Source organism: Vulpes lagopus, chromosome 23 (assembly GCF_018345385.1).
Source record: "Vulpes lagopus strain Blue_001 chromosome 23, ASM1834538v1, whole genome shotgun sequence".
NCBI classification, from domain to species: Eukaryota; Metazoa; Chordata; class Mammalia; order Carnivora; family Canidae; genus Vulpes; species Vulpes lagopus.
This window is the reverse complement of record NC_054846.1, coordinates 57,007,795-57,233,954: the sequence shown is the minus strand read 5'-3', so window position 1 is coordinate 57,233,954 and position 226,160 is coordinate 57,007,795. Positions and strand designations below refer to the sequence as shown.

At 39.2% G+C, this 226,160-nt stretch overlaps 3 protein-coding genes and 1 long non-coding RNA gene across 9 annotated transcripts; 3 read left to right on the top strand and 1 right to left on the bottom strand.

The window, feature by feature from the left end:
• Positions 1 to 238: 238 nt before the first annotated feature.
• On the bottom strand, positions 239 to 135,516 carry ZMYM4 (zinc finger MYM-type containing 4). Of its 5 annotated transcripts, XM_041738044.1 has the most exons (31): positions 134,330 to 135,516; positions 109,053 to 109,114; positions 80,060 to 80,105; positions 58,036 to 58,560; positions 56,299 to 56,360; positions 55,771 to 55,941; positions 48,430 to 48,514; positions 47,933 to 48,188; positions 42,521 to 42,695; positions 42,199 to 42,411; positions 39,694 to 39,844; positions 39,082 to 39,197; positions 37,879 to 38,154; positions 37,559 to 37,709; positions 36,395 to 36,567; positions 35,450 to 35,600; positions 34,682 to 34,822; positions 34,318 to 34,355; positions 33,298 to 33,442; positions 30,517 to 30,638; positions 29,445 to 29,616; positions 27,239 to 27,292; positions 26,456 to 26,635; positions 25,973 to 26,067; positions 19,615 to 19,786; positions 19,341 to 19,436; positions 16,976 to 17,127; positions 8,406 to 8,517; positions 6,621 to 6,869; positions 3,602 to 3,731; positions 239 to 2,721 (listed from the first exon to the last, which is right to left on the bottom strand). In XM_041738044.1, exons 4-31 carry the CDS (start codon positions 58,547 to 58,549, stop codon positions 2,514 to 2,516), a joined length of 4,560 nt encoding a protein of 1,519 aa, XP_041593978.1. In that variant the 5' UTR covers positions 58,550 to 58,560; positions 80,060 to 80,105; positions 109,053 to 109,114; positions 134,330 to 135,516; the 3' UTR covers positions 239 to 2,513. The 5 variants fall into 5 exon arrangements, with proteins under 5 accessions (XP_041593978.1, XP_041593975.1, XP_041593977.1 ...); XM_041738041.1 differs by lacking the exon at positions 109,053 to 109,114 and having other exon boundaries at positions 134,321 to 135,516; XM_041738043.1 differs by lacking the exon at positions 109,053 to 109,114.
• On the top strand, positions 90,599 to 91,449 carry LOC121481076 (THO complex subunit 7 homolog). Its single transcript, XM_041738047.1, has one exon. The coding sequence runs from the start codon at positions 90,871 to 90,873 to the stop codon at positions 91,327 to 91,329; it is 459 nt and encodes a 152-aa protein (XP_041593981.1). The 5' UTR covers positions 90,599 to 90,870; the 3' UTR covers positions 91,330 to 91,449.
• Positions 135,517 to 186,084: 50,568 nt separating the features above from the next.
• Positions 186,085 to 202,449, top strand: SFPQ (splicing factor proline and glutamine rich). 2 transcript variants are annotated; one of them, XM_041738214.1, is made up of 12 exons: positions 186,085 to 186,996; positions 187,547 to 187,735; positions 188,479 to 188,780; positions 188,876 to 188,971; positions 189,812 to 190,008; positions 190,109 to 190,193; positions 190,542 to 190,659; positions 191,015 to 191,063; positions 191,145 to 191,266; positions 200,049 to 200,092; positions 201,532 to 201,618; positions 202,361 to 202,449. In XM_041738214.1, exons 1-10 carry the CDS (start codon positions 186,184 to 186,186, stop codon positions 200,070 to 200,072), a joined length of 1,995 nt encoding a protein of 664 aa, XP_041594148.1. In that variant the 5' UTR covers positions 186,085 to 186,183; the 3' UTR covers positions 200,073 to 200,092; positions 201,532 to 201,618; positions 202,361 to 202,449. The 2 variants fall into 2 exon arrangements, with proteins under 2 accessions (XP_041594148.1, XP_041594147.1); XM_041738213.1 differs by having other exon boundaries at positions 193,701 to 200,092.
• A 2,111-nt stretch (positions 202,450 to 204,560) lies between these two features.
• LOC121481287 lies at positions 204,561 to 205,747 on the top strand. Its single transcript, XR_005985251.1, has 2 exons — positions 204,561 to 204,916; positions 205,659 to 205,747. It is a non-coding gene; the product is annotated as an uncharacterized LOC121481287 (long non-coding RNA).
• Positions 205,748 to 226,160: the final 20,413 nt, after the last annotated feature.

Below are 226,160 nucleotides of genomic sequence, written 5' to 3'. Positions count from 1 at the left end.
ATATAGTTAGCTTTAAAAAAATGGGAACAAGTCTTTTGATGGAAAAAAGAAAAAAAAGTGAAAACTTTGCAGTGAAACAATACGTTTACTGGACTAAGTAAAAACCAAATAATTTATTTCCTGAAAACTGCTCTCTCTTTGAAATATACCATCTGGTGGCTCATACCCATAGGTTAAACAGAAAAAAAATATCTAAACTTCGTTGAAGACAAAGAAAAGGAATAACTCACCCATCAAATACAAATATACTATTTTATTCTAAGGGAATATTTCTGTGGTTTCTGCAAGGGGAAAACCCAAAAGTGGTTAAAAAACAAAAAAGAACGGATAATTTAGATGTTTCTCGTTTGTTTGATGTTTTTTTCTCCCCTGGAAATAAAAATGCAATTTTACATAATTTTAATAAAATTTTAAAAAGCAAATAGTCTGACACACATATCAACAGCTACGCTTATGAAGAATGACCAATAATTAAGATTTTCTTTTACGAATTAATTTAGGGTCTGGACAACTCTGTGGACTAACATGCAATTGAAGTCCTGATAAAGTTATTGACCTGGGTATTGACTGTTCTCAATTAAAAGATACAGATTTCTTTTTTTCTCTCTGGTGTTTTCTAACAAGGTATCTACTATACCAACAATATTTGTTCTTGATACAACTACAGAAGGGGAAATGTTAGTGTTTATACAAACCATAAAATTTGTATAGTGGGGGCTATTACAACTGATGTTTCTGGATAGTTTATTGGCAGACTTATCAGACAATCCAGTTGTTTTTCCTCCATATCAAACAAGATCTGGATGCAAGAAGTTTTCCAGTCAGAAATGACAAACACAGATGGAATTAATCATACAGAACTGGGGCAGATTTACTTCTTTCACACAGTTCCTGGTAACCAAAATGAAATTTGTTACAGGCAGAGGGACAGAACCATCAAGTACACAACGTCAAAAGGCCTACTTTTTAAAATTTTATTGTACTTAAATGACTTTCATTTATTTAAAAAAAAACAACAAAAACACCTGCCACCCCCATCTAAAAAATGGGACATATTGGAAAGTCTTTCAGGGTTAAAATTTCTAAGAGGCTTTTTGGATTTCTCTCATTTCTATCATAGGGTCAAATTTACCTTAGCTAAAGAAGTTCTGTGATTGGCCAACATCATAAAAGCTTTGAGTCAAAGTTTTCTGGGGGAAGAAACTGAGAATGAAGATAAGGGAGATGGACTGATATGCCAAACACACCTATGACTTGCAATCCTCAAAGAACTACTAAAACAGCTAGAGATTGGAATAATGCTATAAGACCTGTTGTGGATATGCAAGACAGTCAATGTCTTTATATCCTAACCCCAGAATCCGTATTTTCAAGTTTCTTAGGGCAACAAGGTCATCTTCCAAATTGCTAGGACCTTTTCTACCATAATTCTGATAGCTAAGTAATACTGTGTCTTTGTGGAATTACCCACAGGTTTTGCCAGAGTAAGGAGAGAGACTTTTCTTTTTGAAATGACAAGGGCCTCCAGAAACTGGTGCAAAAGACAAAATAAGGATTTGGGAAACAGGAAGAAAAAACAATGGGAGAAAAGCTGCCATTTGGGGATGAAATGAAAACAAAAGGAGAACCCCCATTTCTGTGTACCACAGCTCATGCTATGAGACAGCAGCAATAAAGGCTGACACCCAGAGAAGTGGGCATTTTAGTGGGTTTTCTACAAACATTTCAAGACACTTGGGGTCTAACAGGCTCCACAGATTTTCTGTGTGCATAATCAGCTCGTGGAGTTTCAGCCCCTTTACACCTCAATTTACCCACATCTAGACCCACAGCAGAGAAGGCTAGACCCAGAAAGTGAGAGGGACACATTACTGTGTGAACAGCAGTGAAGGCCTTTTTCCCTGATGTGAGGGGCCCATGGCAAAAGCACCAGAGGCTTCTATCCTTCACAGAATTGCCTTGGCAGTGAAAATCAAATTAAGACCACTTCACTCTCTACCTTTTAAGAAAAAGTTGAGTAATTTTATTGGGTCTTCAAGTCTGGGTCCCACAGTCCTCATCTGATGTCACTCTTAGCTCTGCACTGATTTCTCCTCTGACGTGCACATAGGGCTTGCCCAAGTAGCCTACTGCAGCCGAGGCTTTATTCCAAAGCTACCTCTCTAAGGTCTAAGGTTTCTATGGTAGAGTTTTATACAACAGTTTTCCTTAAAAATATTCCACAATTTGTTATTCCCAAACAAAATAAGATTATGCACCACTCAGAGAAATTGGTTAGTCATTCTGAAGATGTCTAAGAACTATATCACTGCCAAAGAACAACATTTCTCAGTTCGTATTCTTTCCTTCAGTTTTCATTTGTACATCCACACTGTGGTTCACGAGTCATCTGTTTTCCATTATCTTATAATCAAGTCAAGAGGACTTGGACTTGTACATCGTTTTCCAAAGCTGGATGCATTCACAGTTTGGTGCATACCCATGTGTATGAAAATAGGAACCCCACTTCCACTTTAATCTGATAATTCAACATCAGAGTCTTCTGATTTGGCTTTGGCAAGTTCTTCGTGTACCTCCCTCACCATGAGAATACGTGTTAACATGGTGTCCAGGGTCCCAGGGTCTATCGGGAATGTGGAGTACCACATGGGGCTATTCGGAACACAGGAGCGCTCAGGTTGCAGGTAAAACACATCATTCCTCTGCTTCACACTTTCAGAACTATCCATAGGGGAAAAAAAAAAGAAAGAAAGAAACTAAGGAAATTGGGGATCAGAAAGTATAGGAAATATATAACTACTCTTTAATATAGTGGCTCTCACCTTGTTCCCCGCTGTAACTAATGTCATAGATAAGCAATGCACCCAGGGAGATAAATAAGTTTATAGGCTTTTCGCCCCAGGTGCAACCTGTAACTGCACATTTTTTCCTCCTACACTCACCAGACATGAGTATAATGTTAATAGAAGACAAAGTATAAATCATTCACAAACCTTAGTATTAGGAGCAATAATTCACCTTACATTTGTAACACTATGGCTAAGAAGAACCACATACCCTCAGTACCCAATATCCCCAAGAGCACTCAATACATATTACCACAGGGCAAAACAGTGGCTGTATTTCTTTGAAAAAAAAAAAAGTGCTTTAGTGTGGCTCTTATAATTCTAAAGTCTTAAAGTTTCTGTAAGAGAAAGACCACTCAAAAAATATGTATTCCTTAAAAATAGTTTTTCTATTTATAGGTTTAGCTGTACAGCCTCTCCTCTAAAAACAGTAAAATCCCAACTCTTTAGTTATCACATAAAGGTTGAATAACAGTTGTAAAGATCAAACAGCTCTGGTTCTTGCTTTTTAAAAGATTTTCAGGAAAAAAAAAAAAGAGAGATTTTCAGGAGAAAAACAAAAACAAAAACAAAACTATCCAGATAAAGTGGTTTGCTTCTGGGTCCAAATTCCACACAGATACGAGAATAGGGACAAAAGGAAATTAAAGGTACACCCTTGTTGAAAGTCATATTTCTGATATTCAAGCATCGAAAATCCAAAACATGTTAACTACTGAAGTGTACTGAATCTAGTCCAGAGGAAGACTGCTTACCATTTTGACAAGTAAAACTCATAAAGTCGAACTGGGCATCGTAGTGGGTTGTCAGTATTCTCGGCCATCTCCACACCCATTGGAACCTCATCATCTTCATTTCGTTTCCTCTTGCCAACAGTGAGTTTATCTTGAGACGGGAAATAATAAAAGATTACAAAAATCTTTCCTTCCAGTCTTAAGACATCCACTGAACTTCGTTTCCAGTCAGACTGTCACTCCGTTCTCCTCCGGTTCACTCACTCATCCCACAAGCATGGACTGAGCACCTACAGAGGTGCTAGACAGTACGTTAAGTACTGCTTAATAGCACCGAACAGATCGAAGTCCCCATTCTGTAAAATTTATGTTGCCCTGTTCATTGAAGTGGGTGCAGCACAGCAATAGCATGGTACTGGGGAGGGAGCTAGGCCTTAATTTTGAACCCGACTCTGTTATGAAATTTCACTAGGTGTATCTTTTTCTTAAGATTATTTATTTATTTATTTATTCATGAGAGGCAGACAGAGAGAGAGAGAGAGAGAGAGAGAGAGAGAGAGCGCAGAGACACACAGGCAGAGGGAGAAGCAGGCTCCATGCAGGGAGCCCGATGTAGGACTCGATCCCAGGTCTCCAGGATCACGCCCTGGGCTGAAGGCGGAGCTAAACCGCTGAGCCACCAGAACTGCCCCTCACCAGGTATAGCTTAAGTCACAGCAAGATAAAGTAGGAAACAGAGGGTTCTAAATGCTCTTCTACACAAGAGATCAAGATAGCTGTCACTTCTTTATCTGAAAATACTTTTACTGTGAAGCATCAGTGTCCACCCAGCACATGTTTTAAGTTTCTTTTATCTTGTCACAGTATTATGAGAATTGGAATCTTTGTTGGGGGAAAAAAGTGCTCAGTAAACTTGACTATCTGATAAAAAAAAAAAAAAAAGAGCAAATAGTTTTTCACCAACAGAATTTTACAGAGGCCAAGGGTTACCAAAAGAAACCAGGGTGAAGATAGAGAAAGTAAGACTGTTTTTTCTTTCCCACTTTCTCCATTCAGGCTTCAAGAGAAGAGCAGTGGGTAGTGGATCTGCTGCAAACCTGAGGAAAAAGGTTTTATTCTTCTTTTCTTACAGTGGCTCTTAATAGCTGGTAAAGAACTTTCCCCAGCTTCCTGCATTAGTTATTACTTAAAATTCACCCCAGTTTTCTATTGAGGATACCTAAATATAAAAACTTATTCATTCAGAAAAGAAGCTGAACTTACTTACTACCAGTCTTGTAATGCATCTCATCAGAAACCAGGAAATGTTACCTGATTGCCTCTCTCTGCCCCCAATTAATGTTAATTAAGAACACAGGGCAGCCCGGGTGGCCCAGCAGTTTAGCGCTGCCTTCCGCCCAAGGCCTGATCCTGGAGACCCGGGATCGAGTCCTGCATCAGGCTCCCTGCATGGAGCCTGCTTCTCCCTCCCTCCCTCCCTCCCTCCCTCCCTCCCTCCCTCCCTCTCTCTCTCTCATGAATAAATAAAATCTTAAAAAAAAAATTAAGTGCACAAAGGGGCCTATATACAAACAAAATAAAGGAGACAGAACATAGTTGTGGGGTGAAAAAGCATAACGGTGTTACATTTTCTAAAGAAAAGGAGCAATGGAGAAAAAAGTTAACACAACCAAGAACATAACAATTATTCTTTATAGACTTTAGTTTCAGTAATTTTTAAATTCTCACATTCAAAATATTTATTATCCCAAAGAAGTAACAACTTGATTTTGGGAACTTTAGAACTTACAATTTTGATTAAAATTAATATGTTTAATTTCTAGTTCCATAATATGTTAACTTTTTAAAATGTGAAAATAAACTATTATATAATAAGCTGTTTTAGGAACATAAACTTAGAAAATTGTGATTGCTGACATTATTCCACCATGTACAAAAGCAATACAGGTCTTCCTCAACATACAATGGGGTTACAACGTGATACACCCATCCAAAACTGCAAATGCATTTAATACATGTAACCTAATGAACATCGTAGCTTCAATGTGCTCAGAACACTTATGTAGCCCACAGTTGGGCAAAATCCTCTAACACAAAGCCTATTTTATAATAAAGTATTGATTATCTGATGTCACTGATTAAATACTGCACTGGAAAGTGCAAAAGTTGAATGGGTGCAGAATGGCTTAAGCGTACAGGTTGTCTACCCTCGTGATCACGGGGCTGACTGGGAGCTGCAGACGTGCTGCCCAGCATCACATTGCATTCCACTAGCCGAAGATACAAAAAGTTCTCACTCAAAGTACAGTCTCTACTGAATGCATGTGTATCACTTTTTCACAACTGTAAAGCTGAAAAACTGTTAAGTCAAACCCCATCTGTATACTCTAGGCCAACTTTTAAGTTTCTTCAGAAATTGATAGTTAATGTTAGCTAAAAAGAGGTGCTCTGATTTAAAAAAAAGGTTTAGAAATAGATTTAAAAACTAGACAGGTTCCTTTTAACTAGCGATTGGCTGATCTTCTGCCTCTAAATCAGTGACTTTGATTCTTATATTTAAATTCCCTGGGGATCCCTGGGTGGCGCAGCGGTTTGGCGCCTGCCTTTGGCCCAGGGCGCGATCCTGGAGATCCGGGATCGAATCCCACGTCGGGCTCCCGGTGCATGGAGCCTGCTTCTCCCTCTGCCTGTGTCTCTGCTTCTCTCTCTCTCTCTCTGTGACTATCATAAATAAATTTAAAAAATTAAAAAAAAAAATTCCCTGGAAAGTTTTACAATGCACATTTATTTGGGATCTAATCCTGACCAATTAAATCAGAATTTCTAATTTAAAAGCCAATAAAAGTACAGAGAAGCAACTGATTGCTCTCATTTTGTGGCAAGCCTTTAATTAACCTAGCCCTGACAATAAAAAAGCATCTATATATCAATCTAAAGCTACACTCTTCCCTGTCTCCAATTTAGTTACCTTTCTGTGGTAAATCTCTATTTGTACACTAACCAGACTTGGAACAGAAATCACACAAACTCCACCACACACCTGGTTCTGACTCCTGCTTCTGTAAAGGGGGGAAGAACCTCAGATATGTCATCTTGGTGCTATACTTCAGGGTCCTGGTCCGTCTCATCACGTGAGCAAAGGAAAGCTTCAAGTGCTCAGTAACATTCTTGAGTTGAAAATATTTGGTATTGAAGAAAAGGAGGGTGTTCAGGAGGACGATTGGTGAGTAAGCGCCCAGCTGTTTGCACTCCCACAAATGCTCTTCTTCAATGCGAGAGAACATGTAACCTGGACCGAAGAAGGGAGAAGGAAGTAACACTACTAAGCTCCTGCTAAATAGGACCAATTAATTTCTTAAATTCTCAGACAGGAAAATATGAAAAAAATGACCCACTGTCCCCATCTTTTCCCCTCGTCTTATATGGAAAGCCAGAAAAGGCACCGCAAAGAAAGAGCAGATGATTCCACTGAATCAGACACTGTGAGCAATCCACTGAAGCAGTTTTAATCTATTGTTATTTTAGACCAGGGTTTGGGAAACTTTTTCTGTAAAGAGCCAGATGGTAAACATTTCAAGTACTGTGGGCCATGGAGGCTGGACAACACTGTTGTTACTGAAGATAAGGAGCCACAGACAGGCCAAAAAAAAAAAAAAAAAAAAAAGGAGCCACAGACAATATGGAAACAAACAGGAGTGGCTGTGTACCAATAAAGTTTACTTATACACACCAATTTAAATTTAATTTTAATTTTCCACAAAATACTACTTTTCTTTAAACTTTTTCCCAACCATTTGTAACTCATGGACTATACAGAAACAGGCAGCAGGCCAGATACAAGCAGTTTGTAGACTCCTGTCTGAGGTCATTACGCTTTCCGTTGTTAGGTGGTTCAGTTTCACTTTAGAATTTATTTAGATTTTATTTAGATTTAGATTTATTTAGATCATCAGAAGGCAGCTAGCTCCCTCCCTTCCATCCCCCCTTATTTTAAATTTCTATTAAGAGTTGATTATTTCATGATGACTTATGTGGGATTCTTTTGAAAAGCAGGTGTCCTGCACACGAATTAAGATGAGTATACCTTTAGGTGCACACTCCTCCTGAGATTCCCTAAATGCAGGTCTTTCCTTATGTTCTCTCACCAATCCTCTTTTTTGCTGCTTATGCATTCTATTTTTGGGAGACTAACCACAAACGTGAATTTATTACTTCCAACTCTATCTTCCTTCTCTCCTCTTTGGAGGCTATATGCATCAAGCCACCACACTGCTCAGAATGCTTCAAAGGTGCTCTATAGCCCAAAAGAAAAGGGCACAAATTCCTGAACATGACACTAACCCTCTCTGTCCACAGCCAAGGAGTCTAAAACCATGACTGACTGAATCAGGGAGTTACCTAACAACGTACAAAGATAATTCAATGATGAAGACTTAACTCTTGTAACAACCAGGACAGGGTATTGATAATTAACTACTGAAGAAGGTCCACTGCTAATGTACAGCCTAGAAGTAAAGGATATATGTGTCAGCTGCTGGGACAGTGTGCAACTTCACCAACGCTACCAGACCAAAAACGGCTTCTAAAAAGTAAATACAACTTCCAGTTGTTTTTTATTTTCATTAGTATCTATACATACACTGTTTGGAAGTTTTAATTTTACCAAAATAAATAATAAACCAAAGACTTCCTCCTCCAAAGTTCAAATACCCTATAAATCAAGATAGAAATATAAATGAACAATTTATTTTAAAAAATCATAAAAATTAATCAATCTAGGAAGGCATATCATGGAAAGAATAAAAATAAAAGATAAGCATCCTACCATTAGGAAGTATTGTAGGTTCCCATATTTTCAAGAGTTTGGTAAGTTCAATCATAAATCTGGAATAGGGCTCAGTAAAAATGTTATCTATTCTACCATTTTCAAACAGGTACTGCAAGAGAAAAAATGGAAATATATATGTTGATACAAAGAAAACACATGTATTTTTTTTTAAGATTTTTTTTTTTTAAGGAATAAAGTTTATCCTTAATTTTTGCCCTTAACATTGTGAAGGATATATTTTTTTTTTTTGAAGGATATATTTTAAAGATACATTTTAAAATATCAGGAGTCAAGCTAGAAGGTCCTTCTTGTATATTTCAAGCACTGAGCTTGCAAGTAAAATTTTCTATTTCCTTCTTAAAATATGGATGGTACAAAATAATTATAATAAATAAGTACTTTTTACTCAGTTCATGAAACTGATATACTAAAAATTGGTTCTAATTTGTATTTTTCCACTCATTTTTTGAATTCACAGGATCTATCTGCAAATGTGCACTCAGATGCTTTTAGTTTTTAGCCTAGTTACTAGATAACTTCCTGAAATAATAAGGTTAGCTAGTGTCAGGTGACCTGAGGATACCAAGTTTTAAACCACAGCTCTCAACTCTCTGCCCCACAACATAGCCTTCAAAAAGTTCAAGTCTATTTATAGGATGTAAAACTATGCTAATTATAACCATCAAGAATCATATCACAGAATGGGAAACAAGAAACAGGTTGGATAGAGTAATGCTAAAAAACATCTTGAGGTTACAGAACAGGTCCAATGAAATCACTCAAGGAAATACAATGAGCATTTACAGAACAAAGGTATAATTACATGTTGAAATTCTTGCTGCTTTTAAGATTGGTATTATTTATTTATCCACGGCTATTTTGGTTTTTGCTTTTCTATACAATGTATGACTTGGAGAAAAATTTTATTTCCAGTTAAATTTGTTCTGGCTAATAAAAATTATCTATCATTTCAACATGCATTTTTATAGTCCTCTTCAAAGACAATTTATGACACTGCCAGATTATAGTTTTACTTGAGAAATACTCACTTTTTTCTTTTAGTAAAGTTATTTTCACAACTTTAAACTGTATTATGAAAAAAGTTAAAACACAGAAAAAGTGGGAAGAATGACACACTTCAACTCACTACACATTAGAAATACAGAATTGAGTTTTATACATCTACTCAAACAAATGAGTTTATATAAAATACATGTTTTAAAAATCACTTTCCCCCTTAGACCAGGAACAAGCCAAAATTGCCTATTCTTGCCATTTCCAATTAACATTGTACTTGGGAGTCCTAGCCTGAGCAACCAGACAGGTAAAAACAAATAAAAGGCTTCATTCAAATAGGAAAGGTCCTAAAACAGTAAAACTATCTTTATTTATAAATGACATGAGCCTAAATACAGAAAATTCGAAAGAATACACACACAAAAGAAATTGTTTTTAGAGTTAATAAATGAATTCAGCAAAGCTAGAGGATATAAGCAACACAAAATCACTTGCAATGAACAATCCAAAAAGGAAATTAAGAAAACAATTCAATTTACAATTGTATCAGAAAGAATATTTAATAATAAACTGAACCAAAGAAGTACATGACTTACGCATATAAAACTAAAAAAAAAAAAAAAAACCCACTAAGAAATTAAAGAATATTAAAGAAAAACATCTTATATTCCTGGATCTGGAGAGAATACTGTTAAAATGCCAATACTGCCCCCCAAAAATCTACACTCAGTATGATCCTATCAAAATCCCAATGGCTTTTTTTTTGGAAGGGGGGCAGAAAGGAAAAAGCCAATTCTAAAATTCATATGAAATTGTAAGGAACGTTGAATTGCCAAGTGAATCTTGAAGAATCATACTTCCCTATTTCAAATTTAGTACAAAGCCAACAGTAATCAAAATAGTGTGTACTGCCATATGAATAACTATATAGACCAATATAGAAATGAGACTCGAAAATAAACACATATTTAGTCAAATGATTTTTAACATGTCAAGACCATTCAATGGAGAAAGAACAGTTTCTTCAACACATGGTAGTGGGAAAACTGGGTATCTACATATCAAGTTATCCCTAACTCACAAGTATCCCTACATGAGACATAAAAATGAATTCAAATGGATCAATGACTTAAGAGCTAAAAACATAAAACTCTTAAAGACGACAGAGGACTAAATCTTCATGCACTTGAATTTGACAGTGGATTCTTAGATACAACACCAAAGCAAAAGCAACAGAAAAACTTACACACTTCATTAAACTTCAAAATTTTGTCCACCAAAATACACTAAGAGACTTAAAAGGAAACAGAGACTAAGAAAAAATACTTGCATATCACTTATCTGATAAAGAGTTTAATATCCAGAATATATAAAGAAATCCTACAATTCAACAACAACAACAAAAAGACAATCGACCCAACTTAGAAATGGAGCAAAGGACTTTATCCAAAGAGGATATACAAGTGGACAAGTACATGAAAAAATGCTCAATGACATTAGTTATTAGGGAAATGCAAATCAAAACTACAATGAGATAGCATCTCATATCCATCAGATGACTATTTAAAAAGAAAAAAAGAGGACACCTGGGTGGCTCAGGTCATGATCTCAGGGTCCTGGAATCAAGTTCCACATCAGGCTCTCTGCTCAGTGGAGAGGCTGCTTCTCACTCTCCTTCTGCCTGTGCAGAGGCACCCCCTCCTGCTTGTGCTCTCTCTTTCAAGTAAATAAATAAAATATTTTTTAAAAAATAGAAAGAAATTCAAAAGAATATATTAACAAATGTTGGCAAGGATATGGAGATTATAGAACCCTCATAACGTTGTTGCTGGGAATGTTAACATGGTACAGCCACTGTTGAAAATAGTTTGGTGGTTTCTCAACAAGCTAATCATAGAGTTACCATATGACCCTGTGATTAAGACCCCATTTGCAGGAATAAGACCCAAACGAATTGAAAATAGGTATTCAAATAATATCCTGTACATGAATGTTTGCAGTATCATTCACTTTTCATGACAGCTAAAAGGTAGAAACAACTCAAATGTCCATGAACAGATGAATGGTTAAACAAAATGTGGTATATCCAAGAATTATTCAGATACCAAAAGGAATGAAGTACTGATTCATGCTACAGCATAGGTTAGCCCTATGTTGAAAGAGGCCAGACACAAAAGGCCACATAAAATTATGTGATTCTACTTCTGTGAAATATCCAGAATAGGCAAATCCACAGATATAGAAAGCAGATATATGGTTGCCAGGGACTAAATGGAGGAGGTAATAAGGAGTGGCTACTTAATGGGTATGAGATTTCCACTTAGGGTATTAAAGTTTTAGAACAACATAGTGAGGGCAGCCTGGTGGCACAGCGGTTTAGCGCCGCCTACAGCCCGGGGTGTGATCCTGGAGACCCAGGATCGAGTCCCGTATCAGGCTTCCTGCAGGGAGCCTGCTTCTCCCTCTGCCTGTGTCTCTGCCTCTCTCTTTGCTCTCTCTGAATGAATAAATAAATAAATCTTAAAAAAAAAAAAAAAAAAGAACATAGTGATAATGACTGTACAACATCCTGAATGTACTTAATGTCACTGAATTGTACACTTTAAAATGGTAAGTTTTATAATATGTGTGTTTTACCATAATATAAATATTGTACTACACTACTTTAAAAATGTGGGATGCCTGGGTGGCTGGGATGCCTGGGTGGCTCAGCGGTTGAGCATCTGCCTTTAGCTCAGGATCTGATCGTGGAGTCCCAGGATTGAGTCCCACATCCAGCTACCCGACAGGAAGCCTGCTTCTCCCTCTGCCTGTGTGTCTGCCTCTCTCTCTGTGTCTCTCATGAATAAATAAATAATATCTTAAATAAATAAATTATAAATATATGTGTCTCTTAGAGTTTTCCATATAAGAACAATTAGAGTTTCCATATAAGAACAATTCAACAGTTTTTAACTGCTACAGAGTATTCAATAGTACAAACATATTATAGATGACTGAACCATTACTATTTTGATGAATGCATACACGGTTTCCTTTTTTTTTTTTTAAGATTTTATGATTTTATTCATGAGAGACACACAGAGAGAGAGGCAGAGACACAGGCAGAGGGAGAAGCAGGCTCCCTGCAAGGAAACTAATGCAGGACTCGATCCCGGGACTCCAGGATCACACCCTGAGTTGAAGGCAAATGCTCAACCACTGGTTTCCAATTTTTTTGCTCTTAAAAACAATGTTACAATGAAAATACCAGTACATGTCTGTCTTTGTACATGTGGGTGCATTTCTTTGGGGAAAAATACTGAGCAGTGGATTTGCTAGACTGAGGAATCTACGTGAATTTAAAGTTTTTCGGGTTTTCTTGTTATTGTTGTTTTTTAAGATATTTAAGTAATCTCTACAATTCAACATGGGGCTTGAACTCACAACCCTGAGACCAAGAATCACACACGCTATTGACTGAACCAGCCAGGCACCCCTATGTGCATTTAAAGTCTTAATAATCACATCAACCTGCCCTGTGAAAATGCCTTCACACAAGAAAAATGTTTATGTATCTTCAATAATACTTGGTATTATCAAAGTTCTTAATCTTTCAATTTTCAGTCAAATGGGTCAAATTGTTCCTTGGTTATACATGGGTACCTTTCATATTAGAGACGCAGTCCACCACAGTAATCACAGGAATATCGACGGAAAAGCCGTCTGGATGCACAACCTGGCCCTGCCCATTACTACCTTGGGGACGTCAGGCAAGATTTTAACTCACTGTGCCTCAGCAGAAAATGGTGATGATGCTAGTTCTTATACATTACCAAGGCAAACTAACAAATAAACGAATATATGAAATAAGCTTATATTAATACGTAGCACACACGGTAAATGACTGTTAGGCATTCCTGGTACATTCTGCCTCTTAACTTAATCTGTTGATTTTCTCTGTTACTTGCCTATTTGCTTCTTTTGCCAATTATCCCCTTCTTGGCTAACGTTAACAGTGGTGGTCCAGGTGTTGATATTACAGTTGAGTTTAGTTTATCTCTTTACATTTTTATGTACTTTCAAAATCATTTCAATAAGCATAATTATTTTTATAATCAGAAAAAAAAAGAAAAGAAGCAGCACATCTGAGATGTCAACATAAGTAACCTTTTAAAATTATTTACAGTTTAGGAAAAGTTACTTCTGTTGAGATTGATAAAAAGTCCATAATACTTTCTACAACAATCATCTGACAATTTATTAACTTAGAGCCTCTTTTTAATACTATTATTATATAGTCATTTATTAATATAAAATTGATAAATATACTAGAATAAACTTTCTTTTTTTTTTAATTTTTTTTTTAAGATTTTATTTATTTATTCATGAGAAAGAGAGAGAGAGAGAGAGAGAGAGAGAGGCACAGAGACATAGGCAGAGGGAGAAGCAGGCTCCATGCACCGGGAGCCCGACGTGGGATTCGATCCCGGGTCTCCAGGATCGCGCCCTGGGCCAAAGGCAGGCGCCAAACCGCTGCGCCACCCAGGGATCCCTAGAATAAACTTTCATGACTTGTCTCACAAATTAGAATATATCTTATAGGTAGCAGAGTATCTGGTGTGTAAAACAGTTAAGTGTTTTTGACTGAAACACAGCAATGACCACGTTTTGACGATATTCAAAATAGAAGAGCAATCAGGGGAAGCAGGCTCCTGATGGATATATTCTGATATCCATCAAAATAATAATCTTACTTCTTGACATATATTCTGATAAAATTAGAAAATGTTCTTTAGATCCGTAATATCATAAACTCTAAAGTGTGTTTAGAATCTTCACAATATCTGCCTAACCAAAATGCATGTATGGCACATAGTAGATGCTCAATAAATATTGGTTGAAAGAACCAATAAGAGTTCTCTCATGTTTTGATCTTAAAAAATATCTTTTACTATCTAGAAATTCAATCAAAATATAATGGGAACAGTAATTATATAAGGAAAGTGTTCTTTTGACTCTGGGAAAAATGAATGCTGTTTGCATAACTAGATACCCATCCCAAATGTTATTCATCAGAAATATACTTCTGTCATGTACAAAAAAGAATTTCAGATGTATTAAAGATAATCTAAAACACCCCAAATATTTTAGAGAGTAATTTATGAGAATTTAAATACTTAAATAGGAAGACCATCCTAAGCAACACAGAAAATACCAGGAATTTTAAAGGGAAATAAATGCATACTATTAAACTATGTAAAAAGGAAAACTTTTTGAATGGCAAATACAATATAAACAAAAACATTCTGAAAAAATTTACTTCAAGCACTTACATCAGAGTTTATATCCCTAACGTAAAAGAGATACTACAAAGGAAAAATCCGAATAACCAACAGCATAAAAAGATATTCTACTTTTAAAAACTTGGAAAATACAAATTGGAGCCACTAAATTTTTTTTAAGCCATCAGAATAATAAAACTTAAAAAGAGAATTCAAGAAACGGGCACTCACAACCCAGCTGGTAAAGGTGTAAATTACTATAACCATTCTGGAAAGTAAAATGAAGGTATCTTAAAATTAGAAAAATCTATACATGGGGGTGGGTGCCTGGGTGGCTAAGTCAGTTAAGCGTCTGCCTTTGGCACAGATCATGATTCCAGGGTCCTGGGATCCAGCCTAGAGTTGAGCTCCCTGCTCAGAGAGGAGCCTGCTTCTCTCTGTTTGCCCCTTCCCCTACTTGTGCTGACTGGCACACATGCACCCCCGCCTCTCTCTCTGAAAAATAAATAAAATCTTAAAAAAAAAAAAAAAGGGAGAAAGACAAATCTATACATACTTTAACCTAAATGTAAAAGCATCAAAAGAAAGGGTGAATAATTGGTATATTCATATTCTGTAATATTATACATCATTTTTTTTATAAAGGAAAGAATTTGATTTATATTCACCTGAAGGATACACAGACCGAGAAAAGTAAGCAACAAAAAAATGTATATGGCATCAGCCCCATATTGCTAAAAACTAAGCAAAACAAGACTAACATCTATACACATGCATAAATGTTTGGCACGAAGGGCAGATGCTTTAACACTGGTTATCTCAGAGACTGGGAATGAAGGAGAAAAAATGGTCTTTATATGCCTTCAACCTACTGTTTTGACAGTTACACTGAGCACATACTACTTCTATAATTAAAAAACAAAACTTTAGGAATAAATGCCTTAATAAAAGAATATACCACCACCACCACCACCATACAAATGGAATAAAATCTGGCAAATAGAGAAAAGAGAAATCAACAACATCTAGAGCACTACCACCCAAGACGATAGCCACTATCAATGTATTTTGGTGCATTTCATTTTATTACATAGGACTGGTTTTTTAAATCACTTTGTGTTAACATATAGCGATCCACAAAGACTTCATACTCTTCATTTAATGCTTTAATATTAGTAATTTTATACATTACTAGAAGTTACTTTGTAAACAATTTTTATTAGCTACATAATGTATATTTTATAAATATACTATAACTTAAACATAACACTCTGGTGGGCACTTAAGTTATTTCCAGTTTTGTGCAAATGATGTCTGAACTTCAGAATATTTGCTCTGCCAGACTCCCAGAAAGGGAATTACTGGAGAAAGAGTATGAACATTCAAAATTTCATATTCCTGAGCACATGCTCAAAACCGCTTTCTAGAAAAGTGTGTACTAATTACCACCAACCAAGAAGGCAAATCCCCATCATAGAACTCACATCAACAATATTTTTTTTTTGCTAATGTGACAAATAATGGCATGTTGCTTTTTGTTTGTTTTTAAGATTTTATTTCTTTATTTGAGAGAGAGAGACAAAGAGAGCAGAGGAGCAGGCGGAGGGGTGGAAGGAGAGAGAGAAGCAGACTCCCTGATGAACACGGAACCTGACACTGGCCTCAATCCTAGGACCCCGGAATCATGACCTGAGCTGAAGGCAGACGCTTAACTGACTGAGCCACTCAGGCGCCCCTTGTCTATTATTTAATGTGCATTTAAAACTTTTAAATGAGGGGCGCCTGAGTGGCTCAGCGGTTGAGTGTCTGCCTTTGGCTCAGGTCTTGATGCTGGGGTCGTGGGATCGAGTCCCACGTTGGGCTCCCTGCATGGAGTCTGCTTCTCCCTTTGCCTGGGTCTCTGCCTCTCTCTGTGTGTCTCTCATGAATAAATAAATAAATAATTTTTTTTAAATGATAAAATTTTTAAATGAGACTACATGGTTTACGTAAGTACATACAGATATAATCAGCTATGTTGCTTTTTTGTGAATTTGCTATTTTTGCCCCTTTTGTCCATAGTAACATGCACCATCCTCAATTTCTCTTATTCTACTAACAGTCTCAATCTGGCTCACAAAAGGCTATGTGATCAAGACTTTTAAATTACGGGCAGTGGTTCATTAAGAACAGAGTATAAAGCGTATCGAACAACCATATACACTATGATTTTTCAGCTTGAGTCATAAGATCTATCAGTACTATTAAAAATGCAATACATTTTAGAACAATTACTGAATTTGATACCTGCTGAATTCCAAGGCACAAGTATAAGATACTGTCTGGATCATATTTTTCACCATTTGGTCTCCGCACCTCTTGGATAAACTGGCATAAACCCAAACTCAACTCAGCAAAAGTGCAGGACAGAATATCTTCCTTCAGCTTGATAGAACGGACTATGGAAAGGCAGAAAACATCTGAAATATTAACTCATAAGAAACATAGTAACATTACTTTAATTCACTAAAACACACAGGCTACTACAGTGGGCCCAGGCTGGTGAGGACATGGATTACAGCTAAATCCCGATTTCAAGGCTTTTTCAGTTAAAGAAATAAAAGTAATGCAGCACACCATGTGTAACAGGTGCTGTGACAGGGGGTTAATTTAGGAAGGGTTCCAGGAAAGCACATAAGGACCATCTACAGACAGGGAAGGGTCAGGTGCGATTCTGGAGGATGTGATACTAACGTCAGACCATGAAAGGTGCAGAAGAATTAAACAGATGAATAAAGAATTGCAACCTCAGGGGATCCCTGGGTGGCACAGCGGTTTGGCGCCTGCCTTTGGCCCAGGGCGCGATCCTGGAGACCCGGGATCGAATCCCACATCGGGCTCCCGGTGCATGGAGCCTGCTTCTCCCTCTGCCTGTGTCTCTGCCTCTCTCTCTCTCTCTTTGACTATCATAAATAAATAAAAAAATTAAAAAAAAAAAAAAAAAAGAATTGCAACCTCAGGATATAAAAATATTTCCCAAAGCATATTCTACAGAATACTAGTAACGTGAGAGTTGGAGAAAACTGGGGTTTGTAAAATCTGCCTCTAAAAAACTCACGATGATATATAAAAGGTTTATTAAAGGTTGAGAACGTCTGTATAAAAATGCTGTTTAACTTTCTCTAACTCAGATTTATTTGAATAAATAATATTTCAACTAACACAGAACATCTTCATGCCCTTAGAAACACTGAAACACACAAAAATGAAAAGGTTCAGGGGACTAACGTGTAAAAGAGAAAATCAAGAAGGGCAGATGGGGGCAGATCCTGGTAAACCTCACCGAGCATATTAGGGCTTTGAAGACAACCTAAGAGCTGAATTAATTTTACCAAGAGAGTGACCCAATTTGATTTGTAGAGATCCTACAATTTGATACACACAGAAACCTCTCCAATAGAGAATCTATTTCAATTCAGGTTAGAATAGAAAACACTCTTTCTAGTCACCGCTCCTCTGCATTTAGACAGGGTTGCATGTTTTCAAAGTTAAACTTGAGGATTTGGTTTTGCAAAAGGTAAGCAGTGGTTCAAAAGGGCAAGGACCATGTTTGACCTTTTCACCAAAGCACCTAGCCACCATGTATGGTACATACCTGGTACACAGATTCAGTATTTTTTGGATAAATGAGTCATAGAAATGAGTAGGCATCCCTGTGGCTATTACATTTAGGCCTGTTAGTCTAATATAATATTACCTCTCCGTTCTCACTACCCCCTTCCTTTTTAAAAACAGAGTGCTATGGCTCAAAGTGGGCAGTAAAGAGCCTAATAAACCTCCATTATAGAAGTATATTTATATTACTTGGCAGAGATTACATTTGATCTGCAGGAACTCAATAAGTCAGTCACAGACCACAGCAGCCACTAACTATTTCAATAAAGAGAGGAACATGTACCCAAAAGCCAACAGGGAAGACTGAGGTGTAGCCCAGAGTGCAGGCAGTTGGTTGTTAGAAAGAAGGTATAGCTGAAAATAGGAAAAAAATCTAGTGACAAGGACATACTCATCCATTCCTGCTCTATCTCATTCCACAAAGATTACAGTAAGTACCTTACATAAAACATAGATAATAAAAAAGGAAACTATAAACTGAAAACAAAAGTTTAGAACAGGAACCTCAAAACCGGGGGGGGGGGGGGGGGGAGTTGATTGATGTAGGCTCTAAAATTATACACTGCTGCTCTATGTGGATTGTTTATTGGTACCAAATTTCCTGGTACCCCATCTCACAGAACTTGTTATTAGGAAGAATTTCTACAGAAGAGGCAAGGCTTTTCCAGGTATTTTTCTCAACACCACCACCAAAAGCAGCGGTGTCACACTGGGTTCCATGTGGGTTATTCTACAGATACAGGGCTCAAGAATACAAAGAATACAGAATGGAGCCACCTGCATAATGTTAGAGAAAGGAACACAATTCTTTATATTTGCATAATAAATTCATGCCCATACACTCTTACCTTTTTAACAAGCTCTTTGTAATTGGAAGTAGGATATTAATTTCCAAATTTTAAATAATTTTAAGTATTCCCATTTACAAATTTAAAATTGGCAATAATATTAAAAGTGATTCAGAGAATTCAGACTACAAAGGGAGAAATGGTTTTACCTCTACAGCCTGGCTCTGAGGATTCTTGAGAGAGTGCATGGTCTTGAGCATTTCCTAAAGGGTCAGAACATGGGCTAGATGCCGCATGTTCAATACCTGACAAGGAGAGAAAACGAAATGTTTAAATAAAAATGAGGGAAAATTTAAGTAAAGCCAAAACCAAAAGTCTTACAGGATTTTTGATCTAATATGCATCCCTTTTGTGTAGACTGATGACTTCAACTTATACCTCCAACCCCCTCAATCAAAACATAAATTCATGCTGTGTATTTACCGCCACATTTCAGATCCCCCTGCTCTTCCTTCGCATTTTTCCACTGAACCCAGTTCTTCCAGGCATTTACCCCGTACATGTATTTTAGTGTCATCCCAGACACTGAGCACCCCTGAAAGGCTCCTTGAATAAGACTTCTGGGCTCCATAGCCACTATCGACTTCTTCCGTCCCTGTAAGAATTCCAAAAATTTACAGAATATAAAATTTAGTTCTGAATCTTTAAGAAACATAGTTCTCAAAGAAGGGAATAAATATACAGAATGCATAATTTATTACTAGATCCTAAAGATTCAGAGTTCTTAAAGCCAGAAAGAACTTTAGGGGTAGGTCAATCCAATTCGTGTGAGAAAAGAAAAAATGAGTTGAAATGCAGAACTATAATAATGACTAACATCTGAGTTCTCACTACGTTCCAGATACTGGACCCACCCAATGAAGTCTGAATAACCATTATTACCACTCAGATCTATTTCATGGAACACATGAGTAGATCATTCTGGGATATAAAACAAGGCTCCATAAATTCTCTAACTACAATCAAATTAAACTAGAAACCAATAATGAAATGATGTTAAGAAAATCCTCAAAAATTGGAAATTAACACATTTTAAAAGACTCATGGTCAAAGAAGAAACCACAGATGCAATTAGAAAATATTTTGAATTTCAGCGAAAATGAAAACATCAATTTTTTCCCACAGTGCTACAGCTTACAATGACATTTATAGTATTAAAATGCTCCTACGAAAAATAAGTGAAAGTCTAAAATCAAGAATCTAAGCTTTACCTTAAGAAACTAGAAAAAAAGGGGGGATCCCTGGGTGGCTCAGCAGTTTAGCACCTGCCTTCGGCCCAAGGCGTGATCCTGAAGTCCTGGGATCGAGTCCCACATCGGGCTCCCTGCATGGAGCCTGCTTCTCCCTCTGCCTGTGTCTCTTCCTCTCTTTCTCTCTGTGTCTCTCATAAATAAATAAATACATAAATAAATACAATCTTTAGAGAAAAAAAAAAAGAAACTAGAAAAAAGACCACATTAAAACCCAAAGTAAGAGGGGTGCCTGGGTGGCTCAGTTAGGCATCTGACTCTTGATGTCAGCTCAGGTCATGATCTCAGGGTCATGAGGTCCACATCAGCGTGGAGCTTGCTTGGGATTTAGTTTCCCTTTCCCTATACCTGTCCTCTCTCTCTCCCTCCTCCCAAGGTAAGTAGAACAAAACCCAAAGTAAGGAAAATTAAAGAAATAATAAAAATGAGAGCAAAATCAATGAAAAAAGGGTAGAGAAAAATTAATTTAAAAATTGGTTCTTTTCCAAGATATAAAAAAATAATACATTTCTACCTAGAATGATCAGGAAAAAAAGAAAGAAAATATAAATTACCAATACCTGATCCTAGATACATTAAAAGGATAGTTAAGAGAATGCTGTGATGCCAATAAACTTGACAAGGCAGATGAAATGAATCAATTTTCTGAAAGACACAAACTAACAAAGCTTGCTGTAGAAGAGATAACCTGAACAGCCACAGACACTTAAGTCAGAGTTTAAAACTTTCCTACAAACATCTATAGACCTTGGAACAATTAAAGTAATTATATCCACCATATTTTAGAAATAGAAAAGGAGCAAACACTAACCCATTGTACAATATTACCATTACCCTGAGAACAAGACCAGTCCTTACAAGAAAACTACAGATCAATCTCTCTTCAACAGAGACATGTAAAAACTTTTAACAGTATATTAGCAAACTGAATCCAGCAACAGATTAAAAAATACTTCAGAAGAAAGTAGGGTTCATGCTATGAATGCAAAATTAGTTTACCAATTTAAAAATTAATGTATGTCATCATTTTAATAGACTCAGAAAGGAAAAACCACATGAGCACCTCAACAGATGCCAGACAGCCACAAATTCAACATAAATCATGACACAGATTCTCAGCATATTAAAAACAGAAGAGAACTTCCTGCCTGATAGGGGCTACCTACAAGAAACCTACAAGTAACATCATAATTAATACTGCAAGGCTAAACACCTGTCCTAAGACTGAGAGGAGGTATGAAGATCTGCTTTCACCACTAATATTATTCAACACTGTACTGAAGCTAGTACAATACATCAAAAAAAAAAAAATCCTAGCTAGTGCAATACATGAAAGGAAAGGGAAAGGGAAAGGGAAAGGGAAAGGGAAAAGGAAAGGGAAAGGGAAAGGGAAAGGGAAAGGGAAAAGGAAGTGCATTAAGATTGGAAAGGAGGGACGCCTGGATGGCTCAATGGTTGAGCATCTGCCTACGGCTCAGGACGTGATCCTGGAGTCCCGGGATCAAGTCCCACACTGGGCTCCTGCATGGAGTCTGCTTCTCTTTCCTCTGCCTGTGTCTCTCATGAATTAAATAAATAAATAAATCTTTAAAAAAGAATAAAGATTGGAAAGGAAACAGTAAAATAATCTTCACAAATAATAGGATTGTCTAAGTAGAAAACCCTAGACATTATTTGAGCAAAATCACAGTACATAAAATAAATATAGAAAAAGAAACCTCAGGGTACCTGGGTGGCTCATATAGGTTAAGTATCTGACTCTTAATTTTGGGTCAGGTCATGATCTCAGGTTCATGAGATCAAGCCCCGCAGCAGGTGACGCTCTTAGTAGGAAATCTGCTTGAGATTCTCTCCCTCTCCCTCTGTTCCTCCCCAGCTTGCGCTCTCATTCTCTAATATAAATAAAATCTTACTTTAAAAAAAGAAAAAGCAGTATCATGTTAATTATAATTTAAATTAAAACTTGAAACAAAAAAAAACATATAAAACATAAGATAAAAATATCTACTTTCACATGACAATGAGGAACACTAGAAAATGAAATTTAAAATACTACTTAAAACAGGATCAAGATAAATTTTAAATACTTATTAAATAAATTTAACAGAATATGAGGCTTATACAATAAAACACTGCTGAGAGAAATTAAAGATGATCTAAATAAAGGAGAAAAATACCATCTTCATAGATTGGGACAGCTCAAAACTATGAAGATATTAATTCTCTGCAAACTCATCTATGGATTCATAACAGCCCCAATCAAAGTTCCAGCAGGCTTTTTTTTTTTTTTTTTTTGGTAAAAATTGATAAGCTGGTTCTAAAATTTATATGGATAGGCAAATGGCAATCTTGTGAAAGAACATCCAAGATGGAAGACTTACACTCCTGATTTCAAGACTCACTTAAAGCTACAATAATCAAGACATCTGGTACCGTATTAAAACACATATAAATTAAGAGAGGAGAATAGAATTTCAACACATATTTTAATAAAAGTACAACGTGGGGGCACCTGGGTGGCTTAGTCACTTAAATGTCCACCTCTTGATTTCAGCTCAGGTCATGATCTCAGGGTCCTGGAATCCAGCCCCATGTTGGGGCTCTGCACTCAGCACAGGGTATGCTTGGGATTCTCTCCCTCTCCCTCTGCCCCTCCCCCCTGTGCTCATTTATCTCTCTCCAATAAATGTTTTTTAAAAAAGTACAATGTAATTCAAAGAGGGAAAGGAGGGATCCCTGGGTGGCGCAGTGATTTAGCGCCTGCCCTTGGCCCAGGGCGTGATCCTGGAGACCCGGGATCGAATCCCACGTCGGGCTCCTGGTACATGAAGCCTGCTTCTCCCTCTATGTCTCTGCCTCTCTCTCTCTATCATAAATATAGTTATTTTTTTTTTAATTTTTATTTATTTATGATAGTCACAGAGAGAGAGAGAGAGGCAGAGACACAGGCGGAGGGAGAAGCAGGCTCCATGCACCGGGAGCCTGATGTGGGATTCGATCCCGGGTCTCCAGGATCGCGCCCTGGGCCAAAGGCAGGCGCCAAACCGCTGCGCCACCCAGGGATCCCTCTCTATCATAAATAAATAAAATAAATAAAAAATAAAAAAAACAAAGAGGGAAAGGATAGTCTTTTCCAAGATGGTAGTAAACAATAGGACATCACATACAAAAACAAGAAACCTTGACACTTTCCTCAACTCATGATCTTGGAATGAATCACAAACATATAAAAGCTGAAATATAAAACTAGAAGAAAACATAAAAGAATATCTTACTTCCAGCAGGTTAAAGCAAAGACTTTTACATGGGATACTAAAAAGCGTGAAACATAAAATAAAAAAATTGATAAAGGGATCCCTGGGTGGCGCAGCGGTTTGGCGCCTGCCTTTGGCCCAGGGCGCGATCCTGGAGACCCGGGATCGAATCCCACATTGGGCTCCCGGTGCATGGAGCCTGCTTCTCCTTCTGCCTGTGTCTCTGCCTCTCTCTCTCTCTCTCTGTGACTATCATAAATAAATAAAAATTAAAAAAAAAAAACCATTTAAAAAAAATTGATAAAAATGACTTTCACAAAATCAGAAAGTTCTGTCTTCACCATTAAGAAAATTTTACAAAGTCTCAGAATAGGAGTAAAAGTCGTGTTTAAGAGTTATGTCCATAATAAAGAACACTTACAACTCAGTAGGACGACTGAGTTACAAAAATATTAGAAAAATATGCAGTAGCTTGGAATAGACGATTTATCAAAGAAGATAGAAGAATGATAAATATGCACATGAGAAAATGTCCAACATCATCAGTCATTAGGAAAATATAAACTAGAGCCACAGTGAGATGCCACTACACATTTGCTACAGTGGTTAAAATTAAAAATTGACAATATCAAAAAAAATAAATAAATAAAAAAAAATAAAAATTGACAATATCAAGTATTAGCAAAGTCATGAAGCAGATTGGTATTCATACACTGCTAATGGGAATTTAAAATGGTACATCTACTACTTAGAAAAACAGTTTGATAAGCACTTTCTTTTTTTTTTTACGCCCCACACCATCTTGATAAGCTTTCTTACAAAGTTAAAAACACATACTATAAGACCTAGCAATCCCACTTCTGTGTATTTTTCCTCAAATGAAACTAGATGTTCATAAAGAAATTGATATCTAGAGTGTTTATAGCAGCTGTATTTGAAATAGCCCAAACCTGTAAATAATCCAAATTTCCACCAACTGTTAAATTGTGGTTTGTTCATACAATGAGAAGCTACTCAGGAATAAACAGGAATGAATGGCCTACTGATATATGAAACATAGATGAATCTCAAAAACATTATGCTAAGTAAAAGAAGCCAAAGAGGGAAGACTACAAATTACATAATTCCATTTATATGAAAATTTAGAAAAGGAAAAGTAATACTATGTTGTATCAATCTGCAAAGTATATTGGTGGTTGGTTATCAGGCGCTACAGAGTACTTACTACAAAAGGTCGTGAAGGAGCTTCTGGGACAGAAGTGTTACGGTTGTGGTGGTAGTTATATACTAAATATAGTTGTTGGAGTCCATCAAATTTTACACTTAAAATTTATGAATTTTTTATGCAATTATAATTCAATAGAGTTAATTTTTAAATAAGGCTATTATTCTTTTGGTTTTAGTATGAGAAAGCCCTGTCAATATGGAAATAGTCCCAAAGTTAAATTTAGAAACTTAAAAAAATACTTTACAATGAAGATTATAAAAATCTTTTAAAAGTACAACAGAACAACAACAACAAAAAAAGTACAACAGAAAACACCCTTGATTATAAAAACAAAATAAAAAGATCAGGCTAAAAGAAATATAAAGTAAAAGGTAATGGTCCTTTTTCTTAACAGCAGCAGTCTGTCATATATTATTATTCTGAGTTCATCAAGTATAATACAAATACATTTAAAAATTTTTATAAAATAAAAATGTTGTGATTTTGTGGCACATACACAGGTATTGTGTCATATGCTATTCTCAAGTGGCAGGAATGCTGCCCCTTCTTGCATCTGTATGGTGGAAGCCTGGGCCATGACTCCGTACATTCTCCTAGCTCATCAGTTCCCAGTAAGTCCTGAGAGACCTACTATAGCACAGTGAGTAACAAAACAGAATAACAAACTACACCGGTAAACTGTACATTTTCCTGGTTACCCTTCCATCAGCTGGAAAAGGCATACTGATGATCCAGATGATGACCATCACAATGAACATCTGAGCAGCTGCATAATAACCATCACATGCTAAGCATCTGCCATGTGCTATGCTAGGAGGCTTAGCTCAGTACCTCTATTAAAGGAACATCAAGGTTTACATATCCCTTTAAAATATTCAAAAGGTATGGTTCTTAATTATAAGAAACAAAAAATAAAGGCAAAAAAGTATAAGGCTGTGTAAAACAAGTATGTAATTCTGTGACCCTGCCTGTTACAGAGCTTTGTAAAAAGCAAGAACCAATAAACACCGTAGGAAAGAAAACACTAGAAAAATTAAGCTACAGCTTACTCTTCGTCTGGGCTGAGGGAAGCCATCTCTGTGCCGTCGCCTTGTTCGGGAACGTGCCTGGATTCCCTGTCCTTTACTCAGTGGGTCAAAGGATTCTATAAATAATCAGCAGAAAAAAAAAAAAAATCAGCAGAAAGCATAATTTGAGGTAAATAATTCAGAGATTTATAAGACAGACAGACTTGGGGAGGAAATATCAGGTAATCGTCACTATATTAATTACTTTGTTCATGATAAAATAAGTACTCTGTTCTTAAGAGAAACAAAGGATATAGCACTTAAATAAAAACTTTATTAATAATCAAGGAAACCTACATGGTTATTGTGGGAAAGGTTAAAAAAAAATTGACCACTTATTATTTAACCTTCAAAGGTGGGGACCATTTGTGTCCTAGATTAGCACACAGTATATCTGCTTCATAATGTCAATTCAGAGTTCTACCAGTCTTCTAAAATCAGGAGTATTTTATATGTTGCACAAACCGGATGGAAAATCTGCTTCCAGGTCCTGCTCAGTTTCCCCTTTTGAGACCTGCTTCAAGTCTGAATCAGCCTCTTGCACAGCATTTGACTTTAAGGCATAATGATTCAACTCTTCCTCCCAGCTATGCGGAGTAGATACTGCCTCTGATTCAAGGTCACCACTGTATGTACTTCCTTGGTCTGAAATAGAAAACAAATAAATGCTCAACATAAGACAGACTTTATACAGGCTGAGAAAGCTTCCTGAACCCCAGAATAACAAAACCAAGACATGGCTGCTGATTTACCTAGGTACACTGAAGAATGAAGTAACTTCACCAGCTTCACAAAATTGGCTTCATATTCTTGGTACACATTGTAAAGCATTATTTCAATTAATCCTTAAAACAAGTACCTGAGGTACCTTTTTTATTTTCATTACACATTAGCATACAATCACAGACATCTGATGCCCCTTACAAATACCTAAAATTGCAAATATTAAGTCAAGGATACTAATACTTTATGGGTTTGTATTACTAACCAAGGACAGTATTTTTTTTTTTTTAAGATTTTATTTATTTATCAGAAGGAGAAAGAGAAGACAAGTGGGAAGAGGGACAAAGAAGAAGAAGCAGACTCTATGCTGAGCAGGGAGCCCAGCACTGAGCTTGATCTCAGCAAGGAATCATCCTAACTCTGGGATCATCACCTGAGCTGAAGGCAGATGCTTAACCAACTGAGCCACCAAGGCACTCCAAGGATAGTACTTCTAAGATCTGAAATGTATGTAGAATTACAAACCTTTTTCAAAAATCTTGGTGTCAAGAAAGAGTTCCTGTTCAGAAGTTTGGGATCCTAAAGAAAAAAAAGTTGTAATTTAACAACTTAACATGTATACACAAAGAAAACTGCATCTCAAACAAAATGACTACATTATATAAATGAATCATACTAGGGAATACTAAGAAAATGGCTTTCATATGCAGAAAGAATGATTCATTAATAAAATTAGACATTAGTGATAAATAAAGTTAAATTATGACTGTTAACAGTGGTTACACCTCCAGGTAGCAGCATAAGACAAGTCATGTCAAGGGAGACCTTTACTTAAGATTGGACACTCATGTGTCTGAATCTTTTTTTACTATGAAAACATACATACACACACACGGTTTATTTACAAATTGACAAATATGCTTTGAATTGCTTTTTCCTCCCAGAATATGCCTTACCACTGCACTGAAAAGACAAAAGACTTAGAATATATATAAATATAAATTATATAAGCAATCAGCACACGGAACAAAACAGAGCACAGTTCTATTAATTAACTACTTACAAAATAAAAAGCTTAAGGACTCAAAGTAAAAAGAAAAAAAAAAAGAAAAATGCTTTTCAAAACCCAGGAAAGTTGCTTCTTTTCTCTGAAATCAAACATAAATTACACAATTCCCTTCAGATAGAATTCATTTCTCTCTCCTTTATGTTTCTAAACAACTTGATTTTACTTACACTATGGTGATTACAACTACCTGTCCTGAAGTTTAGTTTTGAAAATTTTTTCAGTCTGATTCAATTTTTAGATTAAGGTAAAGTTACAATATTTGAACAGAGGAAGCACCTGAAAAATGTTAACGATTAATGTGAATGGAGAAGCAACTTAAAATGAGACTTAACAGGAATTGCTTGAGCTTCTAAATATCAGAAATTAGAAGATCAAGCATAAGGGGCAATATTCTAAGACATTAAATTCCACATACAAATGACTCAGAATTATGAGGTTATATACTAGAGAGCAAAATGAGACCAGAAACAGTGGGATATTAACAAATAAGCTCTTTATGCATCTCTCAGAACATCCATAATTTTTTTAGAATATACATAATTTTAAAACTTAATGTCGACACAAGAGAAAAGATGACATTTTTTTCAAATGCTACAGTGCTCTGAAAATCATCTAGAATTCATTATGCAAAATCTAAACCTGGTGCCTAGCTTTGTAAAAACCATCACTGAAAAAATGAAAACATTTGTAAGAAAAAAATAATTTCCTGGCTGAATCAGTTACACAGGAAAAGGCCTTTGTGTATTTCAACTATTCAAACATCATTTTCTCTCTCTTTTTATACCCAAAAATCAAAGCGGTACTAAGGCTAGAAACCTTTCTCGATATGTACTGCAACTTCTGGTTACCGTCATTTGCTTTGGAGTCAGACAGACCTGAATTCAACTTCCTGTTTTATCACTTCCTGATTCCAGGGTAAGTATGATATCCTATTTTCCAAATGAAGAGTTTAAAGTATACACTACCCATGCCACAGGGTTGTTATAAAGGTTAAATGAGGTAATACACACAGTGCATTTAGAACATATCTAGGGTATGGTGAGCATATAACTACTGTTCTTACCGATTTTCTACCTTCACAGCATGGGATTTATATTTTGAACCAAATAGTTTTCCATCCTAAAGTTCTATTTAACTTCTATCAACATGCTGATTATTTTACAACAGGAATTCTTTTTTTTTTTTTTTTAAAGATTTTATTTATTCATGATAGTCACAGAGAGAGAGAGAGAGAGAGGCAGAGACACAGGCAGAGGGAGAAGCAGGCTCCATGCAGGGAGCCCGACGTGGGATTCGATCCCGGGTCTCCAGGATTGCGCCCTGGGCCAAAGGCAGGCGCCAAACCGCTGCGCCACCAGGGATCCCTACAACAGGAATTCTTAAATAGGGATCTTGCTTTGAATATAGGAACAAAGCCAGAAGATAATAATGAAAAAAGATTTATAGATTATTTTTCTGGAATAATTAAGAACTAAGAAAAGTTTTATAAAAAGAACAGAACTTTCAGAGGTATCAGTAAGTTTAACAAATCCCATACACTTGATATTTAAACACAAATAAAACTTTTAGAAACACCTTGATTACCCAATACTTAATATTACTTGAGTTACCCAAATTTTGTTAAGTGTATTTTTAATTTCTTTATTTTAAAAATATACCAACCTCCCTGGGATAAAGTCTTCTCCTTCTCTTCATCTTCTGCAATCATTTCTGCCATCTCAAGGAGATCAGCTTCAAATGGATGTGAAGGCAGCTTCTCCTTAATGTCTTCAATACTCTCAGTGATTTTATCTTCATTATCCATTGAGGAGGGAATAATCATAGGGACAGGCATCTGAAAGACCAAGGACAGTTTCTGGGGAACATGTCTGTCATCAAAACTATTATTTATGAGGTGATTTAAGTACTAAAATGATGAACAAATTCAGGTATTTCTATTCCTAATGACTAAAATACTCTTGCTAGTTTGTTTTTTTAAGACAACAGCCATATGAATCACAATTCAATTAAGTGCTTTTCTGGATAATCAACAAAATGTGTCTCTGAATCATCTAAAAAATAATTATCTAGGGCGCCTGGGTGGCTCAAATGGTTACGCGTTTGCCTTCAGCTCAGGTCACAATCCTGGAGTCCTGGGATTGAGCCCCACATCGGGTTCCCTGCACAGCAGGAAGTCTGCTTCTCCCTCTCCCTCTGCCTCTTCCCCTGCTTGTGCTCTGTCTCTGTCTCTCTCTCTCAAATGAATAAATTTTAAAAACAAAATCTTAAAAAAAGAAAGGAATACTTATCTAACACACTTTTGTTTCTGATGCTTAATATTTTCAGTTTCACAAAACTATTTTCCTTAAGAATTCACCAAAGAAAAATATGGTTCCAATAAAACAGTGAATACATCTCTAAGAATAATGCAAATCATAGTATTTACTCTCACCCTTATGAGAATCTAGAATTTTGACATATACACACACAGTTTCTGATATTTCTTCTATTTGAGTGGTCTTTTTGTGTATGAAACATTATAAAAAGGCTACATCACAGCATTCTCTGAGAAGGCAGAGTATAACAAGAAACAATCCTTCATACAGTCTGTATTAAAAAGTACAGTAACATGATAATAGCCAACCATAGTCAGGAATATTTTACCAAAAAGTGAAGAGTTTTTTAACAGCACAACAACATTTTAGTTGAGGAAAACATGCACTATATCAGCCTTAATCTCCAAATGATTACTCACTGGAACTGGAATCCCAAATGGGACTGGTGCATACTGAGTGTAAAGATGAAGAGGTATGGGCACAAACACCGGTACAGGAACTGGCACCATAATGATCTGGGGTTGACTCGGAGTGTCTTCTACTGGGGGAAAAAAGAAAAGAAAAAAAAGAAATCATGAACCAAAAGGATTAGAAACATTTTAATAACAAAAAAATTTTAAAGCAATAGAGATTTATGGTTCAAAAGAATTATAATTCAAAAATAATTTTTTTTAAAGCACAGAGACTTGGGGTGCCTGGGTGGCTCAGTCAGTTAAACACCGGCCTTTGAGGTACCCCCGGTGGCACAGCGGTTTAGCGCCGCCTGCAGCCCAGGGTCTGATCCCGGAGACCCAGGATAGAGTCCCGCGTCAGGCTCCCTGCATGGAGCCCGCTTTTCTGTCTGCCTGTGTCTCTGCCCCTCAGTCTTTCTCTGTATATATAAATTTAAAAAAACAAACAAACAACAACAAAAAAAAAAAACACAGGCCTTCAGCTCAGGTCATGATCTCAGGGTCCTGGGATCAAACCCTGTGTCAGATCCCTTATCAGTGGAGTCTGCTTTTCTCTCTCTCTCTCTCTCTCTCTCTCAGCCTCTCCCCCTAGATTGTGCTCGCTCGCGCTCTCGCGCGCACTCTCTCTCTCTCTCTCTCTCTCTCCCCCTCTCTCTGGAATAAATAGATAAATAAAGTATTTTTTCTGAAACGTTTAACTTAGAGGCCCTCTTATATCTCTAACATGGAACAAAAAGTGTATCAATTTTAAGTAGGCGACAACTGCAGAATGTAGAGCTAAGATGATGACGACCTGGATGAGGCCTAGGACACCTACAAAAAAAGGATAAATATAGACAAGCAGATGTTCTAAGGTATTAAAAGATGAAACAGAACTCAGAAACCTAAGTATGAGTAGGAAAAAACTGAGAAGGATGGAGAATTCATTCAATTATTTAATAGGTATCCTACAGAGTCCCTTCTATGTGCCAGAAAAATACCCTAGAAGACTTTAACATAGTCCAGTGGACATCTGAAAAAAAATTACCTACAGGTAGTAATTTTTTTAATAACAAAAAATTACTTTCTACCTGGGCAAAGTGGGTGAAGGGGAAGAGAAACAGACTCCAGTCATGGAATGAGTAAGGCACAGAATTAAAGAGCAGAGCATGAGTAATACAGTCAATGATACTGTAATAGTCATGTGATGGGAAAGAAGCTGTACTTGTGGTGAACACAGCATAAGACATAAACTTGGCAAATCACTAAGCTGTACACCTGAAATTAATGTAACACTGTGTGTTAACTCTATTCAAAATCAAACCCTAACAAATCACCTGATTACAGATGTCTGACAATCAAGCTACATAATACTAGGTAAGTCATTATTAATACAATACAAATATAGGCCAAACTCCTCTATAGCACTGCTAGTAAGAAATGCATAAACTCAGGCCTCACTAAATTACAATGTACTTACTACAATTCCCAAGTATTTCATATGCATAATAATGTTTGACAAGCACTGACCTCCAGGATAACCTTCCAGATCTAGGAATCTAGGATTACTGTCTGGTTTACACATTCGGAGACTTTCAGGGTACCTGGGTGGCTCTGTCGGTCAAGTGTCCAAATCCCAGGTCATGATCTCAGAGTCGTGAGACAGCACCATGTCTGGGTCCACAGATTCTTTCTCCTCCCTTCTGCCCTGCCCTTGGGAGGCTGTGACATTTATTCTACCACCTGCTCCATACCCTGCCTCAGCCAGCGTGACTGGGTAGCTTCAGCCAGGAAGAACAGACTCTTCTTTCTTCAGCTCCCAAGCAAGGGTTACCATATCTCACCAGGGGGCTGGCCACCATCATTTCTTACCCCTCCAACTCCAAGTTTAAAAGAAAAGTTGCCTGATCATATAGCTGACAGGCTAGGGTTTCGTCACCTGACTGCCACATATATGGTAGAGGTTCTACTGCAGGAATGGCAGGCCAAGAATACTGGGGTCCCAATCACCCTCAGCCCTGATCACTAGTAGGGCAGATTCCACGCAAGCAGAGAGGGAAGCTGAGAAAAATCAAGGGATAGCACCATGCCCAGCATTCAGAAAAGTAGCTCAGAGATTTTGTCTAAGAGGCCATTCATAAGAAAGCCCTCTCCAGGGATCCCTGGGTGGCGCAGTGGTTTGGCGCCTGCCTTTGGCCCAGGGCGCGATCCTGGAGACCCGGGATCGAATCCCACGTCGGGCTCCCGGTTCATGGAGCCTGCTTCTCCCTCTGCCTGTGTCTCTGCCTCTCTCTCTCTCTCTCTCTCTCTCTCTCTCACTGTGTGCCTATCATAAATAAATAAAATAAGAAAAAAAAAAAAAAAAGAAAGCCCTCTCTGCAAAAAATGTGACTTCACCTGAAACAGAGGGTGCAAAGGTTCAAAGTTAAGGATGTTCCACAAAACAACAGTTCCTCTTAATTAAGGCCCTGTCTTTATAATTCCAAAGTCTATGCTTATTCCATAAAACTAGTCATTAATAATAAAAAAAATGAGGTACTCACAGTATGGTATTATAAATTAAAACCTTCTCGTTGCCATAATTTCTTAATTCTCAGAGGGTAAAAAAACCTAACTCAAAGGTTGTGAGAACAAAACTAAGCAATGCATATAAGCATTTAAACACATAACTCAGGAAACAGTAGGTACTTAATTAATGTTAAGTAGTTCTCACATTCCTTTCCCTATTTTAAAAAAAAATCTAAAAAGAAGAAAGTGTAAGGAACATACCTGTCTGGCATTCTTTGTTTTGTGTATGTGGTTTGCAAGAGGTGGCTTTAGTCTGTGTGATGGGTTTGCACAATAAAGCTTTATTCTTCAAAAGTCTTGGGGGCTGGGAAGGTGGCAGTTTCAGGGCATCTGTTTGTGTACTTGCCTAGTAAAAAAAGAAAAAAAAAACAGGTTTTCAAAAGCTTAGCATTAATTACAATAAATAGTATAATTTCAAAAGAAAGAGTATATTGAAATTACATAGAAGACAGAGAACATACTAAATATGTAAGAAATACAATATTCCTGAAATGGCAATAGTAATATTCTGATAACTATATATTTACTCTGAATGTATCTAATTACCAGTTCTATTTACTAAGAAAAATACTATTTCTACTATAAGACATTGGGGGCCAGTAACAATAGGCTATGTTTAAAATGAGAACTGTTATTTCCTGAGTTGGGTCTTATAAGATTTTGTTTCAAGGTAACTAGAAAAAACAGAATCACTTATGACCACTTAAGTAACTTGACAAAGGATGTTGTGAAAGTTATCCCAGAGACCAGAAAACACTTTAGAAATTCCACTGTTCTAGTCATTAGTTTTGCTCATATTTATTTTTTAAGAGACAAAAAAGTATTGAGTGAAAAAACAGGAATGCTTTTATAAAGATAACAAATATCCTTAAATAAAAGATAAAGTACATTTTATAAATATCTCATTTATAATCTGACTACATTACAAAATGCCCCAAATATCTTTTATGTCTGAATTCTGTAAAACTTAATTCTCTACAACTAAAAATCAACCTAACAAAAACAGCCTTCAGTAACTACACAGGAATAGCAAGCAGCCAAAGAAATCAAAGTACATAAAAGACCTAATTAACCAGAATATCTTGTTCCCAAATATTAAATGAGCTTATGAAATTTATATAATAAGGAATAAAGCAGGAAAAATTAGCATTGACATGTTCATACTATATAAAATTGGAAAACAAATACAGTGGCAATACCAATTAAAAGAATAAAACTTACATCCCCAATGATTTTCGCTGTTACTGTTGGAACTGCACCTGATATAAATTAAAATAAATATTTAGGATCTTACACAATTATTTAAATAGCATTTAAAGCTGATGGTGGAATGACAGGCACAAAAATCTCATAATAAAAACACATTATCTTAATTCACAAGAAGATAGCAAGTAAAGTATTACATGAGAAAAAGAGATTTGGAAGTGATGGAAACATTGTTTAATGCCCAGCAACTCACAGGGAGCCACCACTCCAAATACAAGGGTGTCAAACATACAAAATGATCACCAATGGAAAAAAAAAAATACAACCTGACTGTATTCAACTTCAAAAGCCAAGATAAATGTTTTCAAATCAGACATACCTTGTAAGACACTGTTAGAATTCACTGTGGGCTGAGCAGCAGGAGCACTAGCTAATGATACTACATTAGCTATAACTGGAGTTGAATCCTTTCTTAGAGATGGGGGCCCTGCTGAAGCAGCTGGCACCATGGAAATACTTGCTAATTAAATAAGTAAAAATAAAAAAAACTTATGTAATTTATATGCACATACATAGATATCACCATTTCAAGGAGGTTAAACAATGTCTTTAGTAAGGTTAAATTCTGTTAGAGCAAAAAATCACTTTAGGATTAACTGGGGTTTTCTCAATTTTTTAACTTATTGAAACTTAAAAGTATTCCATGTACTTTCTCCTGCATAACTACACATGTGGTACATTTAAAAGGCCATGTGATTTAGATTCTATGTCCTTTGTTACTCTCAAATCCTTTTTAAGGAAGTCAGGGCATATATACCCAGTTACAAAACATTAACTACCATTCTTTCCCATCATTCTTACAGAGTTGATTTAATTCAATGTGCTCAGAGAAAACATAATGAACTCATTTTTACAAAGCCTTAATTCAACATGTTAAATAAAAAAGGGATTTAAATGTTAAGACATTAACATTTAACATTAACATGTTCAATGTTCAATGTTCATGTTCAATTAACATTTGAACAGAATGAAATTTGTATTTCACGAAATTATTAACAATTATTAACAATTGTTAACAATTGTTTACAATCTGTAGAACAGTAATTGGTCCCTGTCACTGATCAAAGACTATAAAGTTTAATTTTACCTGCATTGTTTTGTGAAGGTGGTTCACACATACTCTGCTGATTACAGAACATCAAGATACAAAGCAGGTTACAGAAATGTTTCATTTCTCCTCGCCATTTCAAGGACTCGCTGAGTTTACCCTGTCGCTTACAACCATCACATTTGGCCATCTGATTATGAAATAAGAAGACGGTAAAGGAGTAAAAAACAAATTGCTGTGGCCTGACAGGGTGAAAGCAGTACATATATTGCCAAATGAGGAAATTAATTTAAAATCTAGAACACGGGGATCCCTGGGTGGCGCAGTGGTTTGGCGCTTGCCTTTGGCCCAGGGCGTGATCCTGGAGACCCGGGATCGAATCCCACATCAGGCTCCCGGTGCATGGAGCCTGCTTCTCCCTCTGCCTATGTCTCTGCCTCTCTCTCTCTCTCTCTGTGACTATCATAAATAAATAAAAAATTTAAAAAAAAAAATAAATAAATAAATAAAATAAAATCTAGAACACAAAAATGAAGCTTAGCTCCTCTAACATGGTAAATACTTATTATTCTGTTATTTATACTAAATACTAAAAGTCACATTATAGAGATGCCAATAAAGAGTAGTTAAAAAACATAGTGAAATGAAAGTAAGACCTATATTCTTCAAAAATTTCAGAAGACCAATTCATTTTAGTTAAATAATAAATTAATACGATGCTAATTTTAAATACTTTAGTCTTAAGACTGATACGTCTTCTATAAGGAAATTAAAAACAAAAAGAATGTAACTTCAGTGACATTAAAATTTTCTTAAATCTTTTATTAATACTGCAAGAGTCATACATTTATTTTTTAACATAATACATTTAATACTTATAAGTTTTAAATCATTAAACTGCCCTTCATACTACACCAAAGAATAAAAGAAGGAAATAATGTATGCCCTAACTTGAAAAATCACAGGAATGTGTATTATATTTACCTGATAGAATAGAACTGTATATTTGGACATGCATTCTTCACAACAGAACTCTTCTACTTTCCCCCCCAAATTACTCTGTACCAATTTGGGAGATGTCTGTAAACAATAACTGCACATTTTACAGTGATTTCCCCAGCGTTTTGCCAAGTCATGTTTATAAAGCAATTTGCAACCTAAAAACAGGAAAAGACAAAATTAAAATGAGAAAAAAATATTAAGTATCTACATCTTTAAATACCTTGTGACAATGTTTTCACACTTGGATCCTTAACCAATACATAGATCAAGAGATTAATTTAAAGGATCTAGACAACCATTTTGCTTTTTTAAAAATAAAGAAAGAAAAAATTACAGTGCATCACATATAATAAAAGCCAGGTTTGTTTCGTAAAACTTTTGTTTTACTTGGGTAGGTGATAATCTACTTGGGTCACAAGGTAAAATGTATTTTCTTTTGTGCTGTAATCAAAAGATTTGAAAGCCACTAGTCTAGGAAGCCAACTGTGTACAATTCTAGAATAAAACAAAACATTTTCAACATAAAAAACAATCATTTAAGTAAAGAAGATAATCTACCTCACACTGATTTACCTACTCAGAAACATGTCTGTTTAAAACAATGCAAGTATAATCTTATGTTGCTAACAAAAGTTAGTTCTCTTCAGAAATAAGTGCAATAAATAAATAGGGAAGCCTGGATGGCTCAGTCGGTTAAGCGTCCGACTCTTGGTTTCAACTCAGGTCATGATCTCAGAGTCCTAGGATCAAGCTTTGTGTCCAGTTCCATGCTCAGCAGGGAGTCTGCTTGAGATTCTCTCTCTCTCTTTCTTCCTCTCCCTCTGTCTTTCCTCCCCCAATAAATAAATATATCTTTTTTAAAAAGTGCAATAATGACAAGATCCCTACCAATCTAAGAATGTGAAATGTTTATCACATCACCACTATCTTCTGTAATACAATTCAACCATCTTTTCCTTAATTTTGACATCTATATGATACGAAGGACTAGGTCAGGAAAAAAGTGTACCAAGTGTAAACAAAACAAAAGGCTCTGTGGTTATACACAAGGGTTAAATGAGATAAACTTACACAGTAACAGCTTAAATCATCAGTTACTTTTAAAAGGACCAACATGCTCAGTAGGTAAGATGATCTTGCCTTTACCTTCACTACAGAATGACTTGTCAGCACCTGAGAATCGCACAGTCTCCTTTACAATTTTCTCAATTTTACAATATTCACACATTGCCATTACATTATTTATTTTCTTATATTCATCAGAACAATTCTTGCCACAGAACTGAAACATTTTACCCTGTGAAGAAATAATCAAGTACTAATTAAACATTTGGTTTATCTTTTGGAAATCCTTATTCCCTCTTACTTTCAAAACAAGTAGTGAAATTTCGAGAGATGAAAAGCCAGAAATGATTTTATCGATAGGTAATTTTGTACTCAAACCCTTTATCAAGATCCTACTTTACCTTATAGTCAAGAAGTTCCGGTTTTGTGGCAAAAAGGCGGTTACAGTGCTGACACTTGAGTTTTACAACATTTCGTGGGAACCCAACATGCTGGGATTGGGCAGCAAGTCGCTGGAGACCAGCTGCAGCAGAGCTACTGATGGAGGTGGGAGAAACAGCAGAAGTATTACCCCCTCCTGAGGACACGGTTGAACCTGTTGGGATGCTTACAATTACTTGGCCCTGAGACAAGGGCACTACTGAAGAATTCATTCCTGTTGGTTTGTTGAACAAATTCTGAAAAATGAAACAAGATGATCAATGTGAATCATTTGTTCAAATAAATATGCACTGAGTGCCCATGTGTGATGAGCATAGTTCTAGGTATTAAGACACACCTGTGAACAGGCAAAATGCCCTACCTTAGAGTAGCTTATCACTGAAGGGGTAGAGAGTCACTTATATCCAAAAACTACAATAATTTAACTAATAATTTTCTTTTGTATTTAATTTTTAAACTTTTTTTTTCTTAAGTAATGTCTATGTGCAAAGTAGGGCTCAAACTCATGACCCAAGATCAAGCATGGTATGCCCTACTGACTGAGCCAGTTAGAGAACCAAACTAGTAATAACTCCCTTAAAAATAATATCCTCCAGGGATCCCTGGATGACTCAGCAGCTTAGCGCCCCCTTCAGCCCAGGGTGTGATCCTCGATCGGGGATTGAGTCCCACATCGGGCTCCCTGCATGGAGCCTGCTTTTCCCTCTGCCTGTGTCTCTGCCTCGCTCTCTCTCTCTCTCTGTGTCTCTCATGAATAAATAAATAAAATATTTCAGAAAGAAAAGAAAGAAGAAAAGAAAAGAAAAGAAAAGAAAAGAAAAGAAAAGAAAAGAAAAGAAAAGAAAAGAAAAGAAAAGAAAAGAGAAAAGAAAGAAAAGAAAAGAAAAGAAAAGAAAAGAAAAGAAAAGAAAAGAAAAGAAAAGAAAAGAAAAGAAAGAAAAGAATCCTCCCAATAGATAATCTGGATAATAACAACGCCATTTAATGTTAAAAGAAGGCAGGTAAATAACAAGCATCCAAATACAGCAGGATTCAAAGAATCCAAGTTTACCAGGACTGAGACAGAAGTGTAGGCAATCGGGGCAAGAGCAAACACATACCAAGTTCACAGACTACATAGTAGTCGCCTCAGACTGGAGAAGAGGAAGATTTCTGAAGCATACCTGGAACGCAACAACACAGCTATAGCTGCAGAAGTTGCGTATACTTCCATCCGACATGGCGAGATGATACTGCGGGATTGCTGAGGTTTTGCAACTGTTACACTGCACTTGTACACCTTAGCAAATTAAAATAAAAACTAATGAATAATATATACAAATATACACATATGTTTGAGAAAATAAATATTATCCAATATATGAAAATTCAAGGGCCAGGTCAAGTTGCAGGAACTGAAACTAAATCATGTCACATACAGACAAAAACTAACTTAACAGAAAAAATACCTCTTTTAATCTAAAGTTGGTACAATCTACCCTGAAACTACGTAATAAATGAAATCTTGAAATTAATCAGGTGTGGATTAAAAAAAAAACATTAAGAAGCCATATGAAATTCTTTTCGTAAAGGGGAATGCACAAATAGGCAAGCAAATAAATAAACATAAATTAAGCAATCAAAGCAAGAGGTGATATTTTACAACACAGATCTGAAATATTTTAAATTTGCCTTAAAAATCAATTATATTTGGACAAAAATCCACTATATAAAAAAGCAATAACCATAATTTTTGTCAACTATTATACTTATATAGTTTATGAAACCAGTATTACCTGCAGAAGTAACCATTTTAACTCTGTAAGCAGATAAGCAATTAACAGAACAGAAAAGCTCTGTCTTTCCCAAGCTATTGGTATTTTCAATCATTTCTGCTGAGGATCTCAATGATTTGCAAAGCGCACATGGTGTAATTTTGGCTGATTTCTATTAAGAGAATAAAATAACATTCATTTTTACCAAATTATAAGTAAAAGCATAATTCTTTGAAATGTTTATACTTAACACTGTTGAAATATTTTAAATTAGTGGCTTTCAAACTTTTACGATTACAATCCTCAGTAAGAAATATATTTTAAAGTGACCCAGTACGTACTTCTGAAGTTCTGTTTGTGTATGATACATACATATATGTACATAAAACTAAAAAAAAAGTTTCACAAAACAATATAAATCATGTTAACATGTGATGCATTTTTATATTTTCCATTCTACTGTATTTCATTCAAAACTAATGCTGACCACAACTTGGCAATTAATTTGGGGATCTATTAATTGACTGTAATATAGTTTCAAAAATGATATTTCTAAAAATTACACAACAGGGAATTCATGCTCTTACACTATGCTAAAAATTAGAACTCCCCTACAGAAGGTGCTATATAAGGCAATAAAACGTGAATTCAAGAGAATAAACTTAATAGAAAATTCACTACCAATTTTCTACCACTAATAACAACAAAGCACACAAAGCAATAAGCAAGTAAGCAATAAAGTGGGAGCAACTTTGGAGATCACAAGTGTCTAAATATAAGCAATCAATGAGTCAGTTATCTTCAGTTCCCACTAAATTAGGGACCCAGCAGCAAATAATGCTAAATACTAATAACATTTCACACATTCAGAATAACTTATGAAGTATATCCAGTACCAATGATCTCTGTGAAGTTTTGCTGATAGTCTCATCTTGTCCTAGCAAGTAGAACCGATCATGTTTCCTCTGTGCCCTGCTATACACCATAATACTTCCATCACAGCATCTCCACTCAGTTATTAATCTATCTCCTCCAGGAGACACATAGCCCCTCAAAGCAGGAATCACATCTAATGTTTGTTCAATGAGTTATACATAAGGAAGGAAAGAAAGCAGCAGATATGACCAACTTCAATACACCAGGTTGTATACGAGGTACTTTCTCATTCTTACTTCACATAAGCCTAACAGCATCCCAATAACAGTAATAATACAATACCCATTCACAGATAAGAAAATGGACCCAGGGAGTTTAACTGCTTTCCCCATGGTAAAATTCTATTTGAATAGAGTCAAGGAATAAAATCAAGATCTGCTTTACTTCTAAATTCATGTTCTTTCTCTACACCACAGTACAGGCTAATATGTGAGATATTTAATAGATATTGGCTAAATGAAAAATAATAAATAAATTTAAAATTAAGATGATTCAACCTATTTCTCCTTCTCTTGTGAAGTATGAACCATCTTTCAATGGACTGATTCCAAGTAACTTTTAGTACTTGATACAGTATCAGGAAAATAGTCCTTTGGACAAGGATAAGCTCATGAGGATACTGGGTTTCCCCCCCCACCCCCCCCACCTCCCCCCCGTGAAAGCAAAACCAGGTGTTTCTAGAGGAAGGAATAAATGTGCTTCATAATAACAAGAAATAAATGGCAACACCGTGTAACTGAAATTTCCAAATTCACTGCAAAGTATTAAGAATGCTTTAAAAGAAACTTCTCAATCGACATTACACTCACTCATCATGGTAGACTGTATAGAAATTTACTATTTCAAGGAAAAGAATGATCTGCTAATGCACTGAAACAGGAAGGCCCTGTAAAATTCAAAATATAAAAGGTTCTTACCACTCCTTTGGATTTATGAATTTTAAAATCTAAATTTACTAACAAAATACAAATACAGTAAAAATGAAACTGCATAAAAGGCATTTGTCATATAGCATTCATCCAATTCATCTTCTATAAACCTCATCAATTCACAAAATAATATATAATTTACATTTATTTTTTCTTATTTCAGGAAGAAAAGGAAAAACCTTTTAAAAACAATTAATGGTAAGATTTTCATTTTCTGAATTGCAATTTCATTTATATGGAACTGATTGAAAGAATATATATGTAACTTGGACCTTACCTTGTCAAATAAAAAAGTATAACCAAAATATATTACAAAGACAGCTATTCACCAAAAAGATGAGAATTGGTTATCTCTGGGAGATGCATTATTTTTCTTCTTTGTGCATTTTCAAAATATTGTTCAAAAACATGAATCATATTTGAAATACAAATGCCATGCCCTAAAAGCATGTATTTCAAATATATGAAGAAAAAAACATGCCACTTTAAAAAGATTTTTCATACACATTCATTTGACAAGTACTATTTATCTGTAAAAATATTAAGTTAATAATATGATCTTAGTATTTTTTGTTACAAGATTTTCATAAATCAGTTCTACCAAAACATGTAGATCCTCCTAAAAGGAACAAAAGCTTTGGGGTTAAATACAATCATGTACCTGCTTATATGCTGTGACACACGCAGAGCTACAGAACTTCTTAGACTGGCCCTCTATCTGAAGCATGTGGCACTGCCCAGAGCCACTGTAACAGTATCCCCCACAGTTCTCACAACAGTTCATGGTGAGGTTGTTGGCAGAGCGAAACTTGGAGAAGCAGGCATCACTGCAAAGTTTATGTACCACATTCTGGTAATTAACTTCATGTCGAATCTAGGAATTAAAAACCAACATACCAACAAGCAAAGACCATGAAAAGCTGTTCTTTCAACACAAATATTAGACTCTCTCTGCACCCACCCCATAAAGTAAGATGACTTACAACAGCATTCTTCTGACACATGCTGCATTTGGTTGAAATGCTGTTCGTATTTATGGTGACAACAGGTTTCCTTTTCAGTTCATATGTTGATAGACATGACTGACTGCAAAAATCTTTGCTAGTGGTGCTATTTTCAAACTGGGCACTGATCACATCCTTTGGATTTAAAATATCTCTAAAAATGATAACAAGATAAAATAAGCCACAGTATCATTTGAATTTTCCTTTCTGTGAGTTAAAACAAAACAGAGACAATTATATATATGTATGGAAAGGGCACTGATATTTAAATGAGAACACTTGGGTTTTCTTGGGTAAACTGATAAATTGCTCTAATCCTTAAGTTCTATTCTATAAACAGAACACATGGCTTACTTTATAGAACTGCTGGGAGAATTAGTATACTATGTTTTAAGACTAAAAGGATATACACCCAACAGCTATCATTCATTATATCTAGTAGATGGGATCGTAAGAGATGTTTATTTTCTTCTTTCGGCTCTTTTATATTTTCAAAATATTCTTTGAAAAGATTATTACGCTCAAAAAAATTTTTAAGGGATCCCTGGGTGGCACAGCGGTTTGGCGCCTGCCTTTGGCCCCGGGGCGCGATACTGGAGACCCAGGATCAAATCCCACGTTGGGCTCCCGGTGCATGGAGCCTGCTTCTCCCTCTGCCTGTGTCTCTGCCTCTCTGTCTCTCTCTGTGTGACTATCATAAATTTAAAAAAAAAAATTTTTAAGTACCATCTTTTAAAAGTAAAAATACAGGGATCCCTGGGTGGCGCAGTGGTTTGGCGCTTGCCTTTGGCCCAGGGCGTGATCCTGGAGACCCGGGATTGAATCCCACGTCAGGCTCCCGGTGCATGGAGCCTGCTTCTCCCTCTGCCTATGTCTCTGCCTTTTTCTCTGTCTCTCTGTGACTATCATAAATAAATAAAAATTTAAAAAAAAAAATTAAATAAATAAATAAAATAAAAGTAAAAATACAGGGGCACCTGGGTGGCTTGGTGGAGCATGCACCTATTAATCTTGGGGTTCTGAAAGAGAGCCCCATGTTGGGTGTACAGATTACTTAAAAGTAAAATCTTAAATAGATGTAAAAATACATTTAAATCTACAGTGTATATTCCAGCATGGTTATATAAAATTGAGTACTTCTATTTTTAAATAATTTAACTTGTTAAGTATTAGCAGCAAAAGCAATTAAGATTAAAACACTTTTTTTTTTTAATTTTTATTTATTTATGATAGTCATACAGAGAGAAAGAGAGAGGCAGAGACACAGGCGGAGGGAGAAGCAGGCTCCATGCGCCGGGAGCCTGATGTGGGATTCGATCCCGGGTCTCCAGGATCGCGCCCTGGGCCAAAGGCAGGCGCCAAACCGCTGCGCCACCCAGGGATCCCCAGATTAAAACACTTTTAAAGCCCCCTACCACACCACACCTTATCCTATCCCAAACCAGTGTTCACACAATTCATTAATTAGTTTAAATGCAAACCATTTTAAAAGCCAATGGAAAGGGTGTCTGGGTGGCTCAGTTGACTAAGCAATCAACTCTTGATTTCAACTCAGGTCATCATCTCAGGGTCTTGAGACTGAACTGGAGTTGCACTCTGGGGCTGAACCTGGAGCCTGCTTGAGATTCTCCCTCTCCCTCTCCCTCTGCCCCTCCCTGGCTCATGCTCATGCTCACTCTTAAAAAAAAAAAAAAAGAAGAAGAAGAAAGAAAAAGAAAAAAGAAAAAAGAAAAAAAAGCCAATGGTGAAAAAAAATACCCTGATAAAATTTTCTAAATGGTGTCTCTCTCCCCTGAGTATACACCAACATAGTAGTATATGAACCATTATAACTCAATCTTGCATCTTAAACAGATTATACTAATAAAGCACTTTTTAGAAAAGATTACAAATATCTCTGCTTCAATAAAATAGTAAACATAATAGGAATCATCACAAGGAACACCTCATACGTTGTAATATATAATTCCATACCTCATCTTCTATATTTAGTAGCTCCAGGCTCTTCTACTTCCAGATTTTTTTTTTGCCTTCAGTTATTTGTTAATTAGGTTTTAATATATTTCATTTATAGAGGTATTTATTGAGCACTTATATTGAGCCAGGCACTAGCTACACGCTGTGTCACAATATGGTACAAGTGTGCACTCAAGGAGCTCACAGTATATTGAGACAAAAAGAGAAATGATGTATAAAATACCATAAGAAAAGCATTCTTAAAATATAAAAGTGAAATAATTATGAAAAAGCGTAACGTATAACAGAAACAGAAATGATGAAACAATTATTTCAGACAATACATGACATGAAAGGCCATCCAAAAGGTGATGTTTTAGCTATATTTTAAATAGGAGTTTTCTAGAAAGTTAAGGAGATAAAGGTTGGGGAGCAGCATGGAAGGATAAAAGTAGGTATATTTCTCACTCCCCTCAGTATGCTTAGCATCCAACTACATTATAGCTTATTGATTACATCCAATTTCAAATATGAAAAATTGAGAAATGATACAGATAATCTTGAAATAGTTACTTTGAGTACCATTATATATCAAGTAATCTGATCTTTTTAATAGTATTAAAAAAAAACTATCCTCCAAATTACCTCTTTAACGTAGGATTTGAAAACTTTTTTTAAAAAAACAAAGTGTTAGGTCCTTATTACTAAGGAATCCTGAAAATTAAATGATGATTAGCCAAAATACAGAGTTAAGGTTAAATTCAAGATGCTAAGGGCTATGGTTAATAATAAAAGATTAAGAAAAATATAACTGTTACTTCAAATAGCTAATGAGTTTCTTTTAACCAAAGTGCTGTTTCTATATTTCTACTGGTCTATAAAAATAGCATTAGCTCTATCAGGAAGGAAATCTTTTCTCTTTCCACCCATTCAAATTAAACTGAAATTCTTCTTGGGGTTCTTCAAGGTATTAATTTACAAATTAAACCTGCTTGACTGGGATCCCTGGGTGGCGCAGCGGTTTGGCGCCTGCCTTTGGCCCAGGGCACAATCCTGGAGACCCAGGATCGAATCCCACGTCGGGCTCCCTGCATGGAGCCTGCTTCTCCCTCTGCCTGTGTCTCTGCCTCTCTCTCTCTCTCTGTGTGACTATCATGAATAAATAAAATCTTAAAAAAAAAAAAAAAGTAAACCTGCTTGACTATATGGACTACATGGGGGCAGAAGAGTGGGGGGGGGGCAAAATTAACGAGGTATAGGACACTGAGGAAATCTTTTAACTTCTTTGAATCCAATTTCCTTATATTTAAGGTACAATTGAACAATTTCATAGTCAGATAAACTAGACTATCTCAAAATGCTGTAATGACTGTGTAATAACAAAAACAGGGGCTCCTGGGTGCTCAGTCAGTTAAGCATCTGATTCTTGATCTCAGCTCAGGTCTCTCTATCTCAGCATCACTGAGTTCAAGCCCTACGAGAGAGGGGAAGGGGAGAAGACAAGGGAAGGAAAGGTAAAGTGATAAGTGATAAAAAGGAGATGAAAGAGTAGTTCAGGAAGTAAAACACAATGTAAGGAAAATCAAGACTGTTCAGGGGTTGAGGGCTCAGCAACAACAGAAAAGATATCCTAAAAAATGAGAAGGGGAGAAAAGTCAGAAAGCAAAGGGGAAGAAAAGGCAGAGGTGGCAGGCATGTAAGGAGTACCTGACAGAGAATACTAAGAGGCAAATGGAAAAGAACAGGGCATGAAGGAAATGACAGAGTAGAACATATATAAGTGAATGAACAAAGAGATAGAAGAACAGTTAAGAGTCAGGAATGACAGGTTGAAAACACAGAAGATTTATGAGTAAAACCAAACACAGCAAAAGACAAATATAATCTTTTTTTTTTTTTTTGACAAATATAATCTTAAAGGATAACTGAACTACATGAGATCAAGATGGATAAGATATGACATGTAGGTAAAAATGACCTGCTCCAGCTAACACTAGGCAAACTAAAGGGATATAATAAATTTAGATGAAAAGAATAGTATGTATGCAGAAGAATTTAAAAACACAGGCAGAAAAAAGGCATACATTTTAAAACTTCTGTGAGTTTCCTATGGTCATTTTAAGATCCACTGATGTATCTCTGAAAGTATCTATGAGTATTACTATGAAAGAAGAAATAAAAGTGCAATTTTAGAAAGTGCCCATCACCAAAGTAGAATTAAATAAAGAAGCACAAGAGGAAGTTTATATGAAATTATCTCATGGCAAAACAGAAAGAAAACCTGTAAAAAATTACAATTTTCAAGTTGATTTAATCTTAGCATCTGATAATGAATATACTACAATACAGAAATGAAGTACACACTTTTAAAAGTATGTTTATAAGTCTATTTTCATTAAATCAAACATGAAACATAAAGAGAGGCCATATAACTAATTTCCAGAAAGACCTATAACCACATTCAAATTTCTTTCAAGTCTCTAAAATGCCTTTTTCCAATTAAACCAGAAGAGGGAGCATCTTCTTCCCTTTCCAGACAGAGAAAGGGAAGGGTCCACGTGAGGAACTATAAACACAAATACCTAAACTAATAAATCGTGGCTTGAATAGCTTCATAATAGAGGCCATAGTGTTTCAGAATAAGAGTATTATTCATCTTTCTCTGACTTATGTAAGCAGTTTCTAACAGTTTACCAAATCAGCCAAAATGGATTCATATTCTTCACAAGTATCAGGATGACTTTATCAAGATCTAAGGATATATTCTTTTGATATTAAACACTGAAATGGAACCTCTGAAGTAGTTCAGAGATACTAAGAAGATAAAAAACCTACACACTTGAGTCCTTTTAAAGATAAGAAAAGTATTAACTGAATTCCAATTAGATAATAAGATACATAATTTCAAATATTTGTGGATTTGAGTTATCTATTACCTATAAAATACTATGGTATTACATGACTAAATGGTATTATTTTTGTTTTATAAAGCATCTCAACTAACAAGAATGGAAAGGCTTGTTTCAAAAGCATCTCTTAATATATAAAAGGCACATTATTTGCAGTTAAAATAATCTCTAGTATTCAGAAAAACAGAGGGGGGCCTGGGTGGCTCAGTCAGTTGAGTGTCCAACTCCTGATTTCAGCTCAGGTCATGATCTCAGGGTTGGGAGATTAAGCATCTCAACATCAGGCTCCAGGCTCAGCGGGGAGTCTGCTTGAGATTCTCTCTTTCCTCTCTCTCTTCCCCTCCCACCTGCTTGCTCTCTCCCTCAAATAAATTAAAAAAAAAAAAAAAAGGAGAAACGAGAGCAGCAACATGCTGTGGGAATTCTCAGAAAACACAGAAATGTGGAAAACTAAACAATATGCAGATAAGAACAAAGTACTTCAAAAGGAAACAAACAAAGAGGATAATTTAGAATTCTGCTATACTTTGAGCAGCTTGAACAAGTTTTCTTGGTGGGAGGAGGCGGTGGGCGGGCAGGTGGAACTGTATATCCAGTGAGGCACAGCGTGGAGCAGAAAAGCTGAGTAGACCCTTTCCTCTGATAAGCAGTTTGCCCCTTCTGAAGGATTTTTTTACAACCAGAACAGGAAACTCGAACAGCTGTGGCTGGAACTGAAGGAAGCATTTTATTCATGCCAGATGACGCCAGTGAAGGCTGAAAGCCAGTAGTCAACTGTGGAGCTTTAAAAAAAAAAAAATTAAAAGAAAAAATGTTTCACTTTTGTCATGAATTTTAAGTATATATACTTTATTTCTCTTCTAGAACTAGTGTTGAAACCCAAAACTAATTATGTAATATATAATTAAAGCCATTCTAAATGGGCAGAGAACTGCCTAGTTTACTAACACAAGTAGATACTTCCTCTTGTCACACCGGTCAGAATAAATAAACACGATGTATTTACTCAGTTCTGTTTCTTACCAAGAGGACTGCCACTGACTGAAAAGACAGCACTAATTTTCAATTCCCCTTCTTGAGTTTTTTGCTGTTGGCCATGACTATACTCCTTTAAAAAAGAAAATAAATAAGTATTTAGGGAAAAGAATAAATACAATGTATCTAAAGAAATCCAGACATTCAACATAATTTCCTTTGGCTACACAGGGGAGGAAGAAAATGTTCATACTATTACCATTTATAAGAAATAATAGCAAACTGTAATTACAATAAGGGTATAATAAGTTTGCATATGCTGAGAAAGCAAAAGGCAAAAAATGAAAGTACCCAATTAACCCGTAACACTAGATATTTCAATTTTTTTGAAAATTCTTACTATTACAGTATTTTAAGTTGCTGTTTATTATAAAAGTAATACACACTATACAAAATTTAGATAGATAGAAATAAGGAAAAATTCTACACTTATTTCCATCACACCAAAACAATCACTGTAATTCTTTTGGTATATGTCTTTCCAGTCTTTTCCTCTCTTGTATTCAGAGGCTTTATTTCTCTACATAGCTGTAATTAAACTGAATTTATCATTCTAATAAAATTATTTCTTGATCACTTGAGTCAATTGAATATTTGCCTATTACTACATCGGTGTTTCTTAAGCTGGAATCCAAGAATCCCTAAGGTCTACAGATGTATTCTAGGGAGTCTGAGAATTCTAAGAGAATATTTTTTTAAATTGTGTCTTTATTGCAATGACTTTTGAATGTAAACATATTTTTCATCATGAATAACCGCATATAACTACAAGTTTTCAGTGCTGTTATTTGCTTTTACAATTATATTATTGCACTGTGAAACCTCTTATGTGGCAGATTTAACTTTTTTTTTTTTTACTAACTTATTTCAATTCATTCTTTATCACACTTAAACTTGCAAAAACCCAGCAGACCTCTAATTCTTGGAATTCTCAGGCAATTCCCCCTTTTATTGTGGTAAGAGGTATCTGGTACATTACTCAAGTTTGAGAAATACTGATCTATTACTTAGTAGACATATCAAATTACACAGGGATGAGACTTCCCTCAGTCACAAAATCAAGGTACCAAAACTCTCAGTAATCAAGATAAATAATATTTTAGTGCAATATTTTTTAAATGTACAATCCATGATGAACAAAATAAGAAAACTGTAAATAAATAAAGATAGAATCGTTATTACTGATTTTTCCTTTGGCTTCAGTCTCCAATTTAATGGTCCTGCACGACACTGAGGTTATATAATCATAACCCAATGTCAGTCCATTTTTTCCCAACATTCAGTATAATCAGAAATGCCAAGATAAACATCTCTGTGAATATTCATACTCTCATACTTAGCATTATCTTCTACGTAAAGAATCCTTGACATAAAATTACTAGGTGAAAAGCTACACAGTCAATGTTCCCGATACACAATGACAGGTTTTTTTTTTTTTAACTTCTAATTAGATTTATTCTAGTAATTTGTGTAAAAAACCATTTAAAAGTATTTCCTTACTGCTGTTTCAATCCGCAATTTTTTGTAATATCCACTTACAAAAAAGCATTATAATATACCAATATTAACCCAGTGTAGCATGTTATCAATTTTCTCAATATGCACTTTTATAATTTTTCATGTACTAAAATATCCATTTTTATGCCAAAAATCTAGTTTTTACCGTGGTGACTCCTTTGATTTCTTATAAAGTTGTACTTCCACAATAAAATACTAAGAAAATGGTTTGTTTCTAATAAAGTCGTTTACTCCAGAGGTCAACAAACTTTATCTGCAAAGGGCCAGATACTAAATATTTTCGACTTTGGAGGCCATACTACCACAGTTACTTAACTCTGCCCCCGTAGAGCAAAAGCACTCATAGATAATATGTAAATGAATGAATGTGGCAATGATCCAATAAAACTTTATTTACAAGAACAGTGTGCAGAAAAACAAAAACAAAACAGAAACACAGAATGCAGGCTGGATTTGGCATGCTGCTGATAATCTGCCAACCCTTAATTTAATCCACCTGGAATTTATTTACTTTGAGGTTTAAAGGGCATCTTTTTCCTTTCTCTGAATAACTGAATTCCTTCCATTCACTGTTAACATATCAAATTGCTTTAAAAATGTCTCTTCTTGGGATCCCTGGGTGGCGCAGCGGTTTGGCGCCTGCCTTTGGCCCAGGGCGCGATCCTGGAGACCCTGGGATCGAATCCCACGTCGGGCTCCCGGTGCATGGAGCCTGCTTCTCCCTCTGCCTGTGCCTCTGCCTCTCTCTCTATCTCTCTGTGACTATCATAAATAAATAAAAATTAAAATAAAAAAAAAAAAGATTTGTTAAAAAAAAAAAATGTCTCTTCTGAAAAAAAAAAAAAGTCTCTTCTGTAGCAATCTATTCTGTATTATTATCAGCCTATTTTTTTAAGTAAACTACCCCAAACATGGGGTTCAAACTCATGACCCGAAGATCAAGAGTTGCACACTATGTGGGATCCCTGGGTGGCGCAGCGGTTTGGCGCCTGCCTTTGGCCCAGGGCGCGATCCTGGAGACCCGGGATCGAATCCCACGTCGGGCTCCCGGTGCATGGAGCCTGCTTCTCCCTCTGCCTGTGTCTCTGCCTCTCTCTCTCTCTGTGTGTGACTATCATAAATAAATAAAAATTTAAAAAAAAAAATTAAAAAAAAAAAAAAAGAGTTGCACACTATGCCAACTGAGCCAGCCAGACACCCCATTATCAGCCTAATTTTAGGATATCACACTATCCTATAAATCTAATTGTGAGAAGTTTAACCATTTAATAGTCTACCACTATCAACCTTTTAGAACATGTATAATGTTTGTGTGTGCGCATGCCTATTTATTCTTCAGAACATCAGAACCTACTGGTATTTTCATCAGAATTGTATGGAAACTCTATCTTAATTTAGGAATCACTAATACCTTACATTTTTTTAAAAGTCCATTCTATCGAACTGTCTTTTTATCTGACATAAGTACTTTTTAAAGTTGCTTTATATTTCAAAGGGAATACTTTATATTTTCATATTATCTGAGAAACAATGATTTACAGAAATATTGTGGTCTTTTATATAACTAAAAGTCAACTACTTCACTACACTTTCGTAAGTTCTATTAATTCTCTAATAAAGATCCTTACCAGCAAATGATGATTAATTTTGTCTCCCCTTTTCCATTATTTCTTCTAATTTCTTTAAAATGTACTAGGTCGAAAATCCAACAAGAGTTAAATAATAATGCTGACATCAGTAATTTGTGTTCTTCTAGTAATTATTAACAGGTTTCCATCATTTTATTCTTTTTTTTTTTCATCATTTTATTCTTAAATTCAATGACTTTTATTAATCTGAAGTAGATATTTCCTTACCATGATCAAGAGATTATCTATTATAAGAAATGCACAGTGAATTACACGAGATGTCTTTCTGCATCTATCCATATAGTCTTGACTAGTTGATGAAGTTATGTATTAAAGATTTCCTAATATTGACTTATTCTGACACTCCTGTTATACAGTATATGAAAGCAAATTTCAAGTAAAAAAATTGTTTTTAATCTTGGAAAACTCCCCCCAAAATCAATACTCATTGGCATACTTTAGTGGTCTCCAGTCAGCTCCTTTTCTGAATGTTTATGATAATTATTTCAAACTTCTGATAGATTCCTTATGCCTCAAGTACATATTACTTCTGTAACATAGTAAAATAAGTATATATCTTAAGTACTCTACTTACACATTCCACAATGCCTTCAAGGCAGAATGTTTGTTAGTATTCCTCTAATATTAAAAGACTAACTCTACAAATACTCACTTATAAACAATGACTAATAACTTGAGAAGATCTGATGACTCAACGACTTTCAGAAGCAGAAGAGCAGGTGTCAAAACAACACAAAAAAATCCTTTACCAATAGCTTTACCTTCCCTTTGTTTACCATAAAGGAACACCTGTATCAGTATCCCAAGACAGTATTTTAGAAATGAAGAACCCAGTACCTATAGCCAAGTTCAGCTGACATACCTAAAGGAAGCCCCAACATTTCATTATTGCATTCCACTTTTTAAAACTGTATAACTCACTACTGTGACAATTGATTTGCTTTCCCCTCCTAATCCATTTATTTTAACAAGAGATTAATATTAGCACTTTTCTTAGGAGCAAAAAGAAAAAAATCATGACTTTAATGTAGTATTGACTGAATTTCCAACTTTTAGAACCTACAGAAAAGGGGAAAAAGGAAAAATGAGGTCTCTGGCTCTTTAAAGTTTCTATTTTAAAATCTTTTCTAGGCATTTTTAAAAATTAAACTTTTATTTATATAAACACTGTTAGACTGATAATAAGAAGACCTTGATTATGGCCTCATAGTGGCTCCTTTCTGGCCACATGGCCTTGTGTAACTAACTTAACCTTTATGAACCTCACTTCCCTCTTCTACAAATGGAGTTAATATCCCCTACTTTGGCCTTCTTAAGAAAGATGAAACAGCATAGTACACATAAAAATCATCCGTACTTGTAAAAATATTACAGAAACTACAGTAACATGCAATGTGGATCTGAATGAAGAAATCAAACTGGAAGGCCAAATGGTATTATGCCAATAACAGACGCAGGAGGATGATAACTGGTGAACCCAGAAAATCTTAACTGAAGAAATAATCAAGAACTAGTGAGTAAGTAGAGTCTTTAAATATATATGCACACATTTCATCACCTTAGGTGATTTGGAAAGTAAAAAAATTAACACCAAAATCAATTGTGTAAAAAGGAGAATTAGGAAGTGAGCTGAAAACAAAACTACAAGTTATGCAAAGAGAAAATCCAAAGGATGTTTGACAAGGGGCCATGAGCTAAAGCTATCATCTTATTAAATCATGAGAAAAGTAACTACTAGTGAAAGCCTGACCACAACCATTCAACTTTTTAGTATTTTATGAGAGTTAGGTTAACAGTGCTGTTTTAGAGATTATTAAAATACATTAGAATTCCCTTTTCCAGTCTCTAGGAAATAAGTAAGAGTGATAAAGCATTGAACAGCAAAGAATACAGATTTCCAATGGTCATGGGAGAGAAATATCTCAAAGAACAGGACAATGAAGAAAGGAGAGAAATAGGGGAAGGAAAAGGGGAGGGAAAGGAAAAGGAAGGAAAGGGGGAAAAGAAAAGGAAGACCAGGCATCTACACTTTAACACAAGGTCCCCAGAGGGATTTCTAGAATTATAAAAGGTCTGATCTTATAGAATTTATGTGGTAATAATAGAAAGGATTTCTCAGAAAAAAAACTAGGTTTATTCATTCACATGCTGGGATTGCCTTATTGTGGTGGTAAAGAATGCTCCTGGACCTTATGCCCAGGATCTATACACATTCCTGCTTGGTTCTCAAGAGTCCAATCAATCAGGTGCTGAGCCTTTGAAGAAGTTCTTCCCTACAATCATGATGAAACCGTATATTTAGCATTTTCTAACACATTATCACATTCTGAATAGTGTATAAAAATGTAGGTGTTTCTAACAATTCCATCCTATTGGTTTCCCCCAACCCCTGGAAGCACGGTTTAAAGAAAAAAAAAAAAAAGTAACACAAATAATCCTTCCTGATGCCCTCTTCCCTGAAGGTATTTATTTGGTCTCTGCTATAACTGCCTTTTCATCCTAAAGAAAGTGCCTCTGCGTCACATTCAGAGAGAAAGTGATACCTTTGGATCCCTGCCAGTATAATGATTTCTTATGAATTTCCCATGTCCCTACTGGGGCATAATGGAGACAGGAAACCTTCCCTGTATACAGGTATGTTCATAGTCTTCTGAAGCATACAGTGCCACATGAACTTTTCCTAAATTATCAGAAAAATTTCTTTATCCCTAATTCAGATAGCTAGTATCTCCATTTTGCCTGCTTCTGTTAATATGCTTTCATTCTACCTTGTATTTAGCTATTTTCATATTCCTACTCTGCCATCTTCTGTGTCTCCACCACGCTCATAAACACCCAGTTCCTACAGCTTTATCATCACTAACCTATATAGCTACCTTCCAGTGAGCACCAAGAAATTCCTACTTAACTGAGCATCAATCTGATTCATAAAAAATATCTATTCTTCCATCTCTGGACTATAAAACAATGGTTCTCAACAGCAGACAATTTTGCCCTCCACTCCTAGGAGACATATGGCAACGTCTAGAGACACTGGGGGGTGGAGGTGGGGGGTATCACGTAGGCAGAGGCCAAGGATGCTGCTAAACATACTAAAATGCCCAGGACAGTCCCTTACAACAAAAAATAATCTGGTACCAAATGTCAATAGTGCCAAGATTAAAAAACCCTGTTCACAGACATCTGAATGAAAAATACTCTTCCACAGAAGTCTCACATTCTCAAATGTGAGACTCAAATCCCAAAACAACAGATATATAAGGAAACAGATATATAACCTTTCTCCAGATCAAATGTCATTTCAGAGAAATAACTAATTCATGCTATCTTCTCAGCCTCTGAATTTATGCCATCTGGATAAAATATAGACCACTCTCCACTCTCAAATAATTGTCGACTTTGTGACTCACCCCACAGTCTCCTTCGTGCACTACAAAAATGATTACAGCATCTAAAAGAACTTTCTTCTTCCATTCCAGCTACTGCAATGTCATTAACTACATGGATATCTTCACTAATTTCAAAACTTGAGTCACAAGATCTTTAACTTTTACCTTCAGAGCAATCTTGAAATACCAGAACTCGATTCTCCTGATTAATTACAGATCTCATATTTGGAATTCCATTTCATTCATCAAAGCCGCCTCGCCTTCTACCCACTGATCAAATTAACTGCTTCTTCAATCAGTTAACTCTTTCAAAGATAGCCTGTCCATTAATTCCTCCCGCCAAAACCCTTAAATCCATTTAGAGTATGTACTTCATCAGCAATAACTGCAAAGGACTTATTACTATCTTAAATAAATTCAACCACAATATAAATAACCATAAACCTTCAACAACATCTGCTGTGTCAATCTCAAATCCATGAAGACTCACTTTCCCTACTCCGGTTCTGAAACTGTAAAAATCACAGAAGAGTGGTATTCAAGAACAAAGTAGATTAAAAGCCTAAATTACTACTCAAGAAAAGTTTCATGTAACTCTTAATTCCTTAGCATTAATCTCACAAGATAAATCAAATTACCTTAACCTTCAGTAAGAGTCTCCTCTCACACCGTCAACAAACTACTTCACTTCTTAATCAAGAACTTCCTCTCTCAAATAAATAATTCATGTGTGGAACAAAAAAGAAGGGGGAAAGTAAAGGTGAAATGTTTACTTGAGCATTGTCAGGTTCATCTTTAATTTTGTCTAGTAGTCCCTGCTGTGGTGCCATTGCTTTGTCATACTCATCATCCAAAGGTTCTTCTTTAATTCTAATATTTGATGCAAAGGAATTTCCCAGTTCCGAACCAATGGATTCTTTATTGGCAAATGGATAGCTGGAATCCTAAAACACAATATAAAGGATTAATAAATATTCAGATTTAAAAATTATTCCTCTTTAGGTTCAACACCCAAAGATAAGCTCATTGGAAATGAAGAACTCTATGGATATTCATTAGAGTCCCTATGTCTAAAAGTAATTGTGATCTATATCTAAATATCAAATACAAATAAAGAAACTAAGAGCTGAGGCTTCTTAGAACATCTTCAAAGATGTCCTTACCAAATAATAAGCAAATTAAAAAAAAAAAAAAAATCAGTGCTCTACCTAACACATATAGTTACAGTTTAGAAAATGACATAAAGAAAACTTTGACACTTGCCACAGTTACAGCAATCTACATACACACTGAAAACTTACCCTAAAGTTTGTTTCTGGGGTTTGTGGTAAATGGGTATGTAATGTTTCTTCAACTTGATTAGCTATTGAAAGAAAAAAAAAACAAAACAAACACATGTATATGAATAACAAATCTTACAAAGAATGACCTAAAAAGCTATCATTTGATAATCACCTCTCTTGTCCAATAAAGATGCTTATTAGAGTGAAATGGGTCCCAAAAAATACCCAAAATAGTTTCACTCAAATAAAAGACTGGCCCCACCTTATTTTTAGCCTCACCTTTTACTTTCCTTGCTCAAATCTAAATAAAGTGGTTACTTTAGTCACTATGCCCTGAAAACTACTTGTGTTTGTTCTTCCCCATTTCTGTTTATACCAAGGCCCCTCTATCTTAATCCCTATACATTTCCTAGATTCTGCTCAGTTCAAAATTCACCTCTCCTCTATAAGCCTTCCCTGGCCACTGAGTTAAAAATCAGCTTTTTTCTAAGAATACGTAAAACACTCTGTTTCAATTCTATGACAGAAATCTTCTTGTATGGCCTTATGACAAACTCTTCTACCATTTTCTGTAATTGTAAATTAAATCTTATGCTATTCAACTGTCACTGACACTTCTACTACTTCATTTACCCCTTCTACTACTAGATATTATGTTCCCTGGGGATAAATACCCCTGTAATTTGTCCCCTGTAGGGATATCAAAAATATATATTGAATAACATATATTGAAAAATATAGTATACCCTGTACAGCCTGGTACATAATAAATATGTAAATTAATTGTTCTTAATAATACTGATTTGTTCTTTCTACCTTACTCTCCCAGCATTGTCAGAAGAAATATAAAGACTACTTTATTATACCTTGCTTTCCTTCACATCTATTCAACATTTATTGAAATATTACTATTTTCACTGCACCAGATTAGGCCCCAAGAACACAAAGATGAATAAGATACACTCTGGTCCTCAATAAGCACCTATGCTGATAAGTAAGGCAAAACAAATACAGAAGTATTTTACTATAAGTGCTATAAATAATGAAGTATAAACAAAATGCTATGGAAATATAGATAAACAATTCATTCTTTATGTAGAGAGGTTAGGGATGACTACAGAGTAGAAGAAGTTTATGAGTTAGGCACTGTTGGACAAGAAGTACTTTTACAGATATAAATACAAAGAAAGAAAAGGACATATGGACAAATGGAATAGCAGGGGGGAAAAGAAGGCAAAGAAATAAGAAAATATGTGACATATTCAAGAATGGAACTGGAGCTAAAGTATAAGGTACACTGGGCAAAGAGGCTCAAGAGGGGCCTCAAGAAATTTCTAAAACATAAAATACAAATGTTATCAAATAGAAAAACCCTCCCTAATTTGGACTAATTGGTGGGACAGCAGTTTGAATTAGTGCTTACAGCACAAAGAAGTTAAATCCAACTTCAGGTTCCAATGTTCAACCAAAGAAAATGAACGGGTGACTTGAGTATCTTGCCTTCTCATCAAAATATTGCAACCAGGGGAGGGAGAAATGAGGTTTAGAGCTATTTTTCAATCATTTTTACCATTACCAAAAGTTACTGGGAGAAATTCAGTCACTCTGCAAAGAACAAGGATAAAAGAAAAATGACAAGCTTACAATGAATTTAACTGTTCATATTTCGCTTAGCATCACAAGTAATAAAAGCTATGTAATTATCAATACGTTGTTATTTATTGTGTTTTATGGCTCTATTCCAACAATTATTACCTGCTTTATCAAAAAAACTGCTTTTCAACCTTGAATCCAACTCTTTATGGGGTTTATCCAACCGTTTTTCACGTTCATGATAAGTTAGGTCTCTATTTTTCTCCTTTCCAGAAAATGTCTCTTTGCTGTTTTCTCTTACTAGACTAAAATCTTTCCGTATTGATTTAAAGACAGAAACCTGATCAAACGGTTTAGGAAAGTCTTTTTTTAATTTATTTTGAATCTGTATTTCATTTTCATTGTCTGATTCATGCTGTGTGACTCTTCTCTCTACTTCCAAGCTATCATCAGTATGAATTGAAGAAACAATATTGTCCTTTGAACTAAAATCCTGTTCATCCTCATTGTCACTACCAACGACTGGAATTCCTGCAAGATCCCCAGAGTTCAAAAAATAATCATCTTCATCCAGCAATGAATTTTCAGATCCTGTTTGATTCGGCATTCCATAAGACATGCTGTCAAGGGTAGGAGTTAAGTTGTGGTCTATATCTTCAGACATTTCTGTATCCATGATACCACCACCTTAAAAAGTAAAATACTGTTTAGACAAACGATAGTGCTAAAGATGACCACATTTATAAGGTCTGTCTGGTATTTAACCAAATATATAATTTTTCTTTTCAAACAAAATATAGATAATACCACAGTATTCAATTAGGACTTTGATATAGGTGTGACAGATATAACTATCCTAATGTGACAGATAAGGAAACAGGGACCTAAAATTTGATAAGCTATTTTAGGCTAGAAAGGAGGCAATGCGATACAGAAAAAAAAAGTATCAATTTCAGAAGCAGACATATCTGTGCTGGAATCATAGCAGAATCACTGAAAATCTATGTGATCCTGAGAAGTAAACTCTCGGGTTTCTTCACGTATAAAACAGGGTAATACTCACCTTAGAGATTAATCTGTGGTGAGGATTAATGATAGTATGTATAAAAGGCCTAATAACACAGTGACTGACACACAGAAGGGAATATAAAAGTGATCATTTTAATTATTATAGTGATTATTCTGGGGAACTGATATCAGAACCCAGGTCTCTGCTCTTAAAGTCTCACTGTCTCTGGTCCATCTCTAATAAACAGAGGAGTTAATGTTTACAATAGTAAATATTTATACATAGAGAATAAAATTTATTCAAGCGAGGATAAATTTAAAAACTATTTATTGTTTGAAACTACATGCTTACATCTCTTTCATTCCAAAATAAAACCAAAAACCCTCCCAGCCTTTATTTTTTCCTGGCCCTCATTTATTTCTGCTTCACAGTCACACCTCTAGAAAAAAAAGTCTATGCTGGTTTGTTTCTACTTCATCTCCCAGGCATTAATCCTCTGAACCTAATGTAGCCTGGGTCTCAATTTTGCATCGGAACTGCTGTCATTAAGATATTCAGTGATTTCCTAATGGTCAAATCCAACTGATTTTTTCAATCCCTATATGGCATATCCCTCCCGGATAAAAGGCCTTTGGTTTCTATGACACTATACTTCTTCCTATCTTTTTAATTAGTCTATTAATTTATTTCATACTTCCTTGTCTTCTGTTGATGCTCTTAATATTCCAGTTCCCTTCTCCTTTTATACACTCAGGACTGTTTCAGTCACCACTCTAGCTTTCACCTTTGCTGTGAACTTCCTAAGCACTTTACCTTACACCTTTCTTCCAAGATTCAGATCTCCACATTCACCTAGCTCCTCTAAGTCCCTAGGGATCTCCAACTTAAACTTCTAAAATCAAGCTCATCATGTTCCCATTCCAAGCAGACTCTTCTTATATTTCTGTCACTTGATTAATAGCATCACCAAGCCAGCAGTTTGCTCATGAAGAGAGAATCAGTCCAATTCTCCTTCCCTCTGGATAATTCTGTCAACTGTACTACTTAATATGTCTCAAATCCATCTTCTCCACATGGTGACATTCCAACACTCCATATCTCTTACTGGGGACATCTATGTGAACATCTAGAAAGCAACCATATTTTTACAAGCCCTATCCCTAGCCACATTAATTGATCCATGAGCAGGCAAACTGGACCTAATAAAAAAAAAAAAAAAGAATGAAGCAAAGACAAAATGTTCATGGTACCAACAGTCTTGTTTTATTTGTTCCTGAAGCCCAGATGAACCATTCATTAGGCTGGTTCTTCAAACCATTCCTTTAATTACATGACGTAAGCTAAATTCCTCTTTTTGTTTAAGTCTGAGTTGGATTACTTATAGTCAACTCCAAATTGATAAAAACTTCTAAATAAAAACACTCCTCAAGGGGCACCTGGGTGGCTCAGTTGGTTAAGCATCTGCCTTATAATCAGGTCATGATCTCAGGTTCCTGGGATCAAGCTCCACACTGGGCTCCCTGCTCAGTGGGGAAGTCTGCCTCTCCCTCTCTCTCTGCTTGCTGCTCCCCCTGCTTGTGCTCTCTTGCTAATAAGTAAATAAATTCTTAAAAAAAAAAACACACACATTCCTCAAGTTGCCCTCCTCCGTAAACACACCAAAGTGTCTTTCTAAACCATAAATCATTCCATATTATACCTTCCCCTTGAAATCCTTCAACAATTTCCCACTGCCTTCTCATTCATTTATCAGATATCAGGAAACAGTTCTGTGGTAAGAACTGCACGAAGTTCTAGGGATGAAAGGATAGCTATGGTTCCCCCTCCTCAAAACTAGAAAAACAGAGAGAGGAAACAATAAAATTAGAAAATCAATAATTTTACTTAAATAATAATCAAACAACAGATCGTAAAATCTCTGAATGTCTACATCTACTTTCATGTATATACCAAAGAGAGAGTGGCAGGGAGGGATGAGAGCATGCACATTATAGATATTAAATGTACCATTCTTTCAATTGTTCTATTTACTTGAAAATTCTCATTAAGAGAGAATTAGGAGAAAATGTAAATACAGAAGATGTTAAAACACATACATACACATGGTGCAATAAATCCACCAGACTATAAACAACTAAAGGTCAGGGTTATTAGAGCCCTCTCTATACAATACTTTATCCTTAGTACCAGACCACATAGCACACGCTCAGTAACTGTTCATGATAAAAGAATATGCATTTCATGTGGTCAACAGCCTAATCTAAATTCTATAGTATATGAGAAATCAACAGTAAAAAGTAATATTGCAAGCAACTTTCAAAATCACTACATTTAAATTTGGAATGTGGTACTGGGAGAAAAGGGTACCACCACTTGGAAAAAGTGGATCCCTAAATCCTGTCAGAATAATTTCCAGATGTATTTAAGGTTTAAACATAAAAAAGAAGGGGTGCCTGCATGGCTTAGTTGGTTAAGGGTCTGTCTTCAGCTCAAGTTATGATCCCAGGGTCCTGGAATGGAGTCCCATGTGTGGCTCCCTGCTCAGTGGGAGTCTGTTTCGCCCTCTCCCTCTGCTCCCCAGCCCCCTCTTGTGCTCCATCAAATAAATAAAACCTTGTAAAAAACACATTAAAAATAAAATACTAATATAAAAAATGGAAAATTATTTTAAGCCCTAAGTGAGGAAAAGCGTTTCTAAAAATGACACAAAATCGAGAATAAACAACTAATTTATTCAGTAACAGATCAAATATGACTAAAAAATTCCTAGAGGCGCCTAGGTGGCTCAGTAGGATGAATATCCAATTCTTGATTTCAGCTCAGGTTATGATCTCAGGGCCATGGGATCAAGCCCATGTTGGGTGGGCTCCATGCTCCACTCCTCTCTCTCCCTCTCCCTCTTCCCCTCCTCCCACTCATGTACACACTCTCTCTCTAAAATAAATAAATCTTTATTTTTTTTTTTAATTTTTTTTTTTAATTTTTTTTTTTTTTTATTTATGATAGTCACAGAGAGATAGAGAGAGAGGCAGAGACACAGGCAGAGGGAGAAGCAGGCTCCATGCACCGGGAGCCTGACGTGGGATTCGATCCCGGGTCTCCAGGATCGCGCCCTGGGCCAAAGGCAGGCGCCAAACCGCTGCGCCACCCAGGGATCCCTAAATAAATCTTTAAAAAAAAAAAATTCTAAAGAGAAGAAAACACAAAGCAAACCAAGATTATAGATAAACTGGTTGAAAAATTTTATTGTATACTCTACCAGAAAGGATTGTTTCTCTAATGAATATTAAGATTCTTACACCTCAATAAAAATACAATCAAATAAGCATATGAAAGAAAAGGATTTGAACAAACATTTTCACAGGAAAGGAAACATGAAAGATGAGCTTTGCTCCTAAGTGAAATGCAGATTAATAATTCAATGAAATACCATGTTCACATAGCAGGTTGATTAATGACAAAAGGTTTTGATTAACAGCCTGGCAGCCATAATACAGGCCAAAGCTGTCAGACTATGGCAAAGAGCCAAAAAATATATACAAATAAGAGTTTGTGATATAGACCATATGTAAGCTGCAAAGCTTGAAATATTTGTATCTAGCCCTTGAAAGAAAAAAAGTTTGCCAACTGCTACAGTCAAATACTATCTGTAGGAGTATAAACTGGTACCATTCTAATAAAGAACAGCCGGGCAATATTTATCATACTTTAAATGCACATACCTTTTGAGCCAGCATTTCAACTTTTAAGATTTTTTTTTAATTTTTAAAATTCCATATAGTTAACACACAGTGTTTTATTAGTCCTACAGACAGAATCTTGCAAGAGAACTATGAAAAGAGAACGTATACAGCAGCAAAAACTGGAAACAGCCTATCCACCAAAAAGACTAAATTTATTACAATACATACCTACAATATTACATTATGTGGTTATAAAATAGAATGAGATAAGCTTTATAGGAGTTTCCCAGGTTACTTAGGTAAAAATATCTAAGTGACAAAGAATATCTGTACATATATATATATATATACATATATATATGGCTATCACTGATGTATTTTAAAATGTATGTATATATATAATTATTTATACATTAAAAAATATCTTCCATTGATTTTCTATGAATATCATAATTGAGGAGCTAGAAGACAGAAACACCAACTTTTCAAAGCACAACTTTTGTATCTTTTGAGTTTTGAAGCACATGAATCTACTATTTACTGAAAACAAATTTTTATCCTTACTTGACAATACACTTGAGATTTAAAGTTTTTTCAGAGATGGCAATTTCTAACAAAGCATCAAATCTGAATTTGAAATTTTGCTATTTATCACACAAGAAATCTGCAGGCTGAACAAATCTTAATGAGGTTAAAATATAAGTACTAGTTATATTAAGATAAGTAATTAACTGGACAAGAATTCCACTCATCCTCGAGGCCCAAATAATCAAACAAAAGAAACAGCTTCTGTTTCTCAGAGCCTAGATCTGCAGAACAAAGCATGATATTACACTTATTTGGGGATCACAGCAGCTAATGAAACTCATAAAGCAAAAATTTCTCAAGGAAAACTCCTAGCTGTTAGACACTGTGAACATGCTTGGCATATGTGAAGAAAAGCAAGGACCATATGGCTAGAACTGAATGAGTGAAAGGAAGAGTGCTAAAAAATGAGAAGAGAGAAAATGCCAGAGGACAGGTCTATTATTAATTTGCAGACCATACGAAAAAATGCAATATATTCAAGTATGAAAGGAAGTAATTAAAAGATCATGGAGAGGGATTAACATGATTTATATTTTACAAGGATCACCTTAGCTTCTGTATTTCTTTAAGACTGCTAAATATTATAGAGAACAAAGAATGGAAATAAGAACAGTTAGGAGACTACTGCAATAATCCAAGGAAAAACTGGAGGCTAAGACCAGGATAGTAATGAATGTGGGGAGAAACAATCACATTTGGGTATGTTTTAAAAGTTAGTGGCATCGCCCAAAATATCAGAAATTGGATATGAAAGAAGCAAAGGATAACACCAGGGTATCATTTCTTGAGATGGGAACACTAAGGGAGGAACACACAGGAAAGGGGTAACTAGGCTCTGAGCCTGTTAATTTTGAGAACCTTATTAAATCTTCAACTGGAGATATATTAAAGAATTAGAAAGCAAAATCTTGCCAAGCAATGACATATATATTTGGGAATCAATGAAGATATGGTACTTAAAATTTTTTTTTAATATTTTATTTATTTATTCATGAGAGACAGAGAGAGAGAGAGAAGCAGAGACACAGGCAGAGGGAGAAGCAGGCTCCATGCAGGGAGCCCCACGTGGGACTTGATCCCGAGTCTCCAGGATCACACCCTGGGCTGCAGGCGGCGCTAAACCACTGCGCCACCGGGGCTGCCTGAGATTGTACTTAAAATTTATGGAACTAGATGAGATCACCTAGCCAATTTATTTACCACGGATAGAAGAAAGCTAAATAGTCCTCTTCAACATGTGGAAATCTGGTAGAAAGGAAAGAATCAGGAAAAGGAAGTAAGATGCAACAGCCAATGAGGCAGGAGGAAAACTAGGTGACTGATATCAAATAAGCTAAGTGAAGGAAGTTTTGTTTGGATTTTTTTTTTTTTTAAGATTTTATTTATTTGAGAGAGAGACAGAGACAGCAAGAGAGAGCACAAGCTGGAAGGAGAAGGAGAAGCAGGCTTCCCGCTGAGCCAGGGAGCCTGATGCAATGCCCAGCTAGTTCCCAGGACATCAGGATCCTGACCTGAGCCAAAGGCAGATCTTAACCAACTGAGCCAGCCAGGCTACCCAAGCAAGTATTTGAATAAGGAAGGACTGATCAACCATAGCAACTGCTGCTCAGATAACACATAAAATGAAGGTTAAGAATGGTATCAACATTGGCAAAGCTGAAATGAACTTCTAACTTGACAAGAGCTTTATCAGTGGAAAGATGAGTGTACAAGCTGAAGTGGGGTAATCCCAACAGAGACGGAAAAGAAAGAGAGAACCTTAAGTACTTACAACTCTCCAAAAGAACTGCGCCCAAATTAAAGAAAATAAGCAGAAACTGGATTAAAATCTGTAGAAAAAGTTTTTCTATGAATTTATGTTCTGTTTTCCTTGTTATTTTTTTAACTTTCTGGTGAGTTGCTGGTTTTGTTGTTGTTTTTTTAAAATGGAGACTACTACAGCTTGTAGTATGCGCACGGGAATGATCCAGTAAAGAAGGAACTAATGAGATCAGAAGAAAAATCTATGTGCAATAGGGGATGTGATCTGTACATAAACTTCCATTGTAAAAGAATGAAAGGAACACATGTGTTAAATGCAAGTAAGTTGTAAGACTTTGTGAAAGTAGAATGGAAGTTATTTTAAGCAATTTAAGGACAGTGTGTTTTATAATGGAAAGTAAATGTCATGATGCCAGGTCAGCTTTTATTTCTGGTCTTCATGCTTAGACTTTGCTTTAAGAAGCATACTGATATTTCTACACTATACCTAAGAACCATTTCATGTTAAGGTACAAACACCAACTAAGAAATCCAATAAACACAAATGAACACTGCAAAAGGGCTGTTACTTTCATTGTCAATGTATTACTTGATTCCTTCACACATTTTTGCTTTTAATCAAAGCATAATTTTCAGAAATAAATATTATAATTTTAACTTTAAAAATCATGGTTTTCTAACAATTCTGAGGTTGCTTTTCTCTCATATTAAAAAAAACAGAATCAAAAGAAAACAAACTGAAGAATGTAAAACAAGTAACAACAAGCAAAAAATGAGGTAATCTTGGTTCATTTTAAATAAAAGGTAAAATTAGTATTTTGTGAGAGACATTTCTAAGAGATGATTTATTGTTACTCAATAAAAATTTCCTTAATAATGAAAGCCTCACTGGAGGGAGAAGATCAGGAATGTAGTTTAATAGTTAAAAATCCAATAAAATCAGGAATCATTAAAAAAATAAAACATTTCCTTTTCTTTGGAATATAGAAAGGCACACTGGCCACACAGTCACTGGATGATCAACCAAGACTTGCAAAAGGTGCATGCTAATCTGAGTTCTTTTTTGAACAAGTCAAACCCATAATGCAAAGTTCATGATTGCAATTTTCATTTCTTTAAAGCAGAATGACAAAATAAAGACACTTGCATCTCCATGTTTTTACTGACTTACTAAGTTTTTCCAAAGCATTCAAATTATTCACAGAAACACCTCACTTTCCAGAGGATATTTCATTAGTATAAAAATAATTAAAATCACACAATTACATTGACAAGTACTACTAAAAGAAATGGGTTTGGAAACAATGGACATTTGGTAAACATGCAATTCATCAACAGCTGAATTTATATGGCTTTGTCTGAAAGTACTAGCTGCTTTTCAACAGTCATTCCAGCTTCTGCTCTTATTGACAGACCCTGATTCTCATTAGGGCACACTTAGAATAATAGAAAGAATGGTAATTCATATATATGATCCTAAGATGAAAAACAATCCTGGCTACTAATAGACCAGTAACCAACAGATAATTTTTCATGTTTTCTATTTTTTTTAAGATTTTATTTATTCATGAGAGACAGAGAGAGACACAGAGAGAGAGAGGCGCAGAGACACAGGCAGGGGGAGAAGCAGGCTCCATACAGGGAGCCCAATGTGGGACTTGATTCCGGGACTCCAGGATCACACCCCAAGCCGAAGGCAGGCACTAAACCGTTGAGCCACCCAGGGATCCCGAAAATTTTTCACATTAACAGGATAATAATTAGAATACAACAATCCAGTGTTATTTCAAACTGCAAGTATCACCCATTAATTAGTAAGCAAGGGCCAGGAAAATTGTCTTTTTAATAGGCTAGAAGAGACAGCTGGCTGGATCAGCAAGCACAGAAATATGACTCTTCATCTCAGGGTTGTGAGTTCAAGCCCCATGTTGGGTGTGGAGTTAGGAAAAAAAAAAAAGGCTAGAACAGAAAACAAAGTATATCATTCAGAGTGTCAGTAGTACTATGAAAAATGCTTGTACACACATAGGTCTCCAGGTAAAATAAATTTCTAACAGTGTTCCAAAATTAAAATAAGTAACTGGCAATAGATGTTAACTAAACTTATTGTGGTAATCATTTTATGATACATACATAAAGCAAAACAATATGTTGTACACATAAAACTAATCCAATGCTACATGTAAATTTCATCTCACTTTAAAATATCTAAAAATAAGCATCCCTGGGATGCCTAGGTGGCTCAGCGGCTAAGTGTCTGCCTTTGGCACAGGGCATGATCCTGGGATCCTGGGATCGAGTCCCACATCAGGCTCCCCGCATGGAGCCTGCTTTTCCCTCTACCTGTGTCTCTGCCTCTCTCTCTGTCTCTCATGAATAAATAAATAAAATCTTAAAAAAAAAAAAAGCACTCCTAAATAATTTTACTTCTAATGCACAGTAATGCTTGAATATCATTGAGCGAAAAGCAATGCTTTCTGAGTGATTACTCTCCATCATAATCTCTTCGTGAACTTGCCAGAAATAGATACCTGAGGTCTACATCATCGCCCAAAGATTCTGGTTCTGTAGGTCAAGGATGAGAGCCAGAATTTGAGCTCTAACATACTCCCAGATACTGATCCACAGACTACACTTTGAGTAGCAGGCTCTAGTTTTTTATGAATCAGTCACAAATAAACTATGCAGATAATAGATCACTGCACCCTGCGGTTGAAAGCAATCTTCAGATGATTAACCAAGTCAAACTTCTTAGCTGGTCCAATTTCTTCCGCAAAGCCCCACCTGAATCTTCTACCAATAAAGATGAACCAATGAATGCCCCACCACACCAGAGATTAACCATTTACTTCAGTCAGATCAATCACTAACAATCTATGTCAAGTACTAATGAAGATGAATGAGTTTCCTCAGGAAGTCCCAACTAAAGATTACAGGTCTCTTCTCTTCTTTTCATTTGATTATGTGTTATTGTGGAACTATTCAAGTATGCCAATATAACCTCTACACATTCAATAAGGAGAGATGAAACTCACAGGTAAGATTCACAGAACTTACTTTCAATAATTTTTGCTTTTATCTGTTCCCACAAGGGGAAAACACAGTTTGAAACCAGTGGAATATTCAGAACAATTCGATTTTAAAACTCAAAGATTTTATTACTACAAGGTGACCAACAAATGCTGACACTTCAGATACTTCTGACAGAAATTTGTTAAATGCTATCCATTTCAAAAGTCTACTTTGTACACTATTAAAATTTAAAAAAATGATTTTAAAGCACATTCTAAAACACCTTATAAAACAGATAACCATTTGTTCTTCACTGAGGAAAACTAAAGCAATAGACTACTTTTTTGAATGTTCACTGGTATTTATAGTTCTCTAAAAGGAATGATCAAGAAGACAGCAATATCTACTAATTGATACATTGAAGGGCGCCTGGGTGGCTCAGTCCATTGAACAACTGAGTCTTGATTGATTTCGGCTCAGGCCATGATCTCAGGTTAGTGAGACTGAGCCCCAAATCAGGCTACCACCACTCAGCAGAGTCTGTTTAAGATTCTTTCTCTCCTTCTGCCCCTCCCCTCCCTTGCACAAAAAAAAAAAAAAAAAAAAAATTGTGTCATACATTTTAATGAAGTAAAACATTTACAAGTTTTTATATTTCACAACATATTATTTTGTAAGCAGAGTAAATTGAAATATGAACAAAATAAAAGTAATTTATACCATTAATTCCAGAAGCAAAATGCCACAGAGGTATGAGGAAACAGTTCCAACTATTTCCCAAACTACAGTTACACATTCCTGCTATTCCTCCTTCTAATTCCAAAATTTCTAAAACATGGTTATATTATTTTTAAAATGAAACTTTTCATTTTCATCTTCTCTCCCTTCCTGCCACACCAGAATCAGGTGATATCCCTTTCTATACAGATAAACAAGGATCTGTTCAGGCCCTGAACCTAAGTTTTTATCATGCCCCTTATAACCAGAAAATATTGCAATGTTAAAATCATTTTAAGAGCTATAAAACTGTACAGAGTAACTTGTAATTTTTACCCTCAATGACATCAGTAAAATAATAATAATTTCACTTTGTTACTCTTATGAGTTCATTAAACACAAGATACACCAATTCTACTAATTGCAAAGAAAGGAAATTCTGGAACAGGCTACAATATAGATGAACTTTGAGGATGTTAAGTGAAATAAGCCAGTCATAAAAAGTAAACATATTATGATTCCACTTATATGAAGTCCCCAGAGTGGTCAAATTCATAGAAAGAAAATAGAAGGGTGGGTGACACAGCTAGAGGAAGGAGGAATAGAGAGTTATTATTTAACAGGTATCGTTATAGTTTTATAAGATGGAAAAGTGTTATGGAGATTGGTTCTATAACAATGCCAACGTACTTAACATTATGAATTGTAAACTTAAAAAGAGCTGAGATGGTAGGAGTGCCTAGGTGGCTCAGTCAGTTAAGCATCCAACTCTTAATTTCGGCTCAGGTGATGATCTCAGGGTTGTGAGATGAGCCCCACGTCAGGCTCACATGCTGGGTGTGGAGCCTATTAAGATTCTCTCTCTCCTCTCTCTGTCTGCCTCTCTCTATTAAAAAAAAAAAAAAAAAGGCTGAGACCGTAAATTTTAGTTTATGTATTTCACAAGTAAATATTTTAATAAAAATATTAATATAATGAAAGTGAGAAAGAACATAAAATTACTAGTATCAGGAATGAAAGGTACAGTAGTAAAGATTCCATAGAGGCTAAAAATAAAGTAAGAAAATATAAACTCAATTAAGAATAAATTTTAAAATTCTATGAATAGTTTGATGACAATGCATTTTAAAATTTAGAACTTTATGGAAATAGGGGATCCCTGGGTGGCTCAGCGGATTAGCGCCTGCCTTTGGCCCAGGGCGCAATCCTGGAGTCTCAGGATCAAGTCCCGCATCGGGCTCCCGCATGGAGCCTGCTTCTCCCTCCTCCTGTGTCTCTGCCTCTCTCTCTCTCTCTCTCTCTCTCTCTCTCTCTCTGTCTATCATAAATAAATAAATAAATCTTTAAAAAAAAAAAGAACTTTATGGAAATAAACTTGACAGTTTAGATCTTCACTGTCCAATACACGAAACCAAAAGCCACCTATAGCTATTTAAAATAAATAAACTTATAACTTCAGTTCTGCACTAATGACATTTCAAATATTCAAATGACACAAATAGCTAGTGGCTACTATACATTAATAATGTACATACAGAACATTTCCATCATCATGCAAAGTTCTATTCAACTATGCTGACTTAAAGGAAATGCCTTGAACGGTGTGAATTGCCAAATAAGACCAGAAAGAAAAAGAAAATCTGAACAGCACGAGGCCCAAAGACTTTACTAATAAATTAAATAAAACATTTAAAGAAATGTAATACTCATCTTACATGAATTCTTTCAGTAAATATGAGAAAGGAATACTTCTAATATTTTTTAAGAATTTATTCATTCATGAGAGACACAGAAAGAGAGGCAGAGACACAGGCAGAGGGAGAAGCAGGCTCCCCACGGGGAGCACAATGTGGGCCTCAATCCTAAAACTCTGGGATCACGACCTGAGCTGTAGGCAGACACTCAAACAATGAGCAATCCAGGCATCCCTTCCTAATTTTATAAAGCCAGTATTACTCTGCAACCAGAACCAGAAAAACACATAACAAAAGAGAACTTGCAGTGCCTGGTAGCTCAGTCAGTTGAAGATCTGACTCTTGATTTCAACTCAGGTCATGATTTCAGGGTTGTGGGATCAAGCCCTGGATGGGGCTCTATACTCTATACTCAGGAGTCTGTCCTTCTCCCTCTGCTCCTCCCCAGTTTTGATCTCTCTTTTTCTCTCTCAAATAAATAAATAAAATAATAAAAATTTAAAATAATAAATAATAAAATCTTTCAAACAAAAAGAACTTTACATCAATATCCTTCATAAACATAGGTGCTTAAAATATTGGCACACTTAAAATATTAGCAAATTGAATGTAAATATATAAAACAAATAATACATCATCACAAAGTATGATTTATCCCATGAATGCAAAATGGGTTTAGTACTGAAAAATCAGGGATGCTTGGGTGGCTCAGAGGTTGAGCATTTGCCTTTGGCTCAGGGCATGATCCCGGAACTTTGGAATCTTGTCTCTCATGAATAAATAAATAAAATCTTTAAAAAAAAGTATTGAAAAATCAATTACCACATAATACGATAAAGGAAAAAACATTAACCATCTCAGTAAAGAGAAATCATGACAAACTTTAATATGCATTCATGAAAAATAATCTTTCAGCAAACAATAAAGACAAAGTCCTCAACCTGAGGGAGGATATCTACAAAGATAATAAAGGTCATTTGGAAACGAGAAAAAAATATTTTTTTCAATCATTACATTGTAATGAAAAATAGGAATACTACATTTCAAGAAAGCAAAGAAAGGATGATTATTCACTTACTTAGGAAGGAATAACTGGCTATCTCTGTGGGGGAAAGCTGTCCATCAATTTATCCACAAATAAAAAATCCAGACGAAATATTGGACAAAAAACAGAGATACTTAAATTTTATAAAATACGTACAAAATCTATAGAATAAGAAGTATAAGATTATTTTAAAACTTAATAATCTAAAGATTATTTAGACATTTAGAGAAAACCTAAATAAGAAAATTCCATATATTTAAGATGTCATTTCTCCCCCCAAATTAATCTACAGATATTGCAATTCCAATCAAAGTCCCAGTAGCTTATTTGTATAAATTTATATGGAAATTCTAAAATATATATGTAAATGCAAAGGACTACTGACAAAACATTTAACAATAGAAGTGGAGGGCAGCCCTGGTGGTTTAGCGCTGCCTGGCAGCCCGGGGTGTGATCCTGGAGACCCAGGATAGAGTCCCACGTCGGGCTCCCTGCATGGAGCCTGCTTCTCCCTCTGCCTGTGTCTCTGCCTCTCTTTGTCTCTCATGAATAAATAAATAAAATCTTAAAAAAAAAAAAAAACAATAGAGGTGGAATGGGGCACCTGGGTGGCTCAATCAGCCTTCAGCTCAGGTCCTGAGATCAAGCCCTGCCTCAAGCTCTCTCCTCAAAAGGAGCCTGCTTCTCTCCCTCCTTCTGCCCCTCTTCCTGCTCATGCTCTCTCTCATATAAATAAATAAAATCTTAAAAAACAAAATAATAGAGTTGGAAGACTTACATGAACTCATTTTAGAAATCTATAATCGTTTCAAAGTGCAAAGTTAAATTAAAAATAATCTTAAAAAATGGTAAATTTTATTATCTGTACATTGTACCTCAATAATAAATTTAACTTTTCATTATCTCACAATAGCACAAGAAATTAAAAATGTATAGAGATAACAAAATATGTAAAAGACCTGTACACTGAAAACTACAATATATTGCTGGGAGAAATTTAAGAAGTACCTAAATAAATTGAAAGGTATATAATATTCATAAATTGGAAAACATTATTATTAGGATATCAATTCTCCCCAAACTGATCTACAGACCCAACATAATCCCAGTCAAACCCCAGTAAGTTTTTTCATAGAAATTGATAACCTGCTTCTGCAAAATTGCATGAAAATGCAAAATATCTAGAATAGTAAAACAAATTTGATATGTGATTTACTATAAAATTAATCAAGACAGTGTGGTATCAGCATAAGAATAGACATATAGATCCAAAGAAGATCATGGGACCAAGAAATCGACCCAACATGCAGATGAACTGATTTTCAACAAAAATACCAAGGTAAATCAATCAGAAAGAATAATCTTTTCCATAAATGGTGCTGACTCAACTAGATATCCACACATAAAAATTATATATTTGACTCCTATATTATACTATATACAAAAACTAACTTGAAGTGGATGATGAACCTAATCATAAAAGCTAAGACTAAAACCATCAAGTGATCCTGGGCCAAAGGCAGACACTCAACCACTGAGCCACCCAAGGGGTCCCTGGGAATATATTTTTTAAATGTAATAAAGCCTAAGCCTATGTGACAGAAACTAACAATAATTAGCCCTAAATAACAAAATATGAGAACTAATTAACTGGACTCATAAATTAATCAAAGATGACGAATGCCATGATTATTATTTAATTTAATCCTACAGGTTTTAACAAAAATAATAAATTATGTAATTTGAGTTGTCACTGGGGAAAAGAAATGAAACATTTTTAGTTGATATGGTTGCATGTATGGATAACCAAAGACTGAAATTTTAAAAGAATAATAGATTTAGGGGAGCCTCGGTGGCGCAGCTGGCCAAGTGTTCTGTTTGACTCTAGGTTTCAGCTCAGGTTGTGATCTCAGAGTTATGAGATCAAGCCCCAGTTTGGGATCCGTGAGAGGCACAGAGCTTACTTGAGTTTGTCTCTCCCTCTTCCTCTAATACCTCTTTAAAAAATTAAAATAAGAAAAAAAATTAAAATAAGAAAAGATGAGGCGCCTGGGTGGCTGTTGGTTAAGTGTCCCACTCAGTCTCAGCTAAGATCTTGATCTCAGGGTCATGAGTTCAGGCTCCACACTGGGCTCCACATTGGGCATGGAGCCTACATTAAAAAAATAATAAAATAAAATAACAAGATAAAAGGTAAAGGCTTAACATAGCAGATAAATATCAATACCCAAAAGCCAATACATACATAGTAATAACATAATGACAATATTTCTTATAATAGTACAAATAAAGCCAATGATACTGGTATAGAAATAAATATTAATATTTGGTATTAATATATTTTATAAATATATAAAAATTAACAGAATTTTGTAAATTTTCCAAAAAGAGATTCCCACATATATAGAACTTAAATACATCTCAGTGCCAATTCAGTTCAGTGGCAAAAACATGAACTATTTAGATGAAAAGATGAATTATTTAACATGCAGTAGCATAGTAAGCTACTTATGTGGAAAAAAGAAAGTGAACTCTAATCTTATCCTATCCTACATCTAAAAATAAGTAAGATTTAAATGCTAAAACAAAATAATAATAATAATAAATGCTAAAACAAAAAGGTTGCAAGATAATCCTTTATAGATCATAAAAATTTATTGAAAAGCATTAAAGTTTTAAATAAATGGAAAGAGACACCAAGTTCACAGATAGAAGATTCAATACTACATACATACAAATTCTCTCGTTGATCTATAGACTCAGGAAAATTCCAATCAATTCCCAATAAGATTTTTTGTTGTTGTTATCTGATTTTGCTCTGTTAGGAACTCGGCAAAATATTTCTAAAATGAACACTGGCAAGAATAGGCAATTTCTGGGATGTTAAATATCAGATTATCAAGACTTTATTATATATCAAATTAATGAAAACAACATGGTACTGGCCTAAGAATAAACAAATAGCCTAACTGAAAATGTGGATAAAGGCCCAGATACACATTATAGAGTAGTTTTCCAGACCACCAGAAAAAGGAAACAGTACTTGATAAATGGTGGTGAGACAATTTGTTAGCATTATGATAAAAACAAAAAAAGTTCCCTAGCCCAAGATTAAATCTAAGATAAATCAAGACCTACATGTGAGAGAGAAAAACAATGAATATTTCAGGAAATAATATACAAGATCTTCCTGATCTCAGCCTGGTAAGATTTTCATAAAGAAAACATTTTTTTAAGCAAACCTAAAGGAAAAAACTCACACATTTACTATGATTCAACCACATTAAAATTAACTTTTGCTTATGCAAAAACTTTTAAAAGTCATGGATTTGGAGAAGTTATTTGCAATAGCTATATAAGCCATGAAATTTTCTCCAGGGTATTTAGTGAGCTCTACAATGCAGTTAAGAAAAGACCAACAACCCAACAGCAACTGGGCAAGAGATTTAATTAAACAGGCATTTTGCCAGAGGAATAAGAAATGGATAATAAACATGAAAAAATTCAACTAAATTATTAATGAAGGAAATGCAAATTTTTAAAAAATATTGATTCCATGTTATACCCACCAGACTGACAAAATTTCAAAGTCTGATAATATCAGTGTTTGCCAGATACACAGCAAACAAAACTAACCACAATGGTCTAAGTGTAAATAGATAAAACTACTTAGGAAAATAAATTTTGCATTTCTGGTAAAGTTGAGAATATCACAGCTTAGGCCTCAGCAATCATCTTCCCATATATACACTCTAGAGCAAGAGCAGGTAAACTATGCCTGCATACCAAATCCAGAAGCCAACTGTTTTTTGGGGGGGGAGTTTTTTGGTACAACCTATGAGCTAAGAATGGTTTTCACATTTTTTAAATGGTTGGAGAAAAAAAAAAAAAAACATCAAAGGAAAAGCATTTCCTGACAATGGAAAATTATGTGAAATTCAAAATTCAGTGTCCAGGGTAGCCCCGGTGGCGCAGCGGTTTGGCGCAGCCTGCAGCCTGGGGTGTGATCCTAGAGACCCGGGATCGAGTCCCACATCGGGTTCCCTACATGGAGCCTGCTTCTCCCTCTGCCTGTGTTTCTGCCTCTCTCTCTGTGTCTATGAATAAATAAATAAAATCTTTATAAAAAAAAAAAAACACACAAAATTCAGTGTCCGAAGTTTTACTGGAAACACATTATTCCTTTACAAATACATCCACAACTGTAAAGTTGAATTGCTGCAATAGAAACAGTATGACGTATGGCTACACTGAGACAGTTTATTGCAGTGGTGACAATGAGACCTGTAACATTTTCTGCTAGGCTCATAGAGCAGAATGTAAATATTCATGAGAGACACAGAGAGAGATGCAGAGACACAGGCAAAGGGAGAAGCAGGCTCCCAGAATCCCTGAATCACGCCCTGAATCCAAGGCAGATGCTCAACCCCTGAGCCACCCAGGCTTCCCAAGACCTTTCAATATTAGAAACAATAGGGGATCCCTGGATGGCTCAGCGGTTTAGCGTTGCCGTTGGCCCAGGGGAAGATCTTGGAGACCTGGGATCGATTCCCATACCAGGCTCCGGGCATGGAGCCTGCTTCTCCCTCTGCCTGTGTCTCTCTGCCTCTCTCTCTGTCTTTCATGAATGAATAAATAAATAAAACCTTAAAAAAAAAAAAAAAAGAAACAATAGCAATCAATGTACTTCCTACAATCTGACTTCTAGGGACCCCAAAAAAGAAATTGGATCCCAAAGATTACAGATGGGGAATCTCTGAAGTATGTTCATGTTTGAGTGGAGGTCAAAGAAGCCCAACCAAAAGAACTAGACTGACGTGACAAATGTGGTTTGAACAAAGTTCTTTTTTAAAAGGACTATTTTGGGACACCTGGGTGGCTCAGTCAGTTAAGCATCTGCCTTTCAGCTCGGGTCATGATCTCGGGGTCCTGGGATGGAGCCCTGAGCAGGGAGCCTGTTTCTCCCTTGCCCTCTACCCCTCCCCCACTCATGTGTACTCTCTTGCTCTAATTAAAATCTTTCCAAAAAAATTCTTTAAAAAGGCTATTTTAAAGGCAACTGGGTGGGGATGCCTGGGTGGCTCAATCAGTTAAGTGTCTCCCTTCGGCTCAGGGGTCATGAGTCCCTTCATGATCCTCGGGTCCTAGGATCAAGCCCTGCATCAGGCTCAGTGCTGGGCTGGGAGCCTGCTTCTTCCTCTCCCTCTGCTACTCACCCTGCTTGTGCTCTTTCCTTCTCTCTCTCTCAAATAAATGAATAAAAATCTTAAAAATATATATATATTTCTTTCCTTAAAAAAATAAAAGACAATAAATAAAGGCACCTGGGTGGCTCAGTCTTAAAACACTGAGATTAAAATAATCTTAAAATAATTAAGATGGGGGGCACAGGGATGGCTCAGTCAGTGAATCACCCAATTCTTGGTTTCTGCTGAGTTCATGATCTCTGGGTCCTGGGATTGAGCCCCATCTCAGGTCCTGCTTGAGGCTGCTGTCTTTCCCTCTCTCTCTGCCCCGCCCCCTGCTCACACAGGTTCTCTTTCTCTCTCCCCCCTAAAATGCATAAATAAATTTTTAAAGATAGTGATTAGGATGCTAAATTTTAGGATATGTGTTTTGTACCAATTTAAAAAATAAATAAATAAAAACCATAATGTATTTAATACATACATATCAGTGATAAATGGACAAGAGCTACAAGCAACAGTACAAATCTCAGAAATACATAATTTTTAAAAAGTAGCAACGTATACAGTATAATTCAAAAACAACACAAAGTCCATAAACAAAACTAAACAACATCTTGATTAATAATGTAAAGGAAATAAGCAAAATCCAGGATAATAGCTATTTGGAGAGAAGAACAAAATGACATGATAATGTACATTCTTAAAAAGCTGGGTGATGAAGCCAAGGGTTTTTATTTTTAATATAGCTCACATGTCATAAATATTTATGTTTATTTAATATTTTACAAAAATATTTTCTAAGTACTACAAGAAACTAGGATAGCAAATAGTCAAAAGATAAGGAAAACTTTTTTAACCAACACTAAAAATCGTGATGGTAAAAAGATGACAATTTTTAAATTAAAAACATTTGTTTAGGAAAAGACAAAAGGAAATAAAGGAGATCAAAAAGCCCTATTCCATTATTAAAAGAACTAAAGTTCTTTTATGGAATCTTTCATGGATTCTAAAAGTTAAATTTTCTGAATGAATGATTTGTCTATCTTTTTTAAAGTATACCTGAATCTTCTTTCAGATTTATCCTTTACCATGCCTGTTGACTCACCTTAACTACTATTACAGTGTTTAAAAAGCCTGGCACACCTGGGTGGCTCGATCAGTTGAGGATATGACTCTTGATTTTGGCTCAGGTCACGATCTCAGGACTCTGAGATGGAGCTCTGCAACATCAACTCCCAAGCTCTGCATGGAGTCCTCTTGCGAATCTCTCTCTCCATCTCCCTTTGTCCCGCCCCCTGCTCGTGAGCATACGTGCTCCCTCTCTAAATAAATATAATCTTAAAAAAAATAAAATGTAAAAGACCTGTAAGTTGTCATGAAAAAAAGTGTTAAGAAATGGGCAAAGAGTATTTATTTATTTAACAAATATTTAGGGGAATCCCCGGGTGGCTCAGCGGTTTAGCGCAGGGTGTGACCCTGGAGTCCCGGGATGGAGCCTACTTCTCCCTCTGCCTGTGTCTCTGCCTCTCTCTCTCTCTCTGTCTCTCATGAATAAATAAATAAAATCTTTTTTAAAAATAACAAATATTTATAATTAGGCAACACTGAAGAGCCAGTCCAAATGTTAAACTTAGTAAAACCTGGGACACCTAGGTGGCTCAGTCATTCATCATCTGCCTTCAGCTCAGGGCGTGATCCCACGGTCCCAGGATCAAGTCCTACATCGGTCTCCCTGCATGGAGCCTGCTTCTCCCTCTCCCTAGGTCTCTGTCTCTCTCTCTCTCTCTTTCTCTCTCATGAATAAATAAATAAAATCTTAAAAAAAAAAAAAAGACAAAATGTTACTTTGTAAAAAAACCATAGATGATCAAATTCATCAGTTTGTATTTCTATTTTACAGGAAGTACTCAATGTTATGAAGATCCAAATACAGACCTAAAGGATAAATTTTTTAAGCCATCTTCTGATACATAATAAAATATCCTATGGCAGCATTATTTGCTATGAAGGCAGACCATATTTTCCAAATATGGCTGCAACAGTATCTCTCATCTACATGGTTTTTTACAATGTGACTCTGGCCCTCCTATCAAGAAGTGAGGTCTACATATCCTTTTCTCCTACATCTGACCAGGCTTGTGACTCCCTTGTAGCCAAGAGTCTGTGGTAGAAGTGATGCTTTTGAAGGTAGGTCAGAAAAGATGCAGCTTCTGCCTTATTCACTGAATTACTCTTGAAGCTTGAGCCAACCATGAAAAAAGTCTGACTACTCTGAGGCTGCCACACTGTGAGGAGGGCAAGGCAACAGGGACAGCATGGACACGGGCTCAAGCTGGCAGTCACAGTTTTTGTAACCTCAAAGCCCAGACTAGACATGAATGAATGCACTTCCAGATTATTCCAAGACCACTAAAGATCAGGAGAGCTAGCTACCTCTCAACATGTAGTCCAAAAACCTATTATCTCTAAAAAAATATTAATAAACTAATTCCAAAGAGAAAAAAACAGCAGTCATAGATCCTAATGGAAGTTACCTTAAAGAAAAAAAAAAGAAATGTATATTCTCCTTGACTCTGTAACTATAGATAACAAAATCCATCCTTCATAAGCACACAAACATCCTTTGATGATTCATCAGTTCTATTCTTAGACTTTATTCTAGAGAAAAGGATATACTCCCTCTGTCTACTTCAACAAGTAGACAAAAATGTATATAGGAATACATACTCAATATTGTTTGTAAATAATGAAAAACTGAAGATAAATACATATATAAAACAGGAAGTTGGTTAAATTATAATACAGCCATATAATAAAATACCAAGTAGCCATCAGAAAGGACGTAATCATTCAAAATCCATTGACACAGAAAGATGTATAAGCAGCTGAATGAAAAAAGCAAGAACAGTACCCACATGATCCCTACAGACATACGTCCCCATTCACCATATACAGATCTAGAATATTCACAGAAAAAAAGTCTGGAAAGATATATATTTAACTTTTAAAACTGGTTATCTTCAGAGAACAGTAAAGACAAAGACTTTCATTTTCTGCTTTTTTCGTTTTTGTATCGTAAAATTGAATGTATTACTTTTATAATCCTAAGAAACAAAGCTGGATTTTTTTTTTTTTTCAAAGCTGGATTTTTTTAAGAGAATTATGTAACACTGAAAGAATATACACAGAAAACTAAGAGACCCTTAAAGTAGAAACCTTTACCAAATGGTATGTCTAAACCTCTATATAGACAAAGTGTGGCTATATTTCAACATTAATAATGAAAATAAAATATTTACTAAAAAAAAACTAAAACTCTTACAAAATTAACTTGCTAAAAATACTAACAGGGTGATGAGATCTAAACTGAATCAAATTGTACCATCACGTTAGTAAGCCCTAACCAAAAGCTGTTACAGATAAATGGAGACTCAATTATTATCTATCTAAAGACATGACTGGTTTTTTTTTCCTAAAGTGGTACTTACAGTTTTCTACAATTTCATCAAAAACTGCACCAGTTTTCTGCTCAAACTGAAAAAGCAAAAAAGGAAAAAGAAAAGTAACATTATTGTCACATTCTATCATACCTTCTGGCATCTTTCCTCACTCCCCCAAAAGCTGTAATTTTCAACCCAAAGTATACAAATTCACAACATAAAACACGGCCAAATAGAGTAAAATATAATTTAGAAAAAACAAAAGAAATCCTTATGTGAAAACTCCCAAACCAAAAACAAATACATGCCCTCATATAGTTTTTTCATATGGCTTATTTTTAAATCACTTTTGCGTCACAAGATAGATAGTTGTGTATATTTGTAACAAAACAGCCAACATTTATTGAGAACTTACTGATAACTATATAAAACTTCTAATAAAAATTAGATCAGCGGGCAGCCCCGGTGGTGCAGCGGTTTGGCGCCGCCTGCAGCCCAAGGTGTGATCCTGGAGACCTGCGATCAAGTCCCACCTCGGGCTCCTTGCATGGAGCCTGCTTCTCCCTCTGCCTGTGTCTCTGCTCCTCTCTCTCTCTGTCTCTCTCATGAATAAATAAATAAAATCTTTAAAAAGAAAAAAAATTAGATCAGCATCAAATAGGGTTTGCTCTTACCCAGAAATCTGCTGTTCTAATGAAAGTTGGCATGCTATAGGGATAGTTCCTATTTCAATATGTTAGGACCTAAGACAGAAGCAGGGCCAAGTCTGAGGTGATTTTGGATCTTTAAAACAGAGATGGAGGGGGTAGGGCTCAATCAATGGTGGAGCATGCAACTTGGATCTGTGGGTTGTGAGTTTGAGTCCCATGCTGGGTGTAGAGGATTTTTAAGAGGGAATTGGAAAATAATAAATAAATAAATTAATTAATTAATTAATTAATAAAAAACAGAGACTGGAGGGCCGGGGGGGCAGGGAGGAGTGGAAGAGGGGAGAAGTAGAGCAAAGGCAACTCTACCCAGGAGCTAAAGACACTCACATGCTCCACTTTAGTCTATAAAAGTCTCATGTTGGCAAGTGTGAGCATTCCAGCCTCTTACTTTCCTACCGACTACTCATCAATGAGGCAAGAACATAATGCTGCCTCTTGATACATCTTGCCCACTAAAACCCAGTGTCTCCTCATTCAAGGAAGAAACTTAAAAGGAAAAAAGAACTACCCAGATATCTATGTAACTACAGAGGAAACACCATCGCTGTCTGTAGTAAATTAATAATATCTGATATATATAAATGTAAAGAAACAACCAATGATCCCAGGTTTCTGAAATAAAATAACTACATGAAGGAGAAGGCTCAAGGTGAATAAACAGAATACTCCAGAAGAAAAAAAAAAAAACAAATACTCCAGAAGGAAGCAATTAATTTTACAGCAAGGAAACTTCTAAAAAGTATCTTAAGTGGTATCTGAAATATCTAAGAGGCTACAGATGCAAAAAACTAAAAACAACTATGAAAAGGAGATGAGAGAATATTTGGAAATAGGAAAATGACTGCAAAATTTAAAATTTTATTGGAAATTCCAGTGATAAAGTTCTGTTAAAAAAAAAAAAACAAAAACAAAAACAGGGCAGCCTGTGTGGCTCAGCAGTTTAGTGCCGCATTCAGCCCCAGGGCCTGATCCTGGAGACCCAGGATCGAGTCCCATGTCAGAGCTTCCTGCGTGGAGCCTGCTTCTCCCTCTGCCTGTGTCTTCTGCCTCTCTCTCTGTGTGTCTTTCATGAATAAATAAATAAAATCTTTAAAAAAAAAAAAAACATAAAACAAAGTGAAAGAGCTAGAAAGGATAGCCTATATGATGACATGGAAAGACTGAAGCAGTAGGTTTAAGAACAATCTCAAAGTCTTCCCCAAAGGAGAGAACAATGGAAAAGTGAAATAAAAGAAGAAAATTTTCCTAAACAAAAAATACAAATATTTGAGACTGAATGAGCCCACCAAATACCAAAAAGGAGAAGAAAAAACAACACATCCTGGTGAAATTTCAGAATTCCAAAAGAAAACAAAGGACAAATAAAAAGAATCATAGTGTAGATGATTTATAAACCACATTCAACATAACTGAACTCAACTATATAAACATGAAAAAGAACTCTCAAAATTAGTTCTCCCCATTCCCTTCAACTGATCAACAGTAAGAACCTTCATTTTTATTTCTAAAACATCTTAAGTGTTTCATATAAATCTCTACCAGGATGAGCTATAACCTATACAAAAGGTCAGGAATTGTTTCTTAATTTAAAATCTGAAAAAAATAAAATTAAAATTAAAATTAAATTAAATTAAATTAAATCTGAAGGATGACAAAGAATTAAAACAGGTGAAAAAGTGGAAGAAAAGATTCAAGTAAGGAAAAAAAAAAAGATTCAAGTAAGGGAACAAACAGCAAATATAAACGTTCTTAGCAGAAGCAAGAATAGAAAATTCAAGAAACAGAAAGGCTAGGTGAACTAGAATTCTGAGAGTAAAGCAGGCCTGATTGTAAGATAAAGCTAATGATAACTCAAGGGCCAAACCCACAAGACCTTCTTCACAGGTGGGGTGACCACATATTCCAGTGAGCTGAAGACACATCTGTTTATACCTATCATACCCATGTGATTGTTAACGTGTTCCCTTTCACTCAAAACTGTTTCTCAGTCTGGCCACCCTAACTATTAGTCACGTTTAGAGAACGGACTTTACCCTAAGAAAAAACACTGAAAGAGATGTCACAAACCATTCGCCTGGCTGTGGAGTAAAAGTCATTTCTCACTCCTACCTGGAGTTGTAATCATACCATTCTCCTATTGTTTTCTCCCTACAGTAACAATAACACTTCTTCAAAGTGAAGCTCTTCAGGAAGGTCTTGCCTGATAACCCATTTAAAATGCGTGACTCCTTCTCTATAGCACTTACATTTAATTTCATTTACAGTCACTTGTGGCACATTTAATTTATGCATATGTCAGTAGTACTTTCCAGATAAATCGTTTTTCATCCTGGGATACCAAGAGGCCCTAACATATTGTATTGTGTTGTTGTAATGCGTTAGCTCTATTAATGAAATACTGTAATTTTGCATTTCTCAATATTCATTATGCAAAATCTGCAAGATACATTCAGAAAGACTTCTGTGATCAAATAAATATGGGAAATACAAATCTCCTTTTAAAGTGATTAACATTAGCATCAGAGGTTTGCATGTTTCTACACATTTTAACACAGGGTCATTTTTAAATTGACAAATATACTCCGAAATAACATTTTTTAGGTTTTAAGTAATCTTGCCATTTGGGTGCCTGGGTGTCTCAGTCAGTTAAGCATCTGACTCCTAATTTCAACTCAGGTCATGATCTCAGGGTCAAAAGATCGAGCCCCATGTCTGGCTCTGCACTGGGTAGGGAGCCTGCTTAAGATTCTCTCCTCTTGGGATGCCTAGGTGGCTCAGCAGTTGAGCGTCTGCCTTCGGTTCAGGGCATGATCTGGAGGTCCCGGGATCGAGTCCCACATCAGGCTTCCCGCAGGGAGCCTGTTTATATCCTTCTGCCTATGTCTCTCTCTCTCTCTCTCTCTGTGTGTCTCTTATGAATAAATAAAGAAAATCTTTAAAAAAAAAAAAGAAAGAAAAACTTCCTGGAGTCATAAAAAAAGAAAAAAAAGATTCTCTCCTCTCTCTCTCTCTCCCTTTGCCCCTTCCTGGTTCTCTCTCAAGTAAACAAATCTTTAAAAAATAATAATAATAATCTTGCAATTTGACCATCTGTGTTTTCACACCTATTGTATAAGTAAGGACTTTTCCACTTGATAGTTTAACAAATACATAAAACAGAATTTAATTATTTAACATGCTGAAGAATACTTCTCTCAAATTATCAGCTGAATTTATTTTTAAAGATTTTATTTATTTATTCATGAGAGACACACACACACACACAGAGAGGCAGAGACACAGGCAGAGGGAGAAGCAGGCTCCATGCAGGGAGCCTGACGTGGGACTCGATCCCAGGTCTCCAGGATCACACCCTGGACTGAAGGCGGCACTAAACCACTGAACCGCCAGGGCTGCCCATCAGCTGAATTTAATAAGGAAATACTAAAGATAGTAAATACTTGTTTCCTAATACTCCCTTCGAAAGCTCTTCTTTCACTAGTGAGCCATAGAGCAATCTTCCCATAAAATATAAATGTTATGAGAATTGTTCTCAACTCAAAATTCAGGTGTCCGTTAATAGTCAATTGAAATTGGGAAGGCAAGATCAAGTATTTACCATTTAATTACCATTCGAGTGATGATGTTACCACTATTATACCTTGTTCTGAAAGCACTAAGTCAATGCAGTATGAAAAAAGAAATATAAAATGTAAAACATTAAAAAGCAAAGTTATTCTTTACAGCTAATATGTCTGTCGACTTGAAAAGCAGAACATTGCAAACAAAGTTTTAGGAATTAGAATATAATAAAATAGCTTTTTTTAGAGATTTATTTATGTATTTGAGAGAGAAAGCACATGCACACACAAACACATAAGTGGGAGGAGGGCAGAGGGAGAAAGAGAATCCACAAGCAGACTCCCCACTGAGCATGGAGCCCTATGCAGGGTTTCATACCAGGATCCTGAGATCATGACCTGTGCCAAAACCAAGAGTCAGTTGCTAACTGAGCCACCCTGGTGCTTCTTAACACAGTAACTCTTTACAAAACTTAGCATTCAAGAAATCAGTAACATTCCTATGAAATAACAATAACTAGTTAAAATATAATGGGGGGAAAAAGGATCCAATTTACAATAACAACTACATATAAAATATTCTGAAAATAAAATTAAACTAAAATTAAGAAATATATAGGGATCCCTGGGTGGCGCAGCGGTTTGGCGCCTGCCTTTGACCCAGGGCGCGATCCTGGAGACCCGGGATCGAATCCCACGTCAGGCTCCCGGTGCATGGAGCCTGCTTCTCCCTCTGCCTGTGTCTCTGCCTCTCTCTCTGTCTCTCTGTGACTATCATAAATAAATAAAAATTAAAAAAAAAAAATTTATAAAAAAAAAAAAAAAAAGAAATATATAAAATAAGAACTTATAAAATTTTTCAAAAAAAATAAAATTTTTCAGACAAAAAAAAATAAAATTTTTCAGACAGTAAACAGGTGATATACCATTTTTACAAAAGAAAAAATCAATACGATGAAAAATATAATTTCCTTACAAAAGAGGGAAGGCGGGGTGAGTGAGAGGTAACTAGACAAAAACAATTACAAAGGACATCTAGAAAAATAAAGGTAAAAAAGAGTATCAAATATTGAATTATAATATTGATGAGAAAAATATGCCCTACCAAATATCAGAAGTACAATAACTAAAGTTATGTGCTACTGGTATGACAATTAATATACAGATTAATGAAACAATAGATAACACAAGAGTCCAACATATACTTAAGAACTATGACTAGCAAAAAAAAAAAAAAAAAAACTATGACTAGCAACCACTTAAGATGAGAAAATTTGGATCATCTCACTTTACACTGAAACAAATTCCAAATAGAGTAAAAACAAATTGAAAAAACAAAAACACTAGAAGATAGGAAAGTCTTCCCACCTCGGGCTCCCTGCAGGGAGCCTGCTTCTCCCTCTGCCTGTGTCTCTGCCTCCCTATGTCTCTCATGAATAAATAAAATAAAATCTTTAAAAAAAAAAGCTTAATGAACTTCATCACATTAAAAGCAGAAACTGAACAACCTAGGGTAAAAGTAATCTATTAATAACATTAAATGTCAATATCCTACTTATAAGGCAGTCTTAGAATCCATTAAAGAGAAGAAAGAAAAAAAAAGAATCCATTAAAGAGTAGCAACGCAGCTCTTTCCACCATCTTTCCATGATGCCATAATGCTACACATGAATGTCCTGGCAGATGATCTCAAGTGAATTAACAACAATGGTGAAAAAAGAAGCACCTGTGTGGCTCAGCTGGTTAAGCGTCTGACTCCTGATTTCAGCTCAGGTCATGATCTCAGGGTTGTGAAATCAAGCATCCTGTCAGGCTCCACACAGGCCAAGGGACCTGCTCAAGATTCTTTTCCTCTACCCACCCTACCCCCACTTGGGCACATATGTGTGATCTTTCTCTTAAAACAATAAAACACACACACACACACACACACACACACACACACACACACACACACACACAAAAGCAATGCTGAAAAAAAGAGACAAACACCAGGTTCTTATTAGGCCATACTCTAAAGTCCTCAACTGGTTTATAACTATGAGGATGAAGCTGGTTACACTGGCAAATCTGAAATCACTGATGATCACAGAGCTGGGAAAATTGTTGTGAATCTCAGGTTAAAAAAGGTATAGAGTGATCAGCCCCAGATATGATGTGTAACTCAAAGATCTAGAAAAATAGCAGAATAATCTTCTCCTGTCCCATCAGTTTGGTTTCATTGTACTGACCACTTCAGCCAGCATCATGGACCAAAGAGAAGCAAGATGAAAATACACAGGAGGGAAATCCTGGGATTCTTTTTCTTGGAATATAATGCATGCCTGTAAATAAAATGCCTCGATGAAAAAAAAAATAGCATCCCAGTAAAAAATGACTGAAGACCAGAAATAAGCACAAAACATTCAATCTCACCTGAAGTCAAAATTAAAATGAGATACTATTTTCTCTCAGACTAGCAAAATTACAAAGTATAGACAGAGATAAAAATTCTCTGGGCAGCCCCCTAAGCTAAGCTAAGCGCTAAACTTAGCAATTTAGCACCGCCTTCAGCCCAGGGAGTGATCCTGGAGACCGGGGATGTAGTCCCATGTCGGGCTCTCTGCATGGAGCCTGCTTATCCCTCTGCCTGTGTCTCTACCTCTCTCTCTCTCACGAATAAACAAATAAAAGCTTAAAAAAAAAAATTCCCCTCTTACTTTTTTTAAACCTAAATACATTTAGAAAATTCCTCATTAAACAGAGGTCTAATTCACTCTTTTTAGGTGGCCACATAATCTTTTATTGTATTATACTAATGGACATTTAGGTTGCTTCCAGCCTGTTTTTCAATGCAGTATTATTTATGTACAGTTGTCATACTTGTACATATAAACTGGCTTTACATATGTTAATGTATATATGTTTGTGTGTGTGTGTGTGTGTGTGTGTGTGTGTGTGTGATTTTGACATAAAATCAATTCCTAGAAGTGGAATCATGAGGTTAAAGGGCATAGGCAAGGAAGCTGTTTCCTACCATAGGTCCTGTTCCCATGCTTTAATAGAAACACCTTTCTGCACAGAAAAAAAAGAAGGGGGGCACAGGTGAATATAAAATTTTGATAGATGTTACTAAATTGCCCATCAAAGCCTTCCACCAAGAAATATAGATACCAGGGGGGCGGGGGGGGGGGGGGGCTCTGTTTTCTTAAGTCCTTCTCCACAACTTGGCAAGTTGTTTTTTTTCATCTTCCTCAATTTGGTAGGAAAAAATGTTACCTCATTGCCTAAATTTGCATTTTGTTGTTATTTTCCATTTAATTATTTCCATTTTCATTTTTTAAATTTTGAATAAGAATCTTTCTGAATAGTTATTAACCATCTGTGGTTCTTCTTTCTATCCACTGCCTGATTATAGAATTTTTTTTTTTAGATCTCGAGATAGAGGTTCCCAAACCATTATAACTAATGGTTAACACTTAGCAGGAACCTCATTCTGTGCCTGGCACTTTTTTCCAAGCAGTTTACATGATTTAATTCAATTTAGCCTCCCCAAAATCTCATCAAGTACTGCTAGCATCTCTATTTTATAGATGAAGAAATGCAGTTCTAAGAGTTTAAGGGAACATACAAACATACATACACAAAGAGCTCTGAAAAAGGCCCCCAGAAGAAAGTCCAAACATCTGACTCTCTAAAATCTGGCCCTAACCTCTGCTCCTGCTTTGTCTTTTCCTGCCTTCATATTTCCACTGCATCCCCATCCCCAAAACAAATGCTCTAGTTATTACAAATGACTAGTAGATTACCCAGTCTTTCACACCTCTGAATCATTATGCACAGTGCTTCAGCTTTTCCAGTCATATTTCAATAGTAAGCACCTATTCAGTTTTCATAACTGAAGTTACAACTCTTAAATGATGCCATAATCTCAACAATGCACATATACTCACTTTCTGAACAAGATAGAGTTCACAACTCTCTTTCCTAGCACTACTACAGCAGATCTGCCTGTGACACCAACTATAAAAAATTTACTCTAAAGTTGGGGATGCTATAACCAACCCATCAAGTACCCATACACATTTTTGAAGCTGTATCATGAAGTGTCCCATCCTTGTTGTAGATCAATCTGCTGACAAATAACAAACCTAGAGTTTTAACTCCATTCAGGAGACTATCTAAAATAGAAAACACTTTCAAAAATACTATTTTAATACAAAGCCTGTAGAATTACACAAAAATTATAAATAATGTAGTTTCCTTTAACCTAAATTAAATCAAGATTCTATACAGAATTAGATTCCACATTTCTCAAAGAAGGAAGCAGGTTAAAGTATATCCCAGTCTAGAGAGATATTTTGTTTGATAGTATCACCTACAACAATGCCTGGTGTAAAACAAAAGCTCAATAAACATTTGCTGAATAAAAGAATTATTTTTATCACTTAATAAATAATTTAAAGTTATTTTATAATAAAAACTTAAACATCAAAAGAGTACTTTAAAAATTACAAGAATGGGGCGCCTTGGTGGCTCAGCCAGCTGAACATCCAACTCTCGGTTTCAGCTCAGGTTGCGATCTCAGTCCTTGGATCTAGCCCACATCAGGCTCTGCTCACAGCACAGAGTCAGCTTGTCCCTCTCCCTCCCCCTGTGTGCACACACACAGTCACTCTCTCTCGCAATAAGATGTTCAAAAAAAAAATAAAAATTACAAGAAACTCAGAAATTAGGCAGAAGCTTCAAATGCTTAATCATGCCTGCAACAGATCAAAGTTAAATGTCCAATTTCCTTCCTTCAACCCCAAATGGTAATGCTGCTCTTTCCTACTGTATTCCAATTTAAATATCCCTTACTTATGCTTTGAAATTTGTTCATATCAATGAACTTTATAATCATTTTATCAAATTAGAAAATGTAACAAATTTGTTACGGGAAAAACGTATTACTTAAAAGCAGTACTCACTTTGAAAGACCTTGCAGGCTGAAAGTGAGCAATCTTATTAATCAAAGGGAAAAAAAGTCACAATTGTTCTGTGAACTTTAAAATCTGTCATGACATTTTAAAACATTTAAGACTTTTACTGATTATAAATACACAGGGAAGTACTCTGTGGCTAATATTTACTATTTTATAACTTAAAACAGAAGAAACATTGAAAATCAATGTTCTATTTCTTTCTAAAAATTCATACCATGAGTAGGCAGTTCTTGCCTTCTCATTTTCCTAATGTAACTTATGACACAGAATAATCCTATTTTCTATGCTTTGGCAAACTGCCTTTAATCTGTTCGAAGTTTGGTTCAGCTTCCAACATTTTATCCTTTGTCCTTTCAATCCTATCAAATATTTCCAAGAGTTTCTTTAATATGGAATTTTTGCTGGAGTCACTTCCTCTGGGATACCTTCATCCTTTCTATTACAATGACTTTCCTCATTGATGTTGATAAATTAACCTTTACTAAGTTCCTCAGGCTTCATATGTATACTGTTCCCTAATTCTGTAAAAGGAAGCAACTGAATTAATTTCAAGTTCAGAAATATACTGAACTCAGTCATTAGAAATCTATTAGATTATATTATTATTATTATTATTATTATTCTTGATTTCAGCTCAGGTCATGATCTCAGGATTGTGAGATCAAGCCCCAACAGGGGTTCCATGCTGGGTATGGAGCCTGCTTAGGATTCCCTCTCTCCCTCTGACCCTCCACAACTCTTTATTTTTTTAAAAAAAAAATTTTTTTTTTAATTTTTTAATTTATTTATGATAGTCACAGAGAGAGAGAGAGGCAGAGACACAGGCAGAGGGAGAAGCAGGCTCCATGCACCGGGAGCCTGATGTGGGACTCGATCCCGGGTCTCCAGGATCGCGCCCTGGGCCAAAGGCAGGCGCCAAACCGCTGCGCCACCCAGGGATCCCCCACAACTCTCTTTAAAAAAAAAAAAGAAAGAAAGCATTAATTAGGAGTGCCTGGCTCCGACAGTCAGTAGAGCATGCAACTCCTAATCTCAGGGTCGTGACTTCAAGCCCCATGCTGAGTGCAGAACTTACTTTTAAAAACTCAAAATTAGGCGGGCCCTCCCGCGCCCGGCGCCCGCGGACGCCCGGGCCGCTGCTGGGAGGCCGCACGGGGCTCGGGGAGGCTGTGCTGGGGGCGCGCGTGGGGCCCTCCCCGGACCCAGCCCGCCCCCCGGGGCCCGCGGGCGCCCGGCCTGGTGCTCGGGGCGCGGGGAGGCTGTGCCGGGGGCGCATGTGGGGCCCGGGAGCCGCGGGCGGGCACTCGGGGTGGGCGGAGTGGCGGAGGCGAGGAAGCGGGGAGACGCTCCGGCCGCCCGCCGGGGTCTCGGGGCCTCGGGGCCGGTGGGGAGAGAGAGGGCTGTGGGGAGGCGCCAGCGCACGGGGGTGACCCTGGAGGAGCCTTCTGCCCCAGCCGCCGTGTGGATCGCGACGGCCTCGGCGTGGAGACGAAGTCATACGGAAGCGTCTCTTAATTGATGGAGATGGTGCCGGAGATGATCGAAGAATCAATCTGCTAGTGAAAAGTTTCATTAAATGGTGCAACTCCGGGTCCCAGGAAGAGGGATACAGCCAGTACCAACGTATGCTGAGCACACTGTCCCAATGTGAATTTTCAATGGGCAAAACTTTGCTGGTATATGATATGAATCTCAGAGAAATGGAAAATTATGAAAAAATTTACAAAGAAATAGAATGTAGCATTGCTGGAGCACATGAAAAAATTGCTGAGTGCAAAAAGCAAATTCTTCAAGCAAAGCGAATACGAAAAAATCGCCAAGAATATGATGCTTTAGCAAAAGTGATCCAGCACCATCCAGACAGGCATGAGACATTAAGGGAACTAGAGTCCTTGGGAAAAGAACTAGAGCATCTTTCACATATTAAAGAAAGTGTTGAAGATAAGCTGGAATTGAGACGGAAACAGTTTCACGTTCTACTTAGTACCATCCACGAACTTCAGCAAACACTAGAAAATGATGAAAAGCTCTCAGAGGTAGAAGAAGCTCAAGAAGCCAGCATAGAAACAGATCCTAAGCCATAGACAAGCTAATCGTTGACCATTCCCAAGAATGTGGAAGTAACAGCATGCGCCTAGTGTGTTTAGAATTTGTGTTCTTGAGATACTTAAAGTTTTGGCAGTAAACTACTTTCCTGTCAAATATTAATGCACAGTTCATTCATATTTCTTTACACAAAAGAGAAAAACTTCAGTATAGATTTGTTTGTATTGGGGAAGCCCGGGTTGCTCAGCAGTTTAGCGCCGCCTTCAGCCCAGGGCGTGACCCTGGAGACCCGGGATCAAGTCCCATGTCGGGCTCCCTGCGTGGAGCCTGCTTCTCCCCTGCCTGTGTCTCTGCCTCTCTCTCTCTCTCTCTCTCTCTCTCCCTCTCTCTCTCTCTCTCTCTCTGTGTGTCTCTCATGAATAAATAAATTTTTAAAAAATTCTTTAAAAAAAAAGAAAAAATAAAAAATAAAAATAAAAAATAAAAAAAAATAAAAACTCAAAATTAAATTGAAAATAAGTAAACTAGCTTAAAAAAAAAAAAAAAGACATGTGGGCAGCCCAGGTGGCCCAGCGGTTTAGCACCGCCTTCAGCCCAGGGCGTGATCCTGGAGACCCGGGGTCGAGTCCTGCATCCAGCTCGCTGCATGGAACCTGCTTCTCCCTCTACCTGTGTCTCTGCCTCTGTGTGTGTGTGTGTGTGTGTGTGTGTGTGTGTGTGTGTGTGTGTGTGTGTCTCATGAATAAATAAATAAAATCTTTACCAATAAAAGGTATTATAAAAGATTCACACTTATCAATAAATGGTGGTGGGAAAAATGGACAACTACATGCAAAAGAATTAAACTGGATCACTATTTTATAACCATAAAGAAAAAAAAATTCAAAATGCATTAAAGACTTGAATGGAAGACCTAAAACCATGAAACTACTAGAAGAAAAATAGTAAGCTCTTTGACAGCAGTCTCAGTAATATTTTTTTCGCATCAGTTTCCTTAGGCAGAGGCAACAAAAGCTAAAATAAACGGATACACATCACACTAAAACGCTTTTGCAAAGCAAAGGAAACCAACAAAATGAAAAGGCAACCTAATAACAAATGGGAGAAGATGTTTGCAAATCCTACATCTGATAAAGGGTTATTATCTAAAATATATATAGGTTTGGGCACCTGGGTGGCTCAGTTAAGCATCTGCCTTTGGCTCAGGTCATGATCTCGGGGACCCGGAATCAACCCCACATCAGGCTCTCTGCTTACCAGGGGAGTCTGCTTCTCCCCCTGCCCCTCCTCCCACTTATGCACCCCCCCCCCAAATAAATGAGTAAAATCCTTAAAAATAAATAAATAAATGTCTTACTTAACCTAATATGACAAAAGAAAAAATCCAATTAAAAAATTGGCAGAAGACACGAATAGACATTTTTTGAAAAAACACATACAGTTGGCCAATAGGCACATGAAAACATGATCAATACCACCAATCATCAAGGAAAGGCAAATCCAAACCACAATATATCATCTCATATCTGTTAAGATTTGTTATTATCAAAAATACAGAAAATAACAAGTGTTGGCAAGGACACAGAGAAAAAGTAACCATTGTACATTTTGTTTTATTTTATTTTTTTTTACCATTGTACATTTTAAGTAGAAATTTAAATTGGAGGGAAAAAAAGAAACATAAATTGAAAAAACCATTATGAAAAAAAAGTACGGGGGCTCTTACAAAAACACAAATTCAAAAGGATACATACACCCCTATGTTTACTGCAGCATTATTTACAATAACCAAATTATGGAGGCAACCTAAGCATCCATCAATAGATGAATAAAGAAGATGTGGTGTATATATCAATGAAATATTATCCAGCCATAAAAAAGAATGATTTCTTGCCATTTGCAACAATATATATGGGTCTAGAGAGTATAATGCTAAGCAAAATAAGCTAGTCAGAGAAAGACAAATAGACAAATACTATATATTTCACTGGTAAGTGGAATTTAAGAAACAAAACATTTTTAAAAAAGGGGGTGAGACGGGGATCCCTGGGTGGCTCAGTGGTTTGGCACCTGCCTTTGGCCCAGAGCATGATCCTGAAGTCCCGGGATCGAGTCCCACATCACGTTCCCTGCATGGAGCCTGCTTCTCTCTCTCTGCCTGTGTCTCTGCTTCTCTCTCTGCGTGTGTCTCTCGTGAATAAATAAATAAAAATCTTTTAAAAAAAAAAAAAAAAAGGGGGGGGTGAGAGAAGCCAAAAAACAGACTTTAACTACAGAGAACAAATAGATGATTACCAGAGGGGAAGCAGGTGGAGGACGAGTGAAATACGGAAACAGGATTAAGAGTACACTTAATTTGATAAGCACTAACATATGGAATCGTTGAATCACTATATTGTATTTCTGAAATGAACATAACACTGTATGTTAACTACACTGTAATTAAATTTTAAATAAAGTATGGAGGTTCCTCAAAAAATTCAAAGTAGAAACACCATATTATCCAGCAACTCTGAGTATTTACCCAAAAAAAACAAGGATACAACTCCAAAGAAATAATATGCATGCCTATGTTCATTGCAGCATTATTTACAATAGCCAAGACATGGAAGCAACCTAAATGTCCTTCAACAGATGAATGGGTAAAGAAGTTTGTGTGTGTGTGTGTATACATTATACCATTATACACACACATATATACACTGTAGTATTACCCAGTCATAAAAAGAATGAAATTTTGGGGTGCCTGCATGGCTCAATCAGCTAAGAGTCCAGTCCAACTCTTGATTTCAGCTGAGGTCATGATCCCAGGATCAGAAGACAGAGCCTTATACTGGGCTCCCTCAGCACTCAGGGTGGAGTCTACTTGAGATTCTTTCCCCCTTCCTCTCTCTCCCCACTTTCAGGCTCACTCTCTCTCCCTAAAATAAACCGATCGATCAATCAATCGATCAATAATCAACCATTAACAAAAAATAAAAAAAAAAGAATGAAATCTTGCCATTTGTCATAACATGGATGGACCTAGAGGGTATCACACTAAGTGAATTAAGCCAGACAGAAAAAGACAAATACTTCGTGATATGGAATATAAAAGTCAAGACAAAACAGAAACAACCTCACAGATATAGGAAACCTTTGGTTACTGGAGGGGGTAGGGGCCTGAAGGTAGGCAAAATACCTGAAGAAGATTAAGAGGTACAAACTTCTGTGGAAAAAAAATAAAAATAAAAGAGAAAATTCAAAGAATGAATCACTTGAGTGTCAAATTTACATTATATATTTTAATAGAATCTATTTGGATAGCTATAAAAACCTAATAAAAATAAAAGACAAGGAAAAAATAAATAAATAAATAAAAGACAAAGGATGCCTGAGTGGCTCAGTGGCTGAGTGTCTGCCTTTGGCTCAGGACATGATCCCAGGCCCGGGATCAAGTCCCACGTCAGGACTGTGAGGAGCCTGCTTCTACCTCTGCCTGTGTTGTGTCTCTGTCTCTCTCTCTCTGTCATGAATAAATAAATAAAATCTTTAAAATAAAATAAAAAAATAAAGTCAAAACTTATCACCAAATACAGAGTATAGATTTTTAGTCACTGCTGTGAAACTTCAAACAAAATCAAATTCAAAGGTGAAAAGCTATCACCTTAAAATGATTTCTTTCATGACTTCTTTTCAGAACAGCTAAGAAAATTAAGCTAACTAGGCTTAAAATGGTAAAAGTCATTTGTAATAAGTGGATAATGTCTCCCTTTCAATGTAAATATACAGAATGCTGTATTTACCCTTAAACATAAATTGACAAAGATAAAAAATAAGTATTCCCATGATTCTTTATAATAAATTTGGAACAAACTACATTTTGTCACAGTTTAATACTCCAACAAAATGTATAATAAGTTGGATCCCTGGGTGGCGCAGCGGTTTGGCGCCTGCCTTTGGCCCAGGGCGCGATCCTGGAGACCCGGGATCGAATCCCACGTCGGGCTCCCGGTGCATGGAGCCTGCTTCTCCCTCTGCCTGTGTCTCTGCCTCTCTCTATCTCTCTGTGACTATCATAAATAAGTAAAAATTAAAAAAAAAAAATTAAAAAAAAATGTATAATAAGTTTGGAAAACCAGAAACATTTATAATAAATAAAATTTTAAAATAATGAAAAAATAAAAATTTTAAAAATCTATAGCAAATACGAACTTACAAATTACCAAAATCACAAGTTTCTTCAATTGTTTAAGGGAAAAATAAAAACCTCATAACCCTGAGTTTAATCAAATGGCAAACTGCCATAAAACAAAAATCAATCCAAAGAAATCCCTGAAATCATATATTGACAAAAAACTAAAGAGCTAACTGATACCTAACTTCAAAAGATCTATGAAATAAAGACAAAGAGCAAGGATTACTCAACCTGTATATATCTGCAACCATACAAGGAACATTTAGAAAAGAAGAAAACCCTAGAAATATTCCCTAGGGGTCTCCCAAAGTCAAAACAATTTTCACCCTAATACTAAGACGTTATTTGTATTTTTACTGTGTTGAAATTTGCACTAAGGGCACGAAATCAATTGTGGCCCCTTAGGCAGTGGCACCAAACTATAATAGTAGTCACTGCATCACTGCCCAATGACTGTTGTGAATATATACCGAGAGAAAATATAATTAAAATATTTAAATTTCTTAAAAGAGTGTATCTTGTAGAAGGAACCAGAAATCAAAAAGGACCTCTATTTTAAAAATAACTTAAATGCAAGCTCAGTCAGTTCAGTCTTAATTGTAATTAAAATATTTATTCTCTTAAAGATAACCCATTAACTTTTGTGATCATAGAAGACAATACCAAAATCTAAATTCTGTGGATTTTTTTCCCCAAACTACAATTATTGTATAGTAATAATACTGTATGTAACTATATTTTAGTATAACATTTAATACATTAAATAAAATAATACAGGTAGAGACCAGAAAGATCAAACTTAAATTGTCACTAAAAATCAGGAACACCTGGGGGTACCTGGGTGGCTCAGTTGGTTAAGTATCCTATTCTTCATTTCAGATTAAGCCGTGATCTCAGGGGTATGAAATTTTTTTTTTCAGGGATATGAAATTGAGCCCCATGTCTGTCTCTGTGCTGTGTGGAGCCTGCTTAGATTTCTCTCTCTCCCACTCCCTCTGTCCTCCCTTCTCTCTCCTTAATAAAAATAAAATAAATTTTAAAAAAATAGGAGGACACACACACAAAAAAAGGGACACTTGGCTGACTCAGTCAGTAGAGCATGCCGGAACTCAGGGTTGTTTCAAATCCCACACTGGTGTAGAGGTTACTTGAAAAAAATTAAACCTTAAAAAAAAAGTTGTCGCTAAAAAATAATTTCTAACTAAATTTCATTGTTTTTAGTTTTCAACCTAATATATAATGTCATCTTACATTAATCCCAAATAATCTAACAGACCAACAACTAGGAAACCAATAAAAAAAAAAAAAAATCCAACAAACATGAAAACTTAGTATTCCTGAAGTATTCCTGAATCCATCACTTTATACAAAACAAGAGTTATCCATCTTTTTGAATGAACACTTTACTAAATACATACATGCTACCTCTTTCTAAAGGACAAGAAAAGGCATAATACATATAAAATTAGTTATCAGCAATCTAGTAAAGTGCTTTCCTAGCTATAGAAACTGGGTACTCTCAAATATGTATCTCTAAACTCTTAATTGATGAAATGTCTACAAATGCTATTTTAGAATTAAAGATTAGGTGCTCATTTTTGAAAGGGTCCACATAGACCTGAAACATATCTCTTGAAACCAAAAATAGGTGTGTGTGTGTGTGTGTATGTGTATATATATATAAATAAATATAAATTGCATATGTATACATGTAAGAACTGATATATACATTTTCAATCAGTTCTATAAAATTCAAATTTTGAAATAATCATATATCACTTTGATAAGCAGGAAATAAAATTTTAAGCCTTGGTAAGTTATATATATATATTTAATATATAATATACATTTTTACTTAAACTTTTTAAAAAGGAAATGGCAATAAGTGAAAATATAGGAAAGGTTTTTTATCTTAGCACACATACACACACATCTTCTTTACAAATCTCCTAATCTCTAAAATTGTTCCTGTGCCTTAAACATAGGATGGGGCATCAGGGTGGCTCAGTCAGTTAAGCATCTGCTTTTAGCTCAGGTCATGACCCCGAGCATCCTGAGATTGACTCCCACATCAGGCTCCCTGCTCAATGGGGAGGCTGCTCGACCCTCTCCTTCTATCCCTCCCCCCTGCTTGTGTGCTCTCCCTCTCACCCTCACTCTGTCACATAAATAAAATCTTTAAATAATAAAAATTTTTTTAAAAACATAGGATGGACATCTGTTGCCACATTATTTTCAATAATGAAATATTAGAAAAAAGTCCCTCTAGAAAGAAATGATTAAATGATTTATTAATACACAGTATACTATGGAATTCTACGTGGACTTTACAACGAATAAGAGAAAGTTCTGGAGATAGTGGTGATGTTTGTACAACAATATGAATATACTTAATGCCTCTGAACTATAAACCTAAAAAAATATTAAAATGGCAGATGTTGGGGTGCCTGGGTGGCTCAGTTAAGCATTCAACTCTAGATTTTGGCTCAGGTCATGATCTCAGGGCTGTGAGACTAAGCCCACATGGGGCTCCACGCTCAGCACAGAGTGTGCTTGAGATTTTCTCTCTTCCTCTGCTCCTCCCAATCATGTTCTCTCTCTCAAATAAAGAAGTCTTTTAAAAAAAAAAAAAAAAACTAATAGACATTCTCAACAAAGGAATGGAATAAAGAACCAGACTGAAATTTTAGAACTGAAAAATTAAAACACCAAAAAAAGGGGCGGGGAGGCCCTGAGGGCAAGGGATATTGAATAGTTACTTAATAGGTACATACTTCAGTCTGGATGAAGTAGTTTTTTGTTTTTTGTTTTAATTTGAGAGAGAGCAAGAGAAAACATACTTGGTGGGGGGCGGAGTGTGGAGAAGCAGATGGAGAAACAGACTCCCCGCTAAGCAGCAGGGAGCCCAATGCAGGGCTTGATACCAGGACCCTGGGATCATGAGCTGAGCCAAAAGCAGACAGTTAACCAATTGACCAACCCAGGTGCCCCTGAAATAGTCTTTGGATGGACAGTGGCTCAATAACCATGTGAAAGCTATTAATGCCAAAACTGTGCACTTAAAAATGGTCAAAATGATTAATGTTACCTATATTTTACAATTAAAAAATGGTGGGATCCCTGGGTGGCGCAGCGGTTTAGCGCCTGCCTTTGGCCCAGGGCGTGATCCTGGAGACCCGGGATCGAATCCCACGTTGGGCTCCCGGTGCATGGAGCCTGCTTCTCCCTCTGCCTATGTCTCTGCCTCTCTCTCTCTCTGTGTGTGACTATCAAAAAAAAAATTTTAAAAATGGTAATAAAGTAAAGCAAACTCAGTCATGAGTTCAAGAGCAAAATAAATAGGAAAGAATCATGAAAATAAATCCATTGAAACTACATAATCTGAACAAGAGAAAAAAATTTTTTAAGATTTTATTTATTTATTCATGAGAGACACAGAGAGGCAGAGACACAGGTAGAGGGAGAAGCAGGCTTCCCATGAGGAGTCCGATGTGTGACCTGATCACCAGACTCCAGGATCACGCCCTGAGCCCAAGGCTAACGCTCAACTACTGAACCACACAGGTGTCCCAAAAAATATTTTTAAAAAAATGAGGGGCATTTGGATGGCACAGTCGGTTGAGCCGTAGCTCCTGGTTTTGGCTCAACATGTGATCTCTGGGTTGTGGATCGAGCCCCACATCAAGCTCCACATTTGGCGCAAAGTCGGCTTGAGATTTTCTTTCCCTTTGTCCCTCCTACTTCTGCTCTCTCTCTCTAAAATAAATAAATCTTAAAAAAAGAACAGAATCTGAGAAATCCACATGACAACATCAAAAGGAATAATATTCATATAATCAGATTTCAATAGGAGAGAAAAGCTGTAATGTGGAAAAATTATTTAACAAAACAATGTCTGAAAACTCTCCAAATTTGAAAAAAGATATTTATATCTACAAATTCAAGCTAAGCAAATCCCAAATAAGATCAATGTAAAAATATCCATCCACATCAAGACACTCATAATAAAACTGCTGAAAACTAAAGACAAAGAAAAAATCTTTAAAATAGCCAGAGAAAAATGACAAGTACTTATCATTGCAGATTTCTTATCAGAAATCATGGATGCCAAAGGAAAGAAGAAAACACTCAAAAAAAAAAAAAAAAAGAGGATTTTATTTTCCTTTTCGTGTGTGTACGAACACATACAAGTGGGTAGATAAGAGAGGGATAAGCAAACTCTCAGCTGAGCACAGAGTCCAACACAAGGCTCAATCCCACAAACCCGAGATCATGACCTGAGCCAGACACCCAACTGAGCCACCCAAATGCCCCGGAAGAAAACACTTATAAAGTGCTGAAAGAAATGTCAACGCAGACAGCTACATACAATGAAACTACATTTTAGAAATAAAGGTGAAACATATTCTGCAATGAGGAAAAACGAAAAGTCTGCAAATCTCTCCTAAAAGAACCTTAAGAAAGGTTTTTTTTATACAAAAAAAAAAAAAAAAGAAAATTTAGAATATTAGAAATAAACACAGAATTGGTAACAATCTAAGTAAATATAGCTATTTATAAATACAGTCCATTCTTTTACCCTTTAGTTATTTTACATGTCTGACAGCTAAATGTAAAAATTATAACGTTATATGATAGGAATTTGTTATGTATGAGAAGAGGACAACTACAGCATAAAGGGAAAGGGTAAAACAACAAATATGGTGGGATCCAAATTTCCATGAAGTGTTAAAATATTGATTCTAAGAAGCTAGTCTCAAAATGTTAAAAATACTGTCTGAGTCTATTTATGATATTCTCAAAAAGACAAAACTACAGTGACAGAAAACAAAACTGTGGTTGCCAATGGTTAAGAGGGAATGGAGAATATGACAAAGGGATAATATGCAGGAGCTTCTTGGTGCGACAGAATTATTATTAATCCTGTTTGTAGGGGATCCCTGGGTGGCGCAGCGGTTTGGCGCCTGCCTTTGGACCAGGGCGCGATCCTGGAGACCCGGGATCGAGTCCCACGTCGGGCTCCCGGTGCATGGAGCCTGCTTCTCCCTCTGCTTCTCCCTCTGCCTGTGTCTCTGCCTCTCTCTCTCTCTCTCTCTCTATCATAAATAAATTTTTTTTAAAAATCCTGTTTGTAGTGGTGCTTACAGAAATCTATACTTGTGTTTAAAATTTATACAACTACATAACATACATGAACAAAGGAATTTTAGCTAGCATATGTTGACCTCTAAAATAAAATACACGGGATCCCTGGGTGGCGCAGCGGTTTGGCGCCTGCCTTTGGCCCAGGGCGCGATCCTGGAGACGCGGGATCAAATCCCACGTCGGGCTCCCAGTGCATGGAGCCTGCTTCTCCCTCTGCCTATGTCTCTGCCTCTCTCTCTCTCTCTCTCTCTGTGACTATCATAAATTAAAAAAAAAAAAAAATTAAAAAAAAAATAAATAAAATAAAATAAAATACATACATGCATGCAAGATAAATGTACGCATAATCATAAATTCACTGAGTAGTGATATTACAAGAGATTTTTATCTTTATACTTTTTTAAATCTTTCAAATCATCTACAATGAGTATTATCACCAGAATAAAAATAAAATACTCAAAAATAACCACAATATACTTAATTAAGCTAAAAATATGCCACTTCAATATGGTTCTCTAATAGTACTATTTGGAACTGAGTAAATGAGAACATTGCAAAGTATTCTGAGAGCAAGTTTAAAGTTTATCATAACAGCAGGCAGTTGTAATCCCCTTCCCCAACTCTCTCTCACAACCAATCTCTCTCAAAACTTACTAACAAATACAGTTGACCCTTGAAAAATATGGGAGTTGGGGCACCGACCTCCCCCAGGTCAAAAATCCACATATAGGCGTGCCTGGGTTGTTCAGGCTGTTAAGTGCTCAATTCTTGGTTTTCGGACTGGTCATGATCCCATGGGTTGTGGGAATGAGCCTTACATGGGGCTCCTTGCTCAGCAGGCAGTCTACTTGAAAGATTCTCTCCCTCTGCCCCCACCCCACTCTTCAGTGCACTCTCTCCAAAAATAGATTTTTAAAAACTAGACTAAAAATGTATTTTAAAAAGCCACACACACATAACTCAAAAACTTAACTACTAACATACTGTACTGAAAGCCTTACTGATAAAACATTAAATCCATTAATACATATTTTGTATATTATATACTGTGTTCTTACAATAAAGCAAGATAAAAGCATTAAGAAAATATGAAGAGAAATTACATTTACAGTATTGTACCATATGTACTGTATTTATCAGATAAAATCTGAGTATAAGTGGACCCATAAAGTTCAAACCCACATTGTTCAAAAATCAATTTTACTGAGATTCTGAGAAGATGGGAGACTAAGGAAGCACCAGAATTGTCTTCCCACCTAGACAACAATGATACAGGCGTAATCTGTCTGATATAACTGCTTTTATTATTCTAGAGTCCATTGAAAGCTTCCAACTTCCAGGGAGTAGGTTTGGAAGGAAAATTTTGGGTCAATTTCAACTCTTAGTAGCAGCTATCCATCCTCCATCTCCAACGTTAAGGCAGGCAGTCGTACATACCTTCTAGAAGCAGACTATGAGAGCCAGGGTGGGCAAAAATGACCATGTCCTCCATGTATTGGAGATCTGTGCCCTAATTCCTCATTGCTACTTCTGATCACAGAAATGAAGACGAAGAGGCATATGGTCATTTTTGTTGCACCAACCCCCACTGCTACAGATCCCTCCCTTCCTTCCCTTCATTTTTCTATTTTGTCCCCTCTGGGAGCCAGACATTAAAGACTAGGACATTCAAAAGCAACTGCACATACAGAAGAAATTAGAAACTCACTATCTATATCCAGGAAAAAGCAGTGACTGAGAAAAAATTTGAGAACTTAAATGGACATCTCAGGTTGATCCTAACCCCAAAGAGAGTCTACAAGAATAAAATATAAAATAAAAATATTCTGGAAAGGGAGTAAATCTGATTTTCAGAATTACCATATTATTATATTGCAATGTCCAGTTTTCAGGGCACCTGGGTGGCTCACAGTTGATCATCTGCCTTCAGCCCAGGACATGATCCTGGAGTCCCGGGATCGAGTCCCACATAGGGCTCCCCACAGGGAGCCTGCCTCTCCCTCTGCCTATGTCTCTGCCTCTCTCTCTCTGTGTCTCTCATGAATAAAATAAAATAAAATAAAATAAAAGTCCAGTTTTCAACAACACACACACACACAAAAAAAAAAAACCCAAGTGAGGCACCTGGGTGGCTCAGTCAGTTAAGATACTCAGTTCATGATCTCATCAGGGGCCTGTGATTGGGCCCCACATCAGGCTCTCTGCTCAGGGGGGAGTACGCTTCTCCATCTCCCCCTGTCCCTCCTCCCTCCTGCTCTTGCTCTCTGTCAAATAAATGAAATTTTTAAAATAAAATAAAAAAATCACAAATAACAGGAAAACACACCCACACAAAGGAAAAGTATAAACAGGAACTGTTCCTGAAAAAGCCCTGATGGTAGACCTACTAAAGAGACATTAGAAGAACTATCATAAAGATTCACAAAGAAGTAAATAAAGGAAGATATGGAAAAAGTCAAGAAAATGTATAAACAAAATAGAAATATCAATAGATATTGATACTTAGAGAGAGTCAAAGGCAGACAGAAGCAGGCAGAAGAAATATTCAACATTATGTCCTATCCTGAAGATAGGACAATGAAAATTATCAATTTTAAAGAACAAAAAGAAAAATGACATAAACAAAATGAACACAGTAAGGTATCCGTGGGACACCAACAAGCAGACTAAAATACACACCGTGGGAATCCCAGAAGGAGAAGAGAAAGAGAAAGGGGCAGGGAAATTATTTTTAAAAATATTACACTGAAAACCTCCCCAAACTTGACAAAAGACATGAATATAAATATCCATGAAGCTCAACGAATCTCACACAAGAAGAATTTGAAGAAATTCACACAGACACACTTTAGGAAGCCACAAAGAATCCTCAAAGTAGCAAGAAAGCAGTGAGTGATTCACATACAGTGGATCCTCAAAAAGTGTATAAGCAGACTTCTCATCAAAAAATTTGGAAGCCAGAAGCCAGAGAGCTAATGTATTCAAAGTGCTAAAAGAAGAAATAAGCAAACATATTTCCTGTATCTGTTAAAACTGTCCTTCAAAAGTTAGGGAGAAATTAAGACATTCTCAGATAAACCAGAAACTCCAGGGTATCCAGCAGTGGGAAATGAAAGCACAGTAAACAGTAATTCAAAGCCATATGAAGAAATAAGGATCTCAATAAAGGTAAATGCATAGCAATTATAAAAGCTAGTATTGGCCCCCTAAGCGGCTCAGTTGGTTAAGCATCTGCCTTCAGCTCAGGTCGTGATCTCAGGGTCCTGAGATCAAGCCCTACATTGGACTCCTACTCAGCAGGGAGTCTATCTCTTTCCCTCTGTCCCGCTCCTCCACTCAGGCATGCACTCTCGGTCTCTCTCAAATAAATAAAATCTTTAAAATAAAATTAAAAAATAAGAGCTAGTATCATTCTAACTTTGTTTTGTAATTCCAAATGCTTTTTTCTACAGGATTTAAGAGACTAATGCAATTTAAAGAATGTCTACCTCGTGTTTTTGGGCACACAATATACATAGACTTAAGTCTGTAATACCAATAAACAAAGGGGTGGAGTTGGAATTATAAAAAAGCAGTTATTCTATGTTATTGATATTAACCTGGTATAAATTCAAATTAGTGTTATAACTTTAGGATATTAAATGCAATCCCCAGGGTAACCACAAATAATATAGCTCTAGAATATACAGAGTATGAAATGAGAAGAGTGCACACATTTCACAAAAAGTATCAACTAAACACAAAAAAGTAATGCACGAGATGAGGAACAAAAAGCCATAAAACATAAAGTAAATGACAGAAGTATCACCTTATTAGTAATTACTTTAAATGTCTTAAACTCTCCAACCAAAACAGAGATCAGCAGAATTAATAAAAACACATAATCCAACTGTATGCTGTCTTCAAGAGAATCAGTTCAGATCCAAAGATACAGATTGGATGAAAGTAAAAGAATGGAAAAAATATTTGATGCAAACAGCAATTGAAAGAGAACAGGGGTGGCTACACTAATATTGTACAAAATAGCCTGAATCTAAAAGACTGCAAGTGGTATTACATACTAATAAACAGTCTGATACAGCAAGAAGATAAAGCAATTATAAACATTTATATACCTAATGACAAACCATCAAAATATTTTAAGCTAAAACTGACAGAATTAAGGGAAGAAACTGTTTTTACAATAATAGATACTTCAATGCCCCCTCTCAATACTGGACAGAATAGGGATCCCTGGGTGGCGCAGCGGTTTAGCGCCTGCCTTTGGCCCAGGGCGCGATCCTAGAGACCCGGGATCGAATCCCACGTCGGGCTCCCGGTGCATGGAGCCTGCTTCTCCCTCTGCCTGTGTCTCTGCCTCTCTCTCTCTCTCTGTGTGTGTGTGTGTGTGACTATCATAAATAAATAAAAATTTAAAAAAAAATACTGGACAGAATAATGATAGAGGAGATAAGAAATGAAGAATTTAACAATACGATAAACCAACTAGACCTAATAGACATATACAAAACAGTCTACCCACCAACATCAGCATACACATTCATTTCAAGAGCATATGGGATATTTTCCAGGATAAACCAGATGTTAGGCCACAACAAAGTCTCAATAGACTTAAAACACAGATATCATACAAAATATCCTCTCCAACCACAACAGGATGAAGTTAAAAATCAATACTAAAAATAAAATGGGAAAATTCACAAATTTGTGCAAATTAACACCCTCTGAAGCAAGCAAAGGACCAAAAAAGAAATCACAAGGGAAACACTCAAATTACTAAAATAAAAAATAAAAGTGGAGACATTACTGGTTCTGCAGAAATGAAAAGAACTATGAGAGTACTACGAATAATTTACACCAACAAATTGGATAACCTAGATGAAATGGACAATTTCCTAAAACACAAAACCTACCAAGACTAAATTATGAAGAAATAGTGGCACCTTGGTGGCTCAGGTCATGATCTTAGGATTCTGAGACTGAGCCCTTCCTCGGGCTGCATGTTCAGTGGACAGTCTGTATGTCCCTCTCCCTCTGCCTCTCCCCTTCCCCCTACTCATGCTCTCTCTCTCTCAAATACTTTTAATAAATAAATAAGAATTAGAAAATGTGAATAGACCTATAACTAGTAATAAGAGTTAATCAGTAAACAAAACTCTCCAGAAAAAGTCCTAGACTCAATGGTTTCACTAGCACTACAAAACATTTGAAGAAAAATACCAATCTTTCTCAAACTTACATCCCATGACCAAGAGAATTATTCCTAGAACTCAAGGATGGTTCAACATATGAAAATGAATCAAAAGAATACACATTAACAGAATGAAGGGAAAAAAATACATGATTATCTCAACTAATGCAGAAAAAGCATGTGACAAAATATAAAACCCTTTCATTATAAAAACACCAACATGGAACAACATGAATGCAACCTGGATGCAACCTGAAGACACTATGCTAAATGAAATAAATAGAAACAGAAAATAGAATGGCAGATGCCAAAGGTTAGGGATAGGTGGGAAAGTGGATTATTGTTTAATGGGTACAGCATTTCAATTTTACAAGAAAAGTGCTGGATGCAGGTGATGACTGTACAATATTACAACATTTATTATCCCTGGGTGGCTCAGTGGTTGAGCGTCGGCCTTTGGCTCAGGGCGTAATCCCAGGGCCCTGGGATTGAGTCCCAGATGGGACTCCCTGCAGGGAGCCTGCTTCTCCCTTTGCCTGTGTCTCTGCCTCTCTCTATCTCTCATGAACAAATAAATAAACTATTATATTAAAAAAAAAAAAACTTATCACTGAACTGCACACTTTAAAATGTACTCTTAAAAATGGGTAAGATGGTAAATTTATATTATGTGTGTTATACCACTATTTTATTTCTTAAAAGATGGGCCCATGCCACCAGAGACCTCGCAGAAGTACCAAAATAATTTTTTAGATGTACATTTTCCAGATGGAAAAATTCATCACCAGGAAACCAGCCCAACAAGAAACATTAAAGGTATATTTTTCGAGAAAAACAATGACACCACATGGAAATCAGGGTCTACCCAAAAGAATGAAGAGTGCTAGAAATGTAAGTACCTGAGTATACCGATTATAAAAACATTGCCTCTCAACTCCAAATCCACTTTTTTCTCTACACCCTGCTTTGACAACTGGAGCTGGTACCTCTAAACGTGTCTTCTCTGCCAGCTGACAAAACGTTAACCTTTGTCAGCAGATGGCACTGGAGGAATATTCCAGACAGAAGTGGGTTCTCTTCCCATGAGTGTGCTCTAATGTGCTGGTTCAAGTGGAGGACACTGGTGCCCAAAACACCCAAAGGCCCTCTCCCCAGGCACCAACTTCCCACCAAGTCTCAGAGAGACCTACCTATACAACCATGGGTAGCTTCCCAGCAAGTTTTGTCAGCACCGCTGATGGCCACTGCCCAGCAAGTTTCAGGGGCACTCCTACTGGCCAGATGTTTCCCAGAGAATTATGCCAGTGTCCCAGGTTCTTAGCCGGGTTCAGAAAGGGACTTCCTAGTGACTCTTCTCAGTACCTCAAAAGGGGGTTGGGTTCCTGTTTGATAGCAAAAATTCATGGCACTTCAAGCTTAACCATCATCCAGTGTAACATGCCCCATCGAACAAGATCTGAATCTCAGCCTTGAAGCTGTAAAATGGGGCATCCTCCAAATTTGCTCCAACCTTGCTATTGTGCCTCCGCCTGGAGGTAGTGGCTGCTCTGCTACTGTGAACTTCAAGTTCTCCTTCCCCCTTAGGGTTAATTCCCTTTCCCTGTTCAAATTACTGGGTGGTTTCTGACCTCTGAATGGTATAGAATTGATACTGGTAGTGGTCACAGCTAACAGACCTATAAAGATGGGATTTGGAGACTGGCTTGGTTGTCCCTCCAGCTTACACAGGAAATAGGATGCTAGTAATCCCTGGCATGCAGTGGCATCACAATTCATCAAGCTATCAACTGTGATTGACTGTGATCAAAGGAAGCAAGTACTCTGGGACCCCAAGTGGTTGTTGTACTTAACTGTTAAGGCAGCAGTGATAACTATAGGGTCTGTTACATAAGATGGGTTCTCTAAGTGTTCTTGAACAGGTACACAGGAAAATAAGTTCAAGTCCATTAAATGTCAGATTAAATCACAGTCTGAAAAAAATACTTTCATGCAATATTAAAAAAAAAAAAACTCGGGGATCCCTGGGTGGCGCAGCGGTTTAGCGCCTGCCTTTGGCCCAGGGCGCGATCCTGGAGACCCGGGATCAAATCCCACATCGGGCTCCCGGTGCATGGAGCCTGCTTCTCCCTCTGCCTGTGTCTCTGCCTCTCTCTCTCTCTCTGTGACTATCATAAATAAATAAAAAATTTTTTAAAAAAAACTCTTAATTCTTATAACCACAGGTTGATATTGCTAAAAATCAAATGCAAAATTTTATTATATATATAACATTAGATGAATTTGTAGTCTCACCAAGTTTCTCATGTGAAAGTAAGAGCAATGACTAGGAAAAAAAAAATGGGACCCTAAAACTTGAAATGGGAACATGTGGTTGAATGAGAATTTAAAAAAACCATTTCAAACATCCAGGGGCAGTAACTTACCCTTCTGTATTTAAAGAGAGCAGCTTTCCTTTGCCTGAAAGTCCTCTGATATCATTAAGCTCAGCAAATGACTTGAAGGAGGATGCTCATTCTCCTCAAGACCAACTACAATCAACCCTATTGACACTAGACCCATAACTAAGTTCAAACCTCAGCATGTTATAGAGGAACAGGTCCACATATGACCAAGAGGAATCAGCTTAACCACTAAAAAATGCCAACATTTTGTTAACATATAAAGGAAAAAACCTGGGGGATGTGTCTGAAAACAGATACTATTATGGTAGAATTAGACCAAGGAAGTTAGAATTCATTAATACGAGTGAGCTTACCACAGACTCTGAATTTGATGTAATAACTTGTGCAGCTGGAGAGGGCTCTAATAAGCATACTTGTTGACTGAAACTTATACTCAACAATATAGCTGTAATCATTAAGGAAAGGCAAATCAAAATTATCCTAACACTGACAACGAATATTTAACGAGGTTGAGATACTAGAGTTTCACTGGCATTATGGGGAAAAAGAAATCCAAAGGCTTAGGGAGACAGGAATACTGAAGTGGATTTATTCTCTGCAATAAATCTATACACCTACTACCCAACTAAATTCCCTGAGAAGGCCCAGAAGACACTATAATTAGTGACGGAAGCACCACATACTTGAAAAGCTATGTGGCTGCTCTCTTTTATAAGTCAGGTACGACTGCAGGGAATGTCACCACTGAGATGGGCTCCCTGATTTCACTGAGGATGATGGGATCCCAAAATAGCAGAGGCCAAGTGGCAGCACTTAACTCCAAAGATAAGGGCAGCAGGGACGTACCGGTAATCAGAATGCTTTGGCCCGCAGGGATCTTTGGCAGTGGCTAATTGATCACGATGTTCCTAGGAATGAAATAGATGGGCAGTTTAATCTACATAACAGAAAAATGTCTAAATCTGGTGGCCAAAAACTGATTTGAGTCATCACAGTGGAAGTCATAGACATTTGCCCAGTTTCCAGATCTGGTCAATTCATAGACCCACAGCCTCTTGTGGGAAGGCCTCTCCTCTTGAGGAGGACTGGGTCCACCTGAAGGAGAGCTCTGCACCATCACCATAAGTAGACACCATAAATCTCTCTCCAAGCCTTTCCGAAAGGGATTATCGCCATAAGGTAGGACAGTGGTTTTTCAAGCAGGGGCAATTTTGCTCCACAAATCTAGAAAATTTGGCAGTATATGGAGGCATTTTTGGTTATCACAACTGGGGAGCTGTATTGACACCTCGTGGGTAGAGGCCAGGGATGCTGTGAAACATCCAACAACGTACACAACAGCTTAAAAGAACTGTATTTCATTAGCTCCCTGATCTTACCTGCTACTACTCCCCACCTTGCTCACCACCTTCACTACCATCTCTGCTGTTCATCAAATATACACAAGCAGGGACACCTGGGTGGCTCAGTCATCTGCCTTCACCTCAGGTCATGATACCAGGGTCCTGGGATCAAGCCCCACATCAGGCTCCCTGCTCAGGGCCTGCTTCTCCTCATCCCTCCGCCTGCCACTCTGTCAAATAAAGTCTTTTTAAAATACACACACACACACACACACACACACACACACACACACAGCATTCACCTGCCTTCACAATCTTCAGCCTTGTTGTTCCCTCTACCTGGAGTGTTCCTACTCTTAGGTACCCACACGGCTGGCTTTCCTTCAGATTTTTGCTTAAATGCCCCTATTTAAAGTTGCAATGCCCCTTCCACCAAAGCACAATGTATCCCCTTTTTCTGCTTTATGTTTCTCTATCGTAATGTTCCACTTTAAATGCTCTACATTCATTATTTGATTAACAGTTCTCTCTCCCATCAATAGAACATAAACTCTGGAAAAGAGATGTTCTCCATTTTATTCATTACTGTATCCTCAGTTCCTACAACGGTTCCTTGTATATAACAGACACTCAAACATTTGTTAAATGGAAACATGAATAGTGACTGAATGGAAATTAGGAATGTGGAGCCCTGAGGAATTCTAAGATGACTCCTAAAGTGGTCTACTGCTTTTATCTGCCTAGTACCCCATTCTTCTGAAAAGTCATTTCTGATCAATCAGATATTTTAAACTCTTTCCTTTTTTAAAATGTGATAATTTTTTCAATGTAGGCAAATCTATTATTCTTTTGAATTATCTTTTTTTTGGGGGGGGGCTTATGGTAAAAAGGAATTCCCATATCAGGATGTTATATTTACCTATATTTCCTTTGAGAAATAGTTCCATTTTCTTATACCCACATATTCAATCCCTATAAATATGTTTTGGTATCTGGAGGAAAAGATTCAACTATTTTTGCCCAATGACCAGCAAACTGTCCAAACACAATTTAAAGAATAACTTGTACCTATAGTCCTATATATAGATATTAATCTCTTTATTTGTAAGTAATTTAAGTGTTTCTATAGCAGTATTCAAGATCCTGTAAAACAAAGTATCCACCATTCCCCTACTCCTCCACTCTCGCATTAGTCATGTAATTCAAAACTGTTTTGGCTATCTTTCACAGTTATAATTCGTAATGAACTTCATCACAGTTACCTCAAAGTCTACCCTTCTCAGTATCAAAAAGAAAAAGAAAAACAAAATCCTGTTGGGTTACTGACTGATACAATATTTGGCATATCACTTACTTTTTTTCAAGAGCCACCAAAGCATAATGGTTACAGATTCTCTGCAGTTGGAGTCAAACAGCCTGAGTGGGTTCCAATCCCATTATTCCTTATTCTCGCACCTATATAACTTTGACAAGGCACTTTACCTCTCTGTTACCCTCAGGTATAATACTGTATTATAAGGTAATTTTCTGAATTAACTGAGTTACGACATGTACATTAAAACAATGCTCCTAAAAATTAGCTGTTGTTTTGACTGTTATTATTACTTAACCACGTCCTTAGGTAAACTCTTATCATTTTAAGTCTCAGATTTATTAGGTTTATCCCAAGGAATTTAGTTTTGTACGACTTTGTGAATCAATCGTTTTTTAAATTTCCAACTGGTTATAGTCAAAGTTATTAAATTTTATGGGATTTTTAAGAATATTTTAATGTTGTAACTAGGCAGTTTACTATTCCCTGTTAAAATCCTAACACATTTTTCTTCTTTTCTTCCAGATTGTTTTCATTTTCAATTTTTACTTCTTAGTCCTAAAATATTTTCTAATACTCTTGAGATTTCCAGGCAAATAAATTTATCATCATTAAATAATAATTTTGTTCTCCAACTGTCCAAGATTTACACCTCTCATTTCTTTTTTTTTTGAAGATTTATTTATTTATTTATTTATTTATTTATTTATGATAGACATAGAGAGAGGCAGAAACACAGGAGGAGGGAGAAGCAGGCTCCATGCCACGAGCCCGATGCGGAACTCGATCCCGGGACTCCAGGATCCCGCCCTGGGCCAAAGGCAGGTGCTAAGCCGCTGAGCTACCCAGGGATCCCCTACACCTCTCATTTCTTTTCATCATCTAACTATATTGCCCTAGAACTTCCAGAACAGTAATAATTATGGTAAGAGCAGGCATCATGCTGATTTTGTTCATTGTGATAATGATATCACAATTTTTTTAAAAAAGAGACTGCATTTCTTAGAGATGCATACTTTGTGTATTAATAGGTGAAATATGCCTACAATTGCTTTAAAATATTACAGGAAAAAAAAATAAATAAAATAAAATATTACAGGAAATGATGTGAGAGGAATAAATAATAGAAGAGGTAAAAAGTTGATGACCGTTAAAGAAGATGAATGGCAAATATGTGACCATTAGTTCAACTATTTCCTGTATATTTATATTTTTAAATTTCTGCAACAAAGCTTTTTAAAAAGTAATCAGGGGTATCTGGGTGGCTCAGTCGGTTAAGCATCAGCCTTCAGCTCAGGTCCTGATCTGAGGATCCTGGGATCTAGCCTGCATGGGGCTCCCTGCTCACTGGGGAGTCTGCTTCTCCCTCTCACTCCACCTCCAGCTCCTGGCTCCCCACTCGAGCTCTCTCTAGCGAGCTCTCTCTAGCATTCTCGAGCTCTCTCTAGCATTCTCGCTGGTTCGGTCTCTCTCAAATAAATAAATAAACCTTTAAAAAAAAAAAAAAAGTATGGGACGCCTGAGTGGCTCAATGTCTAGGCACCTCCCTCTGCCTCAGGGAGTGATCCTGGGATCAGGGATCAAGTATTGCATCGGGTTCCTTGTGGGGAGCCTGCTTCTCCCTCTGCCTCTGTCTCTGCCTCTCTCTCTGTCTATCATGAATAAATACATAAAATCTTAAAAAAAAAAAACATAGTCAATTTCAGAGGCACAAAAGGATTGAATGAAAGAATAATCAGAGCAAACATTTGTTTCTTATTCAATGTCACAGAATGGAAGGCAAGAAAAAAGTAATGTTCACACTCACTTCCAGGCAATGACTTCCAAGACTTCTATGACACTATCCAACTCTTTCCCTTTTGCTTCTAGAAATCACCACCTAGTAAATGCTGCTATTTCTTATGTACTAACCTACTGAAACCTACTAAGAGTTAGATAGATCTTTATTTCTATTTTATCTGTAAGGAAACAAAAATTATGTTAATGATAAGGACCAAGACTAAATTTTATTATGAAAGTGGTTCCTAATCTACAATCCTCCACCTAATCTATTTCAGAAGGTCCGGGACAGATAGGGCCTAGACATTTGTGTATTGTAAAGGAGCATGGATAGAATTCCCTCAAGGGATTCTAAAGCATATTGCTAATTAAGAACAAATACACCATAATGTTTTCTCCTGGGTCCTCTGCTGTTATCTATCTGCTGATTCCCACAAAATTAAATTTGTGTCTGTATATATCTGTGTGTTCACCAGCCTCAATTTCAATTTCTGCTCTTTTGAAAAACAATGTCAAAAAAATAAAGATGAGCCACAGACTAGGAAAAAATAGTTGCAAAACACTAATAAAGGATTTGTATCCAAAATACATAACTGTACTCAAAATACAACATAAGAAAACTTACCCAGCAATCCCACTATTTACCCAAAAGAAATAGGCATGTTTATACAAAAACCTATAGACGAAAAACCAAGACTTTCTGTTAAAAAAATGTTGCTAGATGATGTTCACTACATTACTCAGTGTCACCTACTGAAGATTCACATCGGAAACTTTTAGAATCAGTGCTACAAAGTGATGTTTCTTCATATATGCAGTAATGTTTGTTCTATGTGATAACAGGACATACTTAATCATATTCTCTGATCATTATAATTATCGTATCTGTATTTTCCTTTACCGTGGTCCTTAATTCTTTTAAACTTTTTTTATATACCTTTTAAAACTACCTCAATTTGGGCAGCCCCGGTGGCCCAGCAGTTTAGTGCCGCCTGCAGCCCAGGGCGTGATCCTGGAGACCCTGGATCAAGTCGCACGTCAAGCTCTCTGTATGATGCCTGCTTTTCCCTCTGCCTGTGTCTCTGCCTCTCTCTCTGTCTCTATGAATAAATAAAATCTTTAAAAGAAAAAAAAAAAACTACCTCAAATTCTTTGTGGAAAGTTAAACCGGAACAAATATATATAAAGAAATTATAGGGCAGCCCTGGTGGCGCAGCGGTTTGGCGCCTCCTGCAGCCTGGGGTATGATCCTGGAGACCGGGGATCGAGTCCCACATCGGGCTTCCTGCATGGAGCCTGCTTCTCCCTCTGCCTGTGTCTTTGCCTCTCTCGCTCTCTCTTTCTGTGTCTATCATAAATAAATAAATAAATAAATAAATAAATAAATAAATAAAGATTATAACCAACATAATAAGCTTTCTCTTCTACTCCTTCTTGGGAATGAAGCTTTTATTTTTGCTTGTTGCTTTATTTAAAGTTTTTATTTATTTAAGTAATCTCTACACTCCACGTGAGGCTCGATCTCACGACCCCAAGATCAAGAGTTACATACTCTTCCTACTGAGCCTCCAAGGCATCTCTTTTAACCTTTAGCATACTTTGTTTTATAATTTTGGAAATGGGGACACCTGGGTCGCTCAGTAGTAGAGCGTTTGCCTTAGGCTCAGGGAGTGATCCCTAGAGTCCCAGGATCAAGTCCCACATCGGGCTCCCTATGAGGAGCCTGTTTCTCCATCTTTCTACATTTCTGCCTCTCTCTGTGTCTCTCGTGAATAAATAAATAACCTTTTTTTTTTAATTTTGGAAATAGCTAATTATTAAAGTTAGTACAGTTGACCCCTGAACAATATGGGTATGAACTGCACAGGTCACTGACAGACTTTTTTTCAATAAATACGGTGCAATGATTTTCTAAAAAAAGGTTTTTTTTTCAAGGCACCTCAATGGCTCAGTCAGTTAGGTGTCCAACTATTGATTTTTGCTCAGATCATGATCCCAGGATCAGAAGATCGAGATCCCCATCAGGCTCTGGGTTCTGCACTGAGCATGGAGCCTGCTTAAGATTCTCTCTCTGGACATCTGAGTGGCTCAGTGGTTGACCGTCTGCCTTCAGCCCAGGGTGTGATCCCGGAGACCCAGGATCAAGTCCCCCATCGGGCTCCCTGCATGGAGCCTGCTTCTCTCTCTGCCTATGTCTCTGTGTCTCTCTCTCCTTCACTGTGTCTCTCATGAATAAATAAAATCTTAAAAAAAAAAAAAAAAAGATTCTCTCCTTCTCCCTCTGCCCTCCTCCCCCTACTGCTTGCATCTTTCTCTCTCCAAAAAATATATATATTATTTTCTCTTAGCTTACTGATAATTAGATAGTACATAATACATAGAACATACAAAATACATGTTAACCTATTGTTTATGTTATCGGTAAGGCTTCCAGTCAACAGTAGGGTATTAATAATTGAGTTTTAGCGGAGTCAAAAATTACAGGCAGGGGAGCCTGGTTGGTTCATTCAGGAAAGCATGAGACTCTTGATCTTGGGGTTCTAAGTTCAAGCCCCACACTAGGTGTAGGGAATGAACAAACGAACAAACGAACAAATAAATAAATAAATAAAATACATAAATAAGGCAGCCGGGGCGGCTCAGTGGTTTAGTGCTGCCGTCAGCCCAGGGTGTGATCCTAGAGACCCGGGATCAAGTCCCACGTCAGGGTCCCTGCATGGAGCCTGCTTCTCCCTCTGCCTGTGTCTCTGCCTCTCTCTCTCTCTGTCTCTCATGAATAAATAAAATTTTAAAAATATAAAAAGAAATAAAGAAAGAAAGAAATGATTTTTACAAGCTACAGGCAGATTTTTTACTGTAGGGGGACCAGTGCCCCAACCACATGTTGTTCAAGGACCAATTCTACTTACATATGATAAAGCTGAATGTACAAATTAGGCACAGTAAAAGACTAACAACAGTAAGAGAACACTTATACCACTATACTGTAATAAAAGTTAATTGACTGTGGTCTCTCTCTCAAAATACAGTACTGTATTCACCCTTCTTGTGTTGACATAATGACAAAATGCCTATGTGAGGAGGTGAAGGTGAACAACCAACATAGGCATTGTGACAAAGTGCTAAGTTACTACTGACCTTCTGACAACACATTAGAAGGAGGATCATTTGCTTCCGGATGGACCATGGTTGACTGTGGGTAACTGAAACCACAGTAAGCAAAACCACAGATTTGGGGCAGGAGTGGACTATTGGTTTTGTAATTCCCTCTTATTATACTCAACTTTTAATAAAATACTGTTTAAAAGCTGCAACCTGGGGGGCACCTGGCTGGCTCAATCAGTAGAGCATGTAACTCTTGATCTCAAGGTTCTAAGTTCTAGCTCCATGTTGGGTGTAGAGATCACTTAAAAAAAAAAAATCTTAAAAAAAAAAAAAAGTCAAAACCTAGTCTCAGCTGTGCTGAGTGAAATTAAGCTAAGATTCTATCTCTATATTTGGGCTACAGGGTCAAGCAGGACCCCTACCAAGGCTAGCATGACAGTAGCAGAGACAATCAGAAGAAAACCTCTCCCACGAAGGAAAAGTACATTTCTACGTGGAGAGTCAGAGCTCTGATGCAACCTACCTCTTGCCACAGGAAGAGAATATGAACAGTACACATCTTGGGGAACTGAATTATTATTAACGGAGCCAAATGGTCACTCATATGTGGAATATAAGAAATAGTGAAAGAGAGTTAAGGGAAAGGAGGAGAACTGAGTGGGAAAAATTAGAGAGGGAGACAAACCATGAGACTCCTAACTGGGAAACATACAAAGGGTTGTGGAAGGGGAGGTGGATGGAGGGATGGGGTAACTGAGGGCACTGAGGAGGGCATTTGATGGGATGAGCACTGGATGTTATACTATATGTTGGCAAATTAAATTTTAATTAAACAAAAAATAAAAAGGAAGCCAAACTGTTACCATATAGATGAACAGATTTTCATTTCTTAAGATAAATAATGAACGGGAGAGGAAACAATAGAGAATGGGGGGGGGGGGTTAAAGGCAAGGAAAGTAAGACAAAGCAAAATGAGTACTATAACTAAGCTAGAAGTAGTAGAAATAAAGTCTTAAAAATCATATCTGAGATTATCTCAATTAAGATTCACCAATTAGGGATGCCTCCTGCGTGGCTCAGCGGTTGAGTGTCTGCCTTCTGCTCAGGGTGTGATCCCAGGGTCCTGGGAGGAGTCCCGCATTGGGCTCCCTGCAGGGAGCCTGCTTCTCCTCTGCCTGTGTCTCTGCTTCTCTGTCTCTCATGAATAAATACATAAAATCTTTTGAAAAAGAGAGATTCACCAATTAAAACTGGATTGATAAGGGAAAGAGAAGAAGCAAGATGACTCAGAGGTTTCTAACTTGGGTGACTAGAAGAGAGAACTAAAAGAGAATACAGAAAGAAAAACAGGCAGAGAAGGAATGGGGTACTATTTGTGAGAGCAAGTAATTGCAAGAAGACTAAGGAGTCCATTTTAGGCACCCTGAATTAGCAATATTTGTTAGCACAATATAAGTCAAAGTACACATCTGGAAATACAGATTTTGAATTTTAAACATCCACAAAAAGAAGCAAAGAAGTAGAAAAAAATAATATATATAAAGGGTAGTGGCTAAAACTACTGTAGATTACCCAAGGAAAAGGAAAAAAAAAAAAAAAGATTACCCAAGAAAAACACAGGTCAAGGAAACAGCACTTATTTGGTATGCAAAGAGTCAAAGAGGGGCGGGGGATGGGAGTGAATGGGTGACGGTTACTGAGGGGGGCACTTGACGGGATGAGCACTGGGTGTTATTCTGTATGTTGGTAAATTGAACACCAATAAAAAATTAATTTATTATTTAAAAAAAAAAAGTCAAAGAGGACTGCAAAGAAGCAATTCAAGAAAAGAACCAGGACCAGGGGCACCTGGGTGGCTCAGCAGATGAGTGTCTGCCTTCAGTTCAGGGTGTGATCCCAGGAGTCCTAGGATCAAGCCGGCTCCCTGCATGGAGCCTGCTTCTCCCTCTGCCCTCTGTTTTTGCCTCTCTCTGTCACTCATGAATAAATAAAATCTTTAAAAAAGAACCAAGAGAATTCCATCTTCTGAACAAGGGAGATGTTTCAAGGAGGGAATGGACAATGGAGTCAGATGTCTAAGAGAAATCAAATAACAAAAGCTCTGAAAAGCATCCCTCAGTCTTGGTAATTATTAGGTCATTTCGGTGATCTTAAAGAGAATCCTAAGATCTTAAAGGGGGAAACTGAAGGAAAAGCCAGATGTGAGCTGAGGAATAAATGTGAAAAACAAATGCGATAAAAGTCTCAAAAAAACTCTAATTTCAAAAAGCTTATCTCAGTTCAGACCATACTCTTTAACTACCACTTCCTGCAGAAAGGAAGCCAGAATTCTTGGGAGTTAATTCCAAGTCTGAGATAGTAATGTAAAGCAAGAGCCTAGGTACATCGTTTTGAGCAAAAAGGGAATAAACTTTCAAGGACTACTGGAGTTAAATCAAAAGGATTCAGATAATTAAGTATTTTATTCTTTTTGATTCTAATGTAAATGAAATGATTTCCTGATTTTCTTTCAGGAATATTTGTTGCTAGTATGTGGAAATACAACTGATTTTTGTGTGATTTTTTAATCCTGAAACCTGCTGAACCTTTCACAGGGTTGGGGGGAGAGGTGCTTGATGGATTTGTAAGGTTTTCTATATAGACAATTACGTCATCTGCAAATAAAAGATAGTTGTACTTCTTTCTTTCCAATTTGAATGCCTTTTCTATCTAGCCTAACTGCTCTGGCCAGAACTTTCAACTACATTGATTAGAAGCACCAAGAGAGCATCCTTATCTTATTCCTGATCTTAGGGGTAAGCCTTGTAGTCTTTCACCATCAAATATGATGTTAGCGATGATTTTTCATGTATAGCTTTTATCATATTGGGGAAGTGCCCTTCTATTTCTAATTTATTAAGTGCTTTTATAATGAAAGTCCGATGGAGTTTTTCAAATGTTTTTTTCTACACCATCTGAGATGATCATGTGGGTTTTTTTCCCTTTCTATTAATACAGTGTATTACACTGATATTTAAGAAAAATTTAACCAAGGAGCTACAAGATTTGTACACCGAGAGACCTATACAAAATGCTGCTGAAAGAAAATTTAAAGGACAGGGGCACCTGGCTAGCTTAGTCAGCAGAGCATGGGCCACTTGATATCGGGGTCATGAGTTTGAGGCCCCACATTGGGGGTAAAGTTGGTTTTTAAAAAATGTAAAGGATAGAAATAAAAGGAAAGACACTCTGTATTCACTGATTCGAAGACTTAATAATATTAGGATAACAATACTACCCAAGCGATTTACAAATTCAATTCAATCCCTAACAAAATCCCAATGGCATTTTTTTTTTTTTTTGTAGAAATAGGGGGAAAAAATCCTGAATTGCATATGGAATTTTAAGGAATGCCAATAGCCAAAACAATCTTGAAAAGGAAAAACAAAGTTGGAGGACTGACACTTTCAAATTTCAAACTTCTACAAAGCTACAGTAATCAAAACAGTGTCGTACTAGCACAAGGAGACATACAGACCAATGGAACAAAATTGAGAATTCAGAAATAAGCCTTTACATATATAGTTGTTATGGACTGAATATCTGTGTCCCCAAAATTTGTATGTTGAAAACTGAAACCCCAATGTTATGATATTTAAAGATGGGACCTTTGGACAATAACTAGTTTTAGATGAGGTCACAAGGGTGGGCTCTCATGATGGGATTAGTTCCCTTCTAAAAAGGGACATCAAGGAGCTCTCCCACTCTGAGAACATACAAAGAAGAGATTAAGAGAACACAAAGCAAAGATGGCAGCTGCCAACAACCCAAATGAAGAGGCCTCAAAATGAAATCTACCTTGCCAGCACCTTGATCTTAAGACTTCCCAGCCTCCAGAACAATTAGAAATAAATTTCTTTTTTTTTTTAATAATTTTTATTTATTTATGATAGTCACACAGAGAGAGAGAGAGAGGCAGAGACATAGGCAGAGGGAGAAGCAGGCTCCATGTACCGGGAGATGTGGGATTCGATCCAGGGTCTCCAGGATCGCGCCCTGGGCCAAAGGCAGGCGCTAAACTGCTGCGCCACCCAGGGATCCCTAGAAATAAATTTCTATGGTATAAATCACCCAACCTATAGTATTTTGTTATAGCATCCAAAGTGATTAATACAAAAGCTAATTGACTTTTGACAAGGGTGCCAAGATCATTCAATGGGCAAAGAACAAACTTCAATACACAGTGCTGGAAAAACTGAATATCTACATTCAAAAGAACAACTGTACGTATACATTATACTAAAAACAAAAATTAACTTTAAATGGATTGAAAACCTAAATTAAAGAGCTGAACTACAAATCTCTTAGATTTCTTCACATGGGAAAAACTACATGATCTTAGATTTGGCAATAGTTACTTAAACTGAAAACAAAAGCACAAGCTACAAAGAAAAATAAATAAGACTATCAAAACTGAAAATTCACTTTTGTGGATCAAAGGACACTATCAAGAATGAAAAAGAAAACTCCCAGAGGGTGCCTGGGTGGCTCAGTGGTTGAGCATCTACCTTCAGCTCTGATCATGATGGGGGGAGGAGGTTTCCTGGGATTGAGTCCTACATCAGGCTCTACACAAGGAGCCTGCTTCTCCCTCTGCCTCTGTCTGCCTCTCTCTGTGTGTGTCTCTCATGAGTGAAAACATAAAACTTAAAAACAAAAAACAAAAAAGAAAGAAAGAAAAAGAAAAAGAAAACCCCCAGAATGGGAGAAAATATTTGCAAATCACGTATCTGATCAGCTTAATATCCAGGATATATAAAGAACTCCTATAACTCTATTAACAAAAAGACAAACTACCCAATTAAAAATAGGCAAAGGGGGATCCCTGGGTGGCGCAGCGGTTTGGCGCCTGCCTTTGGCCCAGGGCGCGATCCTGGAGACCCGGGATCGAATCCCACGTCAGGCTCCCGGTGCATGGAGCCTGCTTCTCCCTCTGCCTGTATCTCTGCCTCTCTCTCTCTCTCTGTGACTATCATAAATAAAAAAATAAAAAATAAAAAAAAATAAAAAATAAAATAAAAAATAAAAATAGGCAAAGGGAAAAAAAATAGGCAAAGGATTTAAATACACATTTCTCCAAGGAACATATACAAATGGCCAATGAGCCCAAGAACAGACACTCGATATCATTAGTTATTAAAACAATACAAATCGGAATCCCTGGGTGGCGCAGCGGTTTGGCACCTGCCTTTGGCCCAGGGCGCGATCCTGGAGACCCAGGATTGAATCCCACATCGGGCTCCTGGCGCATGGGGCCTGCTTCTCCCTCTGCCTGTGTCTCTGCCTCTCTCTCTCTCTCTCTCTCTCTCTCTGTGTGTGACTATCATAAATAAATAAAAATTAAAAATTAATAAATAAATAAATAAATAAAAATAAAGCGATACAAATCAAAACCACAATGAGCCACTGCTTCACACCCACTAAGATAGCTACTATCAAAAGAAACAAACAAAAAACAAACAAGTGTTGGAGAGGATATGGAGAAGTCAGAACCCTGACACACTGTTAGTGCTCCTCTGTGGAAAACAGTCTGGGGATTCCTCAAGATAAACATAAAAACCCCATTTATCCCAGCAAACTCATTTCTAGGTATAAAACAGAGACTCAAAGAGATACCTGTACAGCTTTTATAGCAACATTTTTCACAACAGCCAGAGGTTAAAAACAACCTTTGTCCACAAATGAAAGGATAAATAAAATTCCTATATACCTACAATAAACTATTACTCAGCCATAAAAAAGAATGAAGTTCTGATACATTATGCTAAGTGAAATAAACCAGACACCAAAAGTCAAATATTGTGCAATTCCACTTATATGAACTATCTAGAATAGGCGAATTCATTGAGATGTAAGGGAAATCAAAGTATAACAGGCTGGACAGATCACAATGTTATTCCTTAATGTAGACAGACTTTCTGTCTGGGGTGAAAAAAAGACAGGGGTAGGGGATCCCTGGGTGGCGTAGCGGTTTAGCGCCTGCCTTTGGCCCAGGGCGCAATCCTGGAGACCCGGGATCGAATCCCACGTCGGGCTCCAGGTGCATGGAGCCTGCTTCTCCCTCTGCCTGTGTCTCTGCCTCTCTCTCTCTCTCTCTCTCTCTGTGACTATCATAAATAAATAAAAATTAAAAAAAAATAAAAAAGAAAGAAAAAGACAGGAGTAAGGACACCTGGGTGGCTCAGGTGGGTTGAGTGTCCAATTCTTGGTTTCAGCTCTGAGATCAAGTCCCGTGTCAGGCTCATCGCTCAGTACAGAATCTGCTTGAGATTCTCTCCCTCTCCTCCCCCCACCCTCCCTCTCTAAAATAAGTAAAATCTTTTTTAAAAAAAGACAGAAAAAGACAGCAGTAATAGCTGCACAACACTCTTAAAATGTAAGTAATGTCACTGAATTATACACTTGTAGTAATTAAAATCGTAAATTCTTTTTTATTTTTTTTAATTTATTTTATTTTATATATGATAGTCACAGAGAGAGAGAGAGAGGCAGAGACACAGGCAGAGGGAGAAGCAGGCTCCATGCACCAGGAGCCCGACGTGGGATTCGATCCCGGGTCTCCAGGATCACGCCCTGGGCCAAAGGCAGGCGCCAAACCACTGCGCCACCCAGGGATCCCAAAATCGTAAATTCTATATCATGTATGTTTAAACACATTAGAAAATTTTAAGGTAACTTTTATCAAAATCTTTGTAAAGCATTCGGGTGCTAATCTTAAAGACCTTGTAGGCTCAATGGTGACCCCAGATAGGTCTTCCCAGATACTCAGAATGTGATCTTTTTGAAATGAACTTCTTTGTAAATGTAATTAGAAGAAAGACTTAAAATGAGATGACCTTGGATTCAGGTAGGCCCTAAATCCAATGAAGACTGTCCTTAGAAGAGACAAAAACACAGAGAGAAGGTCATCTGAAAACAGAGGCAAAGATTGGAGTTAATGCTGCCACAATCCAAGGAATACCTAAGGACACCAGAGGCTGAAAGACACAAAGGTTCTTTCCTAGAACCTTCAGAAAGAGTATGGCCCTGGTGATCCCTTGACTTTGGAGTTCTAGCCTCCAGAACTGTCAGAGAATAAATTTCTGTTGTTTTTAGCCACCAAATTTGTGGCTATTTCTTACAGCAAACCTAGAAAACTAATATAGATCTTGGTGCCTGGAAATGGCATGTTGTTGTAATAAATACCTAAAAATTAGAATTAGATCTGGAATTGAAATTAGGAGATGCGGGATTAATTTTAGGAAGCATAACAGAGGCAATTTGTCAACTATCATAAAAAAGGGGCCCCAGGGTGGCTCAGTCAGGTAAGCATCCAGATCTTGATCTCAGCTCAGGTCTTGATCTCAGGATCATGAGTGAAGCCTACTTTTAAAAAAAGGGGGGGGGGGGGGGCACGCCTATGTGGCTCAGCAGTTGAGCATCTGCCTTTGGCCCAGGATGTGATCCTGGAGTCCTGGGATTGAGTCCCGTATCGGGCTCCCTGCATGGAGCCTGCTTCTCCCTCTGCCTGAGTCTTTGTCTCTCTGTGTCTCTCATGTATAAATAAATAAAAATCTTTAAAAAGGGGGGGGGGCAGCATGATAAAAAAAAATCTAGATTGCCTTCAAAGGATGGTTGATACAAATACAGACATTAAAGGAAATTCTAGTGAAGGTTCAGAAGGAAGTGAGGAACAAAGAAGGGAAAACATAACATCTTAAAGAATGAACAAAATGTTAGGGAAAATAGGAACGTTAAAGGTGTTTCTGGTGAGATCTCCAAAGCAAATGAAGAATACATTATTGGGAACTAAAAGGTGATCGCTGTTATAAAAGTAGTAGAAAACTTGACTGAATTGTGTTCGATACTGGGTAGGAAGCAGAACTTGGAAGCAATGAATTCAGACATTTACTAAGATTTCCAAGCAAAGTGTTGAAAGTGCAACCTGGTTTCTTCTTGCTGCTAAGACTAAAAAGTGAGAGGAAATAAAGGAAAACGAGGAAATATTAAGCAAAAAGGAAACAACTCTTGATTTGGACGGTTCTCAGCCCAACCATATGACAGAGGATGCTTGAAATTATGAAATTCACTATTAGAAAAATGTTATCTAGGGAAAGGGCCAAAGGTATACCTGGACAACTATCTGCTGAATATATCAGATGTATGACTCATGTGTCCAATCGGTCACCTCAATTTAAGTCAGGAGTAAAGAAGTGGTTATCCAGATCTATGGAGAACCTTCTTGTCTACCTGTGTGGATCCCCTTTACATAAGGAGGAGACTGAAAGTTTATGAACATTATCATACCAACAAAAACATTGCCAGCCTAAACTTCAAAGAAGACAAAATGAAAAAGCTGTCTTACTTCTGGAATTCTATCAGCAGGAAAGAGGTAATAAAGCTACTCCTGTGTGAACATGTACTACCCTTCAAGAAAAACAAAGGTACACAGAAGAAGTCAGAGAAGTAGCCTCAAAGCAGGGGTGTACAGTGTTTCAATGAACATAGAGGGCAGAGGATCATTCTCAGGCCTTGAAACCTAATGAAATTGGTCCTGCTGGGTTATGGACTTGACTAGGACCTGTGGTCCCTTTATTCCTTCCACTTTCTTCCTTTTTTTTTTTTTCCACTTTCTTCCTTTTGGAATGGGAATGTCTATCCTATGCCTGTCCCAGGATTGTACGTTAGAAGCAGAGAATTTGTTTTCTGGTTTCAAAGGGCCACAGATAAAGAGGAATTTTACCCTAGATGGGTCATCCCACTCATATCTCGAAATGATTTAGATGCTAAGATTTGGGGGTTTCTGAGATTTAAGGCTTAAGAATTCACGTTATAATGGGCTGAGACTTTGGGGGATTTTGGGATACAGATGAATGTATTTTGCATATAGGATGGATGTGAAGTTCCAGGGACAAGAGGGTGAACTGTAGTGGCTTGAATTGTGGCCCCTAAGATATATGTGCACCCAGAAGCTCAGAATGTGAGCAGAATGGGTCTTCACAGATGTAATTAAGGTAAAGATCTTGAGATGAGATCATCCAGGATTAGGCTGGACCCTAAATCCAATGAAGAATATCCTTAGAAGAGCTAGAAAATACAGAAGGCCATGTGAAGAGGGAGGCAGACTGGAGTGTCACAAATCAAGGAAAACAAATCAACCCACCAGAAGCTTCTAGAATCCTTCCAAAAGCTGGAAGAAGGAAGAATTCTTCTTTAGAGCCTTTAGGGAGAACATGTCCCTGCTGACACCTTGATATTAGACATCTAGCATCCAGAACTGAGAGAGAATAAATTTCTGCCTTTTAAGCCACCAAATTGGTAATTATTTGTTATGCAGCCTTAGGATACTAATAAAGATAGCCATTAATAAAAAAATATGACAAATTTAAACATCAAAAAGAATACTGACCACAGTAGATTTAAATACATCAAACATATCAAAATCCATGTGCTCACAATGCTATCACCTCCCAGCCCTCACTTTTACCATCAATTTATTCTCCTCAGAGTTGATAAACAAAAGGGAAAAATTAAGCATTTACTCTCCGCTTTTCCTGACAAATATTACAGGGTAATCAAATAATTGATGAAGAAATTCTTCGTGGAAGAATTCCAGTGAATAGAAGAAATGACTTTTTAAAAAAACCACTCCTAAAAAAAAAAAAAAAAAAAAAACAAAAAAAAAAAAAAAAACTCCTCTAATGAAATCATAGATCTAGGAAATAATCATCTATGGCTGATAAATTCATTAGGTGAGAAGTTAAAAAAAACTATGCTTAGATTCCACTGGCAGAATGTAAATTGATCAATTTTAGTATCACTAAAGTGTAACAACCACTTAGACCTCCTAGTATAATGCAACAAGAATTCACCATCTACTAGCATCATCTTAATAGGGTGACTATATACCCTAATTTGTCCATGACAGTCCCAGTTTATGGCTATTATGCCACTATAATTATTAAACAGCATACCCTTTCACTCTTTAAGCTGATTGGAAATAAATTACATATCACTTTATTCGTGAATTTTTCTTTCTTAAAGAAAATGAAAAAAAAAAGAAAATGAATCTAAATCTCATAAAGCTCTACCAATTCAAGTTCTCAATCTTGGCAGAGTGAATCACTTGGGAAATTTTTAAAAATATTGATGCCCAGAATTCACCCACGAATTCTGATTTAATTAATCTGAAATGTAACCTGAGAATCAGGATATGTAAAAGCTCTCCAGCTAATTCTCAAGTTTCAGCCAAAGTTGAGAACCACTGCTCTATACGTAACTACTAATTTGTAGGAAAATACGAAGGGTAATTGAACATGTTAAAACAGCACAAGAATTCAAGTAGCCAAATCCAGAATGTGGGAAATCCTCCTGAACAAATGACCTAGTTTTTTCAACAAAGAAATAGCATGGGGAAAAGTGCAGGGTGTACACGGTAGGGAGGGAGATAGCTGAAGTTAAGAGAAACTTAAGAGGCAGATAAACCAAATAAACTGGTAAATCTTATCTTACTAATTTAAACAAACCAACGGTTAAAAAAAAAAAAACTTAGAGAATCAAAGAAATCTGAACATAGATTGAATTAAGAATCTCTCTACTAGGTATAGTAGTATTGGAGTTGTTTAGCTTTAATTCTCATTAGAAATACATGCATAAGTATATATAGATTAAATGATGCAATGCCTAAGAGTTCTTTAAAATTATTTTGACACACACAAAAAAAAGTTGGATGAGACAGGAATAGCAAAATGTTGAGAACTGTTTAGCTGTCAAAGCTGGGTAACAGGAATATGGGGTTTCACTATACCAGTCTATATTTTACATTCTATGTTAATATCAAATTATGAAAGAGAATAAAAAGGGTTTTTCAATTTTTGCCTATAAATGTGCAGTATGCCTGCAAGTATGAGTGTGTATCACATTTAAATTAAGACATGCTGGGAGATGTAAAGAAAGATGAACAAAGGGGCACTTGGGTGGCTCAGTGGCTGAGCAATTGCCTTTGGCTCAGGTGGTGATCCAGGGTCTCGGGATCAAGTCCTGCATCAGGCTCCCCACAGGGAGCCAGCTTCTTCCCCGCCTATGTCTCTGCTACTCTATGTCTGTCATAGATAGATAAATAAAATCTTTAAAAAAAAAAAGAAAAAGAAAAAGGTTGGACACATATGGTCCTTAACCTCAAAGAGTAGGAAGAATAGTGGGTAGTCCATGTTGGATAGAAAAGGTTTGCTCAGGTATTATCTTTGGTCAAAAGCAAGAAAGTAGCTAACTCAAGCTTCCAGGAGGCCAGAAAGATGATAAGAATGAAATTAAAATAACATTATGCATATTCCCAAGCATAAATGGGTGTGGATGTTATTATCCTAATCTTGCTAAACACTAGGGATTGAAAAGTCCATGCTCGGGCAGCTTGGGTGGCTCAACAGTTTAGTGCCCCCTTGGGCCCAGGGTGTGATCCTGGAGTGTCAGGCTCCCTGTAGGGAGCCTACTTCTCCTTGGCCTGTGTTTCTGCATCTCTTTCTGTGCCTCTCATGAATATATAAAATCTTAAAAAATAAAATAATAAAATAAAATAAAATAATAAAAATAAAATAAAATAAAATAAAATAATAAAATAAAATAAAATATAAAATAAAATAAAATAAAAAGATACTGGCAAGACACCCATGGAAGCAAAGGTAGGGATTCACCAAATTAGAATTAGTCTAACCAACCACAATGTAAAATCTCTGGAGAAGGTAGTATGTGCGGACTTCATCACAGGCGCAAAGGACCAGTTCAGATGCCTACCACGAGTCTGAGAATCAATACAAGAAGAAAAACTCCTTGCAGTGAAGGTGCTAAGACTTGGGATGTTTTCAGATGAGGATCCACAAGTGACTCATTGATTTGCACAGTTTTTCTGAGAATGTTAAAGCAGATTACTTCTATCAGTATCGAACCAAGAGTTCAGGTTGAAGTCACCAATGCACATGCTTCAATCAACCTTTTTAATAAATTACCACTTGTTAAAAAAAATGCGTTTTTATAAGTCAAATGGTCAAGTATTAGCAATTATATATGTTTCAACGTAATACTATGCTACAATGCTCTCTTTTCTCTCTCCTTTGCTAAAATAATCAGTTAATGCACAGTAAAATAATCAGAATATTTAAAGGAAAGGTCAGTCTTCTTTAAAGAGTGGTTGGTCTCCTAATACAGAATTCAAAAATACTCACTAAACATCCATAGAAATTGCAATTTTAGGGGATCCCCGGGTGGCTCAGCAGTTGAGCATCTGCTTTTGGCCTAGGTGTGATGCTGGAGACCCAGGATCGAGTCCCACATGGGGCCCCTTGCATGAAGCCTGCTTCTCCCTCTGCCTGTGCCTCTGCCTCTCTCTGTGTCTATCATGAATAAATAAAATCTTTTTTAAAAAATTGCAATTTTACATTTATCTCCTTACATTGTCTTTATCAAATTAGAAAATCATTCCATTTTCAAAGGAAGCACTTTATCTTTAAAATAAATCATACCTTTAAAATACATGCTTTCTTAAAAATAAACCTGTGAGTTGTGAAGATATGTTTTAAGGTTATCTCAAACTAGAATGTATTTTGATGCTTCCTGAGAAGTAATTTACACATCAATTTAAATATAATTCAATAGGGGCAGCGGAGGTGGCTCGGAGGTGGCTCAGCGGTTTAGCACAGCCTTTAGCCCAGGGCCTGATCCTGGAGACCTGAAATCAAGTCCCACATTGCGTTCCCTGCATGGAGCCTGCTTCTCCCTCTGCCTGTGTCTCTGCCTCTCTCTCTGTGTGTCTCTCATGAATAAATAAATAAAATCTTTTTTTTTTTTTTTTTTTAATTTTTTTTTTAATTTTTTATTTATTTATGATAGTCACAGAGAGATAGAGAGAGAGGCAGAGACACAGGCAGAGGGAGAAGCAGGCTCCATGCACCGGGAGCCCGACGTGGGATTCGATCCCGGGTCTCCAGGATCACGCCCTGGGCCAAAGGCAGGCGCCAAACCGCTGCGCCACCCAGGGATCCCAATAAATAAAATCTTAAAAAAAAAAAAATAGAATGTCTCTTCAAATGCTCCCTAGATAGAGGCAATGCATTCTTTAAGCAGATGCTTTACATTGTGTACATGTGACTTACAAATACAAAAAAAAAATCATGCTTTTAAATAACACATTTAGCAAAAAGAATAAAAGATTAAAAGTTCATCAAGACGTGGATCCCTGGGTGGCTCAGCAGTTTAGCGCCTGCTTTAGGCCCAGGCCGTGATTCTGGGGTCACGGGATCGAGTCCCACGTCAGTCTCCTTGAGTGGAGCCAACTTCTCCCTCTGTCTACGTCTCTGCCTCTCTCTCTCTCTCTCTCTCTCTCTCTGTCTGTCTCTCATGAATAAATGAAAAAATAATAAATAAAAGTTCATTAAGAAATTAAAAAGGATCATCAACCTTTTGCAATTATTTTATTATAAAGTATTAAAACCCAAAACAGAAGTTCTCCATAATCCCATCACATGATAAAATCAACTCATTATTTTGTATTCCTTTCTACATGCATATTCAGTGTTTACATATTTACAATAATGATAACATTTTTTTATGATAACATTTTATAGTCTACATTTGCACTTAATATTATACCATGAGTATTTTTCCATTTTCCCAAAACTTCCCCTCTTCTCTCTTTCCTTCCTTATCCCTACCCACTGAAGATAATGAATAAAACGTAACCTAACAGACATGTCGCCTCCACAACTTTCTTCAAGCTCACACATACACACAAGTATAGACACATATGTGGGAAAGCAAAAACAGTCAGTTTTTACAAAAAGGTAAGCATACTACTTATACATATGCTTATCTTTCTCTTCAGCATACCAAACTCCTATGCTTCAAATTTAATATACAAACAAGTTTAGGGATCCCTGGGTGGCGCAGCGGTTTGGCGCCTGCCTTTGGCCCAGGGCGCGATCCTGGAGACCCGGGAACGAATCCCACATCGGGTTCCCGGTGCATGGAGCCTGCTTCTCCCTCTGCCTGAGTCTCTGCCTCTCTCTCTCTGTGACTATCATAAATAAATAAAAATTTTTTTAAAAATTTTAATAAAAAAAAGTTTAAATATGAGAATGGATACAACTTACTAGACCATGTAGTAACATACATTTACTAAAGTCATCATTCTGTATGCAAACTTTGAAAAGATATAGGGATTTCACCAAAAAATATGGCCACCAGATTTAGTGAGATCTTGTGCTTTGTAAGTGTATTATTATAGCATTATAACATAATTGCACTATTTACAACAAGCCTAATGAATTTTAAAACTTATGTTAAAAAAAAAATAAAATAAAACTTATGTTAGAAAATAAAAATTCTACAATCTAAAAAAAATGCATAAATAAGATCTCAAAAATATCCTAACTTTTTTTTTTTTAAGATTTATTTATTCATGAGAATACACAGAGAAGAGAGAGAGAGAGGCAGAGACACAGGCAGAGGGAGAAGCAGGCTCCATGCCAGGGGCCCGATGTGGGACTCGATCCTGGGTCTTCAGCATCACACCTGGGCCAAAAGCAGATGCTCAACCACTGAGCCACCTGGGCTACCCCCAAAATATCCTAACTTTATTATTTATTTTATTTATTTATTCATAGAGACACAGAGAGAGAGGCAGAGACACAGGCAGAGGGAGAAGCAGGCTCCATGCAGGGAACCCGACGTGGGACTCGATCCCGCGTCTCCAGGATCACACCCGGGGCTGCAGGCAGCGCTAAACCACTGAGCCACCGGGGCTTCTAACTTTAAAGTAATAAAGAATGTATGTGTGTATGAACTTCATATGAACCTGGCAATGATTGATGGATATAATGCTGACCCACCCACATACTTAGCTTCCCCAGGTTCCCGAATTCAAAGACTGGCATTCCAATATAGTCAGAATACAATCAAATCAACCTTATCTAATGAATGCCTATTGTTCTAATTGCCCACAAGCATAAAAATAAGACACCAGGCAGGCCTCCACAGAATTTAAGGTTATTAACCCAAGGGTCTTAAAAAACACTCTCCCATCTAACCATAATCCAGAACAATCAGAAGATCCCTAAATCTGGATCCATAGGAGACAATTTGCAGTATAAAGAATGCTATAAAAGATTTACTAAAGCTCCCAAAATTACAAAGCAGATAACTTGGTACCCAAGCCCTCCCACCCTGTACTGCAACAGGTGAACATTCCACCAAAAATCAATGGTACGTCTTTTTGAGTTCCTATTACGTGGAAGTCACAGGCGCTGGAGACCGCAAAAATGCAATGAAATGAGCCCTATCCTAAAAGAATTCACAACTTAGCAAGAGAGCCAGAATATGTTGTCCTAGATGATCATAAATACCACAGCATTATATCTAGCTTACAGTCCAACAACCAGCATAGGTGCTTAACAACTTTTTGTGACTTATGATTATTATAAAGGTCAAAGCAGTGAAGCATCATAAATACAATACCATGTCATCAATGCAAATTTCAGATTAAATATCCAAAACTTACTACCTTGGCCTAGACAATTTTTTTAGCTGCCTCAAAGCAGTCAAATTACTTAAAAAGATATTGCACTTTAACACATAATCCCCACTAACCTGTTTAGAATACACATACGGGAAAAAAAAATACACATACAGAACCCACAAAGCACATGTATCATGTGTACAGTTCAGGATAACCCTACTGAATATTCTAACCAGGTATCAAAAATAAAATGAAGGCACACTCGTCTGGCTCAGTTAGAGCATGCGGCTCCTAACCAAGGGTGGTGAGTTCAAGTCCCGCTTTGGATAGATACGTAACTTAAAAAAACAAATAAAGTAAAATAACTTTAAAAAATGGATCATGGAGCTTAAAAGGGAATGACTGTAACCTTCCTCCAAAATGAAAATGGATGGGCAGCCCCGGTGGCGCAGCGGTTTAGCGCCGCCTGCAGCCCAGGGCCTGATCCTGGAGTCCCGGGATCGAGTCCCACGTCAGGCTCCCGGCATGGGCCTGCTTCTCCCTCCTCCTGTGCCTCTGCCTCTCTCTTTCTCTTTCTCTGCATCTCTATGAATAAATAAATAAATAAAATCTTAAAAAAAAAATGAAAATGGTAAAGTAACGGGTGAAACCTGTAAAAGTGCTATATATATTACATGATATTAAAATATAATACTTTAGATTACTATACATGTGGCACCTTTAAAGTGTATTAAAAGAGGAAAAAGTATGTGAAATCTAGTTGAATTTGTTACCAAAGTGCATAGATGTTTTCCAGAACATTCTGTCTCATAAGGGAATGACAAAAGCACTAGTAGCAACTGGATTCAGAGATCTCCTTGAATGAACTTTACACATCTCAAGTAATTTACCCCATATATTTTAATTAGTGGACCACATGCCATGTGAGTTGACTCAAATATAAGGGGGATCCAGGTTAAACTGACTCACTGCTTGAAGTGTAATTTAAAATTTCAAAACACGTGCATTCCATACCCAACACTTAAACTAAATATCTATTTTCCAGCCTCACTTGTTCTAAGTGTGACCAATTATTTCGTGAAGAAGATCTAAACTTCTATAAACCTAAGACTAGAAACATTAAATTTTAATTGCTCCCAATACTACAATGAAATGCATTAAAATAACGAATAGATAAAGGGGCTAGATAATACGAATAAATACGTGATAAAACCAGAATCTAGGTAATGGGTATACGAACGTTCCCTGTAAATTTTTCCAATTTGGCTGTGTGACGGAAAATATTTCCTAATAAACTGTCGGGGGGGGGGGGGGGGGCGGGACGATCGGACATTTCTTCGATTATTTATGATTTGTTTTTATTTTTTTTTATTTTTTTATTTGTTTATTTAAGATAGTCACAGAGAGAAAGAGAGAGAGAGAGGCAGAGACATAGGCAGAGGGAGAAGCAGGCTCCATGCACCGGGAGCCCGACGTGGGATTCGATCCCCGGTCTCCAGGATCGCGCCCTGAGCCAAAGGCAGGTGCCAAACCGCTGCGCCACCCAGGGATCCCTATGATTTGTTTTTAGATAGGCTCCGCACCTAGCATGGAGCCCAAGGCAGGGCTTGAACTCGAGACCCTGGCTGGGATCAAGACCTGAGCTGAGACCAAGAATCCTACAATCAACCAGCTGAACTACCCAGGAGCCCCTATAATTTAAATTGCTTTTTAAAAGGAAAGAAACGTTAAGCCTGGCGTCGGACACAAGCATTGTAGTCGGGACCAACCTGAATCCAACTCCCAGAGCTCTCTGATCTGAAGTATAATTACTTAACCTACCTAGGCCTCTTACTTCTTCATCTGCAGAATGGGTTTCACGTAGCTAACGTGAAGTTACATTCTTCCTACAAAGCACAGCGCCAGGCGCATGGTGAGCGCTGCAAAACACTAGCCGCGATTCCATACAAGAGAGCTCGCTAATTGTACACCACGTCCAACAGGCACCATCAAAAAAAAAAAAGTTACATTTTTGTTACGTGCTTTGGCTGCACGCTAATTTGATCACTGGGTGACCATTCCCGAAAGGAAGATTCCCCGATAGGAAACTTTAAACTCCCCATGCTCAAAGTAGGGAGAAGTTTAAAAAAAAAAAAAAAAACTGAAAAATATGGCTCAATGGAGAGTATTGTTCTCCATCTGGAAATGAAATTAAAAAGAAAAAAAAACTATTGAAAATTAAGAAAAGTTTCAGGACGAACTTTGAAAGGCACTCGGCGGCTCGCATGGACCACCAGCCTCACCTCTGCAGGTTGGGTGGGGGCCCATCGTTAGGGCAAAACTTGTCCCACTCTGCTCCTCGTCGGGAAGGAAGGAAGCTAAGCCTACAACATGACGTTTAGGGCGGCCGGGATCGCTACGGCAAGACACGCCAAGGTCCGCACCGCACGCAGGTAAGAGCACCACCTCCGCTATGGTCTTGATAACGGTTACGGGGCGGGGGGTGGGGGGGGAGGTAGGAGAGGGGAGGGGGGGAGAGGTAGGAGAGGGGAGGGGGGCAGCAAGATATATTCGCGATGGGGGGGTGAGGGGCACCCAAGGACCCCCCCCCCAGGTCCCTCCTCTAGAGCCCCGTCCACCCCTCATTCCCGCTACTGCCACCCCTACCTGACCTCCCCGCCCCCCCCCTCCCCCGGGGTTAAACTTCCAGACTCTGATTTTACTAAAGATGCCACTTAAGAACCTGACACCCTCCCTCCCCGGCTCCACGTAACATAACCCACGCCCCCACCCCGGAGCGCTGGCAAAATAAAAAAATTTAATAAATCATTTAAAAGAAAAAGAAAAAAATAAAAGAGCAAACAACAACCCCCGCCCCTCCCCCTCCGGCCCAGCGGCCAATCTTTGTCCCACCTGCCGAAGGAGCACGGAGCAGCGCGCCCCTCGCAGCCCCCCCTCCGGCCCCCCCCTGCCGCGCCGGCCGGGCCCCCAGCGACCCCCGCGCGCCCCGGGTCGCGGCCGCCGCCCCGCCCCCCCCCGCCGCCCGCCGCCCGCCGCCCGACTTCGGCCTCACCTCACCTACCCTCTTTCGGGGGCCGGACTCCACCTCTCTCTCCGCCATGTTGGGCCCCGCTCGGAACCGCGGCGGCGGCGGCGGCTCCTCCGGGCCCCCGGCCCCCGCCCACACTGCAGGCACGGCCGCTCGCGGCGGCTTCCCGGGCCCCAGCCGGGCCCCGGCGCTCCGAGCGGGGAGGGGGCGGATGCCGCGCGCCGGGCCGGAGAGCCGCGGATCCCACGGGCGCGCGCGCGGGCGGTCGGGCCTGCCCGGGAGACGGGGGCGACGCGGGGCGGGGGAGGGGGCCGGGACTCGGGGGGTTAATGGCCTCCGAGGGGCCCCGGGAGCAGGATTATTTTCTCTCACAGAAATTCCTCCGCCTGCGGTTTCTTAAAGGGATCACCAAACCAGCCCCTTGCGCGCGCCGCGGGTGCGCATGCGCGCCGCAGGCCCCGCCCACCTTTCCCACCAAGCCCCCGGTCCCGAGCGTGCGCGGTGAGTGGCCGAGGGTAGGCCGATTCCTGCGGGCCTCTCTGCTGCCTGCAGCTGCTCCCACCACTCAACTATGGCCGCTGCCTTAAAGGGACCATGACGCGCTGATGGGGGGGCGGGGGGCGTGCAAGCAATCCATGGAATGACAGCCTGGAGGACTGGGTGCGATGCCAATGAGGGGTGCACGTCCCCCTCTTGCGCCTGGCTGCGGAGGCAACCCTTGGAAAGGCAAAGTGACGACGAGCTGGAGTTCTCAGTGGACCTCTGAACGTGAGGCATCCCAACCCAAGAAGGGACAGGCCCATCACCTCCGGGAGACCCGCACTGACTTCCCATACACAGCCCCACTGCGAAGGGGCGGCCCTCCAGCACCCCGACCTCCACATCAGACCCCGCGGGGATTTGTGAAGCCCAAACCGACACCCGGAGATGATGATCTCCATGGTTCGTCCTCAGAGTGTGTGCGTGGACTTGGAGCTCAGGACGCCCAATGGGGACATTGGTCCAGGAAAGCAATTTATTTGCCCCAAGGCACCGAAACGCCGGTGTGAAATCAGGATCAGCCTTCCAAGGTTCTCCAGTGCGCCAACCTGCCTTCCAAACAACCAAACAAAAAAGATAAGTCAGTCTCCATGCAGAAGATCAGAAATGGAAGTTCCATGATGCTTCAAGGATGTTGAGACTCTTGGAAGACGTGGTTTGCAGATGTTGTGTGTCCTCATGCACCTGCATTCAAGGAACTTCGGCACTTTGACTTAATTCGGGATGATCATCTTAGTTCCAAGCAGAAAACCGAGACCTAGATTTTGGGGCCTATCTTGCCCTAAAATGGAAGCAGAGGAAGACTGAAGACAATGTGGGCTTGATTTAATTCCCTCGCCTGTAGCGGAGAAAAATTGCTCTCATGGAATTCATGATGATGGCTTAAAGACTATTGAGTAAGAAATACCAAAAAAAAAAAAAAAAAACCTGCTTCTTGAAGGTCATTCCCCTCCCAAAGCAAGAAACATTCAAATGCAAATGAGTGACTCCTGAAATCGCAGGATGAGAGATCATTTATGACTTTGCTGTGTCACTTGTTAGCTGTTTTGAAACTGAAAAGTTTCCCAATCCATCACACCTTGCTGGAAACTCACCTGGAAGTTAAGGCTATTGCTGGAAGTAGCGATGCTAGTCCTTGCTTAGGCCTCTTCATTCTTAATTTCACTTCTTGGTAGGAAAGAGGAAAGGACAAAAGAATGTATATGTCTAAGCTGGAATTCTTAAAACTAGACCCTTTAGTTCCAGGTTTAGGGCAAAAGAGGAAATTAAAAAGAGAAACCAAAAAAAGATAGTTTTAGAGAATGTGGGGGTGAAAGGTCTAGGGTTTTCCACCTGTTTTATGGGCAGTGGGATGCTCCGTTCTAATAGAATCTGACAGTTTAAAATGGAGTTGCTTAATTTGAAGTGGAGATGGGAACCGGTAAACTGCTCACTCATCCTTCCCCTTGTCCTCTCTCCTCCCCGATGCTCCCTCCCACCGTCAGGGAAATGTAGCATTTCTCAAAACACAGTTGAAAGCCATTGATTGAGTCCAACTTCACATCGTAAAGGTAGAGCCACCGAGGCTCAGAAACTTGTGTGCATTCACACAAAGGATTAATAACTGCACCAGGACTGGAACAGGCATCTTGATCCCAAGCCTAGCACTGTCTACGATAGCACACTATTTCTAGACGTATTAGGAATACGTTGGGTCTTGAACAATAGGCAAAATCTGTACATTCCAGATGATGAGCATATCACGAATGTTTAGTGTAATCATCCATATAAGAAGGAGAAAAAAGAAAAACAACACTCAGCATTGCAAAGTTAATCATATTATCCTGATTTTATAGGATACAGACTTCTAGAGGTTGACTAATACAAGGTCATTCAGCAAAGAAGCCAAGTCAGAATTCAAAGGCTTTTTCTTTCTAGCTTATTCAGATATATCATAAACTAGAGGTTTCTGATTAGCTGCCTTGCAGATAAATCTTCCCCACAGACATGTGTTGTGTTGTGTTGGCACCATCTATATCTATGTGATCTTGGTCAAGTTACTTTATGCCTCAGTTTCCTCATCTATAAAATGGGTTGTTGGGAGGATTAGTATTTCTAAATCGCTTAGAACTCCTTTGATTCCTAGCATCATAGGAGTATAACATTTTATAAATTCTAGATTTTTTACTTTTTTAAATTAAATGCCAGCATTTAAAATAGGATTATGTCATGCACAAATCCAATTTTCTGACTTCTTTAAAAAAAAAAAAAAGGGAGAGAGTATAATGGTATAATACTTTGCAAATATCAAGCTGATTCATTTTAATTTTCTTCCTTAAATCATGTTCCATCATAGACTCTTGACTGCAGTGGAGCTCTGAGACTTATTTCCCTGATCAGGAGAGAGTAGAATGGGCTTAGTGGAGAGAAAAAGAAATTTGCTAAATTTCCTTAATTCTATTTGACTTATAAAATTCAGCGCATAGTGAGAATCTCATTTCTCCCAGACTCCAGAGGAGATGCTCCTTTCATCTGAGACAGACAAACCATGAAGCTGTGACATAGGGAAGTAAAAGAAAAGCCTGAGTCTTAGTTAAAGGGTAGAGGAAAGAAGAAGGAAAGAGGCAAGTGATGGAGAGACAAATAAGTCTACCTACTCTAGCTCTTCAAAAAGAAAGCTCTCTTGCTTGGTTTCTGTTAGGGATTCCAGGGAGAGATGATCTGCAGGCAATATCCATACCAACAGGTAAACAGGCACCTGCAAGTAAAAGTAATGGCCTTGTGTAGTTGAGAAGAGAGAGCAGGCCCGCAGTTGGCCCCTCAGAGTGTCACTTAGGGGTGAATCCAATTTTCATGGGTCTTGAAGCTTATGTGATGGGGACAGGGAGAAACAAAACGAACTTCCATATACAAAATTAGATAGCGGGTGTTGAAAGAAGTTCTGCAGGTGAGTGGCCTTTCACCCCACTGTGATTTAGACTGTATCCAGAAGTTTCCACACACCCTGCGGAGGCATTGGGAAGGTAACTGTGAGATTAATTGGCAAGTATAGGGGCAAGTAAAAAAAAATAGGGGCAAGTAGCTCTGTAGATCTCACCAGACCTAGAACAAAAAGTAGTAACACCCAGACCTCAGGAAGCCCTGAGGTTTGCCTCCAGGCTCTTAACAAGCTTAGAGAGGCCAGGCTACATGATACAGGACTCACCGGCCAACAGGTCGCTGTGAGCATCCAGAGAAGTCAAAGTAGAGTACAAAGGACATCAAATGGATCCAAGGTCTCAGGCTTCCTGAGATGCAGATGCCCTCTGAGGGACATGTGCAGAGATAGAGAGCAGCCATCAAAGACTTGGGAGTTTCTTCCCAAAAGAGGTTATTACCTAGAGGAATTCTATCCCTCAGATTCAAATATGTTTTAAACAAAGCAACATTTAGATATATTAGACAAAATCTGAGGATGTCGAAAAGAAAGTAAAAAGGGCATTAGGATAAAAAGTGACTGGAGCAGGGCTACTTTAGTTGGTTAGTTAGTTGATTAGTTTCTCAAGAACTTCTAAACTCTGGTGGTGAAAACCTGAACAAATAGAGAGGGGTTTGGGTATCCCCTCTTGTGGAAGGCTGCTTGTAAAGAGACAGCATTCTTCTCTCCCTGCTACCTGGGAGGATAGTTTCAAGAATTCCACAATTATAAGGAAGGATCTTCATTTTCCTCCTCTTTAACCCCTGCCTTCTCCCTAGGATAGGAGGAGGAGGAGCAGTGTTCTGCTATCTGTCCCTTGTTGCTCTCTTGGGTTTCTTGATGCCATAGGAACCCATTTATCTTCCTTGATAGAAATGGAAGGAAGGAACCCATTTATCATCCTTGATATCACCCTATATAGATTTTCATGTGCTCTTGACAGGTTCTATCATCAACTGACTCAACTGACTCGTCAACAGACTCAAATCTCAAAAGAGGACAGATTTTACATAATATAGAATAGGGGTCTCTGTCAGCCACTGAGTGACCTTGAGCTAGTCCCCTTCCTTTATCAGCCTCAGTGTTCTCATAATGTGAAATAATTAGAATACCTTAGGTTGGGCCTCATTGTCAGCTCCAATTGCTTGGTGATGGCTGCTGGGGCCATGGTGTAGAAAAACATCTGTTAGGCTACATTCAGGTTCAATAATTGATTAGTATGTATTCCACAGATGAGGGATGGAAACGACATCACCCATCACATATGCCATCCCTTGACTAACTGAGCTATTAATTATTTCCAATTCTAGTTTTCTTTGATCTTGTCACTTTTATGGCTGCTATTGAGATCTATCCCAATTTAATCGCACTGTTTTGACTATTTGCCTTTGTGCCAATGGGAATGGAGAGGAGAAGGAACAGGAAAAAAAAATTGATATTCCAACTTGACACTGCCCTCTGAGGAATGAAGACCCAGAAATCTGGTCTACTGCTTCTCTTCGAACCAAACCCAAGTCAGCAGAAACTGGAGAAGATGGATTCTTTAGTTAAAAGATAGCCCTTGTTTTTCTTGTCCTAAAATGGAGAAATCATGCTTATCTCCTTTTCAGAACACCAGGCCATTATGTACAAAATTCTGACTTAAAGAATGACTTTCAAATATTATTTAATAAAAAATTAAATTAACAAACAGTATAGAGATTCTCTTTTTTTTTAATTTTTTATTTATTTATGATAGTCACACAGAGAGAGAGAGATAGGCAGAGATACAGGCAGAGGGAGAAGCAGGCTCCATGCACCGGGAGCCTGATGTGGGATTCGATCCCGGGTCTCCAGGATCGCGCCCTGGGCCAAAGGCAGGCGCCAAACCGCTGCGCCACCCAGGGATCCCCAGTATAGAGATTCTCATTATGAAATGAGGACAATGGAAAAACTGAAATTAAAATCAGTAATAAAATATATTTCTACATCTATTTGAAAGAATAAAAAATAAAAGTAAGAAGAACCATGGAAACTTTTCAGCTTCCATGACACGTGGGTCTGAGAAGAATGGTTTGGAGAACTGAACACCTAAATGCAAATAAAATAAAAACCTGCCTACCAAAAATGTTAAGAAAAGGGGAGAATATTTCATTTAATTGATAACATACATGTCATAAAAAAATTCTAAAATTTGGAGTGTGATTATACAATTCAAATAAAAACTATTCAAAATGGAATGTTTACGTGTGGGGCACCTGGGTGGCTCAGTTGGTTAAGCATCTGCCCCGTATCAGGCTCCTTGTTCAGCAGGGGATCTGCTTCTCGGGCTCCCTTTGTCCCTCCTCCCTGCTTGTGTTTTCTCTCTCTCTCTCTCTCTCATATGAATGAATAAATAAATAAATAAATAAATAAGATCTTTGACATAAAAAGAATTTTGTTATTTGTTATTTTGTTATTTATTTAATTTATTTATTATTATTCAGATATAATTAACACTCAATGTTACATTAGTTTCAGATGTACAGCATAGTGATTTGACACAGAACAGAATTTAATCTTGATTTGGTGAAGACTTCCCTCTAACAGAAAGTGTAGGAATTTGGCCAAAATCTTTCCTGATTTTGACATACATTGGAGAAATAAGGGACATTCTGTTTGTCATTTTTCAAAAAAGTAGTATTCAGGAATCAGACAAAAAAAGCACTCCTGATTTGAAGTTATTTAGATTCTTTATGACAAGTTTACTGTACCTTTTATTACTAGATTGTCCACATTTTTATATTTTTTTATTTTTTTAAAGATTTTATTATCCACATTTTTTTAAAGTTTACTTATTTATTTCAGAGGTAGAGACAGAGAGAAAGATCATGAGCATGAGGAGGGACAGAGGGAGAAGCAGACTCCCCACTGAGCAGGGAGCCTGATGCAGGACTCCATCCCAGGACCCCAGGATCATGACCAGAGCCAAAGGCAAACAGTTATGCAGCTGAGCCACCCAGGAACGTTGGGTTAGAGCTTCCAAAACCATTGGAATTTCCTAAAGGTTGAGTGTGATAAAGATTTATTTTGTCATGTTAATGAGGCGACTGTTTCAAAGCTCCCAAAGTTGGGATCTGGTTCCCTGAGGACCACCTCTGCAATTAGAGAATTGAAACATTCAGTGCCACCCCCTGACCTCCAGGGGAGTGAGAGGGACTAAGGGTTGAATCAGCCAATGGCCAATAACTTAGTCAATCATGATTATTTAATGAAGCCTCCGGAAAAGCCTAGGAGGTCACCTCTGTGGTTGTTTTTGGAGAGCTTCCATGCTTGGGGGATCAGAATACCTCGATGTATCATCAAGCTACACCCCAGGCTCCCGAAGGACAGAGGCTACTTTGTTGGGAACCTCACCCTATGTATCTCTTCATCTGGCTGTTGACTCATAACCTTTATCATATCCTTTAATAAAATGGTAAATGTGAATGTTTCCCTAAGTTCTGTGTGCCCTTCTAGCAAATTAGTTGAACCTAAAGAGAAGCTTGTTGGAACCTCCAATCTGTAGCCTTGTCAGTCAAAAGCCTAGGTAACAGGCTGTGCCTTGTGACTAGTGTCTGAAGTGGAGAGTAGAGGGAAATCTTGTAGGACTAAACCCTTAACCTGTGGCATCAGATTCTACCTCTGGATAGATAGTGTCAGAATTGAGTTGAGTATTCAAACCACCTTGCTGGTATCTCTGAATTGCTGGGTGTTGTGAGAGGAAGGGAGAGAACGTACCCCCCAAGATTGGAATTGGGTCCAGGCACTCTAAAAGACCCACTAATGCATGAATGGTTACTGAGTGTGTAAGACATGCTCAGAGATGGGAGTGGACTTGGCTTTACAGGGCCTGAAAAATGGGAACTTTCCCAAATGGGAGCTCATCCATCACATAAGTCATTAGCTGTTTCTAATCTTTATTTTTTTTTTTAATTTGTATTTATTTATGATAGGAACACAGTGAGAGAGAGAGGCAGAGACACAGGCAGAGGGAGAAGCAGGCTCCATGCACCGGGAGCCTGACGTGGGATTCGATCCCGGATCTCCAGGATCGCGCCCTGGGCCAAAGGCAGGCGCCAAACCGCTGCGCCACCCAGGGATCCCATCATTAGCTGTTTCTGTTAACATCAATCCATACCCTTCGCTGAACTCTAGAACCTCATATCCACTGCATGATGATTTAACATAATTAACTTATTTATAAACCTGGCACATGCCAGAAATTAGAGGTGACAAGATAAACAAGATAACATCTAAGATGGACATATAATAGACAAACTGGTTCTTACGAGAAAGATAAACATGCAGCATAGTAGGGAGCCCAGAGGAGAGGTACCCAATTTGTGTAGACTCCAATTACTGCAAATATGTCTCAACTTGAACTCATTAACTCTGTCCCCACTCAGACTGACACTTGGAGAAGCTAAAAGCCAACTATGGGACCTGACATGACTTGTGAGAACCTAAGTTCCTTCATGGCAACTCTATGCTATAAAGTCCCTGGAGATCCCCCAGAAGGTCTGGTGAGCTAAGAAAGCCCTAGAATTAATTTCACAAAAACTGTAGTTTTTGTTCTGATTCCATCCGTAATTGTGAAACCTGAGGTAGGTCGTTTCATCTTTTGGGGGCTTTTTTTCTTATGCCAAGGAGTTAAAAACAACTATTTTGACCTTCAATACCTGATAACTCTGTTCTTTTATAGTAGAAACCTGAAAAAGCTGACATTCATTGCTTAGGGGAAAAAGCTCCTATCACAAAAAGTAGACAAGGCACTTGTCTGGCTCAGTTGGTGGAGTGAGTGACTCTTGAACTTGGGGTGGTGAGTTCGAGCCCGACATTGGGTGTTAAGATTCCTTAAACATAAAATCTTTTTAAAAAAAATATGGAAGGGATGCCTGGGTGGCTCAGCGGTTTAGTGCCTGCCTTTGGCCCAGGGCATGATCCTGGAGTCCCGAGATCAAGTCCCATATCAGGTTCCCTGCATGGAGCCTGCTTCTCCCTCTGCCTGTGTCTCTGCCTCTCTCTGTGTCTCTCATGAATAAATAAATGAAATCGTTAAAAAAAATAAAATAAAATAAATTTTAAAATATGGAAGAAGGATCATCTTCACTGGTATATTTACTGCATTTGAAATGTTTAATCTTCATTCTTCTCTGCATTTATTTTTAACAAATCCATGTTAATTTCTAATACACTACAGAAAAGGTTTATATTTGGGTCTCTCTGCCTTACAGTCTAGAAAGGGCTACTTTAGATATAGTAGTTAGAGAACTTTTTGCTGAGGAGGGAACATTTTACCTGAGACTTAAAAAATGACCAAAAGCCAGCTGTGCGCAAATGTGTCGACAGAGCATTCCAGGAAGAGAGATCGGCAAGCATAAATCTGCACAGCAAGAACAACTCAAAGTGTTCAAGAACAGCGAGGAGCCAACGTTACTAGAACCAATGAGAGAAAGGCAGGAGGTTAAGTCAGACAAGTAGAGACCATTGTGAGAACTTTTCATTTTATTTTGTGTATGAGAGAAGGACATTGGAAACTTTAAAAAAGTGTGCTGTGACCCCAGGGATACCATGTGCAGAATGAGCCGTAAGGGAGCAAGAATGGGGCATAAATTGAGAATCCAGATGAGAAATAGCAGTGGTTTGATTGAGGGTGTTGGCAGTGGAGATAGTGAAAAGTGGTCAAATTCAGGACATGTTTTGGAGATTTGTAGGATTGCTGCTAATGAATTGAATGCTGGAGATGAGGGGGGGCGGGAAGGTGATGAAAGGGTGACTCTTGGCTTTTCAGCCTAAACAACTAGATGAATGGTGTTGCTCACTATTTGAAATAGAGAATGGAGCAAAAGGTTTTAGAGAGTGGGACAAAGAAGGAAGCAAAAGTAATGTCTTGAGATCACAACTTAGCCAAAACCAAGAGTCAAACACTTAGCCAACTGCACCACTCAAGCACCCCAAAAGTCATGTCTTAGACGTGAGATGACTCTTAGACTTCCAAGTGGAAACGTCAAATGGGCAGTTGGATGTTAGAGTCTGGAGCTCAGGAGAGATAACAGGCTAGAGATAGAAATGTGAAAGTCATCAGTACATGCCATAAAACTGGATAGGATTACCCAAAGAAAGTAAATTAAACTGAGCCCTAAAGCACTCCAACATTTATAACTCAGGAAGAGAAAGAGGATCAGATAAAGTAGCAGGAAAGCCAGGAGAGAATGCAATCTCAGAAACCAAGAGTATTTCAAGAGGATCAATTACTAACTCTCAAATGTCACTGAGAAGACAAGTAAGATAAGGCCCAAGGATTGACTATAGAATTAGAAGATCATTGGTGATCTGGACCAGAGCTATTTCAGAAAATTGATTTACAAATACTTAACTAAAGCAGATTTAAAGAGTTTGTGGTATGCTGGCTTCCATGTGGGAAGTCCATGTAACCTGGAAACACTCAAATGGCGCAGAGATCTATCTTTTGTCTTTTTCCTCTACCACTCATCAGGAGCCCATAATCAAGTCCTACAGAATAGTAATGTGATGATAAATTTTATGTGTTGTCTTGGCCAGGCCATGGTGTCCACATGTTTGGTCTAACACTGTTCTGCATATCTCTATGTTTTTTGGATGTAGTGAACAATTCAATGGAGAGGTGCTTGGGTAGCTCAGTCAGTTGGGTATCTGACTCTTGATTTTGGCTCAGGTCATGATCTCAAGGTCATGAGATAGAGCTCTGTGTTCAGCTCTGCATTTGGCTCTGCACTCAGCATGGAGTCTTCTTGAGATTCTTTCTTTCTCCCTCTGCCTTGCCTCCAACTCACACGATAGGGTTTTCTGTCTCTCTCTCTCTCTCTCTCTCTCAAAACAAATACATAAATAAAATCTTAAAAAAAGAAAAACAGGGGCACCTGGGTAGCTCAGTTGGTTAAGTGTCTGCCTTTGGCTCAGATCATGATCTCAGGGTCCTGGGAGTGAGCCCCACATCAGGCTGCTTGCTCAGGAGGGAGTCTTCTCCCTCTCCCTCGGCCCCTCCCCCCCCACTCATGTTCTCTCTCTCTCTCTCTCTCTCTCTCTCTCAAATAAAGAAATAAAATCTTAAAAAAAAAAACCATTCAGTGGACTATGAATAAATAGATAATGCTCCATAATGTGGGTGGGTCCCATCCAATCAGTTGAAGGTCCTCCAGGCAAGAGGGAATTTTGCCAGTTGACAGCTTGAGATCTGAACTGTAACATTGGCTCTTGGGTCTCTAGTCTGCCAACCTACCCTGCATATTTCAAACTTGCCAACCTCCATAATCACATGAGCGAATTCCTTAAAATGAAGCTTTCTGGGGCACCTGGGTGCTTCAGTTGGTTGGGCATCTGCCTTCAGCTCAGGTCATGATCTCAGGGTTCTACGACTGAGCCCACATCAGGCTCAGTGGGAAGTCCGCTTCTCCCTCTCTCTGCTCATGTTCTCTCTCTGTCTCTCTCTTGAAAGAAAGAAAGAAAGAAAGAAAGAAAGAAAGAAAGAAAGAAGAAAGAAAAGGAAAGAAAGAAAGAAAGAAAGAAAGAAAGAAAGAAAGAAAGAATCTCTCCCTCTCTCTCTCTCTCTATATATATATATATACAAACACATTCTATTAGTTCTATTTCTTTGGAGACAGAACTCTAAGATAAGCAATGAGCAGTGAGTGATTATTTTTCAAATGAAAGGAGCAGGCACTGTCATTATTGAGCCAAACACCAGTTTTTCTAAGTTCTGATAACTTGAAGACTTGTTTTCCTATTAGAAAATCAATAACATGTTCCTTAAAGAAAAATTTTTAAAAAGAAGAAAGAAAATTAAAGACCAATACACTAAAAAAAAAAAAAAAAAAAAAAAAAAGACCAATATACTTGTATTGCCCAAAACAGAGGAGCACTGGCAAATTTTTTGCTGTTTTTTTAATATCCTTTTATATCCTAATTTTTTTACTTAATATAACATAAATATATTACCATGGTGATTAAGATTAATCTACAGCATTTTTTATTTTTTTTAAAGATTTTATTTATTTATTCACGAGAGACACACACACACACACAGAGGCAGAGACACAGGCAGAGGGAGAAGCAGGCCCCATGCAGGGAGCCCGATGTGGGACTCTATTCGGTCTCCAGGATCAGGCCCTGGGCTGAAGGCAATGCTAAACCACTGAGCCACCCGGGCTGCCCAATCTACAGCATTTTTGATGGCTTTATATATTCTGTTGTGTGGCTCTAACATTTAGCCAGTCCCCTTTTATAGGACATGTAAATGGTTTCCAGTTTTTTTGCTGTTATAGGAGTAAATTAGAGTAAATATCCTTTTATGTATTGCTTTGCAAACATCTTAAATATTTTCCTGGTATAAATTCCTAGATGTCGAATTGCAGAGACAAAGGTTAATAGCTTTTGATACATACTCCTAGATTGCCTTCTAGAAAGCTATTAGTTACACTTTCGCCAGTAGTGATTCCTTACTGCAGATTTCCATCCTAAGTACTATTTTTTTAATAATTAAAATATAATTTATACACATAAAACTCCACAAACTATAAGTTTATAGCTCATTAAACTTTTAAAATTGTGGTAGGGATCCCTGGGTGGCGCAGCGGTTTGGCGCCTGCCTTTGGCCCAGGGCGCGATCCTAGAGACCCGGGATCGAGTCCCGCATCGGGCTCCCGGTGCATGGAGCCTGCTTCTCCCTCTGCCTATGTCTCTGCCTCTCTATCTCTCTCTCTATGACTATCATAAGTAAATAAATAAAAAAAAAAATTGTGGTAAAACACACATAATACAAAATTTACCATCTTACCATTTTTAAGTGTACAATTCTTTGACATTAAGTACATTCATATTGTTCTGAAGCCATCACCACCATCCAATTCAGGAATTCTTTTCATCTTGCAAAAGTGAAAGGCTGTACCCGGTAGACAATAACTCCTCATTGCTTGATGAATTTTTAAAACATGAAACCAGCTCCCAGATCAATAAATAAAATATTACCAATGTCTTGGAATTCCCCCAAAGGATTTCCTTTTAGTAACTAAACCCATACACAAGGGATTGACTTCTAGTTGGGTTCTGTTTCTAACTATGCTGATTTGATAAAATGGTATCTTACTGTTAACCTAATTTCTTTGAATTCTTTCAGGAGGCTGAACTCTTTAAAATATAACTCTTAAAAAAATATATAACTCTTGACCCTTTGTATTTCTTCTTTAGGAATTAATATCACATCATCTTATTTAATGCTCACAAGAAACTCGTGAGAGAAAATCAACAAAACCAAGAGTTAGTTCTTGCAAAAGATCAACAAACTTGACAAATTTTTATCTAGATTAACTAAGAAAGAAAGGAGATAAGTTTCTTTTTTTTTAATGTTTTTTTTTTTTAATTTATTAATGAGAGACACAGAGAGAGGCAGAGACACAGGCAGAGGGAGAAGCAGGCTCCACACAGGGAGCCCAATGCAGGACTCGATCCCGAGACTCCAGGATCACGCCCTGGGCCGAAGGCAGGCACCAAACTACTGAGCCACCCAGGGATCCCCAAGATAAGTTTCAAATAACTAAAATCAGAAATGAAAGTGAATAATCATCTGCCAATAAATTTGATAACCTAGATGAAATGGACAAATTCCTAAAGCAATAACTACCAAGACTAAATAATGAGTAGAAAATTTTATGGGGCATGTGGCTGACTCAGTCAGTGGAGTGTATGACTCTTGATCTTTGGTTTCTGGGTTCAAGCCCCACTTTGGGTGTGGAGATTACTTAAAAATAAAACCTTCAAAAAAACAAAGAGAATAAGAAAATCTGAAAAGTTGAATTAATGATTGCAAACATAGAAAAAAAGAACAGTCTAGGACCAGCTGCCATCCCTGGTGAATTCCATCAAACATTTGCAGAATTAACATCAGTCCTGCTCAAACTCTTCAAAAAGTTAAAAAAGAATGAACACTTCCTAACTGATTCTATTAAGTCAACATTACCCTGATATCTAAACCAGACACTACAATAAAAGAAAACTATAGACCAATATCCTTTATGAACACTAAAGCAAAAGTCCTCAACAAAATACAAGTAAACTGAATTCAACACCATATTAAAAGGATTATGCAGGCAGCCCTGGTGGCGCAGCGGTTTGGCGCCTCCTGCAGCCTGGGGTGTGATCCTGGAGACCCGGGATCGAGTCCCACATCGGGCTTCCTGCATGGAGCCTGCTTCTCCCTCTGCCTGTGTCTCTGCCTTTCTCTCTCTCTCTCTCTCTGAGTAAATAAAATAAATCTTAAAAAAAAAAAAAACATTAAAAAGGATTATGCACATGACCAAGTGGAATTTATTCCTGAAATGCAAGGATGGTTCAACATATGAAATTGAGCAATGTAATACACCACTTAAATAGAATGAAGGAGGAGAAAACCACGTGATCACCTCAATTAATACAGAAAAGGCATTTGACAAAATACCCTTTTATGAAGAAAACACTCAACAAACTAGAATAGAAGGATACTATCTCAACATAATAAAGGCTACCTATGAAAACCAACAACAAACATCATACTCAATGGTAAAAAGACTAAAACCTTTTCCTTGAAGATCAGAAACCTGGCAAGCATGCCCACTTTTACTATTATATGCAATGTAGTAATAGAAATCCTAGATAGAGCAATTAGGCAAGAAAAATAAATCAAAAGCATCCAAATCGGAAATAAAGTTCTTTGTTCACAGATAATATGATCTTACTTGTAAAAACCCTAAAGATTCCACAAAAAGAATTGTTATAATAAGTGAATTCAGCAAAGTAGCAGGATTTAAAGTCAACACACAAAAATCTGTTGCATTTCTATATACTAACACTGAACAATCTGAAAAGGGAGTTACAAAAATAATTCCATTTATAATAGAATCAAAAAGAATACAATACCAAAAACTTAACCAAGGAAGTTAAAGACTTATGTAATAAAAACTACAAAATATTTCTGAAAGAAATTAAATAAGACATAAATAAATAGAAACACCTCCCATGTTCATGAATTAAAAGACTTAATATTTTTAAGATGACAATATTATCCAAAGTGATCTATCAGATTCAGTGCAATCTCTGTCAAAATCCCAGTGACTTTTTATTTTATTTTAAGATTTTATTTATTTATTCATGAAAGACACACACACAGAGAGAGGCAGAGACATAGGCAGAGAGAGAAGCAGGCTCCATGCAGGGAGCCTGATGTGCGACTCAATCCCAGTACTCCAGGACCATGCCCTGGGCCGAAGGCAGGCACTAAACTGCTGAGCCATCCAGGGATCCCCTCCCAGTGACTCTTTTTTTTAATAGAGAAAGTTTATTTATTTATTTATTCATTCATTCATTCATTCATTCATTCAAGGAGACACACACACACACACACACACATACACACACACACAGAGGCGGAGGGAGAAGCAGGCTCCATGCAGGAAGCCCAATGTGGGACCCCATCCCTGGTCTCCAGGATCAGGCCCTGGGCTGAAGGTGGTGCTAAACTGCTGAGCCACCGGGGCTGCCCCCCAGTGACTTTTTAATGCAGAACTGGAACAACACAGCCTAAAATTCATATATAATCTCAAGGGACCCCAAGTAGCCAAAATAGTCTTGAAGAAGAAAAACAAACCTGGAGGACTCATACTCTCTGATTTTAAAACTTATTACAATGCTACAGTGATTAGAATAGTGTAGTACTGGCATAAATCAGAGATACACAACAATGGAATCGATTGGAGACCTCAGAAAGAAACCCTTGCATATAGGGCAGCCTGGGTGGCTCATCGGTTCAGTGCCTGCCTTCAGCCCAGGGCGTCATCCTGGAGACCTGGGATCCAGTCCCGTGTCAGGCTCCTTACATGGAGCCTGCTTCTTCCTCTGCCTGTGTCTCCCTCTCTCTCTCTCTGTGTCTCTCATGAATAAACAACCAAATAAATAAATAAATAAATAGATAGATAGATAAATAAATAAATATCTTTAAAAAAAATGAACAAAGGACTTGAACAGACAATTGTCCAAAGAAGATATACAAATGGCCAATAAATTTAGGAACAGATGCTCGGCATCACTCGTCATTGAAATATGTAAATCAAAAATACAGTTAGATACCACTTCACACCCATGAGGGTAGCTATTATAAAAAAACAACATTCAAACACAATGAATACTAGTGAGGATGTAGAGAAACTGGAATCCATGTAGATTACTGGTGAGAATGTAAATGATGTGGAAAACGGTATGGCAATTACTCAAAAAATTAAACATAGAATTACTATATGACCCAGTGTATCTACTTCTGGATATATGCCCCAAAGAAATGAATGCAGGGCCTTCAACAAATATTTGTATACCTACGTTCATAGCAGCATTATTCATGATAGTCAAAAAGTAGAAGCAACCCAACCCATCCACCAATGGATGAATATATTTTTTTAAAATGTAGTACATCGGGATCCCTGGGTGGCGCAGCGGTTTGGCGCCTGCCTTTGGCCCAGGGCGCGATCCTGGAGACCCAGGATCGAATCCCGCATCGGGCTCCCGGTGCATGGAGCCTGCTTCTCCCTCTGCCTGTGTCTCTGCCTCTCTCTCTCTCTCTCTGTGACTATCATAAATAAATAATAATAAAAAAATTAAAAAAATAAAATAAAATGTAGTACATCTATATAATGGAATATTATTCAGCCTTTAAAAGGAAGGAACTTTTGACACACATTGCAACATAAATGAGCATTGAAGAACTATACTGTGAAAAAAAGCCATTTGCAAAATGACAAATATTATAAGATTCCACTTACATGAGGTATCTGGAACAGTCCAATCCATATATACAAGAAATAGAAGTTTGGATGCTGGGGGCTGAGGGGAGAGGGTAGTGGATACTTAGTGTTTAATGGGAACATGGTTTGGTTGGTGAAGGAAAAAAGCTATTGGGTAGACAACGTTAATGGTTGCAGAACAGCATGAATGTATTTAATACTACGGAACTGGACACTTTAAAATCATTAAAACAAGGGGCACCTGGCTGGCTCAGTCAGTGGAACATGCAACTCTTGATCTTGGGGTTGTGAGTTCAAGCCTCATGTTGGATATAGAGATTACTTAAAAATAAAAACTTTAGGGACGCCTGGGTGGCTTGGTGGTTGAGCGTCTGCCTCTGCTCAGGTCGTGATCCCGGGGGGTTCTGGGATCGGGTCCCACATCAGGGTCACCACAGGGAGCCTGCTTCTCCCTCTGCCTGGGTCTCTGCCTCTCTCTGTGTGTCTTTCATGAATAAATAAAATCTTAAAAAAAAAGAATAAAATATTTAAAAATCATTAAAATGATACATTTATGTCATGTATATTTTGTCATAATAAAAAAAACACTGAAGTATACAATTTTCTCATTTTTAGATGATTAAAATTAAGACCTATCAAGATTAAGTGACTTGGCACAGGTAGGAAGTAAAAATGCAGATAGTAAGTAAAAATTCAAGGCTTTCTACCCCTGAAATTAATAATACATTATATGTCAATTAACTGAATTTAAATAAAATAAAATTTTAAAAAATTCAAGGCTTTTTTAAAACCAACACTTACATTCTTTCCACTAAATCATTGTTTATTTGTTTTGTTTTTTTTTTGTTTTGTTTTTTTGTTTTTTAAGGTAATGTTTAGCTATAGTGAACACATAGATCTAAAGTGTACAATTTAATGTATTTTGATAAATTCATATACCTATGTAACCACCCCTCTGATCCAGATAAAGCACATTTCCGCCAGAGAGTGACCTCTTGCCCCCTTTCACTGAATCCCTATCCCCCTTAGACAACTGTTACCTTGATTTCTATCACCATGGATTAGTTTTACCGGTTTTCCAACTTCGTATCAATGGAATTATTCATATGTACTCTTTCGTGTCTCACCTTTTTTGGGTCCACATAATGGTTTTTTGATGTTCTACACTGTTGCTTACTAGTAATTCATTCTTTTATTGCTGACTAATATTGCATTTTGTGAGTGTGCCACAATTTGTTTATTCTTTCCATTTTTTATTATTTTTATTATTTTTAAAAGATTTTACTTATTTATTCATGAGAAAGAGAGAGAGTCAGAGACACAGCCAGAGGGAAAAGCAGGCTCCATGCAAGGAGCCCGATGTGGGACTCGATCCGGAACTCCAGGATCACTCCTGGAGCCAAAGGCAGACTATCAACCACTGGGCCACCCAGGCGTCCCTCTTTCCATTTTTTTAATAAAGAATGTATTTATTTATTTATTTATTCATGAGAGACACAGAGAGAGGCAGAGACACAGGCAAAGGGAGAAGCAGGCTCCATGCAGGGAGCCCGATGGGGGACTGGATCCCGGGACTCCAGGATCACGCCCTGGGCGGAAGGCAGACGCTCAACTGCTGAGCCACCAAGGCATCCCTATTCTTTCTATTTTTGACAAACATTTCAATTGTTCCCAGTGGTTGATTTTTATGAGTAAAGCTACTATAAACACTTTTTACAAGTCTTTGTGTGGACATATTTCCATTTCTCATCTCATATAACTTGCTTCAGTCAATGAAACAGTAACAAACGTCGCAAGCAATTGAAAAATTGCTTGTATGTTTTCTCTTCCTCTCTTTAACCTTGCCACTTTCGTTGAAAACAAACACAGCTAGCCTGCTGGAAGATGAGAGACCATGTGGAGTGGAGCCAAGTCATCTCATCCAAGGTCATTCTAGACCAACCAACCCCCAGCAAACCCAATAGGTGTTTATAGATTCATGAACAAGTTCAAGTGAGATTAGCCTAGCCTCGCCCCAGTCAAAAGAACTGACCAGGTGACCCACAGAGTCATGAGAAATAAATGGTGGTTCCTTTAGGCCACTGAGTTTTGGAATGGTGTGTTATATAGAATTATTGTGACAGTAACTAATTTATGTACATTGGTACCGATTTCCTACTGCTTCATAACAATTATTGGAAACTTAGTGGATTAAAACAACAGAAATTTATTATCTCATAGTTTCTGAGGGTCAGAAATTTGGGAGTGGGTTAGCTGGGTCCTCTGCTCTGTTCTTATTAAGCTGAAATCAAGATGTTAGCCAGGACTTCAATCTCATCTGAGGTTTGGGGTCCTCTTCCAAGCTCATTGGTTACTGGATGAATTCCATTCCTTTCACACAGGACTGAGGCCTTCAGTGCCTAGAGGCTGCCTACCGTTCTAGAGGCTGCCTACCGTTTCCTGCCACCCGGGTCCCTCTGAGACTTGGTAGTTTACTTCTTCAAGGCCAACAGATGAACATCTGATGTTTCAAATCTCTGTGACTTCTTCCATCTCTGCTATCTAGGCCCCTTCATAAAAATCCAAGCTGAGTAGGTCACGCCCATCCAGGGTTCTCTCCCTTTTGATTACCTTAAAGTCAACTGATTAAAGTCAACTCCTTACTTCTTACTGTGTAAAATAACTTCATCACAAAATCACATCCCGTTATATTTACAGGTCCTATCCAAAACTTATGGGGAAGGGACTTCATGGAGTGTGTGCACTGGGAGATGGAAATCTTAGGAGTCAATTTAGAACCCAAGATTATACAAATAATTTTTAAAGGTAAAGAAATGTATTTATTAAGCAATGAAAATAAATATTAAGCAATGAAAATTCATGTGATATAACAAAACTTACATAATATTTTTTATTTTTTATTTATTTTTTTAAAGATTTTATTTATTCACGAGAGACACAGAGAGAGAGGCAGAGACACAGGCAGAGGGAGAAACAGGCTCCTCATAGGAAACCCAACACGGGACTTGATCTGGAGACTCTGAGATCATGCCCTGAGTAGAAGGCAGATGCTTAACTGCTGAGCCACCCAGGCATCCCAATAATTTATAATTTTGTATTCTTTAAAGCTTATTTATTTATTTAAGAAATCTCTGCACCCATGTAGGGCTCAAACTGATGGCCATAAGACCAAGAGTCACACACTCTTCCAACTGAGCCAGCCAGGCACCCCAATAATTCATAATTATAACAGATTATTTGTAATGTATAATAAGATACTATAATATATAATACATACTTGTATAATATACACTTATCAGATAAGTGTATATTGTATAAATATATCATCTGGTATATATTATAATGGTATATATCATAATTAATAAATAATAATTATATCTTATGTAATGGTATATATTTTAATTATGTGTTATAATTATATGTAATTATACACCATAACATAATGTAATTACAAAGATATATTTATATATATAGTATATATACATTATAAATTATATTATTTTATTTTTCATTTTTTTTAAGGATTTTATGTATTTATTCATGAGAGACACACAGAGAGAGAGAGAGAGAGGCAGAGACACAGGCAGAGGGAGAAGCAGGCTCCATGCACCAGGAGCCTGATGTGGGATTCGATACCGGGTCTCCAGGATCGTGCCCTGGGCCAAAGGCAGGCGCCAAACCGCTGCGCCACCCAGGGATCCCAGAAATAATAATAATTTAAATCCCATTACTAGGGGCACTTGGGTAGCTAAATCAGTTTGGCATCTGACTCCTGATTTCTCTGGGGTTGTGATGTATGGGTGATCTTGGGGTCTTTGGATGGGGCCCCAGGCGGGCTCTGTGCTGGATGTGGAACCTGCTTGGGATTCAATCCACTCACTCTCCCGTCCCATGCACCTGCTCAAGTGTGCTTTCACTCTGTCTCAAATACATGCATACCTACATACATACCTCATTCCTAGATACTGAGGGAGAAAGTGACCTTTGAAAGGTGAAGTAACTTGCTCAAGGTCATAGAGCTAAGAATTAGCAGAGTTGGCATTTGATTCCAAATTTAAGTCCAAAGCCTGTTCTCTCAGCTTCTGCTTCTGCCTGTCAATGCCCAGTATTTAGGATACAGGGGGAGGGGGAAGGGGTGGAGACTTGTCTTGGAGGACAAGACCAGCTTTCATTCAAGTCCAGCCTCTGTCATTTAATAGCCGTTGGGGCTTGTGCAAGATTCTTAACATCAATGAGGTTATTTTGTTACTGTAAAATAGCAATAATAATTCCTACCTCTTATGGTTTTGTTTGTTTCTATTTGAATTTAGGAAACTATGTGAAAATAAATTTAGCAGCATTTAGTAAATTATAGGTGCACCTCCCGTAAACACTACCCCTGGCACTCTCACCCATGTCCCCACTCCCACCCATAAACCTCTCCTCATTTTGTGTTTCTTTCAGAATTATGGCACCACCATAGTCACTCTGGCCAGTAAACTAAATCCTCTTTAATTCTTCTTTCTCTTTCCTTTTAGCCCCATCACCACCCATTCCTTCAGGATCAAATCAGTTATCGAGACCAATCAATTCTACTTTGGCGATACCCATCAATGTGTCCAGTTCAGTGCATCCACCATAGATAAGACGCTTCCCAACAATGGTTGGAACTATTTTATTTTTCTTAAATATTTATGTAAAAAATTCGACTAATAAAACACACTTAAAAAAAGATTTTATTTATTTGTTTATTTGAGAGAGCACGAGCAGGGGGAGAGGGAGAAGGAGACCCCCAACTAAGCAGGGAACTGGACATGGGGCTCAATCCCAGAACCCCGGGATCATGACCTGAGCTAAAGGCAGACGCTTTACCAACTGAGCCCCCCAAATGCCCCTCAAGAATACTCCATATGGGGCAGCCTGGGCAGCTCAGCGGTTTAGCACCTGCCTTTGGCCCAGGGCGTGATCCTGGAGACCCGGAATCAAGTCCCAAGTCAGGCTCCCTGCATGGAGCCTACCTCTCCCTCTGCCTCTCTCTCTCTCAGTGTATCTCATAAATAAATAAATAATCTTAAAAAGAATACTCCTTATGTAAATTTTTTCAAAGACATAAAAGAAAAAGAAAAAAGAGACATAAAAGCTCATATAGTGAAAAGCAAATCTCCCTTCTGTGATTGTCTTCCGGGCCCATAATTCTCCACCCCAGAGGTAGCCACTGATACAAGTGTCTTTTTTTTTTCTTTATTTTTAAATTTTTCTCCATTTTAAAATTTGTTCCTATTTTGTTGTTGTTCAAACATCACTCATGCTCCTTTATATTTTTTATTTGAGTATAGTTGACACACAGTGTCACACAGTGCTACATTAGTTTCAGGCGTACAACAGAGTGATCTGACAAGTTTATAGAAGTCTCTTGTATATTTTTTCAGAGGCTACAGATCCACAACACACACACACACACACACATTTTTCATAGATGTCAGCACCCTATGTACATTGTTCTCAACCTTGTTTTTCATTAAAAATATATTTTGGAGACAATTCTGCACTAATACCCATAAATCTATTCATTCTTGGGATCCCTGGGTGGCGCAGCGGTTTGGTGCCTGCCTTTGGCCCAGGGCGCGATCTTGGAGACCCAGGATCGAATCCCACATCAGGCTCCCGGTGCATGGAGCCTGCTTCTTCCTCCGCCTGTGTCTCTGCCTCTCTCTCTCTCTCTCTGTGACTATCATAAAAAAAAAAAAAAAAAAAAAATCTATTCATTCTTTTCAATGACTTCCTACTATGCCATTGTATGGATAGCTTAATTTTTTTTTAAGGATTTTATTTATTTGAAAAAGAGAGAGAGAGTGAGAGAGCATGAACAGAGGGGAGAGCTGAGCAAGGAGCCCAATGTGGGGCTCCATCCTACGACCCTGGGATCATGACCTGAGCTGAAGGCAGATGCTAAACCAATTGAGCCACCTACGCGCCCCATGGATAGCTTAATTTATTTAACCATCTTCCATGAACATGTGGAGTCTTGGAGTCTTTCTACTCCCTATATATATATATATATATATATATATATATATATATATATATATATTTATACAAATATGCATATATTTGTCGTATAAAGTCCTAAAAGTGGAATTTCTGGGTCAACATACACATACATTTTATTTTTTAAAACTTAAAAAAAAGACTTTCCTTCTTTTATTATTATTAGTTTTTAAGTAATCTCTACACCCAACATGGGCCTTAAACTCACAACACTGAGATCAAGCTTGGCATCCTCTACAAGCCAGTCTTCCCATGCATATATATTTATTTATTTATTTATTTATTTATTTATTTATTTATTTATTTATTTTTCATATATATTTTAAATATTGATAGATATTAGTGTTTTGTAGAAGTCTGTTCACCCACCAGCTATCTATGAAAGTGACTGTCTAAGCCTCTTTCCTGACTTCTTAAGCATCTTAATTAGATGAAAAACAGTAGCTTACTGTTTTAAGTATTCTTACATTTTCTACTGCGTTGAAAACTTTTGTCTATATTTTTGTTACTTCTTTGCATTGAGATTATAGAATGCTCATTACAACTATTTTTTTCTAATTCATTAATTAGTTTTTTTTAGCTACCAGTATAGTTAACATACACACTTCACCTATTTTTAAAAAAAATTTTTTTAAATTTTATGATAGGCACACAGTGAGAGAGAGAGAAGCAGAGACATAGGCAGAGGGAGAAGCAGGCTCCATGCACCGGGAGCCCGACGTGGGATTCGATCCCGAGTCTTCAGGATCGCGCCCCGGGCCAAAGGCAGGCGCCAAACCGCTGCGCCACCCAGGGATCCCACACTTCACCTATTTTAATAGCTTCCTAAGTGGTTATCCTACCTCTGATTTTTTACCTTTTCAGGCTTTCTATTTACCACTTTCAGAATTTTATTCTTAAAAATAGCTCTAGGGAGGGCGCCTGGTGGCTCAGTCTGCTAATCCTCTGACTCCTGCTTTGTTTCAGCTCAGGTCATGATCTCAGGGCTGTGAGATCCAGCCCTGCATCAGGCTCCACCCTGGGAAGTGATGGAGCCTGCTTAAGATTCTCTCTCCCTCAGCCTCTGACCCTTTACTTCCCCACCCACTCGTGCGTGTGTGTGTGTGTGTGTGTGTGTGTGTCTCTCTCTCTCTCTCTAAAAAAAAAAAAAAAAAGACCTCTCTCATCATGTTGCACTCAACCTCTTAATCACCAGTTCTCAAGTTCTTCCTATTAGGACCCCTTACACTCTTAAAAAAAAACCATTGTGGCTCAATGGTTGAGCCTCTGCCTTCAGCTCAGGTCCTGGGATGGAGTCCTGCATGGGGCTTCCTGCATGGAGCCTGCTTCTCCCTCTGCCTGTGTCTCTGCCTCTCTCTCTGTGTCTTTCATGAATAAGTAAATAAAATCTTTTAAAAAAAATTTTTTTTTTTATTTATTCACAAGAGACACACACAGAGAGAGAGGCAGAGACACAGGCAGAGGAAGAAGCAGGCTCCATGCAGGGGCCTGATGTGGGACTCGATCCTGGGACTCCAGGATCATGCCATGGGCAGGAAGGCAGGCTCTAAACCACTGAGCCGCCCAGGGATCCCAGGAAATAAAATCTTAAAAAAAAAAAAAGAGCCTTTTTTTTCTGTCAACTATACTAAAATTAAAAAGTAATACATAGTGCTCGCTTTGGCAGCACATATACTAAAAAGTAATACATGATAAATAATAAATTAGTGAGCTTTTGTCTATGTACATTAACCATATTTTAAATTAAAACTGAGAAAGTTTTTAAGTATTTGTTTACTTAAAATTATAGTAATAAACCCATTGTGTGTTAAAATAAACAATATATTTTATGACAAACAACTGTATTTTCCAAAACGAAAATTGATGAAAAAAGTGAAATGTTTTACATTTTGCCAACTTCTTTCATGTCTGGCCTAATAGAAAACAGCTGGATTCTAATATTTTCTGCATTCAGTCTACTGTGATATGTAGTTTTGGTTGAAGTCTATGAAGAAAATCCGGCTTCGCACAGTTATATTGGAAAGGAAAAGTATTTTATTTTTTTATTTTTTTAAAGATTTTATTTATTTATTCATGAGAGACACACAGAGAGAGGCAGAGACACAGGCAGAGAGAGAAGCAAACTCCATGCAGGGAACCCGACGGGGGACTGGTCCCCGGACTGCAGGATCACGCCCTGAGCTAAAGGCAGATGCTCCACCGCTGAGCCTCCCAGGTGCTCCAAAGGGAGAAGTATTTTAAAAGCCTTTCTGGATATGGATATTTTTCTTTGTTTTATATAAATAATCAACATATAGGAGTTTATTAAAAGTTAGTTTCAGTGTGGAATCTGAAATGTAAAATGGTGCAGGCCCCATGGAAAACAGTGTGACAGCTCATCAGAAAATTAATGGAATTAAAATATGATCTATCAACACCACTTTTATTTGCACACCCATGTTCATAGGATCATTCACAATAGCTATAAGGTAGGGACGCCAGGGTGGCTCAGTGGTGAAGCATCTGCCTTTGGCTCCTTGCTCAGCAGAGTCTGCTTCTCCCTCTCCCTTTGCCTGCTGCTTCCCTTGCTTGTTCTCTCTCCGTGTCAAATAAATGAATAAAACCTTAAAAAAATTTTTTTAAATAAAATCTTAAAAAAGCTACCCGTTCAATGGATAATTTGCTTCTCCCTCTACCCCTCCTCCCACTGGCGTGCACAATTTCTCTTCCTTTCTCTCAAATAAATAAAATCTTCTAAAATGTTTTTAAGGGATCCCTGGGTGGCGCAGCGGTTTGGCGCCTGCCTTTGGCCCAGGGCGCGATCCTGGAGACCCGAGATCGAATCCCATGTCGGGCTCCTGGTGCATGGAGCCTGCTTCTCCCTCTGCCTGTGTTGTGTCTCTGCCTCTCTCTATCTCTCTGTGACTATAATAAATAAATAAAAATTAAAAAAAAATAAAATGTTTTTAAAAATCTTTCTTTAAAAAGAAATATGTGTATTTAACATGGGCTGTGCTTTCACTTTCCACTTGAATTAATGAGTCACTGATACATTAAATTTAAAGAGGGTTCAGTATGTGTGCGGCCATTCGTAATCTCAGTAAGTATCTCCCTTTCTGGTCTGCATCTTGTAACTCTGAGGAATTTGAGAATTTAATATAGAGAAGTTCAAGAGAATCAAACTATATCATTACAATTTGTGTGTTAAGAAGGAATCCATACACGATTGATATTTTATATATTTTTATATTAAGAGAAATCATCTTCAGATTAAAAAAGCCGACCAAAGTGCCCAGCACAATGAATAAAAAGAATGAAGTTATCCTAAAATTTCAGATTACAAGCTATAAAAAGAAATTCTTAGAAGTTTCTAGAAAGGGGAAAACAGATGACATTCTGAAATTAGAACGTTAACACTAGAAGCTAGAATACGATGGAACAAGAACTTTCTAAATTCTGAGGAGAAAAATCTAGTTTTCGTCACTTTAGCACCCTATTGAGTGTAAGCATTGAATTAACACTTCCAATCTACAAGGATTCAGTAGATGTAAATTACCTGCCCCTTTCCTAGAGGAACTCCTGGAGGATGTTCTCCAGTAAAACAAGGGGATAAACCTAGAAAGAGAAAAAAAAAAGATCTAGAAATCCAGCTCTTACTCCAGAATGGAGCAACAGAAGGCTCTAGAACAGAGATGTCTAGGGGGGAAAATGAAATTGATAGAATATCAATTGAGTCATAAAATTCAATTTTATGTTTGAACAGCAGGAAAATAAAATTGACAGACACTGGAGTTCCTGGTGACCCAGTCGAATAAGGGTCTGACTTGGGTGCAGGTTGTGAACTGGGGATGCAGGCCCTGGGGACCCTGCTTCTCCCTGCCCCAGCTCCTCCCTCTGCCTGTGTGCACATGCTCACTCTCTCTGTCTCTCTCTCTCCCTCAAATAAATAAATAAATAAATAAATAAATAAATAAATAAATAATTTTTTAAGAAGAAAAATAATACTGACAGGCATATAGCAGACCCCAGAGAACACACAAGGACAGTCAGCTCTAGTTTTAGGAATATCGAGAACTAAACAAATGTAAAGGTGAGGGATCAGCTGTAGGAAAAGGGACCACTCGACAGAAGGACAGAAACTAAATTGCATTCGGAGCCTAGTATGGGGCGGGGAAGGGATTAATGCTTGTGAAACCTTAATAATGCAAATAGTGATTAGTGATCCAGCAAAGGATTGTGCTCCAGGGAGAGTGGGAGGGAAGGTGGGAGAGGGACTGAGAGGAGCTAACTCCTCGCTTACCCATAATAAGGAATCAATGAATAATATCTGAATTGGGAAAGCAGGAGATAGCAGCGTGAGTAGACACAGTTGAGACATGAAGGAAGACACCAGAAAAAAATACAGATGACTCAGTCCACAGTCTGACCAGTGGAACAAGTGGGGACTGGTAGGAAAATTTCATGATAAGATTGCTCTTACTGGAATTTTATTCTGTTATCTATAAAATTCTATATTAATTTTTTTTAAGTTCTAAACGATACTGCAGGGAACATTATTTATGTCTTTGCACTCACTTTGGATTATGCCCAAGGAATTCTGAGAGCTAGAATTCCAGGCTGGGGGGACACGGCAGGCCTACGTTCAAGGCTTTTGACACCAGCTGCCAAATAACCCTGCAGCGGTGCCAGGCTGCTTAGTGCTCATCAGAGGACGAGCCTGGCCCCCCATCTCCTCACCAGGTTCTCAGCAGCTCCAAACCCAATTTAACAGGTTCTTCTTATTTGCCTCCTGGGTCATTCCTCTGCCTCTTGTTAGAAACAGAGATTTTTGAACTGGGTTGTTTAGTCAAAGAGAAGTCAGAACTGGAAATTCTATTCTGGCTCTGCTATTGCCTGACTATGGTTTTCAACACATCTCTTCCTTCCTCTGGACTCAGTTTTATTTATTTATTTATTTATTTTTTTAAGATTTTATTTATTTATGAGAGACAGAAAGAGAGAGAGGCAGATAGAGGCAGAGGGAGAAGCAGGCTCCATGCAGGGAGCCCGATGTGGGACTTGATCCCAGGACCCCAGGATCACGCCTGGGCCTGAAGGCAGGCACCAAACCACTGAACCACCCAGGGATCCCATGGACTCAGTTTTGGCATCTGTAAAGTGAGGAGCTCGGCCCAGAATAGTATTCCTCAACATTTTTACTGGGAAAGCTCTTCCCTTGAACACCATGTTTTTATCCACCGAACAAATTGCATTTGCTAAGAAGTTATTGATTCTCTTTCTTGGTGTGTATTTCTCAGACCAGTTGAGAGTCAGTGAGGATTTCTGAGTAGCAGGAGAAAGATACTTCTTGCAACCTTAAGGGAATTAAATTCAAGCCCAAATAATTTTGTCATCCTGATTGCCCAGCCTGGCTGAAGCAAATAGCTAAACTCTGTAGGAATGCTCCCAGGTCTTCTTTGCTGTTCTCAGAACTCCTAGGAAGAATGAAGTGAGGTTAACTCTCATAGATTGTTGAATCTTCAACAATCCATTTTCTCTACCTGTACCCCACACTCATCAGAGTTTATTGTGTCTAGATTACCCCGGAGCTAAATACATTTAACTGGCCTTGTGCATATTTGCTGGAGTTAGCCTACAGCAAAGGCCACTGGAGCAAAGATTAGCACTTTGCCTAATAAGGAAAGAAGGAAGGAAGAAGGGATTTATTGTGAAGTCAGTGAAGCTTACATCTCAGGGCCCCTCACTTGCATGGGCCCTTGGGAGAGCGGGGGTTGCTGGGAATTGTAGTCTGGGTGTTGAAGAGAGGAAGCAGATTGCAATCAAGGAACATTTCTGGAAAACCGCCTAAAGATCTCAGAAAAAGAGGGATGGGTATCTGACTCTTCAATAATTTTTCTAGATTTCTTTTCTCCTTCTACACAAATATTTACATTCATGCTTAATGTCGTACTCATAATTTTGTATTCTTTTTGTTGGAGAGGGCCTCCAAGAATTGCAAAAGCCAAGGTCCTGCAAAATCTGGATCTGCTGCATACATGGAAATGAATTCCTCCCCAGCCCGATAAAAGCTAGCCATCTGGCTTCTCCACTAGAAACAGAGGAGAAATGGTTCTCTCACCTTTCATTCTCCCCCCAGCAGATCCTGACAGGTATGCTCCTCTCCTGTCACACCAGAGCGCACAGGTGACCGGCAACTCTTTGTGGTCCTGGATTGCTGCAGGCACCTCTCTGGAGACCCTGAAAGTTTCTGGGAGATGATCAACGAGTTGGATAATTTCTTGATTTACTCTGGACCATTGCTCTCAAATCCCCTTCCCCAACCCCACCCCGGTTTTTTGTCCTCCTTTCTAATACATTTCACAAGCACTGTGTTTGCTTTCCTATGCCTGGCATATTTGAAGGCATGCAATAAATAATTGTTAAATGAATAATTTAGAAGAATGAATCCCAGCCTTTCTGGTTCCCAGCCTCCCAAGAGTGCTAACAAGCTCTAAAATTACAAAAATATGAGCAGTCTCGGAAGGAGGATGACAGCTCTTCTTTTCTGTTTATTTTTTATTTTTTTTCTTCTTTTTTTTCTTCTTTTCTGTTTATTCACTAGACCAGTGATTTACAAACTTAGGGGACTTTAGGGAATCTTATTTAAAATGCAGATTCCAGAGCTCTGTCCCTGGAGGCTGGAATCAGTAGTTCTGGAAGGGATTCAGGAGACCACATTCTCATAGGGTCCCTGGTGATTCTGCTGTAGGCCACTTTTTGGGAAACACCACAAAAGGGAGTGCGTCTGGGTTGGGTAGAGAATTTACTCATCTCTTACAGCTTCTTCCTGTGTTGCTAATCCTGGCCCAAGATCTGTCTGGGGGCCAAATCTGCTCTGGAAGATTGGGCAATCCTTCATTTCAGCCACAACTGCTAGAATGGAAACAATGCAGATTTGGGAAATTGGAGAGATCTGGATTCAAATGACTACGTGTCTGTGAACCTCAATATATCTGAGAAATAGGGATAATATCACTCATCATTAAAGGGTGGATCGCATACACTGGCCCTCGTGAAGGTGTTGTACGCAACGTCTAGTACATACTAGCTGTTAAAGTTTGTTTTCATATCATCCTTTTTGCCCAAATGACAGCAAGGAAAAAGAGTTTCCTCCAAGAACTGAGAGATCCTTTAGATATTCGCTTCAGAGGCTTCAACCTTTAGTCCCTATTCAAATGTAAATGGCCCTAAAAAATGTAAATAGCCCTGAAATTAGTGATAGATGCCTCACTGTTATTTATACCTTAGCCAAAGGTGGGCCATGAATTATTTTGCAAAATCAAAAGCAGGAGGAAGGCTTGCCAGTACCATGAAGGAAAAGGAAGAAGAGGAAAGCTAAGGGAAAGGGGAAGCATGTAGGGAAAAACAGAAGTCATCAAACTTTTTCAACTTTACAGTCCCGCACGGGGCCAGGAATTATGCTGCCAACAGCGGATTTCAGCAGACATTCCTGGTTGCCATATGAAGAAATGTCCAGGTAGTGGCACATGCAAGGGAATTGTACCTCACTTGTTGGTGGGAAAGATGTCTTGGTGTGAAGGTGGTGACATTTTAAGGTTTTCTAAGAGTAGATCTTGGGAAGATACCTTGATAATCCTCTTGAAGTAGAAGGAGAAACCCTGTGGTCATGACTGTGGCTGAGTAAACCACTTCAAGTGAATCAAGGAACTTGGTTTTGCCTCTGAGAGGGAGAGGAAAGAGAATGGGATGGGACGGAGAAATGTGGAAGTAGCATGAGGTTGGGGACTCTGTGGAGCGAAAGTAGCTAAATGATATCAGAAAAAGAAATGTCGGGGTAGCCTGGGGGGCTCAGCGGTTTAGCACCCCCTTCAGCCCAGGACGTGATCCTGGAGATCCGGGATCGAGTCCCACATCCGGCTCCCTGCATGGAGCCTGCTTCTCCCTCTGCCTGTGTCTCTGCCTCTTTCTCTCCTCTCTGTGTTTCTCATGAATAAATAAATAAAATCTTTTTAAAAATTGCTTATAAAAAGGAAAAAGAAAAAGAAATGTATTGTGTTCACGTTGAAATTTTGGGGGGTGATGTGAAAAGGTGATGATTAATAGCCACTTAAGTGTTAGGTTTTCTGTGTCCATCTATTACCCCTTAGTATGCTTGCATTCCAGTTTGACAGACTGTCGATTGCCTCCTCCACACCCAGCCTTCCCTTCTTTAATCATCATAGAAATTTTAGCTGGGACTGTCTACCCAGTCCCCTTGCAGCTACGTATGGCCATGTGATATGTTCTGGCCGATGAAATAGGAGCAAAATAAATGAAATGTGCATCTTCCAGATGTGTTTTTAAAAGAAAAGAACATAGGGACACCCAGGGGGCTCTGTGGTGGAGCACTTGCCTTCCGCCCAGGGCATGACCCCGAGGTCTTGGGATTGAGTCCCACATCGAGCTCCCTGGGTGGAGCCTGCTTCTCCCTCTGCCTGTGTCTCTGCCTCTCTCTCTGTGTCTCTCATGAATAAATAAATAAAATATTTTTAAAAAATAAAGATAAAAAATAAAAAATAATAATTTCATAAGATTTGAGATACAAATTGAAATTTAAAAAATCATTCGAAATGTCATAAATCACCCTTTTGCTGTATCTGTGTGTGTGTGTGTGTGTGTGTGTTTAAGTAGGCTGCCCGCTGGAGATCAAGACCGAGCTGAGACCAAGAGTCAGACGCCTAACCGACTGAGCCACTCAGGCACCTTTGTTGTTTTTAAAGAAAACCACCATACGGTATGTACAACTTTCCATCTTTATTATTTTACTTAATATTCATCATTATACATTTTTACATGCATTTTCTAGCCTTTCAAGAGGACCTAAAGGCAACGACAGTTAATATATGTACATATTACATTATTGATCAATTACATTGATGTTATTAATAACATTCATAATATGATCAATAAAATGAATAAATAATACAGTATATACATGTATAATAATATATGATAACATTGAAAACACTTGGTTTCTACAAGGAACCAGGATCCCTTAGAGAAATACCGATTACAGGGCTGGGTTAGAATGAACCTGCAAATATTTTGCTGGGCCAGAAAGTAGGTAGCACTCAATGAAGGATGGAACATGTCAACAGGGCACATGTGCCATCTTGAAGGGGCTCCCACTGGTCAAACCTGGGACAGCTTAAAATTTAACACTCATTGATTAGCCAAATGCTATTGATTAGTCAGTCATTCATGAGAATGATGAAAAATAATCCATTAAATAAAACAAGAAAGCAGCTTAACTGTTTTTTTTTTAAAGATTTTATTTATTTATTTATGAAAGACTCAGATAGAGAGGCAGAGACCCAGGCAGAGGGAGAAGCTCCATGTAGGGAGCCTGACGTGGGACTCGATTCTGGGACCCGGGGATCATGACTTGAGCTGAACACAGATGCTCAACCACTGAGCCACCCAGGGGTCCCAATTGGGTTATTCTTTATATTTCTCCACATCCTTGCCAATCCTGGATACTTACAATATTTTACTTTTTTCCTAGCTAAAGAGTAAAAAGTAGCAGCTCACTGCACTTACAGCTTTAAGAATCACTACTTACTAGTGAGGAATTTATTGACTGTATTTATTTCTTCAGTCAACTTTTGATTCATAATCTTTGCCAATATTTTAACTGGATTATCTGCATTTTCCTTTTTTTGTTGTAAAAGATTTTATTCATTTATTTGACAGAAAGAGAAAGCACAAGCGGCGGGAGCAGCAGAGGGAGAGGGAGAAGCAGGCTCCCCCCTGAGCATGGAGCCCCATGTGGCCTCCATCCCAGGACCCTGGGATCATGACCTGAAACAAAGGCAGACGCTTAACCCACTGAGCCACCCAGGTGCCCCATCTGTATTTTTCTTACTGACTTTTAGAAACTCATATGACTAATTATTAAGCCCTTATCTATACTATATGTGTTGCAAAATTTTTCTCCCAGTCTTTTGCTTCTTTTAAAATCTTGCTATCATTTCTTCCAGGAGCAACTGCAACGTAAGGGTTGAGAGCAAGGAGCTTTTATGTGTATACTATACACATAGAGTATAGACGAGGGCTTAATAATTAGTCATATGAGTTTCTAAAGGAGCTTGGAACTGGATTGCATGAGTTCACATCTGGATTCCACCATTTAGTAGCTCATCTTAAGCAAAGTATTTAATCCCATTGTGCCTCCGTTCCCTCATCTGTAAAAGGGAGATGATAATAAGATTATTAGGATCCTTAAATGAGTTAAGATGTATAAAATGCTTAGATGAGAAACTGGCACATATAAAAGGACAAATAGTTGCTAGCTATTATTCTTCAGGGAGAATTTTTTTAAAAGATTTATTATCTATTTATGATAGAGAGAGAGAGAGAGAGAGAGAGAGAGGCAGAGACATAGGCAGAGGGAGGAGCAGGCTCCATGCACCGGGAGCCCGACGTGGGATTCGATCCCCGGTCTCCAGGATCGCGCCCCGGGCCAAAGGCAGGCGCCAAACCGCTGCGCCACCCAGGGATCCCAGTGAATAAAATCTTAAACAAAAACAAAAACAAAGAAAAGAGAAAGGAAAGGAAAGGAAAAGAAAGGAAAAGAAAAAAAGAAGGAAAGGAAAAGAAAAAAGAAAAGAAAAGAAAAGAAAGAAAAGAAAAAAAAAGAGAAAGAAAAGAAAAGAAAAGAAAAGAAAAGAGAAAAGAAAAGAAAAGAAAAGAAAAGAAAAGAAAAGAAAAGAAAAGAAAAGAAAGAAAAGAGGGACGCCTGGGTGGCTCAGTGGTTGAGCATCTGCCTTTGGCTCAGATCCTGACCCCGGGGTCCAGAGATCGAGTCCCACATCAGGCTCCTCGCAGGGAGCCTGCTTCTCCCTCTGCCTGTGTCTCTGCCTCTCTCTCTGTGTCTCCCATGAATATATAAATAAAATATTTTAAGAAAAGGGCAAGAAACCTATTAATAAAAAGATAATGGTAAAGCTATGAAAGAAAGACATTGTTAAGTTGGCTACATATTCATATCCTGTTATCTCCTCCCAGGAAAGATCTCTCCTCTCCTCCTTGTAATGTTAGGAAAGCAAATAGAAGAGAAAAATGGAGAAGGTTTTAAGTCTGTCCCCGTGGCATCTGGTGCAGCTGCATCCCTAGCTTCCATCTTTTCTGGCTAATGTATTATCTCCGCCGTTCTGCTTTAGTGGAGGTTCCTTGTAATCTTTTTTTTTTTCTCTTTAATTTTTCACCGAGATGTAATTAATACATAATACTACATTACGTTTCAGGTGTACAACATGATGATTTGATTTTTGTATGCATTGTGAAATGATCACCACAATAAGTCTAGGTAATCACCATATAATTCAATCACATCACCATACAGTTACAATCTTTTTTTTTTTTTTTTCTGGCAGTGGGAGTGTAAATCTTTTGACAGTGTCCTTGCCACTGTCCCCCCTGAACCTTCCTCTGAGGAGCCTGCAGGCTTTGGTGCACAGCCAAGAAGGAATTACAAAGACTTCACAAGGATGAGAACCGAGGAGAGGCCTGGATTGGCTCAAAAGGGACACTGGTGACCTTTCAAAGTACGACTGCGGTCCTGTGGTTGTGACAGGAGCTGAATTTCATGCATTGAAGCTCATCCCTTGTTGTCTATAACTATGGATTCTGTGGAGCCCATTTTAACTCATTCAGCCCTGGGTCTCGTCTCCCTTTGGGGGGCTGCTCTTCTTCCGTCCAACTCTACAGTCTCATTTCCATGAGTTGACATCTCTTCAAACCTCAAACCAACAAGGAATGGAGCCGCTCACAGTTCACCAAAGCAGAAGTTCTGACCAGGTGGGTTCCTTCTCTCCTTTCAAGGATGGGAGTTACTTTATTCCTGTAAGAAGCAGCATTCAGGGGGCCACCCGGGAGAAAGGTAAGAGGTTGAAGCAGAGTTTAGATGGGAACCACCATGGTGGTTTGTCAGCACCCACCAGAGTAGCTAGTAAAGACCTGAGATGTAAATTCCAGTTGCTCAAAATCAATCAATCAATCAATCAATAAATAAATAAATCCAGTTGCTCACTTACATACTGGAGTTCAAATCTACATTGTAGTAAAGCAATTATATATATATACATATATATATATTCTTTAAATAGTTTATTTTTTAAGTTTATTTATTTTTCATAATCTCTGTACCTGATGTGGGGCTCAAACCCATGATCCCAAAATCAAGAGTCACATGTTCTACTTACTGATGCAGCCAGTGCCCCAGTAGTGTGTTTTTTTATAGGGTGTCTCATGTGCTAAATGCCCCTCTATGGGCTTTAAATAGTCATTTGATCCTCCTAAAGCTACCAGTAAGTACTATTATTATTATCATCCCAGGTGAGTACTATTATTATTATCATTCCAGGTGAGGAAACCTCTCTGGAGTCCCAGAGAGGTTCCCAGACTTGACAAAGCCACATAACTAGTAAATGGTGGGGCCCAGGATTGGAACCCAGCCAGTCAGGCTGGACCCACCGCCTAGGTGCTTTTTAACAGCTACGCTTACGGCCTCTCAGGAATGAGTTTTGTTTCTATATCCTGAAGCTTTTTGGGTTTTATTGTTGTTGTTGTTCTTCTATAAAACAGTGAAGACATCTAAGGGTGAATTTTGAGAACATGAGAAACATAGCATTGGGCGATTCTCTTGCAGAGTTGGATAAAATATCCCAAGAAAAGAGGTTGGAGGTGTTGATGTTCAGAAGGAAGACTTTTGAGTCCTTTTTTTTTTTTTTTTTTTTAAATTCAAAATCATGGGTTCAAGCTTGTGAGATTGAAAAAAAGAAAAAAAATTTTTTTTTTCAACTCAGGGAAGAAGCGGGGGCTGAAGATGCCCTTCAGCCTCCAGTGGGCCCCGGGCGGGAAGGCAAGTGAGGGAGGAAGGAGGCGGCCGGCAGTGGTGCACGGCTGGTGAGATAACTCAAAGGGGTTGCAGGCAGATGATGGGTTTCGTTCAGTTTTGTGAATATGCTGTTCAGGATTTTAGGCCATTGACTCCTGGAGTCCTCTATTGTGTGATGGCATCTCTTCCTCCCAAATGACTGGTGCCAACCGTGGAGAACAGAAGACGCAGGCTGTTTGACTTTGTGCGGGGGTCACGGGGCAGCCTCAGAGCATCGGATTCCCGCTCCCAGGAAGGCTTGAAAGGCAGCAGGCACGTGGTCTGTGCCCTAAATGCAGCGGCAGCCGGGGGGCCGGGGAGGGATGGAAGGTGGGCCCCGGGGGCCCTGCGGGAGGAGCTGGGCCGACTCACTACCGGCCTTACAGGGCAAGGGGAGCAGAGCTCCCCAGGGACCCCCCAGGCTCACCTCCCCCCATGCTCATCCCTTGCCTCTGGGCACCCGGATCTGCCTTTATCTACTCCCCCTGGGGCCCTGCTGTCAGCCCCCGCCCGACCCACTGAGTCCCGCCTGCAGCTCTGGGCCGGGTGGGGTGGTTCTGGGCAGCCCCAGAGGTGGAGGCGCCCCCAGCCAGGCCCGACAAGTCCGCGGGGCCTGTGCTGCGGCTTGGGAAGAGGCGCTGCCGCTTGGGGTGGGGCGCGAGCTGCCCCTGCACCCTCGGCCCCTGCACCCTCGGCCCCTGCCCCAGCCGCCCCTCGCGCCCCTACTGCTCCTCGGGTCCCTCAGGGAGAGGGCCATTTCCTTCATTGGGGGAACCGCCGAGGAAGGCCTGACGACCCAGTAATGACCCAGGGGACTGTCCCTCGGGCTTCCTGGGCGCAGGCGCCGGTGCTCAGCCGAAGCCGGCAGATCTTATCCACGCAGCCGGGCGCTCTTCCTGTGGGAGCATCGGCCAGGAAGGAGGCCCGGAGTCCCGGGGATCGGTGCTTGCTTTTATTTTTTAGGTTATTGGGGCAAGTTCGCAAAGAGGGAAGGGAGCTCCTTTACTGGGGGCCCAGAGCTGGCCCGGCTGGGGGAGCGCGGCAGGGGGTGCCGGGGCGCAGGGGGCGGGGCCGGAGCCAGACCGAGAACCCCGCACGGGAACCCAAAGGGGAGGGGAGGTGGCCGGCGCTGCCCGAGGGAGTCCGGGACGAGGGCCTTGCGCTGCCTGGGGCGGGGGCCGCCAGGGACAGGGACTGGGGGCCAACCCGCGGTGCGCGGTGCCAAGTAGCACCGGCTCCTTTGACCCCCACGACCTGCATCCCCGTCGGACTGCGATGGCAGAGGAATGTGGAGGCACGCTCCCTGGGGGTGCCCGGGGTGCCCGGGGGTACCCAGGGGTTCCCAGAGGTGCCCGGGTGTTCTTAGGGGTGTCTAGGGGTGCCCAGTGATTCCCAGAGGTGCCCAGGGATGCCCGGGGGCTCCCAGGGGTGCCCGGGTGTTCCCAGGGGTGCGTGGGGGTTCCCGGGGGTTCGCGGGGGTTCCCAGCGGTGCCCAGGGGCTCCCAGGGGTGCCCGGGGGTGCGCGGGGGTTCCCAGGGGTGCCCGGGGGTGTGCGGGGGTTCCCAGGTGTTCCCAGGGGTGCGCGGGGGTTCCCAGGGGGTGTGCGGGGGTTCCCAGGTGTTCCCAGGGGTTCCCGGGGTGCGCGGGGGTTCCCAGGGGTGCCCGGGGGTGTGCGGGTGTTCCCCCGGGTGCCCGGCCCAAGTGTGCAGCAGGCTCCGGGCCCGTGGGGTGGCGATGGCGAGAGCCCGGAGCTAGCTCCTGGCCGCGTCCTGGGCTGGTCCGAGGCCGCGCGCACAGAGGCTCTAGGCTGCTGCCGCCGCCCCGCTGCAGGCCGTCCGTGCGGTGTGAGCAGGACGGGAGCCCGACCCCTGTGTGGCCTGCAGGGTGTGGGAATTCAATCCTGCCCGCCCCAGATACCCGCGCGGACTTGCCAAAAACCAGTCTCCACGATCTTACCGGCTTTGCCCTGCCCTTCCAGATCGTTCCCTTACGTTCTCTCGGGAAATGTCACTCAGGCTGGGCTTCTGTTGTGTCCTTCCTTGCCCGAGCCAGTCAAGTTATTTTCGAAGAGCTTCATCCAACCAGGGCCACCACACAGGAGTCCCAGCCGGCTTCCCAAACTCGGTTGTCATAGTGATCACAATTGAATTTAATTGAGAACTTACTAGAAGCCAGAGCCTGTGTTAGATGCTTAGTGTGACTCACCTCGCTTGACCCTCAAGCCAACACAGGAGGTATTACTAGCTTTACCATTTTACCAATGAGGAAGCTGAAGCTCAGAGGGTTTCAGGAACTTGCCCAAGGACAAACAGCCTGAGGTGGGGGTGCGATGGGAACCCGAACCTGTTTCCTTCCATAGCCAACCTGCGCTGCTTCCAGGTCTGAGAACGACACTCGGAGATGACAGCACATAGTGGATAGGACATCCACAGCCGACCTGCAGGTGATCTGTGCGTCTAGTCAACTCAAGCCCATTAAATGGAATTTAATTTTAAAAAAATAAAGGGAATTTTAATTGACTGGTACCAGCTAGTACGATTCCGATGGGTGATGTGATACTTAAATAACTAGTATCTCTTTTAGGGAAATAATTTAAATTTTGCCCTTCTTTAATATGTAATAACAAAGTGATTTCTAAGTTTTTTTTTTCATTTTTAAAGATTTTATTTATTTATTTATTTATTTGAGAGAGAGAGAGAGAGAGAGAGTGAGCAAAAGAGAGAGAGTGCATACAGTGGGAGGCAGAAGGAGAGGGAGAAGCAGACTCCCCACTAGTGAGGGAGCTCCATGCAGGGCTGGATCAGAGGACTCTTGGATCATGAACTGAGTTCAAGGCCAGATGCTTAACCAACTGAGCTACTCAGTGAAAGTGATTCTTTTTTTTAAAAGATTTTATTTATTTATTAATGAGAGACAGAGAGAGAGAGAGAAAGGCAGAGACACAGGCAGAGCGAGAAGCAGGCTCCATGCAGGGAGCCCGATGTAGGACTCGATCCTGGGACTCCAGAATCAGGCCCTGGGCCAAAGGCAGGCGCTCAACCACTGAGCCACCCAGGGATCCCCTGAAAGTGATTTTTAAGTTAAATAATTTATTTTAGATTAACATATAAAGGTGGACATTTACGGTTATTCTTACAAATCTTTAATATTTTACATTAACATATAATTAAAGGTGGAAATTTACAGTTATTCTTACAAACGTTTTTTTTTTTTTTTTTAATTTTTTTTTTATTTATGATAGTCACAGAGAGAGAGAGAGAGGCAGAGACACAGGCGGAAGGAGAAGCAGGCTCCATGCACCGGGAGCCCGATGTGGGATTCGATCCCGGGTCTCCAGGATCGCGCCCTGGGCCAAAGGCAGGCGCCAAACCGCTGCGCCACCCAGGGATCCCTATTCTTACAAATGTTTAATAACATTCAAAATATATATAATTTTTTACATTTCCTCACTTAAGTATTAAGGCATATTGCTTAATTCACTTTAATGATATAAGAAAAAATATTTGTTCACCAATACGTTTTTTAAAAGATTTTATTAAAAAAAAAAAGATTTTATTTATTTATTTGAGAGAGAGACAGAGAGAGAGAGAAACGAGTGTGGGGGAAATGGCAGAGGGAAAGAGAGAAGCAGACTCCCCACGAGGATGAACCCAATACAGGGTGACCTGGGGCAACTTGGGGTTCAGTCCAGGACCCTGAGATCATGTCATAACCTGAGCCAAAGGCAGACGCTTAACTGACTGAGCCACGCACGCACCGCCCACCAATACATTCAAAACAGATATTTTTAATATTTTTTAAAGTAATCTCTACACCCAACGTGGGGCTTGAACTCACAACCCTGAGATCAAGAGTCACATGCTTGGGGCAGCCCTGGTGGCTTAGCGGTTTAGCACCACCTTTGGCCTAGGGCCTGATCCTGGAGACCTAGGATCGAGTCCCATATCGGGCTCCCTGCATGGAGCCTGCTTCTCCCTCTGCCTGTGTCTCTGCCTCTCTCCTTCTCTCTCTCTCTATCTCTCTCATGAATAAATAAATAAAATCTATTTTAAAAAAAGAGTCACATGGTCTTCTGGCTGAGCCAGACAGGCAACCCTAAAACAGATATTTTTATTGTATTTAAGTATGCTGAAATTTAAACAGACATATAAACATCTATTAAAAAGAGACATTCATAGCATGGTGTTTGGGATTCCTACAGTTTACTTATTTATGAACTTTTCCCTCTTATGTTTCTTAAAAATCAATTATTTATATTTATAATATGCTTCTATTTGGTGGATTTAAGAGAAAATATTTTGTTTCTGTGAAATAAAAGGAGACCTCTTTGGTACTTTTCAAATAACATTTATAAGCATAGGTAAGGGATCCCTGGGTGGCGCAGCGGTTTGGCGCCTGCCTTTGGCCCGGGGTGCGATCCCGGAGACCCAGGATCGAATCCCACGTCGGGCTCTCTGCATGGAGCCTGCTTCTCCCTCTGTGTCTCTGCCTCTCTGTCTCTCTATCATGAATAAATAAATAAAATATTAAAAAATATATAAGCATATGTAAGTCTTTATTCTCCCATAAATGAATGACAAGCCCAACTGGATATAGGTTATCACTCTTAGTGTTTAAAGGTATGAAGACAGACTGTCTCTCTGTAATTTTTTTTTTCTGTCTGTAATTTCTGTAATTCTTAATGACTGTGAGACTCTAGGTAAGTAACTTAATCTCTCAGTACTCCAATTGCCTTATCTTAAAAAAAAAGCAGTGAAATAACAAAAAAGAGTAATTATAGGGTTATGAAGAGTAAATGAGTTAATGTGTATAAAGCCCATATGCATATAAAGTCCATTTTAGAAAATCTGGAAATTATAGAAAAAGAGAGAAAAAACCAGAAATCACCCAACCTCCGGAACTCAACGAACAGCAGCTAATCTCAGTGGTGCTTTTGTACAAATTAGAAAACTTGGCCCTGCCTCAAGATACTTGACTGCCGTCAAGCCAGAAAGTTGTCTTAATAGGGGGCACCATTTATTAATTACGTGGGGACATCAGGCATGAACCAAGATTGTCCCAAGCAAAACAGGACATTTTGTCACCTTGTCTGTGGATGACAATGTAGGATGTTTTCAATTTGAGGCTATTACTGATCATGTTGAGATGAACAAATTTGTACATAAAGTTTTTCCTGTATTTAGAATTTAGGCTGGATTCCAGCACCTAGCAGGCACACAGAGGGTATTTGTTGAATAAAAATGAATGAATGAAAGGGGGGCCGGAGGCAGCTGGAAGGAGAGGAAGGGGGAGGGAGTAGAGAGAGAGAATGGGTTTGCTGAAGGACATGCTAAATTATTTTCCAAAAGTGCCCTATCAGTAGTGGCTGTTTCAACTGGTGTTAAGCTAGATGAAAAATGGTATCTCAATTTAATTTGCATTTCTGTAATTATCAGCGAAGTCAAATTTCCATATGTTTGTTCATTTATTCCATATGTTTGTTTCCATATATTTTCCATATGTTTGTTCATTTATTTTGGCTGTTTATTGGGGTCTTGGATTATAAAATTGTATAAATTCTTTATATTTTACAGGTACTAACAACTTAAAATTTTTCTCTGCAGCTATTTTGTTCAGTTTAACTTCTAGCTGTCATTATTTTCTTGGTTTGTTTGTTTTCACATGGTGATTTCCAATCTTCATGCAGGAAAATGTATTGATATTTTGTTTTGTGATTTATATTATCACTTTAAATTTTAGAGATTTCCTGACAAAGATCTGATAGCCATTTGTTTTTTTTCCTCATTCTTTCACGATCTGATTTTATAATACCTCTAACTCCCTAATCCATCTGGAATCAGTTTGGTAATTTGTGTGTGTGCGCTAGTTATTCCAACATCATTGTCGAATATTTCTTTCACTGTTCATCCTTTGGTGATGTCACCTTCAGGTGAGAATTCACATCTATGGGATCTTTCTCTGTGCTACGTCCCTCCATTTGGTGATCCTTTACATTCTTTTGTCCATCTTTAAAATCAGTGCAAGAGGGCAGCCCGGTGGCTCAGCGGTTTAGCGCTGCCTTCAGCCCAGGGCATGATCCTGAAGACCCAAGATCGAGTCCCATGTCGGGTTCCCTGCATGGAGCCTGCTTCTCCCTCTGCCTGTGTTTCTGCCTCTCTCTCTCTCTATATCTGTGTCTCTCATTAATAAATAAATATAATCTTTAAAAAAAATAAAATCAGTGCAAGGGGCCAAGTCAGCTGCAGTCAAAGAGTGATGAACACTCTTCAAGACTGTGTAGTGTCTGCGTGAAGGAAGCCTAGAAGGACAGTTAGCTCACTGTGGGGGTGAGAGGTGATCAAGGTCAAGTAGAACATCACAATCACTGCAGGCTGAGACTCCTCCCTGCACAAATAAATAAAGAGGAAAAATAATTAAATAAATACATGTACTACCAACACAGCATGTCACCCCTAAACAAAGGAAAGCAGGAAGAGCGAGACACTGCGATTGATCCAACGTTCCTATTATTGAGAGAGGCCGTCCAGCTCCTCATGAGATCTGCTGGCAGGGTTGAAATTAACCCTTCCGAAGTGTTCTTTGCTTGGAGGCTCAGTAACAATAGAGGAATGGAGGGTGTGCAGCCAGCTGCCTTCCCAGGAGGTGGGGCCGGGCTCGGCCACTGAGACACCTGCTGGTGAGGAGCTTTACTGCACCGTTAGACTTGGCCAGTTGGGCCTGTCTGGGAGCCACTGGTTCAGGGGAGTGTGCATTTGGGGACCCTCGGTGCCCTCGTTTCTCCTCCACGACAACCTAATCTGATGCGTGTGCGTGAAGCTACAGAAATAAGTGCCAAAAGATCCAGAAACGGAGTAGCCCCTGCCAAGTTGGAACCAAGAAGCAAGATGGCCCCACCTTAAGGCCTCAAGCCCTGGTAAGAGGCCAACGTAGTCAGTTCAATTAACATTCATAGGGAGCAGCAATGTGCTTCAGCAAGTGGATCATCTCCATCCCACACGCGTCTAGACTCACAGAAAGTTGAACCAGGGGATAATCATACTTTTTATTTATTGTCATTATAATCTTGAATGGTGGGTTCACCCACATTCAGAGTTTCCCAAGGCGAAGATTGTTCCCCGGGCCATCCAGGATCATTTGCCACACATCTGAACCCCAGAGGTGTGCTCAGTATTTGAAATTAGTCATTTATGATCGAGGGCCTTCTTCAACGGCCCAGAAAAGGAAAGATTAAGGGATTCATTCATTCGCTGCTCTCCTCATCCATCCGCTTCTATATTGAGTGTCCCAGCACCGCACTCGGGGGCAATGGTGGTGAGTAGACAAGCACACTCATTGCCCCCTCGTGATTGCACCACCTAGAGGTGCAATTGAGAAAGTCTCCGAAATCACTGAGATGACGTTAGGGTGACAATCAAGTGAAGCAGCTTGGTCTCTGGAGTCACAGAAAACCTTCAGAGAAGGGCAGGTACAAGTTAAGTCCTGAAAGACAGATGGGAGGTAATAAAACGTGGGAAGAGTGGCCAGAGGGAGACTCAGGTGAGAGCACTGTGCCTTACAATCACTCAGTTACAATCACTCAAATGTAGTCAGTGTGACTCAGCAAAGGATGCTAGCGGGAGGGCAGCCCGGGTGGCTCAGCGATTCAGCACCGCCCAGGGCCTGATCCTAGAGACCCGGGATCGAGTCCCACATCGGGCTCCCTGCATGGAGCCTGCTTCTCCCTCTGCCTCTCTCTCTCTGTGTCTCTCATGAATAAATAAATAAAATGTTAAAAAAAAAAAAATGCAAGAGAGAGGCATTAGTGGGGACATCCCAGGACTTTGGGACTTTGTGGGCTTCTCCTAAGCACAATGCAAAGACAATAAGGAGTGTTTCATTTTGTTCTGTTAAAAGATTTATTTATTTAATAAATATAAAATATTTATTTTATAAAAACAAGAAGAGAGACAGAGAGAGAAAAAGAGAATCTCAGATAGACTCCCTGGTGAGCCCAGAGCCTGATGTAAGACTCAACGTCACGACCTGAGATGAAATCAAGAGTTCGAAGCTTAACTGAGTGAGCCACCTGGTGCCCCAAATAGGAGTTTTATTTATTTTTATCTTTTTATTTTAAAAGATCATTTATTGGGATCCCTGGGTGGCGCAGCGGTTTAGCGCCTGCCTTTGGCCCAGGGTGCAATCCTGGAGACCTGGGATCGAGTCCCACATCAGGCTCCCAGTGCATGGAGCCTGCTTCTCCCTCTGCCTGTGTCTCTCTGCCTCTTTCTCTCTCTGTGACTATCATACATAAATAAATAAAAATTAAAAAAAATAAATAAAAGATCATTTATTTATTTATTTATTTATTCATTCATTCATTCATTCATTCATTTATTCATGAGAGCCTAGGCAGAGGGAGAAGCAGGCTCCATGCAGGGAGCCTGATATGGGACTCAATCCTAGGACCCGGGGATCACAACCTGAGTCAAAGGCAGACTCTCAACTGCTGAGCCACCCAGGTGTCCCCAGATAGTAAGAAGCATCAGATTTGCTTTTTATTATTACTTTTTATTTTTTTTTAAGATTTTATTTATTTATTCATGAGAGGCACAGAGAGAGAGAGAGGCAGACACACAGGCAGAGGGAGAAGCAGGCTCCATGCAGGGAGCCCGACTTGGGAATCAATCCTGGGACTGTAGGATCACGCCCTGAGCTGAAGACAGATGCTCAACCGCTGAGCCACCCAGGTGTCCCAGATTGGCTTTTTTTTTTTTTTTTAAAAGATCATTTTGGAAAAAAGAAAAAAAAAGATAATTTTGGTTGCTGCCTGGAAAACAGGAAGGAGGAGGGCAACTGTGGCACCATTTAAGAAGCTTTTGCAAAGGTCTAGGTGAGAAATCTTGTTACTGTATTCACTGGCATTACAGTAGTGGTGTTTTAATCCGTAACATGAGGGAAACAATACTATCATCCTCATGGGTGTAACCAGAGTTCAATATTAAGTATTTACAAAAGTGTCTAGCATATGGTAAATGATCAATTAATTTTGGCTACTGTTATGATATTGGCTATTATTTGAGGCAGCTGTTTCTTACTAGATTAAAGAATTTTCCTTTTGTTACACACATCAAACTTTTAACAATAGAGTGGGAATGAGCGAATGAAGGTCAGATTTTGTTCTAGAAATGTATTAATTACCTGAATCTTTTACAGTTAACATGTGTGCAGTGTACTATTTGTGTAATTTTTATTTTATTTTTATTTTTTATTTTTATTTTTTTAAGATTTTACTTATTCATGAGAGACACACAGAGAGAGAGGCAGAGATAGAGACAGAGCGAGAAGCAGACTCCACGCAGGGAGCCCGATGTGGGACTCGATTCGGGGTCTCCAGGGCCACACCCTGGGCCAAAGGCAGGCGCTAAACTGCTGAGTCACCCAGGGATCCCTATTTGTGTAATTTTCAAAAAAATTAATAACTAAGCCTAGGTATCAGCCCCTAGAATGAAAGAGGAAGAAGTATAGCAGAAGGTAAAGAACTTGAAATACCAAGTGAGACGGATCCGGATTCAAATCTCAGCTCATGGGACCCCCGGGTGGCTCAGCGGTTGAGCAGCTGCCTTGGGCCCAGGGCGTGACCCTGGGGTCCTGGGATCGAGTCCCACATTGTGCTCCCTGCGAGGAGGCTACTTCTCCCTCTGCCTGTGTCTCTGCCTCTCTCTCTCCCTATGTCTCTTATGAATAAATAAATAAAATCTTAAAAAAAAAAAAAAAAACCAAATCCCAGCTCATTTATTGCTGTGCAATGGTGGGAAAGTGACAAAACTTCTGTAAGCCCCAGTTTCCTCATCTGTAAATTAGAAATAATCACAATATCTAGTTCATAACTGTTGTTAAGATGAATGGAGATAATAAAATGCCTGGTACAGAGCAAATGACCACGAAGTGGCAGCTATTCCCAATATGTAGAATGGAGGAAATGACCACTTTTCCATTTCCAAATGTGGTTGGTATAATATAAATTCACTCAATATAATATAATAAAGACTTTCTATGAAAAATATCCTTCTGGGGATCCCTGGGGGGCTCAGCGGTTGAGCATCTGTCTTCAGCTCAGGACGGGATCCCAGGATCAGGGAGGGATTGAGTCCCACGTCAGGCTCTCTGCATGGAGCCTGCTTCTCCCTTTGCCTGTGTCTCTGCCTCTCTCTCTGTCTCTCATGAGTGAATAAATAAAATCTTTAAAAATAAAATAAATAAAATAAAATAAAATAAAATAAAATAAAATAAAATAAAATAGGGGTGTGAGGTGGCTCAGTTAAAGTGTTTGCCTTCGACTCAGGTCATATTGAGCCCTGCATAGGCCTCCCTGAGCAGGGAGTCTCCTTCTCCGTCTGCCCCTTGCCCTGCACATGCTTTCTTTTGCTCTCTCTCTCAAATGAAATTTAAAAAAATCTTTAAAAAATAAATAAAATAAAAAAATAAATAATAAAAAATAAATAAATAAATAAATAAATAAATAAAAAATAGGGGTGCTGGGTTGTTTAGTCAGCACATCCAACTGGATCTCAGCTGGGGTCTTCATCTTAGGGTAATGAGGTCAAGCCTTGGGTTGGGCTCTGCACTGAGTATAGAGTCTACCTAAGAAAGGGCAGCCCGGGTGGCTCAGCGGTTTAGTGCTGCCTTCAGCCCAGGGTCTGATCCTGGAGTCCTGGGATTGAGTCCCATGTCAGCCTCCCTGCATGGAGACTGCTTCTCCCTCTGGCTGTGTCTCTGCCTCTCTCTCTCTCTCTCTCTCTCTCTGTCTGCCATGAATAAATAAATAAAATCTTTAAAAAAATAAAAATAGATGAATAAACTAGAACTCATTTTTATTTTATTTATTTATATTTAAGAGGGTGGGGAGGGGCCAAGGAAGAGGAGAGTGAGAGAATCTTAATTAAGCAGGCCCCAGTCCAGCACAGAGCTCAGCGTCAGGCTCGATCCCATGATCCTAAGATCATGACCTGAGCCAAAATCAAGAGTCAGATGTTTAGCAGACTCAGCAACCCAGGTGCCCCCCCCCATAAATAAATAAAGCTCAGATTCTTTAAAAAAAAAATAAAGTGTTAGGAACTTCCTTGTCTTTTCAAAAATACACTAACCAGACCTTTTTACTGAGCTCCATTTGTCTTCAATACTCAAGAGCCTCTGGAAGTCTCTGATTTTTCCCCTAACAAAAGCTAGTATTTACTGAACACCTAGAAACTGCTAAACACTGCATAATCCTCACAAGCTCCTTAAGGAGTGTGTACTGCTTGGGGAGTGTGTAAGAGAAGTGCAGCATCTTGGGACCAGATGCTGCAGATGGGCCAGGGCCTGTTTTTCCGTGTTATGCTTTCATTCATTCATTTCACACATGTTTATGAAGCATCCCCGGGCTGGTGTCTGTTAGCTACCAGTGGTACAGCCTTCAAGAACCCAGACTCGGAACCCCAGTCTAACAGGGGCACCGGGGTGGCCAGTGGTTAAGCATCTGTGTTTGGCTCAGGTCTGGATCCCAGGATTGAGCCTCGAGGTGGGCTCCCTCCCGGTTTGGTGGGGAGTGTGCTTCTCTCTCCCTCTGCCCCTCCCCCTGCTTGTGCTGCCTCTTGCTCACTCTATCAAATAAAAACAACAAGAACAACAAAAACTCAAGCTCAGAATCCCAGCCTAACCAGAGGAGATCAACAATAAACAAGTTAGGAAACACCCAAGATAAATGCAACCTGTGAAGAGAGTTCTTTCATGCACTACCCTGGGTCCAGGATGGTGGAACAGAGGCCTGTTTAGATGTGGTGACCGGCAGGGAAGGCTTTTTTGAGGTGACATTCAAGCTGAGACAAAAGAATGAAGAAGCTATAGAATCTGCAGAAACTTGCTGTAGGGCGGGGGGGCGGGGGGGGCACTTCAGGCCGAGTAAACAGCAAATCCAAGTACCCTGGAGCAAAAAGTGTCCAGACAAAGTAACTTGATAAATCCTAAGATCAAGTGGATGTTGTCAGGCACTAGACAGATAAGACTGGGTTGGGGCACCTGGCTGGCTTAGTCAGGAGAGCATGCAACTCTTGATCTCTGGTTGTAAGTTCAAGACCCACGTTGCCTGTAGACTTTTACTTAATTTTTAAAAAGTAAGAAAAGAGAGACAGAGAGAGAGAGAGAGAAGGAGAGAGAGAGAGACTGGGAAAGCACACAGGGCTCAGATCAAGTCAGGCCTTATAAACCTTGGTAAGGTGCTTGAATTTTTTTTTTCTTTTTCTTTAGATTTTATTTAGGGACACCTGGGTGGCTCAGCGGTTGATTTTATTTATTTATTTATTTGAGAGAGAAGGGATCCCTGGGTGGCGCAGCGGTTTGGCGCCTGCCTTTGGCCCAGGGTGCGATCCTGGAGATCCGGGATCAAATCCCACATTGGGCTCCCGGTGCATGGAGCCTGCTTCTCCCTCTGCCTGTGTCTCTGCCTCTCTCTCTCTGTCTCTCTCTGTGACTATCATAAATAAATAAAAATTAAAAAAAAAATTATTTGAGAGAGAAAGAGAGTAGGAGTGGGGGAGGGGGGGCAAAGGGAGAGGGAGAAGCAGGCTCTCTGCTGAGCAGGGAACCTGATGCTGAGCTCAATCCCAGGACCTTGAGATCATGACCCCAGCAGAAGGCAGACACTTAACCGACTGAGCCACCCAGGAGCCCCAGGGTGTTTGAATTTTATTCTTAGAGCAATGGGAAGCCACTGTAGGGCCTTTAAATAAATGAGGAAAATTACGTCTGAATTATGGGGTTTTTTTGAGAAGATTTATTTATATACAAGGTGCCCGGGTGGCTCCCTGCTCAGCGTGGAGTCTGCTGCTGCTTCTTCCTCTGCCCCCCACCCTGCTTGCACTGTCTCACTTATGCTCTCTCTCTCAAATTAATTTTTCTTCCAAGATTTTATTTATTTGAAAGAGAGAAAGCGGGATCCCTGGGTGGCGCAGCGGTTTAGCGCCTGCCTTTGGCCCAGGGCGCGATCCTGGAGACCCAGGATCGAATCCCACGTCGGGCTCCCGGTGCATGGAGCCTGCTTCTCCCTCTGCCTGTGTCTCTGCCTCTCTCTCTCTCTGTGTGACTATCATAAATAAATAAAAATTAAAAAAAAAAAAAGAAAGAAAGAGAGAAAGCAAGAGACAAAGCATAAACTGAGGGGAGGGCCAAGGGAGAAGGAGAAGTAGACTCCACACTGAGCAGGAATTGGATGGGGACTGGATCCCAGGACTCTGGGATCATAACCTGAGCCAAAGGCAGATGACAGAGCCACCTGGATGCCCCAATAAATAAAATATTTTTTTAAAGATTTATTTATTTATTGGGGGGGAGGGGCAGAGAGAGATGGAGAGACAAAATTTTGAGCAGACTCACCACTGAGTGCAGAGCCCTATGAGGGGCTGATCCTGTGACCCTGAGATCATAGACCAGAGCTAAAATCGAGTTGGAAATTTTTTTTTTAAGATTTTATTTATTTATTCATGAGAGACACAGACAGAGAAAGAGAGAGGCAGAGACAGGCAGAGAGAGAAGCAGGCTCCATGCAGGGAGCCTGACGTGGGACTCGATCCCCAGTCTCCAGGATCACACCCTGGGCTGAAGGTAGTGCTAGACCACTGAGCCACCTGGGCTGCCCTCGGGTTGGAAATTAAAAAGTGGTTGCATTAATTTAGGTGAGAGATGGAGATGAAAACAATTAGGTGATAGTGGTAGAGCTGGAGAGAGGTAAATGGATTCACAACACTTTGTAGACAAAACTGAGTTTGGGATTTTATGAAGAGGATGAATCCTTGTTGTTTTTTAACAACTAGGTGATGCTAATTCATATGTTGGGTCAGATTGTGGGGGAGGAACAGGTTCGGTTGGTAAAATCAAGAACTCCAGTTTAGTTATACTATTCTGATATGCCAGTGAGACCGCCAAGTGGTGAGGTCTACTAAGTAGTTGAATTTATGAGATGGGAACTTAGAGGATAGACCTACCCTACTGTGGAAATCCAAATTTAAAGATGATTAGTAGTTAGATAATATTTGGTGTTGAATAGATTATCTATATTAGGAGACAACAGAAATTAAAGAGTTTCTAGAAATGAGCTCTGAAATATCTCAGCATTTAGAAGGCCTATGAAGGAGGAGTCAGCAACGGAGAGGGATCCCTGATACAGGAGAAAAATCATCAGTGTGGTGTCACAGAGGCCAGTGAGAAAAGTGTTTTTCGTGAAAGAGGACCATCCATGTGGAAGGTTGCTAACAGGTAAGAAGAGATGATTATAGAGAAGCAGTTATAGGATTTTGCAACACGTGGATCACTGGCATCCTTGGCAAGGCATCCTTTAAGGGGAGAAGGGTAGACAGATTGGGGTGGATTTAAGAGGAAATTGAGGTGAGGAAATGGAGACCTCTAGTGTAGCCAACTTGCTTTGGTTTTGTAGAGGACTGAAGAAATGAGATCAAAGGATGAGGAAAAGTTTTGTTTATTTTTAAGATGAGTGTTCAAAAAAAAAAAAAAAAAGATGACAGTGTTCCAGTAGAAGTCATTGATGATACACCAAGGCAAAATCCTTGAGAAGGCGGGTGGGGGGGTTGGGGGCGTAGGATCCACAGCACTAGGGGAGGGGTCTGCCCTTTGACAAGAACAAAGACACATTTTCATGGTATCAGGAAGGAAGACAGAGAGGACAGGTACAAATACAAGGAGGCTGGAGGCTTCCAGTTGTATGAAAATGTTCCCCTCTGATGATTTTTATTTTCTCAAAGAAATAGAAGAATTAGTTATGGTGAAGTGAGAGAAGGTTCAGGAATTAGAAGAGACAAAGCATGAAATACACTATTTCTGGAAGTGAGGAAGTGGGAAAGTGACTTTAGTGAGATTCACTAAGATTGCCAAAAAAAAAAAAAAAAAGTCAGAAAGGAAAAAAAAAAACTGATGCCCTTTGAGGCTTGTGGTCAAGACTTTATTTATTTGTTTATTTAAGACTTTAAAGTGAAAGCCTCTGCTCTCCCCTTAAGCAGGTGAATAGTAGGGTCCAACTGGAACTGGGGTTTTACCAAGTGAGTATGATGGAGAAAGAGAGAAACAAGAATCATATGTGTAAGCAATCATAACATCTAAACCTGGTGACAGAGGATATGAATATAAGAATGGGGGAGGTGGTGAAAGAGTAGTACGTTGACCAATTTGGAGGTTTTGTGGGGGGGAAGTCAAAGAATCGGAGTTACTATTGATCGGACAGTCGAGATTCTCGAAAGGAAATTTTAGGGACGCTGTAGCTCCCAGCAGTGACAAGGACAAGAGGACTGTGATGCGGGTTGGCCGCCCACTAGGGACAGGAGGGAAGGGAAGGCTGTGGGGGTGAAGAACTGGCGGAGTATTGGGTAGTCGTTCAAACAGGTGTTGAATGATGAGAAGTCGAGATGGGAAGGAGGACAGTGCGCCCCGAGCTAGGATGCAGGGTGGACGGATCCATCAGGACGGTAACCAAGACGAGTATTACAGGATTTGGCCAAGGTACTTCAGAGTTAAGAGTTTGAAGTAGGGCATCCAGATACTTTTCATTGTTGGATTCCAAAGAAATATATATATTTAGGATTTTATGTATTTATTCATCAGAGATACAGAGAGAGAGGCATAGACACAGGCAGAGGGAGATGCAAGCTCCCCGCAGGGAGCCCGACGTGGGCTTAGATACCGTGACCCCGGGGTCACGCCCTGGGCCGCAGGCAGGTGCTCAACCGCTGAGCCACCCAGGGATCCCCTTATTTTGTTTTAAAAGATTTTATTTATTTATTCATAGAGACATAGGGAGAGACAGAGGCAGAGACACAGGCGGAGGGAGAAGCAGGCCCCACGCAGGGAGCCCAACGCGGGACTGGATCCCGTGACCCGGGGTCACGCCCTGGGCCGCAGGCAGGTGCTCAACCGCCGAGCCCCGGGCGGCCCCGGAAGACCTATTGCAACATTGTAACCTTAAAGTATCTTCCGAGGTCAGAAGGTGTCGAGCGCTGGTGGAATCAGGGAAAATGTTTTTTTTTTTTTTTTTTTTAAATCAGGGAAAATGTTACAGTCCTCGGGCGACTTGGGTTAGAGAGCTGCAGGCGCGGCAGCACCGGTCGTTCCGAGCGCAGGCCGCCCCCCGCGGGGCCTCTGCCCAGGCGCCATCTCGCGTGCGCGCGGAGCCCGAGGACCCCACGCCCCATTCCGAGGGCGCCGCGCGGGGCGGGTTGCACGCTGAGCGGCCGGCGGCGCTGGGGGTCCACCCCGAGGACCGGGTGGGCAACCTCCCTCCGCGGGAGCGGTCGGGCCCTGCTGAGCACGCAACGTTGGTCTGCGGACCCCTTTCAAATTTCTGGCAGCAAATCGCAGCGGCCTCCGGCCAACTCCTCTCCCGTTCATTGGCCACCTGGAAACTCCAGCCCCTCCGCGCTGCCCTCCGCTTCGCCGGAAGCCAATCGGCAGCAGCGGCGCTCCGTCACTCGGCGTCATCGGCGACCGCGCATGCCATTGGCCCAGGGAGCTGCCGATCGACGGGTAGGCGGGGCCGCGCCGGCCGGCCTATATAAGCGGAGGACAAAGGCGACGCGCCGCCTGTGTCATCCGCCATCTTGTGCGAAGCAAGGTGGCCTCCACGTTCCCCGAGCGTCTTCTCCGCTTCTGCCTCGACCGCCCCTTGATCACAGACATGTCTCGGGATCGGTTCCGGAGCCGCGGCGGCGGCGGCGGCGGCTTCCACCGGCGCGGAGGCGGCGGCGGCCGCGGTGGCCTCCACGACTTCCGTTCCCCGCCGCCCGGCATGGGCCTCAATCAGAACCGGGGACCCATGGGGCCCGGCCCGGGCCAGGGCGGCCCCAAGCCCCCGATCCCGCCACCACCTCCGCACCAGCAACAGCAGCAGCCGCCGCCGCAGCAGCCGCCGCCGCAGCAGCCGCCGTCGCTTCAGCCGCCGCCGCATCAGCCGCCGCATCAGCAGCCGCCGCCGCCGCAGGACTCGTCCAAGCCTGTGGGTCCTCAGGGGCCCGGCCCGGCCCCAGGAGTGGGCAGCGCGCCGCCGGCCTCCGGCTCGGCACCGCCCGCAACTCCTCCGACCTCGGGGGCCCCTGCGGGCCCGGGCCCCGGCCCCACCCCGACCCCGCCGCCCGCCGTCTCCTCGGCGCCGCCTGGGGCGCCCCCGCCCGCGCCCCCGAGCAGCGGGGTCCCCACCACCCCGCCCCAGGCCGGGGGCCCGCCGCCTCCGCCCGCAGGGGGCCCGGGCCCGGGGCCTAAACAGGGCCCAGGCCCCGGAGGCCCGAAAGGCGGCAAAATGCCGGGCGGGCCGAAGCCCGGCGGCGGCCCGGGCCTGAGTACCCCCGGGGGCCACCCCAAGCCGCCGCACCGGGGCGGGGGGGAGCCGCGCGGAGGGCGGCAGCACCACCCGCCCTACCACCAGCAGCACCACCAGGGGCCCCCGCCCGGCGGGCCCGGCGGCCGCAGCGAGGAGAAGATCTCCGACTCGGAGGTGAGTGTCCCCCACCCCCCGCCCCGGGCTTCGCGGCGGTGTCCCTAAGATGGCGGCGACCCCCGCCTCCTTCCCTTCCCGGCCTCCATTTTGTCGGGGACCGGAAGGTGTGCGTGCGCGTGCGCGGCGGCAGGGGGGCGGGGCCCGGGAGCCTGAGGAGGACTGCGAGGCCGGGGGCGTTGCGGCCTGCAGGGCGCCAGCGCGCGTCAGGTGGGGGTCGGCGCGGCGTCGAGGACTCGACTTTCTCCTCTGGCGCTTGACCCGACGAGCGCTGTGACCTAAGCGCCGCGGCGGTTGCGGTTGGTGAGGGCCACGTCGTCGGCGGCTGAGGAGGTGGCTCGTGTGGAGTGGAGCCTGGAGCGGCCAGCCGTCGGTGCTGTTGGCCTGGGCGCCCCGCCGGTGCAGGGAAATGGCGAGCTTGACCCCGGATGGGGCCGAGGAGCCCCCCGATCGATGCGGTCACGGGTCCGAGAGGAGTGAGCCTTGTCGCCGGGGTTTTCCTACCCGCGGAGATCACCGGTGTCTGAACGGCTCCTTCCCGTTCCGTTAGGGGTTCAAAGCCAACTTGTCGCTCCTGAGGAGGCCCGGAGAGAAAACCTACACGCAGCGCTGCCGGTTGTTTGTCGGGAATCTACCTGCTGACATCACGGAGGATGAGTTCAAAAGACTCTTTGCTAAATACGGAGAACCAGGAGAAGTTTTTATCAACAAAGGCAAAGGATTTGGGTTTATTAAACTTGTGAGTTGTTTGGTGTTGTTTTTTTTTCTTCTTTTTCATTTTTAAGATTTTGTTCATTCATGAGAGAGGCAGAGGGAGGAGCAGGCTCCATGCGTGGAGCCTGACGTGGGTGGGACTCCATCCCGGGTCTCCAGGATCACGCCCTGGACGGAAGTCGGTGCTAAACCGCTGGGCCACCCGGGCTGCCCAGTAATTCTATTTTAAAGTTTTTTTTTTTTTTTTTTTAACCTTTGTTTACTTATTTATTCATGAGAGAGAGGGTGGGGGCAGAGAGACAGGCAGAGGGAGAAGCAGGCTCCATGCGGGGAGCCCGACGTGGGACTCGATCCCGGCTCTCCAGGATCGCGCCCTGGGCGGAAGGCGGCGCCAAACTCCTGAGCCACCCGGGCTGCCCTGGTTTTGTGGGGTTTTCTTTGATGTGGATTTGGAAGGTTTTCCTTGTTTATTAGTTACTACAAACTCTAATGTTTAGACCAACAGTAATAACTTGGTTTTTACATTTTTCATCATTTTTCTGGAAAAGATGCAACTACTGCGTGGTGAATGATTGTTGGTATCTAAGTGAGAGGTTAGTGGGTGGGAAAGAGCTCTAACTACCCACAGGGGGGCGGGGTTCGGCAGTTCAGGGGGGATCCCTGAAGATGCTTCAACTGAGCTGGAGGAAGGAGTGGGAGTTAGGTTTTTGACAGTTGAATGGGCGTTAGCCAGCGTTGAGGTCATTAACTTGAGTCTGGTATTTTCAGGAATCTAGGGCGTTGGCTGAAATTGCCAAAGCTGAACTGGATGATACACCCATGAGGGGTAGGCAGCTTCGGGTTCGCTTTGCCACACATGCTGCTGCCCTATCCGTGCGAAATCTTTCACCTTATGTTTCCAATGAACTGTTGGAAGAAGCCTTTAGCCAATTTGGTCCTATTGAGAGGGCTGTTGTAATCGTGGATGATCGTGGGAGATCTACAGGAAAAGGCATTGTTGAATTTGCTTCTAAACCAGCGGCAAGAAAAGCATTTGAAAGATGCAGCGAAGGTGTTTTCTTACTGACAACGTAAGTTCTTCTGTTATTCTACTTTTTATTAATTTGGATGGAGAAATTGAGATAAAAACTGAAACCATTTAAGACGGAACCATTTTTGTTGTTAGAACGCCTCGTCCAGTCATTGTGGAACCACTTGAACAATTAGATGATGAAGATGGCCTTCCTGAAAAACTTGCACAGAAGAATCCAATGTATCAAAAGTAAGATTGGTTTATTTCTATTATTTTTTTAAAAGATCTTATCTATTCACGAGAGACCCAGAGAGAGGCAGAGACACGGGCAGAGGGAGAAGCAGGCTCCATGCCGGGAGCCCGATGTGGGACTCGATCCCAGGACCTCAAGATCACGCCCTGGGCCAAAGGCAGACACTCAACCACTGAGCCACCCAGGTGTCCCAAATTGGTTTATTCTAAGGGTCTTTTTTTTTTTTTTTTTTCATTGCAAACGGGAATTTTTCAGTTTTGTATAGAGAATACAAAATTCTATGGAGTGCATGTGCTTGGTAGAACTTTTAAGGCTCAGGAAGTAGATGTTCAAATGCTTAGTGTTTGTTGCTAAGATAGGTGTATTTTTATATGCAGTTTTGTTTTGTCCTTAAAACGACTGCGTGATGAATAGGTGTTTCCCTTTTTAAGGATGGAAAATAACGTTGTTGATTAAGAATTGGTTAAGTAAACAATTTAAAAATTTTTATATTTTGTCGACTTGAGACCATGAGCCAAATGTGCTTTGGGGTGGGGGTGGATGGTAGAGGGAAAGAATATCAAGGGTGCTCTGCAGGGCTCAGTCTCATGGCTCAGATGCTCCACTGACTGAGCCACCCAGGTGGAACACTTCATTTTGGATTTGGATGTAATGCTATGTTTGTGAACCAAGGTGGTCTTTGCCTTTTGGCTTTTTTTTTTTTTTTTTTTTTTTTTTTTTGCCTTTTGGCATTTCTTACAAGTGATAGACTAGGGAGGGAAGTCCGCATTTGGGGGCAAATCAGGTAGTATTTCTTGTGGGCACCCACAAATTGGTTAATGTTTAAATATTGTTAGGGAGAGAGAAACACCTCCTCGTTTTGCCCAGCATGGCACATTTGAGTATGAATATTCTCAGCGATGGAAGTCCCTGGATGAAATGGAAAAACAGCAAAGGGAACAAGTTGAAAAAAACATGAAAGATGCGAAAGACAAATTGGAAAGTGAAATGGAAGATGCCTATCATGAGCATCAGGCAAATCTTTTGCGTCAAGGTAAAAGATTTTCTTGTGTAAATTTCACTGATAGGATCAGTTTCCTTTTGAACTTTAGAACTCGATTAATGTGAATTCAAAACAATTTTTTAATGTTCAGATCTGATGAGACGCCAGGAAGAATTAAGACGCATGGAAGAACTTCACAATCAAGAAATGCAGAAACGTAAAGAAATGCAACTAAGGTAAAATTTTGTTAGGCTATTAAGTCTTTTTTTCTGTGTTAACATTTAGAGGAAAAGATAAACTGAAATTTTGCAAGTGAGTCGGATAGGGTTAGGGAGAGGTTAAATGCTATTATGTCAGTATTGGCTTAACACTAAGTTGGAGTAGATGTAGGGTTTCTGTTGTTGATGCCTGTTTTCTTTGCCAGCATGTTTCTAAGGCTACTTTCCATTCTCCAGGCCTTCATGTGTGTTTGCTCTAATCTAGACTTTGTTAAAGCTCTGAAGCAAATTTCTAGCTTTCTTCAAATTGACTTTTTAAAAGATGTGGATGACGCTTCAGTTTACATGCTTGATGAATATTTCCAGGCAAGAGGAAGAACGGCGTAGAAGGGAAGAAGAGATGATGATTCGGCAGCGTGAGATGGAAGAACAAATGAGACGCCAAAGAGAGGAAAGTTATAGCCGGATGGGCTACATGGATCCAGTAAGTAAAATCCTATTGAAATGTAATTGGAGTTGTCTACAAAACTTGTAGGTACCTAAAATCACATTTTACTCAAATTTATTATGACATTTCACATTTCTGCTGTTCTTTTTGTAAATGCATTATCATGATTAATATGCCTTGAGTTTTATCTTTTTGGCTGGGCCTAAAGATTTTGTTGGTTTAGGAAGAAGCTTTATGGGTTTTATGATAATTCTTTTAAATATAGTCATAACTATGTTTAGTTATTATAAGTATATAGTCATAACTTTTGAGTCTTGGAAATTTTTGTCTTTTCAAGAATTATTGGTATGGATAGAGTACAGGTATATGAAAGGATTTTATTTTCTTGTAGAGAGAAAGAGACATGAGAATGGGTGGTGGAGGAGCAATGAACATGGGAGGTAAGCCATGAAAATCGAATTAGCGATACCATTTGAGAGCAGTATTCTGGTTGGTTTATAACCAGCATTTTTGTTTCATAGATCCCTATGGTTCAGGAGGCCAGAAATTTCCACCTCTAGGTGGTGGTGGTGGCATAGGTTATGAAGCTAATCCTGGAGTCCCACCAGCAACCATGAGTGGTTCCATGATGGGAAGCGACATGGTAATGTATCCTGTGTGACGTAGTACAAAGGAAATTCTCATTTTTCACAACTTACGTGTGTGTTTTGTTTTTTGGTTTTTTGTTTTTGTTTTTTAAGTAGGTGACCGGACCTCTTTTTTAGTTCCCTTATCATGTAAATCATAATCTCGAGGAGTATTTTGGCAACATAGAAGATCTCAGTGTGCGGTAACCTAAACTGAAACGGTTGCCAACAAGAAGTCAATGCTGTCAGTATGTTGGAATTCTCTTTGGCAATAAGTAGACATAGGGGCTTTCCATTATATTGCTTGTGTACTTTTGCACTCTAGCACATGGCAAATCCAAATTCTAAATGTTAGATGACGTACCTGATTATTCTACATCCAAGTGAGAGTAATCACATGGCAAACTGTCATTCATTAAGTTGGTATTTGCCATAAGTATGAATCAGACTTGTAGTTTATAGCTTTAGGCATGTTCCAGTGATGTGTAGGACTTTGACCTATATTTTGTGTGGTTTCTACCCATGAAAAGGGAGTTGTTTACTGTTTTGACTCGTCGTTTCCCACTTGTTGGGCCTGTCAATAGGTGCACCTTCTAAAATAAACTGACATCTCTATTTTGCTACAGGATAGTAAAAACCAATGACAATTTCAATTTTAAGCATACTAGTTGTGTGCATTTGATCTGAACCTTCTTGATGCTTTCATATTATAACTGTACAGATAGCCTGTCAGGATGCTTTAGAACCACCAAGTGAATTGGTTGGAGTGGCTGTGTTAGGGCCTTAACAAATCCGTAGGAAAATTGAATATTGGATTTAGAGGTGGGCTTAGAGAAGAGTGCATTTTCACAAGTGAACTCAATCTTGATTGGTTCACCTGCAGGCTTTTGGCAAAGGAGGGAAGCTGCAGCACCTAGCTTGTTAGATTCATCTTTAACATAGGAATATAAAGAAATAGTATGGGGCCTCATCTGCTTAATATCTAGTTTTTTGAGAATTGGAATCGTAAGTAGCTGTTTGGGTTACACATAGTGTTACTAGCTTTCTTTTAAATTTAGAAAATAAATGTGGGTAACATTTGGTTTATATGGTTCCTAAAAGGTAGATTGTAGGTCTGTATCAAATTTGTAAAATCTAATTTGACGTGATGTTCCCACAATTAAGGTTCTTTCTATGTCCCGTGTAATGGGTAGGGTTCTAAGATGTTGCAATAACGTTTGTGAAACCCCAAAATTTTCTAACCGCTTTTGAGAAAACGTAGCACAATGCGCTAAAACCTTGGAAATTTTTAGAATTTTGAGAAATAGTTTAAAGGATTTTTAGATTTTTTAAGTTGCCACGTATAGTATTTAATAGGAAACATGTTGGAACTATGTATAGGAACAGTTAAACCCTGATGCTCCCTCCCCTCCCCCCAATTTTTGGAGTGTTGCTCTTAGTAACTGATTTATTTTGAATGGGATTTGAAAGATAGTTGAGGCTTCTGTGGTTTGCATATGTATAAGGTTTTTCTGTTTGAGGAACATAGGTTTCTCAGATTAGAAGTACTTAAAACTAGATGGAATAATAAAATCCTGCTTTATTGCAGTCATTTAAGATTGGTGTTTAGGCTGTTGGGGAGATAGCCAAAACGTGGCATCATAGCTAAGTGCCAGTGGGCTTTCAAAGACCCGAAGGAAAAGCTGGGACAGTGTGGGGGTGGGCTGTGTATTCAGTCAGTTTGCAACAATACAGACTAGTACTGTGAACATAATTGTCTCTGGTTATATAGTGATGTTTCTGAAGGTGGTATATTTGTGAGAATATGGCAACACTTTAAATGAAGTTACTGTGCCGGTTAAGTGACTAAATCTATTAGTCTTTTATGCTTTTTCTTTTTGTAGTCTGGTAGCATTTTATTAAAACTTTGAACCTTTTAAGATTTCTGCAACTTAGCAGATGTGTCTTAAGATCTTGAAAAGCACAAGGTTTCTTAAGCAGCTCATGCCACTAACTGGTGAGTAGGTCTTTGTCACTTCATTGAGTGCATTGAATCTGTCTGGTTGGGCTTGTTAGGCTTACTTGGAAATTAAATTTCCTGTTGAGACCTTGAAAGTGAGAAGTTTGCAAGCTTTTCCAGTGGGTTAATCTGATGTGAAATTTCTTAAAACTCATTTTGGAATGGGTTTTCACATCTGCACTAATTTCTTAAATTTTTTAGCACTACAGGGAAGACCTATTCTTTGAAACAGGTGTATGAGAATGGCTCAAGTGGGAACATACCACAAGGCATGTATTATCGTAAACTAATTTTCAAATTACCCTTTTTTCCTTTCTATGTTCCCGGTACCTGTGGATCGACTCATTGGTGATTGTATCGACGAACGTTGACTACGGAACCTTCTAAAATATTTACTTAACACACATGGACATCAACTACATATAATGAACTGTTAATTACTGTTCCAATAGCGTACTGAGCGCTTTGGGCAGGGAGGTGCGGGACCTGTGGGTGGACAGGGTCCTAGAGGAATGGGGCCTGGAACTCCAGCAGGATATGGTAGAGGGAGAGAAGAGTATGAAGGCCCAAACAAAAAGCCCCGATTTTAGATGTGATATCTAGGTTTTCATTCCAGTTTGTTTTTGTCTTTTCTTGTTTAGATACCAATCTTTTAAATTCTTGCATTTTAGTAAGAAAGCTACCTTTTTATGGATGTTAGCAGTTTATTGACCTAATATTTGTAAATGGTCTGTTTGGGCAGGTAAAATTATGTAATACAGTGTTTCAAACAGGGGAATTTTTTTCCTTTTTATTTCCTTTTTTTTTTTTTTAACTGTATAATGTCCCTCAAGTTATGGCAGTGTACCTTGTGCCACTGAATTTCCAAAGTGTACCAATTTTTTTTTACTGTGCTTCAAATAAATAGAAAAAATAGTTATAATATGGATCTTCAACTTTGCCATTCATGCTTCTATGCACATTAGGCTAGGTATTCCACTTTGAAAGCATGAGCGTGTCTAGGCCTTTGAATGGCACATGCCATTTCTGGGAAATGTATCTGTAGGCTAAGTATTGCTTTCTAAAAATAAGTACACCCTTGTTTTAAAAAGAAGAAATGCATATTGAAGTAGTTTCATGATTTGTTTGGCATTATAGGAAGCAAGCTGGTGCTAAGTATTTTTAAATGGTTATGTAAGCAAGCTGAACTGTAAATCTTCCTTCAGGAATGTGTATTAAGATTATGGAATGGGTGAAAGACTATTGATAGGGGAGAAAGTGGGTATGACTAAATGGATCTTTATGGCCCTATGATCTATCCTTTCCTTGAAAGTTTCTGAAGAAAAGTGGAAAGATCATTCTGTTGCATTCCTCCATTCTTGTTTTTAAAAGAACAAGTCCCAAGCCCTACAAATGGCTTGTACTGAACTTTCACATTTGAATTAAAGATTGTTAAACATGAAGCCTTTTCATGTATTACTTCAAGCGATTTATGAAGATGGGGATTTAGTCTGAAAAAAGCAACTTGAAAGTAAGAAGCGTAGTAACCATAAAGTAGGTGTAGCTATGTATACATTTGTACTCTGTAACTTTTACATCTCCTTGTGCTACTGCTGGTGGGCAAAATCTGTAGGACTATAAAAATCTTGTTCTCTTGTCTAAGAACTAGTGGTGACTGTAAATGACAAATAGGGTTGCAGATAACGATTCTTAACTGTAAAATATTTGTTAACCTGTTTTTCCATAGTTTACTTTCGATGTAGCACTAAATCTGGAGAGAGTTGCTCATGCTACACAGTACAAATAGCCCTTTCTCCCACCATAAAGTTTTGGAGTGTTTCGATGGTGTTGTCAGTTGTCAACTTCATTGAATCTCCTTCCATTAGGATAAGACATTCTGACTTACTACTACAGTAGATTGTTACTGTTGACTGTTAGTACTGACGGGAACCTGTTGTCCCAGTGCATATATGTTAGCAGAGGAACGACTTCCTAAAAGTAGGTAAAGTAACTGAAGGGTTTGGCTTTGTTCTTAGATGTGTCCATTCAAATTTGTACATTACAGAACTCTTCCTACGGAATGTGTCTTCCTCCTTTTCACCTCTGTTGTTGGTGCTAATTGGCAAAAGTAAAATTCTAAATCAAATCTTGGTTAAAATGCTGAAGGTCAGTATTGTGCCTGAGTACAAAGGGAGACCTATTGTTGAAACAATCGAACACTTTGTGCATAGGAAACTGGATAATACTAAAAGTAAAACACTAGTGGAGTATAAAGGCATGTCACTCAATTCTGGTTGTGTGACTGACAGGTACATTGTGTGCTAATTAAGGAAGAGAATCTCCTTAGAAAATGCTCATTATTTCTTCACCAAGAAAGACACTTGGAAATGGGTAGTAGTTCTACCATAATTCTATCAATGAGGAAGTTTTGTCCTAAGTCATTAATTGGTGATATGTATGAGGTTTTCTGTATGGAAACAAGGGTCTGGATTGGAAAGGAATCCATTACAATTTGATTGAATTGTATGGTAGGGACTCCACTAATGATAAAATAAGGGGTGTTCATGGGACACCCATAGAGGGTGAACTTGAATGTGTGTGGGCGGGGGCTGGTGGGGAAGTGGGAAAATCTGCCTATAAAATTAATGTTTCAGTTTATTTTTCAGATTACATGCCTTTCTTTATAAGGGATGCTGGCACAGACCCCTAAAATAAGATTTTGTTAGTACTATACCTTTGAAGAGTGGTGAAGGATGCTAATGGATAATCTACTGAAAGTTGTGGTTTTGATAGCCTTACTGTGGGCTGTAGAATTGCTAAACCTTGTTTAGCAAATAATGTTGCTTAGTTTCCACTAAGTTTTGCCTTTCATCCCTGAAGCAGCAGTGTACCAAGGGTTGTAAGCTACTCAAATAGACTTTTCAATAAGTCTTGCAATGCATATGATAGTTTTTAGACTAATGTGAATTTAAATCATCTTAAAAAGGAACTTCCTAAAAACTGATATGAACATGGGGTGGGAAAGGGAATGTAGTACTTTTGGAGTATTTTAGCCATTTTTCTCATTTAAAGAAACCACCTGCCCCCATTTCCTCTTCTCCACTTTCTCTCATAATTTTGTTTTAAGAGGAACACTGATCCGTTTTAAGCTTATTACTCCTAATCTTTAAAAATTGCATTCTCTAAGAGACCCCAGTGTATTTAATAGGTACCTTATAAGATGAACCCAGGGGCTCACATTCAGTGAAACCATAATCCTCTTGGCTTAGAACACTAATTAAACTCCTAAGAAGTACTGTAAACCCCACCACTCTATATATAGATGTATTATAACACTAATATAAACAGATAATCTGGGAAATTGTAACGTTACGCCTGTGCAATTTTTTTATAAGTGGCATATCCTGGCAGACAAAAATTTAGATACTTGGCTTTTCTTGGGCAAGCCACTATGTTGTGGCGGAATGTTTTCTGGTGTTCTTGGACTGCAATTATGCACTATTAAAGTAGTGGCCTGCTACATAACTGCATTTAGCCAGCATTTCTGCAGTGCGTAACTGTGAGGAACGTAGTACCGCAAATGGCAATGGACATTAGGACCCGGATGTAGTATTCCTGCTTGCTCCAAGATTCTCATTGCCGACTGCATACAGGTAGGTAACAAGCAATATAATCTAACTTGGTGACTTGCTATGTACTTTAATTCCGTGGGCATTCTGACATCACACTTCTGACGATGAAATTACAGTGCAGCACCTAACACTTGTATGGTAAAGCTAGTTTCTATCCAAACTGCGTGGGTTTGGGTTTAGAGCTGTAATTTGTCAGGCAGACTTCAGTGCTGTTGCAGTTCTCAGATAAAAAGTGCAAACTTGATTCTTTGGTATGTCTGAGTTGCGTGGTTTCCTTTAGTTGCATTGTAACTGAAGAGAACCTGGAGCGCATCAGTGGTGTGGGGGAGAGGGAAGCAAACCATACTGGGGAAGTAGAGCGCTGTTAGCACCTTGACATGGACTGTATATAGCCTGTGAAACTGAGTCTCTGTTGTAGCAAACTGACCTCCTGCCCACAGGTCAGCACTATTGATTTCAGAATGCAATCTTGGTAATTATTCTGCAGGTTGAGTGAATTAAGAGTAAAAGTACAGTTTTTTTTTTTGTAATGTGAACTGAAATTTTTTTTTTAATGGGCTTCACGGGAATACCTTTGTTACTAACGTGGGCTTAGGTGGGAATCTAATGTGAATAGTTCAAGTTATGTGACTTGTCTAAATATGTCTATGCTCTAAACCTGGGGAAAGTGGTGTGGCATGTTGACTTGCCTGCAGTTGATGACACGTTGGGAATCATTTCCCAATCCTAAGACTTTTCGTCGTATTCTGTAGGATAACTGCAAATGTTCAGAGTAGCTTTTCGAATTTGGTTCCCTTAGCTTTAGGGATGTGATGTTATAATCTTAAGTGTTCACCAAAAGAAACAAAAGAGTCTTCAAAAGCACCTTCTTTTGTTGCTTAGGGCTTAATAAGCTTTTTGTAAGCTTTGCATCGACTGTTGTTCCAGACCTCAATTCCACTTAACTTTGGTCTCCGAGCTGGTTTTTAGCTAGCATGCATGAGAAGAAACAGCTTTCACGTATAATGCTTTCTGCTCTGTAACTGGAAAGTTTGGTTTACTTTGCATAAATGCCGGTGAAAACTCTTCCTGACTATGAGAATTTTCTTTCATTGTATCAAGAAAAATGGCTTGCTCCTTGGCAAGCAATTCACAAGGTGGGGACAAATTGGTACTTTAATATGTAGTTTATTCAAGCAAATACCTTGACTCTCCTGTTAGGTGAAAAAGCAAATGGTGACTAGTTTAGCTGTATATTAATAATACAATGCAGTGCAAACATAATGCTCAGTGTTAGTGACAAGAGTGTCACTAAATTGACATACAACCCTGATCGGGTTTCCTGTGGCATAATCATTAAATCGGTGGCCAACACTTGCTACCGTGATTAGTGATTCAAGTGCTTAGAAATAAAAGCTCAGGTTTATTTCTTAATAGTCAATAACAATTTTGCAGAGAATGTACTCCTTATATAATCTATGGACTTGAGGAAAATCATTGGGGAGGGGGGTTAATTTTGCTTCATTTCTGCTTACTTCAAGGTCACTAGGTTTTTGCACTTTCAAATGAGAAACTTGGGACTTAAGTCATTCTTACTAGTTTCGATTTGTATGTAGCTATAATTTGTGAATTTTAGTGTAGAGGGTCTTAAAAACACTCACTCAAAAAGCTGGGAATAAATGGGCTTCAGTAACATTATACCGAGGTGCTTGCATTGTATTTCATAGTCTTTTCTTGTTACAAACCAAAATTAATTATTTTTAATGAGAATGATCCGAGGTTCAGAAGTGTGATGCCAGAATGCGTTTTCGTACTGTTAGGCCCTTGGAACAGATACCGGTGCTTTCTGAAAGATGAAAGAAATGGAATGGGTACTCCTCACACAAGGTTGCAAAACCTACAAAGAATGCCTAAGAGTCTCATTTTTCCCCAAGAAAAGAGATGCGTGTGACTAGTTTTGGACTTTTAACCTTAATGGGGGTTGCATGTCTCCTATTGTTAATCATTGTCAGCTGCAGTGACATGATCCACAGTCCTGCATTTACTGCCTTTCCCTTAATGATTTTGGACAGGTTTGAGAGAGCCAGGATGTTTGTTCTGGGCCTTTATTTGGTTTTGGCTTTAGCTGATAATGCTTCAGTGTTCTGTCAGCTAGTGCAGTTCTCAAATGGCTGCCTATTAGGGAAAGAATTCTGAGGATTTGACTGCTCCTAATCATCTGTCATTGCTGCTAGATAATGATTGGCAATTTTTAAGACTCAACTGTGGAAATCTCACAGTTGGTAAACCATCAACCATAAAAATGTTGCTTTTGAACACCAGTGCTGAAAAGATTTTATTTGGAGGGTGAGAAGGGGGCCGGATGCAGAATAGGACAATCTGGAGAATGGGGGAGAATGCAAAACGATATAGTATCCCTTATGGATGGTACATGTGCAACAGGGAACTTTTTTTTTTTTTTTTAATCCCTTGGCAGTAACTGATAATCAGGGAGGAAGAAAAACCTGGAACTTGAATTAAGGCTGATCTTTCTGGTTTTTGTGCACCGTGGCCCTGCCAGGCATATATAGTGAAGGTGAATGTCTTCTCCCTCAGAAAAACTCAGGTTCCTTGCTATACCGAAGAAGGCATAGCTTCCCTGCCCTAACTTAAAACTCAGTGAGGACTTGGAGGGAAAGAACGAGGCAAATACCTAGGACTGCAGGGTAACAACTGCATTGTTGTGTACTGTGGAATGGGGAGGGCACTCTTGGAGGACTACTTCTGACGGTGGTCAGTCCACCTGACAACGGAAGACCTACTTGAATGGGGGCAGGGTATGTGCTTTTATATGAAAAGAGAGCTGATGTTAAAACTCCTTTGGTAAGGTGAACGTTGTCACATACCTTCTCATAAGGGATAGTATATTTTGGGTTGCAGTCAAACTTGATTGTGCTCAGACTGGTGAAAATAGCAGATACAGGCTTTTGTATTTTAAGATATAGTTTTTATTTGAATTCAGCTGTCTACTTTATTACTTTACATAAGAATAATTTTAGATTTTTTCCCCCCATCAAGTTTCTTCCTGTTTTTTTTTTTTTTTTAAATGCTGTAACTTGCCCCCCCAATCTTTGTCTCTGGAATTTTACTCTTTAAATTTTGAAGTTAACTAGCATTTTCAAGCCTTTATACCCTTGTCTTTTATATTAACTTTCTCTTATTATTCTTTAGGTAAGAATGATTGATGTTGGCTGATACTGGAGTACTCACTCCAAGTAAGTTTCCTTAGAAGTCCTAACCTATAGAAGACTTTTGAATTGAATGTGATTTGCTTATAACAGCTAAAAAAAAATGTGATTTAGCATATGGAGTGAAACGTGTTTGATTTTTTTTTTTAAGATGTTTACTTCTAATATCCATGTGTTTTGTTTGAAAACAACGTGGGTATGTGTGAGTTAAGAGAGAAAAAGTGGAGACTACTTTTTTTTTTTTTTTTTTAATTTTATTTATACATTCATGAGAGGCAGAGACACAGGCAGAGGGAGAAGCAGACTCGCTGTGGGGGAGCCTGATGTGGGGCTCGATCCCAGGACCCTGGGATCAGGACCAGAGCCAAAGGCGGAGGCTCAACCACTGAGCTACCCATGTGCTCCAGGACTACTCTTCTGTTTGTAAAGTTTCGAACAATAGAATTGACCAAAGGTACATGTTTGAAGGAAGCTCTGTTGTGCACCTGAAACTAAGTTCTAATTTTTTTTTTTTTTAAAGATCTTTATTAGCATGGTCAGGGTGAGGTGCAGAGGGAGGAGACTCCCCGCTGAGCAGGGAGCCCAATGCAGAGCTTGATCCTGGAACTCCAGGATTGTGACCTGAGCCAAAGGTGGCAGGCACTTAACCAACTGAGCCACTGAGGTGCCCTTACATTTCAATTGAAAAAGAAGATACAGGGTGTTATTTATTTTTTTTTTTTTTAAGATTTTATTTATTCATAGAGACACAGCTAGAGGGAGAGGCAGAGACAGGCAGAGGGAGGAGCAGGCTCCATGCAGGGAGCCCAATGTGGGACTCGATCCCGGGTCTCCAGGATCATGCCCTGAGCTGCAGGCGGTGCTAAACCGCTGCGCCACCGGCGCTGCCCGATACAGTGGTTATGTAGAAAAAAGCCAAAGAAGGCTCGAATTAGTGGAGAAATGTTATTTTTTTTAGAACTCTTTTTTTTTTTTTTTTTTTTTTTTATTTATGATAGTCACAGAGAGAGAGAGAGAGAGGCAGAGACACAGGCTGAGGAAGAAGCAGGCTCCATGCACCGGGAGCCTGACGTGGGATTCGATCCGGGGTCTCCAGGATCGCGCCCTGGGCCAAAGGCAGGCACCAAACCATTGCGCCACCCAGGGATCCCTTTTTTAGAACTCTAAATTCCACTTTTGACACATTCAAAATCTCCCTTAAGAGATCACCCTCTCTTGTACTTATCCAGCAAATATTAGAGAATGGTCCAATCCAAAATTCCAAAAGTGTGAGGAAAATTGAGAAGAATGTAACTGTAGTGTGTACCAGGTCTTTCTAAGCAATAAGAAGAGCAGAATAAAAAAAAAAACCTGGGGCCAAGAATGTGCCTCTCGTTGGTGTGTAAGAATAAGATAGACGAAAAGTCAGTAAAAATGTAATATGCTATATATGTGTTACTTTAATAAAATTATATTTTTAATGATAGGTGGATAAGCTATTAGTCTCAAGACGACATCACACATCGTGAGCCAAGAAGGAAAGTCACGACTTATTAGGCTGAGGAAGTGTCTAGGTAAGCTGAGTGATTGTTCTGCTGTAAGCTGCCTTCATTTCAGAAGAACTCTTGGGTGCTACCACCATGACTACTCGCATGTGAATATTGCATTTTAACTTACTTTACCTTAAAATTTCCTATGTAGAAAGTAATTTGTTTATATAGTATTTGAGTACTTACAGTCATTTTAACAGCCTTGAGGTTTGTAGGCTTGGAAAATTAAACGTTGCCTGTTTTTAACCAACTTGTTATGTGATGAGGTCACCTAGAGTTGGTGATGCACTAGAAGGGTTGGCAGTTTTAAAGGGCAACTCAACTCTGCTGGGAAAGCAGTCCTAGACCGTACATAAACAAGAGGCCACGGCTGTGCCAATAGTTCAGACAGGTTGTAGGTGGACGGTGGCTTACTGTCTCTCATCTGATAAAAGTGACATATAAATAGATTATCATCAGGTTTAAAGAGCTATTACAATCATTAAAGAGTAAGGTAGAAATAGTGATAAGTAATGACTAGATCTTAAAACTAGGGAAGGCGACAATTGAATCTCTAAGTGGTTGCTGCTAAAGTTCTGGTGAATGGAAGTAAACTTGAATCAAGTAGCTGGTGGCAAAGTAATCACCTTAGTCCATTAAATACTGCTATTACCACATTCCTTGATTAATATTACTTTGGCGTTAGAAAGCTTACTTGATGCTAAATGGTAAATGACAATTCTGATTCTTAACATCTTTTGGAGTAATTGTTTCTTTTAATTGGCAGGATCAGGTGAACTGTGTCCAGAAAACCAGTGAGGAAGAGGGCAAAGAGGAATGAGCAACCCAGTTGTTAATAAAGACATTTTTAAATCAGTTTGTGCTTTTGTTTTGGTTTTTGTTTTTAAGTAAGACTTTTTGTTTTCTTGAATTTTCTTTATGTCATCACCTTTTTTTCTAGGTGACATATTATGGGTGTAGAACCTGATAATTCAGGAATCTTCTTGGGCCTTTTGACAGAGCTACATAAATTATTGATCCAACTTCATGGCCCTCCCTCAATGTCCTAACTAAACTGATTTAAGCCATCAATATTTTACACTTGCCTTGATTTTTTTATAGATCAGTTTTATTTTTAAAATTAGCATGTGACAAATAACAGCTAACTCCATGCCCCTCCTTGGTTGGGTTTCAGGCATAATAGCATTTTGTTATCCCACTTTTATATTTAAAAAAAGATTTGTCAGATATGGTTATTAGGCTACTTATATAACTTCACAAAGAACCACAAACAATTCTATTTGACCAAAATAACCATGTTTTGGTTACCTTGAGTAGCAATTTCTTGAAGTTAAAATGAAGCTGAATTTCATTCACAATAAAATCTTGGGTAGATTCTTTGTAGGTATAGGGAAAAGATTGTTGGAATTGACTGTACAATCTGTTTAATAAATTTGGAAGTAAAACCTGCTTTTCTCCCTTTGCTGTGGTCATTCTTGTTGCTAAAGCATTTGTTAAGGAAATGTAGGAGACGTGTTTTTATTTTTTTTTTATTTTTTTATTTTTTAAATTTTTATTTATTTATGATAGTCGCACAGAGAGAGAGAGAGAGAGAGAGGCAGAGACACAGGCAGAGGGAGAAGCAGGCTCCATGCACCGGGAGCCTGACGTGGGATTCGATCCCGGGTCTCCAGGATCGCGCCCTGGGCCAAAGGCAGGCGCCAAACCACTGCACTACCCAGGGATCCCGAGGCATATGTTTTTAAAAGGTAATTTGTTGCTGTGTGTCTGGGCTGCATTACTAATGGTGCAGAATTTCAGGAAGTGCTAATTTGTTGACTTGTAATTAAGTAGAAGAAACTCAAAGTTAACATCCTGCTCAGTGTTAACTTGAAAATGCACGAAGGAAGAGAGTTGAAAGCCACAGCAGTCACTGTTCCCATGGGATTTGCTTTGAAAACCTGTGTAGTTTGTTCCAGGAAGGAGATCAAGACCCTCCTGTTTTCCTCATGCTCCTAGTCCTGCTAAGTGGTTGGCATGTCTTCAAAGAATAGGCCAGCCATCCCAAATTTGCAATCTACTTGGTCCAACTTGACTCCTTTCTAATTGCTACCTTGGGAACCTCAGGAGCTCAAGGCAAAAGTCAGTACAGTGGTTGGGGGCATCATGGGGTCTTTACTGGAGTTCTGGGTGTTAGAACTGTGGGCCTGGCTGCAGCATCTGCCGTATTGTGTTCCCAAAGTTGCAGTTGCTCATCAGGAAAATGTACAGACCATTTTGGGCAATTAGGGTAGAAAGCGGTATACGTGGTGGTTAGCACAGTACTGGGCACAAGGAGCACGTGATGTTTTAAAATCATAGTCACCGGGGTTCACAGGAAGTTCAAAGAATTCTTTCCTTTATACAATGTAATTAGGTATACGAAGGGCAGGGTTTTTTTGTTTTTGTTTTTTTTAGTTTATTCATGAGAGACAGGCAGAGGGAGAAGCAGGCTCCACGCAGGAAGCCTGACATGGGACTTGATCCCGAGTCTCCAGGATCACGCCCAGGGCTGAAGGTGGCGCTAACCACTGAGCCCCGGGGAGCCCTACTATTGTACTCTGACCTTGTGGAGTCTACTGTGCACAGCTTCGTGCTCTGCCAACAATTCAAAAGCTTTCAACAGATGGCTTTCTCTGCGCATCTCCCTCCATCCCATGGTCAGTCGCACACATTGCAGCTGCTTTGGCCGCCTCAAGCAGCCATCTCTTCTTTTTTTTTTTTAATTTTTTTTTCAAGATTTTATTTATTCATAGACACAGCTAGAGAGAGAGGAGCAGAGACCCAGGCAGCGGGAGAAGCAGGGTCCATGCAGGGAGCCTGACGTGGGATTCGATCCGGGGTCTCCAGGATCGCGCCCTGGGCCAAAGGCAGGCACCAAACCATTGCGCCACCCAGGGATCCCTTTTTTAGAACTCTAAATTCCACTTTTGACACATTCAAATCTCCCTTAAGAGATCACCCTCTCTTGTACTTATCCAGCAAATATTAGAGAATGGTCCAATCCAAAATTCCAAAAGTGTGAGGAAAATTGAGAAGAATGTAACTGTAGTGTATACCAGGTCTTTCTAAGCAATAAGAAGAGCAGAATAAAAAAAAAACCTGGGGCCAAGAATGTGCCTCTCGTTGGTGTGTAAGAATAAGATAGACGAAAAGTCAGTAAAAATGTAATATGCTATATATGTGTTACTTTTAAAAATTATATTTTTAATGATAGGTGGATAAGCTATTAGTCTCAAGACGACATCACACATCGTGAGCCAAGAAGGAAAGTCACGACTTATTAGGCTGAGGAAGTGTCTAGGTAAGCTGAGTGATTGTTCTGCTGTAAGCTGCCTTCATTTCAGAAGAACTCTTGGGTGCTACCACCATGACTACTCGCATGTGAATATTGCATTTTAACTTACTTTACCTTAAAATTTCCTATGTAGAAAGTAATTTGTTTATATAGTATTTGAGTACTTACAGTCATTTTAACAGCCTTGAGGTTTGTAGGCTTGGAAAATTAAACGTTGCCTGTTTTTAACCAACTTGTTATGTGATGAGGTCACCTAGAGTTGGTGATGCACTAGAAGGGTTGGCAGTTTTAAAGGGCAACTCAACTCTGCTGGGAAAGCAGTCCTAGACCGTACATAAACAAGAGGCCACGGCTGTGCCAATAGTTCAGACAGGTTGTAGGTGGACGGTGGCTTACTGTCTCTCATCTGATAAAAGTGACATATAAATAGATTATCATCAGGTTTAAAGAGCTATTACAATCATTAAAGAGTAAGGTAGAAATAGTGATAAGTAATGACTAGATCTTAAAACTAGGGAAGGCGACAATTGAATCTCTAAGTGGTTGCTGCTAAAGTTCTGGTGAATGGAAGTAAACTTGAATCAAGTAGCTGGTGGCAAAGTAATCACCTTAGTCCATTAAATACTGCTATTACCACATTCCTTGATTAATATTACTTTGGCGTTAGAAAGCTTACTTGATGCTAAATGGTAAATGACAATTCTGATTCTTAACATCTTTTGGAGTAATTGTTTCTTTTAATTGGCAGGATCAGGTGAACTGTGTCCAGAAAACCAGTGAGGAAGAGGGCAAAGAGGAATGAGCAACCCAGTTGTTAATAAAGACATTTTTAAATCAGTTTGTGCTTTTGTTTTGGTTTTTGTTTTTAAGTAAGACTTTTTGTTTTCTTGAATTTTCTTTATGTCATCACCTTTTTTTCTAGGTGACATATTATGGGTGTAGAACCTGATAATTCAGGAATCTTCTTGGGCCTTTTGACAGAGCTACATAAATTATTGATCCAACTTCATGGCCCTCCCTCAATGTCCTAACTAAACTGATTTAAGCCATCAATATTTTACACTTGCCTTGATTTTTTTATAGATCAGTTTTATTTTTAAAATTAGCATGTGACAAATAACAGCTAACTCCATGCCCCTCCTTGGTTGGGTTTCAGGCATAATAGCATTTTGTTATCCCACTTTTATATTTAAAAAAAGATTTGTCAGATATGGTTATTAGGCTACTTATATAACTTCACAAAGAACCACAAACAATTCTATTTGACCAAAATAACCATGTTTTGGTTACCTTGAGTAGCAATTTCTTGAAGTTAAAATGAAGCTGAATTTCATTCACAATAAAATCTTGGGTAGATTCTTTGTAGGTATAGGGAAAAGATTGTTGGAATTGACTGTACAATCTGTTTAATAAATTTGGAAGTAAAACCTGCTTTTCTCCCTTTGCTGTGGTCATTCTTGTTGCTAAAGCATTTGTTAAGGAAATGTAGGAGACGTGTTTTTATTTTTTTTTTATTTTTTTATTTTTTAAATTTTTATTTATTTATGATAGTCGCACAGAGAGAGAGAGAGAGAGAGGCAGAGACACAGGCAGAGGGAGAAGCAGGCTCCATGCACCGGGAGCCTGACGTGGGATTCGATCCCGGGTCTCCAGGATCGCGCCCTGGGCCAAAGGCAGGCGCCAAACCACTGCACTACCCAGGGATCCCGAGGCATATGTTTTTAAAAGGTAATTTGTTGCTGTATGTCTTGGCTGCATTACTAATGGTGCAGAATTTCAGGAAGTGCTAATTTGTTGACTTGTAATTAAGTAGAAGAAACTCAAAGTTAACATCCTGCTCAGTGTTAACTTGAAAATGCACGAAGGAAGAGAGTTGAAAGCCACAGCAGTCACTGTTCCCATGGGATTTGCTTTGAAAACCTGTGTAGTTTGTTCCAGGAAGGAGATCAAGACCCTCCTGTTTTCCTCATGCTCCTAGTCCTGCTAAGTGGTTGGCATGTCTTCAAAGAATAGGCCAGCCATCCCAAATTTGCAATCTACTTGGTCCAACTTGACTCCTTTCTAATTGCTACCTTGGGAACCTCAGGAGCTCAAGGCAAAAGTCAGTACAGTGGTTGGGGGCATCATGGGGTCTTTACTGGAGTTCTGGGTGTTAGAACTGTGGGCCTGGCTGCAGCATCTGCCGTATTGTGTTCCCAAAGTTGCAGTTGCTCATCAGGAAAATGTACAGACCATTTTGGGCAATTAGGGTAGAAAGCGGTATACGTGGTGGTTAGCACAGTACTGGGCACAAGGAGCACGTGATGTTTTAAAATCATAGTCACCGGGGTTCACAGGAAGTTCAAAGAATTCTTTCCTTTATACAATGTAATTAGGTATACGAAGGGCAGGGTTTTTTTGTTTTTGTTTTTTTTTAGTTTATTCATGAGAGACAGGCAGAGGGAGAAGCAGGCTCCACGCAGGAAGCCTGACATGGGACTTGATCCCGAGTCTCCAGGATCACGCCCAGGGCTGAAGGTGGCGCTAACCACTGAGCCCCGGGGAGCCCTACTATTGTACTCTGACCTTGTGGAGTCTACTGTGCACAGCTTCGTGCTCTGCCAACAATTCAAAAGCTTTCAACAGATGGCTTTCTCTGCGCATCTCCCTCCATCCCATGGTCAGTCGCACACATTGCAGCTGCTTTGGCCGCCTCAAGCAGCCATCTCTTCTTTTTTTTTTTTAATTTTTTTTTTCAAGATTTTATTTATTCATAGACACAGCTAGAGAGAGAGGAGCAGAGACCCAGGCAGCGGGAGAAGCAGGGTCCATGCAGGGAGCCTGACACGGGACTCGATCCCGGGTCTCCAGGATCACACCCCGGGCTGCAGGCGGCGCTAAACCGCTGTGCCACCGGGGCTGCCCATCTCTGCTCCTTAAGGCCTGCGTGGGGCCTGCTTCCTCCGCGGCGAACTGGATGATGCCTCCTGGCAGATCGCTACGACAAACGCCCCCTTATTACTCTTACTTGCAGGGATCACAGTACCACATAGCCTCTTTTCCAGTTTGTTACCCGCGGACTTGGATCTCCCAAATTCACATGCTGAAGTCTTCTCTTCCAGTACGTAGCAGAATGTGACTGAATTGGAGATCGGGCCTTTAAACGGGTAATTCAATTGGGTCGTAAGTTTGGGCTCTGAACCCGTCCATAAGAGACATAGAAGGACTTACTCTAAGAGTCCTTATGAGAAGGGGAAGAAGAGATACAGGGTCACATGCCAAGGCCATGTGAGAACACGGTAAAAGGATGCCATTAGAAAGCCAAGAAGAAATCAAACCTGACACCTTGACCGTGGACTTTTGGCCTCCAGAACTGTGAGAAAATTAATTTATGATGTTTGAGCCATCCAGCCTGGTGTGAAGGCAGCCCTAGCAAACGAGTGCACAGTACACAACTAGTGGTTAATATGGGTGGCTGGTTCTCTGGTGCTTTATAGCAGAAGGATGGATCTGGCACCAGTGCTCTGAGGTGGGAGCTGAATCCAACACTGGCTTTACCAGAGAACAGAGCAAGTTGGCAAGTTGGACCAAGTTCTATTCACACTGGGAATCAGGAATATTTTAAAAACCGTGAATTGATACACAATAAGCTCGCATAAAGTATAAAACTGGTAAGATTTGACATACACATACACCACGTAAATCCTCACCACAGTCCAGGTAACGAACGTGTGCATCACTCCCAAATCTTCCTCGAGCCTCTTAGTCATCTGACTGCCCCTTCCCCTGCCTGCCTGTAGCCACCTCTAGTCTGTTTTTTTCTTTAGTTTACCCTTCCCCCTCTACTTCTGGGAGCTCCTCCCAGATGAACTACATACGTAAGTACGTGGAAGCCCTTGTCTCAGGCTCTGCTGCTGCTTTTTAGGATTTTATTTATTCATGAGAGGCAGAGATACAGGCAGAAGGAGAAGCAGGCTCCATGCAGGGAGCCCGACACGGGACTCGATCTCAGGACCCTGGGATCACGGCCTGAACTGAAGGCAGATGCTCAACCGCTGAGCCACCCCAGGCATCCCTCTGTCTTTCACAAATTAAGTCTTCAAAAATAAATAAAAACATTGTTTTGTGTGCAACTTGTTCTTTTTGCAACACCTCTTCCTTTTCCATGAACGTGTAGGTTTTAAAATCTATAGCACAGTTTTATTTATTTATTTTTTAATTTTTATTTATTTATGATAGTCACACAGAGAGAGAGAGAGAGAGAGGCAGAGACACAAGCAGGCTCCATGCACCGGGAGCCCGACGTGGGATTCGATCCCGGGTCTCCAGGATCGCGCCCTGGGCCAAAGGCAGGCGCCAAACCGCTGCGCCACCCAGGGATCCCTATAGCACAGTTTTATAGAAATGTAACACTGCCTATTCTTACATGTTTGATTTTTTTTTTTTTTTTTTTTTTTGTATTTCATTGCTCGTGCTGGGCTCTCCCAGCACCCTGAGATCATGACCCAAGCTGAAGGCAGACGCCCAGACGACTGAGCCACTCAGGCCCCCCTCTTCCATATATATTTTTTTAAGTATCTTAGGGAGTGTGCATTGGGGGAGGGGCAGAGGGAGAACCCTCAAGCAGACTCCCCGCGGAGTGTGGAGCCCAACGTGGGGCTCCATCCAGGGCCCTGAGATCCTGACCTGAGCCAAAACCAAGAGTCTGGTGCTCACTCGCTGAGCCCCCCAGGCGCCCTGTGGGGTGTCCCATCTTTCTGATTCAAGTTGCTCCTACCCTTTATGCCCTTCTGACTCTTCACCTCACCATCTTTACATTCTCTCACTCCTCCTATTTTCTCTGCTTTGAGCCTTAATTCCCTCAGGCTCCGTGTAGGGAGCCCTGACGTACACGGTCTGCTTGCAGTTCTTCTCTTCTACCATTTTCTTTTTCTTCCCTGGACAAAGCTGTTGCCTGTGGTCATTTCCTAACTGCCTTCTCTCTTGTGGGTTTTCATCCTCACTTAATACTGAGTATTAAGTACTCAGTATTCCTCTTTCATCTCCTTCCTCTTCATCTTCCTTCCTCTTTCATCTTCCTCTTTCATCTTCTTCCCTCTTGCCCCGCTTTTTTTGTTTTTTTTCTTATGTTTTATTTTATGCAGCCATTACTTGAGCTTGGTTTTTCTTTCTTCCTCTTTCTTTCTTTTCTTTTCTTTCTTTCTTTTTTTACTTTTCTTCTTTTCCTTCCTTTCTTTTTCTTTCTTTCTTTCTTTCTTTCTTTCTTTCTTTTCTTTTCTTTCTTCTTTCTTTTCTTTCTTTCTTTCTTCTTTCTTTTCTTTCTTTCTTTCTTTCTTTTTTTTTCTTCTTTCTTTTCTTTCTTCTTCTTTCTTCTTTCTTCTTTTGAGAGAGAGAGGAGAGTGTGAGCACAGAGGGAGAGGGAGAAGCCGACCTCCACTGAGCAGGGACCCTGATACGGGCTGAATCCCAGGATCCTGAGATCACGACCTGAGCAGAAGGCAGACATTTAACCAACACTCAGGTGCACCAAGTATGAATTTTTTTAATAGGATAATGAATTCAAATAGTGTCTTCTGTGAATATGAAGTCTCCTACACAATCATATTTTTCTCAATTTGAAGATACTCGAGATCCCAGGAAGTAATCAGCTAATTCCAAAGTAGGATTTATTAGATCTGGATTAAAACTCTTAAATTTAATTTTCTTGTAGGAAAAGCCCCTAAATCTTACCCTCTGAGCAACTTAATAATAGTTTAAGGTAGCTTCAGCAAGCTTGTTAGTTCTGTAAGCTAACAAATCAGAAGCAATAAAGTAGAAAAAGGGCTGCTTTGGGGTCCCTGGAGTATGTGACTCTTGATCTTGAGCTCGTGAGTTCGAGCCCTGTGTTGGGAGTAGAGATTACTTAAAAAAAAAAAAAAGAAAGAAAGAAAGAAAAAGGGCTGATTTAGCATGCTGGTGGTGAAGAGTACCTGCCAATTGTTTGCTTCTCCCAAGAGGCTCTTCTCTCTGCAGAGAATGTCTTGTTTCCTGCCAAGGGAACTTCTATTAGCTCTTAGAGGTTTGCCTCAAGAGCTACACATATCACCACCCCTTATCCAGCAAGTGAATCAAGTACATTGCTCCTCTCAATTCCTATACTGCTTTAAATACAGTTCTTATAAAGCATATCAAAAAAGATTCTTTTTTTTTTTTTTTTGTGGGGCAGCCCGGGTGGCTCAGCGGTTTAGCGCCGCCTTCAGCCCAGGGCCTGATCCTGGAGACCGGGGATCGAGTCCCACGTCGGGCTCCCCACATGGAGCCTGCTTCTCCCTCTGCCTGTGTCTCTGCCTCTCTCTGTGTCTCAAATGAATGAGTGAATGAATAAAATCTTTAAAGAAATTTTTTTGCATGTGAATGTGTATGTGTGTGAAAATGTTTTGAGGTGACCAGATTATACTCATCTTGTCACTCTCAGCCTAGTACAGTGGCAGGTATTTGTAAGCTCTAATATATATATATATGTATATATATATATAAATATATAACCAATTCAAATAATACAGTAGTCTGGAGCCATTTGTGTTCTGAAGACAGTACTTTCTGCATATGATGACCAGGTGTGTGTAGTATCACCTGTGTAAGATGGGGCAATCTCTAGCACTTTATTTTTTAAGATTTATTTATTTATTTGAGAGAGAGAGAACAAGTACAGGGAGGGATAGGGAGAGAATCTTCAAGCAGACTCCGAGCTGAACACAGCTGTTGGAGCTGTTGGAGCCCAACACAGAGCTCAATTCCAGGACCCCTGAGATCATGACCTGAGCCAAAACCAAGAGTCGGACATGTAACCAACTGAGCCACCCCAAGCACCCCTAGTACAGTTTTAAAGAACTTATTTCAGATATGAAGATTAAAAAGACTTCCCCTTGTGCCCAAGATGGAGCAAGGAACCAGATTTGCCTTACTGCCTCAAAGAAAACAAATAACCTCCAACCCAGGCAACATATATAAAATAATGTTTGTTTTTTTTCAAAGCACTGGACATCAGGCAACACACGACAATGCTGAGAGACGAGAGACAAACAGGGAGAAGCTCCTTAGTGTCCCAGCACACCGCCTGGGAAGAGCTTCCAGGCCATGGTGCAGGAGGAGGAACCCCGCAGAGGTCAGTGAACTCTGAGTTAGAGATGCAGCTGAACATCCTAGGTGGTGTGAGTTCATAGGAAAGACAGCCTTACCTAGAGAGACAACCCCAGGTATTGAATAAAAGAAGCAGAAGCAGATAGTCCTTTAGTGTGAAGTTTTTTATGTTAGCCTGGCCTAAGAGTTAGGCTGTGTTTACTGTTTCATGTCGCTGTGGTGTCAGAGGCTAAAATTCCCTTGGTGTCCTTGTTTTTGTGCCCTTGTTGTCTTGGGTGTCCCTAGAGACTCCTTAAATACAGCCTGGGGCTTGGAGCACCTGTTGCTGTAGTCCTCTGCTAGAAGCCAGGAACACAACGAGGTGGTGGTAAGTAGGGGGCGGAGACGAAGCCTTCCATAGTCCCGTGATTAGTCTCCATCAGTGAGCCTGAGTTGGGTGTTCTCCTTCCCCTAACGTCTGTTAAGCGTTGGTAAAACCCTAGTCAATTAGACTCTGGCAAAATGGTTTCCCTCGAGGGCAGGCCTTGTTAGTGAGAACAGAGAGATCTGGGAGTATTTTGGTCTGGTTACTTTCCCCCTCCTGCTGGACACACAAGGGGGTCTTTCTCTAGTCTTCCCTTTGAGAACCAGTTGGGGTCCTGGAGGTAAAACTCACAAAAGCATGGAACCTCCTTCTAAGAACGGGACGGGGTGGGGGTGGGGGGGCTGGACTTTTTAAACTCCTCCGCTTGTCCACAGTTTGAAGTGTTCTGCTGCTTGCTGTTGGCCTCAACTGCAGGCTTCTCCTCTCCGTAGGTTGGGATTTCGTCCGTCTCTGGTCTGTCTCTTCAGTTTGGGGGCAGCCGTTTGCCCGATGACTTCAACTTTCTGATTAATCTAAGAAAAGCTGTTAACTTTCACTACATTTAGCTTTTTCTTGTTCTGGGGACATGAGTGTTGATTTCCAAACTCTGCATGTTAGCCTGCAAACTCTGGATGTTTGTAGGGGTCTCCCTCAAGCGTTTCAGCAGAACACCCCTCAGCTCATGTGTGTGAAGGATCTTCCTGAGGCCGAGATAAAGCCATTAGAAAGGATTCGGAAAGAAAAAAAAAAAAAGAAAGAAAGAAAGGATTGGGGGCGGGGGTGGCGGGTGGGGTGGAGGAGGAAGAAAGGATTCGGGAACAGGGCCTGCCACTCACTCACATACAGCTGAAAATAGTGCCCGGTCCCACCAGCCAGACTAGAAAATCTCATAATTCTCACGGCAAGGTCTTGCCTCAGTTTAATCCGCCCTAGACTGAACACTACCTCAGACCACCAGACAAATTATGAAAGCAGAAACAAAAAGGATCAAACTATTTACAAGTAACTTAGCAAAGATCAGAGGTTTTTATAAAAGCAACAAAGATCACAATTTCTGCCATTCAGTTGATGATTGCTAGGCACGCAAAGGAGGAAAATATGACCCAGTTTGAAAAAAATCCTCAATGAAGATGCATACACATGTAGAGCTCACATATATTATGATTTTAAATCCTAACAGCAACTTATCCTGGTAGATTCTGTTTTCTTTCTCTTACAAAAGAGGAGTGTTCAGTGACTTGCCTGAGGCTGCCCTGCTAACGTGTTCCGGAATTATGATCCAAACCCTGCCCAGCTGGCCCGAGCTGGAGCTTCTTGCAGTACACTGTACTATTCCCTACATCTCTGCCCTCTGGCCCTTTCTGAATGAGAGCTGATGAAAGAAGGCACACTCTCCTCTTGTTTGGCTTCAGCTGGGAATGTGTGTGTCTACACATGTCCACATGTCCTCAAAGGGCTGTGAAAAAGTGGGACTATTGATTTTTGAATTACAAATAAATTTTAAGAAGTGAACTGGCAAATGGAATCCATGAATCATCCTTAAAATAGCATGTTTTCAAGATTCATCCATGTTCTAGTATGTTCCACTATTTCATTTTTTACTAAGGCTAAAATACTACTCCATGGTATGGATATACCAATTTTATCTGTTTATCAGCTGATAGACATTTCAGTTGTTTCTACTTTTTAGCTATTATGAATAGTGATGCTATGAACATTCACATACAAGTTTTCTGTGTGAACTGTGTTTTCAGTTCTTTTGGGTCTATAACTAGAAGTGTGATTCCCCGGGAATATGGTAACTTTTTTTTTTTTTAAGATTTTATTTATTTAAAAAAAAAAAGATTTTATTTATTTATTCAGGAGAGACACACAGAGAGACATACACAGAGACACAGGCAGAGGGAGAAGCAGGCTCCATGCAGGGAGCCTGATGTGGGACTCGATCCTGGGTCTCCAGGAACACACCCTGGGCTGAAGGCAGGTGCTAAACTGCTGAGCCCCCCAGGCTGTCCCTCCTTTAAAATTTAAAATTTGTAAAGAAAAAAAAATTATGATTTGTATTTATTTATTTTTTTTAAGTAAGCTCTACACTCAATGTAGGGCTTGAACTCATGACCTCCTAGGTCAAGAGTAACATGCTCCACTGACTGAGTCAGCCAGGTGCTTCTCTTGTAACCTTTTCTATTTATTTATTTTTTATTAAAAAATTATTTTAAAAGATTTTATTTATTTATTCATGAAAGACACAGAGAGAGAGGCAGAGAGACAGGCAGAGGGAGAAGCAGGCTCTATGCAGGGAGCCTGACACGGGACTCGATCCCAGGTCTCCAGGATCACACCCTGGGCTGAAGGCGGCACTAAACCCTGAGCCACCTGGGCTGCCCCTAACCTTTTCTATTTAAACTCTATTCTGACTGATATTGCATAGTCACCACTGTTCTGCTTTTGTTGCTATTTGCATAGCATATATTTTCCCATTTTTCCACTATGAACCTGTGTCTTTGAATCTAAAATGAGTATTTTATAGACAGCATACTGTTGTATATTTTTTTAATTTTTATTTTATTTGTTTTTTGTTGTATATTTTTTAAAAAGTCATTCTGCTGGGGCACCTAGCTGGCTCAGTCAGGTAAGTGCCTGACTCTTGATTTCAGCTCAGGTAATGGTCTCAGAGCTGTGGGATTGAGTCCTGCATCAAGCTCTGTGCTCAGCATGGAGTCTGCATGTCTCTCTCCCTCTGTTCCTCTCCCTGCACACTCTCTCTCTCAAATAAATAAATAAATAAATAAAATCTAAAAAAAAAAAAAAAAGCCATTCTGGGGCACCCCAGTGGCCCAGTTGTTTAAGCATCTGACTCTTGGTTTGCCTCAGGTTGTGATCTCGGGTTTGTGAGACAAAGCTCCATGTTGGCTCCACGCTCAGAAATGATTCTACTCAGGATTCTCTCTTCCTCTCCTCCTTCCCCCCTCAATGTACTCTCTCTTTCCCTCAAAAATAAATGAGTAAATCTTAAAAAAAAAAAAAAAGTATTAAAAAGAAAAAGCCATTGTGCCAATCTGTCATTTTGTCGGAGAGTTTAGACCATTTATATTTAAAGTAATCTAGAAAACCATTTTCAGCTTGCTTACTTCCTTTCCCATCTTCCTAGAAAATGTGGCCTGTGTAAATATGGGAGTAGAATCAATAGTCAACACCATTTCCTAGAAATAATGTAAAAATGGATGAAATTATGTAAATAAAAGTTTACTTTTGGGATGCTTGGGTGGTTCAGCAGTTGAGCATCTGCCTTTGGCTCAGGGCATGATCCTGGAGTCCTGGGATTGGGTCCCATGTCGGGCTTTCTGCAGGGAGCCTGCTTCTCCGTCTGCCTGTGTCTCTGCCTCCTTCTGTGTCTCTCATGAATAAATAAAATCCTTAAAAAAAAAAAAAAGCTTACTTTTTCATTTTCTTCCTTTTTAATGTTTCCAGTAGATGGTAAGCACTCAAAATGGCACTTAAGGGGCACGCCTGGGTGGCTCAGTCAGTTAAGTGCCTGACTCTTAAAATTCAGCTCAGGTTATGATCTTGAGGTTGTGAGATCAAGGCCCATGTGGGGCTCCATGCTCAGTGTGGAGTCTGCTTGAGATTCTTTCTCTCCCTCTCCCCGTACCCCTCCCCCCCTCACTTTGGCACTCTCTCATGATCTAAAATAAATAAATCATTTTTAAAAAGATTTTATTTATTTATTCATAGAGACACAGACAGAGGGAGAGAAGCAGAGACACAGGCAGAGGGAGAAGCAGGCTCCATGCAGGGAGCACGACACAGGACTCGGGACTCGATCCAGGGTCTCCAGGATCACGCCCTGGGCGGCAGGCGGCGCTAAACCGCTGCGCCACCGGGGCTGCCCTAAATAAATAAATCTTAAAAAAATAAATAAGATGGGACTTAATACTGATAACTGTAAGATGTCATTGCAAATATCCTAATTCCTTTGCCCTACTTTTGATTAATTGAACTCATTTGGCAAAAATCAAAATGATCTCAAATCCAATTCTCCATCTAATCCATACATACTGACTGCTTTAAATTCTGCTTACGAATCTCTAGGGATTCCTCTTTCTTGCCCAGCAATCACACAGTTTTTTCTTTTAAAATTTTATTTATTTATTTATTCATGAGAGACACAGAGAGAGGCAGAGACACAGGCAGAGGGAGAAGCAGGCTCCCTGCAGGAACCCCGTTGTGGGACTCGATTCCAGAACCCTGGAATCATGCCCTAAGCAGAAGGCAGATGGTCAACCACTGAGCCACCCAGGTGTCTCACAGTTTTTTCTTTAATCTACTTAATATTTTTTTAAAGATTTATTTATTTATTTATGATAGACACAGAGAGAGAGAGAGAGAGAGAGAAGCAGAGACACAGGCAGAGGGAGAAGCAGGCTCCATGCTGGGAGCCCGACGTGGGACTCGATCCTGGGACTCTAGGATTGCGCCCTGGGTCAAAGGCAGGCGCCAAACCGCTGAGCCACCCAGGGATCCCCCTAATCTACTTAATATTATATCCTCTCTATTCACGTCTCATGCTTTTTCTTTCATCTTCACATTCAGCAGATAACCTTACTTCCTATTTCACTGAGAAAACAGAAGCATTCAGAAGTTCCACAAGCTTCTACAGTCCTATCTCCTGACCTACCTACAGCTGTACCTGCATATTCCTTTTCCTGTTAAAATGGATGAACTGTCCATATTTCTAAGGCCAAGTCCTCCATTTGTGAACTAGATCCCTTCTCAAAGACATGACTGCAGCAAATTTTCTTTTCTACACATTATTTAGCATTTTCAAAGATAATATATATTTTCGGGTAGCCCCAGTGGCCCAGGGGTTTAGTGCCGCCTTCAACCCAGAGTGTGATCCTGGAGACCCAGGATCGAGTCCCACGTCGGACTCCCTGCATGGAGCCTGCCTCTCTCTCTCTGTATCTCTTATGAATGAATGAATGAATGAATGAATAAATAAATAAATTTTAAAAATGATAATATATTTTAAATATGTGCTTAGTTATGGTTTATCACCTCCCATTAGAATGCAAGCTCCACATGAGGTAGGATTTTATACTATTCAATGATATATTCTCAGTAGCTATCTGTACATATTAGGTATGCTCAATAAATACTTTTTTGTGTGCTTATTTGACAATATTGTCTAGTATTTTAAAAGTTAATACCTCCAGAATAAGAATGGAAAAGAAAGGGGTGCCTGGGTGGCTCAGTGGTTGATCATCTGCCTTTGGCTCAAGTCGTGATCCAGGGTCATGGGATCAAGTCCCACACTGGGTTCCGCAGCAGGGAGCCTGCTTCTCCATCCGCCTGTGTCTCTGCCTCTCTCTCTGTCTCTCTCATGAATAAATAAATAAAATCTTAGGGATGTCTTGGTAACTCAGTGGTTGAACATCTGCCTTCAGCTCAGAGCATGGTCCTGGGCCGGGGATTGAGTCCCTCATCGGGCTCCCTGTGAGAAGCCGAGAAGCATGCTTCTTCCTCTTTGTCTCTGCCTCTCTCTGTCTTTCATGAATAAATAAAATCTTAAAAAAAATAAAATCTCAAAAAAAAGAATTAAAAAGAAACACACTAGTTAGAAATGAATAAATTGTCCTTATCTGCAAATGACAAGCTCTATGTAGAAAATCTCAGAGATTTTTACCAAAAACTTCCTAGAATAAAGTGAGTTCAGCAAGTTTGTAGGATAAAGAATATATAAAACCCCAAAGCATTTTTAAATTTTTATTTTTTTTTAAGATTTGTTTATTTATTTATTTATCCATAAGAGACACACAGAGAGGCAGAGATACAGGTGGAGGGAGAAGCAGGCTTTCCGCAAGGAGCCTGAAGTGGGACTCAATCCGGCACCCTGGGATCACGCCCTGAGCCGAAGGCAGGTGCCCAACCGCTGAGCCACCCAGGCGTCCCCAAAGCATTTTTTTATACGAACAATGAAAACATTGAAACCAAAATGAAAAACAGTACCACCTACAATTTTTCAAATTAAAATGGATTTTTCTTTCTCTCTCTCCTCTTGTGTTTCTCTTTCTTTTTCCTTCCTTCTTCCCCCTACCCCTTGCCTAATTGTTCTGTCTAGGATTCCTAGTACAATGTTGAGTAGCAGTGGTGAAAGTGAGCATTCTTACCTTGTTTCTGAACTTGAAAGCTTTCCATTAAGTGTAATGTTAGCTGGTGTGTGTGTATATGTTTTAATAAATGCTCTTTGTCATGTTAAGGAAGTTTCCTTCTATTTCTAGTTTGCTGAGTGTCTGTGCCTAACTTTTTTTTTTCTAACAAAGATGTAAAAGAAGTTCAATGGAAGAAGGTTAGCCTTTCAAAAAATGATACTGGAACAAATGGATATCCATAGGGGAAAAAAAGGAATTCGGACCTAAGTACAAATATTAACTAAAAATATTTCACAAACTTAAATATAAAATATAAAAGTATAAAATTTTTATAAGCAAAAATATAGGAGAAAATCTTTGGATCTAGGGCCTGGTAAAGAGCACTTTGACACCAAAAGCACAATCCATGAATGGAAAAATTAAGGACTATATGTAGCATATATAAAGAATTCTCGGGATCCCTGGGTGGCGCAGCGGTTTAGCGCCTGCCTTTGGCCCAGGGTGCGATCCTGGAGACCCGGGATCGAGTCCCACGTTGGGCTCCCGGTGCATGGAGCCTGCTTCTCCCTCTATGTCTCTGCCTCTCTCTCTCTCTCTCTCTCTCTCTCTCTGTGTGACTATCATAAATAAATAAAAATTAAAAAAAAAAATTCTCAGGGCAGCCTGGCTGGCTCAGAGGTTTAGTGCCGCCTTCAGTCCAGGGCGTGATCCCGGAGACCCGGGCTCCCTGCATGGAGCCTGCTTCTCCCTCTGCCTGTGTCTCTACCTCTCTTTCTCTGTGTCTCTATGAATAAATAAATAAAATCTTTTTTAAAAAAAAAACAGGGATCCCTGGGTGGCGCAGCGGTTTGGCGCCTGCCTTTGGCCCAGGGCGCGATCCTGGAGACCCAGGATCGAATCCCACATCGGGCTCCCGGTGCATGGAGCCTGCTTCTCCCTCTGCCTGTGTCTCTGCCTCTCTCTCTCTCTGTGACTATCATAAATAAATAAATAAAAAAAAAAAATAAAAATAAAAAAAACACAGAATTCTCAAAGCTCAGCAATGAAAACAATCAAATTTGAACAGGCAAAAGACATGAACAGACATTTCATCAAATATTCATATGCAAAGGTTTTAACATCATTACCCTCAGGGATATGCAAATTAAAATGACACACCTATCAGAATGTCTAAAATACAAAGTTGTGACAACATCAAATGTTGAGGATGCAGAGAAACTGGATCACTCATATTGCTGGTTGGACTGTAAAATGTATAATCACTCTGGAAAAAGTTTGGCAGTTTTTTATAAAACTAAACACATAATTACCCTGCAATACAGCGTTGTAATCTTGGGTATTTAGACTCGAAAAATAAAAAACTTATGCTCACACAAAAACACGTATACAAATGTTCAAAGTGGCATTTATTTCTTAATAACCCAAAATGGGAAAAAATCCAAATGTCCTTCAATGCAAGGGTTGTTACACAAACGGTGGTAAATTAATAGCACTACTCAGGCATAAATAGGAACAAACTGTTGATAGACAAAGTAACTTGGACAGATTTTAAGGATATTATGTCAAATGAAAAAAGACAACCCAGAAGGCTACATACTGTATGATTACATTCATTCTTGAAAGGACAAAATTATAGAGATGGTTAATGGATTAGTAGTTGTCAATGGTTAGGGACAGGAGAAGGGAGAGTGGAAGGTGGATGTATTTATAAAAGTGTGTCACTTAAGGATTGTATTGACAGAACTGTTTTGTATCTTAATTACAGTGTTACAAGAATGGATACATGATAAAACTGCAGACACACAGGTACATGAAAAACTGGTATAGCTAAATAACCTTGATAGAGTGTATCAATGTTTGATTTCCCATTGTGATCCTGTATTATGGTTATGCAAGATGTTACCACAGGGAGAACTGGGTGAAAGATATGTGTGATCTCTATTATTTCCTATAGCTTAATCTGAGTTTATAGTTATCTAAATTCAGTCTAATTTTAAAATATTATGTAAAATTAATAGTTGGTAGATTTCTGATATTTTTGGGAGCAGTGCTCCTAGTATTTTAATTATCGGCTAGATCTATACATATATATTAATACTAACATAACCTATATTTCATTAACAAGATTAACTTTTTATTCTAATTTTACCTATTTAAAATCAGGTACAAGGGGCACCTGGGCTGCTCAGTTGGTTAAACATCTGACCCTTGACCTCAGCTCAGGTCTTGATCTCAGGGTCTTGAGTTCAAGCCCCACTCCATGCTGGGTGTGAAGTCTACTTAGAAAAACAAAAGAAAACAAAATAAAATCAAATTGAGTGCAAATATTAAAGCCTTATCAACAATTTTATAGTGTTTAGTGATATTACTTTCTTAATATATTATTTTGTTATGTTTCAATAATAAGTATTCTAATATTGAAACACCTTTACATTCCTGGCATAAATTATAATTGGTAGTAGTTCATCACTTAAAAAATTTTGTTATACTCAGGTGCATGGTGTCTCAGTCGGTTGAGTGTCTGCCTTTGGCTTGGGTCGTGATCCTGGGATTGGGTCCCATGTTGGGCCCCCTGCTCCCCATTGCCTCTCCCCCAGCTCATGTTCTCTCTCACTCTTTCTTTTTTTTTTTTTTTTTATGATAGAGAGAGAGAGAGAGAGAGAGAGAGAGAGGCAGAGACACAGGCAGAGGGAGAAGCAGGCTCCATGCACCAGAAGCCCTGATGTGGGATTCGATCCCAGGTCTCCAGGATCGCGCCCTGGGCCAAAGGCAGGCACCAAACCGCTGCGCCACCCAGGGATCCCCTCTTTCACTCTTTCAAATAAATATATAAAATCTTTTTTAAAAAATAAAAATTTTAAAATAAGTTTTCATTACAGAAAACTTCACGTACAAAAGTTGAGTAACCGGGATCCCTGGGTGGCGCAGCGGTTTGGCGCCTGCCTTTGGCCCAGGGCGTGATCCTGGAGACCCGGGATCAAATCCCACGTCGGGCTCCCGGTGCACGGAGCCTGCTTCTCCCTCTGCCTGTGTCTCTGCTTCTCTCTCTCTCTCTGTGACTATCATAAATAAATAAAAATTAAAAAAAAAAAAAAGTTGAGTAACCATATGAGTCCCTATGTACACATCACCTAGATTCAACAACTAGGGCCATGAAAAATCCATGAAATCATGGCCAATTGTTTCATCTCAACCCTCACATACTCCTCCTCCATTGAACTATTTTGAAGTTCCAGATTTCATGTAATTTTATCTACTAAAAGACAGTGACTTTTTAAAAATCACATAAGCAAAAAAAAATAGGGTGGGGGGGATCCCTGGGTGGCTCAGGGGTTGGGCGCCTGCCTTCTGCTCAGGGCGTGATCCTGGAGACACTGGATCGAGACCCTGGATCGAGTCCTGCATCAGGCTCCCTGCATGGAGCCTGCTTCTCCCTCCATCTATGTCTCTGCCTCTCTCCCTCTCTCATGAATAAGTAAAATCTTAAAAAAAAATAAAAGTAAAAATCACATGAGCACAAATGTCACTATTATACCCTTATAGACTATTTCCTTTTTTTTTTTTTTTTTAATTTATGATAGTCACAGAGAGAGAGAGAGAGAGAGGCAGAGCCCCAGGCAGAGGGAGAAGCAGGCTCCATGCACCGGGAGCCTGACGTGGGATTCGATCCCGGGTCTCCAGGATCGCGCCTTGGGCCAAAGGCAGGCGCCAAACCGCTGCGCCACCCAGGGATCCCATTATACCCTTATAATCAACAATTCTTTTTTTTTTTTTAATTTTTTTTTTATTTTATTTATTTATGATAGTCACAGAGAGAGAGAGAGAGAGAGGCAGAGACACAGGCTGAGGAAGAAGCAGGCTCCATGCACCGGGAGCCTGATGTGGGATTCGATCCCGGGTCTCCAGGATCGCGCCCTGGGCCAAAGGCAGGCGCCAAACCGTTGCGCCACCCAGGGATCCCTATAATCAACAATTCTTGAATATTGGGACACCTGGGTGGCTCAGCATTTGAGCGACTGCCTTTGGCTCAGGGTGTGACCCCGGGGTCCTGGGATTGAGTCCCCCATCGGGCTTCCTGCAGGGAGCCTGCTTCTCCCTCTGCCTGGGGCTCTGCCTCTCTGTGTCCCTCATGAATAAATAAATAAAATCTTAAAAAAAAAAACACAATTCTTAAATATTATCAAATATCTAGTGTTCCCATTTGTTTAAAGTGGGATCCAAACAAGTTGTGCGTACTGCAATTCGTTGACATGACTCCTACTCTAAGTTTATAGAATCTTCTGTCATTTTAGTTTTTCCTTTTTAGGTTTTTATTAAAGTGTTGTTTGTCCTGTGTAGTCTCTCAGGATTTGGATTTTGCTGGTTACGTCCCAATGATGTTTAATAGGTTAATGTTCCTCTGACCCCATCTTTCCAGAAATGAGCAGTTAGGTCTAGGGTCTTTGTGGTGGCAGCAGTAGTCACGGATGATCACTGTCTAGGCCCATTAATTCAGATGAGTGATATTCTAATTTTATTATTCCTTCTTAATACTTGTAAAATTACCACCTTTGTATTAATGGCCCTCCAATCAAGCTGTTATCCGACACTCATTCTCTGGTAGATTCCTCAGGTCCAGGGATCCTGGAAACAATGTTCTATAAGTTTGCATATTGATGATAGTTTGCTTGTGGCTTTTATACTTGAGTCAATTTTGTTGGGCATGTGGGTGGCTCAGTCAGTCAAGTGTCTGCCTTCAGCTGAGGTCACAGTCCCAGGGTCCTGGGACCGAGCCCTGCATTGTGTGCCCTTTTCGGTGCAGTCTGCTTCTCCCTCTCCCCGCTTGTGCTTTCTCCCACATTCTTTTTTTAAAAGTCAATTTCGTTGGAATATAAAATCCTGAGTAAGTTTATGTTACTTCATTGTCTTCTGGCACAGAATGTCATTATTAGGGCAATCCCAGTGGCTCAGTGGTTGAGAGCCTTCGGCCCAGGGCGTGATCCTGGAGACCCGGGATCGAGTCCCATGTCGGGCTCCCTGCATGGAGCCTGCTTCTTCCCATGTGTCTCTGCTTCTCTCTCTCTCTCTCTCATGAATAAATAAATAAAATCTTAAAAAAAAAAAAAAGATCATTATTATGAGGGACACCTGGGTGGCTCAGTGGTTGAGTACCTTTAACCCAGGGCGTGATCCCAGGGTACCGGGATCAAGTACCACGTCAGGCTCCCTGGAGGGAGCCTGCTTCTCCCTCTGCCTGTGTCTCTGCCTCTATCTCTCATGAATAAATAAAATCTTTAAAAATAAGTGTCATTATGAAAAACTATGAAAATAATCAGATTTACCTTCCTTTATAAGTGACTTGGCTTTTTAGCCTGGATTCTCAAAGGAATTTTTTTCTTTAAACAAAAAAATTTTTTTTGGCCATGACTATTCTGGGTCACATTCTTAAGCATACAGCTTATCTTTTCAAAATCTTTTTTTTTTTTTAAGAATTTTTATTTTATTTATGATAGTCACAGAGAGAGAGAGGCAGAGACACAGGCAGAGGGAGGAGAAGCAGGCTCCATGCACCGGGAGCCCGACGCGGGATTCGATCCCGGGTCTCCAGGATCGCGCCCTGGGCCAACGGAAGGCGCCAAACCGCTGCGCCACCCAGGGATCCCCAGCTTATCTTTTCAATACAGTCTTTTTCTTTTTTATAGATTTGAGAGCGAGTGTCAGGAGAAGGGACAGAGGGAGAAAGAACCTCAAGCTGACTCCCGAGAGCCCAACGCCCCATTGCATGATGCTGAGATCATGACCTGAGCTGATACCAGGTGTCACTCAACCGCCTGAACCACCCATGGGCCCCAATACATCAAGTCTTTCCAATTTCAGGCAAGCTCCTTTGATTTACAGAGTATTTGTCAGGGTCCAGTGAGGACAGAGAAGCCATATTAGTTATCTGAGCAGAAGGACTATGAAAACAAATAAGCAAGTAAGTAAAGAGGTAAGTAGGTTACTGAAAGAATAAAAAGAAAACACCAAAATGTCATAGAAGCAAATTAAATTCTCAGGGATGAGAAAACAAAATAAAGGAGATAGGAATTAAAATTTAGAGGGACCTCATGGAGCTGAAAGTTGGACCTCTGAGGAAGGATGCTGGTGCTGCTGGTGGGCCGGAGACCTAGATCCCTGCAGTCACGCTAGCGTCTCACGACATGATCAAAGCGGTTCCATAGGTGTTGTGAAAACTGCAACTGTGTTCAGTTCCTGCTCGGGAGGGAGGACGTGCTCTCACAGTGAAGCAGCACTGTTCAACCACGCACCCACATAAAGCCCAGGAAGCACACAGGAAGGAACAAATCCCTTCTCCCTCAGGCTTGGCACCGTCCTCCAGTGTCCCCTATGGTACAGGCTGGAGAACTGCTGTGGTTCGGAGATCCAGCTTTATCATCCACAAAGCAGACAGAATGGTGGGTGTGGAGCTGAGGCAAAATTTTTTTTCAAGTTTATTTATCCACGAGACACACACACACACACACAGAGAGGCAGAGGGAGAAGCAGGCTCCATGCAGGGAGCCCGATGTGGGACTCAATCCCAGGACCCCAGGATCACACCCTGGGCAGAAGGCAGGTGCTCAACTGCTGAGCCACCCAGATGTCCCAAGACAAAATCTTAGTAACTGGCATCCGGTTTTTACTATTTGTTCTTTTCTATCGCTTTGGATTACTGTGTAGCTTTTGATGTTCTTTTCCGTTGCCTCAATTTTTCTGAAGATTCCTTTTATATGGATATCAAGTCTTCTGTATTTGATAACACTTTCTCTTGAATCCTTGCAGTCTCGTTTTGACGGGAAACATTTCCTTCCTTCCCATTCTGTTTCTTAGGGATAATCAATCATGTCTTACTCACATTGGAGTCCCTTCTAGTTTAGTTTTCAATTTTTTTTCTTTTTAAAGTAGGCTCCGTGCCCAGTGTGGAGCCCAGCGCAGGCTCTGAACTCCCAACCCTGAGCTGAAATCAAATCGGACACTTAGCCCACTGAGCCACCCAGGCGCCTGAGTTTTCAGTTTTTTTTTTTTTTAATTTTATTTATTTATGATAGGCACACAGTGAGAGAGAGAGGCAGAGGGAGAAGCAGGCTCCATGCACTGAGAGCCCGACGTGGGATTTGATCCCAGGTCTCCAGGATCGTGCCCTGGGCCAAAGGCAGGCGCTAAACCGCTGCGCCACCCAGGGATCCCTGTTACTGATATTTTAAAATCTTTCATCTACTTATCTGAGCTTTTCTAATTTTTATAGCTTCCATAATTTTCTTAAAATTTATTTTATAGCTTGGTTTAAAACCATTTTTATGTTTTTAAGGATAATTCTGTTTTCTATTTTTTTTTTCTATTTTTGTATTAAATTCTACAATTCTGTTGTTTGCTTCTATGTGAAATACATTTTCCTGTATTTTTAGGGAGGTAGAAAAGACAAATTAACTTTTCTGGCCCCAAGGTTCATTCAATTCTATTATTTTCACAAAATTACCGGAGATCCTGCTTTTGATTCTCTCCTTCATTTCACTCTATACATATACATGGTCTTTCCTTTGTCCCTACTATCCCTGTCCTGATCAATTTGGTGTCCATAGCTAGCAGTTCCTCCTTAATTGAGCTGTTTGGAAATAAAGCTTATATCTGTTAGTTTCAA

Coding starts and splice junctions, on each gene's coding strand:
- LOC121481076 (XM_041738047.1), top strand. CDS start 90,871: ATGCTGAGCACACTGTCCCAATGTGAATTTTCAATGGGCAAAACTTTG.
- ZMYM4 (XM_041738041.1), bottom strand. CDS start 134,368: ATGGCGGAGAGAGAGGTGGAGTCCGGCCCCCGAAAGAGGGTAGGTGAG. Junction 26,636..27,238: donor CACCAAGATTTTTGAAAAAG/GTTTGTAATTCT, acceptor TTTCTATTTCAG/ACCAAGGAAGTACATACAGT. Junction 2,722..3,601: donor GAGTTTTACTTGTCAAAATG/GTAAGCAGTCTT, acceptor CCCTATGGATAG/TTCTGAAAGTGTGAAGCAGA.
- SFPQ (XM_041738213.1), top strand. CDS start 186,184: ATGTCTCGGGATCGGTTCCGGAGCCGCGGCGGCGGCGGCGGCGGCTTC. Junction 186,997..187,546: donor AGAAGATCTCCGACTCGGAG/GTGAGTGTCCCC, acceptor CCGTTCCGTTAG/GGGTTCAAAGCCAACTTGTC. Junction 190,009..190,108: donor GGCAAATCTTTTGCGTCAAG/GTAAAAGATTTT, acceptor TTTAATGTTCAG/ATCTGATGAGACGCCAGGAA.